Source organism: Oryctolagus cuniculus, chromosome 6 (genome assembly GCF_964237555.1).
Source record: "Oryctolagus cuniculus chromosome 6, mOryCun1.1, whole genome shotgun sequence".
NCBI classification, from domain to species: Eukaryota; Metazoa; Chordata; class Mammalia; order Lagomorpha; family Leporidae; genus Oryctolagus; species Oryctolagus cuniculus.
The window spans coordinates 105,840,164-106,128,521 of record NC_091437.1 but is presented as its reverse complement, the minus strand read 5'-3'; the positions used below and the strand labels follow the sequence as shown (position 1 = coordinate 106,128,521).

Below are 288,358 nucleotides of genomic sequence, written 5' to 3'. Positions count from 1 at the left end.
GGAGCCGGTTCTACTGTAACAGGCCCAGAGAGCCACGGGCCCAGGTCTCAGCAAGGGAGCCCAGTGCTGTGTCTCCTCCTGACCCGGTTATACCCACGCCAGATGCAGCTCGCCAAGCACGGGCCAGTCTGCCATAAGCAATGTTGCCTGTGAACACGGCTGGCACCCGTATCAGGATGCCGGGCAAACAGGGCTAGAAATTTACCCCAGAACTGTGTTTCCATAGAAAAGGAGAAAATGCTTTGTTAACTTTGTCCTCACACAGCCTTATTCCTGAGCCTCTGAGCTCCCCAGGTCAGATTAGAAGCCACCAGTGAGAGGTCCCTGGCGGAGCCTAAATCAGCAGGTGGGAGACCAGGTCATTCCCGCTGCTCGCCCTGCCTGCACACCTGTGTACCTTGGTGTGATGAACACACTCGGCCACCCCCAACACTCATCCTTGAGCAGCCAATCAGGGCTCTACAGAAGCTAAGTGTGGTCTGCCTGCAGCCTCTCCAACTTGCAACATATTCACGGTATTTGTCATCGTATTAGAAAATACCCACAGTGTGGTACAGCGAGTTAAGCCACAGTCTGTGACACCAGCACCTGTATAGGAGCACTGGTTTGAGTCCCGGCTGCTCCACTTCCAATCCAGCTCCCCGCTAATGCTCCTGGGAAGGCAGTGGAAGATGGTGTGAGTGCTTGGGCCCCTGCCATTCACGGGGGAGACCTGGATGGAGCTGCAGGCTCCTGGCCTTGGCCTGGCTCAGTCCAAGCTGTGACAGGGTATTTGGGGAGCGAACCAGTGGATGGAAATCAATCTCTCTCTGTTTCCCCAGAGCTGTGGACGAGTCTCTGCACCCGGGATACTCGCCAAGTCCACTGGGTTGCATGTGAATAGCAGCACTGCGGCTGCGCCATAAGACGCTGGCAGAACTTCCGAAAGCACACAAGCAGCAAAAAGCCCAGAGGCAAAACAGTGGGGCACATTCTGGAAGCAGTCTAGACTGTTGGCAGGTAGGTCCTTGGAAAGACTAGACATTCCGATTCACTGTGATTTTCAGATGCTACTCGATAACAAATGGTAGGAACTCACCGTTAACACTGCCAGGACTCGAAAAGTTCGAGAGCTTATGCCGCCATCTACCTAAAGGACAAAATGCATTCATGGTCTGAGAACAAAAAAAAAAAAATTCTCAAATCAGTGCCGTAAAGTCTACACATGCTGAGCGTTTGGCACAGCAGTTGAGACACCACTTGGGATGCCTGCATCTCACATCAGAGTGTCTGGGTTTGTGTCCTCACTCACTTGGAATGCAGCTTCCTGCTAACACATATCCCAGGAGGCAGCAGATGATGGCTCCAGGATTTGGGTCCCTGCCGCTGACATGGGACCCCAGGGTTGATTTCCAGGCTCCTGGCTTTGGCCTTGCCCAGCCCCAGTTATTGTAGGCATTTGGGGAGTGAACCTGTGGACAGAAGATCTCTCTCTGTCTCTCTCTCATGCTCTGATTTTAAAATAAATAAAAATAAATCAATAAACCCCTTTTTAAAAAATCCAAACAGAAGATGTAATATAAAAAGAACTAAGATTTTTGCATGTCATTTCAATTATCCTGATACACAATCTTTAAAATGAAGAGCGATCATCAGGGCCACTAGACCTAAATGAATGGCATCTCCTGTTTCCGAAGAGGGTTTTACGCCCCCATTCCCACAGCACGTCCATCATTTATCATGAGATTTTGAAGACCTGGCCCTCCAAAGGCACCGCTCACCGCTGAATGAGCGAGGAGAGAAGCTAGGACAACCCACAGGCCAAAATAATGCAAGAATTTGCAGTCAAATTCAAGCATTAGAGGCTGAGAAAAATACTAGCCAAGATCAATGTTCTCTTTCTAGTTTTCACATTTTGGAAACAAGCAAAACAAATTCCTCAGTGTGGTTATGGCCCTTCCTTCTTCCTCGTCCCAGCTCGCCAAGAACAAACTGACATTCTAGTTAATCAATCCCACACTGGTCATTAAACACCTCGTATGTTAACAGTACTCTCTCTGACTCTGTGAAGCAAAGGGAAAAAGAAAAAAAAAAAAAAAAAAAGAAGTTCTGCCATCCTGCCCTGGAGAAATGCCTCACTGAGGAAATAAAGCAAAGAGTGAAGCAGTGGAGTGCAGGCAGATTTGCAAGTTGTGTTGTTGAAACAAGAAAAACAAAGGGCCGGCAAATGTCTGTGCAGTGCGCTCCCATTAGTGTAACCACGTGTGTGGACTTGACATGTGTCCGTGTAAGCGTGTCTGTGTGTGAGCATTTTCTGGATGACATACAAAAAAAATCATTGCTGTGGCTACCTCTGGAGACTGAGTAAAAACATATTTTTCATTTTTTTTAAAGATTGACTTTATTTATTTGAAAGAGAGAGGAAGAGACAGAGAGATCTTCCATCCACTGGTTCACTCCTCAAATGGCCACAACGTCCGGAGCTGAGCCTGTCCGAAGCCAGGATCCCAGAGCTTCTTCCAGGTCTCCCACGCTGGTGCAGGGGCCCAAGCACTTGGGTCATCCTCCGCTGCTTTCCCAGGTGCATTAGCAGGGAGTTGGATCAGAAGTGGAGCAGCTGGGACTGGAACTGGCATCCAAATGGGATGCTGGTGCTGTAAGCCAGGGCTTTAACCTGCTACGCCACAGCACCGGCCCCTGAACAACATTTTTAATTACGCACTATCTTCTATGGTTTGTTTACCACGTACAGTTGTTTCTTTTTCAAACTCTAATACAGCAAACAGAAGTTAAGCAACACCACCAGGCCGGAAGTCACCACACAGCAAGTGACTAGACGAGAAATCAACGTCCACTGAGTCTTCCCTGAGTCAGGCGGAGCTCCCAGCACCTGCGGTGGCCGCTGCCTGTGGGCGCAGCAAAGGGGTCCCAGGAGCCTCTCCTTGCACTGTTCTGCTCCCTCTGTCAAACCTACCCTTGGCTCCGGCTCCCAGCTTTTTCTAGCATATGGAATGCAGCCAAATTTGGATGGTTTCTCAGGGAGGGTAAATAATGTGTTGGCGATTGAGTTAAAACAACCAAGCTTCTTTCTATCAAGCCAGTGGGATCAGTCCAGGGCTTGTAAAGAACTACCTAAATCGTTTCCAGTTCCTTCGATTACTTCTTCCATCTTGAAAATTAAAAAGCAAACACTCTTCCCAACCTAGGATATGCTGCTTTAAGAACTATCTACTCCACGAGAAAGCCAAGTGTCCATGGGTTTCTTACTTTGGTTGTGTTGATGGAAGAAAATACTTACTTTCTACTGATATTATTGCTCTTGAAATGTGATTTCTATGAATTACAGTTAATGTATATTTTTATCAAATACTTGTTAAATACTGCCCTCTGGTGGGAGGTTTGGTAAAATCTTCTGCCAAAAATGATTACAAAGCTGTTACGTCTTCTTAACCAAAGCTAAAAAATTCTTAAGAAGTGTTTTCAAAGAGGACAGAATAAATATATGCACATCTCTTGAAATCAAATATTCAGGGCCAGCGCTGTGGCATAGTGGGTCAAGCCACCACCTGCAGTGCCGGCATCCCATATGGGCGCCAGTTTGAGTCCTGGCTGCTCCACTTCTGATCCAGCTCTCTGCTATGGCCTGGGAAAGCAGTAGAAGATGGCCCAAGTCCTTGGGCCCCTGCACCCGTGTGGGAGATCGGAAGAAGCTCCAGGCTCCTGGCTTCGGATTGACAGGGTTCCAGCCCTTTAGGCCACCTGGGGAGTGAACCAGTGTATAGAAGACCTTTCTCTCTCTCTGTCTCTCTCTCTCCCACTCCCTCCCTTCCTCTCTCCTCCCTCTGCCACTCTGCAACTCTGCCTTTCAAATATATAAATAAGTCTTTAAAAGAAATTAAATACTCATTATGCAGTTATAACTTAAAAACTGTACCTTTCATAAAATTTGACACTGTCATCATTTCCCAAGGTACTTCAGATATTTACCTGACTGGGATAGCTTTCCCATAATATGCAAAAATACTTTATTTTCCAAGGCCGACTTGAGTTAACTTCACAAATATCCTCACAATTTTTTTTTTTGACAGAGTGGACAGTGAGAGACAGAGAGAAAGGTCTTCCTTTTGCCGTTGGTTCACCCTCCAATGGCCGCCACAGCCGGCGCACCGCGCTGATCCGATGGCAGGAGCCAGGTACTTATCCTGGTCTCCCATGGGGTGCAGGGCCCAAGCACTTGGGCCATCCTCCACTGCACTCCCTGGCCACAGCAGAGAGCTGGCCTGGAAGAGGGGCAACCGGGACAGAATCCGTTGCCCCGACCGGGACTAGAACCCGGTGTGCCGGCGCCGCAAGGCGGAGGATTAGCCTAGTGAGCTGCGGCACCGGCCTATCCTCACAATTTTTTAAATGCATGTTATCTCATAAAAGTTACTTTAGAACTGTCTATGCACAATAATTTTGAAACACATCAGCAACAATGAGTTTTAATGTCATTAAAGCAGAGCTTAAAAGAGGAGTTAATTTTTACAATTCAAGGGCACCTCAGCAAGAACTCAGTAGGGACACTGGGCGGGACGCCTTTGCTCTGGTCATATTGGCAGCCACTTGGAAACTCTTGCCCATTGCCTGCAAGTCATTCACCACTTAGCTTCACGAACCCGGGGAACCAAGCACACCACACACACACACACACACAAACACACACACACACACACACACACACACACACACCGCCACGTTCTCCAAGTTTTTAAATACATCTTCTCCACCCAAGTCACACTTTGTATTTACAGGATACGGCTTTTCTCCCCCTAAGAAGGTCGGAATGCTTTGCCCAGTTCCTCCCCGTGTGATTCTTCACACTTACTATCTATACGCAACTGATGGGTGAAGGGAAACCGCAGGGAGGTGAGCCTCCTTCGGCGCCTGGGGCAGAAGCCCCGCCAGGGCTTGCATCTCCCACGGCCGAGCCGGCTTTGCCCTCACAGCAGTGCAGAGACGGGGAGAAAGTCGGCGGCGGCTCTCCAGCGGCGCGCGCCGCTCCACCTGCCGTTCGAAGCTGCGGCGCCCGGGGACCGAGCAGCGCTCCAGCCGGGCGAGGTGAAAGTCGCAGGCGAGCGCGCAGGGCCGGCGCTCAGCTTGCAGGCGGCAGGGCGCCCGCGGGGACGCGCCCTCCGGATCCCAGGGTACGCTTCTCCTCGAGGAGGCGCGGCCAGCTCAGCCGGCTCCCCAAGGTGACCTCGGCGACGCCACGCCTCCCCCGCCGCCGGTTTCGCACTCCAAAGTCAGCCTTGTTTACCCTCCGCGCCCGGCTCCCGGACCTCCTCCGGTTCCACTTTTAACATGACAAAAGCAAAAATAAATACCGCAGGAAGATGCGCTCTGTTAGAAAAGCGGGATTTTAACATCCAAGAGGGAAAGTACAAATCACTTAGCGAGAACTCGAGCTCCCCTAGGATGGCGCTTTGGGAGAGCTCCTGGCCCGGGGACTCGCCCTGTTTGTGCTAAGTGTCTGTTATTATCACTTCTATTCTAAAACTCTCGCTCTTGACTTAGAATTATCGCGCCTTTCATCTTTGCTGAGTGTTTTCCCTTTGATCCACGGTTACCTGTGGCTTCTCCCCGAGCGCCTGGGGATGCTACAGCTCCTAATCCTGCCACCCTTTCTTCCGTGTCCCCAAATTCTTCATCTGTTCCTTCTCTGAGGCACTGGCCCTAACGGCCCTTGTACTGTTAACTGTGCACTGAGCCCTCTCCAAGCACATTGCTGGGCCGGGAGAAACCCTGGGGAAGATTCCGGGGCTAACACTTAGATACTCTTGGCAGCACACGGATACCAAGATCGGTCTGTGTATTCCTTCAACAGTTACTCGGCCCTGTATGAGTCTGCCTATTGGTCTCTTGTTTCATAATTTCTCCTGACACAGCTAACAGTGAGTGCTTTTGCGTATTCATCAGTGGCAAAATGGAAGCTACTTTTAAATACTCTTTCCCTTTTGTCGTTCACCTTCCAATTAACGTGGCTGTCAGAGTGCTGTCCCGCAATCATCGGGACCACCTGAGAGTGTGAGAAACACAAATGCAAGTCCTTGGGCTTCACGCTGCACGTCCTGAATCAGAAACTCAGGGCGGCACACAGCAGGCTATGCTTACAACCCCTCTGGGAGGTCCTGATGCGGGCAAAAGCTTGGGACTCACCGATCTGTTGCTTCCCCTCCTTGGTGCCCCCAGCGGCCATGCTCCCATGTCCACAGGCAAGTAGACAGGGCACGGAGACTCCAAAAAGTGAAATAGCAGAGCGGGCTGAAAGTCGCTGTCCTTAGCCCTCCCCTGATCCTGTTTTCAGTAATGACTTGGGTAGAGGCACAGAGAGCTCACTTCTCTCATGAACAGGTGCCTGAGAGCTGGATGCGGTAGAAGAGCTGGTGAAAGATGACGTCAGAACCCAAAGACACCAAGTGACGGCCCAACAGAGTATTGAAAGACTATGTTAGTTAGGATTAGGTTCAGCTTTGAATGACAGAAAATCCAAAAGCACACTGGCTTATGAAGACAGAAGTGCGTTTCTCACTCAACAAAAGTGAATCTGAAGTCTCAGGCCAGAGTCAGTGTGGGGGCTCTGCTCCCTGGAATTTGCAGGATCAAGCTCCCCATCTGGTTCCCCACTCTATCATTACCACGCTATGGCCTTGTCCATCCTCTGGTCACAGATGGAGACACCTGTGTTTCAGATAGTAAAATGCAGAAGGATGGAGAAGGGGCCCATTCCTGTTGTCTGTTAAGAATTCCAGAAGGTACCACCGTATGCTTCTGCTGGTGTCCTAGTGGACAAAACTTAGCCTTTGTGGCAGCACGGCCATGGAGACTGAGAAACTGCAGTCTTTGCTTCTCTAGGCAGCTCTGTTTTAAAAATGCTACCACGTGGGAGCAGGCATTTGGCACAATGGGTAAAATGCTACTTGGGATTTCTGCATTCCATGTGGAAATGCCTGGGTTCAAGTCTCTGTTCTGCTTCCAATTCCGGTTTCCTGCCTATGTGCATCCTGGGAGGTAGCAGGCGATGGTTCAAGTACTTGGGTCCCTACCACTCATGTGGGAGACCCAGACTGAGCTCCTGGCTCCTGGCTTCAGCCTAGTCCAGCCCTGGCTATTGCAGACATCTGAGAAGTAAACCAGCAGATGGAAGATCTCTGTCTGTCTCTGTCTGCCTTTCAAATCAATAGAAATGATTATTAAAAAAAAAAAAAAAAAACTTGGTAAGAAAGAACTAATACTAGTGTAAAATGAGCAGCCTCCACCAATGAAAGCAAAAATGAAGGCCTTCATTTCAGCCCTAATGAATAAACACCACTTTAGGGTTTGGTGCTAAAGGAGAAGGTAGGAGTAATACACATACCAGCAGCCTTGGCTATGTCTGTTACAAAGGCGGAAGACCATCCTGGCTTAGGTAAGAGAGAAAGTGTGAGATATGTGACCGACATATCCAGAAACTGCTACTGCAGGAATGTCTTGACTGATACAATCAGATCTAGAGTCTTCAACATTGGGTTGATTCCCAGGCTACACACAGTAACAAACCAGCCCAGGGCCCTATCCCCTGGACCTGCTGGTCAGTCAGGGAGACTCAGTTCCCTCTTCCCTACCCTCACCCCCACTTGTTTTTCAGGTCAGCCTCCTCTAGCAAGGGGGTTCTCAGCCTTGGCTACTCTTTGGAATGCCCAGATTCTCCCCCCACTTCCCAAATTTGGTTTTATGGCTTCTTATGGAGTAGTGGCATTTAAAAAATCTGGAGAACCCCGGCTGTAGCTCACCATGGGAAAGTGTGGAGGCTTTGTCTCCCTGGAGTCTCCCCAGATGCTATCTGAGGATGTCATGTGTCTCCTCCCTCAGGTCCTGCTTTGCTTAGGGCCCTCCCCACAGCACCACCGGCCACCCCCTGGCTTGCACCTGCATTCCTCTCATAGCATCCAGCTTCTTTTTGTGGGCTTTCAGGGAGAGGAAGCCCAAGACGCATCCCTTGGATCTCTGCCCTTCCTTTTCCCCCAAGGTCACATCACTGGAAGTCAAGATTGACTTTCTTTCCAAGGACTGGGGAAATTTGAAGAGGTGAACTCCAGTAAGAAGAAGGAAAAATGAAGTTTGGGGAGCCATGTGCTCACAGACTATCATGAAAACCAGGGCCCAAGAGTTGAAGGATCTCAACAGTGAACAGCTAGGTAGCAAGCATTAGCTGATCCGAGACACATTATTCAGAGAGGTCACAGGAAACCCACAAAAGCACGTACACTCAGGAGCCAAGGAAACAGAGGCTAGAAATGCTTTGAGAATAACTAGCTGGCCTGCTTCTCTGTGGTCTAGTAAACCCCCTCGCCTGTGATCAGCCACTCTGCTGGCTTCTTTCAGAGGGATGTGGAATACCCAGTTCAATGATTGCCATGCCCGGAATTTCACAGGGAGCCCACGTTACTACGTTTTGATACCTTGTGAGCAGATAGTCGGGTTTCTCGCCAGCAGAACAGAGCCTCATGAAAGCTTTGCAGCACTGTGATCCTCTCCAAAGACGGGGCTCCTCACCCCTCCACAAAGAGCAAATGAAAGCTGTCTGGTTCCCACCCTGTCAGCTGAGGTGTCCCGGCGCTGCAGTGAATCAAAGGGACCCTGCAGGAGGTTCTGTGTGTTTGAAGGAAACGAGGCGACATCTGTCGGGCACTGGACAAACTCAACCGTTGACTTATTTTGACCTAACCACCTAGCATCCTGAAAAGCTACGCGCACTTGTTAACCCGGAGGCCATGAGTGAATTACTGTCTGACTATCACCATGAGCTGGGAAAGCCCGGGGACCTCTGGAACAGATGAATGATTGATTGATCCCCGCCCACCTGTAGCACTCTCTTCCTCATCCTCGTTGCCCTTGACCCTGACAGCCTAAACAGTGGACACGCCAAGAGCATCAGTGTTTGCTCCTTGTGACTCTTCTAAGGGGACTGGACAGTCCAGAAATTACAAACAACCTATGGATTAGGTGCAATTAGCATTTACAACAGAAAGAATCTAGACAGAATGTTAAACAAAAATTTTTATTTAAATCCATAATACACAGGAAGAAATCTAATTTCTAGTCAGGGCATTTCTGGGTTTTTCGTCCTTGGAGTCCAAGCCCTCACTGAAGCTCCAGTGAACAAACATCACTTCAGGGGTTGGTGCTAAAGGAAAAGGCAGGAGAAATACGTGTCCCACCCTTGTCCCCTTGTCACCAATATTTCTCCCTGCATTTAATTATTCTGTCACTTCTCATGTGGTTTCTCAAATTTGGTTACAACTCATTCATGGATTCACCTTCATTCTGAATGATAAAGGCCAGACATGCGGAACTAAGAGCATCAGCCATGGAGGTCAAAAACCAGGCCATTTGGGATAGCCATTTAGCACAGGAGTGAAGCTGCTAGTTAAGAGGCGCGTGTCCCACGGGGGTACATGGAGTCAGTTTCCCATATCCTGCTCTTAATTCCAGAGACCCCCAGTGCAGACCCTGGGAGGCAGCAGTGAGGGCTCAGGTAATTAGGTTCCTGCACCCACGTGGGAAACCCAGGTGGCCTGACCCTAGTATTTAGGGAGTGAACCAGCAGATGGCAGACATCTCCCTGTCTGTCTCTCTGTCTGTCTGTCTGTCTCTCTCTCTAATAAAACAAATAAAAATTGTAAAGTAAATAAATAAAAGAACCCACCAGCCCTTCATGTGGCTCCCACCACCTGTGTGAGCTGGACAGAGTCGCAGAAGCCATCTGGGACCTGCTGTGGCGAGGGCCTCCCACACCTGTTCCTGCTCAGCCAAGGAGCTGTCTCTGCAATTGTCCACCTTGGGAGAGTGGGGGCTGACAGACAAGGCTCTCGCCAACAACAGTTTTCCATCCAGGCACAAGGGAGAGATAGAGGTTCAAGTTGCCAGTGGCAACACACTTAGGGATTTAGGATAAGACACAGCAACAAATAAACAGAACACTTTCCTGGAAGTCTGTGCATTTATGAGTAAAACCAAAGGAGTATTGCATGAGCATCTGCACAGGCTGTGGCCTCCTCAAGGACAGACTGGCCTCCAGGACGTCATCTACACTGAAAATGATGTAATGCTTAAGAGTTCTACCTCTGGGGCCAGCGCTGTGGCACTGAGCCTGCGCCTGAGGCACCAGCATCCTTTATGGGCACCAGTTTGCATCCTGGTTGCTTCTCTTCCCATTCAGCTCTCTGTTAATGGCCTGGAAAAGAGATGGCCCAAGTGCTCGGGTCCCTGCACCCACGTGGGAGACCTGGAAGAAGCTTCTGGCTCCTGACTTCGAATCAGCTCAGCTCTGGCTGTTGGAGCCATTTGGGGAGTGAACCAGTGGATGGAAGACCTCTCTCTCTTTCCCTCTTCTACGGATGTCTTCTCTCTGTAACTCTACCTCTCAAATATATATATGTGTGTGTGTGTGTGTGTGTGTATGTATGTTTTAAAAAAATTCTAGCTCTTTTGTGGTCATTTGGCTGCCCAGGAGTCCAGCATGCCCGTCAACACTTCCAAATACTCACACTTCATCATGATCATCTCTTAAGACCAAGACCCAAGAAGCAGATCTTTCTAAAACCACCCCTGGTGTTTTCTTCTCTAAAAGAAACCTTCAATCTGTGCAAAGAATTTCCCAGCAGGCAATGTCCGAGAGCAAGAAGGATGAGAAGAGTTCTCACAGCCCCATGAGGGGGCAGCATGGGACACTACAGAGAGGTTTTGGAGTCCCAACCAGGCTAGGAAGAAGGTCAGAAATTGACAGGATGAGGAGATGTCCAGGGTGGGGAGGAGGCAGTGGAGGAATTGGGAAGTCGATCAAATAACTAAATACATTAAAGGAAATGGAACCTTGTGATGTTGTGCCTATCAGTGTGATCCAGCTCTCTGATATAGCCTGCGAAGGCAGTGGAGGGTGGCCCAAGTCCTTGGGCCCCTGCACCCACATGGGAGACCTGGAAGAAGCTCCTGGCTCCTGGCTTTGATCGACACAGCTCTGGCCATTGCAGCCATCTGGGGAGTGAATCAGCAGATGGAGGACCTCTCTCTCTCTTCCTCTCTGTAACTCTGCCTTTCAAATAAAATAAATAAATCTTTTCTTTGAAAGTCAGAGTTACACAGAGAGAGGAAAGGCGGGGGGGGGGGTGGTCTTCCATCCAATGGTTCACTCCCCAGTTGGCCACAACAGCCAGAGCTGCACTGATCCGAAGCCAGGAGCCAGGAGCTTCCTCCAGGTCTCCCACGTGGATGCAGGGGCCCAACAACTTAAGCCATCTTCTACTGTTTTCCCAGGCTATAGCAGAGAGCTTGATTGGAAGAGGGGCAGCTGGGTCTCAAACCAGCACCCATATGGGATGCCAGTGCTTCAGGCCAGGAGGTTAACCCGCTGTGCCACAGCTCCGGCCCCAATAAATAAATCTGCAAGTGGCGGCTTTACCTGGTACGCCACAGCACCAACCCCTATGGTTTCCATGTAGAAGATAGGTAGACTGGTAAATAGAAATATTTGGATAAAGAAACAAATATATACTTGCTTGTTGTGTTGTGTTTTGTATGTGTGTGTATGTGTGTGTATATTCTCTAGCTTTATGTACTGAGGTCGAAGAGCGATGAACACAATGAACACAGCCCAAAAGCAGAGCACAGCTTGCACCCAGATCTTGCTTTGTAAGCACCATTCCCCCAAACAATAAACCAGCGTCCCTTGAAGAAATGGCTAACTCTAAGAATGGGGCAGGAAATGACCTGGAACATCTTGTTGGCCCAGAAGTCAGGGAAACATTCAAAGAATGAATTTAAAAGACATGGGAGCCAGCTTGAAGAGGCCTTCAGTGGCCAACTCTGAGACAATCTGAGGATCAAAATAAATGATAATGACAGAACCTGTGGAATGAAATAGGAAACCCTGAGTCCATATGGACATGAACTCAAAATGTGATGAGAAACAGAATATTTACATAGTTCCTTTTTTAGAGATTTATTTATTTATCTGAAAGGCAGAGTTTGCACAGAGAGAAGGAGACGGAGAGAGAGAGATCTTTCATCCGCTGATTCACACCCCAGATGGCCATAATGACCAGGGCTGGGTTAGATCGAAGCCAAGAGCCAGGAACTTCTTCTGTGTCTCCCATGTGGGTGCAGGGGCTCAAGAACTTGGGCCATCTTCCTCTGCTTTCTGCACATTAGCAGGGAGTTGGATTGGAAGTGGAGCAGCTGGAACTTGAACCGATGCCCATATGAGATGCTGGTGTCACAGGTGGCAGCTTTAGCTGCTATACCACAATACTGGCTCCGACTTAGTTTCTAAGTATCCATAGGATAATGGTTCCAAGATCCCCCTGCAGATGCCAAAATCTGCAGATGCTCAAGTTCCTTATGGAAATGGCAGCGTATTTGCATAGAACCTATGCACACCTTGTTATATACTATACGTCACCTCTAGATTACCTACAACAACTAATGCACTGTAAATACTGTGTCAATAGTTATTACACTGCACTGCTTTGGAAATGACAACAAAAAAATCTACACGTTCACTTAGACACACTTGTTTTTTAATATTTATTTATTTTATTTGATAGGCAGAGTTACAGAGAGGCAGAGGCAGAGAGAGATAGAGACAGAGACAGAGAGAAAGGTCTTCCATCTGCTGGTTCACTCCCCAAATGGCCACAACGGCCTGAGCCGGGTTGATCCAAAGCCAGGAGCCAGGATCTCCCTCCGGGTCTCCCACACAGGTGCAGGGGCCCAGGGACTTGAGTCATCTTCTACTGCTTTCCCAGGTCATAGGAGAGAACTGGATCAGAAGTGGAGCAGCTGAGACTGGAACTAGCACCCATATGGGATTCTGGCACTGCAGGCAATGGCTTTACCCACTATGCCACAGAACTAACCCAAAGACACACTTTTTAAAAAAAAATTAACAATCCATGGATGCATGACCCATAGAGATGGAAAACTGATTATCTTCCCACAACAAACTTGTAATGTAAACACTGATTAACTACAAATGGTAGAAAGTAACCTTTATCTGGCATTGTGGCTCAGCAGGTTGAACTGCCGTCTGCAGCACAGGCATCCCAAATGGGCACTGGCTTGAGTCCCAGCTGCTCTGCTTCTGGTCCAGCTCTCTGTTAATGCTTTGCCTGCCTGGGAAAGCAGCAAAGGATGGCCCAAGTACATGGGCTCCCACACCATTGGAGACCTGGCCCAGCCCTGGTTGTTGCGGCCATTTGGGAAGTGAACCAGCGGATGGAAGATCTCTCTGCGTGTCTCTCCCTCTCTCTCTGTAACTGCTCCTCAAATAATAAACAAACCTTAAAAGAGAAAAAGAAAAGTAACCTTATAGTGAAGAAGATATCACCTTAAATTAAGTGATGAAGTGAATAGCAGAGTAAAGGGGAAAATTAAAATAATATGCCACCTGTTAGGATGCAGTGAGAAATATTTAGGACCATGTCATAATGAAATCACTGCCTATGTTCTGCAAAACTCTCCAGCGCAGGAAAGTCAAGGAGAGGCTGTGGAAGTGTTCCAGATGGCAGACAACAGAAGAGATGACAACTGAACTCAACACTTAATTCTGTCCTGAATCCTTTTACTACAGAGGACAACTGACAAATCTTGAATGGACCTGAGGATTAGACGGTAGTGATGGCTCCTTGTTAGTTCCCTGCCTTTGGAGGGTGTGCAGTCATTATGTAGACAATGTCTTTGCCTATGGAAAACAAGCACTGATGTATTAAGCAGTAACGAGGTAAAGTTGGCCGCTTACCCTCAAATAGTTCAGGGTAATAAAAGAGTTTTTTTCCTGTAGTTATGACTTTTCAGTCAATTACTTCCAAATACCATGTGTATTTCAAAGAAAGAAATTCCCATTAGCCAACAAAACTTGAGAATTTTGTTCAAAATCTAAAGTACTTAACACAATCAAGATTGGGATGTTTCCCTTGATGGCGACTCCCAAAATATTATTTAATAATATTGTCCCTTCATCTCTGAATTTTACTGTTGCACATGTCTTCCTGTGTCTTTTGGGGAAAAAAAAAAAAACATGATTGACAAAATGAAGTCCCAGTAGTTTCTCCCCACTTGATGAATGTCTTTGCTTTCACCTGTTTTCCATTTAGCAATGAAGTTGGGCAGGCATAAACTTAATCATCCCCTTTGACCTGGTGATTCCACTCCTGGGAATTTCGTCCCAGAAAATAAACCCAGAAGGAGACAAAACAAATACGAAAGATCTGCATCTCCTCGATGCTCACGTAATCTCATCGTGTTGGCTGTATTAGAGCACAGCCTTACAAGAATAATGCAACTGTGTTCTTGACCCATCACGAGGATAAATGGACCCCAGAAGGGACAAGTTGGTCTTCTTCTCCATCGACATTGTAGGGAGGGGACAGCAGTTGTTTTGCGTGCCCACATTTATTCTCCTTTCTTTTGGAAGCAGCTACTTGAGTTTGCTTTGTGCAGGATCCCCGCCGCCATTGGAAACAGCCTTGCTGTGACTCCAAGGACCCGAATCACTCCCAGCCAAGCTCAAGAAGCAGTGACTGAAGCTCATTTGTCCTCACAGCTCAGTGCTAGAGACTGCCCCTGAGTTTCTCCACCCTGGATTTCTGCAACATCTCAGGATCTGTCCTCCTTCAGTTTAGCTCATGAATTTATTTTTAAATTCTGTGACCTACACACATTTTTCCAATGCTTAAGTGATCTGTAGCTGGTTTTGGTTGCTGGAAATCATAAAACTGTCCAACCAGCGTCTTCCATGAATCTTTTTTCTGCGTTCTCCCTGCTTCTTTGTCTTCCCCCACCCCCTCTCCCCCTCCCTTTCCAGAGCATGTTCCATTTTGCCTTGTCTGTAAAGTCATTGGTATCTCCAGTCTGAAAGGGCACTTCATGGGAGAAGCTTTAAGATTCTTTCAAATAGTAAATAAGTCTAAAGAAAAGAGAGAGAGAAGAGAGAAGAGAAGAGAAGAGAAGAGAAGAGAAGAGAAGAGAAGAGAAGAGAAGAGAAGAAAAGAAAAGAAAAGAAAAGAAAAGAAAAGAAAAGAAAAGAAAAGAAAAGAAAAAAGAAAAATGGGGCTGGTGCTGTGGAGCCACAGGTTAAAGCCCCAGCCTGCAGCAGCAACATCCCATATGGGCACCAATTTGAGTCCCAGCTGCTCCATTTCTGATCCAGCTCCCTGCTAATGCACTAGGGAAAGCAGTGGAAGATGGCCCAAGTCCTTGGGCCCCTGAACCTGCATGAGAGATGTGGAAGAAGCTCCTGGCTCCTGGCTTCAGATCAGCTCAGCTCCAGCCATTGCTGCCATTTGGGGAGTGAACCTGTGGATGGAAGACCTTTATCTCTGTTTCTACCTCTCTCTGTAACTCTTTCAAATAAATAAAATAAATGTAAAAAAAAAAAAAAACACAGAAAAATAAGAAAAAAATCCAGAGAGCTATCAAGGGCCACACTTACACTTTCTCTCGGAAATTAATCCTGTTTTCCTTCTTTGAGCCACATAAAACTACAGTATGTGTCTTCAGAGGCTTGCCTGCACAATATGAGCACGACAGTATCATACAGAAATCATTAACTGTGTTTTTAAAAAACTAATACACTAAAGGAAAGGACCTCAAAAGTGATAACATTCAAGGAAAAGACTCCCAGATGAAGATTCACCATGTTTTAACTTGGTACTGTCAGAAAGTATGTACTTAATTTGACTTTGCATATTAACGGTCATTAACAATGAGCCAGCAATGGTAGCAGCCATCTGGAACACCATGATCTGTATATTATCTGAAGATAAGATTTAATGCAAGAAGGGGTAAGATAGGGGGCAAAAAAAGAAAAAGAAAATCCCAAAAACTCAATTACATTTAAAGTAACAATGCATTTTATGAATTGTCACTAGCTCTGCTAACATACACAAGCTATGATGTTCTAGAACTTTCAAAAATATGTTTACGGGACAAGCATTTGGCCTGGCAATCAAGATACCAGTAAGGGGGCCGGCGCTGTGGCGTGGTGGGTAAAGCCTCCGCCTACAGTGATAGTGTCCCATATGGACACTGGTTCGAGTCCTAGCTGCTCCACTTCCGATCCGGCTCCATGCTAATGTGCCTGAGAAAGCATCAGAGGATGGCCCAAGCCCTTGGGCCCCTGCACCCACATAGGAGACCTGGAGGAAGCTCCAGGTTTCTGGGTTCAGATCAGCCCAGCTCTGGCCAGTATGACCATTTGGGGAGTGAACCAGCGGATGGAAGATCTCTCTCTTTCTCCCTCTGTTTCTGCCTCTCTGTAACTCTGGCTTTCAAATAAATAAATCTTTAAAAAAAAAAAAAAAGATACCAGTTAGGATGCCCATGTCCACATGGGAGAACCTGTCTCCAGCTTCTGATTGACTCCAGCTTCCTGTTAATGCAGATACTGTGAGGCAGTAGTGACAGACCAAGTAATAAGTCATTAGGTCTCTGCCATCCACATGGGAGACCTGGACTGAGGGTACAGATCCCAGCTTTGGCCCCGACCCAGCCCTGGTCATTATAGGCATTTGTGGAGTAAGCCAGCAGCTATGAACACTGTCTCTCTCCTTCCGCCTTTCATGTAAATAATTTTTTAAAAATATTAAAATATATTTCATAAACGTAAGTGTGTATATATCATTTGTGTGGAGAGAGAGAGCACATTAATTTTTATGTGTCAACTTAGCTCGATTGTGGTGCTCACATGTTTCGTGAAACATCATTCTGGGTGCTTCTGTGAAGGTGTTTTGTAGAAGTTACTAACTTTTTTTTAAGAGTTTATTTATTTATTTATTGAGAGGTAGAGTTACAGACAGTGACAGAGAGAGACAGAGAGAAAGGTCTTCCATCCACTGGTTCACTCCCCAAATGGCCGCAACAGTCAGAGCTAAGCTGATCTGGAGCCAGGAGCCAGGAGCTTCTTCCGGGTCTCCCACGCAGGTGCAGGGGCCCAAGGACTTGGCCCATCTTCTACCACTTTCCCAGGCCATAGCAGAGAGCTGGATGGGAAGAGGAGCAGCCAGGACTAGAACCGGTGCCCATATGGGATGCCAGCACTGCAGGCGGAGGATTAACCTACTGCGCCACAGTGTCATCCCCTAAGTTATTACCTTCTAATAAGTATATCTGAACAACACAGGTTACTCTCTCTAAAGCGGTTGGGCTTCATCAAATCAACTTAAAGTCTTCAGAGCAAAAACTCGGGCCCCAAGGAGGAAGAAATGCTGCCTCCAGACTCCACCTGCAGCACCAGCAGTTGCTGGAATCTCTAGCCTGCTGCCCTGCCCTGCATATTTTGGACTTGTCAGCCCCACAGCAACTGTGTGAGCAAATTCCTTAAAATATCTGTAGACAGGGCTGGTGTGGTGGCATAGCTGGTAAAGCTGCCACCTGTAATGCCAGCATCTCATGTGGGTTCTGGTTTGAGTCCCAGCTGCTCCACTTCAGATCCAGTTCCCTGCTAGCAGCCTGGGAAAGCAGCAGAAGATAACCCAAGAGCTTGGGCCCCTGCCACCCACATGGGAGACCTGGAAGAAGCTCCTGGCTTCCGGCTTTGGCCTGGCCCAGCCCTGGCCATTGCAGCCATCTGGAGAGTGAATCAATGGATGGAAGATCTCTCTGTCTCTCCCTCCCTGTCTGTAACTCTGCCTTTAAAATAAACAATAAATCTTTTTTTAAAAAAAATCTATGGACAAATAGAGAGAGATACAGATATAGACGTAGCTATAGATAGCAGGTCTCTTTCTATGTATAACCCTGACTAATGCAATACATACATATGTACGTCTATAGGGTGTGTGTGTGTTATATAATACATATATTTATATATCAAAGCAATAAAGTCAGTCTCTGGAGTAAAATAATATGACAGGCACTATATTGAATTAGGAAATATCAGGGAAAGAACAATACAGGATTGGGGATAGAACATTTTTACTTTTAATTTTACTTGAATCCTTCATTTCAGCTTAATTAAAAACACAAGTCTGGGATTTATTTTAGTAGTGCAGTTATTTGCTTAGTAGTGTCTCTATAATTAAAGCCACTTCTATTCTTAAAAGGAGACATAGTACTGATTTTGGATCCTGCTTCTCATTAAAGGATCTTACAGTTTTCCATTTCTACAGCAAAGCAATATTTGTGCTATGAGCAAGACTTCTCAAACTTTAAAGTGCATACGGATCACCTGGGTATCCTTTGAAAATGTGAATTCTTGGGACAGGTAGTTGGCACAGCAGTTAGGATTCTGTTTGGGACACTAGCATCCCACATCAGAGTGCTTGATTTTGAGTCCTTGTTCCCCTTCTAATCCCAGTTTCCTGCTAATGTGCACCCTGGGAGGCAGCAGTCATGGCTCAAGTGCTTGGATCCCTGCCACCCATGTGGAAGATGAAAGTTGAGTTCCGGTTCTTAGCTTCAGCTTGATCCAGCCAGGGCCATTGTGGGTATTTGGGAAGTGAATCAGCAGATAAGAGATATCTCTCTCTGTCTCCGCATCTCTCTGTCTCTCTGCCTTTTAAATAAAATGAAAATAAATAAAATGTGGATTCTAACTCCTCAGGTTTGGGATGGGGCCTGAGAGTCTGTGTTTTTATTTTATTTTTTTAATTTTCTAATTATTATTTGAGAGACAGAGAGAGAGAGAGGTTGAGGGAGAGAGAGAGTATTCCCAACTGCTGGTTCAATCCCCAAATGCCTATAATAGGCTGGGGCTAGACCAGGCTGAAGCCAGGAGCCAGGAATTCAATCCAGGTCTCCCACATGGGTGGCAGGGACCCAACTGCCTGAGCCTTCCTCTGCTGCTTCCCAGGGCGCACGTCAGCAGGAAGCTGGAGGCAGGAGCCAGGACTTGAACCTGGTGTGGTCAGGTGTGGGCATCTCACCTGCTAGACTCACTACCTGCCTAGGGAGTGCATGCACTTTTTTTATTATTATTATTTTTTGACAGGCAGGGTGGACAGTGAGAGAGAGACAGAGAGAAAGGTCTTCCTTTGCCGTTGGTTCACCCTCCAATGGCCGCCGTGGCCGACGCGCTGCGGCCAGCACACTGCGCTGATCCAATGGCAGGAGCCAGGTGCTTCTCCTGGTCTCCCATGGGGTGCAGGGCCCAAGCACTTGGGCCATCCTCCACTGCACTCCCTGGCCACAGCAGAGAGCTCGCCTGGAAGAGGGGCAACCGGGACAGAATCCGGCGCCCCAACCGGGACTAGAACCCAGTGTGCCGGCGCCGCAAGGCGGAGGATTAGTCTAGTGAACCGCGGCGCCGGCAGGGTGCGTGTACTTTCAACAAGCACCTAGGTGATGCCCATGCAGGCGCTCTGCAGCCCACACAAGCGCTCTGCAGCCCACACCCGAGAAGCAGGGGACCCGAGCAGGGTTATCCTGCTGGGGAGGGATGAGAGTCACCTGCAGGGCTGGCCGAATAGCAGATTGCTGGACCAACTCCAGGTTTCTGATTCAGTGAGTTCAGGTGGAAACAGTGCTTCGGGGCCATAGTTTCAGAGAATTTCAAGCCACAGTAAGGGTTCCCTTACTGTGAGAATCAGCTGGAGTGCTTTGTAAACTACAGAGGCCTGTGCTCTCTCCTAGAAAGCCTGATTCAGGCGTGGCATTGTGGCGTAGCAGGTAAAGCTGCCAGCTGCAGTGCTGGCATCCCATATGGACACAGGTTCAAGTCCAGCTGCTCCACTTCCGATCCAGCTCTCTGCCTGGGAAAGCAGTAGAAGATGACCCAAGTCCTTGGGCCCCTGCACCCACTTGGGAGACCCGGAGGAAGCTCCTGGCTTCAGATTAGCACAGCTCTGGCTGTTGTGGCCATCTGGGGAGTGAACCAGCAGATGGAAGACCTCTCTCTCTCTCTTTCTGCCTTAGCCTCTCTGTAACTCTGCCTTTCCAAGTAAAATAAATCTTTTTTAAAAAATAAATTTAAAAAGTCTGATTCAGCAGAGTGTTCTTACCAAGGGCCACAGGTTGCTCTTTGAAAGGTGAAATCATGGCCAGCACCGCAGCTCAGTGGGCTAATCCTCTGCCTGTGGCACTGGCACCCCGGGTTCTAGTTCCAGTCGGGGCGCTGGATTCTGTCCCGGTTGCTCCTCTTCCAGTCCAGCTCTCTGCTGTGGCCCGGGAGTGCAGTGGAGGATGGCCCAGGTCCTTGGGCCCTGCACCCGCATGGGAGACCAGGAGAGGCACCTGGCTCCTGGCTTCAGATCAGCGCAGCGCGCCGGCCGCAGCGGCCATTGAGGGGGTGAACCAACGGAAAAGGAAGACCTTTCTCTCTGTCTCTCTCTCACTGTCCACTCTGCCTGTCAAAAAAAAAAAAAAGGTGAAATCATGTTGGCGTTGTCTCAATCCCAATGTCCTTGAGAACACTGTGAGGATCCAGAAATGTGAACCCAAGCGCATCTCTAGAAGTCGGGTACTAGACTGATATTTTTAACATTCACTAGGGATTCTGACACATCACAGAGCTAAGAACCCCCACCTCTGGCTGCACATTAAAGACTTGTTTAAAAATTTAGTTCTTTATTCCAGAGGCAGAGCGAAGCAAGAGAAAGATTTTTCCATCCCCTGGTTCACTCCCCAACTGCCTGTAACAACCAGGCCTGGGTCAATTCAAACCTGGAGCTAGGAATTCAACCCAGGTCTCCTCTATGGGAAGCAGGGACCCAAGTACTTGAGCCATCACCTGCTGCCTCCCAGGGTGCACATTAGCAGGAAGCTTGGAACAGAAGCAATGTCAAGACTGAAACCCAGGCACTGTGATACAGATGCAGGCATCTGAACATCTAGGCCACACACTCACCCCCAGAGACTTTTTTAAAGCAGTCACTTCCTCCTGTAACACCACTCCCAGCTTCTCCTTTAATTAGTCTAGGGTGGGTTCCTGGCTGTTTCTTTTTTTTAAATACTCCCAGTAGATGTTAAGGTTCAGTGAAGGTTGAGAATTAGAGTTCCAGGCCCACAAAAACCACAAAAGTCCCCTCTGCCCTAAGACCTAGAGCGGAGGGGGAAAGGCGCCCCCCCACACACACACACCTCCTCTCGCTGTGCACCCCTGGATACACTTGGTCCTCAGAGAAGCCCCTTCCCAGCAAGAAGCAGGATTGTACCACAAGCACCCTCGAAATGAGTGGAAGCAAAGGCCTCCTGCATTTTAAATTCAGGCCTGCACTCATCCACTTATTGATTTATTTGTAATATTTATCATGCTCCTATTACAAGCCAAGCAGTAACTAGAAGCTGTACACATAATTAACAAGTTCCTGTTTCTCTTTTCTAACTTTTATTGATTTATTTATTTTAAACGCAGAGAGCTCCCATCTGCTGGTTCACTCCCCCAAATGTCCATGGCATCTGGAGCCCATCCAGGCCAAAGTAGGGAGCCAGGAACTCCCTCTGGGTCTCCCACTCGGGTAGCAGGGACACAAGGACTTAAGCCATCACATGCTGCCTCCTGGGATGCATGTTAGCAGGAGGCTGGAACTGGGAGTGGAACTAGGACTTGAATCCAGATCTTAAACACTGTGTGAAACACCCACCCCAAGCGTCTTTTCAAGATTACGGTGCTGTGGTATAGCAGGTTAAGCCTCCACCTGCAACCCCAGCATCCCATATAGGCGCTGTTTCAAAACCCAGCTGCTGCATTTCTGATCCTGGGAAAGCAGCGGAAGATGACCCAAATGCTGGGGCCCTTGTACCCTCATGAGAGACCCGGGCGAAGCTCCTGGCTCCTGGTTCCTGGCTTTAGCTGTTGCGGCTGTTTGGCGAGTGAACCGGTGGATGCAAGATCTCTCTCTCTCTGTCTCTCTTCCCTCTGTCTCTCCTCTCTCTGTAACTCTGCCTTTCAAATAAGTAAAATAAAATAAATCTTTTAAAAAAGGCATGTATCCTCAAAAAAAAAAAAAAAAAAGGCAGCAGTAGCAGCTTACCATCTAAAGATTCAAGCAAATAAATACTCCTTGATTCACATCAGCATTCCTGTTTCCTGGGATGAGGATGACCGTGGGGTGGTTCCCTACACTCCCCCCAGCCTTGGAAAGGTGGAAGACCACTGCAGGACCCCCAGGGTCTCTCACAGGTGCGAGCCCCAGCCACCACTCTGGGGAGGAAGGGTGAGCTCACCAGATGTGCCCTTTCCCACTCACACACATGCAATGGCAGATCGGGGAACTTATTTTCACTTGACATGGACAGTCCTGTTCTCTGCCACTTTCCATAAACCAAAATGCCCGCAGGATGAACTGTTGCCGTATTCGGGAACGTAAGCTATCCCGGTGACCATCCGGGGCTCTGCCACAGGCCCCGCCGCCAGCACTCTCTGAGCCACGATGTCAGGACGCACAGAAGTCAGTGAACAACGGGTTCCCACTGTTGCGAGCACAGCCAATGGGGACTCAGGAGCCACCGCTCTGCGTAGTGAGGGTCTCACGGGCTCCCGATAGCAGAAGTCATCAATCAGTCAGCTGCTTTTGTCATGTTTGGTTAAAAGGACATAAACCATTTCCCAGCGCTTCTTGTCATGCCTCTTAATAGAAGCATTTCCAATAATTACCCACAGTGCCATTGTCCAAGGAGCCGCCCGCTGGCTGTTAGCATCTGGAGGGGAGGCTACTGGCGAGCAGGGTTTTAATTTAGTTAAGAGTTTTCTTTAATGCATCTCCTCTTGGCAGGAGGAAGTCACGACCAGGCATCATAATGCTCTCTCATCTGTCACAGGCTTTTTACAGTTGCTGTTTTTCCCTTTCCTCAATCAATCCTGTTGTTCCTTTCAATATCCCCCAAAGAGCCAAGACCCTGGAGCTAGAAAAAAAATAATAATCTATTACACGGTTAGCTTTTTCTTTCAGTGAAAAATGTTGCACATTGCTTTATCTTAATTGACAGTTTTCCCCTTCTAAATTGTACAAATTGTGCCTGGCTAAAGGGCCCAGTTTAGTTGTAACACTTGATGCACGATCCTAAGGCTTTACTGAAATGCAAATTAATTTTCTAGGAAAATCAGATGAACAAGCCTCCACAGAAGCAAGATTCCCAAAAGCAATGCTTAAATCAGTTGGATGGGTCTCCCCTTCTTCAGCTCATTTCTGGGTTGGCTGTTTTTGGTTTTGGTTTTGTTTTAATTTGTGTGGATTTTTTTTCTCCCATGAAATAAGATTGCCTCAGGTGTCAAAATAAAGTCAGTGGTGAGACTGGGAATACTGCTCAGCTGTGAAACCTGGGCAACGGAAGCCTCAGTTCCTCGTGTGTAAATGGGGGCAAAACAGGACTGCGTCGTGGGGTTGTCCTGAGCAGTGCAGGACAGTGGGTGGACAGCCGCAGGCTGTGTTATGCATGGTCTCCCCGGCGAACATTCGGTAAATGCTGCTGGTATTTTATTACTATTCTCTGTGGAACTCATAAGGGATGGATTGGATCAGGCAATACGCAGGCAACACCTTTTTATAATTAATATTTTTTAGCCTACATTGTCAGATTCCAGCTATCTGGTTGGATACACACTCCTTTCAGCAGCTAGATTGAGGGGTGAATTTTAAGGGTGGCTCAGAGACACCGGTTCAGCTCACTTTGCCAATGAAGAAAGAGAGCGATTATTCATCAAGGAAATGTAGCAATCGTGCATTAGTAGCATTCCACTGTACTTTACATCAAAGTGGGAAAAAATGTTTCTTTGATCCTTTGTAACAGTGTTAAAGTTTTAAAATATTGTAGAAAATGTCACCCTTTAATTATTTAACAACGCTGCCTCCCCCGCTAACCCCCTCCCCACCATGAAGGAAAAAGAGGATGGCCGAAGAGCATGAGGTGCTGAGTGGGTTCCATGTCAGCTACCAGTTAGCAACCTACAGCAAGAATCAGTTTTGGGGCCAGCGTGGTAGCACAGTGGGCTAATGCCCTGGCCTGAAGCACTGGCATCCCATATGGGTGCCAGTTCGAGAGCCGGCTGCCCCACTTCCAATCCAGCTCTCTGCTATGTCCTGGGAAAGCAGTAGAAGATGGGCCAAGTCCTTGGGCCCCTGCACCCGCGTGGGAGACCCGGAAGAAGCTCCTGGCTCCTGGCTACAGATCGGCACAGCTCCAGCCATTGTGGCCAATTGGGGAGTGAACCAGTGGAGTGAACCTCTGTATGTGCGTGTAACTCTTTCAAATAATAAAAAAGAAAGGAAAAAAAACACTTTATAAAAAAAAAGAATCGGTTTCCTCTTCAGGAACTGGAGGCTAATTGGACAGCATCATTTGGGGGTGAGAAACTGTGTTCCTGCATTTGAAAGAGCTTTATAATGTTTAAATTATGATATTTTAAAGAAATAAAATTAAGGTATTAACAAAAATAATCTACCGCTGGCCATAAGGAGAAGACGTCCTACTTGCCAGGGTGACACTGCCGTGGATTTCCACACTGTATTTCCAGAGGAGGACGGATGCTCCACCCTGCACAGAACCGCGGGGCCAGGGCTGCCTGAGCTATTGATCCAGGCAGATGGAGGAGAACTAATGGATTCTCATGACTGGGGTCATAACTGTAGGTGTCACCAGGAAATTCTGTGCTGCTGTCCAAAGACAAAGATAATAAAACAGAGGAGAGAGAGACAAACTGTCAGCCCTCAGAGGCCGCCTCCAGGGGTCAGAGATGCTGTAAATAACATCTCCTGGGTAGTGCAGCTGCATTTGTAGGCAGAAGGGTGGTAAAATCCAGCCCCCAACCCAACTTGAGTTTGATTATGTAACAGAGAGTCTCTATTTTGTAATACCTTTTAGAACACACACATATCAGTGCCTCTGTAGGAGATCCTCCATTATTTCTCCCCTTGCAAGCTCATCACCAATGATAAAGTCTAGAAGAGACTTTTCGAAGTCATTTCAGAGACAGTGGGAAAATGACAACGCATGGGGCTGGCACTCTAGCCCAACAGATAAAGCCACCGCCTGGGTCGTCAGCATCCCATATGGGTACCAGTTTGTGTCCCAGCTGCTCCACTTCCCATCCAGCTGCCTTCTCCTGTGCCTGGCAAAGCAATGGAAGATGGCCCAAGTGGTTGGGTCCCTGCTTTCCACATGAGAGACCTGGATGAAGTTCCTAGCTCCTGGCTTCAGCCTGGCTCAGCCCTGGCTGGTGTACTGTTGTAGACATCTGGGGAGTGAACCACCTAACAGGTCTGCAGACCAATGAAGCTGAGCTGCTGTATCATTCTCTCACGCACAGGCCCTACCCCTCCCAAGCCTATGAAGTCACATCTACTCTAGTTCCAGATGACAGTGGGTCTTTACCCTCAGTGCAAAGCCAGGTCCCCAGCAGCTCCCCCCAAGCCTCCCCCAATTATTTCTGGGACTCTCCAAGGGGATGTCTTAGGAACGTCCACTAACAGGGCTACCTACGTGTTCTCCCCCATCCTGTCACTTCCGGACCTCGTAACTGCCTTTGCTGCTCTTCCACGCAGAAAAACCAGTGTCTGTGAAAAGGGAGCCAGGCCTAGGTCCTCCCCAAATCCCCGGTCCACAAGCGGTCACAGCAGGGCCTGTTCTGGGGCAAAGCTAAACACCATGGCCCACTCCTGATCTCAGGGCACCTCTTTGTCTTGTGGGCCCTAAAATTGTGGGCAACAGCCTCTGGAAACCACTCACGCAAAGAGGGCCTTCAGCCTCCGGCTTGTCGTCTTCTTCCACTGCGGCTTCCAACTATGCCAAGGACCTCCACAGAGCTCAGGTGCACGAATGAAACGGACCCTGGTGACACACAGCAAGGGTCAATTCTTGTGTCTCCCATGTGTGTTCTGCAAGTGGGCAGGGACTCTCTGCTCCTCCAAATCCCTCAAGTCGATGGAGGCTCCGTCTCTACTTGTCCCAGGGCTTCTTGTCCCATCTGGGGAATGAATCAACAGATGGAAGATCTCTCTCACACTCTGTCTCTCCCTCTTTCTCTGTAACTCTGCCTTTCAAATCAATTAAAAAAAAAAAAAAGCCATACAAATGGTGGTTGGCCCCCTGCTAGGTGAACTCTGAATCCAGATTGAGTTCAGCCAGCAGCCTTGCTGTAATTATGAGATGGAAAAATCACTTGCTTGGGAAATGCAAGCTGCTGGCCTCATGCTGTAAGCACCTGTTTTATAGGCCTGCATAACCCACATGTAACTAGGGAAAGAAATACTGCCATGGTCAAAACTCATTTGTCACAGCCAACAAGTACAGATACCCCAGACTGTGATCCAGAAATAAGTGGTATTTATTTACTCTTTTTTTTTTTTTTTTTTTTGACAGGCAGAGTTAGACAGTGAGAGAGAGAGACAGAGAGAAAAGTCTTCCTTTTTCCATTGGTTCACCCCACAATGGCCACCGCAGCTGCGGCCAGTGCACCGCACTGATCTGAAGCCAGGAGCCAGGTACTTCCTCATGGTCTCCCATGCGGGTGCAGGGCCCAAGGACCTGGGCCAACCTCCACTGCCTTCCCGGGCCACAACAGAGAGCTGGACTGGAAGAGGAGCAACCGGGACAGAATCCGGCATCCCGACCGGGACTAGAACCCAATGTGCCAGTGCCGCAAGCAGAGGATTAGCCTAGTGAGCCGCGGCGCTGGCCTACTTTCTTTAAATTTTTTTTTCATTTATTTACTTCCTGTCATGATGTATAAAGCAGCCACACAAGCACGGAGGAGTCATCACAGCCCCTGTCCTAGCTTGATGGCAGGGACTGCATCTTACTGCCTCTTGTCCTCACCACTGCTCTCTAAGACAGATAGTCCCCTTCAGTGGATGAGAATCAGGAAGACTAGTCATTCACTAGTGTTTGCAATTTTATTATTATTATTATTATATAGATTTATTTTATTTTATTTGAAAGGCAGACAGAGAGGGACAGGCAGAGAGAGAAAGAGAGAAAATCTTCCACCTGTTGGTGCACTCCCCAGGTGGCCAGGGCCAGGGCCAGAGTCAGGAGCCCAGAACTCCATCTGGGTCTTCCATGTGGGTGGCAGGGACGAAATATTTGGGTCATCTTCTGCGTTTGCAGAGAACTGGATAAGAAATGGAGCAGCCAGGACTAGAACGAGTGCTCTGATAGGGGATGCTGGAGTCACAGGCAGCTACTTTTTATTTTTAATTGACACATAATATTTGTACATATTTATGGGGTATAATGTGATACATCAATACCTATAGACAGGGTGTGTTGATCAAATCAAGGTAACCATTTGTCATCTTCTCAAACATGTATATTTCTATATGTTGGGAATGTTCTGATTCTTCCTTTCTAGTTATTGAATATATATAAATCATTGTATAATATTTTCAATGTACAACAGGAAATACTTATAGTTTATGGGGATTCTATTTAGTTACTTGCAGAGAGAGAGAGAGGAAAGAAAACTATAATTCTTGGGGTTGGCACTGTGGCGTAGTAGGCGAAGTCTCTGCCTGCAGCACCAGCATCCCATATGGGCGCCAGTTCAAGTCCCGGCTGCTCCTCTTCTAATACAGCTCTCTGCTAATGGCCTGGGAAAGCAGTAGAAGATGGCCAGTGTGCTTGGGCCCCTGCACCTGCCTCTTTGTGGAAGACCCAGAAGAAGCTCCTGGCTCCTGCTTCAGAAAGGTGCAGCTCCAGCCACTGCGGCCATTTGGGGAGTGAACCAGCAGATAGGAGACCTTTCTCTCTGTCTCTCCCTCTTTCTGTCTGTAACTCTTCCTCTCAAATAAATAAATAAATCTTAAAAAAAAAAAAAAAAAACACCAAAACTATGGTTCAGGACATCTATGCCCCTCCAAGTTCTTCTTTTATCCCAAATAATACACACGTGGAATCCAGCTTCAGGCGGAAACGCTGCCCGTCTGAGAAATTAAGTTAGTTGGTACACTGAAGCTTCAGATACTCACCCCAGCGTTCAAGACTTGGGTTTCCTATGGGAGTCCCAAATTAGCCTGCTGCTGAGTGTGGACATATGCAAACCCCCCTTTATGTAACAGAGCACTAATGCCTGCTTTATCTCCTACCTCATCATCTGTCAGAGTAAAAAAAAAAAAAAAATGGCAGCACAAATTCAAATCCCAAGGGAATACACTGCATAGTAACTCCCCTTGAAAGCATGACCTTGAGAAACTCCTGGGCCAGCGCTGCGCACAGTAGGCTAAGCCACTGCCTGCAGCACCAGTATCCCACATGGGCACTGGTTCGTGTCCCAGCTGTTGCTCTTCCAATCCAGCTCTCTGCTATGGCCTGGGAAAGCAGTGGAGGATGACCCCAGTGCTTGGGCCCCTGCGCCCATATGGGAGACATGGAAGAAGTTCCTGGCTCTTGGCTTTGGATCAGCCAGCTCAAGCTGTTGCGGCCATTTGGGGAGTGAACCAGCGGATGGAAGACCTTTCTCTCTGTCTCCCCCTCTCTTTGTCTGTAACTCTGCCTCTCAAATAGATAAATAATAAATAAATAATTAAAATCCTTTTTTAAAAAAATAAAAAGAAAGAAAACTCCTCTGCTTGGTGTTCCAGATTAGGTTGAGTGGGATGGAGAGGGGAGAAATGGTTGAATTTCTGTGGATCCAAAGGCCCCAGAAAGATCACTTAAGTGAGTACTCCTGCATCCCACACCTGTCGGAGCAGTTTGAATTCAAAGGTCTTGAGAATTTTTTATATTCAAATTCTGGAAGCTGGAAATTTGTATTTTATTCATTCTCACATATAAAAAAAGCAATATATTGTCTGTAAAATATATTTCTGCTGGTGCTGTGATGTCTGTAACTCCATCTTTCAAAGAAATAAATAATAAAAATCTTAAAATAAAAAAAGGACACATGTAAAGTCCCTCCTTCCTGCTTCTAATTTTCTGTCCATCTAGTAGTCAATTTTTTATATAGCACCTGGCTTCGTGTTCTAGGAAAATGTTAAACCTTTTGAAATCTAGACACTTTTTTAAAAAGCTTAAGAAATCAGGCAGGTGTTTGGCTCAGCAGTTAGACCTCTTGGGATACCCACACCCCATATTGAACTCCCCGCATTTTAGTCCCAGCTCTGCTTCCAATTGAGTTTCCTGCTAAAGTACACTCTGGGAAGCAGCAAGCTATGGCTGAAGTTGTTGGGTCTCTGCCCCCCACATAAGAGAATTCCTGTTTCCTGGCTTCAGTCTGGTCCAGCCCTGCTGCTGCAGGCATTTAGGGAGTGAACCAGCAAATGGGAGAGTCTCTCTCTCTTTGCCTTTCAAATAGATACAATTTTTTTGAAAAGAAAAAGGGTTAGGCCGGCACTGCGGCTCACTAGGCTAATCCTCCGCGTAGCGGTGCCGGCACACCGGGTTCTAGTCCCGGTCGGGGCGCCGGATTCTGTCCCGGTTGCCCCTCTTCCAGGCCAGCCCTCTGCTGTGGCCAGGGAGTGCAGTGGAGGATGGCCCAGGTGCTTGGGCCCTGCACCCCATGGGAGACCAGGAAAAGCACCTGGCTCCTGGCTCCTGCCATCGGATCAGCGCGGTGTGCCGGCCGCAGCGCACCAGCCGCGGCGGCCATTGGAGGGTGAACCAACGGCAAAGGAAGACCTTTCTCTCTGTCTCTCTCTCTCACTGTCCACTCTGCCTGTCAAAAAAATTTAAAGAAAAAAAAAGAAAAGAAAAGAAAAAGGGTTAAGAAATAATGTTTAATCTAAACTGCCAACAGTTTCCACATTGTAGATAATGATGTAAACAGATAATTTTTGCCATTAATTTAGAATAAATTAATACATTGTCATACTATCTCAAGGACTTTTGGTTTTATGCATAAGCCAAAAATAATTCCTATAATCCTCCTGACTGACTCATTAGATATTTATTAAACTTCTATGCCACTCTTCTGGGGGTTGAGAAGATAGCAATAAACAAAGCAGGCAAAAATCCCTGCCTATGTGGGGCTTACCTTCCAGCAGGACGAGAAATGAGAAGTGTGGTGAGTGTGTGTTGGATGGCATTAACAGTCCCAGTGCTTCCCCCTCCCCCATACTTTACCCGTGTCCTGTTTTCTGCAGTGAATGAGTATGGCTTTCTCCTTTCCTTTTGACTTTGAGCTTGGTCATGTGATCTGCTCTGTTCAATAGAATGAGATAGAACTCGGAACATGCCAATTCCTGCTACACATCCTACAGAAACAAGAGATCTTCATGATTCTAATGCCCACACTGCCTTGCCAACAGAAGGCGCTGGTGAGCTGGTCCAAGGAGAAGGACAAGCGACACAGGGCATAGCTGTTCTAGGGAAGCCTCCTCAGCCCAACCTCGTCTAGAGGACCAGGAGACTCTTAGATACAGAAGTAAGCCCAGCCAACATCAGCCCAGCCACTCAGTGTGCCCAGCCTGGATCCGCTGGCCTGCCGTGAACCCACCAATGCATGTGCTTATAATCAATGATCACTGTTTTGAGATTGAGTCTGGCGGTTGTTTGCTACACCTCAATAGCCAACCGTCGCAAGTGTTAAAGAACAATCCAAGTAAAGCAGTATAGAGAATAAAAAACATTGTGCAGTAGTGGTGATGCTGGAATCCATTTCAAATATGTTTATAACATACAATTATCTCTTAATCGTTTGTGATCCTAAAGACCTCTCTTTCCAACAGCTGAGATCAGTACATGGCATCCCCAACACAGATTCTGTATTTTCACCCTAGTACCATGGAAGTCCAAACAAATATGAAGCAGAAAAAAACTTGCTGACTTGTTCAGATATGAGCAGAGCAGCAATTAATGCCTATCTCCTGTTCAGTGCAACTGTCTACATTCTTTGCTCTTGCAGATGTCTGAAGTGCAATATGTAAACTCATACTCTTTTTAAAGACTTATTTACTTGAAGGCAGAGTTAGAGGGAGGGAGGGTGGGCGGGAGAGAGGGAAAAGGAGAGGGAGAGGGAGAGAGAGATATCTTCCATCGGTTCACTCCCCAAACAGCTACAACAGCCGGGGCTGGGCCAGGCCAAAGCCAGAAGCCAGGAGATTCATCCCAGTCTCCCACCTGGGTGCAGGGACCATCTTCTGCTGCTTTCCCACATGCATTAGCAGAGAGCTAGATTGGAAGTGGAGCAGCCAGGCCTCGAACCAGCACCCATATGGGATGCAGGCAGTGGCTTGACCTATGAAGTCGCAAGGTCAGCCCCTCATGCCTTCTTAATGTGGCATCCTGTGGTTCCCTACACATCAATTAAAGGCTTCCAGAGAAGCAGTGTTTTCTAAATCCTTGTAAACTCACTTGGGGTGTAAAGCCAGAGGGTTTAACCAATAGAATTCTTTCAATACCCTTCCTGATGTAAGACCATCTTTTAAAGATTCTTTAAAGATTGATTCATTGATTTGAAAGAGCGACAAAAAGGGAGAGAGAGAAAGATCGAAAGATCTGGTTCATTCCTAAAATGCTCTCAACAGTCAGGACTGGGCCAGGCCAAACCCAGGTCTCCCACATAGGTGTCTGGGACCCGGTACTTGTGCCACCATCTGCTGCCCTCCCAAGAGCGTTATCTGGAAGGTGGATTGGAAGTCGGGTAGCTGGGACTCGAATCAGGCACTCTGAAACGGAAAGCAGGCATCCCAAGCCCTGGCTTAACCTCTTGCACCACAAGGCCCACCCGTCAGTTTATTTTAAATCATTATACAAGTAGCTGATCCTGCTGTTTGTGGAGATCAAAGCCTTTGCGAATCACCCTTCTGTCTTCTGGGAAGGCGAGTGCAGGCTCCAGGACAGTCATTACATCCACCCATCCAGGAGACCAAGAGGAGTCCTGCCCAGCTTCGATTTCCCCTTTCCTACAAACCCTAACCATGAACCGTCCACCGCGTCACACAATCATCGCTCTGATGGGATCAAAGTCACAAATCCCGGGACAGGGTTCTGGAAAATTCTAGTGGCTGGAACTGGCTCCAATACAGACTGAAACGAAAGATTATCAATATATAAAGGCTGAGTTGGAAAGAAAAAAAAAAATCCTCTCCACCCCTTGTCTTCTAGGGAGTTACCTGTGGGTGGCTCCAGCGCACTGGTGGAAAAGGTTTGCCAGCATCTTCATGAAGGTGCTTTCAGGACCGGTAAAACGACTGTCTTTTCAAGTTTCCTTTTCCGTCGTCTTGGACGGATTCAAACCACTGAGCTCACACTGCACAGAGCTGAGCGTTGCTGGACAAAACTCACTTCACCTCTCAGAGACTCTAGGGGCTCACTGGCAAAAGCCAAGAACTGGAGAATCTCCCCTCTGTTATAACATTGCACAGTGTCAGCACAGGCATTTCAACTACCGATTCCAAACCAGCCAACCTGCAGCCTCTTACAGGCTGGAGTCCTGAATACACACCAGCAGAATCAAAGTGTAATAAACCAGTTAGAGTAGATCTTTCCTCTTTCTTCGTTGTACGTCCTAGCAGTGTTTCATACCTGCAGCTTCACAATTTTTACAAGCAATGACCGAGTTGCAAAGACTTCAAACCCCGCCGGAGACCCAAGCAATGTGGCTTTTGGGGGCATCCGAAAAGGGTACACGGCCGCCCCGTAAAGGAGCATCCGCTATCGGCAAAGCCTTCCCACTCTCCGATCTTACTCTGTGACCAGGGTGATAAAATTACCTTTGTAGTATTCTTGATAAAAATACCCACGTAGTATTTCCAAGTCGGCCCCCGAAGCTACCGGTTCCCAATCAATTGCTATTCACACTCACACATCTGCACACATAAAGCCACTTCAAACACCACGCTGTGGGGTCCTGACATAATGACTGAGCCACCAGCTGTCGGGGCACTGCACTGAATTGGGGACACAAACCCCATTTTCCTATGTAAATTGGCCTGGACGCTGCTTCGGCCCCCAACAAAAGGGGACAGTCCTGTTAAATGGGGCCATCTGGCTGTGCCCCCGGCCCCAGTGACACCTCCGGGATGGAGTAAGCCGCACTGATCTTCCGGGGGGCCGGGGAGGTGGCGCGGTGGAGCGCAGCTGTCACCCCGGCCCCAGGGGGCCTGCCCGCAGGGGTTGGGGGCGAGCAGACTCGCAGTGGTCTTAAGCCTCGGGGCCCCGGGCGCCTGAAGGTCTCACTGAGCACTCCCGGGTTGGGGAGAGCGCGCTTTGTTCCTGGGCCCCACAGCTTTGGGCAGGGACACCGCTCCGTCCCCGGGGCCCCAGGGCAGCTCCAGCCTCACCGCCAACAGCCGCGGGCGCCTCCATAGCAACAGCGTGGGAGCTCCGCAAACCCGGGAGAGGAGCCGGGAGGAGGAGGGGAGCCGGGAGAAGGGGCGCAGGAGAGGGAGGATGCAGGGGAGGGGTGGGAAGGGGAGCAGCGGAGACCCGGGGGAGGAGGGAGCAGGGAGCAGGGGCGCCGGGGAGGGACCCGGGAGGGGAGTGGAGAGAGGAGGCGGGAGCTGCGGAGGAAAGAAGGGAGGGCGCAGGAGCGTGGGTGCGGGGCTAGGAGCAGCTCCGGGGTGGAGGAGTGCGCGGGGAACCGGGGCGGGGAGCGCTGAGAGGGGGATGGGAGGGGGCTGGGGAAGGAAGGGCGCGGCCCCGAGCCGCCCCGCCCCGCGCTCTCGAGCTGGGGCCCGGGCCGCGGGGTTCTCGCGCGGAATTCCTGCCCCTGCTGCTCCGCGGACGGAGGCGGAGCGCGAGCCGGGGCGGGCGGGGCGGCGGCGGGCGCCCTCCCCAGCCCGGGGGCAGCGCCCTGCCACCGGGCCGAAAGAACCCCTTTCCCGCGACCCCGGCTTTCCCAGGCCCCGCGAGCTGCAGGCCCGGCCGCCGAGGGAGTCTTCGCCGAGGCTCCCCTTTCGCCCGCAGCGTTTGCACCCGAGAATGTTTTTTCACAAAACCGATGGGGAGGTCCTGTGGGGTTTGTCTGGGGTCCCCTACCGTCGGGGAGCTTGTGATGAGAGCTGTGCGTGCTAAGCTTGGCCTTTGAAACGATATTTTCTAATACACAGGTGAACATGTTGAGGAGACGGCAACACGAATACCATTCGTGAGTTCTGTTTACTGAATAGCAACTTGCGCAAGACATTGCCCCAAAGTTAGCGAGATGGATGGGATCCATGCTCTCGAAGAAGAGTTTACCACGAAAGTGGACTACAACCATGCTGTGAAAAGCGTGCTAGCTCTTATGCCATGTTATGAAAATGGGGGAGGGTGGGGAGGCGGCGCTGTGGCGTAGAGGTTAAAACCGCCGCCCCTAGCGCTAGAGCCAGCATCCCCTATGGGCGCCGGTTCGAACCCCGGCTGCCCCTCTTCTGATCCAGCTCCCTGCTATGGCCTTAGAAAGCAGTGGAAGATGGCCCAAGTGCTTGGGCCCCTGTCCCCCGCGTGGGAGACCCGGAAAACGCTCCTGGCTCCAGATCTGCCCAGCTCCAGCCGTTGATGGAAGACCTCTCTGTCTCTGCCTCTCTGTAACTCTTTCAAATAAATCTTTAAAATAAAAAAGAGGGGGCGCCTTATTTCAGACATAAGTATTTCAAAAGAAAACCTATAGATAAATGCTGTATGCTTTAACATTCTTATAAAAAGTAAAGGGAAGAAAAATAAACTTTTGGGCTTTCTCAGCTCACATGGCTTCTGGGAAAATGAAAATAACCCTAATTGAAAAAACAGTGCTCACCATAAATAGGTTTAACTTTCAGGCAGGGAGCATGGTTGTGTGTGTGTGTGTGTGTGTGTGTGTCTGTAACAGCAGAAAATTCACCAATCAAATGGGAAGTTGTCAGTGTTTCATAAAACAAAGGTCAAAGAGGCCTCAGAAGCCTAAAAGAACAGTTTCTGTGGACATGGCCTGGGGCTTTTGTTGCTTTTTTGAAAATCCTAATCTGTAACCCCCTGTTTTCAGGAATTACCCAAAGGAACATTTTTTGGTTTCTCCCTCCCACATACTCCCAAATTAGTTAGCTACCTCCAAGTCACAGGAAAACTTGCAAGTTAGTAATTGTGTGATATCTAGCCTCAACTCTATCTTGGACCCAAAAGAGACACTGTAAACAAACTTCCAACTATATCGAGAAAATTCTAAATGTTCACACTTTTTGCGGTAAAATGCATGACTTCCTCTTTTAGATTCGCCACTACTTGCATTGTTTGAGGATTCACTGAATGTTGGGGACTATGCTAAGTGATTTATGGACACTAGCATTTTATTTCATTCTCTTAAACTTAGAGGACAGGTACCATTATTAGCCCATCTTATAGGTGAGAAAACTGAGACTTAGAGAAGGCATGGAGCTACCCCGTTATTGCCATTCAAACTGTAGTACTGGGCAGGACTGGAATGACCAGTTGTTTCCTGCCCACACCTGCCACAAGAGCAGGTCTTCCTCTACTTCTTCTCTAGAATAGTTCTGAATGTAAGCATGGGAAAAAAACCAAAAAACTGAAGCATTCCAATGAATTGCTCAACCACGTCCAATTTTTCTGGTGTTAGATATGTAAATTTGAGAGTCAGTAATTTATTTTTTTAAAGGTTTATTTATTTATTTTTCAAGTCAGAGTTACAGAGAGGGCGAGGGAGAGACAGAGACAGAGATAGAGAGAGAGGGAATCTTACATCTATTGGTTCACTCCCCAAAATGCCTGCAACAGTCAGAGCTGGACTAGTCCAAAGACAGGAGCCAGGGCAGCTTCTTCCAGATCTCCCACCTGGGTGCAGGAACCCAAACACTTGGGCACCGGTTTGAGACCTGGCTGCTACATTTCTGATCCAGTTCCCTGCTAATGGCCTGGGAAAGCAGTAGAAGATGGCCCAAGTGCTCGGGCCCCTGTACCCATGTGGGAGATCCAGAAGAAGCTCCTGGCTCTTGGCTGCAGATCTGCCCAGCTCCGGCCACTTGGGGAGTGAACCAGGGGATGGAAGACCTCTCTCCCTTTGTCTCCCCCTCTCTTGTCTGTAACACTGCTTCTCAAATAAATTAGCAAATAAATATATTTTTTAAGGAGGGATAGACTAAGCACCGTGTGATGTTCGCACGTTCAAAACCAAGTTGATTGAGAGTTTGCTGCTGATTTTGGCCTCTGTAAATAGATCGTGGAAATAGACCCACCTCTTAAAATCTTTCCCCTCTTCGTGTTTTCTTGTCTGAATCAGTCCCTGCCTGTGGTCCCTTCCTTGCACTAGGGGAAGAACACAACAGTGAGTGATTGAGGAAAGAGGAAGTTGAAGTAACAAAAAGGGAACATTTGGGGCAGAGGTAAGCAAAGGATTAACTTTTCCCTTAGCAGAATAGGCAATGCTGGGAGTAAGTCAAATAAAATAAGAGCTGGGGAGAAAGGTAGTTAGAACCAGTAAGGCTGCCACTACCGATTTTTTAGGCTGAAAACTAAAGGGAGGCCTACTTTTTGGTTAGGGGTCAAGTTTGAATATCCATGCTCCCACTAGGGGTGAGGTGAGACCTCAGCTAACTGAGCAGGCCCAGCAGGCCAGGCCTCCAGGAAGTTTAGAGATACGGACTCACTCTGTTGTCTTCCGGCCACTGAAAAACTAGAGAAAGAAGGGCGCGCTTGTGGCCAGAGCCATTTTCCCTGATGGCCCTGCCCAAAGGGACAGAGGCAGGGACAAGGAGGTCAGACAGACGCCTTCTGGCCGAGGCACTCCTGCTGCTGCAACTGTTTGCAGTTTCAAATCTTTCTGTTTCTTCTCATTTTCTAAAAAGGTTTTCCCTTTAGGAAAACACGCCCTCATTAACTTTAGTCCAAAGGTGATTTTTTTTTTCTTTCTTTTTACAGAATTTAGAGGGAAACATACCCTGTGGCTATTTTTAACACTTGTGAGAGAGAAGAAATTCTTTTTTTCTTTGCTTAAATATCCCGATATTCCCATCACTGGTATCTGACATTTCCCAAAACTAAAAGTGAAATTTCCCAGTAGGGTCTCGGGTCTGAATAAGATTTATTAGAAAATAAGAATGAAGGGATGGGGGAGGGAGAGAGAGAGATTATAAGAATTTTTCACAGGATTCCAGTCTTTGTCTCAACAAAAGTTCCTTTTAATTGAATTCAGAAGCAGAATTTTACAGTGATATTATTGCATGCCTTTTTTCCTTTTGTACTCACACACTGGTTTTTAGGTCTGAGATTTAAGGAAAAAAACAAAGGCATGCTCCCCCCCCCCCCCCCCCCCGCTTACTGAGGAGGTCAAGCAAAAAGAAGACAATTTAATCAATAGAGAGTTTGAGCCAACCAGTTCCAAATGACTAGATGAAAGCCTAGAATAAAACATTAAACATCCTCTGAACAGAATACCTAATTAGTATTGATCACCCAATAATTCTAAGCACATGTGCTGTTGATATAGAAAGGAAGCAATATATTTTCTTAGAAAAATAAAAGCAACAACATTCTATCTGGACCTCATTAGTATGAAGTAAAGAAAAAACAAAGGCCTTATAAAACAAGACTCGGGACACCACCCCACATTAACATATAGCTTTATTGCACAGGACACATAACTTAGAGGAAGCTCAAATAATGTCTGGGGATGGAAGACTGGACTTGAAGTGGGACAAGAGTGACAGCCAGAAGCATCACCCGACTTCTCTAACTTCATAAAAGGAATGGCTGACTTTTGGGGGTGTGAGATCCTAAGTGACTCTCTGTGAGACACGGGGCAATAAAGCAACACCCATTATCTTCGTGGCCCCCTGAGGACCACCTGCCTGGTGTATTATTCCTGGGCTGATTTTACAGGTGAGTAGGTTGAGGATTGGAGACATCCAGAACCTGGCCCAAGAACACCCAGATTAAAAATGGCAGAAATGGAATTCTACCTTTGTTGCCCCTCTTCGTCCTGCCTTCAAGGTGATTATTCCTCCCCTTCCAGAAACCTTAGAGACGAACAATCAGCCAAGCACATTTCAGCTGTCATCAGCTGTGTGTGACTTTTGTCATGGTGAGGAAGACTCTGGGCTGGGGGTGCTGCTGCTTTTCCTTGTGGACCAAAGGTTTAGATAAAAACCACCTTTTTTTTTTTTTTTTTGCCCAAGGTCAGGTGGAAAGCAGAGGTCATCTCCAAGGCATCCAGGTAGACTTAGAAATATCCAGAGAGCTGACCCTGGATTTCAGTTTTGGAACCAAAAGTTCTGGCCTTGATTCATGCAAGAGATGCTGAAATCTTAGGGAGTGAGATGGAGAATGAGAGGGCCATTTGTCAGTCAGGCAGTGTGAATGCTGCTGGTATTGACATCCAATCAAAGAGTCAGTTTCACTGGAGGGAAGACAAGGATGCGGAGGTAGGCACTGGGAGGGATGACCTCCCTGAGCAAGGGACTTTTTCAGCTCAATGCCAGTTTCCTTTTTCTTTCTTTTTTTTAAAAATTCATTTATTTGAAAATCAGAGTTACACACACACACACACACACACACAGAATCTTCCATCCAGTGGTTCATTCCCCAGAGGGCCACAACAGCCAGGACTGAGCCTGGATGAAGCCAGGAGCCAGGAGCTTCATCTGGGTCTCTCACATGGGCAGCAGGGGCCCAAGCACCTGCACCATCTTCTGCTGCTTTTCCCAGGCCATCAGCAGGGAGCTGGCTCAGAAGTGGAACAGCCAGGACATGAACCAGCACCCATATGGGATGCAGGCATTGCAAACATTGGCTTTACCAGTTATGCCACAATGCCAGCCCCTGCATGCGGGTTTCTTAAGGGCAGCTTGAGCAGCCCTGGTGAGTAGAAGCAGGGGTTTCTGGGAGGGACAGGCAGCTCATGCAAAGACCCTGGGAGACCGGCAGATTGGATTTCACTGGATTCACCCTTTCCTCTCTTTTCCAGGAACCATACTTCCAGATCAAGGACAGGTTTTATCTTTACTGATCTTGCTACCAGCCTACACTAGACAAGAATGTTCCTGCCCTTTTTTATATGATGCCTTAACAATGTTTACCCAGGGAGTTTATGTTGTTGAGACACAGGGACATAGTCATGCTAGATGGTGCCCAAGGGCAGGTGCACCCTGGCCTAGCAGTGACTTGATCACCAATCCAAAAGTCACCCGGAGCACAGCAGGACACCCTCCCCTCGTCTGCCTTTGGTCTCGGTTTCTCTTCACGAAGCTGTTTAACTTTTCACCTCTGTAGAGCAGCTTTCGGATCCTCTGAACACATGATCAGTGAGGTCACTCAGAAGTTTAGTTCATCTCACCTGAGTTCCAGGAACACTATTAGCTGGCTATCTCTGCATCTGCTTTCCAAATATGGGAGCAAAAACATCTGACTGCTCCGACTCAGCCAAGTGTTCACCTCTGAGCCAATCATCTGTAGAAGAGAGCACTGATTTAAAACAGGGAGAAAGGTGGCTGCCAGAGAAAGCGGTCGGACACGAGCTAAGCAAGTCATCTCCAAAAACTCCCTGTGGCTTTGCACATCATGTTTTAACTTCTGACCCCCTGACATGCAGATTCTCTAAAATATTCCATTGCCTTGTTCCATGTTAAGTGCTACTCCCATTACTTTAAAAATAATAGAGCCGGGATAGTCGTTTGATGCAGCAGTTAAGATTCCATGTGAGACCCCTGCATACCATATTCGGGTGCCGGGTTCAAGTCCCTGCTTCAATTCTGATGCCCGCTTCCAGCTAATGCACACTCTGGAAGCTGCTGGTCATAGCTGAAAGTATTTGGGTCCCTGCCACCCAATTATAAGGCCAAGATTGGGTTCCTGGTCCTGGGCTCCTGGTTTTGGCCTGGCCCACCTCTGACTGTTGCAGGCGTTTGAAAGTGAACCAGTGGATAGGAGTTTGCTCTTTGTCTCTCAAATAACTAAATAAATAATTTAAAAATTTTAAAATAATAATAAATGTGTCCTCTGTTTTGCCCAGTTCTGCAGCTCTCTTACCCTGATGTTGCTTTTTCATGAATCCGCCTTCCAATCTTCTTGCTCCTGGATTAAGGGGCAGGAAGAAAGGCTGAATTATTCTAATTCAACCAAGTAGAGTCTATTCTTTTCAAAGCAGAAGTGGAAAATCCTAGTCTCCTTCTAGGATTCTATTCAATACCTCTTGTCTCCTTCTCATTTATCTTAGACATCAACTAATCTACTCCATTACAAACCGGAGCTAATAAGAGGGTTGCCTGGGATTGCACATTTGTGCCAGCACAGGGGGTTTTCAGTTGCCACGTGCTGCCTCCCACCCAGGTGTGTCACAGACCAATGCACAGAATGAGAAAAAGACACAGCAGGAATTTGATCCAGCCTATGGCTCAGCTCAGAGGGATTAGTCCAGTGAGAATAGACATAGAACTGGTGTTTCCAGAGCGTGAGACTTCGGGTGACCAGGCCAGAGTGAGTTGTCTTAGTCCAAGCCTTTTGCATTTTGGAGAGGACTTGCCCGCCAGAAAGCCAGTGTTGGTGTTTAGGTCCCTGCCCAATCTGGGGGACAATGACCCCAGCCTGCTGGCAGAGCTGCTCCATCACAAAATGGGATCTTTCTGAGAAATCACGTGCAAGATCAATTCATTCAAATAAAAGAGGATGAGCAGACACTGTGACTTTGAACCACGACTCAGCTGACTCTCTCTGGGCCCCTATTATCAAATAAAATGGTTGGATTAACAACTAAGCAACTTCCGTGAGTGCCCACAGCTCACAAGTCTCATGATTCCATAACGAGTAAATAGGGACAATAAGAGAAATGCATCAGATGACAAACACAGTATGGGTAGGTGTTAAGCCCACAGACTATATAAAATTCTCAGGGATAGGCATTTAGCCTTACTATTATTAAGAAAAATCCCGGGATGCTCACTTCCCTTATTGGAGTGCCTGAGTTCAAGTCCACCTCTGCTCCTGATTCCAGCTTCCTGCTAATGTGCACCCTGAGAGGCAGCAAGTGATGGATCGAGGACTTGGGAGACCTGGATTGAGTTCCTAGATCCTGGCTTTCTCCTGGTTCAGCTCTGGCTGTTGCAGGCATTTGGGCAGTAAAGTAGCAAATGGAAGTGTGTTTGCATTACGGGCTCTGTCTCTCTGTCTCTGTCTCTCTCTCTCTCTCTTTCTGCTTCTCAAATAACCAAAATCATAAAAATGTTTAGATAAAAGTAATTTTAAAGAATCTAAGCATTAAAAGTGTCCAGATAATTAGCTAAGTTTTTTTTTTTTAATACTCTTCTAACAACACATAAAGAATGAAACAGGGAATGGCACTGTGGTTCAAGTGCCAGCTGCTCCACTTCCAATCCAGCTACCAGCTAATATGCCTGGGAAAGCAGCAGGAGATGGCCCAAGTCCTTGGTCCCCTGCCACCCATATGGGAGACTTGGAAGAAGCTTCTGGGTCCTGGCTTCAGCCTGGCTACATTGTGGCCATTTAGGGAGTGTACCAGAGGATGGAAGACCTCTCTCTCTCTCCCCCGCTTCCTTCCCTCTCTGCCTCTGTCTCCCTGTTAACTCTTTCAAATAAATAACTCTACAAATTAAATTTTCAAGACATAACCAAGTAATTCCCCTCTGCATTTTATGGAACTCAATCTCTCTCTCTCTCTCTCTCTCTGACAAAAATAAATAATTTTTAGAAGTTGAAAAATCTTTATGTCTGCCAATTTGAAAAACATCCTATTTAAGAATGTTCACCTAGGGGTAGGCATTTGGCCTGGCAGTTAAACTCCCAGCTGGGACACATATACCTCACATTGGAGTGCCTGGATTCAACTCCCAGCTCCAGCTCCTGACTCCAGCTTCCTGCAGATGTGGATCCTAGGAGGCAGTGGCGATGATTCAAGTATTTTGGTTCCTATCATCCATGTGGGATACCTCGACTGAGTTCCAGGCTTCAGCCTTAGGCTGTTGCAGGTATTTGGAAAGTGAACCAACAGAGGGGTGCTCTCTGTGTCTCTGTGTCTCTGTCTTTATCTCTATCTATACCTCTCAAATAAATTAATTTTTTAAAAAGACTGTTTTCCTATGTTTGTGTATACCTCTGTGCGTTTAACTGTGTGTGTGTGTGTGTTGTGTGTTTTGCATTTGTGAATGTGTCTATAATTGTGTTGATAGGTTAAGTGTGAACACCACATAAGGCAAGGAGAAGGATCTATGTTTCGGGATGTAAGAAAAAAATATCTAATTTTTTAAAAAATATTTAATTTTTTTTTGGAAGGCAGTTACAGAGAGACAAAGAGAGACACACACACAGAGAGAGAGAGAGAGAGAGAGAGGTCTTCCATCTGCTGTTTCACTCCCCAAATAGCTGCAGGAGCCTCATCCAGGTCTCCCACGTGGGTGCAGGGGCCTGAGGACTTGGGCCATCTTCTGCCGCTTTCTCAGGTGCATTAACAGGGAATGGGATCAGAAGTGGAGCAGCCAGGTCTCGAACCAGTGCCCATATGGGATGCCGGCATCACAGGTGGAAGCTTAATGTGCTATGCCTAAACACTGGCCCTGATGTCTATGTTTTTAAAAAGAAAATCCTATGTACTTACTTGCTCATGAAGGACTCCTTCAGATGGAGCCATGAGGTATGAAAAGCATGCTATTTCTAGGCAGTACTTCCAAAAGCGTAGTAGGGTAGATAATTTTATGTGGCATATGAATAAACATTTTTATTTGAATAATTATGCTTTATTTTTATCATCCCTCCTCCCTTCTTCCTTCCTCACTCAAGCCTTGGTTCTGCTTCTGCCTCAAGATCACTGGCTTTATTCACAGCCTCTGCTGGGTTCCACGTCTGCCAGTGCCCAGGCCTGCGGGTCGGATCTCCACATGGACCCTGAGGCATCTTTTCTGACCCCATCTCCCTACCCTCCCTGATTACAGAAGCCCTTCCCTGTGTTCTCCATAACACACAAGGAATCAACAGTCGGGGCTGAGCCATGCACAGCAGGTTAATCCTCCACCTGTGGTGCTGGAATCCCATATGGGCGCCGGGTTCTAGTCCCGGTTGCTCCTCTTCCAGTCCAGCTCTCTGCTGTGGCCCGGGAGTGCAGTGGAGGATGGCCCACGTGCTTGGGCCCTGCACCCACATGGGAGACCAGGAGAAGCACCTGGCTCCTGGCTTTGGATCTGCACAGCACCAGCCGTAGAGGCCATTTGGGGAGTGAACCAACGGAAGGAAGACCTTTCTCTCTCTCTCTCTCACTGTCTGTAACTCTACCTGTCAAAAAAAAAATAAAAAAATAAAAAATCTTTTTTTTTTTAAATCAACAGTCAAAACTCAATCCAGGTAACCATGTCCAGCTGTCCTTCCCATCCACAAAGGACTCCCTGAAAACAAAGAGTCACGGGTTACAGTGAAGCGCTTGCTTTCTATTTCACTTATTTATTGCTACGTAGCAAATTACCCAAATCTCACAAACAGCAGCCACCTAGTTTGCTTTCTAGCTTCTGCACTGATAGCCCAACTGGCAGTTCTGTTGGTCTTACTTGGTATCTTTCAAAGCACAGCTCGGGGGCCGGCGCTGTGGTGCAGCGGGTTAACGCCCTGGCCTGAAGCTCCAGCATCCCATATGAGCACCAGTTCTAGTCCCGGCTGCTCCACTTCTAATCCAGCTCTCTGCTATGGTCTGGAAGTAGAAGATGGCCCAAGTCCTTGGGCTCCTGCACTCGTGTGGGGGACTGGGAGGAGGCTCCTGGCTTTGGATCGGCGCAGTTCTGGCCACTGTGGCCAACTGGGGAGTAAACCGTCGGATGGAAGACCTCTCTCTCTCTCTCTCTCTCTCTCTGCCTCTCCTCTCTCTCTGTGTAACTCTGACTTTCAAAAAAAAAAAAAAAAAAGCACAGCTGGAAATAAAGGGGCCTGGAAGCCCCTCCAAGAGGCAGGCAGGATGAGCCCCCTCTCTCTCCATGCAGGGCACGTGGCCTCTCTGTGTGGTAGTTGGAAGGTTCCAAAAGAGACAGAAATTGGAAATCTGCAGCCCTTCTTAAAGCATAGGCCCAGAGCTGGCTTAGCATTGCTTCTGCTAACCTTAATTCTCACAGAGTTGCTCAAACAGGAGAGTCCTCCTAGTTTTCTATGCACAACAAATGCTTCAGGAGTTTCAAAAATCTATTTACTGTTCTTTGGGATGTTTACAAGTTCTTTGGCTAGAAGAAGTGTGATGTTTCTCCAAAGCAGTACAACACTGAGGTTAAGAGCGGGTTGGGACAAACTGTAAGTCATTACAAAATTATGTACACACGAGTACATATAAATACCACTCGCCTTTCAAACAACACTTTGTAATCCACATTGTACAACCACGACGTACCTCACTTTGTAGATGTTCTCACAATCTCTACTTCCTTAGAAATCAAGAGTTATTTTGCAATTGGTCGAAAGGTTTCTGTCCACATTTCCAAAAGTTAAAAAACAGATTATAAATCAAAAGATGAGTCAATAAGTCAGCTATACATAAATGAGGTAGCTTTCTTTTTGTGCACTCCAAGTGAATCTAAGCAAATAAAGGACAGCACAAGTTGACATAGCATGGGAACCGTTCCTGGTGTGATTTTTAGAAGATTTATTTTATTTATTTGAAAGGCAGAGTGACAGAGAAAGAAAGAGAAGGAGAGACAGAGAGATCTTCTATTCTCTGGTTCATCTCCCAAATGACCACAATGACAGGGTCTGGCCCAGGCCAAAGCCAGAAACCTGGAACTCCATCTGGGTCTCCTACCTGGGTGGTGGGGGCCAAGCGCTGGGTCATGTTCTGCTGCCTTAGTAGGTGCATTAGCAGGAAGCTGGATCAGAAGTGGAGCAGCCAAGACTCGAACCAGCATTCATATGGGATGTTGGGTTTGCAGGTGGTGACTTAACCCGTGGCCCCACAACACCAGCCCCTCCTATTTTAATTTGCCTCTGTAAAATTCCAGAAAAATTAGGATACTTTCAGAGATAGGTGTCCGTATTCCCATTCATTTCATAATCTACGCCTTCTGTTTCTATTTAAATGTGCAAATTTATTCAAGGCAATGAAAACCAGCTACAGGAGGGAAGCAGTAGGGTGGTCAATTCAAAAAATCATTCTTGGGGCCGGCGCCGCGGCTCACTAGGCTAATCCTCCACCTTGCGGTGCCGGCACACCGGGTTCCAGTCCCGGTCGGGGCGCCGGATTCTGTCCCGGTTGCCCCTCTTCCAGGCCAGCTCTCTGCTATGGCCAGGGAGTGCAGTGGAGGATGGCCCAGGTGCTTGGGCCCTGCACCCCATGGGAGACCAGGAAAAGCACCTGGCTCCTGGCTCCTGCCATCGGATCAGCGCGGTGCGCCGGCTGCAGCGGCGGCCATTGGAGGGTGAACCAACGGCAAAGGAAGACCTTTCTCTCTGTCTCTCTCTCTCACTGTCCACTCTGCCTGTCAAAAAGAAAAAAATAAAAAAAAAATCATTCTTGGGGATCCTGTGTTGTGGTGCCAAGGGTTAACTAAGCTGCTACTTGCCCCACCAGCATCCCATATGAACACCAGTTTGAGTCCCAGCTGCTCTGTTTCCCACCCAACTCGGTACAAATGCACCTGGGACAGCAGTGGAAGAAGGCACAAGTGCTTGGGTCTCCGCAGCCTATGTGGGAGACCTGGATGGAGTTTCTAGTTTCTGGCTTCAGTCTGACCCAGCCCTGACAGTTGCTAGCCTTTGGGGAGTAAACCAGTGGATGGGAGATCTCCCTTTCTCTCCCTCCGTAACTCCGCCTCTGTCACTTTGCCTTTCTAATAATAAATACATCTTTGTAGAAACTCATTCCCATTCCGTTTGGTAACTGTATTTATACAGTTATTTATTCAGGGAGAGAAGACTGGATGACGATGTTTTTCAAATCAAAACCTTCCAGCTATGTGGGGGAAAATTGCCAATTCGTCCTGGACTGCGCCTGAAGAGTTACTCCCTGCCATTCTGCCTGTGCTGAAAGAGCTTCCTTCCCTCTGGCAAATTCTATGACTTGTCTGAGACTGGGGTCAAGCGATGTTTGGGTTCAATGGGCCTTCTCCTCTTTATAAACAGGAGGACTGGAGATGTGAAGAGCACAGGTAAACTGAGGAGGCATATATTGCCACTTGACTGGAATTTACAGATGTATGGTGCTAGGTCATTCATTGATATTCACTGCTGCTGCCGACACTTGTGAATGTGCAATGTGTGGCGCTGAGGTAGCCAGACTGAACAACGGCTTCCGGGTTGCCGATAGTGATGTGGGAGTTCCCAGCCCATTTGTCTCCAACAACAAAGCAGCAGTTCTTCAAATCTGAGCTTCAGGAAGGTAACACAAACAGTAACTGACTTGGTCATAATGGACCCTACGCTGCACAGTAAGAACGCCCAACATTTTTTAAAAAAGATGTATGTATTTATTTGAAAGGCAAAGTTACAGAGAGGCAGAGGCAGAGAGAGAGAGAGGAAGAGAGACAGGTCTTCCCTCTGCTGGTTCACACTCCCCAGTTGGCCGAAGTGGCCAGAACTGAGCAGATCCGAAGCCAGGAGCCAGGAGCTTCTTCCAGGTCTCCCATGGGGGTGCAGGAGCCCAAGGACTTGGGCCATCTTCTACTTCCAGACCACAGCAGAGAGCTGGATCAGAAGTGGAGCACTTGGGTCTCGAACTGGTGCCCGTATGGGATGGCAGCACTGCAGGCAGCGGCTCTACCTGCTCCGCCACAGTGAGGGCAGCAAAAGCCCATCATTTTATAAAATCAGATGTATAGGTGACTACAAATGTGTTAACTTCCAATCCCTCTCTACTCTCTTAAAACGTCTTAGCCTGGCAGAATAATCCCAGTCCTCATCTTGTTCCCACATCACCCAAGTTCTGCCAGCCGCTCCAGCAAACCAGCTCAGGGAAGGTCCCTTGCAGGTCGCATTCTTAGCTGACTCTGGGGAGGATCTTCTCCCAGATCCCAGTACTCCTGGGGAAGACGTGCAGATTCCTGCCTCTCGCTTCTTGTCCTTCAGGAATGGCTTCCTGTTCGCAGCAGGCTCTGCCACGTCAAATTTCTGCCCGCGACCTTACCGCGCGGCTGCGCCTGGTTTCCTCCTGTTACAGAACAGGGGGCCCTGTTGAAAGGAGCCAACCCCAGCAGACAGAGCCCTGGATGCCCCCATTGTTGGGATGAAACGCGAGCTGTCGCTACTGCGGGACTCCGCCACCTCAGGAGGCCTGGCGGTCACGGCTGCCGCCCGGGCGGACCCCGCGCCCGACGGTGGCCGTGGACGCCGTGCCCGCGTCCGCCCGCCGATGGAGGGCGCGGTCAGGGAGAGCCGCGGCCTTCGCTGCCCCACGTGGCGCCCACCGGAGCCCTGCGCACCGCGGGCGGGGAAAAATAAAAAAAAATTTTAAAAAGAGAACACGCGCGCGTGCGCCAAGGCCCGGTGAGGGCCGCTCGGAACCAAATCTTCAAGCGCCCCCAGCCCTGAGGAAGTAGCCTGGAACTTTCTACACGGCCCGGGGGTCGGCAGAGATGGGAAATGCTGAGCAAGTACCCAGCGGAGTTTCAGATAACAAAATAAGAGCATAAAGTACAAGACCTTTTCCCTCAATTGGCTAACTGCTACCATGCATTTGTGGAGAGGATTTAAGATTTGAAGCGAGGTGAACAGCACAGTGACGTTAACTTGAGTGAAATGTGCCTATTTTCCCGCTAGACGAGGGTCTTGTTAATTTTTGTTTGGTGAACTCCTTATTTAGTAGCGTCTTTAAGCCTTTGCTTATAATGCAAATTTTGAATGCTATCTCAAAATAAATAAATAAAAAGAAGTGGATGAGCGCCGTTAAGTTGCTCTAAAGATGGTGGAAGGCTGCTTTTTATTCCGAATCCTGTTCGAAGCAAGGCTAAAGCTGACAAGAAAATATATTTTCTGCTAGTGATTATGTTGGGGAAACTAGAACACCAAAAAGAAAAATACTCTTGTTATGTATCTGGATGTGCATGCCTCTGTTTCTTTTATGTGAGGTTAGATAATGCCGTCTGAACAAAGCTCCCGGACAACCAACGTCACGGTTTTTAAAAAGAAGGCAAAGTCACGGGCAAACGGCGGCGGGTGAGAGGCGCGGCGCGGTGTGTGGGGTAAGGAGGCACGCGCGTCGAGGCGTTGCTCGGCTCATCTTGACACACTCCGGATTTCTAGAACCGCGGCCTTTCGCTGCGTGGTTTGCCTGTCGCCGCTGGGCACCTGCTCTCGTTCGTCTCTTGCGCAGCGGCCTGGCAAAGCTCTCTTACCCTGTCCAAGTATTCGTACATTTTTTTTCCCTCTCATCACTGACTTTTTATCTTGTTCTGCAGTTAAATAAAAGGTGATAAGGAGACTTTTACTTTCACACTTTTAATTTTTGTGTTAGGTTCTTTTGTTAGTTGTAATAAATAGAATGCTGAAATGAGAGTATATTCATTTTGCAAATTCAAACAATTGTCCAACATGTTGCATTATATGTGGCTAAATGAGAAGATTAAGACAACGTCTTCCAGTTTAAAAGGAAAAAATATATCTCTGAAGTGTGTGTGTGTGTGAAAGTGAACACAAATAATTTTTCTTTGACTGTAATGCCTTATTACTAATAATCACAACCAAGCAAAATGCATTGTCCTAAAAATGAAGAAAACACACATAATCACAAAAGTACCCACACTTTTTTCATCCATTATGCCTATAGTAAAACGCCTGTTATTTCTGTTTGTGTAAAACAAGGGTCTAATGCAGTAACAAATATTTTCAGCAGCTTTAACCAAACTTCTGCATAATGAGCTGTTTTATCAAAAACTCATTAGGAGAAATTATATCATTGTGTTGCAGTTTAAAATACAACAGTGGAACTCTGGGCCTCTAAAACAAAGCTGCGAATAAAAGTTAGAGCCCTGAGCAATTTAGAGAAGCATTTCTTCAAGTGTGCTCCACAGTCTGCAGTGAGGATCTCTAGAAAGGTGATGCTTTAAAAGGAGTTAATGGGGGAGAATTCCTCACTAAAAACATTTTGGAAACATTTTATGTCCTCCCTGTTGGAGATTCACAACATATATTAACATACTAAAGAGTCTTAAATTTATGCTTAATTGATTTTTAACAAAAGTGCTAAGGCAATTCAAGAGGAAAAGGTTAGTCTTTTCAACAAATGGTGCTGGGACAATTGGATATCCACATGCAAAAAGACAACACATATTCAAACCTTTACCTCTCACATCATATTCAAAATTTAACTCCAGGTGAACCATACATCTAAATGCAAGAGCTAAAATTGAGAAACCCTCAGAAGAAAACGTAGATGTAAACCTATGTGATTGTTATAGACACAACAAAAAGTGCATGCACTTAAAAAATAATAATAAAGGGGACGCTGTCAAAATAAAAAAATGTGCTTCGTGAGGCCAGCATTGTGGCACAGCGGGTTAAACTGCTGTCTGCAATACCAGCATCCCATATGGATGTTGCTTTGAGTCCCTGCTGCTCCACTTCTGATCCAGCTTCCTGCTAATGCACCTGGGAAAGCAGCAGAAGATGGCCCAAGTGTTCAGGCCCCTGCACCCAAGTGGAAGACCTGGATGGAGAACCAGTACAAATAATCCTAGCTTCAGCCTGGCCCAATCCCGGCCGTTACTGCTGTTTGGGAATGAACCAGTTTAGACGGTTCTGACTTTCAAATAAATAAAATATTTTTTAAAAGTTTGTGCTTCAAAAGATACCATTAGGAAATTGGGGGGGGGATTGGGGGGGTGAGAAAATATTTGCAATTCTATCTGATTAAGGTTGGTATTTGATACATATAAAGAAATCTTGCACTCAATGATAAGAAAGGTGCACAACTTAAAGATAGGCAAAAAAAAAAAAAAAAAGACATCTGGACAAAGAAGAAGTATGAATGGTTAATAAACACATGAAAAGAGGATGCAAATCCAAACAACAATTAGATACCACCACACACCCAGCAGGATGGCTAAATCAAAAGACAGATGCTGGGGAGGGGGCGGACCAGGTAAAGCCGCCGCCTGCTGTGCCACCATCCTTTATGGGTGCCTGCTGGAGTCCCGGCTGCTCCACTTCCTATCCAGCTCCACTGTGTCCTGGGAGAGCAGTCGAAGATTGCCTGTCCTTGGGCCCCTATATCCGTGAGGGAGACCCAGAAGAAGCTCCTGGCTCCTGGCTCCAGATCGGTGCAGCTCCGGCCATTGTGGTCATCTGCAGAGTGAACCAGCGGATGGAAGATCTCTCTCTCTCTTTCACTTGTATGTGAATGTTCATAGTTGGAGTATTCATAGAAGCTCAAAAGTACAAATAATCCAAATGCTCATAAACTGGTAAATGGGAAAATAAAATGTGGTTTGACTGTCTGGACTGCTATTTGGCGATAAAAAGGAATGAAGTACTGACACATACTACAAAATGAATGAACTGCAAAATTGTTATGCTTAGTGAACAAAGCTAGACCCACAAATATGGTATGAGTCCATTCATATAAAATTTCCAGAAGAGGTAAGCCTATAAAGACAGAAAAGAGACTAGGCCAGCGTCATGGCTCAGCAAGTTAAGCTGCTGTTTGTGATGCCAGTGTCCCATGTTCAAGCACTGGTTCAAGTTCAGGCTGCTCCACTTTCAATCAAGCTTCCTGATACTGTGCTTGGGAAGTCAAGAAAGGGTGGTCCAAGGACTTGGGTCCCTAGCACTCACACGGGAGGCCCAGATGGAGCTCCTGATGCTGGCCTGGCCCAGCACAGCCCTGGCTGTTTTTGGTATTTGGGGAGTGAACCAGTGGATGAAAGATACACGCCCCATTCCTTATAAATAAATTAAAAAAAAAAAAAAAAGATCATGGTTGCCTGAGGTTGGAGGTGAGAATAGAGTGGTGGAAATTAGGAGCAAGATCTTGGGGCCCGGGGTTGTAGCATAGTGGGTGAAGCCGTCGCCTAAAATGCCAACATACTTTATAGGTGCCCGTTTGAGTCCTGGATGCTCCAGTTCCCTGCTAAGGTGCCTGGAAGGCAGCAGAGGATGGCCTAAGTGCTTGGGCCCCTGCACCCACGTGAGAGACCCGGAAGAAGCTCCTGGTGCCTGGCTTCAGATCAGCGCAGTTCCAGCCATTGCAGCCAACTGGGAAGTGAACCATCGGATGGAAGATCTCGCACGCGCGCGCTCTCTCTCTCTCTGCCTCTCCTTTCTCTGTGTAACTCTGACTTTCAAATAAATAAGTAAATCTTTAAAAAAAAAATCGTATCAACCAGAGAGCCCTGCGTGCGTCGCTCCCCTTTCCACACATGCTGAGGCAGTGCTGAGCCTGTTCTGGCTCTGGCTGTGTCGGCCATTTGGGGAGGGAAACAGTGGGTGAAAAATTCTCTCCTCCTCTCCCCTCTCTCCTCTCTCCCCCTCACCTCTCTCCTCTCTCCCCCTCCCCTCTCTCCTATCTCCTCCTCTCCCCTCTCCCCTCTCTCCTCTCTCCCCTTCCCCTCTCTCCTATCTCCTCCTCTCCCCTCTCCCCTCTCTCCTCTCTCCCCTTCCCCTCTCCCCTCTCTCCTCTCTCCCCCTCCCCTCTCTCCTATCTCTCCCCCTCCCCTCTCTCCTATCTCCTCCTCTCCCCTCTCCCCTCTCTCCCCTCTTCCTCCTCTCCCCTCTTCCTCCTCTCCCCTCTCCCCTCTCCCCTCTCTCCCCTCTTCCTCCTCTCCCCTCTTCCTCCTCTCCCCTCTCCCCTCTCTCCTCTCTCCCCTTCCCCTCTCTCCTATCTCCTCCTCTCCCCTCTCCCCTCTCTCCTCTCTCCCCCTCCCCTCTCTCCTATCTCTCCCCCTCCCCTCTCTCCTATCTCCTCCTCTCCCCTCTCCCCTCTCTCCCCTCTTCCTCCTCTCCCCTCTTCCTCCTCTCCCCTCTCCCCTCTCTCCTCTCTCCCCTTCCCCTCTCTCCTATCTCCTCCTCTCCCCTCTCCCCTCTCTCCTCTCTCCCCTTCCCCTCTCCCCTCTCTCCTCTCTCCCCCTCCCCTCTCTCCTATCTCTCCCCCTCCCCTCTCTCCTATCTCCTCCTCTCCCCTCTCCCCTCTCTCCCCTCTTCCTCCTCTCCCCTCTTCCTCCTCTCCCCTCTCCCCTCTCCCCTCTCCCCTCTCTCCTCTCTCCCCTTCCCCTCTCTCCTATCTCCTCCTCTCCCCTCTCCCCTCTCTCCTCTCTCCCCCTCCCCTCTCTCCCCTCTCTCCCCTCTTCCTCCTCTCCCCTCTCCCCTCTCTCCTCTCTCCCCTTCCCCTCTCTCCTATCTCCTCCTCTCCCCTCTCTCCTCTCTCCCCCTCCCCTCTCTCCTATCTCTCCCCCTCCCCTCTCTCCTATCTCCTCCTCTCCCCTCTCCCCTCTCTCCCCTCTTCCTCCTCTCCCCTCTCCCCTCTCTCCTCTCTCCCCCTCCCCTCTCTCCTATCTCCTCCTCTCCCCTCTCTCCTCCTCTCCCCTCTCCCTCCACTCCCCTCTCTCCCCTCTCCCTTCTCCCCTCTCTCCTCTCCTTCTCTCTCCTCTCTCCTCTTCTCTCTTCTCTCTCCCCTCTCCTCTCTCCTCCTCTCCTCTCCCCTCTCTCCTCTTTGCCTTTCAAATATAAAAACAAATCTTTTTTTAAAATCTTTAACATCTTTTTTAAAAAGAACAAGATCTTTTGGAGGTGATGGAAATTCTCTAAACTTGGATTTTGGTGATAGTTGCACAACCCTAAAAATTCAATAAAAATCATTTCATTGGAGTGTTCATGGAATGTAAATTATACGTCAATACAGCTGTTAGTTTTTTCTAAAGAAGGAGTGTGCTCTATTCAAAACAGCTTGGGAAATATTTTACATCCCACCTCTTGGAGTTTCATAACATTAAAGATCAAGCAACTCTATAATTTAAAAAGCCTCTTTAATTTTTAAACCAAACATAAACCAAATTTATGTGACCACAGGAATTTTTTTCCAAAAATTATACCAATTAAACTCCTTCAAAATAAATGTTAAGGGGAACAATCAGGAATTGCTGAAACCAGCTTCGTTTATTCTCTATCCTTTTATGCCTTTAGCTCCAAGTACATGGCATGCTCTCGACAGGTCCCTGAGAGTCTTCAGAATGAATAAGCCGGAGAGCCCCCCACCCCCACCCCACATATAGATGGCCCCGCCCCGCCATCTATGTGTGCGCTGGATTTCTGCTGGGGTGTCAGGCTGAGAGGTTCAGATTAAATGGTAATTATCATAGGAGCTGAATGTAATTAATTATATAATTTGGAGTTATTCAAGGTTAATTCCACTAAAATTACATCATAAAATTAAGGCATTAAGAAGGATTACTGTCAAAAAAAAAAGGGGGGTGTGAATCAAGCACCCAGCCCGCCTGTGGATCACGTCCAAGGCTCAGGGCTCATACTTGAAGCGCGTCTAACAGCTGAGTGACAAACATGCGCTCAGTTGATTAACCGTAGGCAGCAGTCACCTGACGCATGCTGTATATGTAGGGTCCTCAGCATGGGAACTACTGTGGGGAAAACCCAGAAGCCCCTTGTGCGTGGGTCTGTTTTATATGGGAGAGCATGAATGTTGCAATAGGAAGTATGAGGAAAATTTGATTGGAGTGGTTCATACAAGGAAGAAGAATTTTAGAAGATGCATTAATAAGTAAGGTGCATTCTGCAAACAACTATCTTATACTTTTCATCAATTGTTAATGATATCTGGGGGGGGGATAAGAAATAGATCAATGATTTGTTATACCTCATTACCTTGTAAAGAATTTCTTATAAACGTATTAGCCAAGAGCAATGATAGCCATGTTTCAGGACTATGGATTTTTTTTTTTTTTTTTAAGATTTATTTGACAGTCAGAGTTATGCAGAGAGCAAGGAGAGGCAGAGAGAAAGAGGGAGAGAGCATGCAGCCTTCCACCCGCTGGTTCACTCCTTAAATGGCCACAACGGTTGCAGCTGCCCTCATCTGAAACCAGGAACCAGGAGCTTCCTCCAGGTCTCCTACGCAGGTACAGGGGCCCAAGGACCTAGGCCACCCTCTACGGCTTTCCCAGGCCATAGCAGAGAGCTGGATTGGAAGTGGAGCAGCCAGGACTCGAACTGGCATCCATATGGGATGCTGGCACTGCAGGCAGCTGCTTTACCCACTACACCACAGCGTCAGCCCCAGGACTATGGATTTGTTAGAATGTTAGTTTTTAATAATACTCTTCAGAAAAAAATGCTGACTTCAAGCAAGATACAGTAGTATTGTCTCTTCCTTATTCTAAGGCCAGTGCTGTGGTGTAGCGGGTAATGCTGCCATCTGCAGTGCCATATGGGCATCCCATATGGGCGCTGGTTTGAGAGCCGGTTGCTGCACTTCCGATCCAGCTCTCTGCTGTTGCCCGAGAGGTCAATGGAAGCTGGCCCAAGTCCTTGGGCTCCTGCACCCATGTGGGAGACTCGGAGGAAGCTCCTGGCTCCTGGATTCGGATCGGTGCAGGTCCGGCCATTGTGGCCATCTGGGGGTTGAACAAGTGGATGGGAGACTTTCTCTTTGCCTCTCCTTCTCTGTAACTCTTCTTTTCAAATAAATAAATAATTTTTGAGACTCTCTCTCTCTGCCTCTCCCTCTCTGTAAGTCTTCTTTTGGAATGAATAAATAAATAATTCTCTTTTTATTTTGAGATTTATCTATTTGAAAGTCAGAGTTACACAGAGAGGAGAGGCAGAGAGTGAGAGAGAGGTCTTCCATCCGATGGTTGACTCCCCATTGGCCACAATGGCCGGAGCTGCTTCTTCCAGGTCTCCCACGTGTGTGCAGAGGCCCAAGGACTTGGGCCATCCTCTACTGCTTTTCCCAGGGCATTGCAGAGAGCTGGATCAGAAGTGGAGCAGCTGGGTATCAAACCGGCACCCATATGGGATGCTGGTGCTTCAGGCCAGGATGTGAACCTGCTGCGCCACAGCACCTGCCCCGTAAATAATTCTTAAAAAAAAAAAAAAAAGATATACATGCAACTTGCAAATAATTATGATGCTGAAAAACCCAAAAAGTGGCAGCCAGAACTTAAGGAATATTGTTTTGCATTTATGAGAAATGAATATAAACTGATAGAATTATTTTGGTTGCAGGGAAAACTGTAAAAAAATTTTTAGACATCATTTTTTATAAATTTTACATTAAACTATTATTATTTACTTGTAACTGTAATAATTTTTTAAATGAAAGTGTGTTTTGAAAAAGAAAATCATTATTATCCAAGATCAAACTTGTTAAAACAAAAGGAGAGTATTAAGAAATTTTATATTTTTTCTAAGAATACATGTACACTATAGTTTAATAATATGCTTATTACAGAAGAGTAAGCAAAAATTATTCACCCCCCCCAGACCACTTTGGAAACACAAAAGATAACTTATCGTACCCCTTCCTGCCAGCCATCCCACAACTCAGGTTAACCTGGTTTTTATTCATGATTTTGCTTTTGCTAAGACTAACACTTTGCTGTAAAGTTTATGGCTCAACTACTTCTGTTTTGCGAATTTCATGAGTTGATAACTTGAAGGAGTTTGATGGAGAATTCAGGTAGACTTTTATGAGGAAAATAGAAATGGGAGTAGAGTTTGTTAGAGGACTGTGTCCACTGACGACACTATGTGTCCTTTCATTTTGTCCCATACTCAAAATTATCTGTATTCTCTCCTGCATTGGAGCATTGTTAAGCTCAAGTGCATTCAAGTGTCTTTAAGTACTTAATTGTTTTAAGACTTATTTATTATTTATTTGAAAGGCAGAGAGAGGGAGAGGGAAGGGAGGGGACACAGAGAGAAGGAGAGAGAGAGAAAGAGAGAGAGAGAGATCTTTCCTCTGTTGGTTCACTCCCCAACTGAATGCAATGGCCAGGGCAGATCCAGGCCAAAGCTAAGTGCCCAGAACTCCATCCAGATCTCCCACATGCAGGGGCCCAAGCACTTGGGCCAACTCCTGTTGCTTTCCCAGCTATCTTAGCAGGAAGTTGGATGGAAACTGAGTAGCCAAGAACTGGTGCTCTGACATGGGATGCTGGCTTAACTCACTATGCCAAAACACTAGCCCCTTCAATAATTGTTGTAACAATGATAGAATCACTTTTATAGAACAGAGAAAAATGAGAGAAGAAAAAATAGTCACCTTTCATTCTACTTCCTTAATGAGGTCTTTGTTAGCATTTTAATACATTTCCTTCTTTTGTCTATCAACCCAAAGATTTACCTGGTTGCCAAACTTTCTTCATAATTGTAACTGATAAGCTATGAATAAAATGGTATACTTGGCAATCTTTAAATTTTTGACAGTTTTAAAGTCACAGCAGTACTGTGACGAGCATCTTTTTGCATATATCTTTTCAATATTTTGGGTTCAGTAATTATCTTTAATGAAAGCCCTCCAGGACTCAGGCAAATAGATAGAGAGGGTCTTGATGTCAGCTATTACGTCTTCATCCAAAAAGATATCCCACTGTCAGAGAGCAAGTGGAAACGAAACCATCTGTTCAATCGGATGGCTAGAAACACGCACTCTTGTTAGTCTAGGTCAGAGACTTCGTGGACTTGACAGCTGCCATTTTCAAAATCAAAAATTGGTAGTTTGACTTAAATGAGAATAAAGGAAAACTTAGAATCTGACCGCCTTCTGTTCTTAATAAAAATAGTTTACATTTCATCTTTATTAAGGAACCAAGACAATGTTATTCAAAGTTGTATGCTGCAGTGTTTTCATAGATTGAAATGATCGATAAGCCAAAGTTGGTTTCTTCAATCTCATTCCTCATTGCTTCCTCCCAAATAATGTATTTCATTGTTAATATGAAAGTGCACGGGTGTACTCTCAAAAGAACTTGGCAGGTCACAAATAAAGAATGGGAAAAAATGCATGCAAATCTTTGCCAACTTTCAAGTCCCTTAAGGTTAGTTTTAACCGTTACAACTCATTTCCCAGGAAAGAATGTGGCCTGTGTCCATGAACCAGTCAGTTAAGTCATCTACACTCGCAGTGTGCATTTCACCGCCCTCTACGTTTTTCATCACAAAATGCTGTACTGTGTCAAAAGCTTTGACCAGACAGTAACCACATTCACAGTAATTTGGTAACTGTGGCCACATCTTCAAGTCACCCCACAGCTGATAACAGATCTTCATCACAGATTTACAAATCACCAGCAGTAGATAATTAAACTTTCCATACATGATTCAATACGATATTAGAAGAGTTTGCCACAATTATTCAGTAATTCCTTAAAATACTTTTGTTGCCTCCTGAAAAAACACGAATAATCTTTAGTGTTTTTGTTTGAAATATGTCGGGCTGTAATTGATCTTTCAGGGTTCATTTGTTCACATGTGGGATACTCCTTGTGGTTCTTTTTTTATTATTATTATTTTAGTTTATTTATTTGAGAGCCAGAGTTACAGAGAGAGGCAGAGACAGAAAGAGAGGTCTTCCATTCGCTGGTTCACTCCCCAGATGGCTGCAGCTGCTGGAGCTGCGCCAATCCGAAGCCAGGAGCCAGGAGCTTCTTCTGGGTCTCCCACGTGGGTGCAGGGGCCCAAGGACTTGGGCCATCTTCCACTGCTTTCCCAGGCCATAGCAGAGAGCTGGATCGGAAGAGAAGCAGCCGGGACTAGAATCGGCGCCCACATGGGATGCTGGCGCTTCAGGCCAGAGCTTTAACCCTTTGCGCCATAGAATCGGCCTGCATCTCCTTGTGGTTCTAATCCTACTTTCATCTGACAGTGTTGTTTCTTATCTCACCAAGATTAAGAAGAGGAAACAGAAGGGGTGACTCTGGGCCCCCCCTCTCCATTTTCACCAGTGTGTGAACTCATGATGGCCTATTCTCTTTATCTATTGCTGCCTAATAAGCTGCCCACACTTACTGACTTAAAACAACAACCATCGTTGATTTTGCTCATGGACATGCTGCACTTTGGGCAAGGCTTGATAGAGACAGACTATTTCTTTTCTTTCTTTTTTTTTTTAATATTTATTTATTGGGGCTGATGCTGTGGCATAGCGGGTAAGGCCACCTCCTATAGTGCCAGCATACCATATGGGCATCGGTTCAAGTTCCCACTGTTCCATTTCCAATCCAGCTCTCTGCTATGGCCTGGGAAAGCAGTGGAAGATGGCCTAAGTCCTGCACCTGCCTGGGAGACCCAGAAGAAGCTCCTGGCTCTTGGCTTCAAATTGGCTCAGCTCTGGCTGTTGTGACCATCTGGCGAGTGAACCAGTGGATGGAAGACCCCTCTCTCTGCCTTTCCTCTCTCCGTATAACTCTGACTTTCAAATAAATAAATATTTTAAAAAAAGAAAAGAAAGCATGTATTGGAGTAAGCATCATGGTGTAGCAAGTTAAGCCATTGCCTGTGATCCTGGCATTCCGTATGGGTGCTGGTTCAAGTCCTGGCTGCTCCACTTCCAATCCAGCTCCCTGCTAATGGCCTGGGAAAAGCAGCAGATGATGGCCCAATTGTTTGAGCCCCTACCACCCACATGAGAGATCTAGATGATGCTCCTGGCTCCTGACTTTGACCTGGTGCAGCTCTGGCCATTGTAGCCATCTAGGGAGTGAACCAGCGGATGGAAGATTCTCTCTTTCTCTTGCTCACTCATGTGCTCACTCTCCCTCCCCTTCTCTGTAACTCTGCCTTTCAAATAATTAAATAAATCTTAAAAAAAATTTTCTCAACGTATTTAGATACTACCATTGGTATCTGCATACCATTACGTAATCATTGACAGAATCTGAGGAATAGTACTGGTATGTGTTAAGCTCAACAAAAGGGATTACCATCCAAAGGGGAAAGACATTTTTCTTGCCTTTAAGAAGTGTATGATCTGGGGCCAGCGCCATGGCACAGTAGGTTAATCCGCCGCCTGTGGTACCAGCATCCAATATGGGCGCCAGTTCTAGTCCTGCCTGCCCCTCTTCTGGTCCAGCTCTCTGCTGTGGCCTGGCAAAGCAGTAGAAGATGGCTCAAGTCCTTGGGCCCCTACACCCACATGGGAGACCAGGAGAAAGACCTGGCTCCTGGCTTCGGATCAGTGCAGCTCCAGCTGTTGCAGCCATCTGGGGAGTGAACCAGCGGATGGAAGACCTCTCTCTCTGTCTCTCCCTCTCACTGTCTGTAACTCTAACTCTCAAATAAAATAAAATCTTTAAAAAAAAGAAGAAGAAAAAGAAGAAGAAGGCCAGCGCTGCAGCTCACTTGGCTAATCCTCCGCCTGCGGCACCAGCACCCCAGGTTCTAGTCCCGGTCGGGGCACCGGATTCTGTCCCGGTTGCTCCTCTTCCAGTCCAGCTCTCTGCTGTGGCCCAGGACTGCAGTGGAGGATGGCCCAGGTCCTTGGGCCCTGCACCCGCATGGGAGACCAGGAGAAGGACCTGGCTCCTGGCTTTGGATCAGTGCGGTGCGCCAGCCGCAGCGGCCATTGGGGGGTGAACCAAAGGAAAAAGGAAGACCTTTCTCTCTGTCTCTCTCTCTCATTGTCCACTCTGCCTGTCAAAAAAAAAAAAAAAAAAAAAGTGTATGATCTGCTGGAACAGACTGTTATGTAAATAATTACAGCTAGATGTGATAAATGGAATAATGCAGTAAGTACTGACATATATGTATATAATGACAAGTATTGACAAGTATATATAATGGATGTTTTATATATGAGAAGAATACTGTGTCTCATTCTATCTGAGTGAAGCTTCAGTGTCTTTGCAAAGAAGGACCCCTTTGTGCTGGCTTTTAAAAAGTGTGGTAATAAAAGAGAGGGGTCATTTACAGTGGTAGGAAAAGGATACCTCTACTATGTGCTGTCATAGACCCTGACTTCAGGGCAATTGAAAATAAACAAGCTTGTGCTTTGAGTCTTGTGGCTGCAGTAATTCATACTTAGTGACATTTTATTATGAAACTGAATGACTGGCTAAAAATGATAAGTTAGTACATAATAGGAAGTGTTATAGTTGTAGGAATTCTAAATATCTGACAGATTTCCACACGACGCTTGAGTGTTGGTTTTCTAAGCCATTACTCACCAATAGACACTGACTAAATGAATAAATCACCATTTGCCAACGTTCTCAAATAGCATTGGCTCTCCAATACAAAGTGTTCCTTAATTACTCCTAAAACAAACTTAAACCATGGCTATGAGAGACCCGAGAAGACACTTTTGGATAAAAAATAGGTATACAAATCTGTTTCATCTATATATTTTAAACACGACGGAGATAGTTTTATAGAGAGAGAGTTTTAAATATTTTTTACTTACAAATTGAAGATGGATCTCTTCCCATGTCGGTTCACATAGCTCCATTTCATTCTTTTTCACCTGTGTTGATGTAGTGTTTGTACCATAATCTAACAACTCCATGTTTATGGATGTTGAAATGTTTCCATTTCTTTCCTTACAAATAATGCCATAGAGATCTGGCATACATAGTCAACAAATAATATAATCAATAAGAAATACAAGAAAAAGAAATACTCATTAATATTAACAATGGTATTTCTTGGCTCTGAACCAGGGGTTTTGATTTTTTTGTATTTTCCAAAATTTCATTTTTTAAGTACTATGAAAAATATATTTTGGTTTATAAAAAAAAAATCAGTGTACCAGATGCATAAGATAGCTAGAGATAGATTAACTGATTATATAAGTTGGTGAGCTTTTGGTTTTAATTTTGCCTCCCATTTAATTTCAAAATGTTTGTTTCTAAGGGGAGTCTTCCAGACAAAAATCTCCTGATTGGTCTGTCCTCCACTCCACTTTGATTCCAACTAGGCAAACAATATAGGAGCGAGGGAAATAGTTTGGGTAAATAGTTGAGAACAGGTTGGAAATAGCTTCCCTATTTGGACAACTTTTAAAGGAATACTTAGCCGGCGCCGCGGCTCACTAGGCTAATCCTCCGCCTAGCGGCGCCGGCACACCGGGTTCTAGTCCCGGTTGGGGCGCCGGATTCTGTCCCGGTTGCCCCTCTTCCAGGCCAGCTCTCTGCTGTGGCCAGGGAGTGCAGTGGAGGATGGCCCAGGTGCTTGGGCCCTGCACCCCATGGGAGACCAGGAAAAGCACCTGGCTCCTGGCTCCTGGCTCCTGCCATCGGATCAGCGCGGTACGCTGGCCGCAGCGCGCCGGCCATGGCGGCCATTGGAGGGTGAACCAACGGCAAAGGAAGACCTTTCTCTCTGTCTCTCTCACTGTCCACTCTGCCTGTCAAAAAAATAAAAAAATAAATACTTTTTGCTTACAGATTTGTACACTGGAGAGCATAGACTACTTTTTCATTTAAGAGTGCACCCCTGGCCAGTGCCGTGGCTCACTAGGCTAATCCTCCGCCTTGTGGCGCCGGCACACCGGGTTCTAGTCCCGGTCGGAGTGCCGGCTTCTGTCCTGGTTGCCCCTCTTCCAGGCCAGCTCTCTGCTGTGGCCAGGGAGTGCAGTGGAGGATGGCCCTAGTGCTTGGGCCCTGCACCCCATGGGAGACCAGGAGAAGCACCTGGCTCCTGGCTCCTGCCATCGGATCAAGCGCGGCGCGCCGGCCGTGGCAGCCATTGGAGGGTGAACCAATGGCAAAGGAAGACCTTTCTCTCTGTCTCTCTCTCTCTCACTGTCCACTCTGCCTGTCAAAAAAAAAAAAAAAAAAAGAGTGCACCCCTTTTTTAGAAGTCAGGACAGTGGTTGCCCTGAGCTGGAGTGACCAGCAGGGGTTCTTGTGAATGATGGGTATGAATTACACGCAGATATATGTGAGCTATAAGAAAGTTAATCACACTGTACACTTTTGTTCCTGCATTTTTGTGTGTCGATACTACTCTTCCATTATAAGTTAAAAAATAAGGGGCACGAAATGAAAGGTAATGTGCTTTGGCAAGATTGAAGAAATCAATGAAATAAGCGAGGGGCTGGTAACTTAGGGAGTCATTCTGGGACAAAATGCAATCTTTCTATCATTCAAGAAAGTGAAAAAATTAGGAAAGTTACCATGCTACCAAATATTTTTGCTCTTAATAAGTGCAATCATACTACATGTTTTGGCTATTAGTCCTTTGTTTTATCCATAAAGTGTCCCTCTTTCCCAGGTGAATCCCTCTGCCTCTGTCCACCAACACCTTACTATGTCAATTAAACATGGCTGTCTCTGCCCAAAATATTCAAATCTCTTCCTATCCTGGAAAATGTCTCCCTACAGCCTCCTTGCAAATGTTTGCCCTCATGTCCTGTCATTTCCTCTCTAACTGAATTCTCCAGTTCTCCTACTTCCAACTACCCCTTAATTCTGTGCAGCGCGAAAACTTATGTTGGTCTATTGCATTATTTCACTGACCTGTAATAATTTATGAGTGTGCATTACCCATTTCCATGCTGTGAGACTAGTGGCAGTGAACAGATCATGCTTATTCATCATCAGTCTGGCAGTACCTAGCAAAATGTGTGCCTTCCTTTCTGAAAACCACATGTCATTGTGACTACCAGGAAACTCTTGAGTGTGACTCCCCCAGAGCCGTGGTATAAAAGTACACTGTTCACTCTACCCCTGTTCCCACTTTGATATTCAGATCTCTTCTGGCTCAGGTTCCCTCAACCCACTGCCGTGTTGTGCACCAATAGGAGAGGGAGTTTGGTAGTTTGTAAGTAGGTTAGTCCTACAATACCCGGATGAGAAGAAAGCTCATCTGTCCTGCCCACTACTGTGTTCCCATTATCTGGCTGAGTGCTCAGCTCATGGAAGGGCCTTCAAAGATATTCCTCTCATGAATGAAATGAGCAATATGTGAATGAATGGAAAAGTGTGGAATGTGAACCTGAAGCTGATACAGAAAGAACACACTTCCAGTTTCTATCCTTTGTTGTGTGCTTGTCTAGAGTGATGTTTATCAAACTACTCATGAAGACCAATTAGTAGTCATGAAATCTATTTTTGTGAGTCACAATGGACATTTTACAATGTCAATGGAGTAGGATAGAACACAACAAATTAAGGAATTGAAAAAGATGGACTGGAAGAGGAGCAACCGGGACAGGACCAGTGCCCCAACCGGGACTAGAACCCAGAGTCCAGCTCTCTGCTGTGGCCCAGGAAGGCAGTGGAGGATGGCCCAAGTGCTTGGGCCCTGAACCCCATGGGAGACCAGGAGAAGCACCTGGCTCTTGGCTTCGGATTGGCGCTGCTCGTCGGCTGTAGCAGCCATTTGAAGGGTGAACCAATGGAAGGAAGACCTTTCTCTCTGTCTGTCTCTCTCTCACTGTCTAACTCTGCCTGTCAAAAAAAAAAAAAAAAAAAAAAAAAAGGTGGACTGGAATGAAAAAGAAAATATCTGTGAATTTCAGGTACTAAAGGAAAGTGATGCTACTAAAACTGCTTCTTAGTGCTATGTATATGCTTTTTTGCATATCAAATGTTCTTAATTCCCATTGAAAATATTTCCAAATTGTATTGAAAATATTTCCAAATTGTATCAGTATTAAGAAACTAGAAGCTACTGCCCTAGCAGCCCGTGAAAGGGAGAGTTAACCGAGCTTCGAAAAGGGAGAAATTAAGTTTATCATAAAGATCAGCAAAGCTTCAACTGCTTATTTCTTTATTATTTTTTGTTATCCTTTGGTATTTTTGGCAGTACAAAGCCTTCTAAACAAGTTAATCTTCAACTCAAAGATGTGATTCACTTGGAACTATCCAAAAATACCTCTTGAAATAAAAAAAATCATAAATCAGAAGTTTCTTTAGAATTTATTACAGTACCAGTGTCACAAACACACTATACAAGGATCCGTGTATAAATAATATGCAGTTTTTCTTTGTCAAAAATAAAGTTTTGGGGCTGGAGCTGTGGCATAGCGGGTAAAGCTGCCGCCTACAGTGCTGGTATCCCATATGGGCACAGGTTCGAGTCTCGGTTGCTCCACTTCCGATCCAGCTCTCTTCTCTGGCCTGGGAAAGCAGTAGAAGATGACCCAAGTCCTTGGGCCTCTGTACCCATGTGGGAGACCTGCAAGAAGCTCCTGGCTCCTGGCTTCTGATTGGCGCAACTCCAGCCGTTGTGGCCAGTTGGGGAGTGAACCAGCAGATGAACGACCCCTTTCTCGCTCTCTCTCTCTCTGCCTCTCTTTCTTTCTCTGTGTAGCTCTGACTTTCAAATAAATAAATAAATAAAGTTTTTTTAAAAGAAAGCTTCCATATACTTCAGAAACATTTGGAATTCATTGTCATGTAGGTATCTTTTTTTATTTGATTCTCAATTTTCTGAATGTGTTCTCTTAACTCATTAGAAGCTTCTTATTATCACCTATGTTCCTACTATATGAGTATAATATATTTAATTTCCTAGGTTTCTTTCCAAGCGGAGTGAGTGGATGTCCTCTATGATGGCTGTTCACCGTGATTTCCTTCCATCATGTTACCCCGAGGCTGGACAGTACATGGCAGCACCTGCTATTGGCTCCGCCCTGGACATCCAGGTCAGTTGGGAGGCAATTCCTAGAACCCTGGCTACAGGTGGGGGACAGCGCAGTGACTTACATCATCCCAGTGGGTGAGGGACGATGGACTCTGGACATTCTTGGATGACAGGCTTGCCCCTAAGGGCAACCCAGGACTTGGTTTACTCCATCTGAACCACATGGACCACGAATGGGAGGATGGGTGACCTCAGTGAGGTCTCGAGAAGACAGAAAATCAAACAAAACAAAAGTATTTCCCAATAGGTCTGCCAGCTTCCAGGCTTAATGCTCTATATTGTTACAATATTTTCTTTTCATGTTTTCTAAATCCAGATTGACTTCAGCAAGAAAGACAGTGCAAAGCAGCTGAGACAGAAGCAGACCAGACAGGGGACTCCGAATACCGTCAGGTACCTGTGAGAGGCCAGTTGTGTGATGTTGTCCCAAAACCTCTAGCAATTATGGAGGGAAATGACAAAGGGACACTGACCTTGGATATGGTGAGATTCTCATCAGAGGAAGTTGAGTGCAGGCCATGTGCTCATTGTCTGCACCGCGAGCAGGTGAATGCCAGCTGGTGTGTGGAGGGGGAGGGCAGGGGAGGAGCCCAGAGTTCCATGGCCCTTTTATCTCCTAGAACCCATTTCTAGATGTTCTCCCAAAACACACAAACAAGCAAAAGGTGTTCCAGCTCCCAGGCGCACTCAGCTTTCCGGCAGCCAATAATTTCACAGGATAAAATGCCTCATAGAGAAACGTGACGAGCAGTGCTCTTACTGTTTTCTTTCTGTATTTCCAGAGACCCCTGTAATAAAAAGGATTGAATTCTGTAAGGTTTGTGTCTGAGAAAATAAAAAGCAGGGCTTTTTAAAAATTATTAATTATTTATTTGAGAGATAGAGTTACAGACAGTGAGAGGGAGAGATAGAGGGAAAGGTATTCCGTCCAATTGGGGTCACAATTGGCTGCAATGGCCGGAGCTGCACCGATCCGAAGCCAGGAGCCAGGAGCTTCTTCCAGTCTCCCACGTGGGTGCAGGGGCCCAAGAACTTGGGTCATCTTCTACTGTTTTCCCAGGCCATAGCAGAGAGCTGCATCAGAAGAGGAGCAGCTGGGACCAGAACCGGTGCCCATATGGGATGCCGGCACCACAGGTGGAGGATTAACCTACTGCGCCACAGCGCCAGCCTTGAAAGCTGTTGTTTTAATGGGTATAGAGTTTCAGACATGCAAGAAAAAAGTTTTCAGAATCTGTTTCACAGTAACGTGAGCATGCTTCACTCTGTTAAACTGTATCCTTAAAAATAGAATTGGAACCTGTGCTGTGCCATAGCAGGTTAAGCTGCTGCCTATAGCGCCAGCATCCTCTATGGGCACCCACTACTCCACTTCTGATCCAACTCCCTGCTAATATGCCTGGGAAAGCAGTGAAAGATAGAGCAGATGCACCCACATAAGCTACCTGGATGAAGCTCCTGGCTCCTGTCTTCAGCCTGGCACAGCCACAGCTCTTGTGGCTACTTGGGGAGTGAACCAGTGGGTTGAAGACTTTCTCTCTCTGCCTCTGCCTCTGCCTCTCCCTCTCTATAACTCTGCCTTTCAAATAAATAAATAAATATTTGGGAAAAATAGTCAATATGGTAAATGTTATGTCACCTGCCTTTTTTCCACAATTAAGGAATTTTTATTGTGGTTTTAAAAAATACTATTTAGTGTCAGCACCGTGGCTCACTAGGCTAATCCTCCACCTGTGGCGCCGGCACCCCAGGTTCTAGTCCTGGTTGGGGCGCCAGATTCTGTCCCAGTTGCCCCTCTTTCAGTCCAGCTCTCTGCTGTGGCCCAGGAAGGCAGTGGAGAATGGCCCAAGTGCTTGGGTCCTGCACCCGCATGGGAGACCAGGAGGAAACACCTGGCTCCTGGCTTCAGATCGGCACAGCACGCCGGCTGCAATGGCCATTTGGAGGGTGAACCAATGGAAAAAAGGAAGACCTTTCTCTCTGTCTCTCTCTCTCACTGTCTAACTCTGCCTATCAAAAAAAAAAAAAAAAAAAAAAAACAAAAAACAATTTAAGCAGGAAAACTGTATGAACTATCACTTAATTATCCTTCAGCGCTCCATAGTTCAAAAAGGACTAAAATTAAGCCAGGAGTTTCAAAGATCTGGTCCATGTGGTTGCCATCCTAATAATACTGATTCCTGGGGCAGGCATTTGGCCCAGCGGTTGAGTCTCAACTTGGGACGCCCACATTCCATATGGGTCTGCCTCGTCTGAGGCCTGGCTACTCTGCTTCCGTGATCCAGCTTCCTCTGATGTCCATCTTGGGAGGCAGTACTCACGTACTTGGGGGCTGGCGCTGTGGCGCAGTGGATTAAAGCCCTGGCCTGAAGCACCAGCATCCCATGTGGGCGCCGGTTCTAGTCCCGGCTGCTTCACTTCCAATCCAGCTCTCTGCTATGGTCTGGGATAGCAGTAGAAGATGGCCCAAGTCCTTGGACCCTGAACCCACGTGGGAGACCCAGAAGATGCTCCTGGCTCCTGGCTTTGGGTTGGCGCAGCTCCAGCCATTGCGGCCAACTGGGGAGAGAGCCAACAGATGGAAGACCTCTCTCTCTGTCTCTACCTCTCTCTGTAACTCTGTCTTTCAAATAAATAAATAAATAAAATAAATCTTTAAAAAAAATCAAGTACTTGGGCCTCTGCACCCACGTGGGAGACCCAGATGGAGTTCTACGCTCCTAGCTTTGGCCTGGTCCAGCACAGGCTGTTGCAGAAATTTAGGCAGTGAACCAGTGGACAGAAGATTCTCTCTCTCTCTCTCTCTCTCTCTCTCTCTCTCATTCTCTTTTTCTCTCCCTCCCCCTCTCTCTGCCTTTCAAATAAAATATTTTCAAAAAAGACTGTTAGTTGTAAGGACTGAGGCACACAGAAACTTTATTCAAGTTTCTGTCTGGGTGTAAAGTACTGTCAGTAACCTCACTGAGAAACATGCAGAGCTGCTGTGGCCCACGGGCCAGGGTGCAATTTTAATGAGAGCCTACTCATTTTTTTTTTTTTTTTTTTTTTGACAGGCAGAGTGGACAGTGAGAGAGAGAGACAGAGAGAAAGGTCTTCCTTTGCCGTTGGTTCACCCTCCAATGGCCGCTGTGGCCGGCGCACCGTGCTGATCCGAAGGCAGGAGCCAGGTGCTTCTCCTGGTCTCCCATGGGGTGCAGGGCCCAAGGACTTGAGCCATCCTCCATTGTACTCCCGGGCCACAGCAGAGAGCTGGCCTGGAAGACAGAATGCGGCACCCCGACCGGGACTAGAACCCGGTGTGCCAGCGCCGCAAGGCGGAGGATTAGCTTATTGAGCCGCGGCACCAGCAAGCCTACTCAATTCTAAATAGTTAAGGGCTTTGAGCTACAAGAGGAACTTGGTAAATTTTATAACTATATAAAGAGATAGTGACAATATGGTGGTCTCTTTTGCCACTTAAGACAGAGTAAAAAGGATTAATCACAGTGACTCAGAAACATTTCCAAGTTCTTTATTTTTTTTAAAAGAATTATTTATTAATTTGAAAGAGAGAAGGAGAGACACAAAGAGATCTTCCATCCACTGGTTCACTTCCCCAGATGGCTGCAACAGCTGGGGCTGGCCCAGGCCAAAGCCAAGAGCCAGGAGCTTCTTCCAGGTCTCCCACATGGATACAGGAACCCAAGAACTTGGGCCATCTTCTGCAGCTTTCCTAGGCACATTAGCAGGGAGCTGGATTGGAAGTGGAAGAGCTGGGACTTTAACTGGTGCCCATATAGGATGCTGGTGTTGCAGGCGGTAGCATTCATTACCTGCTACACCACGATGCTGGCCCCTCCAAATTCTTTAGATTGAGATTTGCCACACCACTTGGAAATGTTCATTTCACAACGTGTTGTGTGTGTGCTTAAAGATTTATTTATTTATTGGAAAAGCAGAGTTACAGACAGAGAGGGAGAGACAGAGAGAGAGGTCTTCCATCCGCTGGTTCACTCCCCAAATGGCCACATTGGCTGGAGCTGGGCTGATCTGAAGCCAACAGTCAGGAACTTCTTCCAGGTCTCCCACGTGGGTGCAGGGGCCCAAGCACTTGGGCCATCTTCTGCTACTTTCCCAGGCCATTAGCAGGGAGCTGGATCAGCAGTGGAGCAGCCAGGACTCCAAATAGCACCCATATGGGATGCTGACACCACAGGTGGAGGTTTAACCTACTATGCCATAGCACCAGCCCCTCACAACATGTATTTTAATGAGACAATAATACATAGAAAATATTCATCCCAGAGCCAAACATGGAGCTTGATTTGGCCTTTTCTATTCCACAATAATAATAAGCACCCACATGCACCAGACACCATAGAAAGCACTTGAAATGCATTAAACATTATACTATGCAGTAATTTCCTTGATGTGTGTGTATGCAAGCAACACATGTACGTACACACATCTTGGAGAACAGCAGCAGGACCAGGTAGAAGAGAATGGGCAGGAAAGCTGGGAAACAGGAGCCTGGGGTCTGTCCCCCACCTTTTGCCTGGAGCCTCACCCCCTCCCTTCCTGTAGGGTTCCTTCTGTCTTTCTCTGCAAACAGCCTTAGGTATTACCTGCCCCACCCCCTAGCCCATACTCATGCCCTCTGCAGAGATTCAGGTCAGAGCAACAGAGGCATTGCAGTGCAAAGAGCACAACTTTGGGGGCACAAAGAATAGAAGAGTAGGCCAGCCTTTCTCACTACCTTCAGTATCATGTGAAAAAAAGATCTCAGCCATTTTTGGGCTCAGGATTGCAAACACTGCCCCCGTGGGCATCCATATTCTGCAGAAGTTCCGGTAAGTATGCACTGATGGGTTCCCAGAGAGTCCGGAGGTGCTTCTTGCCTGTTTCACAACAAGCAAGGAGAGAGGCGCAGAGGCACTGACTAGACTCCTCCGGCTGTCTAGAATGCATCCCAGCAAGCCTGAGGCCAGGAGCAGGGATTCCACGGTCACGTTTCATCATGGAAGTTCTCTTCCTCTTCCTCCACGTCACTCACTTGGTAACGGATCATGAATTAATGATAGCCCTACAACGACTATCACAAGCATGATGGACTAGTGTCCTGCAGTGCTTTAACTACTAAATCTCAGCTTGGTGATACTTTTACTGGCACCAAGGGTAAGGAGACCGTCACTTGGCTTCTTGTACATTTTCCTTCCACCCGGACCTCCGCATGACAGTTGGTTGGGGCTCAGTAAAATATATAACTTAAGAAAACAAGGGGGCCGGCGTTGTGGCATACTGGGTAAAGCCGCCGCTTGCAGTGCCAGCATCCAATATGGGTGCCGGTTCAAGACCTGGCTGCTCCCCTTCCAATCCAGCTCTCTGCTATGGCCTGGGAAAGCAGTGGAGGATGGCTCAAGTCCTTGGGCCCCTGCACCCACGTGGGAGATCTGGAAGAAGCTCCTGGCTCCTAGCTTCTAATCGGTGCAGCTCTGGCCATTGTGGCCAACTAGGGAGTGAACCAGCGGATGGAAGACCTCTCTCTCTCTCTCTCTCTCTCTCTCTCTCTCTCTCTCTCTCTCCCCCCTTCTCACTCTGACTTTCAAATAAATACATAAATAAATATTTAAAAAAAAAGAAAAAAAGGATTTTCTCAGGTTAATGCATAGCACAGATACTATGTATGGTTTCGCGCCACGAGGGGCATGCTAACAGCCCCCTCCCTGCCATCACCACCACCAATGAGTTCAGTAGCTTCAATGGGGCCCAAAATTTGCATTTCTAACACATTTTAGGTGATGCTAATGTATCACTGACTTAGAGTAGTTAAGTAGCATTTTTTTCCCCAAAAATATTCACTTGTTTATTTGAAAGGCAGAGAGACAGAGAGAGCTTCTGTCTGCCGGCTCACTGCCCAAATGCCAGGGCTGGACCTGGCCAATACTGGGAGCCTGAAGGCCAGGCTAGGCCTCTCCCATGAGTGGCAGGAATCCCTTACTTGAGCCATCACCACTGCCTCCCAGGGTGCACATAAGCAGGAAGCTGGATTCAGGAGCCAGAGCTGGATATGGTACCCAGGTACTCCCATGTGGGGCGCGGGTGTCCTAGCACCCCGACCACCGGGCTAAGGGCCTGCTCCTCCAGATTGTGCTTTATTGACGTATAATTTATAGTTGTACATATTTATGGGGTACAGTGTGATAATTTGATACTTGTGGACATTGTGTAACAGCTGGCACTTATTCCAGGAAAGAACAAAAAGATGTTCAGCTTGTTTAGCTGACTCAGCAGTCAGGGAACTCAGAAATCCAACTTGGAGATCCCTGGTTGGCCAGCACAGGACTCGTTGCTTCTCACCAATGAGAGAAATGCCTCAACCGCTGCTCTTCCTGGTCAGATATTTGGCCCTGGAACTCCAGGAGAGGATTTAGACGTTTTGCTTCTTTGGGGAGAAATTAGTGCTTGTTGCTAAGAAAATAGAAAAGGGGGGAAAAAAAGGAAAAACCAGAAAAGGAAGGGAGGGGTTGGTGTTAGAGCACAGTGGGTGAAGCTGCCACTTAGGACACACTCATCCCGGATCAGAGCACTGATTTGAGTTGCAGCTACTGTGCATCCAGGCCAGCTTCCTGCTAGTGCACCAGGGATGGTAGTGAGTGTACATGGGTCCTGGTCTCCCACGTGGGCTCTTGGTTTGTGCCTGATTCAGCCCTGGCTGGCCAGGAAGTGAACCAGCAGGTGCGAGATCTCTCTCTCTCTCTCTTTCTTGCACTCTCATTCTGCCATTTAGATAGATAGATAGATAGATAGATAGATAGATAGATAGATAGATAGATGATAGATCGATCGATCTTAGAAAAGGAAGGAAGGGACATTGGTTCCTAGAGGAGAAACAACATCCTGAATCCAAGACAACGTGGTATCCATTAGATAGGCCATCTTGAGTATACAGCCCAGGGTTGTGGTTCTTCCTGACCTTGCCAACCTCAACACTTACAGCTGAGGGCCAAGGGGCAGGGGCTGCCTCTGTAACTCACACTGGTAGAATAGGACTGAATCCATTATGCCACAGGCTTGTCTTGTTTTTTTTGTTTCACTTTTCAAAAATTATTTATTCGGAAGGCAGAGTGACAAGGAGAGAGAGATCTGCTATCCGCTGGTTCATTTTCCAAATGCCCACAACAGTCAGGGCTGGGCCAGGCAGAAGCCAGAAGCCTGGAACTCCATCTGGCTCTCCCATGTAAGTGATAGGCATCCAAGTCCTCAGGCCATCATCGTCTGTCAAACACAGTGGCAGGAAGCCGGATGGGAAGCAGAGACAAGACACTCCATCTCCAGCACTCTTAACCCCCTGAACCACAACGCCCGCCCCTGTCTTGTTTATCAACATTCCTCCATGCTGCCTCCTAGAACCCAAGAACCGTAGTTGGACCCAGAGAACTGAGCATGGCCCACAGGACACGTTGAAGCTCTGGCTGAGTGCAGACAAAAATTGAAAGAAACGTGTAATTGCAGAATCTGTTTTTAGACAGGATATGGGCATTGTAGGGACAAGTCTTTGCAATTACATAAAAATAACCTCTAATGAACTTTTTATTGAATAGCAAAATCAGTACTTCTTCAGCATAGCAAATTAACCCAAGGGATGCAGGCTAGCCAGCTCAAGAGCACTCGCGCCCTGTGAGGATTCACAGATCCTGCGTGAACTTCCAGCCCTGCACTGGCAAGCAGAGTGCTCCCGGGCAGGTCATTCGCCTCTCTGACTCAGTTTTAAAACCTGTGAAATGAGCCGGCGCCGTGGCTCAATAGGCTAATCCTCCACCTTGCGGCGCCGGCACACCGGGTTCTAGTCCCGGTTGGGGCGCCGGATTCTGTCCCGGTTGCCCCTCTTCCAGGCCAGCTCTCTGCTATGGCCAGGGAGTGCAGTGGAGGATGGCCCAGGTGCTTGGGCCCTGCACCCCATGGGAGACCAGGAAAAGCACCTGGCTCCTGGCTCCTGCCAGGATCAGCGCGGTGCGCCGGCTGCAGCGGCGGCCATTGGAGGGTGAACCAGCGGCAAAAGGAAGACCTTTCTCTCTCTGTCTCTCTCTCTCACTGTCCACTCTGCCTGTCAAAAAAAAAAAAAAAAAAAAAACCTGTGAAATGGATCTAAACACTCACCACACGAGATCGGCCCAATGATTATGTGAAGTAACATTGAGCAGAGTATTTGATTCTCAAAATTCCCGGGTGACAGTTCATTAAGAAAAAAACAGCAAGATTTAAGTAGTACAAATGAGTAAAAGGCAGAGAAAAGTATAGAAGAAGCTTGGGAAGATGGCTTCCAAAGGGACACTAAAGGAAAGTCTCCCCCTCCAGTATCAAGTCAAATTTGTCTTAGGGAGAGTATAAAAGCAACAAGAAATTCTTACAAGGAAAGAAAGAAAATACAGCATTTAGGAAACACAGCAGCACTTCCCGTGAACAGGCTCAGCTGTGAGAGGAGTGGAATGGTTGTGCTTTTGATAGAAATGAAGTTTTTGGGACTGGCCCCCTGGCACACTAGGTTAATCCTCCACCTGTGGCGCCGGCATCCCATATGGGCACTGGTTCTAGTCCCTGCTGCTCCTCTTCCAATCCAACTCTCTGCTATGGCCTGGGTAAGCAGTAGAAGATGGCCCAAGTGCTTGGGCCCCTGTACCCGCATGGGAGACCCAGAAGAAGCTCCTGGCTCCTGGCTTTGGATCGGCTCAGCTCCAGCTATTGCAGCCATCTGAGGAGTGAACCAGCAGATGGAAGACCTCTCTTTCCCTGTCTCTGCCTCTCTGTAACTCTGCTTTTCAAATAAATAAGTAAATCTTTTTAAAAAAGAAATAAGCAAGACATAATATGATCACATTTAAAATATAAAAATCTGAGGCCAGCACCATTGCTCACTAGTTAATCCTCCACCTGCGGCACCGGCATCCAATATGGGCGCCGGGTTCTAGTCCCAGCTGCTCCTCTTCCAGTTCAGCTCTCTGCTGTGGCCTGGGAAAGCAGTAGAAGATGGCCCAAGTCTTGGGCCCCTGCACCACGTAGGAGACCCAGAAGGAACTCCTGGCTCCTGGTTTCAGATCAGCTCAGCCCTGGCCATTGCGGTCATTTGAGTGAACCAGCAGAATGGAAGATCTCTCTCTCTCTCTCTCTCTCTCTCTCTCTCTCTCTCTCTCCCTCTCCTCTCTCTGTGTAACTCTGACTTTCAAATAAATAAAATAAATATTTTTAAAAAAATGAAAGAAAACAAATGAGAAAAAAAACCCTGACAAACTAATCAAACAGCACCGTTTCTATAGTTAGTGAAATGAAAATTTTATCTCCTAAAATATTAAGAAATGAACTCAGTCTTAATTTTTATCATATAGTTTTCTAATCAAAATAAATATTGCTGAAAGAAATTTTGGGGGCCAGAGCTGTGGTGCAGCAGGTTAAAGTCCCAGCCTGCAGCACCGACATCCCAAATGGGCGCTGGTTCAAGTCCTGGCTTCTCCACTTCTGATCCAGCTCTCTGCTGTGGCCTGGGAAAGCAGTAGAAGACGGCCTAAGTGCTTGGGTACCCATGTGGGAGACCCGGAAGAAGCTTCAGATCAGCTCAGCCCTGGCCATTGCGGTCATTTGGGGAGTGAACCAGCAGAATGGAAGCTCTCTTTCTCTCTCTCTGGCTCTACCTCGCTCTATAACTGTCTTTCAAATAAATAAAAAAGAAATATAAAAAAAGAAATTTTGAAAATACAGTAAAGGATAATAAAAACAATGAATCAAAATTAGAAGGAAAATATTTGGCATATTTATTCTTTATATAAAATTAGAAGCATATTATAGTTTCAGACATTTAAAAATATCCAGATAGGATATATTACCAAGTATTCCTTGGAAATATTATCATAGACGGGTATCTACCATGAGAATCTACCATAATTTATTTACTTCCATATTGCTGGAAATACAGATTACTTTTTTTTTTAAAGATTTATTTATAGGCTGGCGCCGCGGCTCACTTAGCTAATCCTCCGCCTGCAGCGCCAGCACCCCGGGTTCTAGACCTGGTAGGAGTGCCAGATTCTGTCCCGGTCACTCCTCTTCCAGTCCAGCTCTCTGCTGTGGCCAGGGGAGGCAGTGGAGAATGGCCCAAGTGCTTGGGCCCTGCACCCACATGGGAGACCAGGAGGAAGCACCTGGCTCCTGGCTTCGGATCAGCGCAGCGCCGGCCATGGCGGCCATTTGGGGAGTGAACCAACAGAAGGAAGACCTTTCTCTCTCTCTCTCTCTAACTCTGCCTGTCAAAAAAAAAAAAAAGAGCATACATCAGAAATAGCTTGTAGAAGAACATTTTTATGCATATGGAGAACTTTTTAAGATACAGTCGAACATTTTTATGAGCAAGGACTTACTGTGTCATATGAGGATCATTCCAATATAATGATGTGTTCCTGAATGGATATTAAATCATTTCATAACAGGGATATTCACCCATTTAAGGAAATCTAGATTGCAATACCAGTTTACAATAAGAACATCAACAAAAAAATGACCCAAGAGTTGTCCGAATATTTAGCACTCCATACATACATAACTGTATTGGGGAAATTGGTTAGAACTGGCAGCCAACTTCATGACAAGTTCCTAAATACAGCCTTGGGCTTCTTTGACCTGTCTTGAGCAGGAACTACTATGAGTCATTTAGAAAGTCTTGCACCTAACAGGAAAAACTTTAATTGCACCCAGCTTCCCCTGGTAAGAATGGGCACAGCACAGGAACTACTGGTTACCTCTTGGCAAGAGCAGTTGAAAAATCAGCGGGGGGTTGGGTGTGTGTTCCTTTTTTTAAATGTTTGGGCATTCACCCAGCCCTGTGGCTGTGCCATTCCTGGGCAGGGCATGCTGGTAGTGGAAATAGTGAAGGCTATTCCAACCACTAAATTCTCGACTAGAAGGAAACTGGCTGAGTGACCCCAAGTGCAAGTTCTCCACCCTCTTCCCCACCACCTCCACTCCACATCTGAAACATCAGGTCTCAGCGTATAAATTAATGTAGGTCTTTATTTCATTTTGCGCTCCAAGAGAGACCTGGAAAAATCCTAAGTATATGAAGGTGAGGACTGTACGGTGCTCATCATGATGAATGTATAAATTTATCCGAATTGCAAATATATAAATACAGAAACCAAACTCTCGCATTCGAGGTCGTTCAGACTGAGAATGATACAGTGTGGAATTTCAGTTTGTGGAATAACTTCCTGGTGAATGACTACATCTGGGATCAGATAGTCTGGTGTTTTTCTACTGCCAGTATCAAAACAAGCAAATGGCAACACTTTGAAAGCTGGGTGAGATTTCCTCATCAAAAGTGTGGGGTCACAAATATCTCACCTGAAGTGGGGCGGGGTGGGGGGGGGATAGATCTCACCTCCATGCCAACACCTTGTGGAGGATCCTAAAGCTGGGTTGGTGATTAGAGGAAAACACTGCTTTCATCTGTTAGCTTTATCTGTCTCAGGTGTGGGAGTGCAGGGGCAGGGTACACTTAACCTTGCATTTGCCATTCCTGGTTTAAACTAAAACATCAGTGGGCACGCCCATATTTGAATCTAAAAATCGGTCACTTAGTAGCTGGGCCCTTAAACTACTGAAGATGGAGTTATTTCATCTCAGTCTCAGTTTCCTCATTTGCAAAACAGAGATAATGAAAGTACATAGTCTTCTAGATTTTTTAAAGGAATACGGATTAATGTTCAAAATACTTAAAGCAGAATCCGGGATATAAGAAGCACCCTGTAAGCAGAAACAACCACTACTACTGTTATTAATAATACAATCACCCATGACTGTTTCTAAATTAAGTCAGTGGTCAAGACATTTTTTTTAAAGCACAGAGCCCTGAAAGCGTAACAAAATAAAAGTGAAGCTCCTGTGGCTGAGGCTTGGCTAAAGGCCCAGGGCCCCAGCTAACCCCACACCCCTGACACCCAGAGAGGCATCTTCAAAGAACCCCCAGGAACCCAAAGCACAAATCCCTGAAGAAGCTTATTTAGAAGTGAAAACAATGCCCCCCTTTGGAGGTTTCCTCTGCATTTGTTAGCCAGTTAGGCTGAAATAAGAAAGGTCACAGTCAGGGCAAAATGACCAACTTTAAGGCAGAGAAAAATACTCCGCGAAGAAACTGTTCCTGGAAGTAAAGGGCTCAGTCCACTTACAGGAGTAACCTCGGAAGAAGAATGTTCGAATTAAGGCTATTTTTGGTAAGTAGGACTCAAATTCACTCTGCGTTGGCTTGAGGATATGGTGGACCCTTAGCTTTGGGGGGGATTTTTCTTTAACATCCCTTTATGGGCATGGATTTTTCGTAGTAAATCTTCCATTCTTAGTCTTAAAATGAATAATAAAACATTAGACTGGGAAAAGGGCAACAGCATGGACTTCTGAGCCTTATACTTCCAGGAATGGAAACACAGGCAGGGTAAACTCGTGAGGTCCTACGCACGCCTAGCTAAAACGTGGCTAGATTTCGTTAAGATAATTTAGCCAGAAAAATCACGCCCAAGAGCGAGCCAAAGGTCGGGACCCAGGCGAGCGAGGGGCTGACAGAGGAGCTGAGGGGTGAGGCGGAGACCTTCGGGGGATGCAGAGAGGGCCGAGTGTTCCAACACCGCGCTCACCCTGAAACAAGCCCGCGTCGGAAGCACGTTCACTAGACTACTTACACAAAATGATGGCTCTTTACGAAACATTGTTCTACAAAGTGTATCTTCTCTTTCAGGAAGGACTGTAAAAGAGAAATGCCTTAGGGTACCTGAATAGCTTATGCTAATGGGTCGCTGCAGAATACAACTGCATAGGTATTAATTTAAAACATTGCTTACTCAAGGCAAAAACAAAGGGTTTCTAACAGAAAAAATATACTAGGTAACAATAGTGGTCTCACAATATACCAAGTGGTCTGGATGCATTAAAGAAAAACATTTTTTTAAATTATTCACCAAGTTTATCTGCTCTTACAAGTAAAGCCAGTTCATATGAAACAAGATTACTCTGAAACTTTTCTACAGCACATCTACAAATTATGAAAACTTTTGCTACAAATCATGAAAACTGTTTTCAATACACTGTGCCTTGTGAGACTTTCAGGTCTTCTTCTTCCAAAGTCCAGGAACGAGAGCACCACATTTACGAGCCGTAACTTACTACTTTTTAAAAGCCTTTGAGAGCGTTCTTCTCCGGAACTAAAATATAAAGACCCTAACTGCATGCCACATTCCAATTATTAATCCCACCATAAAAATGCTTTCAATATATCTCAGTTACTATGATGGGGCTCAATTACATCATACCTCCTCTTCAGTTTCGGTTTCTCAGGATTTTTCTTTAATGTATGAGTAAGCTCTGCTTTCTGTGACTGCGTGTGGTTAAAAAGTTAAAGTATGGTCTCTTTCTTAGGATATACAGAATGTCAGATTCTGCTTTGCTGTTGCCTCATTGGTCATCTCCAGCAATGAGTGATGTTAATAAGGGTGGTAATATAAAAAAGACATTATGAAAAAGTAGGAGGGGCTGGTGCCATGGCTCACTAGGTTACTCCTCCGCCTGTGGTGCCGGCATCCCATATGGGCACCAGTTCGAGTCCTGGCTGCTCTTCTTCCAACCAGCTCTCTGCTGTGGCCTGGGAAGGCAATGGAAGATGGCCCAAATCCTTGGGCCCCTGCACCCACAGGGAGACCCGGAGGAAGCGCCTGGCTCCTGGCTTCAGATAAGTGCAACTCCGGCTGTTGCAGCCATTTGGGGAGTGAACTAGCGGACAGAAGACCTTTCTCTCTGTCTCTCCCTTTCATTGTCTGTAACTCTACCTCTCAAATAAATAAATAAAATCCTTAAAAAAAAAATAAAAAGTAGAATATTAATGGCATTGTGATATACTGGAAAGATTCTCAAATCTGACTTTTCAAGTTACTTCCATCCTGTACACAGAAAACAGACTTTCACAGAGGCAACCCAGCTAATATGTTCATTTTCTGCTTGCAAAATGTTACATGTTAGCATTAACAATGGGCACTTTGAGATCTAAAGTAGAGTCACAATGATACTACAAACGAAACTGCTTAAACAAAAAACATAAGATAAATGGGCATCATGCCAGCAAGTGATATATGCTTAGAGAAAAACTATACCTACCCTGTTTTCCTCTCAAACATGCGTTGCTGAAAATCGCAATGAAATTCATCATCCATACAGGCAAAATGTCCTAGGTGTCTCGCTCTCTCAGGAGAACAATGCAGTCTGTGTTGTTTTCAGACAGCCGGCAACACACCTTACAAAATGTGCTGGGGGGCATACTTTTGGAATTTCATGACTCATACTTTTGAAATTCAAACATTGCAAAAAATATTATGCCAATGAATATTCAATAATTTTTAGGACTTAAATTTGCTACCTAATGGGGACAATATTCCCATTTTCCCAGCTCAGTGATGTTATCGCAGTGGGTCTATATTCACAAACTTTTTTCTTTTTCTTTTTTTTTTTAAAGTTACAACGCAGGGCTGGTAAGAATTCCAGCTCACCTAAGTCTTGGCTTTGTTTATTTTTGTTTAAAAAATTATTTATTTGAAAGGAGAAGTTACAGAGAGGCAGAGAGAGAGAGAGAGAGAGAGAGAGAGAGGTGTCTTCCACCTGCTGTTTCACTCATCAAATGGCTGCAACAGCCAAAGCTAAGCCAATTCAAAGCCAGAAGCCAGGAGCTTCTTCTGGGTCTCCCACAAAGGGGACAGGAGCCCAAGGACTTGGGCCATTTTTCACTGCTTCCCAGGCCATAACAGAGAGCTGGATCGGAAGTGGAGCAACCAGAAACTGGCACCCATATGGGATGCTGGCACTGCAGGCAGCACCTTTACCCACTACGCCACAGTGCCAGCCCCCACAATCTTTTTCAAAATAAGTATGAAAAGAATAAAGCAGGGGCCGGTGCTGTAGTGTAGTAGGTTGTGCCTCCCCGCCTGTGGATCAGCATCCCATTTGGGAGCTGGTTCAAGTCCCGGCTGCTCCTCTTCCGATCCAGCTCTCTGCTATGGCCTGAGAAAGCAGTAGAACAAGCTCCTGGCTCCTGGCTTCGGATTGACCTAGCTGCACAGGTGTAGAGAGGCCATTTGGGGAGTGAACCAGTGGATGGAAGAGCTCTCTCTGTCTATAACTCTACCTCTGAAATAAATAGATAGATCTTCAGGGAAAAAAAAAAGAATAAAGTAGCCGTGACTATAAATCTGTCCTGCTTCTTAACAGGAGGAATGACTTGCACCCAAGAGACTAGAAACTTTATAACATTTTAATAATAAAAATTAAAACATTTCTCATTTCCTTTAGAATATGACTTGAAATTCAATGAAAGAAAAAATACCTCTCATCTTCCTTGCAATACATTTTCTAAAAGAAGTTGAATTATTAAATTTATAAATGTTAAAATAATTCTACATTAATCCAATCATTATGAAATTCTAGAAAGCCCTGGGATAAAGCAATATTTAAATGCTGACATCAAACTGAAAACTTAATCTAATCATAGAATTAAACTCACTTGTCCAAGATAAGTGTTATATCAATGTCAGCAAATTAATATTCTATTTTACAAGAAATAATTCTAGATGTTTTTCTTTAATATCCCTTGTGGGCACTGATTTCTTTTCATGGTAAATATTCAATTCTTAGTCTTAAAATTAATAATAAAATATTGAACTGGGAGGGCCGGCACTGTGGCATAGTAGGCTAAGCCTTCATTGCAGCACCAGCATCCCATATGGACACCGGTTCTAGTCCCGGCTGTTCTACTTACGATCCAGCTCTCTGCTATTGCCTAGGAAAGCAGTGGAAGATGGTTCAAGTGCTCGGGCCCCTGCACCCACGTGGGAGACCTGAAGAAGCTTCTGGCTCCTGGCTTCAGATTGGCTCCGCTCTGGTCATTGCAGCCATTTGGAGAGTGAACCAGCAGATGGAAGACCTCCCTTTCTGTCTCTTCCTCTGTCTATAACTCTGCCTCTCAAATAAAGAAATAAAATCTAAAAAGAAAGTAGTACAGATTTCTCACATTTTATTACAGAAATGAGAATAGAGGGCTGTGTCCAAGGCACCCATGGAAATCTAAAGAGAGGCCCTAGGCATGTCTCAAATATAGTTACCTTCCTCTCTTCCAATTTCCACTGTTACCCAAACTGTTATGTGGAAGACTCAGACTTCACCTTTGGGGTTTCAGAAAATGCATAAGCATTATTGGCTGAAAGTTTAAAGAGATAAATTCCCACTTGATTCGATTAGAGAAGAACTTAGAGAGGGACCCCAAGGTAGTATCACCTGCCATATGCAGTACTGAGTTGCTGGTGAACATCTAGGGAATCAAATACATATAGAAAAGTGTCCCTAAGCTTCCTTCAGGTCTCAGATTCTAGTATTCTGTTGTAGCTAACAGAGACACATACAAGTGTACATCAAAAAGTTCACGGAGGAGCCAACACTGTGGTGTAGTGGGTAAAGCTGCCTCCTGCAGTACAAGCTTCCCATGCAGTCGCCGGTTTGAGTCCCGGCTGCCCCACTTCTGATCCAGCTCTCTGCTATGGCCTGGGAAAGCAGTGGAGGATGGCCCAGGTGCTTGGGCCCCTGCACCCATGTGGGAGACTCGAAAGAAGCTCCTGGCTCCTGACTTCAGATGAGTGCAGTTCCAGCCATTGCAGACATTTGGGGAGTGAACCATCAGATGGAAGACTTTTTATTTCTCTCTCTGTCTCTGCTTCTCTGTAACTCTGCCTTTCAAATAAATAAATCTTTTTTAAAAATTCATGGAAAGTGGACTTAAAAGATAAATTCACTTTGGTGCAAAATTTCTGAAATTTGTGTTTTCTCACAATATACCTTTCCACAAACTTCCTGATATACTTTCATATATGCTGAGGCAACATGATGAAGTCAGGTGGATCCCAACTCAGCAAAGTGTTAACGTGGCTGGTGGTCATTATGTATCTTCAAATAAGGTTTTACTTTCCAGGTCTCCCACGCAGGTTCAGGGTCCCAAGGACTTGGGCCATCTTGTACTGCTTTCCCAGGCCATAGCAGAGAGCTGGATAGGAAGTGGAGCAGCCAGGACTCGAACCGGCACCCTTGTGGGAACTCGGTATGGCAGGCAGCAGCTTTATCAGATACACCACAGTACTGGCCCCAGTTTTACTTTTTCTAACGGTGTTTTGGCTATGCCTCATCAGCCCATGGTGAGACTTTATCATGAGGACATCCAATAGAACTAAAGTGTGACCCAAACTAGGATTGTGAATTAAATTCCTTTGTACATGAAATGAAAATAACTGTTGTCATTTAAACAAATATTTGTGAGCTCTGAAAAGGAGTCAAGGACAAAAGTTATCCGAGTTTAAGTCGCTGTGATCACTGGAATTGACTAAGGCCACCAAGGGCAAGAGCATTAGCCACCAGTGCCCCCACAAAGAGCTAGAGGAACACCAGCACTTGCAGGGTTAAGTAAGAGGAGGGCAATCAAGAGGAAATTAGTCACTAATAATGCCAAGTGCTGCAGAATGGGGTGTGGATTTGGCAATTGGCCACTAGTAGCCTTTTCATGACAGTTTCACTCAAAAATTGAAGACAGGATCTAGATCGCAGTGGGCTGAGCAGTGTGGCATGTCCGCATAGCAACCTGGGGTTTTCTTAAATGATTATATTTTTCTCAGAGTTCATCATATTTCCTTTCCGATTATATCTGACACTCCGGGTAGAACTGTATCTCATTAGACATGAACAACAACAAAACTTTAAAAAAATCTTTAGAATCGACCTACCTGCTCCAATTTTAACCTTAAGGGGAAGCTCTTGGAACAATTTTGGATTAACATGGAAATTGTACTGTGAATAGAAATTTTTGTGACCGTAGTCATTGTGCTGAGCACTTAGTCCATCTGACATGTACTTAATGACAGCCTATGATTGCCCAATGCACAGGGCAACAAAAAGAGTGTCAGAGCACCCTAACAGGATTCACAGCACAGAGCTGATATGAAGATTTGTGATTCTGTTTAACAGTCTGTAATCTTGGGAATTTATTTTTTCAGAGATTTTATGGAAAGTGTTCAAGTCATATTTTGGCTCACGAACTTAGCATTTTCAGGCTACATGTAAGGTGCCTGACAAGTTTAATTTACTGACACTTAAAAAAAATTTTTTTTTATTATTTTTTGACAGGCAGAGTTAGACAGTGAGAGAGAGAGAGAAAGGTCTTCCTTCTGTTGGTTCACCCCCAAAATGGCCGCCAACGGCCGGCGCGTAGCACCGATCCGAAACCAGGAGCCAGGTGCTTCCTCCTGGTCTCCCATGTGGGTGCAGGGCCCAAGCACTTGGGCCATCCTCCACTGCCTCCCCTGGCCACAGCAGAGAGCTGGAATGGAAGAGGAGCAACCGGGACAGAACCCAGCGCCCCAACTGGGACTAGAACCTGGGGTGCCGGTGCTGCAGGCGGAGGATTAGCCTAGCGAGCCACGGTGCCCGCCCACTGACACTTTTAAATGAATGTGGGCATTAATGAATGACATCCAAGTGGTTTACATTCTGAAGGCTATGGACAGTCAAGGTTACATACTCAATTAAGGTTGACACCTGATCAAAAATAAAAGAATCTTTTAACAGGGTAGTATGCAATAAAAAGGTTTCAATTAGAAAGATCCTGAGTATATTTTTAAAATTGATTTCTCATGTAGGAAGCAGGGTATCAGAACGGGGAAGACACCTTCGGCACTGGGAGACAGAGCACAACTCCCGCCCATGGATTCACTCCCCACATGCTGGCAATGGCTAGGATGTGCAGAAGGTGGAACCCGAGAACTCGATCCAGGTGCTAGTAAGGTTTTACTGCCGTAAGAGCTGAGATGGTAAGATTATCTTTCTCAACTAAAATGCTGCCACCAAGGTCAGTCTCTTGGCTATTCCAGATCTGAATCCATTAAGAAGACACATCATTTTTCAATGTATGGATTACATGGATGAAGGTTAGGGGACAGAGGCAGCAAACTGTGGCTTGCTGCCCGATTTTGTAAATCAACATCAGAACGCAGCCCTATCATCCATGGCTACTTTGGTGTAATATCCGCAGGGTTGAGTAGATGGGGTGGAGACCTTCTGGACCACAAAAAGGATTATCTGGCCTTTTATACAAGCTTGCTGCTTCCTTCCTACATCAGAATCCTGACTAAAAAGCAAAATATCCCCCATACCCACAACAATGAATGAGACAAGTGGAATTTTGAACATTGATATTGAGATTAGTTTTCAGGCTATAAATGTTTTTTTTTTTTTTTAAAAGATTTATTTATTTGAAAGTCAGAGTTACACAGAGAGAGGAGAGGCAGAGAGGAGAGAGAGAGAGAGGAGGGAGAGAGAGAGAGAGTGGTCTTCCATCTGTTGGTTCACTCCCTAGATGGCTGCAACGGCCAGAGCTGTGCTGATCTGAAGCCAGGAGCCAGGAGCTTCTTCCGGGTCTCCCACACGGGTGCAGGGGCCCAAGGACTTGGGCCATCTTCTACTGCTTTACCAGGCCATAACAGAGAGCTGGATCAGAAGTGGAGCAGCTGGGTCTCGAACTGGCGCCCATATGGGATGCCGGCACTGCAGGCCAGGGCATTAACCTGATGCGCCACACCACCGGCCCCCAGGCTATAAATGTTATCCTTTATTAAAAAAAAAAAAAAAGGTGCACATCTGATGCAGTTAAGACATATACTTTCCATATCGAAGTACCTGGGTAACAGCTGGCTCTGGCTCTGGCTCCTCACTCACTGCTTGGTCATGTGGAGGCAAAAGATGATGGCACAAGTGATTGGGCCACTCTCCCCCTCCTGCCCTGAGCTCATGGCTTCCATTTTTGGCATGGCCCAATCCTATCCATTGAAGGCATCTAGGGGAAGGAACCAGAGATGGGAGCTCTTGCTGTCTCCCAGATAAATAAATTACAAAAAAAAATTTTTTTAAAAGCACACACCAAAATCGAATAGATACTTCACTTTCCTGGAGAAAAATCTGAAAACAGAGCTTGTGGTTTCATCTTAAGGTGATGCTTTTTCCACACTCACACCAAAAAAAGGGGGTGGGGGTGGGGCGGTGCTGTGGCACAGTGGGTTAAATCCCCGGCTTGCAGCACTGGCATGCCATATGGGCGCCAGTTCAAGTCCTGGCTGCTCCACTTCTGATCCAGCTCCCTGCTAATGCTCCTGGAAAAGCAGCAGAGGATGGCCCAAGTGCTTGGGCCCTGCACACACATGGGATACCAGAAGCTCCTGCTCCTGGCCCCGGAACAGCTCAGCTCTGGCCGTTAGAGCATTTAGGGAGTGAACCAGCGGACGGAAGCTCACTCCTTCTGTGTCTACCTCTCTCTCTGTAACTCTGCCTTTCAAATAAATAAATCTTTAAAGGCAAAAAACACGTGGCATAAGCATGAACCTTTGGTGCCTACACTGTTCACGAACTGCTTGCTTTACTGGATTAGGTCAAAGCCACTTCATCATGTAGGCCCCTCAAATAGTAGGAGGGCTCTATAATGGAGTAGCTTCCCTGAGTACTTATTGAGCCTAAGAGATTTGCTCCTCCAGACTGGTTGAAAATACCTGACAAACTGCAGGTACCTAGAAAACAAAGGAATCCTCTTCCAGGAAAAAAACTAATATTAATAATTTCGTACTCCTGTCCAGGCCATAATTAATGGGCAACCCTCCTTTTCCCCAGAAGGCTTTAATAAGACACATTTTGAAGGTGGAGTCTTCTTTCTCCTTTTCCTATGTTGAAGGAAACTTCAGTGCTGTGTGCATGCATTATCTTAGCTTAAACTGCACTATTTTCTATTAGCATTTTTTTTAAAGATTTATTTTATTTATTTATTTATTTGAAAGACAGAGTTACAGAGAGGTAGAGAGGTCTTCCATCTGTTGGTTCTCTCCCCAGTTGGCCGCAACGGCTGGAGCTGCGCCAACCCAAAGCCAGGAGCCAGGAGCGTCTTCTGGGTCTCCCACGTGGGTTCAGGGTCCAAGGACTTGGGCCATCTTCTACTGCTATCCCAGACCATAGCAGAGAGCTGGATTGGAAGTGAAGCAGCCGGGACTAGAACCGGCGCCCACATGGGATGCTGGTGCTTCAGGCCAGGGCTTTAATCCACTGCGCCACAGTGCCAGCCCCCAAGTACGTGAGTCGTCACCTGCTGCCTCCCAAGATGGACATCAGAGGAAGCTGGATCACGGAAGCAGAGTAGCCAGGCCTCAGACGAGGCAGACCCATACGGAATGTGGGCGTCCCAAGTTGAGACTCAACCACTGGGCCAAATGCCTGCCCCAGGAATCAGTATTATTAGGATGGGCACCAGTTCGAGTCCCGGCTGGGCTGCTCCACTTCCAATCCATGCTATGGCCTGGGAAAGCAGTGAAAGATGGCCCAAGCCCTTGGGCCCCTGCACCCCCATGGGAGACCCAGAAGCAGCTCCTGGCTTCTGATTGGCAGAGTTCCGGCCGTTGTGGCCATCTGAGGAGTGAACTAGTCGATAGAAAACCCTCTCTGCCTCTGCCTCTGCCTCTCTCTCTAACTCTGCCTTTCAAACAAATAAATCTTTATAGTTTTCCCTTTTTTTTTAAAAAGTATTTATCATTAAAAAAAATGGAACTGGGAGGGAAGTGGAACAGCTGGGACTCAAAACCAGCCCCACATGGGACATGGACACTGTAGATGGAACACAGCACCAGCCCCTGGGATCTTTCTCACACTGCCTACTCAGAGATGACCATGCATGTGATGTCCAGTCCTACCTTTAACAAATACTCCTGTAGAGAACTCGATACTAGTAGTCTTTTGGGTCACCACTTCCCCCTGCAAAGCGATTTCCGTGACTCATAAGACCTGGTGAGAAAGATCAGTCATTTGCTGCAGAATTTTTTTTTCTTTTTTAATGATGCTCGCCGGGCCAGTGATGTGGTATAGAAGGTTAAGCCTCTGCCTGCAGTGCTGGCATCCCATATGGGCAGTGGTTCAAGTCGCAGGCTCCATTTCCAATCCAGCGCTCTGTTATGGCCTGAGTGCTTGGGCCCATATGTGATGTTGGCACTGCAGGCAGCGGCTTTACCTGCTATGCCATAAAACTGACCCTCCAGCTCGGTTAATGCATCTGGAAAACAGTGGACTGGAAGGCCCCTACACTCACGTGGGAGACCTGGAAGAAGCTCCTGGCTCTGGTTCGACCCAGCTCCAACTGTTGCAGCCATTTGGGAAGTGAACCAGCAAGTGAAAGTTCTTAGTCTCTCTGTATTTCTGCCTTTCAAATAAAGCTTGAAAGAGTCCTCAAAGGCTCCATGTGACCCTCATGTACTACATGCTTGGCAATAGAAAACACTCTGGATGAAACTGGCTTGATAGCTACCACATAACAGGAAAAAGTTTTGTCATTTGCTCACTAAATGCTTTTCGGCATAGATAGCATGTCAAACACTGTATTTGAGTGCACTTTGGAGTCTGCTAGTTTCAAACTTTAGAGGAAAGTATGTATTTATTGAGTCTTGAGGCAGGAAAAATATGAAAATGGAAGCTTAAGATTCCTGGACACTGAAATTGAAAAGTTAATGCTGTAACTTTCCTAGATTATTATTGTTCACTAGATAAATCTCTGAAGGTGTCTTTCAATCTAGGCAATTACAGAATTACTTTGAAACGATTTTATGTATTGTTCTCTCATGAGCTGCTAGAACATTTGCTGAGCAGACAGTCTTGTATACCTTTCACTAAAATTCTAATACATACCTAGTTATATTTGGAAGATTAGAATTCTTATTGTCAAACTTTAGTCAAAGTGGTTGTCCATTTCTCTCTCGTACTCTATAACATCTCCAGTGGTAGACTGCCTTTTCTTTGAAGCAACCCCATTTCATCTTTGAATAACTAAAACATTTTTGAACTTGATTATTCCCAATTATTGCCATTCTATTATACATGAAACATACCTTAATTGTGCCATGACAGTTCTTTACATGTTTAAAGAGATAAGGCATTATATTCTGTGTGGGTTCCCCTTAGCCCTTCTTCAAAGTAAACCACATTTTATTAGCAAAAATGAGTATCTGGCTGTTTTATGATTTCCTTTATTCTATTCTGAACTTAAAAAAAAAAAAAACCTAAAAAACTACTTGTTGTTTTCTCTATATTAGTAAGTTTCAGAGACTTAAAATTTCTATTACTAATTGTTTGTAATCTATGTCCAATGTACATTAAAAACAGGACAAATCAGTTTATCTGTGTCTTTCACCCATTTCTCCAAGACTATGCACAAGTGTAAATATAGGTTTTGAAAAATGCTTTCTAAAACCTGTAGATATTGATTATAAATCACTGCTCTTACTTCAAGCAGCTCTCCAGGGAGTGCAGGAGGTAGTCTGAGTCATTTATGCACACATTTTTATACAAAGAAACAAAAAGACCCCACAATATTCTACAATTCAAACTTGGAAATCTAAAGCACTGTGATATCTGAATTTTACATTAAGTCAAAGTTTACAAAGATATTCCCCCCATCCCAACTGCCAAAAATTATACTCGCAAAGAAATCTGAATTAAATGTCAGAGTCAATAAAATTCACAAAGCCAGAAGCAGTTTAGTGCTCACAAGTTTATATTTTTAGGTTTGATAAAGATTCTTGTGTATTTTCTAAATACACAGACAAAACAGTTTTGGAAGTTTACATACATGTCTTAGGACACTTAATATTAGGTAGGTAAATTACATTAAAAAAAATTGGTCTTCGTAAAAGATCTTCCCAAAGAGCTTTTACAAACAGCAGGCAGAAGAAAAGTGTTTTAATGTTTACAGTGTTTAAAATGCTGATTCTCCCATTTCATAATGGCCTCAACCACCCCTCTCCTTCTCAATCCACAATTTTGTTCTCAATACCAAGTGTACTCCAAGTGTGAAGTACCCAATGTCATAGAATTCAGGGCTAGAAAAACATTTTTTAAAGTGTGCTTATCCCTAAAACATTTTAAACTACCTAGAATCATTCAACTTCACTTAAAAGCAGGGATACAGCAGAGGAAAAAAAAAAAAAAGAAACAAAAAACTTTAAATTAAAATCCTAAAGTAACTAAGAAAACACCTTGGTGGTTAGTTTAAGTGAGTATATTATGTACCATAGTTAAGTTTAAGGATCTGGGTGACTGAACAGCACAAAAACTGGGGCTTATAGCTAGTTATTCAGATAAAAACCATCCTTTTAAAAATGAAAATGCCACAGCCCATTAACAGCATGTGCTACACTGAGGTCGTGTGTCTTATGATCAAAGTGACAAAACAAACTGTTTTATCAGGATAGAGTTGCAAGGGTATTGGGTGGTAGGGGGAAGACGACACAGAATTCCTAACATAGCTGTTACATAGGGAAAATACAAATCTCCATAGAGAGACTCCTGTAAAGAGCTGAAATTCTACAAAAAAGTTGTTCAATGAGGCAGCATTACAGCTACCTAGAAAGAGCATGGGCTTCAGAATCAGATCTGGTCAAGTCCCAGCTCTGTATCATAGCTGCTTTAAATTAGGCAAGTTTCTGAAGTTCTCTGAGCCTTTCTTCTATAAAATAGAGATAATAGCACCTACCTTGTAAGGGATTAAATAATATAAATTGCACAATGGCAAATGTGGCACTCAAAAAATTAGCTTTGGGGATCATATTCAGAAAAATGAATCTAAACCCTCCATGCTGTATTCAGAAAAACTCTAAAAATATAAATAAAGCTTATTTAAGTTTTATATTTTAAGTCATTTAAAAACCTATTTTTCAACACTTTCCCCCATATTACACTACTCCAGTCATCTTCAGGCTTTTTATATTGTTTCAATGTACATTTTAAGTCCTGATCCTTTCATTTTCTATTTCCACCCTCATTTCTGCTCTCCTTTTTCATTTCCTCTTGGTTCATGTCCACTGAACAACTCAGATGTATTATACATCTAACAAGCACCAGCGTTCTAACCATGTTTTTGAATTAACTCATTTGGCTCACTCCATCAGGATGGTTCTACTTAAACCAGCTAAGGTTTTTTTTCCCCCCAAATTTGAAAGCTACATGCTACTGTCCAGTTTCCCCTTCCTGTAATGTTTCATAAACTCTAATTGATAAGGTGCTAAATTTAGCATAACATCTAATAAATAAGGAAAATGAGGACCAAGAACTATGACAATGAGGGGACCACATGGAAGTAACTGTCTGAGAATCCTAATAGTACATGATCTTATGAGACTTATGAGAGGGTCTGTTACTAGAGTAAATATGAAAGAAACAGTTTATACTCTTCCCCATCATTAAAATTAAAAGCTCTAAAATATTTTCATTTAAAATATAAATTACAGGAGGAAATTTCACCAACTGTTTTACACATAATTTCACCAGAGTCCCAGACAAAATTATGAGTATTCCATTGTTATCTCTGAGACCAATCATAAGTCTTAGTTATCTATCAACTTCCTGAAATTGTTGTACTGTTAAGTCAGAAAAAGAATATACTTAAAAAAATAGAAACGTCCAGTAGTATACCTTAGTACTAAAACTATTTTTTACAAAAGATCTAGAAGGGAAAAGGCAGTCCCTTGAGATCATGAAACAAAATAAGTTAGGCAGTCAGCAAGTAGAAAAATCTGTCGATTCTGTTTCTGGTAAAATGTTTACTTCAAAGAAATTTTTATATAGGCTGAGGCTAATATATTCAAGAGTATAAACATTTTTCCTTTGGATTACCTAAAAACAAACTTTTAAAGTAGCATATTTCAGTTGACTAAAAATATAGCCAAATCTGTCACAACACAACATTAAAGGTAATGGACAATTATAGAATACTTTAAATTAACAGTAACAAGCCATCTACATCAAACCTTGCTTCCAACTAAAGCCAAAACAAAAGCACAACAATCCCGTAGTGTACCAAGTGTGTATTTCAATTTACTGTATGCAAACTCTAACAAAAATTTGGTCATAATTTACCAGATATACATAAATGATTTAAGTCATAAAAGAAAATTCAGTTTCAAGAGAATAAATTCATATCTTCAGGAAAAGTAAAAGTACATTAAGAATGTAAAGCCAAGTCCAGTTTCTATGCAATAAGTGAACTATAGCCTAATAAAGCAGATTTAGGTGATTTTTTTAGATATATATCTTTGCTCTTTAATATATATTTATATATAGACAGATCTACCAATTGTAAACTATGGTTTATTTTAAAGGAAGGGGATAAATGGGATGAAAGAAATCTTTATGCTATACTTACATATTCACAAAGCAGAACATTTTACGTTTAAAATACTTTTTCATTCATAGTATCTTTTGCCCAACTAATTTCTACTTTGGACCTCACCAGAATTACATTTTACTTATTTGTCTAGAACACTGAGAATAAGATGAACTCTTAGTTTTAAACAAAAGTCAAACCAAAACTACTTATCTGTCAGGTTTACAGTTATGTAGAAACTACAAGAAAGTTCAGATGTCAAAAAACTGCATCTAACCATGAAACTGTAAATTATCTTTGATAATCTATCCAAGCAGAAACATCATTGTCTAACATTAAGCCATTTCTACTGAAATCTGAGACAATGATAAAGCCTGTCTCTTAAAAAGCATCAACTTTTCAACTTTGATCAGATGGAGCACCAAAAAGGATTGTATCTGTCAAAGCATCTTTGCAATTTTTCCCACACAACTAGTATAATTTAGTTACCTGATATAAAATAGGAAAATATATTCCATTTTTATTTAAAAGAAAACTGAAAATATGATGTTCCTCAATCTTAAAATGTATATAATATGCTCCTGATAAATGTTGTGCACATTAATACATGAAATGTTGCTGAGAGTTCCGTGGATCGGCTAATTCATTTGCCACCAGGCTAATAAATCTCTAACAAATTCAATTTAATGCATCACTCTTTGTACCCTGAATTTAGTTAATAGAATAAAGCCTCTTGCTATTTTAATATTATTGTAGACTGCTGATTCATGGCGAAAACAAAACTATAAAGATGACATTGACTTTAAGGAATAGAAAAATAAATTAACTTTATCAATCATAATTTTGAAACACTGAATATCCCGGTAAATATGAAACAAGAGAATGCACGTTTTGTGTTAATTTTAATGATAAAAAGGGCACAGGAATAAAAACCTGATATTTCACTTATATTGCATAACAAGCTAACCAAACTGGACATGGAGGATAAATTACAAAACAAATCATTTTACTTATTATTTCTATGACTTTTCTTTCAATTAGATTTCTGTCTTTGCAATAAGTCTGAGGTATAGTACACTGGCAAAAATAAAGAGGCAAACAAGAATAGTGCCAAAGTAACAGATACCCAAAACCAAATATCATGGCAGAAAACGTCATGTAGTAACCATTTATCAGATTAGAGCAGCAGGAGAAAGGTATTTCTAAATCATAATCATTTTAGTGGTATTTGTCAGCTTCGCCAAGGTAACTTCGCAACATCATTCTCTTCATTTGTGAAGTAGTAAAATTCATGTCAAAAAGGAAAAAGGGGATGGGGGAAGTCAGTTAGTTCATTCCAATAAATTACCTCTCCAGTTCTTATAAACATGCCCATCAGCACAAAATTGAGAAATAATACCGAAGAAGAGACTTGGTTTAAGTTATGGAGCAAATTAAAATGTAAAGTACAAGAAAATAGAACCAACGGGGTTGAAAAAGCCCCTCACTGAAAATCTGTATTAAAAAAAATAAAATTAATAAAAATAAAAATAGAAACAAAACTCTACTAGTACAAACTAGCCTGAGTGGTTTGATGGACAGACTGATTGGGTCACTGTCACTGTACTTCCTAAATGGATTTTCTGCATTCATGTTGAAGTAGCACATGAATGTAAGCTCTATAAGGACAGGTAATATTTTCAAAGGACCCAAATAGCTACTGTATATCCTATAAATAAAAAATATTTTATTTTGATAACTGACTGAATATGTGGGGACTCCATGTAATCCAACCACATGGTTGTCTGCTGTACAGTCCTGTGCAAATATTTAAAAAAAAAAAAAAAAAAAAGGTTTTTTTTTTTTTGCTATAAGGCTTTGACCCTACAGTTTTCACAGCAATGTAACTACCTCATCCAGCATGTACCATATTTTGCAAGCCTTCAAGTTCAACAATCCAAATTGTCGATTCATATTATGTCCAAATGCAGCATCCTTGAGGAGTATAGTAGGTCAGTTAATCATCTAGAGACATACAAACATCTCCTGATTCATCCCATCGAGACGGATCATTCTGATCTTCGCCATCATCACCCAACTCTTCATCAGCTTCTCCTACTTCGTTCTCTTCATATTCTTCATCCCGAGGGAATTCTGTATCCTGTCCCTGATCTACACCTTCTTGCCCTCCTGGTTGTGATTTATCTGCACAGTCTACACAAACACCATAGCGCCGAGAACCATGTCTTATTCCAACACTGGCTGCTAACATGAAGATCTTCTTACACACCATACATTTGTACTTTTTATCCTTTTTATGCACCTAAATGAAGAGGGGAGAATCCAATAAGAATGGTATAGATAACAGAATGCATCTCAATTACTCCAACAAGACATTTAATAATGAATTTACTGCTGTTTTTCTGAAAACTCGTTATCAGTTCATAAAATACATTCTTGGTTTAAAGAGATTTAAGAATCAACCTTCCTTAAATTTGTAAGTAACTGCTAAAATGCCTTTTAAACTTCATTGACATACATTACCTCAAAGCTCAGATTGTATTTAAAGTTACTTACCAGGGAATGTCTTTTTACATGCTCTCTTCGAGTAAACAGCTTTCCACAAATATCACAGCTAAATGATCTCACTCCCGTATGAATGAGCAAGTGCCTTTTTAGTGTTCGTCTGTATTTGGCTACATAGCTACAATGAGGGCATTTTAACTTGTTCATGATTAGAGATGATTCACCTTTGAGAATTACAGAAAAAAATACAAAAAGCATTTATTATACTTTAGAAAAATTTGCTACTGTAAACATCTATATCTGAGACTAGCAATTGATTTAGGGTTACCATTAATCTCTGAAATATGTAATCTTTTAGTTGTTAAAATTATTTAAGAATTCTGCTTTTGTTTAGTTGACTAATACTTGCCATTTTCCCAAGTTTCTTGTTTTGGCCAAGATTCTGGCAATAATCCATATTTGAAATCGTTTGCAGCACCTGGTATCAATCCATACTTGAAATCATTTGAAGTACCTGGTATCAATCCATATTTGAAATCATTTGAGGGACCAGGCATCAAACCATACTTGAAGTCATGTGAAGTACCTAATGCAATAAAAAAATGATTTTTTAAAGTAATGACAGTAATAAAGTCAGAAAATACACATGTATATCCTCTAAGCATTATATCGGAACGTTCTAACTAAATAAAAACGCTACATTCTAATCTATAACTGAGGTGTCTCCATACTTTATTATCACAATTAAAGAAGTTTAAAGAATGATTCTACCATAGGAAAAAAAATTCAGTTAAGAAACCAATATGATAGCAGTGAGTGTTGTGGAGCATCAGTTCAACTGCCAATTTGGGACACTCACATCCCATACTGGAGTGCTGGTTGAAGTCCTAGCTACTCTGCTTCCAACCCAGCTTCTTGCTAATGCACCCTGGGAGGCAGCAAATGATGGTTCAAGTGCTGGGGCCCCTGAAACCCATATGGAAGAGGCAGATGGGGTTCAAGGCTTCTGGCTTTGACCTGCTCAATCCTGACTACTGCAGGCCTTTCGGAAGTGAACCAGCAGATGGAAGGTCTCTATCTCTCCCTCTCTGTGTCACTCTGCCTTTCATGATTATTTAATTGTGGAGGTCAAAATAAACAAACTCTTAAAATGTGACAATTCGCAACATATTCAAGACAGCACTATTTTTTCTTTTAAAGATATTATTATGTATTTGAAAGTCAGAGTTACACAGAGAGAGAAGGAAAGGCACAGAGAGAGAGAAAGAGAGAGAGGGGTCTTCCATCTGCTGGTTCACTCCCCAACTGGCCGCAATGGCCGGAAGCTGTGCCAATCTGAAGCCAGGAGCCAGGAGCTTCTTCCGGGTCTCCCACATGGGTGCAGGGGCCCAAGGACTTGGGCCATCTTCTACTGCTTTCCCAGGCCATAACAGAGAGCTGGATCAGAAGTGGAGCAGCTGGGTCTGGAACTGGTGGCTATACGGGATGCTGGCACTGCAGGCAGCAGCTTTACCTGCTATGCCACAGCACCAGCCCCAGCACTCTTTTTTATTTATTATTATTTTTTTTAATTGAAATTTTTTTTGAGAGGCAGAGTTAGACAGTGAGAAAGACAGAGAGAAAGGTCTTCCTTTCCGTTGGTTCACTCCCCAAGTGGCCGCTACAGCCAGCGCACTGCGTAGACCAGAAGCCAGGAGCCAGGTGCTTCCTCCTGATCTCCCATGCGGGTGCAGGGCCCAAGCACTTGAGCCATCCTCCACTGCCTTCCTGGGCCACAGCAGAGAGCTGGACTGGAAGAGGAGCAACCAGGACAGAATCTGGTGCCCCATCCATGGACTAGAACCCAGGGTGCCGGTGCCACAGGTGGAGGATTAGCCTAGTGAGCTGTGGCGCCAGGTTTTTTTTTTTTTTTTTTTTGACAGAGTTAGGCAGTGAGAGAGAGAGAGAAAGGTCTTCCTTCTGTTGGTTCACCCCCCAAATGGCCGCTACGGCCGGCCCACCGCGCAGATCAGAAGCCAGGAGCCAGGTGCTTCCTCCTGATCTCCCATGCGGGTGCAGGGCCCAAGCACTTGAGCCATCCTCCACTGCCCTCCCGGGCCACAGCAGAGAGCTGGACTGGAAGAGAAGCAACCGGGACTAGAACCTGGTGCCCATATGGGATTAACCAAGTGATCCACAGCGCCGGCCCGACCCTCAGCACTCTTAATAGTTGCTTCTATCCCTTTAGAGGATTCTGTCGTGCAGAAGCTCAAATTCAAATGGGATATTCTCCATATTGCACCCAAGACTATCACATTTTAAGACTAACTGGTGTAGGGGCCAGCATTATGGCACAGCAAGTTAAGCTGCTACCTGCTCTGTCAGCATCCCAGGAATACTGGTTGGGAGTCCTGGCTGTTCCACTTCTGATGCAACTCTGCTAATGTACCTGAGAAAGAAGCAGATAGCCCAAGTACTGGGCCCCTACCACCCACATGGGAGATCCAGATGGAATTCCAGGCTCCTGACTTTGGCAAAGCCCAGCTGCAGCTGCTGTAGCCATTTGGAGAGTAAACCACAGCATGAAGGATCTGTCTCCCATTCTCTGTAGCTCTGCCTTTCAGACAAACAAATCCCTGTCTTACTCTCTCCTTTGTATCTCCAATGTCTATAACATACACATTCCAATTATTTGCTGACTGAATCTAACTAGCAATGCTAACATGTACATGGTACATATTTTTAAAAATTTCCAAATTATGTATTTGAAAGACAGAGATTTTCCATCTGCTAGTTCATTGCCAAATGCCAGCCACAGGCTGGGTCAGGCTAGGCCTGGAGCCTGGAACTTAATCCAAGACTCCAATGAGGGTGGCAGGGATCAAAGTATTTGAACCATGATCTGCTACAACCCAGGGTATACACTAACAGGAAGTTGGAATGGATGCAGTTGTCCCAAATTGCAACTTAATTGTTGAAGCAAATGCTCATTGTATGCCTGGTATTTTTGACTTGTCCAAAATACCTGAAAAACTAACATCAAAAATCACGTTAGATGTACTAGTATCTTCAATATTTAATAGTATTTGGTATATTTGGTATTATATTATTTGGTATATACCATTGTAAGAGTAAGGAAATGAACTATCACTAAAAACTTATGAACTGATAATCCAATGATTAGAATTAAAATTTTAATACTTGATTTTTTACCTAGGAATTCACATAGCTTCATTCAAACCATTCTTGGATCAGATTGCTAAATCAAGAAAGCAAGTCAAATAAAATACTCTTGCACTATTAGCAATTTTCTGTAGAAGTAAAAAAACTTCAAAATTCAACATACTTGACCTGTAAATTGCCAACTTCAAAACATTTTTAATGGCTTCAATAGCCAACAGAAACCACACTAAAGCCACTCTTTTGGAACTCTGGCATAATTTTTCTCAGTGAATAATATATTCAGAAAGTCCTGGCTGCTATTGGTAAGGAATGTCTCCAGTGTCCTTCCATCCTATCAACTTTGAAAAGAATTCCAATGCTATAGGAGCTGAAAAAAGTCTATGAAAATCCACATTTCCTTTATCTTTCTTGAATGTTGTGACACATATTCTTTTTTTTTTTTTTACACACATAAATATTTGTGATGGACTACTTGAAAACTTGAGCATCTTCTACAACCACATTACAATTCTGCTTCTGCCTATACACCTTTGTAACTACTCCCCCAAATGCCCTGCACGATCATTTTTTGGACCCTAACTTAATTAAGATCCATGCTTCATCTGGTTGTCTCTAACCTAGTGGTTTTCTTGCTTGCTTTTCATGACATCAACACTTCAATCTGGAACATCTACCATACAGCTGGATTTACAGATTTGTCTGATTTTTTTTTTTTCTCACAATTAGATTCAGGTTAAAGATCTGGATAATACTACTAACACAGATGTTATGTGCCATCTAATGTAAGGTATTAGCTGGCACTTAATTTCAGTCCATTTTATAATAAAGTTTCGCTAGTTATACTTTGAGACTATGCAAATAGGCTACTCTCCAACAACTTTTCAATTCAATCATGGTGGGACAAGCCCATCAATAGTGCTTAATATCCACTGATGATCTTGAATTATTTCCTGTGGGGGTTACAAAATAGATGTTTTTCCAATTCTATTTTTCTTCTGAAAGGAACTATTCCTCCCCTTTTTATTCATAATTCCATATGAATTTTGTCTTTATATGCATCAAGCTTCTCCCCCTAAAGTATAGCTAATAAGAAAGCATTATTCTAAAATAGTCAACATTCACTACAGCCATCAATAATAATACTATCATTTTGCTTCAAAGCCAATTAAAGCACACTAGTCAACTATTCTGATAATTATCATTTTCATTCTACCTACATGCTAGGAGGAAGCCCTAAGTCCTTATTAATCTAACTACCTTTGGTACTTATATTTTTAAAACTCTTAAATGACTCCTCCAAACAAATCCAGTAATATCTATCAATTTTTATTTACCTAGTTTCCTAAGTCATCATAAATATAGCAACTACAAAGTATTTACAAATGATACTCTCTCCAAAACGCAACTGCAGTAGGCCCCACTAAACATGTATACAAACACTTCCCAATCTTCAACTTCTCTTAAAGGTACTTTTGCTAAAATCTTACTGTACCTACCAGCATCACCTCCATCTTGACCAGAGCAAGCTTCACCCAATAAATTTGCATTCACACTCCTATCACCATCTGGCCCTGAGAGGAGAGCACCATCCAAATCTGAAAAGAAAATGTACAATAATTTACTTATAAGCCACATTACCCAAAACACCACTTTCTATTTTTTCCTATGCACAATAAAAGGAATACCTGTAAGTTCTGAGTATCTACTGTGTGAACAAACCACAAAAATGTCTAAATTATTTAAAAATAATTCCAGTGTCTAAAACATATGCCTTCCATCTGCTGAATAAATGTATCCAGCAATTGCTACACACTTTGACTTGCTCAAAGTACTTGGAAAATATCAGAAATCATGTCAGATATGCTAATATTTTCAATTAAATAACTGACATGGTCTTCAACCACAAGAATATGTACCCAAGGAAAATAGTTAAGTATGGTGTTCTGGTTACTAATGGATGCTTTAGTGATGGTAGGATGAACTGGGTGACAATTGTGGCTTGTTTACTAGCTGTATAAACAATTGCCTCAGTTTCTTCATTTACATACACCTGTGTCATAGATTTGATGTAGGAATTGGATACTGTAAACCAACTGTTACAATTGTAGCTCCTGACAACCAAATGATACCTCCTATTACTAACAAGTGGTAGATGTGATTGCTGCAGTTTCTATATTGGTTGAGAAGTAGAAAAGTGCATTTAAAACCAGAATAGTAAGGGAAAGACTGTTATAAAGAAGTAAATTTTTTCCCAAAGATTTCATTTATTTATTTGAAAGGTGCAGTGAAAGAGAGAGGGAGAAAACAGAAAGGAGAGGAGCTCTTCCACCCACTGGTTCACTTCCCAAATGGCTGCCATAGCCAGAGCTGGGCCAGGCTGAACCCTGGGACTCCATCTGGGTCTCCCATGTTGGTGGCAGGGGCCCAAGTACTTGGGACATCCTCTGCTGCTTTCCCATACTCATTAGCAGGGAGCTGGATGGGAAGCATGGCAGATCAAACTCGAATGGGACACTGGCATTGCAAACAGTGGCTTATTCTGCTATGCCACAACACTTGCTCCAAGACATGATTTTTTTAAAAAGATTTATTTGTACTTATTTGACAGGCACAGTGAGAGAAATAGTGAACAGTCAGACAAAAAGATATCTTTTGTCCGCTGGTTCATTCCTTTAATGGCCACAATGGCTGGGGGCTGGACGAGGTTGAAGCCAGAAGCTTAGAACTCCATACCTGGTTGCCCACATGGGTATAACAGGGACCCAAACAACTGGGATATCATCTTACACCTTCCCAGGCACATTAGCAAGGAACTGGATTAAAAGCAAAGCAGTTGGGAGAAACTCCTATGGGATGCCAGAACAGTTGGTGGCAACTTAACCTGCTGCACAACACTGGCCCTGCAAGACAAAATTCTTAAGAGCTAATCTTGAATATGGAAAAAATGTGGAAAGGTAGCACGAGTACTTTTTGCTTTAATTTGAAAATGTTCAATAAACCTGTTCCATTCCACTGCCATAATTCAGGCACTCATCAACTCTCTTGGATTAGTGAATTGGTGAAATGGCTCCTGGTCTTGTTTCTAAAATAGTGTTGTAACACCTCTGTTCACTTCCTACATTGTTGCTAGAGAGACAGTCTTAAAACACAAATCTTTGGTTTAAAATTTTCACTTACTCATCACAAATGAGAAAAAGCTTCAAATTTTTCATTTTAGAAAGTCTGGTTTATTTAGGTGCCTGCTTATGGCTCTAGAATTATCCTACTGTCTCAAGACCTCCTCTTCTCAAATGGCATGAATTTCTTAAAACAGTCCCCAAATCCCATTTATGAACAATCTGCCCTCTACTTCACATTTGATATCTTTAGTATCACCATGGTTGACCGCTCTAGCTCCAACAGCCATGATGAAATAAAACAAAATGAAACAAAACTTCTCTACATACACATACACATATAAACCAAACAAAAAAAAACCCCTGTATATATGCAGATATTTACTTCAAAATATTTACAACGGAAAAATAATTAGAAATTAATACAATGGGATTCTGCAGAGCAATGACTATTATAGTTATAAAATGCAAAATCATTGGACAAATGTGGTACTGAAATACTGAGAGGCTGGGAAGACTGCTTGATTACACAATGATTGAAAAGGAATAGTATAAAATGATGGTTAAGTAATGCACAGTGGGTCATACAGAGCCTTGTAGGCCATGGCAAGAATTTTGTCCTTTGTCATAGAGGGATAGAAGAATTTTAAACAGGGAATGATCTCATTTGCCTAAAACAAACACACACACACACACACACAAACTAATCCTTGCTGTTTTAATGAGGGTATGAAGAGAAGTATGCACACCAGGCAGGAAGTGATTTTAGCAGTCCAGGTACAGGCTTAGGGTAGCTTTGGCTTGGTTTATGAAGGCGGCAAAGGGAGAAAAGTAGATGAATGAGAAAGCTTATGGGGCAGAACTAGTAAATCATGGGAGAAAGGTTCTGAGGTAATGAAGAAAGCTCCTGGCCTACAGTAATAGCAGCTAAAGGAAACCTGGAGGAGGACCAGATATAGAAAGAGTAAGAAGCTTTGTTAAGGACATACGGAGTCTGACACTGAAGAGACAGACAATAGAATGGGTTTGGTATGTGGGCAGTGGACTGCCTGGGATCAAATACTAGTTCTGCCACTTTCCAGCTGTGCTTCCGAATAGTTCGTTTCTTTAATGCAAATCTTCAGGTACAGTCCCTATTGCAGCATTATCAGGGAAACTGCCTGCAACACAATTTCTCAGGCCTTAGCCTAGGCTTACCTAATCAGATCCTTTGGATGGAGGGCTCAGCGATCTATATTTTAATAGGCCCTCTAAATGATTCTGATGCTTACTCAATGTCGATAACTGTTTTAGTGTAAAAAAAATGAGGGGAAAGTTTAAGGGTGAAATGAGATAAATGTGAAACACTTAGTTCTCAATTTGTCATCTAATTATTATTATTATTTTTTTTTATTTTATTTTATTTTTTTTTTTGACAGGCAGAGTGGACAGTGAGAGAGAGAGACAGAGAGAAAGGTCTTCCTTTGCCGTTGGTTCACCCTCCAATGGCCGCCACGGCTGGCGCGCTGCGGCCGGCGCACCGCGCTGATCCGATGGCAGGAGCCAGGAGCCAGGTGCTTTTCCTGGTCTCCCATGGGGTGCAGGGCCCAAGCACCTGGGCCATCCTCCACTGCACTCCCTGGCCACAGCAGAGGGCTGGCCTGGAAGAGGGGCAACCGGGACAGAATCCGGCGCCCCGACCGGGACTAGAACCCGGTGTGCCGGCGCCGCTAGGCGGAGGATTAGCCTAGTGAGCCGCGGCGCCGGCCATCTAATTATTATTTTATTTAAGCATCCAAGTAGAGAAATATAATAACAAAGGCTATTGATCTGGTGCTTAAGTTAGAAATAAAAATGTTGTATAGATGGTAAATAAAAATCATAGTAGTGAACATGAGACCATGAGAAAACGACTGATCAAATACATGAAATCTTGACATTTACTGACCTAGAATAAGAATGTAAAACTTTCAATGAAAGAAGGAAAGGAAGAATAAGGATTTAGTTTAGAAGGTGAAAATAACATCTAAATTGTGACAGAGCCACCATGATAAGACGAAATTAATGATACTGTAAACACATCAGCAAAGAGAAGAACTGTCAATTGTGAATTGTGTGAGAGTCCAAGTATGGGATCCAGAAGCACAGGCTGTGGTACTTGAGAGGGAGCAACTGATGTATATATAGAGGTTTGAAACCAGCAACCTTGGGTCATTCCAGGCTTTTGGCTTCTATATTCTCTGGTAAAATAGACTATGAGGTTATTATCTAGAGAAAATGGGTTGAAAGTCAGAGTAAGAAGCATGTTGTTCATGTGCAATTCAGACACAGTAAATAGACACAAGATTCCTTTCCACATTCCTTGAAAGCAGGGACAATACTGTTTATTTTCCCAGTATTACTACAATGTCTTTAAAAACACTATTAAATATTGGCATAAATATTCTGCCCTTTGCAACCTGTATTACTAAACAAAGTTTAGTCTTAACGATATCTGAAGAGTAATCTCTCCATCACTGGGTCAACAACATATCCAGATTAAACATAAACTAAAAACATTTAACTGAAATTTAGGGATTGTTTCTGGATAAAGTAAAATTATTTCAACAACAAAAAAACTTAAACAATCTTACTAGGTTTCTCAGTCTTTCAAGAAGTCATTGTTATTTTAAAAAGATTTATTTCAAAGGCACAACTAAAGAGAGAAGGGGGAGGGAAGGAGAAAGAGAAGAAAAGGGGGTTGGGGGAGAAAGAGAGACAGAGAAACACATGTGCTTCCATCTGCTAGTTCACACTCTCCAAATGTCTGCAATGGTTAGGCTGGGCCAGGCAGAAGCTAGGAGCCTGCAACTCCATCCAGGTCTCCCCAGGTGGGTGCAGGGCCCAAGTACTTGGGCCATCGTCTTTAGCTTTCCTTTGTGCATTATCAGGGAGCTGGATTAGAAGTGGAGCAGTTGGGACATGAAATTGGTGCCCATACTGGATACTGGCATTATAGGCAGTGGCTTTTCCCACTATGCCACAATGCCAGCCCCAAAGTCATAATTCTAAATAAAGTTCAGTCAGAGTGTATTTCTTACAATTCTTTCATGTGAGTTTAAATACAGGGTGTTTCTGTATCTGTTACATTGTATAAACTTGTTGAAGGCTCTCTTCAACTAGTGTTTTTTTTTTTTTTTTTTTTTTTTTAACAGGCAGAGTGGACAGTGAGAGAGAGAGAGAAAGGTCTTCCTTTTGCCGTTGGTTCACCCTCCAATGGCCGCCGCGGCTGGTGCGCTGCGGCCGGCACACCGCGCTGATCCGGAGGCAGGAGCCAGGTGCTTCTCCTGGTCTCCCATGGGGTGCAGGGCCCAAGCACTTGGGCCATCCTCCACTGCACTCCCTGGCCACAGCAGAGAGCTGGCCTGGAAGAGGGGCAACCGGGACAGAATCTGGTATCCCAACCGGGACTAGAATCCGGTGTACCGGCACCACAGGCGGAGGATTAGCTGTGGCGCCAGTTCTTAAAAGAGGTATTCACTCAGGCCAGCGATGTCGCAAGGAGGGGAGCGGGGTAGAGACTAAAGCTACCACTGGTAGTGCAGGGAATCCCAAGTGGGCATCAGTTCAAGTCCCGGCTGCTCCACTTCCAGTCCAGCTCCCTGCTAATTCACTTGGGAAAGCAGCAGAAAATGGCCAAAGTTCTTGGGTTTCTGCATCCATGTGGGAGACCCAGAAGAAGCTTTGGATCAGCTCAGCTCTAGCCGTTGCAGCCATTTAGGGAAACTGAATCAGTGGACTGAAGTCTTCGCTCTTGTTCTGTCTCTGCCTCTCCCTCTCAACATTTCAAATAAATAAATCTTGGGGGGGGGGGGGGAACTTTTCACTGTACCATCCCCTAAAGTATCAGATTTTAATTTGTAGCCTTTAATCCCATATGGACTTAAGTAGAGGCCTCAGCCAAAACCTTATAAATATAGTCTTCCTATGAACAATATTTCCCTTTGAAAACCCAAAATCATCCCCAAGCAACAGATACATTATCTGTTTTGAAAGGCAACACCTATGTGGTTCTTAGTATCAAAAACAAACCTCCAAAAAGGTGAGCTTTTGCAGGCTAACAATGGGCTTTCATCAATGGTGAGCTTAACTTAGGAATCAATATATCATATCACTGTTTCAACTTTATTTGAAACCAGATAGAAAGAGAGAGAGAGAGAATGAATGAGCAAATAGCACAGAACCTTCCATATGCTGTTTCACTCCCCAAACATCACAACAGGTCTGTGCCATGCTTAACTCCATTCTGGTCTCCCACACGGGTAGTTGGAGTTCAAGTACTTGGGCTAATCTATGATGCCTTCCCAGGAGCATTAGCAGGAAGCTGGACCAGAAGAGTAGTTTAGGACTCAAAATGGCACTCTCATAAGGAATGCTGGTGTCAGCAAGTGTTGGCTTAACTCATATTGCCACAATGCCAGTCCCATAGCAAAAGACCTTTCTGAAGAACTGTTTATTAAATCTTTAGTTTCACTGGTGACAACTATTTTTCTGACTGGTAGCAGGTATGTGTATGGTATACAATATTCAAATGACGAAGGCTAAATGATAAGGTGTATAGAATTTCATGTTTTTAAAAACATCATTCCCAGCAAAACAATTAAGAGCAGCCTTCTCAATACAAAACAAAAATAGATTTTAGCAGTTACAGCCTTTCATATATAAGGGGTCCCATAAGCTCATGGTAAGTGCATACTGTAAAAAAACTACACATGGATTTTTAAAATTTTGTACCAAAATAAACTTATCTTGTATTCCCTTTTCCATGAGCTTTTTGAAGAACCTTCACATTATCTCAGAAGCTTTACTACTTATCTATGTAAAAGAAAGGATATTTTTATCTCCAGCTTTAAAATGATGAACCTAAGTCTGAGTGAGGTAAATCATTTAGCACAGTGGTTAACTTGCAACACTTGCATTCCATTTGAGTGCCAGGGGTTTGAGTTTCAACTCTACTTCTGATTCCTGCTTCCTGCTAATGTACACTGTCAGAGGCAACAGGTTGATGGCTCAAGTACTCCGGTTCCTGCCACCCACATGGAACATGCAGATGGGATTCTGGGTTCCTGGTTTCAGTTCAGTCCAGTCCTGGCTATTGTGGGCATTTGGGGAGTGAATCAGTGGACAGATCTCCATCACTCAAACTCTGTATTCCAAAAAAAATATAAATCAAAATATAAAGATTGAACTTCTCCCAAATGTTTAACAGTAATGAGTTAGCAGTAGAGCTGTGCATTATTTGTTAACTGTGTTAAACTATATCCTGATTTATTAGCATGCATCAAGTCTTGGGGTCTGGCATATAACACACAATCAAAATACTACAATTTGCAACCTGGGAACCTGGGAACCAGATGTCAGACATACACTCAAACCCCATTCTATGAAAAACCATCATTTATTAGGTTTCCTTTAGTTAATAAACCTGCCTCTGAAATCTTAAGGATACCAAGATATTAGTTACCACTGTTCTCTATAATACATTTTTGTATCTTAAGGCATCCTCCTTCTTTAAATTCGTATTTTTTATATTTCTGATGAATCATGTTACACTTTTAAAAATGATATTTATGATTTAAAAGTTCAGATTAATAAGGAGAGAGGATGAGATGAGATTAAAAGATTAGAATATTTCTTGGTCTCCAGCCTGTGTTGCAGAATAATGGGTAAAGCTACTGCCTATGGTGCTGGCATCCCAATAGGGTGCCAGTTCCATTCCTGATTGGCTCCACTTTCAATCCAACTCCCTGCTAATGCACCTGAGAAAGCAGGGAAGGATGGCCCAAGTGCTTGGGCCCCTGCACCCACATGGGAGTCCTGAATGAAGCTCCTGGTTCCTGGCTTCAATCTGCCCCAGCCCCAACCATTGTGGCTATTTGGAAAGTGAACCAGTGGATGCAAGACCTCTGTCTTTTCTAATTCTGCCTTTCAAATAAACAAAATAAATCTTAAAAAAAAAAAAAAGACTCAGTCTCTACTCCAAAATGTTTATGTAGCTTTTTTTTTCCTTTTCATGGAAAATAATTAGCAATATTTACCTACTTCACAAAATTGCAGTGAGAAGTGATATTGGTATTAACTAAGTTATAAAGTACTAACTATAAGACCTGGTCATTACGTGAAGTTCATTTTTGTGCCTGTATTCATAAAAGGCTTTCCCTGGACCACAGTGGGCTGGCTGTATCAATCCTTCCAAATCATCTGGGAAGTGAGTAGTTTAGCAACTGTCTGGGAAGCACTAAGCCAAACAATACTGGGATGGAATGAAGGTCTCCTGACTCTCAATATTCCAAACATGATGCAGACACAGACTAATTCAGATTTTGTTACAAGACAAATATTCTAAAAAAGAATTGTATGGCAGAAGACATCTAAAATGGAAGCATTGGAATTACATTCCACTGTACAGTAAGATCTATTCAACTTTCATTTCATATAAATATGTACCCACCTAAGTTCTTTTCACTAAAAGTAAGTCTTATTTTCATAACCAAGATTTTTCCCCTTCAGTTTTTTCCTTTAGTAGAGAATAAATTCAGTTGTAAGCATTTTACACACACACACACACACACACACACACACACCCCTGTAGCAGCTTAGAAATTCAAGGTAGCTTTCCTTTCGCTCCCAAACTTGTAAATGTCCCTCCACCATTTCTTCTTTCCACTATTCAAAAGGCTATCATTTCTAAAACAAATAGTCCCTATCAGGTCTCCTCAGTACCAATCTATAATCAATGTCTTCAAATGTACTAGTTTGAAATGCAAATATAACCAGATCAAACCTCAAGTTAAAAACATTGTTGCCTGAGTGTGTAAAACAAAATCCACCTTTTATCTCCACAGCATACAAAGTTAATCACAAATCTAGTCCTAATTTATCTCCCAACTACACTCCCCTTTCTATTCATTTACCCATTTCATTGCATTTCCTTGCCACCTGATAGTCAGTGCTGCCCTTCTTCCTCCCCTTGCATACTCCTACTGCCTTCTCTATGAAGTTTTCTCCAATTCTTCTGAGCAATTAGGAGTCTCTGCTACCCAACCCCCCCCCCACTTCTTAAATAATCTGATTTTAACATTTAGCACATTGCACTAATACATATTTCTATCCCATGGCTATCCTATTGTGAATCACATTCCAGATAATGGACTCCTCAACCTTGACACTATCTGCCATACTGCTTAGTTTCTGGGCATTTAAATTACAATTCTGTCTCCCAATTTCCTCTTCTGTGATGACGTGGAAAGCTATTCTGGAGTTTCAGGAAAGTAGTATTTGGTTATAATATAAACCTTTTTTAAGAGTAAGCTTTGAAAATAAAAACTGAAAGACTATCTGGTCATCGTACTATATTAAGTAAGGTTTTCAGAAAATAAAATTCCAGGCCGGCGCCGCGACTCACTAGGCTAATCCTCCGCCTAGCGGCGCCGGCACACCGGGTTCTAGTCCCGGTCGGGGCGCCGGATTCTGTCCCGGTTGCCCCTCTTCCAGGCCAGCCCTCTGCTGTGGCCAGGGAGTGCAGTGGAGGACCCTGCACCCCATGGGAGACCAGGAAAAGCACCTGGCTCCTGGCTCTTGCCATTGGATCAGCACGGTGCGCTGGCTGCAGCGCGCTGGCCGTGGCGGCCATTGGAGGGTGAACCAACGGCAAAGGAAGACCTTTCTCTCTGTCTCTCTCTCTCACTGTCCACTCTGCCTGTCAAAAAATAAAAAAAATAAAATAAAAAAAAAATAAAATTCCAGTTCTATGAAAATTCTCAGGGACTGATATTTGTAAGGTTTAGACAACTTAAGCTCAAGCAGGCAGCAGTCAGAAACACCGCTGAAACTGATCCACATAAGGCTTCTTCAGCTCCCAGATCTCTGGCCACACAACCTCCATTCCTTACAGTTTCTAACTTTGTAGGTAATAATTACTCTTAGGCCAGATACAGCAGAAAGTAACATTATGCAGAGCAAAATTAAAGGAGAGAGGGAAAAAATATGGTAGATTATTTCTACTATCATATAGCTGTCTACTTTCTCACATTTATTAATACTAAACGTAAGATTCTTACGCCTTTGTAGAGTGTACAGTCCCTAACTACTAGGTGTTTTTGTTTTTTTTTTTTTAAAACGAGTATTCAGGAACAATGTTGGATATAGTGGGTTAGATGACATTTGGGATGCATGCATCCCACATCCCTGGAGTGCCTGGGTTTAACTTCCTGCTAATACACTCTCTGGGAAGCAATAGTGATGACTCAAATAGTTGAATCTCTGTCACTCATGTAGAAGGCCTGGACTGAGTTCCCTGCTCCAGGTTTTGGTCTGGCCCGGCCCTGGCTGTTGTTGGCATTTGGGGAGTGAATTCGTGGGCAGCTCTCTCTGCCTCTTTCCCTCTCAAAAATAAATAAGATGAGCACCAGATCTTCAAACCCAATTATTAAGTTCTAATGAAAATGATTTAGCATTTTGGCTGTGGCACAACCTTGATAACACTGCCTATCAGAAAGATGCCTGAAAGGCTTTGCAGAACATCTGGAATCCCTAAGAGAAAGAAAACTAATCCAGGTCCATAAATCTGTTATATAAACCCCCTGGGGCAAAATGTAGAAGGTAGTATTTTTCAGGTTTTAGAAAAGTAGTAACTACAATACCACAGCAGAGTCGGGGGAAGCAATCTATAACCAAAACATTAACATTTCTGCAACAAAGTATGAATACAAATATTTAAGGAACTAAGTAAAAAATGTAACTGGCTTTGCTGCCAAAATGAGTAACAAAAAGTTTTGGGCTTTTAACAGCTTTTAAGACTATGAGGCAGAAGTTCTACTTCTTTCCCATTGGAGAAAATATTCCCATTTCAGATATATTCAAAGCTAGTTAGTGGCAGAACTTGAGCCCAAAGTCCAAGTATTCTTTATCAAAGTCAACTTCCATGGTTTGTAAACTTGTTTAAAATAGTTTATACACTAAATTTATACAGCATGGTTAAAATCAAAACTTTAAAAATGGTTTTATAAGCTGAAAAATGTAATTATTTTGAAAGCATTTTGGGATTCCAGTTCCCAAAAGTAATACTGAACATCAAAACAGAAACGCAGAAATGCTGGTTAGTCTAATTAATTAGTTTACTATACTATACAGAGTAAGTCATTACTTCAAATACACATACCTCATTAAGATTCCTTAAAGCTATCTAGTCTGAAGATGCTTTTTCCTCAAAATTGTTTTCTAAATACTAAATTATAGATCTTCTAACCAAAAGGCAATTATACAAATTAAAGCTGACTTCAACTTTACTTGTCAGGATTAATACAAATTTACACATGCTACTAAAACTATTTTCCCATTATAAGACTAGATGGGAGAAAGCACTGCCTAGATTTATCAAAATAACTAAATTATATATTTTGATCAAGTAAAAATCACCTTCCATCCAAATTATCTGTGAGGTATTAAGAAAAACATCAATCACCAACATGGATCCATATTAACTTTTGTCAATGATAAAAATCAAAATAATCTGCTGCACTTACTAGGAAACACTTGAAGAAACTGTTATACCACTCATTGCTAACTGTATAAAACATCTCTGGGGAAATTCCTTTCAGAAGTCAGTACCCAAAGTCTGTCATCTTACAGAAATGATGTTTCTTCCTTTCCATAAAGATTGCTTAGTACCTTAGAGCCAGTTAGAAACTTCATTAGGAAAACCATATTCACACGTGACTAGCACTCTGCTCTGCTAATTTTTACTTCTATTTTGCTAATGTCTTTTCAAAGATTTTGTTAAAAAATGAAATATATTTGTGTATAATACATATACAGAGTATAATTATTTACAATGGGTGGAACCTGAAGTACAACTGGTATAAATATAAAACCTAGACTCAGAAAACCATGTCCCATCAGTTGACAGCATTAAGAGAACTACAACAAAAAAATAGGATGGGTATCTGACTTGTTCTGATTAAATGCAACAACCTACACGAATGTATTTTGTAAAAGAAATTTAGCATTATTTTTCTCTACAATTTATTTTCTTATTTTATATTTTTATCTACTTTAGATAACGTTTAATATTTTCCAGTTGCAAATCAGCAAAACAAGAATTTGAAAATTCTTTTCCATTAGGGCAATTCATTAACGAAACTCCCCCCCCCCCCCAATTAACAGCTTTAACACCAATAAAACAGAAGTAATTTACAAGTTCCACTTCACATATTCAAATATCAGACATGATCTCAACTGAATCCCAATACTGAGTCAACAGGCTAGCTTCTTCAAGATTAAAAAACAAAACTAAAAGTCAAAACACATGTGAATAAAATCCTGGACAATTATGGTATGGGTATACCTTCTTATCTCAATCTTTATAAGGCACTCCAAATCAGCTTCAACATTACATGAAGACATGTTATTGGAGCTATATTTTACAAACTGCGGACTTAAAAACCTGGGTAATCCATGGTTTCTACAAGCGGGATCCACAAATCCAAATATGCCCTGTACTGTTTATGGATTAAGTAATTCTCTACGACTTTTCATATGTTTGGTACAGAATTTGAAATTCCTCTTAAGGTATTTCACTAAAAATATTTTCACTAAAAATATTATATTCTCAATAACTGGAAATTAAAGCCTATACAATAGAGATACACAAAAACCTTTTAAATTTAAAGGGGACTAATGTTTTTTTATAAAACAAGGGTCTACTAGTTTAGTGGTTAATCCCAAGCTTTTAATGAAACAGACCTAAATATGAAACCTGCCTCTCTCTACTTTTACTAGCTGAATAACCTTGAGAAAGGCCTTAACCTTGGTAAACACAGGCCCACTGTGTTCTATATTGGTCAGAAATTGCCTGGAGTTAGTCAACTCTGTATATTCACAAGATAGAAGAAACAGGACTTAACTTATAAAAAATGGGGCTTCAGGGGGAATTTCTTAAGTGTCTAATATTTGAAGGGCCATCAGGTAGATTAGAAGGATTAGAGGTTAGGTTCAAATTCGATTCAAATGACAGATTTATGATGTTAAAGAAAAACAAATTCTGGCTCAAAATAAAATGACTTCCTAATAATTTAGTCATTCCACACTGAAACAGGCTGCTTAAGAAAGTAATCTTTGTAAGTATTCAAAGTCAGGCTGAGGTGAGCACTTGGTAGACAGTATATAGCACTGGAAAACTGATATAAATAACCCCAACAGTCATCCCCAGGTTTAAGGGTGATAGAGCTGACTGTGACAGTTCAGGTACTTTGTGTTCATTTTGTTATAGTAATAATTCTAATAAAATAAGCATCATATTTTAAAGATGAAGAAACTGAGAAGGAGCCAATTTGATCATGGTGGCATATTAGGTATGTGGCAGAATTGACTTTCAAATCCATTATGTCTGACTCACTTTAGGCTCTTTCCACTGTTACCAGCAGATTTTAACCTTGACTCACAGCAGAATCACCTACAGAACTTTAAAAAAAATTCTAACACCCAGACCACATTGCATACCAAATAAACTGGAATTCCTAGAGGAGACTCGGGCATCATGGTATGTAATGCTCCCAAACTGATAACATGTGGCCATGACTAAGACTCATTGTTCTATACCAAGGGTTGGCAATAAAGTTTTACAGGAACACACCCATATTCATTTGCTTACATATTACCTATAACTGCTTATAGGCTACAAATTACAGAGTTGAGTAGATGACCTTTCGGCCAGGAAAGTTGATGATATGCCAGTACTTCATGAAAAAATAGATTTGGAAGATGTTTACTCTGGTGGAAAAAAAATTAAAATCCATGAAGTCTTTGAAGATCCCTTGTAGCTACTGTTTTTGGCCTTTTCCAGTAAAAATCTACCAACCCCTGGCTAATACATATTATGCCAACCTAATGCTTTTTTTTTAATAAGACCTACTTTCTACAATTGAATGAAGTTGGATTTAAAGGTATTAAAAAGTTGTAAAAAGCTTAACGGTTGGAATGCAGCACATCACTGATACAACCAATTTGCTGAGTTAAAGCAAGGTTCAAATGCCAAAGTGTTATCAATGGTATAATAAAATTATCTTTTATAAATAAGAGATAAATTGAAAGCCTATTAGATTTATTATAGACTTAGACCACCAATAAAAACAATGAAAGATGCTTGCTAACATAGTTGCTATTAATGCTATTTTTTAAAAGCATGCACTTTGGCTTAATATTAATATTAAATCACTCTAATTAAATTGACTTTTAAGAATGAGGTTAGCTCTGAATGATTTTGCTGTTGATCAACTGTTCCCCTAAAGATCTGCTTATCTTTAAAGAAATAGTGTGTATGTATACACAAAGGTATATATGATGGACACACTCATATATTTAAAAACACTACAGGGTTCCTAGCATACTGGAATAATCCATGCAGTAGAAAGACAATATAGCTCTAATTTTTGAGAAATCTGTCAAGATCTTCTATATTAAGGACACCAAAAACAGGTTCTAAGAAGTCTATCTAACTTCAATACTTTTTCTTAAGTGTCTTGGAGATTTTACTGCTAAAAACTTGATGTACAATAAGGGAACAGATCAGTAAATAGTATTAATTATATACATATGCTACTAGTGCAAACTAAAACACTAGCAAAATCATCTCACAAAATTTTACTATCCCTTTTTGCCCTCTCAGCAAACAAAACAATGACTCAAACTGATAACAAAAGTACTCCATCCTCAGATTATCAGCATCATGCAAATCAGACACTGAGTGGTTCATAGTGCTTGGAAAACAAGCATCAAATCACAAGACAGTAGTAGACAAATGTGAGGTATGCATAAGGAACCTCAAACCCACCAAGTTGCTTTTCAAACACAGGCACAATCTAAATGTAAAATAAAGTTTCAATTTCAAAATATTATAAATATTTCTATTTATACTCTTTAACAATGGTCCTCCACTCCTTAAAAAGCTCAACCACGATAATATAAACTTAAAATATTCCAGCTTCTATAAGTTCTATAATTAAATGTTTAAATACCAAAAAAATGATTAAGCTGACTAGGTCTCATCAATGCTTTGAAATGACAAGCGGATTATATATTACAAATAAAGATTCTATCCCAGCACTAGGTAAAAAATAGCATAATGGCAAAAGATCAGGAAAGTCAAAGACCTATATATGCAATGGAGTCCACATCCAAAACTTAAAGTGGCCCAACTTACAAATTTGTAATAGTGCAAAAAGTATACTCAATCATTGTTTTTCACTTTCAGCACTGTATTTGATAAACTGAGACATTCAGAACATAAAATAGGCTTTGTGTGAGAAGATTTTGCCCAACTGTAGCCTAATGCAAATGTTCTGAGCACATTTAACATAGATGAGGCTAAGCTATGTTTGGTAGGTTAGGTGCATTAAATTCCTTTTCAACTCAAGATATTTTAATCTTACAATAAGTAAATCAAAGGTCATCCATATAGACAATGCCATGGTTATCAATACTTTTGAGAAATTCACATACACAATGCATAGGGAATAGACAAATATACTAAAAATTGTTCAAGTCCCCCCCCACTTCTACTGTAAACACTCAAATTTAATGCTACTTTTATAATAAACATTTTAATTACAAACATACTTTCAAAATATACTCAAGATTATATCCAAATGTAATCAGAATGAAAACCGAGATACCTTTGTATATACAATATTTACCTGGTTCTTCCTTGACGATTAGCGTCTTATTTTCTTCTGGATAGGCAACAGGTGGTTGCATCACTGAGCAATCTTCTAAATTTGTTTCATTATTAGGTGGTATGTTATAAATAAATCTCTTTGTAGTTTGGTTTTTCCTCCTTGTTTTGCCAGTCTCTTGAATTCCCTGGGAGCCCATATTATTCCAAATAAACACTTTTGTTTGACCTTGAGATTCATTTTCAGCCAATTCAGGAGAACCATCCTGGACCCAATTACTGTCACTCATTTGGTAGTTTTCTAATTGGCCCTCGTCGACATTACAACCATCATTTTCAATTTTTACATTACTTGCCAAATTGGTAAGATTCCGTGTTGCCCAAAAGCTGGCAATTTTTTGATCCCGTGATGAAGACAGACCATCTCTATTAACTGGTTTTCTATTGTTATAGTCCACAACTACAGACTCTGGAGCTTCTGATTTAATGCTTATATTTAAGGCATCTTTAATGAAATTTCGGCAAGTTTGAACAACTTCACTCATCTGAAGATAGCTGGCCACTGTCATCACTTCAATGGCATTTTGGCTTGTGAGCACCAGGTTACCAGAATACAAGAAGTCCAAGATGACTGAAAAACCTTGAACTGCAGCAATATCTAAATGGGTAGTATTGTTTTGGTTAGGGCTTTCTTTGTTTGAAACGCAATATAAAGTCTTAAAGAAACGGCTGCCTGCAACCAGGATGTTCTTATGAGCTTTAAAGATTTTTCCGCTCACCACAATGCTGACATCACAAAGGATATCTTTCTTTCTCTGTTCATCTAGTTGTCGAAGAAGTTGATAGCAATAAGAGTTCTCATTTGGCCTACTATTAAAGTCACAGTACCCCTCCTCTGATGGTATTTCTGACTCCTGTAATTGGATGGAAAACATTAATATTATTAAATTTTGTTTACTTTTTAAAGTCCTCAAACCAAGGAAAACAAAAACATTTTAAAAGTACTAATCAAATGTACTAACTTGTGAGTAATCATTATGCATTGTGAGACTGAAGCATTCATCACCCTAAATACTGAAAGGAATCAACAGCCGGGTGCAACCCTTGCTATTATTTAAATGACCAAACACATCTGACTGAAGATCAGTAAGATTTCATTTAAAGAATAATAAGCATCATGTTATTCATGTCAAATATACACTAAGGACATAAATTGAACATTTAAAATTAAAGTGTAAAGAGCAATTATTTCCTTAAGAAATTTTCATTTCTAGAAATTGAATTAATTTGCTTTATCTCTGATAGAAAAGCAACAGTATGCTTCTCTGAACTTGAAATATCAAAGTAAAATAATGTGGGCATTATCAGCCTATCGAACATCATTTGAAAGGTAAATTCTAAGTCTTGGCAAACACTGAAATCAAACAGCTTAGGTCAATGGAGTTAATTAAATCTAGTAAGAGATAGACCCTAAGGAGAAAATGTGTTCCAACTATAGGAATATTCAATTATATAACTCGTCAATCAACTTTCAAAATACCTTCTTTTTAGGGCCATAAATACATCAACTGTAAAGTAAGAAGAGTTCATGAATTCAAAATTCCTTATGTTTATAAAACTTTGTCTTTCATCATACAACTATTCATTATAGCTATATGTAGCATTGCTGAAGTTAAGGTAATTTCCTATAAAATAATTAACGACTGTGTGCTATAAAAGAGTACAATCTAATTTCAAAATGTTACTTGTACCAACTGTCAACTGTGTGTCTTTGGGCAAGTCACTATCCCTGAAAGACTTTTCTTAAACAATAAAGTAGTACCACAAATATTAGAATCAATAATTTTATGACTTTCTTCAGTCACTAGGTGGGTAAGCTCCCTTAATAAGGCAGAACTGTGTCTCTCTATAACCTTGAATAGTGCACTTAGACACTACTTAATAATTCTGCTAAATAAATGAAGTAATCATTTTTCCCCAAGAGAAAAACTGCTGACATTTCTAGTAGAAAAGATGTTAACTGAAAATGTTAACCTAATTTAAGTGTTAAACTTTTCATTGTTTTCTTTAGGCACAAGATACTAACATATACAGACCATTTCTAAAATAATGAAATATAAATCTAACAGTTTATTGTCATAGATAAAAACATGGAAAGATACAGAATATGTGTAAGCATGCTCAAAAGGAATGATAATGGGAAGACAGGACCACTAAAGAATTCTTGGAATACTCTAAATGGGATTCCTAAAGAATAACCAAACTCCATCTGACTCAATCATGGGTATAGCTAAATTATAATTCATATACTTACATGCTGTATAAATACTCATCTTATATCTTAGGTTTAACTTATATTTATATACCCACAATGGCTTTACTTCCGAGTCCTGGTCTCAGGAGGCTATACACACAATAATCTCAGTACTCTGAAACTAAACCACAGTCCACCTAAGAATTTTTGTGCTGCTTCCAGGTATGAAAAGTCACTGAAAGAACCAAAGTATTATAATTTCAGAAAGCTTCAGTGTTTCACAAGCATAATGCAACAGTATGGATAACCTCCAAAATCTGGGGTTTAGGAGTATGATAACTAAAGAATGAAGCATAGGAAGTAGAAATTTTCCTTTCATTTTTGACTGAGCCTTAACAGCTTTCCCAACCTCTCCTACCACCTCATGTGCATGTTTTTACACTACAGCAACTGCCTCCAGCCCCACCCCATCACTCCAATGTTACAACACTCTAAATTAGCTATTTTCTCTTCCTACTAAAACATCCAATCCTCAGCAAAAGCAGGTTAATAGTCAAAGGTAGAATAAACAAATCTGTAAACCCCCCAATTTTTGTTTTGAAGGATGAGGGAAAGGAAGTGCGGTAAAAAAAATTTAAAAATTAGAAAAGAGGTTGTTTTGCAAGCAGTGTTGCGGTACAGTGGATTAAGCCACCTCATCCAATGCCAGTACCCCCAGAGTGCTGTTTCCAGTCCTGGCAGCCCCTCTTCACTTCTAGCTTTCTCCTAATGAATGTGGGAAAAGCAGTGGCCAGAGCTGCCACACGAGACCAATGCTGTGGTGCACCAAGTTAAGCTGCTGTCTGTGATGCGGGCATCCCTTGCTGGGTGCCTGGCGCAGCCCCTGTGGAACCCACTGACTCCTCCCTGAGTCTGGCTCCCTGTCCAGTCTACTGGCTGGCCTGGGGCATCCCCTTCTCTTTTGCGAGTCCAGGTGTTCCACTTCTGATCCAGCTCCCTGCTAATGTACCTAGGAAGGCAGCAGAGGATGGCCCAAGAGCTTATTAGGTCCCTGCCACCCACATGGAAGACCAGGATGGAGTCACAGGCCCCTGGCCCACACTAGGCCAAGCTGTTGCAGCCCTTTGGTGAACGGACCAGTAGATAGATGCAGGATCTCTGTCTCTGACTCTGCCTTTCAAATAAACTAATTTTAAGGGGAAAAAATGCATAGAGCTGTTACCCACATGGGAAACCCAGATGGAGTTCCTAGATTCTGGCTATGCCTGGCCTAGCCCTGGCTGTTGCAGGCATTTGGGGAGTAAACTAGAGGATACAGTATCTTTGTTGGCCTTTCAACTAACAATTATAAAAAAACAAGAGGTTTTATTTAAGCTAACATCTTGTATCTAATAAACCAGCCTGTGTGAAATTTCAAGCTATTTAGCAAAGGGGAATTAAAATCTTTAGGACGTGTATGAATAATATAAAGAAATAAAATAATACTCAAAATGCCTGTAATAATTACTGCTATAGTTTAGATTTCTATAAAAGCATCATACTGTTTTTTTTTTTGCTCTCCCTTTTGAGAGTGCATAAAGTTTTACTAATTTGCCTGTTTGCTACAGAAAATTCTGAACACAAGTGAGAAATCTTTCTTTGGTGCAGGCTTCACACTGTTATGAATGCTGCATCTGGCCAGCAAGCTCATTTTGTTCGAAGATATTGCAGTGTAAGTATGAACACTTGGAAGAAGCAAAAATTTTAGACACTGAATAAAATTCAGCAGCACCTCCACAGTGTTTGTGTACACAGTGAATCAAGCTTTTACAAGTCAAAAATTGCCTAAATTTTTTTTATCATCAAGCCGTTAAAAACACTCTACAAGGTGGCTCTAACTATAGCAGTCATCCTAAGCTATGGTCATTGTGTCCTGAATTTGGGGGCCCAGTTCCCAATTTTTAAGATTCTGCCTTGATCACACCAAAAGGTCTAATTTTTCAAAACTCAGACTAAAGCCATTTAGCAAAAATATTTGCCCACTCTATTTTGACACAAGCTCTATAACTCAAACACTGTTCAGTCACCATTTTTTCTCATTGCTATTATACAAGAACATTTTTGTCCCCTGCTTTTACAAGCAACACCAGCAATTTCTTTTTCACTACCGATTAAAGGACTATGCTATATATTTGCAGCTCTTATTAAATATGCCCTTCAGATTGAAGGGTTTTCAAGTCAAGAGTATGTGTACTTTCCAAGATTTGGGTGACAGCTAAATAAGCACATAGTACTAAAGTGCTAATATAAAGTGCTAATATCATTTACTGAACAAAATAAATTAAGAACTCTCAACACTGAAAAAGAAATCTTAAAGTAGATTATCTTAAAACTCCAGAGATCTGTTCTTTGGATTCCTTCTTTAATGTTCACTCTCATAGAGAATTTCAGGTGGTACACTTAAATAAAAATTCTGACAAAGGTATTTAAATGTTTACACAACTGATCTTTTCAAATATAGGGAATTTTTCTATCTCTTTTCCCAAAAAGAAAAGCACAACTAAGGTCAGACAGTAACCTAAACTAGCTAAATAAAGAGGTTTTAAGTAAATGGACATTTAAACCTAATCTTGAAATTATTTATTTGTGATGTCCATAATTAAACTAATTTAAATGGATGAGTCCTTAGAAACAATTTATTCAAAATTCAGAGAACACTCAGTGTCCATTTAGTTAAAATCCTCTTAACCTATTATCTTCATATTTATTTCCAGGGGTACAAAATATTTCACTCCAAGGAAAAACTCTGAAAAGCTTCTTTAAAAAGCTTTAACTTCACTTGTTTAATAAGCATTGCTAGAATCTAAGAAGGGAACCAAAATTATTTGGTTCCTAACTTGAAGCCATTGCTAGATTTCCTTAAGGTACTGAAGAGCATAAACAACGGAGGTAGGAGAGCAGAGAGAAGATGTATCTAACCCATTGTTTTTAGGTGTGGAGGTATTTGGAAGAAAGGAGATTTAAACATAGCCTTAACAGATGCAAAAACTGGAATAGAAGGATGAGCATTCTCAGCAAATGAAACAAGAAAAAAAATTAAGATGATCTCCAGCATCCTCAAAATTCCAATTTTTTTTAAATTCCAAATTTATCAAAGTCCATGAAATGCAAATACTCATTAATATACTTTTCAGAGGTAAATGTCTATCATCTGCATCAGATTATAATAAAAAATGTGAATCTCTCAAAAGATCAAGAGCCACTGCTAGAAGCACCTTATAGAACTTTTAAAAGCAGACTGATTAGATTGGCAGAACCAAGATGGGAGGGTATCAGGGGACTAGACTGGCAGGTATTCTGACCAGTTGGGAAGCTACTATTTATGGTCAACACAGGAAAAACAAAGGTCAAACCAGGGAGATGGATATCGTTAATGGAGGTCTGGAAAAATATCTGAAAGGTAAATTAAGAAAACTGAGTTATTAAGTAGGTAGGGGGGAGGGGAGAGGAAAGAATCACAGGGTTTTCAGCTTTTTAGTTTAGGAAACTACATTAAATACCACCAACTCATGGAGAATATAAGACCACCATCCTGTCTCCTACTCTTCTGGGAGAGAAGCTAACTTCACTTGCAATTAATATAAACTAACAACCCTCCACAGTCAATCCAATAATGATAGGAAAATGTTGTTTGGCTTAAAAAAAAAATCAAGTGGGATACATGTTTTCTGCAATATAAGATGCCACTTGGAATGCTACCACCTGGATTCAAGCTCTGGATCATTTCCTGCTAAACTGTACCCTGGGAGGCAGCAGGTAATGCCTCAAGTAGTTGGTCCCCTGCCTCCCACACAGAGACAGAGTTCTGGGCTCCTGGTTTGGGCCTCGCCCAGCCCTAGCTATTGCCGGCATCTGGTGAGTGAACCAGTCAGTAGAAGATACTTCTTTCTCTGCTCCCCTCCTTCCTCAAGTAAGGAAAAAAAAAAAAAAAAAAATTAAAATTATCTCCCTACCCGGAAATAATTATTTTACTAGACAAATTATGGGGGCCGGCTTGGTGGTACAGAGGGCAGAGTGGCCGCCTGCAGTGCTGGCATCCCATTTGGATACCTGTTCGAGCCTGGCTGCTGGAACAGGCTCCGTTCCAGCTCCCTGCTAATATATCTGGGAAAGCAGTGGAAGATGGCCCAAGTCTTTAGGCCCCTGCACCCACATGAGACTCAGAAGAAGCTCCTGACTCCTGGCTCGAATTGGCCCAGCTCTGGCCAAACAGGCCATTTTGGGGGTGAACCAGCAGATAGAAGCTCTCTCTCCCTCCACCTTTCACATAAATAAACAAACAAATCTTTAAAAACAAAGAAGAATGCTACAGAAAAGAGACAAATTATGTAGCATTAAGTCCTTAACTGTAAATTTAAAAATCAAGAAAAAAAGGCAGAGGGAGGGAGGATCAAGGGGAGGGAAGAATTGTCACTATATTCTTAGAATTTTATCTATGAATTATATTGAATCTGTTAAAAGCTAAAAAAATTTTTTTTAAATGAATAAATTAGCAGAAAAAATTTCCAACACAAAGTGTAAATTAAAATCATTAAAGACATCAAAATCTTTATTATTGGGGTATCCCTCTGGCCCAGCAGTTAAAATGTCCATGTCCCATGCTGAAGTAATCTGAAATAATCCAGCTTGGGCTCCTGACCCCAAACTTCCTGCTAAGGAGACCCTGGGAGGCAGCAGTAATAGCTCAAGTAACTGGGTACCTGCCCCCCATGTGGGAGACTTGGACTGTGTTCTTAGCTCCTGGATTAAGCCCTGCTCTGGCTGTTGTAGGCATTTGGGAAGTAAACCAATGGATGGAATCAATATTTATCTTATTGCCTGCATGTCCTCTCTCCCTCTGCTACTCAAATAAATGTAAGTTTTGCTACAGTGGGTTACATATTGAGAGAAAAACAGTAACTTATACTTCTAATTTCAAATTTTAGAAAAAGTCAAATTCGGGCCGGCGCCGCGGCTCACTAGGCTAATCCTCTGCCTTGCGGCGCCAGCACACCGGGTTCTAGTCCTGGTTGGGGCGCCGGATTCTGTCTTGGTTGCCCCTCTTCCAGGCTAGCTCTCTACTGTGGCCCGGGAGTGCAGTGGAGGATGGCCCAAGTGCTTGGGCCCTGCACCCCATGGGAGACCAGGAGAAGCACCTGGCTCCTGCCTTCAGATCGGCCTCTGGCCATAGCGGCCATTTGTGGGGTAAACCAACGGCAAAGGAAGACCTTTCTCTCTGTCTCTCTCACTGTCCACTCTGCCTGTCAAAAAAATAAATAAATAAAATAAAATAAAATAAAAATAAATGAAAAAAGAAAAAGTCAAATTCAATTTATAGAATGAGGCTACAGCCAATGTGATGGCAAACGAGTCCTTTTTTTTTTTTTTTTTTTTTGATAGGCAGAGTTAGTGAGTGTGTGAGTGAGAGAGAGAGAGAAAGGTCTTCCTTTGCTGTTGGTTCACCCCCCAAATGGCCGCTATGGCCAGCGGGCGATCCGAAGGCAGGAGCCAGGTGCTTCTCCTGGTCTCCCATGCGGGTGCAGGGCCCAAGCACTTGGGCCATCCTCCACTACCCTCCCGGGCCACAGCAGAGAGCTGGACTGGAAGAGGAGCAACCGGGACAGAATCTGGCACCCCAACCGGGACTAGAACCCTGGGTGCCTGCTCTGCAGGCGGAGGATTAGCCTATTGAGCCGCGGCACCGGCCGGCAAATGAGTTCTTGCTAAGTGATACTGATGAACTCTAATACTTCTCTCTTAAATTCTAAACCCACAAAACACTACACTGGTGCCTCTACACAGCAGCACACACATATTTGGTCACAAGTCTTCCTTGCTTAAAACTGTTGTTTCCATTTATTCACGGAATAAAATACAATCATTTTAGCTTGACAAGAAAACCTCCATGACTAGAGTCTAGCCACCTATTCAAGCTTGATTCTTTTCATCTTGCTCAAACTATCCATTTTTCTCAGGCACATCAAGACACCATTTCTCCATTTTCCTCATGCTGCTTCCAACTTCCAGGATGTTGTTCCCACCTCCCTTGTCATCAACATTTATTCATTTAACACAAGGTTCAAGAGCCTGGTCTATAAGCTTCTCAACTTTTGCAACTAGAACCGCTCAGTCCCTTCCTTTCAGTGCACGCTGAACACATTTCCACCATGGCGTTTGTTTAATCTCATTGTCATGTTTGTGTCTCCTTACTGAACTACAAGTTTCTTGAAGGAAAAGTAAAAAAATCAGTTTAAAGGTTTTCGTCTCCAGTGCCTTAGACCCAACAAGCAAAATTTTAGAGGGTTAAAGAAGGAAATCCTAGGTAGACAATATTGTCAGACACTACCAAAAATTTGAAAAACAAGGGAAATGAACCATCTCTTATTGAATCATACACAATGAGGGAATGATACTAATTATTCCATAATAACCACAGGTTAATTAGGCCATAGGTTCATCTTTAATATCTACTTTTCCTTCTCAAAGGTCTTTCAAACTTTCTTCCTCTCTTCCAGGCCAGCTCTCTGCTGTGGCCCGGGAGTGCAGTGGAGGATGGCCCAAGTGCTTGGGCCCTGCACCCCATGGGAGACCAGGATAAGTACCTGGCTCCTGCAGTGCGCTGGCCGCAGCGTGCCGGCCGCGGCGGCCATTGGAGGGTGAACCAACAGCAAAGGAAGACCTTTCTCTCTGTCTCTCTCTCTCACTGTCCACTCTGCCTGTCAAAACAAACAAACAAACAAACAAACAAAACCAACCAACCAACCTAGACTGTGTGTTATGGTGCAGCAAGTTTGGCTACTGCTTGGAATATACCTGCATCCGATATTGGAGTGCCTAGGTTTGGGTCCCAGCTACCCCACTTTCCATTCAGCTTTGTGCTAATGCATCCTGGGAGGCAGATGATAGCTCAGGTGCTTGGGTTCCTGCCACCCAAGTGGGAGAGCTGGGTGAAGTTCCCAGCTCCTGTTTTTGGCCTGGCCCAGTGCTGGCTGTTGCAGTTATTTGGGGCATAAACCAGCAGATGGAAGACCTCTCTTCTGTCTTGCCCTCTCTCTTCTAAATAAATAAATCTTAAACACAACCAATCAATCAACCTTTGGGTCTTATTTCTGCCTAAAGCCAAGGAGGATGATAGATTGGCCTCAGCTTCTTTGTCAGCTCCAGCTACTGACATGGACATAGTTTGATCAGTAATTTCAATCAGATCACTGGTCTGAATTTCTGGAAACATCAACTAAATTTAACAATACATTTAGGTGTGTGTCTTAGGTTTAGTAAACTGTAAGAGTTGACAGGATGCTTGATTTAGGCAATGGAAATTTCACACCTGGATAGAAAGGGGTCTAGACCAAGATACAGTAGTAATCACTATTAATAAAGCCATTTTAAGATCCTCTGGGCAAAATGGTTAAATTCTGAGAGCAAATCATCGAACCTGACTCTGAAGGTATAGCTGTTATTCAAAGTAAAACTATACCATATTATCCTTATAAATGGAGGTATACCTCTGAAATAGAAGGCTCAGAACAAAGACTCAAAAAGCATGCTTAAAGTCTCCCATGAGGGGGCCGGTGCGGTGGCACCGGCATCCCATACGGGTACCAGTTAGTGTCTGGGATGCTCCTCTTCCAATCCAGCTCTCTTGCTATGGCCTGGGAAAGCAGTAGAAGATGGCCCAAGTCCTTGGGCCTCTGCACCCATGTGGGACACGGGGAAGAAGCTCCTGGCTCCGGATCGGCTCAACTCCAGCCGTTGCGGCCATTTGGAGAGTGAACCAGTGGATGGAAGACCTTCCTTTCAGTCTCTCCCTCTTTCTGTCTCTAGCTCTACCTATCAAATAAATAATAAAAAAGTTTCCCATGAGCAATGCTTTATAACTACTGTCCAAATAATAATCTTCTCAAGAGTGCTCAAATCTTTTCAAGGTCACCATCAAAGCTTTTTTTTTTTTAATAGAAAAAGTAAGAAATGTAATCCTTGGTGACACACTAAAATTTGTCCAAACTCCTCTAAAATACAGGTCTCCTTAAAAGAGAAATGAGAATGAATAAACTACCTCTAGCTCAAATTGAACTCCTGCCTGAAGAATTCCAAAACTCATTTCAATGTTTTTAAGCCAAGAGAACGCTAACGCAAGGTATTCTTTGAAAAGCTGAGGAAAATTTCATGTAGGATATGAGAAACAGGCTCAGAATGTTCAAAGAATCTGAAGGCCAAAGTCCCAGGAGGTATCAAATGGAGAACTGGCTTGGTCTCTAACAAGAGTTATTCCATGAGACAGTGGCTACAAAACTGACAAACCAGTGACAGTGAGGTAGCTAACTACAATTAAAATAAATGACAATAAGTAATAGCTGTAATTTACTAAGCCATTGTGTGCTGGCCCATATATTTTGCATTGGAAACTAGAAGTTAACTACTTTGCCTGCCAGGAAAGAGCATGACCCAAGTCCCCCCAACCTTACGCCCAAGAATGCTCTTACAGGCTGTGTTATACTGCCTCCTACAGGTGATCAAGGGCTGTAGTTAGGGCAACAAAAACAAAAAACACCAACACTGCCCAAAGGAGTAAGGCAGAGTATTAACAGGACAAAGAGATTCAAAGGTGTTACCTGGGGTATCAAGATATCTTCCAAACTACTTAGGAACTACAGAAATGATGAGGATCAATTCAAAGCGGAAACAACCAAAACCCAATCAAGGAGGACCAACAGATAGCCTGAAAACAAACCCGCCTTACTAAATTGTATTGTCTTCAGTCTAATCAAAGAATGCCTTAAAAGAAATGAGATGATCTATCCGCTGAATTAGCAGAGATTTTCAAAGGGGAAGGGAAAGGAATAGCTCAGGTCAAGTTTTAAAAAGGTTTCACCTACCAATGAATTGTGAGCCAGACAAATGCCTAGAGAAGGATACACCCATACTAAGTCTACCATAAGGTTATCCAACTAATTCCCCCTTCCTATGATTTCAGGTTCACGAAGCAGCTAATTATAATTTGCATTCCCATTCAGATTCGCCTACATCGAAAGACTGTGCTGATAAGGACTAACTGGCCCACTGTATATTAATTCATTTCTGTTGTCTTTAAAAATTTTTAGATAACCAACTCAACATTATGTGGAAATTTAAGTTTTAATTTTCACAGGTCCCCCACCTATTTAGTATTTTACTGAATAACACCAGGCATGTTAATTAACCCTTTAAGGCCTTAGACTCCTCTTCTATAAAATGGAAACAAAGACACTTTGCACAGTAAATGTGTCTGGCACACAGAAAAACAAGAAAAATGTTAGCTCTATCTCACTTCATTGCCCAAGCTCACAAAGCTAGCAACTGCAGAAAGCTGAGATCTGAACCCAGATTTACTCCAAACCCATTCTTTTTCCATTACGACACTCCTTATAGGCTTTAGTCTCAGTTGCCACCCAGAACTCTTAAGACTTAGGACAATTTACTTAACCTTTCTGGGGCTTGTATCTTTAAATGATCTTCCTCCTAGGGTTTAAGCAACTAAATATCTGCAAGGAAAGAAAAAAACCCCAAAACTGTATCTGAAGTATATAGGAATAATAACCCTATGCTTTTTCAGTGAAAGCCCCAACTTCTGAGAATCTTCTGTACTGGGTCTGTGTGGTTATTGGTGTGCCTAACTAACTCCCTTACAAGGGTGCTGAACGCAAGATCACGCCAATAAACAACACACCAAGGGACAAATATGAGAATTGACTTTCTAAAATCAATGACTTGGCTACAAAAGAATGATTTCCATCCACATTCATGGATCTTTTTGTAAAAGTCAGAAGAAAAAAAAAACGGGCTGATCAACATCTTTGGCTTGATGGTTAGGCTACTATCTTTAGACTAGAAATGTTAAAACGAGGACTAAGAACTAAAGTACAGCTTACTTGATTTGTAGCTAAAGACTGGGGTTTTCAAGAATTTGGTCAAAAAAAAAAATTCCCTACCAGTTCAAATCAACTACTTGATCCAAAAAAACTGCATACTAAATATCTCCCACGCTAAGTTTAAAGTACTCAATGTAAACTGATTTACAAGAACGTTTCTGAAAAAGAAGGCTATAGAAGACTCTCAGCACAGAAATCTGGATAGAAGTACACAGGTCAAAGCTACGACAGTTTACCACAAGCAAGTCTTGGTAAGAAAGTTCAACAAGTTCAGCCGAGACGAGTTTAGTAAAATTACTCACATGAGAAAGGAGTTATTCAAATAGCTTCCCCAACATTTACATACAGTTCTGACACTTCACATTATCGTGCTCTAATGGAAGAACTCTTTCGGCTAGACGGTTTCTTGGGAGAGGTATTGCCAGGTTTAGGGAACTCTGCCTAATCCACTCTTCAGTTGCCAGATCTGACTTCCAGCAGTACACTAAACCTCTACGAACATAAGGCGGCTTCGCTAAAATCACAGCTAATAAAATACATGACCCGAAGTCATCCTTTTAGACTAAAACCTTCAACCTACTTTTTCAAAACCTTCTACTGGATTCAATCCCAAGAGCAAAGAAATCTCAGTCATAAAGACATAAAAACACAGTCAGCGGTACGATTAGAAAATTGTCATTCCGTTCCCCTCCCCCCACACCACATACACAACTTTTGCAAACTTGTTCCCAGGCTTTCCAAACCCCCACGCGGAAGGCTCCCCGCACCCCTCTCAACGGGAGCGATGCCCTCGCTCAGGGGAATGGGTGGTTTAGCCAAGGAATCTTCCCCCTAAAAGAGGCAGGCGCGAGCTCTAGCCTACCTGGGCGTTGGCTTCGTGGAGTTTGTGCTCGGTAGAGACGTGGTGCCTCAGGAGAAGGGTTTTCTTGTAGTTGCGGGTCCCTCGAGAAAGCTCATCGTGCCCCACCTGGGGCAGGTCCACGCTGCCCCCATCCTCGGAGGTCTTTTGGCACCAGCCGCAAAACATAAGGCCAGTATCCTTGGAATACCGCAGCCAGGGAAAATCCTTTAGCCAGGAGGTCTGGAAGGAGCACTGGAGCTTCTGCATTAGGGACTTGGACCGCGCGAGCGGCAAGTGCTGGACAGTCTCTCCTTCGCCAGCTCCCACACCGCTGCCCTCCACTTCGTCCCCGCCATCGCCGCCCGACCGCCTGCTGCTGCCGCAGCTGCCGCCTTCCGCCCCACTGCCGTCGCCCAGGCTCGCCCCCTCCTCCTCGTCCTCGGTGCTGTCGCTCAGGGACGCGCCGTCCTGCATCAACTCCTTCCCCTCCAGCGCGTCCAGCTCCAGCTCCACAGCCGCCGGCCCTCGTCCATTGAAATGCCTCAGGGGCCACGCCGAGGTCTCGGGCCGGCCGCGGCTACTGCCATTGTTGCCGAGACCCCCGCCGCCGCCGCCTCCTCGGAAGGCCAGAGTCCGACGGTTCCTTTCCGCTAGCAAGGGGCCCCCCGCGCCACCGCCGCCCAGCGAGGTGGGGCCGCCCGCGTCTTGGGGGAGCAGCAACTCCTTAGCTTCCTCGGCGGCGGCCGCGGCAGCCGCAGCAGCGGCCGCCCCAGCGGAGGCCTCCAAGTCTTGGGGCTCCAGGCCCTCCAATTCCGTTTCCTCGTCGGCCCCCCGCCCATTGGGCTGCTGAAGCGCGGGCGGCGCCGGCGGCGGGGGCTGTCTTGGCTGCGGCTGCTGAGGCCAAGCCGAGGCCTCCCCGCCAGCGTTATTGTTCGTGGAGCCGCCGCTGGCGGTGACCAACCCGCCTCCTCGGAACGCCAGCGTCCTGCGGTTCATCTCACTGAACGACATGGCGCGCGCAGCCGCCGCCGCCGCCGCCGCCGCCGCCGCCCGGTGCCCCGGCTCGCGCCCGGCCTCGGGCCGCGTCCCGCGCGCTCCCCGCGGCTCCCCCTCCGCTTCGCCCCCGCCCCCGGCGTTCCGGTCTCGCGGGGCTCGGCCTCGCCCTCCCGCCCGGCTCGCGCCCGGGGCTGCCGCACGCGTCCGCGTCCGCTGCCGCCGCCGCCGCCGCCGCCTCCGGCCGCTCTCCGCGTCCTCCACCCCCGCCCCGCTGCGCTCCGGGCAGCGTCCCGCGCGGAGAAGGGGGCGGGCGGCGGAGAGGCGAGGAGCGAGCCGGGGCGCGTGGGGCCTTCGAAGTTGAGAGGCGGAGTGCGGGGAGACCCTCCGCTGCCCCCTCTTCTACGCCGCGCGCACACACCGACCCTCCAAACAGATATCCTTCCTCCGGCGCGCCGAGGAGTCCCGCCGCCGCCGCCGCCGCCGGCTGCCGACGCGCTGAGGACGAGAGGCACGTTAAACTGCCCGGCTCCGCCACATAACGAGCCGACAATAAAGCCGGCGGAGCGCTTCCGTCCGACCAGGCCCTGGCGGAGGTCGAATGGCAAATGAACAACGGACCGTGCGCCCACAATGCACCGGGGTAGCAGTAACCGCTGGAGGGGGAAAGGGTGGGGGCCGGGCTGGGGGAGGGGGGCTGGGCTTGGGGCTGGGCTGGGGTGGGGTGGGGGCGCCAGGGGACCGGGAAAGGGGCCGGGCCGCGCCTCCGGCCTGGGGGCGGGGGTGCGGCCGCAGGGAAGGAAGTCGGCCGAGGGGCGGGGGGACAAAAGGCCGGGCGGCCGGCTGGGGGTCTCGGGGAGGGGCGGGCGTGTGCGGCCGGGGCCAGGGCTGCGCGGAGGACAAACAGCTGGCGAGTGTCAGGGTCTGGCCGCCTCCCCGCTGCCCACAGGCACCTACCCGCGCCCGGGACGCGCGTTTTCCTCCTCTCGCCACGAGTTCACCTGGGACTTTGGGAAATAAGTGCGCGGTGGGAAGCTGCGCTCCAGCCTTGTCATTTGCTGGGGGTGGGTGGGGTGGGGTGGGGTGCGGTGGGTGGGGGTGTGGGTGTGTGTGGATGGCGGTGCCCGAGGAAGTGAACTTATTTTGTCCCCTCACAAAGACTGGAGCGGGCGAGCGCCTCTCGGGCGAGGAGGTGGCGAGCCGCGGACCACCGCCTGCCCTGGATGCCAGGGCAGCGCCTCGGGCCCCGGGGGCAACCATCCTCTCGCCGAAAACGCACCGCCCCGAGTGTCTTGACGGCCGTGATGAAATGGAAATTTAAATAAAAGGTCGAACACGTGCGTTCACTGGGAAGTATTGACATGGGTGTTACATCACCGGCAACCAATCAGAGGGCTCGGCTCGTGTTTATACTTCTACAACCACCTTGTGAGTATTACAGTATGTCATAACGTTATAAATATTAGGCAGGGTTTTCCCCAGCCGCGGCAGGAGGCTGCTCGCACGGACCCGGCGCGCGGCTCCCGAGATTGCCAGCCCCAGCGCAGCAAGGGCTCATTTGAAAAGAAAAAAAAAAAAAGCAACGCCAACTGTTTACATTGCATATAGAATTTAGAGTGATTAGAACTGATTGAGCTGGGAGTGAAGCGCCCAAGGCGACCATCCTAGTGGACTTTTTCACTGAAAGGTTCTCCGGTTTGGAGCCCTTAACATTGATCCCTTTTTAAAAAAAGTCTTTTAAAAAGATGCTACATGTAGCAAATTCTGCAGTGTTTAGGCTCATATGCTAGTTTACAGTATTAGATAAGTCAAGTTTTTTTTTTTGTTATTGTCGTTCAAACAAGTTTCACCGCCCCCCCCCCAAAAAGATACCTTCAGGCCATGGAGGGGTGTTTTATTTACTCTAAATAATGCATCAACTAGAAGCTGAATCGCAAATGCATATAAAACAAGTCGGAGATAACTGCTGATAAGAACCGGCTTTTTACATAAATAATTCCTTTAGAATATGCATAGGAAGAACGAAAAATATGCCTGCAGTCTTTAGGCGGTCGATTGCCAGTGAGAGGGACTGGAGTGGAGGCTTTAACCCACCTTATATATTAATGTAAAATTATAGAGAGCACTAATTAACAATTTTCATACCCTCTAACTTTATAATTCTTCAGAGATGTTTGTTTCCAAAATAAGAACAGTATTTAATGCTTTGAATATATATTGTGGGACATGGTATATTTTTCAGGAGTGAATATATTTTCCTGAACATATAAAATATTATTTGTCTTAATATTTTAAGTGGACTAAACACATCAGTGTACATCCAGACCAATATGCATTGATTATATAGGTTTATTTGAGGCAACAGTCGCTTCACTGTAGTGTTAGTACCGTGCAGAGCAGCCAGATTGTAGATCAAACGTTAAGTCTGCCACCTGGGTGCAATGGAATTTTGATGTAGAGAATGACACTGCTGCCCTGCCACAAAAAGATGTTGGCTTTGAGTTCTTTTTCCAGCAACAAGCGTGTTGTCACCCATCTTTCTTGTCACCTAAGCCATCCCGAACCAGCAAGCTTGACACTTTGATGTAGGTCCTCAGGTTGGCACAGTTTGTAAGGTTTTGTTGTTGTTACTGTTGTCCTTGCCCGGCTTTATTTGATTTTAGTTATTGGAAAGTTTAAGACAGGGCAGTGTGTGACCTGGACCTACTTTGTGCCCAGGAGAAATGAGAGCATTCTTATATACTGTGGCCATATATAATAGTGCCACGTGTGAAGGAATGTGATTATAGCATGTTTTGTCCTTAATCCATGGTCAGTTTTTTCCATTCTAGGCACTTTGCAAGTAAATACTTTATTGAATATATTTAAACCACCACACTTCCTCCGCTACAAAAACAAATAAACAAAAAAAACCCAAGAGTTACTGAAGTTAATTACTTATCCAGGATTAAGGTGATGGGAAATGAAAATAGATGTAAGAATTTTTATGTGAACTTCAAAGCCTGTTTTGCATCCCAACACTTAAATTCAGATCTTTTGGTTCTCGTCTTGTATCCCTAGTACATAATTGGCACTGTTTAAGTTTCTGCTGGTCTTGTTAGTTTTGCTTTTAATATTGCTAACTTCAACCAAAAATGTTAGAATCCTTGATGGTGTTAGGACTGCATTTTTCTTAGATCTGTAACATATGTTTTGCCCCCTATCTGGAATTATGTTTAAGCATGGACTGATTAGGGGTGAGTGACACTAGATTCAAGTGGTACAAACGACTTAAATTCCAGGTCCACTGAACTCCTAAAAGCCAAACAGTATCTGTGTGTGGTGTGCGCACACATTGCGTGTGTGTACACACGCCTGGGTATTTATGTACACTTTTTGTATATACTCGATTGCCTTCCCCTAAACCCTGAAGGAAGATCAAACCAGAAACAAGTATGCAGGGGCCAGCAGTCACAGATCTCTCAGAATGCCCTATGACAAGGGAACTTTGGGTGACGAAGGGGATCTCCTACTCTGTAAAGGGAGTTTTTAGGAATTCCCCCACCCCTTCCAGTCTCCTGCTAGCAAGCAGGGATCTGTTCTGCCCTGTAGCCCCTATATTTACTGTTAGGGTTCTGCAGTGTTCAAGGGAATTCCCCCTTATGTTTACCAGGGGAACCCCTTAAGAATGGGGGCATCCCCAACCAGTTTGTCCCCTAACGTCATTTTTAGGCTATGTAAAACTGCTGATGTTGACGTTTGATCCAGCCCCACCATAACTGTGATGGCACTAACCCGACTGAGCCTGTCTTCCGTTGTCCAGCGTGACTGTCCTTCACGGCCTTGGTGCATCCACTAGAATGAAGGCCGAGAGGAGAGGGACTGTCTTCTGCTCCCTGCTTCCCTAGGCCCAACCTGGCACCCAGTAGGCAATCAGTCAATGTTGAGTCATTTACCATGTCTTCCCTTCCAACACATTTTAATAGGCCACTTTTTCTGTTTCCTCTTTTTATTTTCCTTAGTTATATGAACAATAAAAGTATCGAGTTAATGTTTCCATTGTATTTATTTTAAAAGCAATAATGTAGTTGAGTATAAATAATATTAGTGCCATTTTCTGTGTGGCTTCCCCATGAATTGCAAACATGTAGTTTACACAAACTCCTTGTGAGTTAAATCAAAGCAGGTATCGTTATCCTCGTTTGACAGATGAGGAGACCCAGTACACAAAAGCTAACCAACTTGCTTAAGGTTATAAATGAGATAGAAGTTTCTAAGACTGTATACAAGAGTAATAGCCTCCAGTCGAAGGCAGGCATCCTTAACTACTAAAATACACTTAACAGTTGTTATATCTGCGTAATTATAAACTGTATTAAATTTTAAACTTTCTTGTTCAGATCTGCTCATAGGAGGGAAAAAGCTAATCACTCATTATTTCCAGTACCCAGAATTAATCACTATTCTGTAAACATGATCTTCTTCTTCTTTTCCTAGCTAAAATTGTTTGTTGGTGTTTATAACTTGGATCCTAGACTGTTCTTGCTTTCAGTTATTAATGTTTTAATATAATTATTTTAAGTATTATTTTAGTGACTGCAGGTACAGAATGCTTGACTTTAACCAGTCTTTCATTATTGAACATATCATTGCTTACAGTTTGTTTATTTTGCCATCATAAACAACTCTTTAGTGAAGATCTTTAAAACTTTGTATATATTGTTCCTTTAGGATATATTGTTTCCTTTAAAATAAACTCTAATGGGAATTTCTGTCAAAGGAATTGAACATTTCATAAACAAAGTGTCCTCGTCCCCGCCTGCCCCCACCCCAAATCCAATAGTCAAAATCCAGCCCCGAAGATGAAGATGACGGTGTTAGCAGTGGCATTGCTGAGTAGTGATTAGGTCATGAGGGCAGAGCCCTCCCCGGGCGTGCAGTTAGTGCTCTTAAAAAAGGCCAGTGGGAGCCTGTGCCCGCCCTCACCTGTGCAGCTGCAAGGTTTTCCTGTAAAGAGCAAGCCCTCACCCACACCAGCGCTGCCAGTGCCTTGACCTTGGACTTCCCAGCTTCCAGAACTGAGAAATTTCTGTTGTTTTAAGCTACCCAGTTTGTGGTATTCTCTTACAGCAGCCCAAATGGACTAGGATAGGTGACTAGTAACCAGTCTCAGCCAGTAGTGAGAAATGTGCACGAAACCACCAGCAGTGGGTAAATTTGTCAACCATCAGAGGTGCAGGGTGATGAACACGGTGGGGAATATAAATGGGAGCAAGGTTTCTGACAGGTTGCTTGTCCTTATGTGTCAGCACATAAAATGCACATAAGCCTTTTTACCTGACAGCTGTAGTGTTAGGAAGTTCTGTTAGACTGGTTAAGATGTCCATGCAAGGATGTTTACTGAAGCACTGTTTATAAAAAAGTTTTTTTTTTCCCCTGAAAAACTGGGGGAAAAATCCTTGAGCTTCTATCAATATGAAGTTGTTTATATATATTCTAATATATTCTTATTATATGTTTTTGAGCAGCCACCCAAATGATTATGTAGCATTATATAAGCACAAGCTTTATTGCTAAGTGAAGGCGGCTAGCATATCAACATATAGGAATGATTCGCTGACACATGGGGATAATCGAATCAACAATTCTCATATGGGAAAAATCCTATCATTATTTATTGAGCACCTCCTTGTTAAGCCTTGCACATGTATACATTGCTAAAAAAAATCACTCTGGTCCTTAAGAGTGTATCCATAAACCGATATGTGAATACAAGCATAAAGGGCGCTTTAAAAGGCTGTTGAACAGAATGGAGGCAATTACCTAAGATTTACTAACTGATTTGAAAGGCAGAGACAAAGCTTCCATCTGCCAGTTCACTTCCCCAACGGCTGTGACGGCCATGGCTGGGCCTGGTCAAAGCCAGGAGCCAGGAACTCTATCCGGGTTTCCTCTGTGGGTGGTAGGGACCCAAGTATTTGGGCTGTCATCTCTGCCTTCCCAGATGCATTAGCAGGAAGCAAGATAGGGTAGGAAGCAGAGCAGCATGACTTGAACCTGCGCTCAGATGTGGGATGTCAGCATTGAAAGCAGTGATTAATCCTCTGGGCCACAGCGCTGGCCCGTAGACTTCCACTTTCTACAAAAACTTTCTTAATACATTTTCTGTAGTTTTATATTGAAAGTACAATTTATTGGTTATACCATCAAAAAATCAATAAAGGTGCTTTTATTTTTAGGGAAAAAGTTGTTAACAATTAACCACAATAATCAATGATGTGGTTTTCCCCCCAAGACTTTTGGGAAAAGGTGCTGTTCATTCTTTCTCTCCCTTTAATGTGAACCAATTTGGGCCTACCTCCCCCCACACCCCCAGAAACCTCACAGAACATTCACAGGATGAAAACCATGGTGTTTCTTTTCTTGGACACTTTCAATCCCTTTAAAGTGTTATCTTGTAGAAGCTTCAGTTTACATGCATAGTTTCAGGGACATCTATCACAACAAGTCTTACATTGTGACCTCACCCTTTAGTCCCTTCTCTGCAGAAGCCAGTAATCTTTGCAAAGTGCGCATCTGATCCTGTCACCCCACCCTCCTTGGCGGTTCCTGATCCCTTCCTGCCTAAATGCCTACAGGCTTGCAGTTACTTTCCTTTGGGCTACATCTCCAGACTCTTCACAAATGCAGCACCAGCAAGGTCTGCCTGTCATCCACCCCAGCTCGTCCCTTGCCTATTCCCCCAAAGCTGCCTTCCTCTGCCCTTCATGTCAGCTTTGATCCCTGTCTGTTCCCTGTCTGTACTGCTCTTCCCTCCCTCTCAATGAACCCACGTTCATCCTCAGAGCACTCCCTTGGGGCCACTTTCCCTGACCACCCACACCCTCAACTTCAAATACCTAGTCTCAGATCCTCCGACCCTCTAACTCTGCCTCACAGCCCTGTCACAGTTGCAGGTTTTAAACGTGTGCAGAGGCCGGCCTTGGGGTACGGTGTAGTTTAAGATGCCAATTGCAACTGCTAAGATCCCACATTGGAGCTTAGGTTCAAGTTGCATGCTGCTCTGCTTTTGATGCAGCTCCCTGCTGACACATCTGGGAAAGCAGATGAGGAATTCCAGGCTCCTGGCTTCAGCCTGACCCAAGTCCTGGCTGTTGCAGCTATTTGGAGAGTGAACCAGTGGATGGAAGACTCTCTCTCTCTCTCTCTCTGTCACTAAGACTTTGAAATAGATAAATCTAAAAAACAAATAAAATTGTGTGGTTATCCTCATTGCATGCTTCCCTGTTGAACTGAAAGCTCCAGGAGGGCAGGTGCCAGAAAGCCCCAATTTTAATATTTTTAAAATTGTAAATTAAAATTATTCAAATGAAAACTTACTAGGTCATTAAAAATAATATATACAGTGCTTACTTCAGCACAAATACTAAAATTGGAATGACACAGAGAAGATTAGCACAGCCCCTGCACAAGGATGATGCAGAAACTCGTGAAGCATTCCATATTTTTTCTGGAATCTCAAAAAAATAATGTATATAAATAAAACATTGTTTTTTGTGGACTCATGCGCTTTATTTAAATTTTAAAATATTTCAAGTTCACTATTGACCATTTTGTGATTTCAGTTTCTCTAAATTCTGATTAATCACAAAGAGGAGTCTGACGCAGAGATGAGACAGATGAAGTAGGTGCCTCTTTTCTATATGTAAATTGTACAGAAGTAGATTGTTTTTGCAACATGAATTTTAATATGGGCCTCAAAGAATGGAAATACTGGAGTAAGTGGTAAGGTTTGATACTTATTTTTTATTGAAACCAATCATTAATACCATACTAACCTTGCTGATTTCTGCAATTAGCAGGTCACCCCAAACTTTACTTCACTGGGTGTGTGGTTCACAGACTCGTCTCCCTGGGAGGTCAGTTAACTTGCCTCTGTTCAGTGGCCCAGATTTCACACTGTTCCGCCTCATAAATTTACAAACCATCAGAAGGACCAGGTGAGAAAAAAATGGAAGATGCCAGGGCCAAGACAGTACAGCATGTAAAGTTAGCGCCATGAAACGGGACTTTCTTTGTGCAAGGCTCCACATGTTGTCACTCCGTGCCCCAGAATTTGGAGATAAAGTCAAGGTCACCACACTTTGAAAACTAAAGCTAATAAGGATCAACATAAATCGTGAGGAAAGTTGCAAACCCAAAACTGTCATTAGGGTGTCTCTGCCATCTGTTCAAGATTGAGGGTGCATCCCAGGATTGCAATGTAACTGCTTAGGAAAAAAAGACTCAATGTTTTCAGGTCTAGTCAAGTGTTTTACAAACTGGGCTGTGCTTAGCTCTGTAAGTATATAAAGAATTTCTTGGGCATATGTGAACACATAAGGACTGTTTTATTCAGAAAATTGATTCTCGGGCTTTTCACTTCCAAATAGACCCATTTTCCAAAAACTGAACTCCCAGAATGCTCCCCTCTAACTGGTTTTCTTTTCTACCTCTGCTTTCACAATTCCTCTTTTCCCAGTTCCTGAAAAAGAAAAAAAAAAAAAGAAAAAGGCATACCTCTCACTCAAGTTGAATCTTACTGTGAGACATTGTACCAGGATGGAAAGGAGACACTGGAGGCAACCAAAGTCAGTGTCCCTAATCACTCAGTAGCAGTACTTTTGCAACTCTCACGGTTTCCAGCTTTTGCTTTCAACAAAACTGAAGAACCACCTAACTGAGGTGTCAGCTCATCATTAAAAATAATTTTGAATAATAGTTTACTAAGGGCTTTTTGCTGGTATCTTGAAAGGCTTTAAAAAAATTTTGTGTCATAGGTAAAACAAAAGCCCTATTCCATCATCCTTATTTGTGTGTATGTGAACAAATGCTCTCATCACATATGTAAAAGAAAAGGAAAAAGGGAATGAAATGTATGACAAATCCTGTCTCACGCTTGCAAACACAGCATTGGAATGTTAATTGGAAAAAAAATCAATTGAGTAAGAAATGCATTTCAAATCAATATTATTATCAATATTTACAATATACTTATGTCTCTGATCAAATTTGCACTAACAATTATGTCGATTCAGGATTTCTTTTAACATGGTAACAAAAGTTTCTAAAGTGAGACAAATTGGTTGAATATAGACTTCTTTGTATAAATACAAAATTCTGTGGGGGAAGTAGAGTGGAAATAAAGGAAAAATGCAAAATTTCAAGCTTCATGTATTTTTATTAAGTAATTATTTTTTTCAAGTAATTATGATATATAGTCCCATTGAGTGGATTTTCTAAGATGACATAATTTTGTTTTGTATTGAAATTACAACTTGCCAGAAATGACATTCATTATAATTTAAGACTACAAGGAAATATATCAAATACTAACTTAAGAATGTGTAAAATGGCATACAGTTCTTCAAAATTGTTTTATACAGAACACTAATCTTGTTCAGTATTTTCCAAATACCATCTTTCACCAAAGGACTTGGGCCCCAGCTGCCCACGTAGAAGACCTGGATGGAGTTCCTGGCTCCTGGCTTCAGCCTGGCCCAGCCCCAGCTGCTGTGGGCATTTGGGGGAGGGAACCAGCAGATGGAAGATTCTCCCTCTTTCTCTCTCTTTCAAGTGAAATTTAAACATTTTAGAAAGACTGCCAGATTCTGAAATTCTGTCTTCTATGATGTTTTTAGAGTTCAGAGGAATTTTTTGAAATTGCAATGTTAAGATTCTTTTCCTCATTGCTCTCCCAAATGTTTAAATGTTTGTTTTACTAACAAAATTCAGAATCCTAGGTGAACCACCAGTCTAATGGAATATAAAGGGGAATATTCTGTTTTATAAAATGTTCTGTATTATTGAGCCATGGAGACAGTCAGTTTACCACCTAGTTTAATAGAGATAGCTAGCACTTTAAAGGCATTTTTAAAGTTTTTCCTGTGTGCCACACATTAAGATTTAATAGATAAATAAGACTAAATAAGGTAAATAACTCAAGAAACTACATTTCACTGTGGGAGTGGAACATTTAAATTAGTAGCTATAAAGATTAAGTGTTGAGAGATGTATAAGTTGCTATGAAGGACAGTAACTTGCTTGAAAATCTGAATTTCTAGAGATTTGAGGTACAAATATGATTGTTGCCAAAAGTAAATCTATCCCTAAGTAAGGGAGGTTTTAGTAGTTCAGTGTGGATGGTAGGAGCCATGCTTAAGGTGGGGTTTGAAAAGAAAGGAGGGGTAATGAATGAATGTAGACTTTATCCTGATAGCAGTGTGGAGACTGGAAGGCTTTAAGCAAGAGAATGATGAAGTTGGATACTTCTTAATAATACCAGTTTCTTTCATTCTAATTCTATGCTCATCAAACAGTGTGATCTCAAATTTGGCCCCCTGTGTAGATTCATCCACAAGGAAGAAATTCCCTTAGAAAATAAGGTACTTTAGCTTGCCAGATAAATGTTCTGCTGAAAGATAATGAATTTACAGTCTCTTAAATTTCATTGATTTGAAGCAGTATCCTAGAATCTAATGTATGGTAAGTATATGAATCAAGTCCAGAGTTGGGGTGTTATTTCCATCTCTCAAAGTCCTAGGACTTCTAACTACTTTCTCTATAGTACCTAAGTATCCATCTGCCTCCCACCTCTCAGGTGCACTGAGAGTTCCATAGACTTGATAGCAATGATTTTGTAAAAGATGGCAATGCGATTTTTTTAAGTTGGGGCAGGCTTTTGGCCTAGTGTTTAAGCTGCTGTCATTTTGAAGTGCCTGGGTTTGAATTTCCACTGTGTCCCTCTTTCCAGCTTCCTGCTAATGTGCACTTTGGGAAGCGACATGTGATGATAGCTCAAGTAGTTGTGTCCCTGCCATCCACGTGGGTGGCTTGGACTGAATTCTCATCTTCCAGTGTCAGATCAGTCAGCCATGGCCATGGTAGGCATTTGGACAGTGAACCAATGACTTGGAGTGCGCTTGCTCGCTCTCTCATGCCTCTCAAATAAATACATACGCATATATATATATTTATTTAAAATACACATATTTTAAATCTGTAACACTATTTCCAGAAATTAAAATGACACTCTTCCAAATTGTTCATGATCAGCCAGCATAAAATTTCCATCTAACATTGATATATTATTCTTGTAGGAACAGCCATAAAGAACAGCTGTGCAGTTGTGCCTCTGTTCACAGAAGGGGTGGACCAGAGAGTGGGTGGAGAAGGAAAAAATTCCTGAGTACCACTGGATAAATTGCTCAGAGTAGCTGCACCTCTTACAGTGGGTCCGCAGTAGTATCTGCAGGTACAGAGACTGGTCAGCACAAGTCAGTCGGGCAAGTTGTTCGCCTGTCAGTAAAATGAGAATCCAGGCATTATTTTTGGCTTGGTAAGTTTTCTGACTGAGGTTTATTTCCCCAGGCCAGTCGTAGTCAGTGTTGTCCTGTGCATGTTATTATGCCTCACTGGTCAGTGGAACAATTAGGCTCATTGAGCAAGTACAATTCAGGTACAGCTGACTTTTTTCTTCCGTTTAAGTAACCTGACCTAACTACTGTGGGATTCTGGATTCTGTTGTTGACTCATAAATATTTCAGGCTTTTCAGGTTTGCTCAGGAGACAAAAATGATCCACTTGTGATCCAGAGATCTCTTCCTTCTCATGGTCTCCGTGTTACTTTTATTAATGCATGTATTCCCACAAAGACATCCACGCACGATAGGAAGCAGTCACTCCGTGGTTTTACTGAAGAGGACTGCAGTGCTCGTGCTGGGAGGCCTTGGTCAAATTGCTATCTCTAGACTCTGGTTTCCTCATTCATGAAACGGAGCTGTCATAGAATAGGGTTCAATTGTCAATTGATTTCTTGGTTTATATTTACCAGGCACTGAGTTAAGGGCTTTACATATATTATCTCAAATACGAAAAGCAAAAAGCACTTCATTCTGCCTGGTAAATATAAGCCAGCAAATTAATTTATCCAACATATTTAAATACTGCGTATTTGCCAGATGCTGTGGTAGATACCAGGGATAAAATGGGGAGCAACAAAAGACACAGTCCAGGTGATAGGGCATTTACCCTCATCTAGTCAGCACATGTTGGAGACCTGTATAGAAATAACACACTATACCCTATCATTTTTTAGGGGCAGGCGTTGTGGCACACCAGGTTAAGCCACTGCTTAAGACTGTCATGTCCCACATCAGTTACTATTTTAAAGATTTTTTAAAAAGGTTTATTTATTTATTTGAAAGAGTTACACAGAGGGAAGGAGAGAGAGAGAGAGAGGCCTTCCATCTGCTGGTTCACTCCTCAGATGCCGCAACAGCCGGAGCTATGCCGATCTGAAGCCAGGAGCCAGGAGCTTCTTCCAGGTCTCCTATGTGGGTGCAGGTACCCAAGGACTTGGGCCATCTTCTGCTGCTTTCCCAGGCCATAGCAGAGAGCTGGATTGGAAGTGGAGCAGCCGGGACTCGAACTGGCACCCATGTGGGATGCCAGTACTGTAGGCGGCAACTTTACCTGCTACACCACAGTGCCAGCCCCAATTTTAAAGATTTTAACTTTAGCAATTACAAGAGTTTTTTTTTAATTAAAGAGAAAATATTTACATCTCAAATAGAAAAGAAAATTAAAAAGTATTCTTGATCTTTAAAAACCAATCACTTGATCATAGATTTTTTTTTTTCACCAGCTCATTATATCTATTCAACATCTGCATCACTTGGATGTACTAATCCTTTATTTATACTTTCATTCTCTGTGTCAGGTTTACTTAGGAGTGTACCTTCTTAAAAAAAAAGTTAACTGAATCTGTTCATGGAAAAATCTCAGGAGGTTTTGAAAACTAATGCTGCTACAATGTTTCCAGATCTGCTACCAAAGCTGTTGGTGTTGGCAGCTCTTCAAAAAGTTACGAATTTTTTTAAATGATACATATTTCCTGTGAACTTTTATAAATTTAAGATTTATTTATTTATTTGAAAGAGCAAGAGAGAGAGAGGGACACACACACATATACATATATGTAGTGGGAAGGTGTGTTTTATATTTATATGTATATATATACATATATATCTATACACACATAAGATACAGTGATGATAGCTAACTAACAAACATGAAGACATAAAAGCAAGAGTGGGTTGAAAGAAATGAAATTATCTTAGAGTAACATTTGGAGAGGGAGTGACATTGTGGCACGGTGCATTAAGCCACTGCTTTGCATCCCATATGGGCACCAACGGTTCAAGTCTTGACTGCCCCACTTCTGATCCAGCTCCCAGCAAATGCACTTTGGAAGGCAGCAGAGGATGGCTCAAGTGTTCAGATTCCTACCACATGTGTGGGAGACCTGGATGGAGCTCTAGGCTCCTGGCTTCAGCGTGCCCCCCCCCAACTCCCCCCCCCCCCCCCCCCCCCCCGCCCAGCCATTGCAGCTGTTTGGGGAGTGAACCAGCCGATGGAAGATCTCTGAACCCATCTCTCTATAATTCTGCCTTTCAAAAAACAAACCTTTAAAGAAAATTTGGGGGGAGTGATGGGTGATGGTATTGGATTAGTCAGGGACCAAATGATGGAAAGCAAGTAACTGATGGGGATCCGCTGAAAGATTTTAAGCAAGGAAATGATAGGACTAAACTTGCTTTTGGACAGCAATGGAATTGAAGACCAGAGACACAGGGGTATCAGTTATGAAGTTATGATGCTGCTGTGACAGAACAGGTAAGAGATGAAAGCCTCATGTCCAGCAGGCATTGAAAGTAGTGTCTGAGTTGGAGGTAGTTACATAAACATATTTGGGGATTGTCAGTTCATAGTTGGTAATTATAAAGAGTTTATTTATTTATTTGACAGAGAGTTATAGACAGCGAGAGAGACAGAGAGAAAGGTCTTCCCTCTGTTGGTTCACTCCCCAAATGGCCACAACAGCCAGTGCTGCACTGATCCGAAGCCAGGAGCCAGGTGCTTCTTCCTGGTCTCCCATGCACGTGTAGGGGCCCAAGCACCTGGGCCATCCTCCACTGCCATCCCAGGCCACAGCAGAGAGCTGGACTGGAAGAGGAGCAACCAGGACTAGAACCTGGTGCCCATATGGGATGCCGGTGCCACGGGTGGAGGATTAACCCAGTGTACCATGGTGCTGGCCCTGATAGTGAGTAATTAAAATCCAAGTAAATGAAACAAATAAGGAGAACATATAAAGTGGGAAGAGAGAGAGAGAACTTAAGTAGAATTCCAAGATAGCATAATTTAAGGAACAGGTGCAAGAAGAGGATCCTGGGGAGACTGAACATCCAATAATCTTTGTTTTCAAAATTTCTTTTTTATATTCAGCTTGGATTTTCCATGCTTTAATGAAAGTCTGTTGATTGTGTTCACTCTCCAGTTGTGATAGAAGCAGCTGTTCATCATCTTGTATATAACAACCCTTCCTATGCTTGAATACTGTTATTAAGAAACCTAGTAGTCTTCTCTAACTTGGGCTAAATAATTTCTAGCTCCTATTTTTCGAACCCTTTAATCATCTCTGTGACTCTCTGTTGAATCCCTTCCCCTTTCTCTACATCCCTCTCTAGCTGTGGAGTCTGTTGCTGGATGTTGTACTTTCAAGATTTGCTTTGAGCGTGATGGGAGAATTTTCTTAAATTTCTTTTATCATAAGTTAACAAATTTATTTTTTAAAGGTTACTTATTTATTTGAGAGACAGAGCTACAGACAGAGAGGGAGAAACAGAGAGAAAGGTCTTCCATCTGCTGATTCACTCCCCAGATGTCTGCAATGGCCACAGCTAGGCCAGGATAAAGGGAGGAACCTGGAACTCCATCTGAGTTTCCCATGTGGGTGGCAGAGAAGTAAGTACTCGGGCAATCTTCCACTGCCTTTCAAAATGCATTAGCAGAGTGCTGGATCAGAAGTGGAGCAGCCAGGACTTGAACTGAAACCCATATGGCATTCCAGTGTTGCAGGCTCAACTTAACCAACTGTGCCACAGTGCTGCCCCAATTCCAGCTTTCTGCCAGTGTGTACCCTGGGAGGCAGCAGGGTACTCAAGTTGTTGGGTCCCCATCACTCATGTGAAGACCTGCACTGGATTCAGTTCCTGGTTCCTGACATTGACCTGGTCCAGCTGCAGCTCTTAGAGGTTTTGAGGATCAAGCTAGTAGGTATGTGAGTTCTCGCTTCCTTTTTGTTTTATTTTTATCTATTTGGAGGATAAAACAACAGAGATGGACAGAGACAGATCTTCCATCCATAGGCTCACTGCCCAAATGCCTGCAACAGCCATGGCTGGGTCAGAACAAAGCCAGGAACGAGGAACTAAATCTAGGTCTTGCACATGGGTAACAGGAACCTAACTACTTGGGCCATCACCTGCTGCTTCACAGGGTGCACACTGGTAGGTAGTTGGAATAGAAGCAGAGTGGGGGACTCAAAAGCAGGCATTCAGATGTGGGTTGTAGGTATCCCAAGAGGTCTTAATCATTGAGCAACAATATTCACCACCACCTCTCTGTTTCTCCCTCTCTCTCTCTCTTCTCTGTGTCTGTCTCTCTCTCAAATGAGGCAAACATTTTTTAAAAATGTTAAAAACAGATCATTTTAAAAACAAATCATTCTCAATACCCTTATGTGATTGAATGGAATAAGTTGATTTGTTCCTGGTTTCATGGCTGTCAGTTTGGATAGGAGGTAAGATCTTTGGAGGTAAGAGCTTTGGATGTATTCCATGTACTTATAAGCCAACATAGATCTAGAGCATGCAGCTTGTCTCCTCTCTTTTCACTGTCTAAACTGTAAGATCAGATTTAACTGCACACATAAAGTGACACCCACCTTCGCACTTACTTCACTATATTGCTCGTCGACCACTCACGTCTGTCTCCTGTACACCACTGAGTTTCTTGAAGAAGGGGCATGATCCTGATTATGTTTTCAGCCCAATTTTCATAGTGTGGAGAATCACCTTGAGTGCCTGCCCTCAAGTGTGAAAAAGGAAGATCATAACCAGCAGTGGCATTGGGGTTCCATCTTGCTTGTCAGTGCCAACTGATTGCTACTACTTAGTTGTTCCCAAGCAGTATGGCCTTAAAGATTGTGAAGTAGAGCCCTGGCTTGTTGCAAAAGGCAGTGGCAAAGTGGAATTCTTGGGAATTGGAATTGTGAATTTCTGGTAATATAATTGGTACTGGCAGCCTATATTTGACACTAAAAACAGTAACAGGAACTATATTTTCATTCCTATAAGATGCCACAGTTCCAGGCTAGTACTAGACTACTCCTATGAGAAAGAAAACAGCACTTTGTTCAGTTTGTAGACCATACTGAGGACAACAAAACATCTTAGAGGTCATAGCCCTACTATAAAAATCTATTCACCCACTCATTTTGACCAAATACACAAGGTCTATTTTTAGTATCTCTTAGAAATTAGTTCAGTGCTAATCTGCATAGCTGCTACACATGGCTCTGAAATGTCATTACAAGGTTTTGCTCATGGTTCTTTCCTGGAAGCTGCTCAGAAAATAGTTTTGATTTGACTTCAAAGTCAACAAAAATAATAGAGTTTTTGTTTGTTTATTGGGATTTTTTGGGGGAGGGGGTAATTAAAGAATTGAGCTGCTACTTTAAAAGTTCCACAACAGATCTGTCACCATTACTAAATTGTTACCTTGAGAGTTTAGTAGAAAATGTGAACGGAAATCTAGAACAAACTGAAGAATTCACAGGTTGGGGGTATGGTCAAACCCTGGGGATACAAGAAATATTCCTGAAGAGCTTCAATGTATTCAATTTTAGATACTTTATTTTTTCATTTTATTTGAAAGACAGAGAATCTTCCATCCACTGGTTCACTTCCCAAAATGCCTGTAACAGCTGGGACTGGGCCAGGCTAAAGCCAAGAGCCAGAAACACCATCTGGGTTTCCTAGGTGTGTGGCAGGGGTGCTAGGACTTGAGCCCTCATCTGCTGCCTCCCAGTGTATGCATCAGCAGGAAGCTGGATGGAGAGCAGACGTGGGACTCAGTGCCAGGCACTTCCACATGGGCTGCAGGTGTCCCCAGCCACCTATTAGCTGCTGTGCAAAACCCCTACCCCCACTTTTAGATTCTTTGGTTGCTGTGTGTGTATGTATATTTTGTTTGTTATGCTGTTCTGTGCTTTTTCATTTAACAGGAGTCTCCATGTCTAAACTGGAGAACAACCTCAGAGACATAAATTAATGAAAATCAAGTAGATTGATCCATTTATGATAGGCACTAAATCTAAAATCCACAATTAGTTATTTTTTATCTTTTTAAAGATTTTATTTACTTATTTGAAAAGTAGAGTTAGAGAGAGAGAAAGAGGCAGAGAGAGAGGTCTTCCATACAGTGGTTTACTGCCCAAGTGGGTGCAATGGCCAGAGCTGTGCTGATCTGAAGCCAGGAGCCAGGAGCTTCTTCCAGGTCCCCAACGTGGGTGCAGGGGCCCAAGGACTTGGGCCATCTTCTACTGCTTTTCCAGGCCATAGCAGAGAGCTGGATAGGAAGAGGAGCAGCCAGGACTTGAACTAGTGCCCATATGGGATTCTGTACCACAGGCAGATGTTTAGCCCACTATGCCACAGTGCTGGTCCCTAAATAAATATTTTTTGAAAATATGGCTTCAATATTTTTTTAAAAAGAAAAAATACAGCTTCATTATTTAAAAAGAAGAAAATAGTGCTGAGAGAAAAATTACTTCACTTGACATTCTTCCTGAGATACCTAACCCATTGAGATGATTGCACCTATCACTATTGTGGTAATGACACCAAGTCCACAGCTACATCTCAAACTTCTCTTCAGGGCGCTGCCTGCCACTTCAAGGCTCCAGGTATATCACAAACTCAGTGAACCCCAAATTATCTGAAGTCATCACTTCCCTTCCAACCCACTCTTGTATTCTCTATTGCACTCAATGTTGGTGCTCTGTTCACCACTGTCTTTGGTGCTTCTGCCATCTGAGTTTCCAGATTCAACCAAATCCTGACAGCTGTACTCCCTAATTAATCCGGGAATCCTTTTCCCACACTCCAGCTCTGCCATTGTCCTGGTTCAGCCTCTTAATCCTCTTCCATCTTGAACACTACACCAAAACTCTGAACTGGCCTTCAGATCTCTGGTCTGACCCTGTCCATGTCCTTCCATTATTATTCCCTATATACAAAACCCAGTGACTTTTCATCTCTTGAAAGATAAAGTTCCTTGACATGGGATGCAAGCATTCTAGATGGCCCCCATTCACCTGGACATTTTAATCTCTCACCCTCCACTTCTTGTCTTTCTCTTTGCTTTCTAGAAATGGCGCTGTCCTCCTCTGCTTCTGTCAGGAAATCCCAGGGTATCTACCCTATCTCTCGTCATTTGGTTATACCTAATCATTCTTCCATGAAACCTACCTCAGTTACCATCTTGCCCCAGAAAGTCTTCCTAATGCACGTTTGGGCCTTTGCAACACCCAGAATTCATGCCTACTGTTTCCCTAACCACATTATTGTAATATGTCTATGCATAGGTTTGTCTGCACTACCATGCTCTCTAAAGGGACATCATGGCATAGGTAGCTTTGCATCCATAACACGTTAGCACAGTGTGTTGCACTGGTAATCTTTCCACAGATGTTAACTGAATGAATGGCAGAGTATATCATTATCAGTGCCTGTGATAGAACACAGGTAGGAACAATGATAGTATCAACTTGAATTTGAAACAGATTATCCTGAAAGGAATAACATAAAATGTAGCAACTGAGCAAGGACAATAACTCTTATTGCCACTTGTAAGTCCCCTAGAAATCATTGAGTCTTGTTATCTCAGTGCTGAAAACTCTAAATTACTAATACATTTAAAGGTTGCCAGTCAGATTGGGATGGTTATATATAACACACTTTTTAAAAAGTTTATTTATTTATTTGAAAGGCAGAGTGATGGAGAGAGAGAGAGAGAGCGCACAAGTGAGCGATGGGTTCACTCCCCAAATGGCTGCAACTGCCAATGCTGAGCAAGGCCAAAGCTATGAGCCTGGAACTCCATCTGAGTCTCCCATGTGGGTGATGGGGCCCCAAACCTGCCCCAGTGCATCAGCAGAGAGCTGGTTCAGAAGTGGAGCAGCAGGGACTAGAACCGGCACTCATCTAGGAGTCCAGCATCGCAGGCAGTGGCAGCTTAACCTGCTGTGCCACAACATACCCACCAGCCCCTGTAACACACTTCTAAAAGTATTTTAGATCAGGAAGACATTTTCCTGGAGAGTACAAGTGCTTCTTTGAAAGAAAAAATGCACAAACATGTATTACTATTATTCAATGCATGAACTGTTAGAATATTCTATATAATAAGAATGAAAAGAATGATGAGTTACACCCCATTATTTCCTTCAGCAACAGTCTTCAATTAAATAGACTGGGATGCCTTCATCCCACTTCAGAGGGCTGGTTTGAGGCCCAGCACCTGTACTTCTGATCCAGCTTCCTGCTAATGCATTCTGGGAGACAGCAGGTGATGGCCTACATACTTGAATCCTGCCACGCATGTGGGAGATTTGGATGGATTCCCAGGCTCCTGGCTTTGGCATGGCCCAACTGAATGTTGCACGAATTTGGGGAGTAAACCAGCAGATAGAAAATCTCTATCTCCCTCTCTCTCTTTGCTCTGCTTTTCAAACAGATGAAACACATCGCTTCTCGGCCTTTTGGCTAAGATCAAGTATAGTATCAAGCAGATGAAACACTTAAAAAATAGATCATCTAAGTTATAAAAGCATGCATTTTTCTCCCTGCAGTACTTAAACTATTTCCATTTTGAGTAATTTTGAATGTCCATAGATTTTCATTTTTCCAAAATTATCTCCTAAGAAAAAAGAAAGAAAAACAAACAACAACAACAAAAAAAAACAAGACTTAAATAAAGTAATTAACAATGAACAGGATAAAGTTTTTCATCTGTAGATCTTGGAATCTAGACTATTCTTTGTCTAGTTACTTTCTCAGCTTATACCCCCAGGTTAATCACTTATTTTCCCAGCTAACATGTTTTATGTTTGTGTTTGCTTGTTAAAGTGTTTATAAATGTACTTGTACAAGGATTTTATTGAAACCCTATAAACATTACAAGACAACTACAATTTTAACCATCTGATTAAAACCTTTATTGACTTTTTAAAAAAGATTTATTTATTTGAAAGTCAGAGTTACACAGAGAGAGGAGAGGCAGAGAGAGAGAGAGAGAGAGAGAGAGAGAGAGAGAGAGGGAGGGAGGGAGGTTTTCAATCCGCTGGTTCACTCCTCAATTGGCTGCAATGGCCAGAGCTGTGCTGATCCAAAACCAGGAGCCAGGAGCTTCTTCCTGGTCTCCCACGCAGGTGCAAGGGACTTGGGCCATCTTTTGCTGCTTTCCCAGGCCATAGCAGAGAGCTGGATTGGAAGAGGAGCAGCCGGGACTAGAACTGGCACCCATATGGAATGTTGGCACTTCAGGCCAGGGCGTTAACCTACTGTGCCACAGCGACGGCCCCTATTGACTTTTTTTTTTTTTTAAAGGAAATCATGGAAATACTTCTTTGCTTATTTTGGAGTACCTGATGAATTTTAACATTTCATTCTTTGAATATTTTGATTATTATACATTCTGTTTCTTACTACAAAACAGGTTCTTCCTACTTTTTAAAAAAGGCCCGGGAGGGCAGTGGAGGATGGCCCAAGTGCTTGGGTCCCTGCACCTGCATGGGAGACAGGGAGGAATTACCCAGCTCCTGGCTTCAGACTGGCGCAGCGCTGGGTGTAGCGGCCATTGGGGGAGTGAACCAGTGGAAGGAAGACTTTTCTCTCTGTCTCTCTCTCACTGTCTATAACTCTCTCTCTGTCTAACTCTGCCTGGTAAAAAAAAATATAAATATATATATATATTATTTGAAAGGCAGAGTTACAAAGAGGCAGAGAGAGAGAGAGAGAGAGAAAGGTCTTCCTTCCGTTGGTTCACTCCCCCAATGGCCGCTACGGCCGGCACTGCGCCAATCTGAAGCCAGGAGTAGGAGCTTCCTCTGTGTCTCCCACACGGGTGCAGGGGCCCTAGGACTTGGGCCATCTTCCACTGCTTTCTCAGGCCACAGCGGAGAGCTAGATCTGGAGAGGAGCAGCTGGTACACAAACCAGTGCCCATATGGAATGCCAGTGCCACAGGCCAAGGTTTAACCTACTATACCACAGCACTGGCCCCATATACTTTTTTTTTTTTTTTTACTAATTTGTATGATCAGAATAACAATTCCATGAATATCTACATTCTTGATAGATAAGTATTGAATGAATAAAGAATGCAATGGTTGGGCATTTGGCACATTGGTTAAGAAGCTGTTTTGGAGTGCTTGAGTTTGAGTGCCAGCTCCACTCCCGATTCCAGCTTCCTGCTTATGTGCAGCCTCAAGGAGTTGGTCCCTGCCACTTAAGTGAGAGACCCAAATTCGCTTCCCAACTCCGGCTGATACAGTATTTGGGGAGTGAACCAGGTGGTAGGAGATTCACAGTTTTTTTTTTTTTTTTAATACTTTTAGCTTTGTTCTTTTTTTTTTTTTAAGATTGATTTATTTATTTGAAAGAGTTACACAGATAGAGAAGGAGAGAGAGAGAGAGAGAGAGAGAGAGGTCTTCCATCCGCTGGTTCACTCCCCAGATGGCTGCAACGGCTGAAGCTGCGCTGATCCAATGCCAGGAGCCAGGAGCTTCTTCTGGGTCTTCATGTGGGTGCAGGGGCCCAAGGCATTGAGCCATCTGCTGTTGCTTTCCCAGGCCATAGCAGAGAGCTGGATTGGAAGTGGAGCAGCCAGCTTGAACTAGCATCCATAAGGGATGCTGGTGTTACAAGCCATGCCTTAAGATGCTGCACCAAAATGGCAGTCCCTGTGTTTTTCTTTCAAGTATGAAATGAATGTATATGTTCTGCACTAGCTAGTCCACAGCAGCAGGAATAGTAACACCAATGCCAAGCACAGGATCAGATGCAAAATAAATATCAGTGAGTATTTGCTGCATTAATGAAAGGAAAAATATCTTTTAACTGTGGCTACAAACGCTGCCCATTTCAATAAGTGATTATGTATAAATTACCCTATTTAGTCTCATTTGTTTATTCATTCATTCCACAAATAACTTTTATAGGTACCACTGCCTTTCTAATGATTTGTAGTTTTTTCTTATGTTCTCAGCATATCATTCGTAATCAATTTGTAAGTGTTGGAGGCAGGGCCAGTGCTATGACATAGCAGGTAAAGCTGCTGCCTGCAGTGCTGCCATCCTATATGGGCGCCAGTTTGAGCCCCGGCTGCTCCACTTCCTATCCAGCTCTCTGCTATGGCCTGAGAAAGCAGTAGAAGATGGCCCAAGTGCTGGGGCCCTGCGCCCATGTGGGAGACCCAGAAGAAGCTCCTGGCTCCTGGCTTCAGTTCAGCACAACTCTGGCTGTCAGGGCTATCTGCGGAATGAACCAGCGGATGGAAGACCTCTCTCTCCCTGCCTCTGCCTCTCTGTAACTCTGCCTTTCAAATCAATAAATAAATCTTAAAAAAAAAAAAAGTGTTCAAGGCTTGTTTCCAAACTTGAGCTCTAGTCACTGCTCTACCACTTGCTAAGTGGTGGAGATTTTAAGTGGCTAATTATACTCATATTTATCTAGAGGTTATCAAGAGGTTTAAGTAATAGAAGGCAAATAAAACTCTCAGGACAGTTCATTGCACCCAGTTAGAGCTCCATGAATGTTCTTTTCTGTCCAGTCTCAATGGTTAAAGAAAAGGGCCTTAGTCCTTGCTCCCTCCAAGGTATAATTATGAATCCCTTCTCTTCAAACACTAATCAGAAAGGCCTCTGAGCCCAAATTCAAAGACATAGCTCCAATTTTAATGCCTTATTAACTAAATGAGTCATGAAGTTTTCTGTTTGTTGAGTAAAAATTGGGTCTGCATTCTGTAATTTAGGCTGTTATCTGTGTGCTTAATCAAGGAGAAAATTACAATTTTCTGTGAAACTGATCCCCTCCTTCCCACAACAATCCATTGGAAGATCAGTCTAGCAGCAGGATGTGGAGTGGATGCTGGGGGCCGGAAGCTCATCCAGTAAGCAGTTAGACTAATCAGTGCAGGCGTGAGGCACTATAGGCCTGTCGGGAGGGGATAAGGGGCGGGGAGGGGGGGGGGACAACACTGTGGCATAGTGGGCTAAGCTTCCGCCTGTCCTGCTGGCATCCTATATGGATGCTGGTTCTAGTCCTGGCTGCTCCTCTTCCCATCCAGCTCTCTGCTATGGCCTGCAAAAGCAGTAGAAGATGGCCCAAGTCCTTGGGCCCCTGCATGGGAGACCCTGAAGAAGCTCCTGGCTCCTGGCTTCAGATCTGCCCAGCCCCAGCCATTGCGGCCATTTGGGGAGTGAACCAGTGAATGGAAGACCTTTCTATCTCTCCCATCCCCACCCTATAATTCTGCCTCTCAAATAAATAAATAAAGTCATAAAAATAATAAAAGGAGAGGGGAGAAACACCCCAAAGGGAGGTCTTGTTTTTGTCTTTGTCTTTTTTTTTTCATTTTTTATAAAAAGCTTTTCTGAGGGATAATTACTGTACAAATAAAGTACATATTTCAGGATAGGTGTTTGACCTCACAGTTAGATCATTACTTGAGACATCGGCATCCCACACTGGAGTTTCTGGGTTTGAGCACGGGTTCCACTCCACTCTTGATTCCAGCTTCCTGCTAATTTGTACCCTCAGAGGCAGCAGATACCTGGGTCCCCCTGCCTCCCACATAGGAAACCAAGATTGAGTTCCCGGCTCCCAGCTTCACCATGGCCCAGCGCTGGTCATCGTGGACATTTGGAGAGTGAACCAGTGGATGGGAGAGCTCTATTTACCTACCTACCTACCTCTGTCTCTATCTCTCTGCCTCTCAGAGATAATAGAGTACCAATGACGAGAAGAAATGTTCTTGCAAAGGGGATGTGGAAGTTTTTGTTTTATATATACAGGCTGCACAATGTTTCAATCAGTAACTGGTGAGGGTGGTCTCATAAGGGTGCATCACATGGTGACGTTGTCATCCAAGTTTGTATGATTACACTTTATGATGCATTTTTCGGAACTTGTCCTCATTAAGCAGCATATGATTGTATTTTGTTTTCTTGTAGGAGGAGAAAGGACTTTAAATAGTTTCAGGTATGTTGAGTTGAAATGATGGTGAAGCCCGAATGTGAAAACTTTTAATGGATAATTAGTACTACTTATATACATATAGAACTTAATATACATATAAGACTCATTTTGAATAGAGATTTGAGCAAAACAAACACAAAACTTCATTCTAGTTCTAGGTCTTGTCCTACGCCTCAAAGATGCATTGAGGAACACCAGCTTCTGCTCTCAGGGGCCGGAGTTCATAAGAGGAAAGAGGCCTCTATCCAGGGAGCCACAGCACAGTGGATTAATCCTCTGCCTGCGGTGCTGGCATCCCATTGGGCCCCTGCCAGCCACGTGGGAGGTCCAGGTACAGTTCCCAGCTCCTGGCTTTGGACGGCCCAGACCTGTTATGCCATTTGGAGAGTGAACAAGGGGATGGAAGATTTTTCTGTCTCCCCATAATTATTTGTCACTCTGCCTTTCAAATAAATAAAAATCTTAAAGAAAAACACTTTTTAGTTAAACACCTAAGAATAATTGTGTGTTAATTAAAGAGTTCAACCAATAGTATTAAGTAGAACAAAAAAAATACTAAAAGGGATAAAGTATTAAGTTGTTCATTGGCAGTCAGGACAAGGGCTGATCAAGTCACTGTAAGTGATCCCTGTTAAATATAAGAGTGGGAATAAGAGAGGGAGAAGATGTACAATTTGGGACATGCTCAATCGGACTTGCCCCAAACAGTAGTTAGAAACATGCCAGGGGACTCTAATTCAATCCCACCAAGGTGGCATGTACCAAGACCATCTCACTAGTCCAAGTGATCAGTTTTAGTTCACAATTGATCATAATGATAGGATTAAGAATCAAAGGGATCACACAAACAAGACTAGTGTCTGCTAATACTAACTGATAGAATTAAAAAGGAGAGACCCATCCAACATGGGAAGCGGGATACACAGCAGACTCATAGAATGGCAGATGTCCTAAACAGCACTCTGGCCTCAGAATCAGCCCTTAAGGCATTCAGATCTGGCTGAAGAGCCCATGAGAGTATTTTAGGCATGGAAAGCCAAGACACTCTGGCAAAAAAAAAAAAAAAAAAAAAAAACTAAACTAAATGAAAGATCTCCGCAAGTGAGATCCCAGTGGAAAGAACGGGCCATCAAAGAAGGGGCGTACTTTTCTCTGAAGGGAGGAGAGAACTTCCAATTTGACTATGACCTTGTCTAAATAAGATTGGAGTTGGCAAACTCAAAAGGCTTCCATAGCCTTGGCAACTCATGACAAGAGCCTAGGGTGATTACTGTACCATAAACAAGAATGTCAATTGTTAAGTCAATAACAGGAGTCACTGTGCACTTCTCCCCATGTAGGATCTCTGTCCTTAATGTGTTGTACAATGTGAATTAATGTTATAACTAGTACTCAAACAGTACTTTATACTTTGTGTTTCTGTGTGGGTGCAAACTGTTGAAATCTTTACTTAATATATACTAAACTGATCTTTTGTATATAAAGATAATTGAAAATGAATCTTGATGTGAATGGAATGGGAGAGGGAGCGAGAGATGGGAGGGTTGTGGGTGGGGGGGAAGTTATGGGGGGAAAAGCCACTGTAATCCAAAAGCTGTACTTTGGAAATTTATATTTATTAAATAAAAGTTAAAAAAAAAACACTTTGTAAGGGGCAGGCATTGTGACACAATGGACTTAACTAACACTTGGGATGCCCACATCCCACATCAGTGAAGGTTCTAGTCCTGGGTACTTCACACATCTAATCTATCTTCCTGCAGAGCGTGGCCCAAGCACTTAGGTTCCTGCCTAAAAAGAGAGCATCCACATGCTTGACTTTTTTTTTTTTTGACATTTGAAGCCATGTTTCTAAGCCGTTTTCAGTAATATAGGTAGATATTGGTGCTGCAGTTATTTTTAAAAGGTAGGATACTGGAACTCATGCTGTGATGTAATGGATTAATCCGCTGCTTGCAACAATGGCATCCCATAATGGAGCGGTAGTTCAAATCCCCAAGTTCCACTTCTGGTCTTGCTTCCTGCTAATGTTGGGAAAGCAGCGAAAGATGATGCGTGTACCTGGTCCCCTGGCATGCATGTGGGAGACCTGGATGGACTTCCTGGTTCTGACTTCAGCCTGGCCCAGCCCTGCTGTTTCATCCATTTTGGGGAGAGAACCAGCAGATGGAAGATCTCGCTCCTCTCTCTCTCTTATGCTCTGCCTTTCAAATAAATAAATGCATAGAGCATAGAGGGACAGAGAAGGAGAGACAGAGGGATAATGAGATCTTTACTCTGCTGATTCACTCCCCAAAAGGCTGCAACAGCCAGGGCTGGGCCAGGCTGAAGCCAGGAGCCAGGAGCTTCTTCCAGGTCTCCCACGTGGCTGCAGGGCCCAAGGACTGGGCCATCTGCTGCTGCTTTATTAGGTGCATTAGCAGGGATCAGAAGTGGAACAGCAAGGACACAAACTGGTGCCCACATGGGATGCAGGTGTTACAGGTGGGGTCTTTACCCGCTAAGCCACAGCACTAGCCCCCCACAGTTGGATTCTAAAGATTTCTTTTCCTCTTTACTTCTTTTTGGAGTTTCCAAGTGTTGCACACAGATAATATCATTCATCATGCCCCTTCCCCAAGTTTATATTAAACCTTTTTCAAAAGTGAGGTGGAGGCCTAGCGGCGCCGGCACACCAGGTTCTAGTCTCGGTTGGGGCGCCAGATTCTGTCCCGGTTGCCCCTCTTCCAGCCCAGCTCTCTGCTGTGGCCAGGGAGTACAGTGGAGGATGGCCCAAGTGCTTGGGCCCTGCACCCCATGGGAGACCAGGAGAAGCACCTGGCTCCTGCCTTCGGATCAGCGCGGTGCGCCGGCCGCAGCGCGCCAGCCGTGGCGGCCATTGGAGGGTGAACCAACGGCAAAGGAAGACCTTTCTCTCTGTCCCTCTCTCTCACTATCCACTCTGCCTGTCCAAAAAAAAAAAAAAAAAGTGAGGTGGAGGAAAAACAAAATTGGAGGAAAAAAGACATGGAAAGAAAGTACATCCCGGCTGTTTCCGGATGATGGCTTATGTAAGACTTTTTGTTTCCTTCTTCATGCTTTCCTGAAATTTCAAGGTTTCTCCAAGGAGAACTATAAAATACTAAATGAGAAAACCATATAGCCATAGCTTTGATCCACTTGTTCACTCATTGTCTAACAAATAAGTATTTTTCAGTGTTCACTATATGCTTAGCAAGCCCTGTCCTAAACCTTTTGAGCCAATAGAAAAATGGAGAGACATTATAAGACAAGTGTTGAGTAAACAGTGACAATGCTGGGAGGATGGGGGAGCACCCTCTGGTTGTGGATTCAGTCTGTCGTTCTAGCACCATGTGCAAAAAGGATGTGATTTCACCTCCCAGGGGAACAACACCAAAATGTTCCTTGGGGGATGTCCTTTTGATTTCCCTTGAACACATTGCCTTGTTATTCTTTATTCCAAGGCTCTGTTTATGAATTCCATTTCTCTGATTGCCTCCTGAGTAAAGTTTGGACTTTTACCCTGATATCCTTTTCAGACACTCTTTGTGGTCCGCTGATTGCTAGTGTACAGAACATAACAACTCCGTCTACTAATTATTCCCTTTATGCTCCACGCCTGTTCTTAGCTTTGCATCGATTGTGAAGTAATTCTGTCCACCTCTCTGTGGAGACAGCCAGATGGCCCTCGTGACCAGGTTGGAACCCTAGGTAGGTGTCAGTCACAGTCTTCACTCCCACTTGGCTCATCACTTAACAAGTGTGTCCTCATTAGTAGATACTTCTGGCATCTTTGTGTACTTCATAGACTTATTGTTCATTTCTTCATTTGGTAATTCTCCTATAATGAATCCTACTGCATATCTACTACTCAGCTGGTTCTGTGTTAGGTGCTAGTTATTCAACAGGGAAAGAAATGAATGGTTTCTATGCTCATGGATTTGGAGGGAAACAAGTAAACTAAACATGAATAAAGCAATTACAGATTATGACACATATTATGAAGAAAATAAGAGAGCGAGAGACTTCATATAAAATTGGTATAATATTTCAGCTGAAAATGGGAAGGAATAAATTCTGCTGATGTTGGGGAATGAGCTTTTGAAGTAGAGCAGCATGGTCAGAGACCCAATGCTGAGAGAGACTTTGTAATACAGGACTCTGGCAAGAGTGAAGTGAAGAGCCCAGGAGAAAGGCATGAGATGATGTTGGAGGGAGGCAGGGGACCGACGTGAGGGCCTTCCAGGCCATAAGATACTATGTATGGATACTATTCTAAGGGTCGTGGGGCTGCAGAAGGGTTTTAAGCTAGGGAGCGACACAGTCTGAATTTCACTATCAGAAATTATTCTACCATTTGTGTAGAGAGAGAATAAAGTAAAAGCCATTGATTGTAGCACAAGATAGCAACTTTGGAAACATGCAGACCTGTACTAAGGAATGGCAGTATAGGTGGAAAGAGGAGTGGACCTACTTAAGATACATCTTGAAGAGAAAAATTATGAAGATCTTATAAAATAACGGATTTGAATAACATAGAATGTTTGATTTGATGTTTATTAACACCTCTCTGATTCTTGTGGAACCCAGACAGCATCAAGTTCATCTTCTACCCACAGGACCAGTTATATCTCCTGTTTGCATCTGTCCCATATCATTTGTTTTATTTAACTAAATTTAAAAAATCTTACTTTGTTTTTAAATTTCACTTTCTGCTGTGCTAGCATCCCATATGGGTGTTGGTTTCAAGCACTTGGGTCCCTGAACCCATTTGGGAGACCCAGAGATGAAGCCCCAGGCTCCTGGCTTTAGTCTGGCCCAGCCCCAGCCATTGTGGCCATTTTGGGGGTGAACCAGCAGATGGAAAATCTCTGTCTGTCTCTATCTCTTCCTCGCTCTTCTGTAACTCTGCCTTTCAAATAAATAAAATAAATCTTAAAACCATTTTTATTTGAAAGGCAGAGTTACGGTGGGTGGGAGGGAAGAAAGAGAGAAAGACAGACTCTTCCATCCCCTGTTTCATTCTCCAAATGGCTACAATGGCCATGGCTGAGCCAGACCAAAACCGGAAGTCTAGAACTCCATTAGGATCTCCTATATGGGGTGGCAAGGTCCCAAGCACTCACACCATCTTCCACTGCCTTCCCAGGTGCATTAGCAGGGAATTGGATTGGAAGTGGAGCAGCTAGGACCCAAACTGGAGCTCATATGGGATGCCTGCATCTCAGGATGCAGCTTAACTGGCTGTGCCACAACATCAGCCGCTCAAATTCTTAATATGAGAGTTTTTTCAACAAATATTTATTAAACACAAAATATTGGAAGATACACAGTGCTATATAGCAGGAAATTTTTAATATAAATTGATCCAAAACATAATTATATTTTACTTATGTTTGAAGTATATTTTCTCAGTAGACAGTAAAAAAGAATCTCTTTGAGAATTATGTGTTGGCATAATACAAAGTATATTGGTAGAAAATATTAGAACAGACTCATACTTTGCACTGGAATTGAAAGTGACAGAAGCCCAGAGTATTTTTATGTCTGTATAAATAATGAACAACTACCAGATTTGATATTAAAAATAGCCAATGTCTAGAAATGCAAGTATGTCTTTGACTTCAGAAATCTTTCTTTTAATTATAAAATGCAGAATAGTATGTGAGAATTAGTGCATTCCCCTATGCCATAATACGCCTGCAAGTAAGTACTGTTTCTACACAGACAAGAAACTCCCTGGCTTGCACAATAAAACCCAAGGCCACAGTGGCTTTGTTGGCTACCATTTAACCTAATGTTTTTTTGGGGAGGTTCTGAATTTCAAAGATCCAGTCTCCTCCAAATAGTGACTGGCTCTATACTATCCGCCTACTTCTAGGCCTGGCCTTGGTTTAAAGTAAATGGATTAACATTTTCATTGTTGAGGTTTTCTCCAGTCTAGGTTTGATAGATTATCAGCAATTTAAAGAAACCCATCATAGCCTTTCCTCTCCGTCCCTCTCCCACCCCCACAATAACCTCTTCCTTCCCACAAAAAGATCCCACAACTCACTTTTGTTGTTGTTGTTGTTATTGAGCCCTGGCAATAGTCTGACACCTTTTCTTTCATCACACAGTTGCAAAGGTTTTTCCTTGTCAAACAGCTTTTGATACATATTTGACTAATATTGTGAAGTCGTGGTGGCCCTTTAAATGTTTTGGCATGAGAAGTCACTGAGTGGCTCTGCTCTTGCCCATGGCTTCCTCAGAGCACTTCTGGCAGGAGGCAGACCAAGGTGGTTTTTTTTTTGGGGGGGTGGGGTGGGGGTGGGGAGGGACAAGGTGCCTTGTGGATTTAAGCACCCAAGTCCTTGGTGCTCCCCCTGTGCACTTTGTTCCCTGGACTGGGGCTGGGACTTCCAACAGCTGCTTTCTCCTGTCCCTTTTTCCAATGCTGACTAGCTGTGCTGTGTGCAAAGGAGGAAGTGGCCACCCTCTGCTCACCATGTCCATGCACATCATCCAGGGCCACGGAGGAAGTTTGGTGCCATGCGCAGGCTTTGCTATCAAAATGCTTTTCTTCCAGAGATCCATGTCATTGACACGTGGTTTGGCTGGGCTTGATTTCACCCTGATTGCAGCCCTGAGTATCATGATGTCTGGAATTGTGGCCTTCTTATTCTTCACTCTCTGGGCAAGTGTATTTTCTCCATCTTTGAAAGTTGCTAAACACTCAACGTTTATAGGATACATACTTCCATTGTGTCATCCATAAAGGAAATTTTTAAATAATTATTTTATTTATTTGAAAGTCAGAGTTACACAGAGAGAGAAGGAGAAGCAGAGAGAGAGAGAGAGGGAGAGAGAGGTCTTCCATTCTGCTGGTTCACTCCCCAAATGACTGCAACGGCCAGAGCTGAGCTGATTCGAAGCCAGGAGCCAGGAGCTTCTGGGTCTCCCACACGGGTGCAGGGGCCCAAGGTCTTGGGCCATCTTCCACTGCTTTCCCAGGCCACAGCAGAGAGCTGGATCAGAAGAAGAGCAGCCGGGACTTGAACCGGCACCCATATGGGAACTCAGCACTGCAGGCTGGGGCTTTAACCTGCTGCACCACAACACCAGCCCCAAGGAAAAAATTTTTAAAAATCATTATGAGAGATATTGATCTATGTTCTTTGACGAGACACAATGGAAGGGCATTTTATTTACATATTCATTTAAAGTATATAAATACACATCCCCAGAATGTGTAAAATGTTGCCATTTTTTCCAGACTCCCTTCCCGGACTCCCAACCAAACCACTGATCAGTTACCGGCCCAGCAACCATTTCTTAGAGGAGGAGGCAAGACTAAATTCTGGCACAAACAACTTTCAGAGACGGCAGTCCTGACCTCACCCCCTGACTCCATGCTCTGCCCTTCCCTTCACCAGCACTGCCAACACAGAGATTCTGGGAATTCTGGGAAGTTGGAGAGGCAGCCCAGTGCAGGGGAATTGATAGAAGCTGCGTCTCAGGAACCGAGTTCTTAGCATTCGGAACCTCAGCACCACTAGCTGGAGCTTCTAAGCCAGCATGTAGCTCCTCTGAGCCTTGGTTTACTTTGCTATAAAGTGGGCCTAATCTCTTATGGGCTCAAATATCTGTCAAAGTATTTTATAGAGCGATATGCTAATGTGAGTTGTTGGTCTCACTACAAGTCAATGCAGAGACTGTAAACAAACAAATAGAAATAGGAATTTAAGGAATCTAATTCTGGAGGCCCTGACCCAAAAAATCCTTCTCCTAACGTGAATTGCTCCCACTTCTGTTACTGAACTGTACTACCTTCCTTCCTCCAGATCACAAATGTTTGAAAGAATATATATTCCCTGTGATTTTATGTTTTTTAAATTTTTAAAATTTAATTTCAGTTTTTATTTGAGAGGCAGAGGGAGAGAGAGTGAGATTGAGATCTTCCTCGTGCTAATTCACTCACCAAATGCCAAGTTGGTGCTGGGCCAGCCCAAAGCCAGGGAGAGGCAGCTCCATCGGAGTCTCCCGTGTGAGTGACAGGGGCCCATGTACTCCTGTCTTTCCAGGTTGCACATCGGTAGGAGAAGCAGAGTGTCAGGACATAGTCACGCACTCCAGTATCAGGTGCAGCTGTCCCAAGTAGAGACTTAACCTCTGAGCCAAATTTTATTCTGCCCCAGTTTTATTTTTAAAATGATTGTGAATTCTACTTTTTAAAAATATATATTATTTTACTTGAAAGGCAGAGAGACAGAGATCTTCTATCCACTCGTTTACTACCCAAATACCCACAACAGCCAGGACTAGGCCAGACCAAAGCCAGGGGTCTGGAACTAAATTCAGTTTTCCCACATGGGTGGCAGGGACCTAAATAATTGAACCATCACCTGTTGCCTCCTAAGGTGTTCGTTAGCAGGAAGCTGGAATCAGAAGTGGAGATGGGACACAGACCCAGGCATTCAGATGTGGGAGGCAGGCATCCCAAACAGCGCCTTAATCTCTTTGCCAGATGTTCACCCCTCCCTGTCTTTTAAAAAGAGGTCTGCAAATATTCAGAATCCATTGGTCATTCACGTATGGGTGTTCAATGTTTTAATGGGCAGTAAAGATAACTACACTGAGAGCTTTGGAGTTTTATTAGGGAAAAAAAAGCAATCGTTAGGAAATATGACGTCACTTAGGAGTTGGAATAGGCCCAAACAGAAGGAAACAGTGAGGACTTGGAGATAGAGAGAGAGCACTGTGGCTGGAGGAAACCAGTGAGAGGGAGGAAACATGGAAAAGGATACACAACAGGCTTCATATTTTCCAGAATTTTTCTCTTTCTACAGAAAATGGGGGAAAGAGCTGTCTTCAGTCAGTTCACCCTGGTAATACTCAGAAAACCCAGAATCGCAGTGTGTGGTTTACATCCAGTATTCTGTAGGTTTCTGTGCCCCAGTTTGGGAACTCAAGTGTCGCTGGGTTTCTTCAAGGAAAGTGTGCTCCAGCTTCCAAAGAGCTGACCCTCACATGCATTTTTGGAATGCAGTGTTTGAAAACGAAATAACAGGGGCAGCCTGTGTATGTTAGCTTTCATACAACGTCTGGAGCTGGAAACACATCAACCACTATCAAAACTGCTCTCTAATGGGGCCACGTCTTTCTGAGCTATCTTGGATATGTTTGGGAAGGAGGGAGGCTGTAAATACACAAATGAGCCTGGCAGAGGAAAACATTTAGGTGGTAGATTTTAAGACAGAGTTCAAGTTCGTGTTCAGAAGCCTTGGAAATCTTTCTTCACCCCCTGGAATCAGCTACAGTAGTCCTGCCTAATCCAGTCTAAGACTTCAGTTACACACAGTCAACCATGGTCCAAAAGTATTACATGGAAAGTTCTGGAAATAAACAATTATTAAGTTTTTTTTCCTTAAAGCTTTATTTCGTTTTTTTTTTTTTTTTTTTTTTTAATTTTTTGGCAGCAGAAAGAGAGAGAAAGAGAAGTACAGAAAGAATCTTCCATTCACTGGTTCATGCCCCACATGCCCACAATAGGCCAGGCTCTGTCAGGCCCAAGCCAGGAGCCTGGAACTCCAGCTGGGTCTCCAACATGAGATAGAAACAGACAGACAGAAAGAGATCTTCCATCCACTGGTTCGCTCCCCAAATGTCTGTAAGAGCAGGCCTGGGTTAGAATAAAGCTAAGGACCGGGAACTCCACCTAGGTGTCTCACTTATGTGAGGGGAACCCAGCTGTCATCTACTGCTGCCCAGAGTGCATATTAACAGGAAGCTGGAATCAGAAGTGGAGCCAGGACTTGAATCCAGGACTCAGATATGGGATGCATGGTCTCAAGTGGCATCCCAGCTGCTATGCCAAACACCTTGTTACTAAGTTGTTCAAACCAGCTCATCCATTTCATACCCTAGCTTGTAATGGCAACCCCAGTAAAATGTTTTTAAGGAAAGAACTAACTGGGCAAGTGTTGGGACACGGTGGGTTAAGTTGATATTTGGGACTTCAACATCCTATAACAAAGTGCCCTGAAATCCAGTCCCACTTCCCCGTTGTGATCCAGCTTCCTGCTAATGTACCTGAGAGGCAGCAGATGATAGCCAAGTGCTTGGAGTCCCTACAAACCATGCAGGAGACATGGATGGAGTTCTTGGCTTCTGGCTTTGGCCTGGCCCAGCCCTAGCTGTTAAAGGCATTTGGGGAGTGACTTTGCAGATGGAAGATCTCTCTCTCTCTCTTTCTGTCTCTTTGTCTCTCACTCTCTCTGATGCTCTGCCTTTCCTTTATAAATAAATAAATACACAGGTAAGTAGATAAGATACTAACCTATGTTTCCTTCTATGGGAAGTTTCACAAATAGAGTACTATAATTTATAGTTTAAACTGGGATGAGACAGCAGCAGGCATAAAAAGGGACTATCTTCTAAAACCATGACTGTGGAACCCATACTCAGAGCTGCTTGCGGCTGCCAAGATATCCCCTCACCCCTTGTCACCATGACCGGTGACAAAGGGCAGATAGTGCAGTCGAGGACATCCTAGACAATAGACAACATTCACCAGCTCCTTAAGCCAGACCTGTTTGGACTCCTGATTCTCTCCTCCTTCCACCTATCAGAAGTCACGTTAACTCCACTTTCTAACCCTGTTCACTGCCACCCATTCCACTACCACTTGCTTCCTTTGGGGTCATCATTGTGTAAGGCCTGTTTTTATTGCAACAGTCTGCTAATGGCCCTCTCTTTTACGCTCCAATCCGTTCTTCACTCTGATGTCAGATTGATCTTTCTCAATTGATCATTCTCCTTCCTTAAAAACCCGTACTGGGTTTCCATTGTCCTCAGATACATCTGCAGCTTCTTCCTAATTGGATGAGCATCTCTGGCCTCCTCTCTCAATCGGCCCCCTCCCACCCCACCTGCACACCATGCCTCAGCAAACTGAATTATAGTCAGTTCCCGGAATGCACCTCCCTTTTCACTCTACTTTGCATAAACGCTTCCTCCTCCACGCTCTCCACACCAGGGCACCCCCTGCTTTCCCCATCCCACTCTTGTGCTGGAAATTCTGTCTTCCTTATATTTAGAGCTCAGCTTAGAAAGGACTTCCTCCGGGAAGCCTTTCCTCCAAAGGTCCCAAATCCTCCGTGTGTGGCACCATTACGGAATTCCTCTTCCCTGTCAGAGCACTTGGTTGAACTATGGGTAACTTCTTTGAAATCCCTCTGGGCTGTTATCTGAGCGAGGGCCTGCCCTTCCAACCAGACTTCCCTGGCTTTGACCTTCCAGCAACCAGTTTTGTATACTAAACCAAGAAAATCTGCTCACTTCCTGCAGCGCCAGCCTGAATCCATGCATAGCCTCCGCTGTCATTTTTTCTCTGTTCTTTTGCAGATTGCAGTAAACAACTAATCCTGCCATCCTGTCTCGTTTGTTTTCCCCCATACTGTAAGGCTTCTCCTTCAGTAGAAATGAATCCCATGTACCTTAAAAGATTGCCCCAGGGCAAACAACATATGGAAAGGAAAACTGGCTTATTGCCACGAAAAACACGAACTCAGCAGATTTGCCTTTCCTCCTAAGTTTAACCCAATGAAGAAAAGTGCTTACATCACCAAAGCTTCAGAGACCCCAGGGAAATTGCTGACAGCTGATTTCTCAATCACTCCTCAGAGCGCAGTAGAGGGCAAATGCTTCAAGTTGTAGGAACCTTGTGGTCACACATTTGCAAAGATGCTTAAAAACATAAAATGCAATAAAGAGGTTCATTCATGTGTTTAGGATCACTATGCTCTCACTTCAAGTTTGAAACAGCCTCACTCATTTGGAAGAATACCTTGGAGGCAGAACAATTCAGCTTACGTAAAAGTAAATTGTGAGAATAAACTCAGACCAAACAATGTGGTGACTTTCCAGAATCCAAGTACGGGCACAGCAACACCCATCCTCAGCTGAGAACGTGTCTGTCCACCAGCTCTCTCTCTCCTAGACCCAACTCCTTTTGGAATTTCACAGCCAAGCAAGTAGACAACTGGAGAGAATGTTGTCTTTTGGTACCAGTGTGCCCGGAGTAAAGGGGGAAAATGTTTCCCCTCGGATCCTAATTTCAATAGCCCTTTGTGTTCTGTGGATATCCCTCTAACATTGGATGGTAAGGGTGCACAATACACAATTGACTAGGTCCACTAGAATAAATTGTTTAGGTTTCGGGAAAATGTTTAGTTTGGCAATATCTTATTCTGTGTATCCTGAAATGTATTTTCAAAAATATGACTTTAGTTTCTGGGAATTAAGTGCATACTTACACGCAACACAAATTAGCACTGTATGAAGTAACTTAGATTGACATAACTGGTCTACACGCTCTGCACTTTTCTCATACTTAGAAAGAAATCCTTTGTAACAGCCCACGTGCCCAGTGTGGTCTGGTCTTGCCTTCTCCAAATCCACTTTACTCCTTGCCCAATAACCACACTGGCCTCATGTTCAGTGTCTCAAACACTTGAGACTTTTCTCTTGACTAGGCCTTGGCACATGCTGGTCCCTCGATCTGGAATGCTTTTCCCCAACTTCTTTCTGTGCTGGCTGCTTCCGAGGTCTTAGATCCTGATGTAAAAGTCAATTTCCTGGAAAGGCCTTCTTTGAATACCTGTTTCCTTCTCTCCCATTTATTTCCAAAGTAGCACCCAGTTTTTCCTTTTCACAGGACTCAACTATTTTCCTGTTACTTGTTTGTTCATTGTCTTTCTTATTAGGATCCAAGCACCTGAAGTCAGGCACTACATGTAGCTGATTCACTACTGAGTCCCCAGAACCTGTACAGTAAGCGCATTTACCACTATATGTTTGCTGAAACAATGTATGCATTTGTGGACTGAAAAAAATGTATAATGACGTTGGTTCTGTGAATTAAGTACTGTTTTAAATGGGTCAGTGTTTTATTAGTCTCAAATATCTATACAGATTTTTAAAATCATTGCTGAGTTGCACATAGATACTCAGACTACAGCAGTGGATTTAAGACCATTTTAAATGGTTCTGAGGATCCCTGGTTCTCCAGGGCTTGAGGACCTCTGGACTAAATGTGCTCATTTAGAAGACTGCGCTCTAAGTCTTGCTTATAACGTGACATATCCTAGAAAGTGCCTTTTCATTCTTTTATTCACTTTAAGTAAATTTTTGTTTTAATTTTTTTCATGAGATTAAAAAAAAAAGATTTATTTATTTATTTGAGAGGCAGAGTTACACAGAGAGAGAGAGAGAGAAAGGAGAGTCTTCCATCCGCTGGTTCACTCCCCAAAAGGCCACAATGGCCGGAGCTGGGCCTCTCCAAAGCCTAGAGCCAGGAGGTTCTTCCGGGTCTCCCACGTGGGTGCAGGAGCCTAAGCACTTGGGCCATCTTCTACTGCTTTCCCAGGCCATAGCAGAGAGCAGGACAGGAAGTAGAGCAGCCAGGACTCCAACTGATGCCCATATGGGATGCAGGCACTGCAGCTGGAAGCTTAACCTACTCGCCACAGAGCTGGCCTCTCTTCATGAGATTTTTAAAAACATAAACAAGGGGAGTGGGTTAAGATATCTCCCTCCCATGTCAGAGTATCTGAATTAGAGTCCTGGCTCCAGCTCCTGACTCAAGCTTCCTGCTAATGTGCAACTTGGAAGGCAGCTGGTGATGGCTCAAGTAGTTGGGTTCCTGCCATTCACATGGGAGACCTGGCTTGCATTCCTAGTTCCCAGCACTGCCTACTGCAGGCATTCTGAGTGAATCAGTGAGTCAGAGCTCACCCCACCTTGCCCCCACCATCTCTCAAATAAATAAATAATATAAATCTCCTTCCTTCAAAACTTCGAGAATCTGTTGATTAACTGGTTCTCATTGAGGTTTTTCTTGGCTCTAACAATCACTGAAGTCCAACCTTTGCTTTTTTGTGATTTAATTTTATTATGCAAATGCCTAATTTATTCAGTTTGCTTTCATTTAACTCCTGCTAGATGCTGTGGAGACAAAGATGAGCTCCGTTTAGTAGTTCATGGACCAATAGAAAATGCCAAATACAGTTACAATTCAGTGCAGCTCAGTGAGGGAGTTAAGTTCCAAAGACCACCACGCACAATAGGAAGACATCAGAGTGTTTCTTACAGAAATGGCTTAGAGACTGCAACCTGCAGGTTGCTAGGACTAAGGCCCGGAGAAATGGGAAGGGCACAGCATGCACAAAGACACTGAAACAAGAAACATTCCATTGTGTTCCAGGAATTACAAGCAATTTGGTGTCCCTGGAGCATAAACTTTGGGGAGGGAGTGGCAGCTGTTGGACCCAAGACATAGGCAGGTCCAGATGCTGGAAATGGAGTTGTACCTTATTCGGGTGCTCGGACTTTGTGCTCTAGGCCACGGGGAGTCACCAAAGTGTGTTGTGGGAATTGTTAATAGTTAATCTCCCAGAACATGTGAATTGAAAATTTTTATGTAAATGACTTTCCATTTTTATACTACTAGCAGTTGGAAGAGACATATCATAAACAAAAACTTCAAAGGATTTACAATCTGGCACTCTTTTAATTGTGTTTATTCCAAATACTTTCCACATCAAAATGAATGTTTAAAGTGAATAAATTTGATATTGTGAAGTAGTCCATCTTTAGTCCTGATGTTTATTAAATAGAAAGACTCAAAAAATCATCCAATTATTCTTGGAAAATGTGCATGAATGTGTGGTATTTGGAACTCTATTTTAGAACCCAAATGTCATAGACATCTGGACACAAAAATTATGCAAGAGAGACCTTTAGAAATGTGTTACTAATTATTGACTCTTCCCTGCCACAGCACAACTGCGCCTTTGTTATGGGCACTGTGTGCGGTACTGCTGTAGACTGGGGCCTTTTTCACATGCTGTGGTTTATTTTCCTAAGATATTCTTCATAACCAGCATCACAAAGCACTTCACAGAGTTAATAATAAGAAAGCTAGTAAACCTTACAAATAAGTGAATTATATTAGTGGTGATGAACGGATAAAACAATAGCTCAGAAAAAGAGCTGTCTAAGGAAAGAGGAGGAGAAATATGGCCAAGCCAGCTAAAGAATTAGGGAAGGAATTCAGGGCTACTAGCTATAAGACAGAGGCCGTGTGAGTTTGTAGAGCTGGAGGAACCAGATTGTAGTAGTCATCTTTTTACTTACTAAGTGTGTCTTTCAATCTCTCTCTGCTCTAACTTGTTATCTGTAGCATGAGCAGGTCATATTTTAAGACCACTTTCCAATTCTATCATAAAGGTTATAAGACTTTAAAATATCCTGTGTTCAACGAATAATGAGTAACTACTCTTCAGATCAGGAACAGTTCTAAGTGATAGCATCTAGGAACAAGAAGGGAAGACAGGGAACTAGCTATAAATAGATCAAGTAATTGTAGTTATAACACGAGCTGTGAAGGAGAGAAGATTGCAGTCTAGAGCTGGGCAGCACAACACTGAGCAGGAAACACTGAGGCACGAAGAAAGAGATTTGGGGAATCTGGGGGTCAAGGGTTCCTGATAGCCAAATGCCAAAGTCCTGGGTCGGGAACAAGCCCGACTTCCTTGAGAAACCCAGAGCACCAGTGGGTCTGGAATGCAGGAATGAGGGGCAGCGTGGCAAGGGAGATGGGAGCTTGGTCATGGAGGGCCTCCCAGGCTGAGCTAAGAAGTCCCAATTTTAAGCACAATGGTGAGCACTAAGAGGGCTGTAAGCTGACAAGTGACGTGATATTTATGTTACAATTTGGCTTTGGCTGTGGTTTTAAGACTTGATTGCGTGTGGCAGAGTGAGAGAAAAGAGACTAGTTTCAGAGACCATTGTGAAATGTCAGATAAGGAGTTAATGGTGGCGTGAACTAAAGTGGTACAATTGTTGGGGAGTGATATCAGTCAAAATTCTTTTATTTAAACATCTTCAGATTTAATGTCATATTTTAAAAAAAATTATTCATTTGAGAACCAGAGAGAGAGAGAGAGAGAGAGAGACTGAAAAACAGAGCTCCTGTTATCTGTTTTACTCCTCAAAGGCCTGCAATGGCTGGGACTGGCTCTGGGCCGAAACCGGAAGCCAGGAACTCAATCCATGCCTTCCACGTGGGGGCAGGGACCCACTCACCAGAGCCATCATTTGCTGCTTCCCAGGATGTGCATCAGCAGAAAGCTAGACTCAGAAGCTGGAGCCAAGAATGGAATCCAGAAACTCTAATGTGGGACATGCATGTCTTAACTACTATGCTGAATACTCGTCCCTTGATGTGATACTTCAGAAGCTGTCTCAGATTAACTGATAAATTTCACAACATTGATTTTAAATGAATGAAAAATGAAGGAGGACAGCTAGGAAAAGGATAATGCCAAATAAATGTCATTTGCTCTGAACAGTTTTTTACTGGATTTGGTAATGTGCATATTTGCAGATTTCCACTTGGGTTCAAATAAGGAGAAGTAGTATGTTTAGGAAGATAAATCAAGCCTCTTTAGGCTAGCTGGATGACTAGCAAGGATTCCCAGTAGATATCATTAAGTTCTGTTTTTAAAGTACATGCATTTGTGGGGCAGATGGCTGGTATAATGGTTAAAACATTGTCTGGGATGCCCATATTCCACATCAGGGTGCCTAAGGTCAAGTCTTCATTCCAGTCCCAATTCTAGCTTAATGATAATGTGCACCATGCAAAGCAGCAGGTGATGGCTCAAATATCTGAGTCCCTTCCATCCACGTGGGACAGCTGGGTAGGGTTCCTGGCTTTTGCCTTTGGCCTGGCCTAGCCCCAGCTAATGCATGCATTTAGGGGGTGAACCAGTAGATGGAGACTGAGATATCCCTCCCCTTTTTCTCTTTTTTATCTCTGCCTTTCAAATGCATAAAATAAATTTTAAATTGTTTTAATATATGTGGGGGCAAGCATTATGGCACTATGGGTTCAGCTGCTGCTTGGGACATCTGTGACCCATATTGGAATACTGGGTTCAAGTCCAGCTACTCTGCTTCCAATTCAGCTTCCTGCTAATGTGCACCCTGAAAGGAAGCAGGTGATGGATCAAGCACTTGGGTCTGTGTCACCAATGTGGGAGACCAAGATGGAATTCCTGGTTCTTGGCATCAGCCTGACACAGCCCTGGCTATTGCAGGCATTTGTGGAGTAAACAAGTGAATAGAAGATCTCTCTTTCTCTGTCTCTCTGCCTTTGAAATAAAATGAAAATAAATAAAAAGAGAAACCTTGAAAACATAAAGGTCCTGGGGCTGGCATTGTGGCATAGCAGATTAAGCCACCTCTTGCAATGACAGCATCCCATATTGGAGTGCCAATTGGAACCCTGCCTACCCCCCATTCTGACCCAGTTTCCTGCTAATGTTCCTGAGAAAGCAGCAGGTGGCACAAGTACCTCCCACCTGTGTGGAAGACCAGGATGTCGCATCTGGGGAGTAGCGGATGGAAGATCTCAATCTCCCTCTTTCTTTCCCCCTTTCTTGCTACTTCCCTCTCTAAAACTGTTCAATTAAAAAAATAAAAAAGTTCCAGAAGCATTTTCCAATAAAAACAATGTAGCCACTGAGGTTAACCCATCAATGTCTGTTTTACCATTAGTCAAGTAAAACTATGTGATATCATAAGTCACGGTCACAGGAAGACTGAGGGTATCCTTATGAAAAAGGTCCACATGTTCTCTGGGTGCAAGTATAATCCTGGAAAACTATTTTGCCATGTACTCATTTTGGGACCCTAAAGTCTCCTCTTCGACAGCTCTACCCTGAAAGTCTTGTGTTGTCAGTTACCTGGGCACCCTATAATTGACTGAACACAATTTTCGTACTCCTCAAACTGCTCTTTACCCTTGGATTACCTCCCTACTCTTCCTGCCAAAATGATTCTGCATCCTTCAGCATCACTCGAAAGTTAGGAAATAGCTTATAAGTTCAGATGCCGAATGAGACGGCCGTGTCCCAAGTGAGAGTGCTTGGCTTCCAAACCCAGCTCCAGCTCCTGCCTGCAGCTCCACACTAATGCAGACCCTGGGAGGCAGCAGTGATGGCTAAGTAGCTGGGTCCTTGCCACCCACATAGGAGACCTAGACTGATATCCTGGGTCCCAGCTTCAGCACTAGGCAATGGGAACTGAATTAGCAGATGAAAGTTCTGTCTTATCTGTCTCTCAAATTTTTTAAATTTAAAAATTAGGGGCCAGTGTTATAGCATGGAGGGTTAAACCAACACTGGCAACACTGGCATCCCGTATCCAAGTACTGATTTCTCTGCCTTTTTTTTTTTTTCTTGACATGCAGAGTTAGACAGTGAGAGACAGAGAGAAAGGTCTTCCTTTTTCCGTTGGTTCACTCCCCAAGTGGCCACTACGGCCGGTGCGCTGCGCCAATCCGAAGCCAGGAGCCAGGTACTTCACTTGGTCTCTTATGCGGGTGCAGGGCCCAAGGACCTGGGCCATCCTCCACTGCCCTTCTGGGCCACAGCAGAGAGCTGGACTGGAAGAGGAGCAACCGGGACAGAATCTGGTATCCCAACCGGGACCAGAACCCTGGGTGCCGGCGCTGCAGGTGGAGGATTAGCTTAGTGAGCCGTGGCGCTGGCCTACTCTGCTTCTGATCCAGCTTCCTGTTAATGTGCTTGGGAAGGCAGCAGGAGACGGCTCAGATGCTGAGAGATCAGGATGCAATTCCTGGCTCCTGGCATTGGCCTGGCCCAGACCTGACTGTTGCAGCCATTTGGGGGAAAAAACCAGCAGATTCTGTCTGTCTGTCTCTCTCTCTCTCTCTTACACAAAATAAATCAATGTCAAAAAAAATAGATGAGGGGCCAGCACTGTGGCGCAGTGGGCCTGAAGTGCCGGCATCCCATATGGGCGCCGGTTCAAGACCCGGCTGCTCCACTTCCTATCCAGATCTCTGCTATGGCCTGGGAAAGCAAAGGATGGCCCAAGTTCTTGGACCCCTGCACCTGCATGGGAGACCTGGAAGAAGCTCCTGGCTCCTGGCTTCGGATCAGCGCAGTTCTGGCCGTTGTGGCCAATTGGGGAGTGAACCAGTGGATGGAAGACCTCTTCCTTTCTGCCTCTCCTCTCTCTATGTAACTCTGACTTTCAAATAATAAAATAAAATAAATCTCTAAAAAAATAAAAATAAAAAAATAAATAGATGAGTGTTTTAAAAAAAATAGTAAAGTTAGGAGATAGCTATGTGGTATAGTAGTTCAGTCACTAATTGGGATACCTGCATCCCATTTGAATACTTGGTTTGAGTCCCAGCTTTTCCATTTCCAATCCAGTTTCTTCCTAATGTGCATCCTGGGAAGGCAGCAGGTGATAGCTCAAGGTTGTGCTCCTTGCCACCCATGTGGGAGACCTGGATTGAGTTCCAGATTCCTGGCACTGGCCTGGCCTCGCCTTGGCTGTTGGAGGCATTTGGGGAAATGAACCAGAGAATGGACAATCTTTCTCTGTCTCTCTTCCTTTCAAATAAAATGAAAATAAAGAAAAATTGTAGATGCCAAATTAAAAACAAAATAAAGTGAAAGTCAGGAAAGCAATCTGATTAACCCATACATTGATCTCTAAATGACTGGCAGATAAGTAAATTTCAGAAATTTGTGCATCTCAAAGCAGTTGCCTATGAACCCAAACGAATCCCTCATTAGTATAAAATCAGGAAATGTAAGAAAGTAAAAACACCTGGCACAGTTGGCGGTGGGCTGTAATCGAAGGGAAGGAGAATGGAGGTGCATTATCCTTCTGATTCCCTCGCCCCCAGATCCCAGATTCTGAAACAGCTCCATGTGCAAATTCCTTTCTGCATTTTTGCCCAAGTTAATTTTTATTACAGTTCTGTGAGTGGATAATATCCCCAGGTCACTGAAGAAGTTGCAATATCTCTACTCTTCTCAGGCACTTCTGATTAGAATCCTGGAGGCTAGAATCCATTCTTCTTAGAATTCACTTCAGGGGGCTGGCACTGTGGCATAGCAGGCAAAACTGCTGCATGTGACACTGGCATCCCGTATGGGCACCGGTTCCATTACCAACTGCTCCACTTCCGATCCAGCTGCCTGCTAATGCACCTGGGAAAGCAGCAGAGGATGGTCCAAGTGATTGGGCCCCTGCACCCATGTGGGAGACCCAGAAGAAGCTCCTGGCTCCTGGTTTTAGCCTGGCCCAGCCCTTGGCCATTGTGGCCATTTGGGGAGTGAACTAGTGGTTGGATGATCTCTCTCTATATAACTCTGCCTTTCAAATAAATAAGTATGTAAGTAAGAAAATAAATAAATAAATGGTTCACCTCAAATGAGCTTTCCCCTGAGCAGGGCTAAGTACCAACCCTTTACCTCACCCAAAGGCCACTTTTCCCTGGAGGCTCAAGTAGCTCCTGGAATCTTTCAGGCTTTCTGTAAGGTTTTCTGAGGCTATTTGTTCACGTGCTGTCACTCTCTGTGGCCCTGGGAATGCTTAATTTAAGCCTGGGCTTCCTCCTCACTGAGGTAGAATGGAAAAAAGACCAGAGTTTTAGGGCACTTTCTGTGCCAACTCTATCGTGAACTTGAACTTTCCACTCTCTGTGTCTCTGCCTGGCCCTGGAAGGTGTGTGTATGTCAGGGGAGGGGGGTGCACACACAAGGGAGATGCAAAAGGTATATACTGCATTCCTCATCTTCACTACGGGATGGGTGCCCAGATCAAATAAGATGACGTTTCTGAAAGCACTTTGGATAAATAGCAAGCACTGGCATTCTAAAGCACAACTCTTTCTTTGTTGAGCTGTCGTTACGACTAGGCATTGTGCTCAGTGCTTCATGTGATTTATAACATTCAGTCATCTCAATCAACACTAAGGTATTAACCTAATTTTACAGACAAGGAAATAGAGACTTAGATAGGAAATGCCCAAGATTCAAGGGGCATGGTCTCATAACATTGCATTTGGGAGTGGGGGTGGGAGGATGGGGGAGCTGGGATGTGAGCCCAGCCCTATCTGTCCCCACTGCCTGTCCCATGACCACTGAACTATCCCACCGCCCATTCCTTACATGTAAGTATTATCTGCCCCATCCATTTTTATTGACTTTAAATCCATGTATCCTAATATCTTCCAAATCTAATGACTTTATAGCAATTTATTCTATATATTGTACTATTCATTTCTTATATTCGAGGGATTTCCAAAAGTTTGTGGAAAATGCATATTATGAAACAACTATGCATGGACTTCAAAAATTTTAAGCACCAAAGTGAACTTCACTTACAATTCCAGTTTTCCACAAACTTTTGGCAATGCCCTTGTGTCAGTGTGTTTGTTCTGCAAAATTGTTAAGTGTCTTGAAAACAAGGCTTGGTTCTTTGCGGGGTTCTGTGTATGGTTGCTAGTGCAAATGCACTATCTGCCCAAGGACTCCATGCTGAGAAGGAGGCAGAATCAGGAGTCCAGCTGGAGGGCTGAGCAAAGCTATTGAAGATAGAGGTCACAAAACAAATGACCGTCACAATTCCAAATTTCATTTAATGTTTCTGAGTGGCCAACTATAGTATAGTTAAGCACCAGAACATGCTAGTATTATATAAAGATAATTTTAAAAGTTGTATGTGGGTAGCAAATGTTGTGACTCATGTACTGAAAGAGGCTTAGCTTTTTTTTTTTTGTATTATATAATAATTAGAATCACATTTCAGAAGTGTGCCTAGAATGCAGCAGTCAGGATTAAAAACCTTCAAAAATACATCAAGTAGTGTCTTCTTAGAGGTGAACATTGATTTTATATCTGTGTGGTGGATCAGAGCCCAGTGTTTTTTATCCCTGAATAATTGCAGCCAGCCTCGGACATGAAGTCAGGCATCCCACAAATAGAATAAAAAAAAAGAAGCCAATCCCTGTGTAACAGAGAGGATACCTGGGCACACTCCTCTGAGCCTTGGCAGCCGTGGAAAGCCCTGGATATGAACAGGGCCTCTTCTTCCAGCCTCCAGTAATGAATAACTCTTCTACCAAGCTGAGCCTTCTGAAGGTCATGCCCCAGCCTCAGCTCAGAGGTGGAGGCAGAAGACAAGCGTGCTGAAGCATCAGTATGAGAAGCATTCGGCTCATGTTTAAGTTCCCCTTTTCTTTTTCAAAAAAAAAAAAAAAAAATGTCTTGGGACTATACTTGTCAAGACTAACTACTGTTAGGTACTCTGAGAATGTTATTCTCCAACAAGAAAATCAGGAAGGATAAAAATAGGTAGGACGGGGGCAGGCATTTGGCACAGTGGTTAAGGCATCGCTTGAGATGCCTGCATCCCATATCAAAGCACCTGAGTTCAAGTTCCAGCTCTACTCCTGATTCCAGCTTCCTGCAAATGCGCACCCTGGGAGGCAGCCGGTGATGACTTAAATTGTTGGGTCCGTGTCACCCACATGGGAGACCTGGATTGAGTTCCCTTTTTCCATCCTTGTTCTGCCACAACTCACATGTGGGGTGTGAGTCAGTGGATAGGAGATTTCTCTCTCTCTGCCTAAAAAATAAATTAAAATTTTGAATTTATTTTTTTGTTTGTTTCTTTAAAAGAGAGTGAGAGCAATTGAGACCTGTCTTCTGTAGATGACACAGACTGTAATTGGATACCCCAGAATACTTCAGTTGTCCAAATCTTATCAGAGTGACTGTCTTATTACCTGGTGCACCTGTAAGGTGATGAAGAGGAAGTGAAAATCTTATCTAGGACAACAAAGCCAGGCCAAGACAAAAGGCCAAGCAACAAAAGCAGTTAGAAAAGTCCAAGAATCACTTACTCTTGGGTTGCTGTTGATTATGCCCTGTCTGAATAAAAAAAAAAAAATTGTAGCAGAAGGCAGGTCTAGGCAGGGGGAGTGACCAAATCTACATCCCTTAAAAAGACACTCGGTAGTGCTCCTCTTGAACCATCAGGAAAAGAGACCGTCACTCTGCCAAACATGGTGCATCCAGGTCTGGGGAATAAGTGACCCCGTTCCAACAAGGGCAGGATCACTTCTGGGGGCTTTTTTTCTAGGCAGGAAGAAATGACTAGCAGTTTCCCTCTGCTCCAAGTCCACACTCAACAAATAACCCCCTGATTTCTAATTTTACCTTCTGCTTAGGCAGGAGTGGAAAGGTAAGGTCTTTGTCCAAGTCTCTTTTACTATCAGAAAATATACTGGATTTTGGTTTTATATCTCAAGATTTTATACATTGACTGTTGAGGTTAACGATTATGCCTTTTTTTAAAAAAAAATATTTATTTATTTGAGAGGTAGAGTCACAGACAGGGATAACTCTTCCCAACCGCTGGTTCACTCCCCAAATGGCTGCAACTGCCAGAGCCAGGACGATTCAAAGCCAGGAACTAGGAACTTCTGCTGGGTGCAAGGTCTCGAGTACTTGGGCCATCTTCTACTGCTCTTCCAGGCCATAGCAGAGAGCTGGATTGGGAGAGGAGCAGCCAGGACATGAACCGGTGCCATATAGGATGCCAGCACCACAGGTGGAAGCTTAGCCCACTACACCTCAGCGATGGCCCCCATAATTGGTCAGTTTGGGAGCATCTTCAAAATCAAGTTTCCTGGACACATCTAGACACATCTAGCCTGGACACCCAAAATTCTGTAATTCAAGCAGAATAAGACAAATGGTGGTCAGCTGACTTTTCTCTGATTCCTATATGTTCTACTGATGAAAAATCAGTACTAGAAAGAAGATTGTTATGGTGGTTGAAATAATTTTTGCTCTTACTCCACAAGTAAAAAGAATGAGCAAATGCTATAGGTTAGCAAGGTCATAATGTAACAGCATTCAACTGTAGGCTTTTGAGAACATTTTTATGAGAGATTAGAAAAACTTTCAAGTCATAGCCATGTTTAATATCAAGTAACATAGCTAAAGACTACCATAAATCACACAGATCTATTTTGTGTCAGACATTGTATGGAAATGTTGGGAAATCCAACCTGAACAAGACATATAAGTAAATAGCTAAAATAACTGTGATGGGTTATGAGATGATGTACAAGGCACAGCTATGTACAAGGATGGAGAAATTCTAGCTCAGGGAGCTAAGAAATCTCACTGGAGGAGGTGGCCTTTGGAAAAGGTTTTGAAGGAATACGATGTATTTCCCTGTTGGCCTGGGAAAAGCAATGCAAGATGATCCAAGTGTTTGGGCCCCTGCCACCTATGTGGAAGACCTAGAAGAAGCTCTTGGCTTCAGCTTGGCCCAGCCCTGGCCGTTGCCTCCATCTTGGGGGTGAACCAGCTGATGGAAGATCTCTCTTTTTTTCTCTAACTCTGCCTTTCACAACAGATAAATAATCTTATTTTAAAAAGAAAAAGAAGAAAGAAAGAAAAGTCTTTAGAGTTTTCAGGACAGAAAGGCAAAAGGAAGTCCCATTAAGAGCCTGGGACCTCCATTGAGGCAGTTGTGATGAGAGTGAGAAGGAAAAGACAGGTTTGGGAACGGCTTGGCATCCAGACTCAGAGGGCTTGGTGACAGATTGTGTTTGGGGCGAGAGAGGGAGGAACTAGTATAACTCCCAAATTACTGGCTTTGGAACATAGGGATCTTTTATTAAATCTTCCTCTAAACCATTATACATTATTCAGGGAGAGATTAAAGATGTGCCTGTGTTGGGAAACATCGTTTGCTTCCGACTAAGGGAATCCCTAGATTAGAAATCAACCCCCACCCACCCCCAGTTTTGCTTTTCTCATCTATTTTGTGCTTTTCACCGGAAGCTGGGAGAGCTGGCTCCAGGAAGAAAAAATACATAACTGAAACAGACCTATTGTCCTGGAGAAAGAAATGGAAAGCCGAAAGATACAATGAGACACATTTGGAATGCTTAGAGCGAGGTGTCCAGTGCTTTATCACAGACTCTAGCTGCACTCAGCGTGTGCAGCTTTGCTGGTTTTCATTAAGCAAAGAAGCTGGTTTTCCATAGCAATAAACATGGAAACTTCTTTAGTTACAAGTGTAATCAGGGCTTCAACATTTAGAGGTGTATTAGTGAAATTACATTTTGGCCTTTCCTACTGAGTGAAAATAATGAAGCAAATGTGTCTTTTTGTAAATAGGTACTCCATCCTCAGAGTCAGGATGCTTGATGGTCAAGAAGTGTTTATGAATACGATTTTTCAAATTCTGCTCCAGAGTTTCTTGTTGCTTTCGAATCTCGGCTCTGTGTGGCCTTCCGTGGTGCATTCTAGCTTAGTGGGTAGGAATCTTCGCTCTGGAGTTTGATTACTTGAATTCAAACACTTGGCTCCATCGCTTCTGTCTTTTTGGGCATGCTGTCAATTGCCCTGTTATCTTGTCACTGACACAGGAAATTAATAATATCGGCATGATCTTTGAGTGGAGTCCAATTCCGAAACAGAAATATTAGATAGGATTTGACTTCAAAAACATATGATCTAATTCAGTGGTTCTCAAATTTTACCATGCAATCAGGATCACCTGGAGGGCTTGTTTAAGCCGCAGATTCCTGAGATGAGCCTTCCAGAATCTCTAATGCAGTAGACCTGGGATGAAGCTGAGATTTAAATTTCTGACTAATTTCAGGTGACAGTCTGAGGCCCGTGCTTTGAGAGTCACTGATCTCATTAGAAAGGGAATTTTCAGTAAAGAGAGACAGACAGACCTAAGAACACTTACAAAACAGTTGTGCCTGTTTTATTACTGATTTTGTTTAGGAAGCCAAACCATACATTGCAAGAAATCCAGTGGCTGATGATCACTCACTTAAGTGAGAGCCGTTTTATTTCCAGGATAACCTTGAGTTTCCTCCATTCTGGGATGCATCCTCATAGATACAATGTGCATTAGTTTCATGCAGAGAAACTAATTATTCCTACTCGCCTTTTCCAGTATTGTAGGGTTTTAGACTTGAACCTGAATCAAACCAAACCATAAACCATTTAATTGGGATATCCCAGGCTAATTTGTTGAACTCCAAAACTAAATCAAATGCCAATTATCCTTTTCCTGAAGTGTGAACTAAGTGAAAGAGATTTGTTTAAAAAAAAAAAAAAAGTGAACGAGTTCAAATTAGAAACAAATCTGTTAATTTGCTGAAACCATTGAAATGCAAGGTCATATTTCCCAACAAACCAAGTCATTTTTAAAACAACACAAAACTGTATGTGAGATACTCTTATACTGTGCTAAACTGAATGAAATGTTAGAAGAGTAAATCGCTTGAAGAGTCAGCTCCCCCTAAGAGTGTTTCCTCTAAGAGTCAGCTCTCAGGGTTCAAATCAAGATTTGTTAATGAGGGAACTACTTAACAGAGATGTGGTTAGGGGAGAGGAATGTTTAGGTACCAACAAACTAGCAACAGCAGGAAGTCATTACCAGGCAGGGCAGGAAGAGGCAGAAGCAGAACCTAGTGTTTTCCAAGCCCAGTGGGAGGAGGAGCTGCGGAAAAGAAGCTGTCAGGTGAGAGGTTTAGCCAGGGGACCCCCCCCCCACTCTCCCCTTCCCAAAGACAAATTAGAACAGGGTTGCTAAATGCAGGAAGGGATGGGGGTGACACAACCTCAGCTTCTCCTCCTCCTTTTCCCTTCTGTCTTGCTGGGGCCTTCCTCTGTCTGAACCCCACTGGGAGGAAGGGGTCCAGAGTGGCCCGGGGAACTGATCTGCAGGTGGCAGATTCCTGGCAGGCAAGAGGGAGCAGTGGAAGGCAGAGGGTGGCCAGAGCAACCTCCTCTTTCTGAGCGAATACCAGACATTAGACAAAGTGTTAGTAACCAAGTTAAAGAACGCACAGGTCTTAGGAGGTGCCCCAGCACATGGGAAGCCTCATACTCTAAATGTTAGCTGTTAGAATTGCTGCCGTGATTAGCCCTGTCTGCATATGAGGAAATTCAAGCCTGTGGACTAGAAGCGACTTCTGCCTGGATAACTGCAACACAGCCCACTCTCAAATGCAGGTTTTTAGACGCCACTGCTCTGTGAATTCTGTGAGAGCTTCCGATAGCGCCGTGTAAGGTGTATAAGGTAAGGCATTGCGTGCGTGCTTCCTTTTTATAACTTATTGCAAAACAAAGCACCTTAACTCTCTGGACCTGACTAAAGAAATCTGTCATCTGTCACCAAATTGACACTTTTTGAGACTACACAGAGATAAAATTAACGAAACCATGATCTGAAGGATGATTCTACATAGCTGATACCATTGTTAATGTTAATGATAATAGTGGTGTTAGTAGGAATCCCAATGGTTGTTAACGTTTTTTGAGTATTTGTTAGATGTCTAGCACTGTGTATTTTTCAGGCATTGTAGTAATACAGTCAGTAATCCATGGCACCCACTTTTAATTTCCTGTTCATTCTTGCAATGTTTTTTGAACTTGGAAATAATCCAGTTGGATGATTTTGCTGGCCCTTGTCTGACTATTTGAGGTTTTATAAAAATCATTTAAAATGTGATGTGTGAGAATATATTAACTCCTAAAAAACTCCCAGATGACAATCTTTTTCCCATAAAATGTTGGAGGAGTTTTTCATACTGTTATACCACCATGATAAAAAAAAAATTAGCTCTCAGGCAAGAGGCTTGAATTGACCATGCATTCAGAATTTGATTGCATAAAATCAGACATTTTGAACATCAACATAATTTGTTTCTTATTTGTGTCAGTTCAGCTCCTTTTTGGCAACAGATTTTAAACAAGGGGGTAGCCATTTCCCCTTAAGTCTTGGTATTTTAGGACCTCAGAGTTTCAGTTCAAAGAAGGTGTAGTCAGTAAGCTGAGAAATCACATGTGCGTTTCTAGTCTGCTAAGGAAATGAACAAGAAATGTTTTCCCATGGGGTTGATTTCCACTGTGCCACACTATCTGTCAACTTTTCCCTGATGATGGGAGCAAGTATCAGACAAGGGCACTGTAACCAACGGCTCATCACAGAGCTGAAGTTCGTTCTTGGCAGTCCAGTTACAGAGTTGTCGTTAGGAAAGTGTGAATCAAGAGCATCGGAGATGCTTCTACTCGGCACAGCGGCTCCGTGAGAGCAAGCAAGAACTTGCGGGTGCACCCTTGGCTGTCCGGCCACAGCAGAGGGCTGACTGGGAAGAGATGACCTAATTGCAGTAGAGGCTGAACTGTGTGAAATTGACAATATCTGACCAATAACTGATTGGCTTGACCTACAAAAACGGTAGTTCATCCTGATAATTCTGATCGTGATTTCAGTGGTTTAGGGAACTACGGTATTTCATTTATAGACTCTCCTAAAATCAACTCCATTGGTAAAATATTGCTATTTCACATCCTACAAATGAAGAACACTTGAGAGGATTCCAGGTAAATTTGAGTATCCAGAGAACTGCAGAAATTGAGATTTTAAGATATTAATAGTTTATATGTGGAAAGTGCCTAACCAAATTCCTGACACATAGCAGGTGCTAAGAAGAATTGAGTAATAAAATGTTACCACAATAGCCACTCATGTGGGCATCTATGATCATAATATTAGCATGTTGTAATATAGGCCTTACTTGGTTACACATTATGTGACATGCCTTAATTCAGTTAGAGGGAAACCAGTTTCCAACACAGTCAACTGACATGAAATTATATTGAAGCATCAGAAAGGTAATATTATATTATCAGACAAAATCTTTTTTTAAAATTTTTTATTAATTTTTTTTTTAATTTGACAGAGTTAGAGAGAGAGAGAAAGGTCTTCCTTTCCCATTGGTTCACCCCCCAAATGGCCGCCATGGCCAGCATACGGCACCGATCCAAAGCCAGGAGCCAGGTGCCTCCTCCTGGTCTCCCATGCGGATGCAGGGCCCAAGGACTTGGGCCATCCTCCACTGCCTTCCCAGGCCACAGCAGAGAGCTGGACTGGAAGAGGGGCAACTGGGAGAGAACCGGCGCCCCAACCAGGACTAGAACCCGGGGTGCCGGTGCCGCAGGTGGAGGAATAGCCAAGTGAGCCACGGCACCGGCCCCAGACAAAAATCTTAACAACAGAGAAGTCAAAGAACAAAGAACAGCAAATGATTTTTGTAATGCATTTTGTATAAGCTGTGTACTAGAGAATGTTATAGCTATGATTATTTCTTCAGGTGAGATCAGGAAATGATTTCTTACAGACAGATGTCTGTTTTGTGAACTTGAGGAACTGACTTAGGCAATTAATACGAAAACATTGGAATTTATAAGCATGGAGAATTTGGAAGGAGATACTCATTTTATAATTAGGGTGTTATACCCAAATTCTCACCTATTATTTCTGGGTAAATTCTTACAACTTAGCAAGTTCATTGAGTCTCCTGCAAGTAATTTCTGCTTTGTCGTTACTCTCACTGCTCTACAGAGAGAAGTTGGTGATTCAGCTGACTGCGGAGCAGACGAGGCACAGCCTTGGCCGTGACACAGCTGTCCACACACTCCGCAGGTGGCCTCTGGCTCTGGTGGATTTTATAGGCAGAATCCCACACAGCTTTGTAAATTTCTTTTTCTTTTTTTTTTCTGTGACTCCTTTGCGTGAACCACATCCACAGAGCAAATGTGAAATCCTAGAAATGTGACCTCCTGGGCCCAGGCAGTGTGGGGATTTCCTCAGCAGTTTGGAGCTAAGTTGGAGATGGATTTTTTTTTTCTAAGCAGGTGTAGATTTGATTCAGCAGGTGTGTAGCTGCCCTGCATTTCTGATGCAGTTCTAGGTGATGCAGTGCTGCTGCTCTGGGGACCACTAACATCTCACAGGCACTGAAGCCCATCCCAAACTTGCCGTCTTTCACCCCAAGCCAGCTGGTCTTCCACTTGGGTTCTCATTACCTTTGGCTACTATTAATCTCTATCTGACCTTGAGTAATGCGAGGCTTGTTCATTAAAACAAATGTCTTTAATCCAATGGATTTTTATTTCATCTTTTTGATTTTTATGTGTTAGAGAGAAAGGAAGATCTTCCATCTGCTGGTTCGCTCACTAAATGCCCACAGTAGCCAGTGTTGGGCCAAGTGGAAGGCAGGAGGTAGGAACTCAGTCTGGGTCTGGGTGGCAGGGACTCAACACTTAACCCATCACCTGCTGCCTCCTATGATACTCATTAGCTAGTGGTGAAGCTGGAATCAGAAGCAGAGCCGGGCCCAAGCCCAGGCACTCCAATATAGGATGCAGGTGTCCCAAGCAGCATTTTTTTTTTTTTTTGACAGGCAGAGTGGACAGTGAGAGAGAGAGACAGAGAGAAAGGTCTTCCTTTACCGTTGGTTCACCCCCACAACGGCTGCTCCGGCGGCACGCTGCGGCCGGCGCACCGCGCTGATCCAAAGCCAGGAGCCAGGTGCTTCTCCTGGTCTCCCATGTGGGTGCAGGGCCCAAGGACTTGGGCCATCTTCCACTGCCTTCCTGGGCCACAACAGAGAGCTGGACAGGAAGAGGAGCGACCAGGACAGAATCCGGTGCCCCGACCAGGACTAGAACCCAGTGTGCCAGCACCGCAGGTGGAGGATTAGCCTAGTGAGCCACGGCACTGGCCCCAAGCAGCATCTTAATCACCACACCAAGCCCACTCTTCTGAGGCTCCTTCTAATCCTTCCCACTGCCATACCCACATCTGTTAAGAAGTGCTCTGATTCTTCCCTATCGCACTCACGCCTGATCCTTAACTTTTCAGCCCCCTGTGACTTCCAGGACCTGGGCCTCTGTGGCCTGTCATTCCCAGCTTGTCATTCCCAGCTTCTCCCGGAGCCCTTCTAGCTGCACCAGACCAATTCCAACTCCCCACACGAGGGCCACTCTCACGCGGCGCTTGTGTAAGTGAGCAGTCTGCTGGAAAACCACCTGCAAGAATCTATCCTTCTAGACCTGGAACTCCAGGCCCCCACGCTCCTGTCCCTGTTTTGTCCATTCCTATCTTCTAATGCCCTCTTAGGAGAGCACTTGAGAAAGTTCTTGAAGAAATGGAATTGAAAGGTGAGTTTTTTCTGATCCCAAATCGTTTTGAAACCCATGCATGGTTTTTTCTCATGCCCATTTTCCATGAATGTGTTGGAGATCCCCTAGTATTTGACACTTACGGATTATTTGTAGTGATCCGAGTAGCTTTGATGCTTTCAAGTCTCCTGAAAAGTCCCAGGTTCCTATATTAAGTGTCGTGTAAGTGCTGCAAAATGCCATATGACTGCAGAGGAGCTTGGGGTGAGCAGCTCCATGACGCAAGTGGCATTTCTCTGGACCTGGGTGCTGTAAGGATGTCTATAGAGATTATTAACTGTTCCTACATTCCTGTGTCATTGAACTGTACCACCAGTTAGTAAAAGAAAGAAAATAAATTCCGTACTTTAATAACTAGGTTAACAGCCACACAACAAAAGGCATCCTTTGGGGCTGTCCTCCTGTGACACTATCCCCAGTTGAGCAGGTATCTCAGCGCCATTTGTTGTTCTTGCGTCTTTTCTACATTATGCTTCTCCCTAACAGGGGGTGTGTCTAATTCGTTTTTTGTGTCCCCAGCATTTAATGTCATGTGTGGTACAAGGAAGGCATTTAATCAAGATAATCCAGGGTTTGGACCCTGAAACTGAATATAATGTGGGTGGGGAGAGGGAAGGGCTCTTTAATAAATAGAATTCAAGTATCTCATCTCTCTCTCTCCCTCCCCACCCCCAGCCTGTTTTCAAAAACATGTGGCCTTAAGAATATATTGCCTGGAGGCTGGCTCATGTCCGGGCTTCTCCACTCAGAATCCAGCTCCCTGCTAATGCACCTGGGAAGGCAGCAGAGAATAGCCCAAGTGCTTGGGTCCCTGCACCCAAGTGGGAGACCCAGAGGAAGCTGCTGGCTTCAGTCTGGCCCAGCTCTGGCCATTGCAACCATTTAGGGAGTGAACCAGAAGATGGAAGATCTTCTTCTCTCTCTCTCTCTCTCTCTCTCTCTTTCTTTCACTCTGCCTTTCAAATAAACAAATCTTTAAAAAAAAAAAAAAAAAGCATTGCCTGGGGACCCTTGTAGGACCTTAAATTGGGGCCATGTCAATATGCAGGGAGGGGCTCCTGAAGCTTCAGTCTCTTCAGCCATAAATATAGTGATTCCTATTTTCGATAATATTTGATCCTGTTATAATTTTTATTATTTTAACAAAAGAAAGAATGAGGGGAGGATGTTTGGCGCAGCAAACAAGCGACACCATGGCGAAGTGCCTGGGTTCAAGTCCCAGCTCTGCTTCTGGATCTAGCTTCCTGCACCATGAGAGGCTGTGGGTGGCAGCTCACGTGCTTGGATCCCTGCCACCCAGGTGGGAAACCTAAACTGGGTCCCGGGCTCCTGGCTTCAGCCTTGGTCCAGCTCCAACTGTTGTAGCTATTTAGGCAATGAGCCAGTAAATGGAGGATCTCTGTCTCTAGCTCTAGCTCTCTTTCAAAGATATAAATAAGTAAGTAAATAAATGAAAGTGAAAGCCAGCAGGCTTGGGATGCAAGAACTAATTTTAAAAAGGAAGAAGAGGTGAGGGCATCTGTTTGGTTCACTCATAATTCCACTCGCTGGGATCTCTCCTGCTACCCTCCATCCCAGGATGCTCTGCTTTAGGAAGATACTTTCTTTCAGGTCCAGGTTGAGTTTCCTGGAGTCTGTGGGCCTCCTCCTTTGACAGCACAGCCTTCACTAACAGATATTCTGGGGAAGCCAGTAGTTCTCAAACTGTGTGCTTGCATTTTGTTATGAAAACATTGCTTTGTCACAGAGTCATTCTCTGAAGTCTCTCAAAATGTATCCAAAAAGTATTTTCTTCTCTCTGAAAATTCCCTTCTGACTTTGAAGTCCCTCTATATGCTTTTTTAATCAAGGGCCCATGCTTCATAGATAATTTTGTGAAAGACTGTATCTGATACTTTCGTAGTTTTGTATGGCTGTGAACTGTAACGTGTATATTTCACTCCATGAATTTCATCTGAAAAAGTCCCTGAGATTCAGGTTTGCGATGTGTGTGGATAACAGTGGCTGAAAGACGCCTTGTTTGACCAACAGTCGTGTATACAAAACTCCCCACCTAGAATTACTTCCCCCACGCCAGTTCTATTGTTGGCCTCTTTGTCGCATGTGTAGCACTTCTGTCCCACTGTGACCATCCTGCTAATATCTGTGTGTACTGTTGGTCTAGGCAGCCTCCCCAAAGATGGGTAAATATCCATTATGGTGTATTTTTTTTTTTTTTTTTTGACATTGTGGCTGGTTGCAGAGACCGTTCCATGCCCCAGTGGGTCTTGAGAATCTGAATCTGTAAAAAAGCTGCAGGAAAAGAGAAGCACTCCCCACCCCATCAACTCTAAAGGGCAGAGCTTACAGGGACTCCCCAGCCCCTCCTCCTCACAGCTCCAGTCGGCCCCACCCCTTTCCTTCCCAACACCCTTTCCCTCCCTCAGCCTGGGGCTCTCTGAGGGCCTTTGTTCCCTCTACACCCCCTCTAGATTGCTTGACCCCAAATCCTTGCCCCTCCTGGGTGGAGTAGCTCCCCCCTCCCTTTTTTTTTATCAGCGATGTTATCTTAGATAAGCTTTTTTTTTTTTTTTTTTTTTTTTTTTGTACCTAGATGGAGAACTAAGGATGTTCCCATTTATCTATACAGTGCATAATTTCCAGTCAGGGTAAATACATCTGTCTCCTCATTTAACATTTCTTTACAATGAAAACATTCCAAACCTATCTTTTGGAGTTTTTATTTATTTTTAAAAAGATTTACTTATTTATTTGAAAGTCAGAGTTACAGAGAAAGAGAGAGATCTTCCATCCACTGCTTCACTCCCCAGATGGCCTCCTCAACGGCCAGGGTTGGGCCATGCTGAAGCCAGGAACCCAGCGCTCCTGGGTCTCCCATGTGGGTGCAGGGGCCCAAGGACTTGGATCTTCTTCTGCTTTCCCAGGCACATTAGCAGGGAGCTGGATCAGAAGTGGAGCAGCTAGGGCATGAACTGGCGCCCATGTGGGATGCCAGCATTGCAGGCAGCAGCCTTTTTTTTTTTTTTCTTTTTTCAAAGAGTTACAGAGAGAGAGAGAGAGAGGGAGAGAGAGACAGAAAGAGATCTTCCACCTGCTGATTCTCTCCCCAGATGGCCGCAACAGCCAAGGCTTGGCCAGACCGAAGCCAGAAGCCAGGAGCTTCATCTGTGTCTCCCATGTGGGTAGCAGGCGTATTTTTCTGCTGCTTTCCCAGGCATGTTAGCAGGGAGGTAGATGGGAAGCGGAGTGTCTGGGATCCAACTGTCACGGATGTGGGTGCTTGCCTAGCAGGTGTGGTATAACCCACTGTGTCCTACAAGGTCTTTAACTTTCCCTTTCTTCTGTAAAGTGTGGATTCTGAGAACACCACGCTGGTGAGCTGCTCCTGGTGGTCCTTCAGTCAAGGCAGCCGCTGGTCTGTGCTGCTTTTCCTCCTTTCAGGTTTCCCCCTTTTCTTGGCTTCTCTGTAATTATTTATAATTAATGGTCACTTAAAAATAACTACTCAACATCATGTTGCACTTGCCTGTTTCACTTCTTGAGCCTGATGTCAGCTCTTGGAAAGTATTTCTGCTCTCCTTTGTGCACCCCTCAGGCTTTGGAGCTGTCCACGGCAGTGGTTGACAGCAGCACAATTAATCCACGTCGCTTGAAGTGGCCCTAGAAGGAAACAGAAATGATGGTTGTGGGCTGCCTTATTTGCGGTGATTGTGCTTCTGCTGTCTAAGTGATGTAAGTTAAGGTGCCTCTTCTAGGTTTGACACTTCCCAGAAGCTTTCCTCATTAAAGACAGCGAAAGGGAAATCTGTTAAACATCTACTTGCGCTAAGATTATTTCCCGTGTCTAACTATGTAACTATTATCAACTTCAAATCGTGCTTGGAGCTTCAAGACTTTAACAACCTACTGCCGCCAGGTCTGCAGTCAGTGCACCGGGATGAGGTGACCCCCAGAGAACTCAGCTGGGTGGGTGATGGGATTAACTCACTTGAAAGGAAGAGCTATGAATACAAAGTTGAGGGGATTTGGGAGTGGTCGGATTTCATCAGGGATGGAGACTTGAAATCTGTGATTTTTTTTTTTTTTGAGATTTATTTTATTGCTTTGAAAGCCATAGTTAGACAGGGCGGGGCGGGGTGGGGTGGGGGAATAGGTCTTCCATCTACTGGTTCATTCCCCAAATGGCTGCAAATGCCAGAGCTTCTTCCGGGTCTGCCGTGCAGATGCAGGGGCTCAAGGACTTGGGCCATCTTCTGCTGATTTCCCAGGACATAGCAGAGAGCTGGGACTCAAACTGGCACCCAAATGGGTTGCCAGTGCTGCAGGCTGGGGCTTTAACCTGCTGTACTACAGTGCTGGCCCCCAAAATAAATTATTAAAAAAAATTTTTTAAAGTAGCTAATAGATATTAGGACTAAACTGCCAATCTGCCTCAAAATGCATGTTGTAGGAGTTCCAGAAAAGAAATGAAGGAATGGCAGTGAGGAACTACTCAAAGAGATAATGACCGAGATTTTTTTAAGATTTCAAGTGGAAGAAAGAATATATTTCTGAGTAGTGAGTAAGATTTTTTTAAAAAAACTACATGTATATACTTTGTAGTAAAACTGAAGAATATAAATTTTTTAAAGATTTATTTATTTGAAAAGCAGAGTTACAGAAAAGGCAGAGGCTAAGAGAGAAGGGGTGAGAGAGAGAGAGAGGTCTTCCATCCTCTGGTTCAGTCTCCAGATGGCCACAACAGCCTGAGCTGTGCCGATCCGAAGCCAGGAGCTTCTTTCGGGTCTCCCACACAGGTGCAGGGGCCCAAGGACTTGGGTCACTTTCTACTGCTTTCCCAGGGCATAGCAGAGAGCTGGATTGGAAGTGGAGCAGCCAGCACTCGAACTGGCGCCCACATGAGATGCTGGCATTGCAGGCAACAGCTTTACCCACTATGCCATAGCACCGGCCCAAATGTAAATATATTTATATATATAAATAAATAAATCTAAATGAAAAACAACCTTAAAAGGTATCATAAAGGATTATTTAGAAGATAATGAAAATTGACTAAGTAGAAAACTTACAAGTAGTAAGAGCACATGCCAGAATGTTAAACTTCTGTCTTTACAAGGCCACGGTAGGATAACTATCTAAATCCTTTAAGGTTACAGCAGTGAAGACACTGCTTGATAGGCTTGAATCCCATATCAGAGTGCTCAGGTTCAGGTCTTGGCTCCACTTCTGACTTCAATTTCATGCTAATGTGTGCCCTGGGAAGATAGCACGTGACAGCTTGAGTACTTGGGTCCCTGCCACCCTTGTGGAAGACAATGATTGAATTCCTGGCTTCTGGCTTGGGCCTGGCCCAGATCTGGTTGTTGTGGACACTTGGAATGTAAACCAGTGGATGGAAGATCTCTCTCAATGTCTGTCTCTCTTTCTCTCTCTCAAATAAAATAAAAATAAAAATAATTTATTATTGCCACATTGCTAAAATTGTTTAATGCTTCATAGTTTATGCTCTCTTTTTTGCCCTTACTTTCCTAGATAACTTAATCCAAAAGCTATTAGGTAGAACCATACAAAGTTGTACTTGGCATGGCAGGAAGCATAGATCTTCAGTGGTCCAGGTACATATCAGGGCCTAAGCAAGATGAAGTGCATGTCCATGCACAGGGGCTGCTGGTTTGGAGGCAGCTGGGTTGAAGAAGTCATCCATAGAGAATGGAGGTGACTATGTCAGCTGTGAGAGAATGGTTCCATATAGAGAGATTGACAGAGTAAGAAAATACTGAGGATAATGGTATTGGATCGGATGGGATTTGGAGACGGGGATAAGAACTCATGGTTTTAGATATGTATATATCCCAAAACATATATTCCCAGGCTTGTTCAGTTAAAGGGTCTATATACAGTAGTGCTTTAACAGCATTAGGCACTTCTAGCATTCAGATCTTGGTTTCTAAGCACCATTTTTCTGAGATCCTTGGAGAATTTGTTGACTTTGGTACTTGTGTAAAGAAAGCATAAGGGCTGGCGCCGCGGCTCACTTGGCTAATCCTCTGCCTATAGCGCCGGCACTCCGGGTTCTAGTCCTGGTTGGGGCTCCAGTTCTGTCTTGGTTGCTCCTCTTCCAGTCTAGCTCTCTGCTGTGGCCTGGGAGTGCAGTGGAGGATGGCCCGGGTCCTTGGGCCTTGTACCCGCATGGGAGACCAGGAGGAGTCACCTGGCTCCTGGCTTCAGATCAGCACAGCACACCGGCCGCAAGGCGCTGGCCATAGCAGCCACTTGGGGAGTGAACCAACAGAAAAAGGAAGACCTTTCTCTCTGTCTCTCTCACTGTCTGACTCTGCCAGTCCAAAAAAAACAAAAAACAAAACAAAACAAAACAAAAAAAACAACAAAAAAAAACGAGGCATAAGATGACCCTCAAGCCTCTTGTTGAGCTGGAAATTGAGATTGATGAGAACATGGGGGCCAGCTTGCACAGGCTGCCTCTGGAAAAATCTGGGGGAATTTGAGAATCAAACAATCATAGTAACATGTGACACATTGAATAAAAAAGGAAACCATGACTTCACATAAATATAGGTGAAGAATTAAGTTTCATGAGGAATGGGGTATATATATATAAACTCAAATATCTTCTTACAAAATGTTTATTAACTGCAAAGGGGAAAGGAATCATTTTATAGTGGCAAAACACAAATAAATGATCAAAGTTAATGTCACCAGTAATGGTACAAATTCAAGTATCTATAACTAGATTAGGACACACAGGAAGGAACATGGCATAGGACATAGAACTTAGCGTCAGTTCTGTGCTATTCCTGGCTGAGAGGCATAACCTGAACCTAATCATGAGGAAGTATCAGACAGCCCCAAACTGAAGGACATTCTACCAAACAACTGTAAACATCAAAAGTGTCATGGTTATGAAGGTCAAGGAAAGACTGAGGGAGGTTCAGCTTAAAAACCAAGAAGCCATGACCACGAAATGGATCATGCGCATCCCAAGCTATGGATCCAGCTCCACCGTTTTCCTTACAAAGTACACCACTGGGACAATTGGAGGAGCTTGAATGGAGTCGAGGATGTTTTTCATAGTTAAGTCATCAGTATTAATTTCCTGACTTTGATGGTTATGTGGTGGTTATGTAGGAGAATATCTCCATTTGTAAGAAATATACAAATTATTTTAGTCTAATGGAGCATAAAATGTCAGCTACTTACTCTCAAGAGGTTAAGGAAAAACACTTCTTGTATCATACTTCTACATTTTCTCTAAGTTTGAGATTGTTTATAGTCCGTCTATGTCTATATTTCATAGTTTTTGTATGATTCATGGTTTTAGGTATCCCCCCAACAGATTTTCGTGAGACGCTGTCAGCTGTGAGCTCATGTCACCTTGGGACAGGGGACTACTTTTGCCGTCTACAGTGAGACACATTCGCTTGTTTGGTGTGAGAATATAAAGACTGTTCAAGGAGCCTGTTGGATTGCACTGCCTTTGGTAGACCATTGTCCACCTTTGGCACTGCTAGCCTAGGCAAAATAATTCTGTAATATCTTCTAGAAATAGCCATACTCATGACAAAATCATGAGGCCAGGAATGCCTTCCCCTGGCACTTTGCTACATGCCTTGCAAATCACACAACCAAAAGAGCTAATGATTGCAACGGCTGATTATCAATCCTTCTGGGTACTTTTTCATTCAGTTTCTCTTTTAGCCGAGATGGTTTTTCTTTTTGGATCCTACTGTGCTACAGGAGCTACAGTAATTTAATGCAGAGGTGGTGCTAAGGGGAGGCCCACACTGTTCTCCACTGAAACGGGTGAAGGGGTTGCAGGAGGAAGCAAATCCTGTCCTGCATCATGCCACAATGTGAGAAACGTGTCCTTCGGTGGTTTCCTCACTGTGCAAACATCATAGACTGTACTTACACAAACCAAGATGGCTATGGCGTCACTAGGCAATATAATCCTTTGGGACCACAGTCGTAAATGTGGCCCATTGTTGACTGAACCCTTGTTACGGGTATGTGACTGCTCACAGCCTGATGGAGAAGGGGGCACTGGCGCTCAGACTGCCCCTTAGGAAGACTGCACACAGACCAGGGGTGTGCACTGAGGGCATAAGTCTACTTAAAATTTTACAAAATGTTTAGAAATTTAAGTGATGTTTGAGTGACTTTTTTTTTTTCATGTGTGTGGAAAGACAAAAGTATAAAAAGCAGGAAGAGGAGGAGAAAGAGGCAGTGGCAACTTTGTGTAAAATATCTAAACATTGACATGGTTTGTGTCTTCACTCACATATACCGGAATGTAAGAATTTTGATTTTAAAAATATTTACTTATTTTCATTTTACTTGAGAGAGAGAGAGAAAGAGAAATCTTCCATCTGTGATTCACTACCCAAATGCCCACAGCAGCCACTGGATCAAGCTGAAGCCAGGAGCCAGGAACTCAGTTTGGGTCTTCCATGTGGGTAACAGGCACCCAGGTACTTGAGCCATCACCTTATGCCTCCCAGGGTGCACATGAGCAGAAAGCTGGAATTGGAAGTTGTGTCAAGATTTAAACCCAGGCATTCCAATATGGGATGCGGGTGCCCCAAGCTGTAGCTTAATTGCTATGCCAAACACCTGCCCCAGATCTCAAATTTTTTGCACCAAAATACACTAATCACATAATTCCATTTTCCATGAACTTTTTAAAGCCCCTTCCTATGCCATGAAACAAATCCTTTAAAAGTACATTTCCCAAGAGAGAAAGAAGTGGACAAAATGGTGAATTATTGTGAAGCAAATTAGATGGGGTTTTAGTCTTAGAGCTTTTTCTTGTGTTTTCAGGTACCCAGTATGATTTTGTGTGTGGGGGTTTCTTGAGTCTCCCTTGGCATCCTCATTCCTGGTAGTTCCATCACCTCCCACTCCATCTCAAGTGTGATATTCCATCCCACTTGAAAGAATCTGGATACTTGACTCATTTTTGAACTTTCTTTTCAGTTGCAGATGTCCTGAAACTCCAAGTTGGCCATCGGGCTGTTGGAATTGATTTGGGGTGGCCCCTGTGCAACTTTCCCCCTGACTCATGCAGCCTGCAGCTTATGTCCTCTGTGCCTGAGAGTTTATTATCAGTGGGGCTCTCCGGTGCTTGGGTGTCCCTTCTCATTGCCCAGGAACCCTCCTGGGCCTCATCACCTCCCTCTCTTTTGGCCTGATGTTAGCTACAATGACCAGACGTGTAAGACTTTCCACACAATTCAAGTCGCTGTAAATGAATGATGGCACAGTAGTCACAATGGTAACACTTCAGAGCTCTACAACATGGCCTTCATTCTTAGTGTTTTTAATCTGATAAATGTAGGGTTTTTTAAACATATTTTTTGAAATTTATTTTTCACATTTACTTTAGAATTATACCTCACTCTCTCTGAATTGTCTCTCATCCTGTGGGACCACCACCTCATTTACTTCCTCAATGATTTGTTGTTTATGGCATTGAAGGCCTTTCTGGAGCAAGGTCTCTCCAATTTAAGCCAGAGAAAAATGTTGTCCCATCCACATGGAGACATCAGTGAAGTAGACCCTTAGTGTTCAGGGATTTATCACATCTACCAAGAGCTTCTCCAAGATTTGTGTAGAAACTGCACCATTTCTTGGGGCCGGCGCTGTGGTGTAGCAGGTAAAGCTGCTGCCTGTAGTGCCAGTATCCCATATGGGTGCCAGTTTGAGTCCTGGCTGCTCCACTTCTGATCCAGCTCTCTGCTATGGCCTGGGAAAGCAGTAGAAGATGGTCCAAGTCCTTGGGCCCTTGCACCCACGTGGGAGACCTGGAAGAAGCTCCTGGCTCCTGGCTTTGGATCATCACAGCTCCGCCCATTGCAGCCAATTGGGGAGTGAACCAGCAGATGGAAGACCTCTCTCTCTCTCTCTCTCTGCCTCTCCTTCTCTCTCTCTCTGTGTAACTCTCACTTTCAAATAAGTACATAAATCTTAAAGAAAGAAAAGTGCACCATTTCAAAGGGATGGAATTAAATCTCTGGCACAGGGTGGGAAGGTGCCATGTGGGATAAGAAGATGGGACCATGTGTAGAGGATGGTGCGTTTCCAGGGAAGTGAACCTGACCCTGCCACCTTGCTGATCCCCTTTGTCATTCAAGGAAGTCATGGAGAAGGACAGGGTCCTGGGTGTCACAGTGCTGGGATTGTAGAATTTCATGCTGGGGAGCATGGGATCAGCAATTTTTATTTATTTTTTAAGATTTACTTTATTTATTTGAAAGACAGAGTTACAGAGAGAGAGAGGGAGAGACACAGAAGGAGATCTTCATCCACTGATTCACTACCCAGCTGGCCACAATGGCCAGGGCTGGGGCAGGTTGAAGCCAGGAACCACAAGTTTCTTCTGGGTCTCCCACATGAATACAGGAGCCCAAGCACTTGGGCCATCTTCCACTGCTTCCCCAGGTAACTAGCAGGGAGCTGGATGGGAAGTAGAGCAGCTGGGACCCAAACCAGCACCAATATGAGATGCCGGCACTGCACCACAGTGCTGGCCCCTGTATTTGGTTAGCTTTTTCTTTTTTCTTTTCTTTTTTTTTTTTTTAAGATTGATTTATTTACTTGAAAGGCAGTTACAGAGAGGCAGAGGCAGAGAGAGAGGTCTTCCATCCACTGGTTCACTCCCCAATTGGCCACAATGGTTGGAGTGGGGCCAATCCGAAGCCAGGAGCTTCATCATGGTCTCCCATGTGGGTACAGGGGCCCAAGCACCTGGGCCATCTTCTGCTTTCCCAGGCTGGATGGGATGAAGAGCAGCCAAGTCTTGAACCGCGCCCATATGGGATGCTGGCACGGCAGGTGGCAGCTTTACCCACTATGCCACAGTGCCAGCCCCCGTATTTAGTTTTATATGATTTAATTTTATGTGTATTCATTCCTGTAGTCGAGATGTACAGAGTTCCATCTTGTTGCCCTTTCGTAACCACACCCATCTCTCATCCTAACCATGAGCAATTACTCGTCTTTTCTTCCTTTCTAAATTATTTTTCATTTCAAGAATATTATATAGGGGCTGGCACTGTAGCTCCATGGTTAAGCCACTGCCTATGATGTTACCATCTCGTATGAGTGCCAGTTTGAGTCCCAGCTGCTCCACTTTCAATACACCTTCCTGCCAATGTGTCAAGGAAAGCAACAGAAGGTGATCTAGAGACTTGGGCCCCTGCCACCCATGTGGAAGACCTGAATGGGGTTCTAGGCTCCTGACTTTGGTCTGGCCCAGCTCTGGACATTGCAGCCATTTGGGGAGTGGCTTTCCTCTCTCTGTCTCTTCCCCTCTCTCTGTAACTCTGCCTTTTTAATAAACAAATACATCTTTAGAAAAAAAGAATATATAAATGTAATCATACAGTGTATAACCCTTAGAGATTGGCTTTTTCAATCAGCACAGTGCCTTGGAGAATCACTCTAGTGTTTGCAAGTATCAATAGTTCATTCGTTTGAATTGATGAGTTCTATCATACATTCCACAGTCTGTTTAACCATTTGCTCATTGAAGGATATCTGAACTGTTTCCAATTTGGGCCTATTGCAGATGAAACTGCTATGAACATTTATGTACAGGTTTTTATGTGAACATAAGTTTTCCCTTCTCTGGGATAGATGCCAAAGAGTAAAATCACTGAATCCTCTGGTAGTTATATGTTTAGTTTTTTAAAAAACTGCCAAACTGTTTTGCAGAGTGGCTGGTACCATTTCACACAGCCATCCGTGTATGAGTGATCGAGTTTTTCTACACTCTTCCTGCCAGCATTTGGTGTTGTCACTATTTTTTCCTGTAGACATTCTGGTAGATGTATAGCAGTATCTCGCTGGGGTTTTAATTTGCATTTCCCTGATGGTTAGTGATCTTCTACATCTTTCCATGTGCTTGTCATCTGTATACTCTCTTCAGCAAAATGTCTTTTCAAGTCACTTCCTAATTGGATTGTTCAGGGTTCTCTTCCTGTCAGATTTTGAGAGTTCTTTATATTTTCTGGATAGCAGTTCCTTGTCAGATATGTGACCTGCAAATATTTTCTCCCTGTCTATAGCCTATCTTTTCATCCTCTTCACAAGGACTTTTTTTTTTTGACAGGCAGAGTGGACAATGAGAGAGAGAGAGACAGAGAGAAAGGTCTTCCTTTGCTGTTGGTTCACCCTGCAATGGCTGCCATGGCCGGCGCGCTGCGGCCGCCACACCGCACTGATCTGAAGCCAGGAGCCAGGTGCCTCTCCTGGTCTCCCATGGGGTGCAGGGCCCAAGTACTTGGGCCATCCTCCATTGCACTCCCTGGCCACAGCAGAGAGCTGGCCTGGAAGGGGGGCAACCAGGACAGAATTCGGTGACCCATCCGGGACTAGAACCCAGTGTGCCCGTGCTGCAAGGCGGAGGATTAGCCTAGTGAGCCGCGGTGCAGGCCCACAAGGACTTCTTTACAAGAGATGGTTTTTCAGTTTGATGAAGCCCAATTTATCACTGTTTCCTTTTAGGAATTTGGTTTCCACTCTCAGAATTCTCTATCCAACTCCAGATCCCCCAAATTTTCCCCTATTCTTCTCACATCCTTAAAAATATAAATAGGGGCTAAATGTTTAACCTAACTTGGTTAAGACACTCATGTCCCACATTCAGACACAGAGATCTGACTCCTGAATCCAGCTCCCCTCTAATGTAGACCCCAGGAGGCAGCAGGAGACAGCTCAGGTAATTGAGTTCCTGCCACCTACGCAGGAGACCCGGATTGAGTTCTCAGCTCCCAGCTTTGGCGTTGGCCCAGGCCAGCCATTTCAGGCATTTGAGGAGTGAACCAACAGATGGGACCTAGCTTGTCTTTGTCTCACTATATGTGTGTGTGTCAGTGTCAGTCCCCAAAGAAAACCTTCCATTTTGAAAGGAATTCTGACTCCTTCTGCATGGTAGTCCACTCACCATTCCAGCCTGTCTTCTGGTAGGCTCTTCCTCCCTTTCTAGGTGGCAATTACAAGGGTGTTCTATGTCTCTGAGATTTTTTTTTTAAGATTTATTTATTTATTTGAGAGGCAGAGTTACAGACAGAGAGAGGGAGAGGGGGAGGGAGGGAGGGAGGGAGAGAGAGAGAGAGAGAGAGATCGATCGAGGTCTTCCATCCAGTGGTTCACTCTCCAAATGGCTGCAACAGCTGGAGCTGGACTAATCCAAAGCCAGGAGGCAGGAGCATCCTCCAGGTATCCCACAAGGGTGCAGGGACCCAAGCACTTGGGCTATCTTTCACTGCCTTCCCAGGCCACCAGCAAAGAAAGCGGGACCAGAAGTGGAGCAGCAAGGACTCCAACTGGTGCCCATATGGAATCCATTGCCATAGGCAGAAGTTTAACCTGCTACGCCATGGCACTGGCCCCTATGTCTCCAAGTTTTTTTTTTTTTTTTCTCACTTGAGACCTGCCCAGAATGACTTCTTTAAAATATTATTTGTTTATTACTGAGTTTATTTGAGAGACAGAGAGACAGAGAGCTCCCACCTGCTGTATCAGTCCCCCAGATGCCTGTGACAGCTGAGGCCGAGCCAGGCTGAAGCGAGGAGTTGGGAATTTGGTCTGGGTCTGCCACGTGGGTGCCAGGAACTTGGTGACTTGAGCCTTCACTGCTGCCTCCCAGGGCATGCATCAGCAGGAGATGGGAAGCTGGAGGCAGGAGCCAGAGCCAGATACCGAACCAGGCACTGAGAGCCCTTCGCTGGCATTAGCCACGCACAAGAGTGTGTGTTACATGGCTGCTTTCCCTGCACACTTTAGGACCCGGCTTGCTTGTCACTACATCTGTGAGGCCATCTTGGAGCCTCTCCATTCACGGGTCCCATATGGACACCCAGCCTCTGGTACACAACTGCTGCATCAATGTTAGTGTTTTTCCTTATTCAGGATCTGTTCTCTCATCAGACTCTTACATTCTACGAGGACAAGGACTTGGTCTCATTCTCCTTCCTGCTGTTGCCAGTGCTAATTCAGGGTTTAGTTTCAAACAGTATGTCCTTGGTAAATATTTGGTGGGGAGACTAATTAATGGGGACATTTTAAGAACATTTTCCCTCAATGTGCAGTATTTTAATTTTAAGAAGATGATAATTTTTGGGGGGAGGATCATAACTGATTTGGGCAGATTTTTTTTTTAGGGCAGAACTTTTTTTTAGGTGAATCCATACTATCTGAGTTCCTAGCTCTTGACTCTGGTCTGAACCAGGCTTGTCTGTTGCAGGTATTTGGGGAGTGAACCGGCAGATGGAAGATCCTTCTTTGTCTGTCTGTCTCTTTGCTTTTCAAATTAACTGAAAATAAATAGAAAAAATTTTAAGATGGTACCGTGACGGGGGAGTGTCTGGCCAAGTGGTTAAGATGCAGGTTAAGGTACCTGCATCATGTGTTGGAGTGGTGGATCAAGTAATTGGGTTCCTGCCATCCGCATGGAAACTTGGATTGAGTTTCTAGTGCCTGACTTCAGCCCTGGGCCATCGTCAGCCATTGTGGGCATTTGGGAAGTGAACCAGGGAATGGGAGTACTCTCTCTCTCTCTCTCTCTTTCTCTCAAAATTTTTTTTTTTTAATTGTGGGGAAGTCAGCCAAGCAGAGACAGGAAGGGAAGGGGGGAACCCTGGGTTCCCCACTGCACCATGGGACACAAGGCTGCAGGTCAGTGGGGAGGCAGAGGCTGTTACAGAGAAAGGCCTAGAATCAAGCAACACAGGGAGAACGAGAAGGCAGTTTTGATTGGTACTTGTACCAGTGACACTCTTGACCAGATGGTGGAGGGACAGGCCAGGATGGGCTGGAGCACAGGACAGGGAGGGAGGAAATCTGCGTTGATTCCCTTGATTCTCTGGTGGTTCTGCTCACTAGGGTAAAACACACAGGAGGAGAATCATTTCGTGTGAAAGAGATTTAGTGTTAGCTGCCTATAGTTCAATTATTGAGGACCTCTAATAAGAAGATATGTATGAGGGGTGGGCGTTTGCCGTAGCAGTTAAGATGCCAGTTGGGACACCACAACCCCTCTCAGACAGCCTTGGTTGGAGTCCTGGCTCCACTCCGATCCCAGCTTCCTGCTGAGTGCACTCTGCGAGGCAGCAGGTGATGGCTCAAGTAGCTGGGTTGCTGCTACCCATGTGGGAGATCCAGATTGAGTTCCTGTCTCCAGGCTTTAGCCTGGCTCAGCTTGAGCTGTTGAGAGAATTTGGAAAGTGAACCAGTGAATGGGAGTGGAGTTCCCCTCTCTCCCTCCCCCTCTTCCTTTCAAATAAATAAATTAATTCTTTTACAATACTAAGAGGCATATATATCAAAATCTGGAAGTTATGGGGTTGGCATTGTGCCATAGCAGCTAAGCTGTTGCCTGTGATGCCAGCACCCAATATGAGAACCTAATAAGTAATGGCTGCCTCACCTAGGATCTGGCTCCCTGCTGATGCACTTGGGAAGGCAGCAGAAGATGGCAAGTGCTTGGGTCCCTACCACCCACTTGGGAGACCCAGATGGCATTCCAGACTCCTGGCCTCAGTCTGGCTAGCCCCAGCCATTGTGGCCATTTCAGGGGTAAATCAGTAGATGGAAGATCTCTCTCCCTCTCTCCCTCTCTCCCTCTGTCTTTCCCTCTCTTCACTCTGCCTTTCAAATAAGTAAAATAAACCTTTAAAAAAATCTGGAAGCCAGGTTGCATATAATTTAAATAATTATTTTAGAAGTGGTTATTTCCCCTAGAAAAATGAAGACACGAGGCACCCAGTACCATTTTTTCTCATAGGCAGGTGTCGGAGACCATGCTTGTCGTGACAGCGTTCTCAGCGCAGGGCTATGGATAGACATTGTACTGTGGAAGATACCTCGACTGTGAGCCTGTGACATCTCAGGAGACCCTAACACAGGGCTAGTGCCTCATGGGAAAGGGAACAGAAGTGAACTAAAGGATTCTGCTTCTTGGGCAACAAAGCATGGTTTCCATCCAGCTTCCTCATTTTACCAGCTCATTATTTGCCCAAGGTACAGGAAGGTAGAAATTTAAACCCATAAGCATTTTGTCTACCCTAACTGGAGAAAAATGAGCAGGTGTTTCAAAATCCTGGGTGTAACTGAGTGTGATGCTGGGGCCTGGATGGGGACATAGCCCTCCCACACATCTTCTTGAGCAATCTCATCACCTTCTCCCCTGAGCCCAATGCATAAGACGTGGAAACTGATGTGGCAACCTGGAGAATGATAATTCTCTGGCATTGACACAATGCCATTGTCACAGTCTTACTGCACAAGCCACATGGGCAGAGTGGCCCGCCACAGGGCATGGATCAGCTGCTGTTTGGCATTCCTAAGAAAAAGGAACAGCCAAGGATCCCCGGCAGCCTGGACGCCCCATGGCCAGCCTGCTCCTCACTAGGAGCTTGTAGCGGCTCCCAGGCCAGCCAGGCACGGGCCTGCAAAGGAGGCTGTTCTTTATGGCAAAGGATATAAAATGTATCTTGCAAGCTCTAAGAGGCAGGGAGGCAAACAGCAACAGGGCTTTTCAGTGGCCTCCCACAGCTGGGAAGGACAGTCTACACACAGAATCCAAATGATCTCAATACATTGGGTGGTAGCTGCACTCCACATGTTAGCACCAAATAAGGCTAAATAATTTTAAAACCCACATTAAAGGGATAGCCATTTAGTCCTGCAGTTAAGACCCACTTGGAATGCCTGCCATCCCATTACAGAGTGCCTGGGTTTGAGTCCTGCCCTTGCTCCTAATTCCTGCTTCGTGCTAATGCACGCCCTGGAAGGCAGTAGGTAATAGCACAAGCACTTGCATCCCTGCCACCCATGTGGGAGACTGAGATTGAGTTTCCGGCTCTTGGCTTTGTCCCGGCCCTGCCCTGCCCTGCCCTGCCCTGCCCTGCCCATTATGTGGTTTTGGAGAGTGAACCAGCAGATGAAAGATTTCTCTGTACCTCTGTTTCCCTGTGTCTCTACTTTTTGAATAAATTGAACACATGTTTTAAAATCTGCACTAACCACAGCAAAACACACAAACACAAACTGCAGAAATACAGATGAGAAATATGTGGTCAGCTAGAAGGATGTGTAAAAAAGAGTGAGGAGTTTCGATGGTCAGGGTATTAACCTGCATGGTGAGCGTGCTGAGAAAGTTAGTATGGATCTTGGCTGTGTTAACAGTATCCTGGTGATAGGAGGTGACAGTCCTTTTTCATCCCATGCTGATAAAAGTGGAGTTTGTGTTTAAATGGATTTGCTGCTGACACGTACAAAGTGCTTATTATGTATGAGGCGACGGACTGAATGTTTCACATGGTATCGCTGAATCCACATCCTGTTAGTGCCTCTCTCATGTAGAGGACTCTGGTGTGTCAGTCGCAGGTTTGCCTGACCAAGCTCTTAGCTGGGAAAAGGATTGGTGAAAGTGAACTGTTAAGAAACTGGGGAGTTGGCTGGCGCCGCGGCTCACTGGGCTAATCCTCCACCTGCAGTGCCGGCACCCGAGGCTCTAGTCCTAGTCGGGGTGCCGGATTCTGTCCCAGTTGCCCCTCTTCCAGACCAGCTCTCTGCTGTGGCCCAGGAAGGCAGTGGAGGATGGCCCAAGTGCTTGGGCCCTGCACCTTCATGGAAGACCAGAAAGAAGCACCTGGCTCCTGGCTTCGGATCAGCGCAGTGCTGGCTGTGGCAGCCATTTGGGGAGTGAACAAATGGAAGGAAGGCCTTTCTCTCTGTCTCTCTCTTTCTCTCACTGTCTAACTTTGCCTGTCTAAAAAAAGAAAAAGAAACTGGGGAGCTGAGGAGTCCAGGGGGCTGGGTCGGGAGGATGTAGGGAGCCTAACAAGTTGAAGAATTGCTGGACAAACCAAAACTTCAGCGTGGAAAGGAGAACACTTAAAGTCCTAGAAGTCATAGAGAAGAATGAGACCCCACAACAGGGCTCCAAGTTGGGACAGAACCAGCCAGTGAAAAGAGCAGCAGGGGCAGGCATAGGGCACAGAGGTTAAGTCGCCCCGTGGGACACCTGCGTCCCATATCGGAGTGCCTGGACTCAAGTCCCCACTTGGCTGCTGATTCTGGCTTTCTGCTGATGCCCTCTAGCAGGTTCAAGTATTTGGGTCCTTGACATCCATGGGCAAGACCCAGACTGAGTTCTAGACTTCTGGTTTTGGCCTGGGCCAGGCTCAACTGTTATGGGTATTTGGGAAAGGAACTAGCAGATGGAAGGTATCCCTCTATCTCAACTAAATAAGATAAATAAGTTTTTTTTTTTTTTTAAAGAGGAAACAGAAGTAAAGGTAAGGCCAATGAAAAGATGGATTTTCCATCCAAAATTAGTATAGGCCTCCCCAGACAGACCTGGTGTTCTTCTGAGGCACCAGGTACCCTCCTTGGCAAGGACTCCCAGAAGGAGAAAGTGGTGGCCTGATGGGAAGAGGTTCATGGACCCTCCGTGCAGAAGCAGGTGTGAAGGCCTGGTGGTTCTGCTGCTGCTCTCCCCCAGATCCACCACCATGCAAATATACCTGTGTGACAATGTCCTGTAGTTCACCACTTTAGTGAAGAGACCAGCTCAGGGCAGGTCTTAAACAGCTGGAAGTTAGGGATTAGACAGCACAGTGAGAGGAGGGAAAACGGAAAACAGAAACATCACAGCACTTTCTTCACAGACTTCAAGAAGCTAATGACATCTAAGATTTGTATCTAAATGAAGGTCTTGTATCTTGTATCTCCTTTGTTGCCTTGATAAAAAATATAAAAACCGTGTTTTATGACGTTGTAAAATAGTTCCTTAAAAGCAAAGTTAAATAAGGGACCTCTATCAGCGCCTTTTAAAGTGATTTAGCAGAGCCTTCATCTAATAATAAATTAGGATATCATAGAATATGACACAGGTTCTACAACTGGCCTTTGGTTCTCTTTACCTTACTAGTCCCTAAGCAAACAAAAACCTTATTTCTTGCAGCCCAATTGCCACTTCTCAGCAAACCTTCCTGAAAGAACAGATATTGATAAGAGTAGCAATTATCCATTTTATTGCCCATTGTAAATTTTTTTAAAAGACTTATTTATTTATTTGAAAGGCAGAGTTACAGTGAGGCAGAGGCAAAGAGAGCAAGACAGATCTTCCATCCGCTGGTTCACTCCCAAAACAGCTGCAATGGCCAGAGCCAGGTGGATCTGAAGTTGGGACCCGAGAGCTTCCTCCGGGTCCCCCACGTGGGTGGAGAGGCCCAAGCACTTGGGCCATCTTTTACTGCTCTCCCAGGCCATAGCAGAGAGCTGGATCGGAAGTGGAGCAGCTGGGTCTCAAACCAGCGCCCATATGGGATGCTGACACTGCAGGCGGCGGCTTTAGCCACTATGCCACAGTGCCAGCTCTCTCATTGTAAGTTAATAAAAGTAAATTATCAGTTAAAACCTAGAGTTACGCATGGTCAGTTTGACCAGTCTTCACTTTTTGGTAGTGCTTTTTTTTTTCCAATTTTTTTTTTTTTTTTAATTTTTGACAGGCAGAGTGGACAGCAAGAGAGAGACAGAGAGAAAGGTCTTCCTTCCATTGGTTCACCCTCCAAATGGCCACTACAGCCAGCACACTGCACTGATCCGAAGCCAGGAGCCAGGTGCCTCTCCTGGTCTCCCATGCGGGTGCAGGGCCCAAGCACTTGGGCCATCCTCCACTGCACTCCCGGGCCACGGCAGAGAGTTGGACTGGAAGAGGGGCAGCTGGGACAGAATCCGGTGTCTGGACCGAGACTAGAACCTGGGGAGCTGGCACCGCAGGCAAAGGATTAGTCTACTGAGCCGTGGCACTGGCCTGGTTTTGGTTTTTTCTTCACTCCCCCAGAAGTCTGGTAGCAGAGAGGTTGTGTGTCTATCAGTTTAAACTGATAACTGCGCAATCTCGAGTAAGTTTATTTTGAAGCACACTTCGTTGTCAAGTTTTAGGCAATCCCAAGTTTGCTCTCAAAGCAAAAATCACCCAGCAATTGAACTTGAGAAGAGTACGAGTGTCTGGTTCATAGCCAGTTGTTTCAGAAAGTTTCTAATAAGGTGGTGGGTGATTGGCACTGCACTACTGCTGGGGACACATGCATCCTGTAGCAGAGTCTGGGTCTGAATCCTGGCTCTGCTTCCAGCTTCCTGGCTGGGGCTGTGAGAGGAAGCGGGGATGGGGCCTCAGTCACTCAGAGGCAGCCTAAGAAGGATCCTCTCTCGGCCCCCCGTCCCTTTCCAGAAGAGCCGCATCCAGATCATCAGTGAGTCGCACCATTCTTCACCTACAACACACCCAGAACCATTCAGATTTTACTTATTCATTATTATTATTTTATTTATCTGAAAAGCAGAGGCACAGAGAGGAGGAGAGGCAGCCAGGGGGAGAGAGAGAGAGAGAGAGAGAGAAAGAGAGAGAGATACCTTCTATCTGTTGGTTCACTCCCCAAATGGCCTCAATGGCCAGGGCTGGACCAGGCCGAAACTGGGAGTCAGCAGCTTCTTCCGGGTCTCCCATGTGGGTGCAGGGGCCCAAGCACTTGGGCCATCTTCTGCTCCTTTCTCGGGAACATTGCCAGGGAGCTGGATGGGAAGAGGAGCAGCCTAGACTTGAACCTGCACTCAGATGGGATGCTGGCACTGCAGGCGGTGGCTTTACCTGCTATGCCGCAGTGCCAGCCCCCAGACAGTTCAGCACCTTCTCGGCTCTAGCCTGGGCCAGCTCTTCCACGGAGGCTGACCTGTGCAGCCCCTTCCTAACTGGCTTCCTTGCTCGCCTTCTCAGGGCCCACCCTCCACACAGCAGCAAGAGCGATCTGCGTAAATGACAATGGGGTCCAGTTTCTTCCGGGATATAAGCCACATTCCATCCCCTCAGCTCCTGTCTCTTTTCCTGTTCATCTCACTCCAGTCTCACAGACTTAGTCTCCTCCAAGTGCTTGGTTGTGCTCCACTTTTCTGTTGCTAGCCATCCAGTTTCCCTTTGCCTATGGGAGGCCCAAGGGCCGCCTCTTGCAACCATGGCTTCTCAGTTCCCTGTTTACTTCCTTGGGACCATGGAAATCAGCTTGTCAACAACTGTGTGTGCTGGGGTTGGCTCATTTTCCCGTCTGTCTCCCCCACTTCCAGGTAAGCAGGACCTGGGTGGCCTGAAAGCTGTGCACTTGCAATATCTCTGCTGCAGGAGTCGGGAGACTGGGGAGCAGTTTGGGGAGAGAAGCGGACCAGCTAGGAGGATGCGGTGGAGGTAAGGGGAGCTGGGAATGGTGCTGAGGGGACCAGGGATCTGAGAGAGATTCGGGACGGTGTCCAAGCATATTTGGTGATTTTGTGTGGAACAGGAGAAAAGGGAATTCTGATGAAACCCAGGTTTCTTGCTTGGGCAACTGGAGGGATGGATTTTGTGGCCTTTGTTGTTACAAGGACAAAGGACAATGAAGACCACACTTGAAGAGCAGAACAAAGCCAACTTGGCATACACAGCCCTCCTCAGCACCCATGGGGGAATCAGCTCCGGGACCCCACAGATAACCAAAATCGGCAGGTGCTCAAGTCCCTTCTGTAAAATAGTCTATGTAGTGTTTGCATGTAACCCCCTCACATCCTCCATATACTTTAAATCATCTCTAGATTTCTTACAATACCTAACACAATTTAAATACTTTGCCAATAGTTGAAGCTGTATAACAAGGGAAAAGGCCGGCACCGCGGCTCACTTGGCTAATCCTCTGCCTGCAGCGCCAGCACCCTGGGTTCTAGTCCCTGTGGGGCGCCAGTTCTGTCCCTGTTGCGCCTCTTCCAGTCCAGCTCTCTGCTGTGGCCCGGGAAGGCAGTGGAGGATGGCCCAAGTGCTTGGGCTCTGCTCCTGTGTGGGCGACCAGGAGGAAGCACCTGGCTCCTGGCTTCAGATCAGCGCAGCGCCGGCCGTAGTGGCCATTTCGGGGGTGAACCAATGGAAAAGGAAGACCTCTCTCTCTCTCTCTCTCTCTCTCTCTCTCTAACTCTAACTCTGCAAATAAATAAATAAATGAAATAACGAGGGAAAAAGTCTGAACATGTTCAGGATGGATGCAGTTTGTTTTCCCCCTGAATATTTTTGATCCACAGCTGTTTGAGACCGTGGATGTGGAACCTGCAGGAATGGAGGGCTCACCAAATGGAATTTAAGGCTCCTGGGAGTGGAGGTGGCCAGGTGAGAGTCAGAAGCCCCCAAGGCACATCTGGTTCGGAGGCCTAGATACTTTTTCTGCACATATCTGAAAACAAATGTAAACTAATAGTATTTTAAAAATACTTTAGTATTGTCAAAGGATAGTCAAATGTGTCATCATTCCACATGCCAAGAATATTCATATTTCTCTTATCTATGGTAACTGGGGAGGCAGGAGGGCACAGCGGTTAAGAGTCATGCTCTGGGCCGGCGCCGCGGCTCAATAGGCTAATCTTCCACCTGTGGCGCCGGCACACCGGGTTCTAGTCCCGGTGGGGGTGCCAGATTCTGTCCCGGTTGCCCCTCCTCCAGGCCAGCCCTCTGCTGTGGCCAGGGAGTGCAGTGGAGGATGGCCCAGGTGCTTGGGCCCTGCACCCCATGGGAGACCAGGAGAAGCACCTGGCTCCTGGCTTCAGATCAGCGCGGTGCACCGGCCTCTGCGCACCAGCCGTGGCGGCCATTGGAGGGTGAACCAACAGCAAAAAGGAAGACCTTTCTCTCTGTCTCTCTCTCTCACTGTCCACTCTGCCTGTCAAAAAAAAAAAAAAAAAAAAAAAGAGTCATGCTCTGTTGTTGAAGTCACCAACAGTCCCAGCTGTGCCTTCAACAAGAAGCTCTGCCTTTTGGAAAATCCATCACTTTATCTAAAAGCAGGCTTCATCTGCCTCTCATGGCGTGGTACGGAGGTGATGCCTTGGTATATACAAGGCACTTAACACATGCAAACTGCTCCATGATGTTTATTGTCATTGTCACATCACCCTTCACTTGTTTTAAGATATTTATATTTCATTTGAAAGGCAGAGATACAGAAATCTTCCACCCACTGGTTCACTCCCCATATGACCACAATGACTCAGGCTGTGCCAGGAGGAAGCCAGGATCCCAGAGCTTTCTTCAGGGTCTCCCACATGAGTGCAGGGGCCCAAGGACTTGAGCAGTCTTCCACTGCTTTCCCAGGCACGTTAGCAGGGAGCTGGATTGGAAGTAGCTGGGACTTGACCCGGTGCTATCATCACAGGTGGTGGTTTTACCCACTTTGCCACAATGCCAGCCCCAAAGAGAAAGCTCTTCCATCCACTGGTTTGCTCTCCACGTGTCTGCAACAGCCAGGACTGTTCCAAGATGAAACCATGAGCCAGGATCTCCACCCTGGACCCCACAAGGATGTTAGAGGCCCAGCTGTTTGGGCTATCTTCTGTTGTCTCCCCAGGCAACATTAGCAGGAAGTTAGATCGTGGAAGCAGAGTAGCTAGTACTTGAACTGGGACTCCAACATGGGATACCAGCATCACAAATGGTGACTTAACCCGCTGTGCCACAATGCTGGCTCCTGATATCTTTTTGGATAAAACTTTATTTGAGATTAAAGCCATAAGCATTTGAATTGAATTGACATAGACTTCCACAAAAGTCTACAGATCACTCCCACATGAAAACAAAACAAAACAAAACAAAACTGCTAGCTTTAAATGTGCAAACTTCAGTAACAGCTGAGACAATCAAGGGGCGGCGTGTAGTGTTTGAAAGATTAGACACCTGTTGGACTATGACAGCGTTCGAAGGCTTCTTTTGAGCAGATCTCTGGTACTAAATGCCTGGGGGAAGGACATGCAATAGTGGCTCCTGCAGCCTATCCAAACTGAGTATTCTGCAGCAAAGCAAAAAACTGTGCAAACATTGGTGGAAGTAGCAGATGCTCCTTGTTCAGAGAAGAGCTTCGTGCTACTGGAACATTCTGTAAGTTGCGACTACCTACTGCATGTTCTTCTTGGTTCCTCCCACTCATATGATGTTATATATTACACACCCCATGTCCCGTTATTCCCAGAAATTCTGTTTTAGATGTTTGGTTTCTGGATACAAACTATACTTCTATACTTTGCTTTTTCTGGGCATTTTTTTTTTTTTTACTTTTTAGGCTGTTTATTAATGAATGAGCTTTTTTTTTTTAGAAACTTTAATAAATATAAATTTTGAAAATACAACTTTTGGATTATAGTGGTTTTTCCCCTCATAACCACCCTCCCACCTGCAAACCATCTCCTACTCCCTCTCCCATCCCATTCTTCATTAAGATTCATTTTAAATTATCTTTAGGCATAACATTTTTTTAAAAGAGCATGAAGGAGTATATATTTTATTAAAAAGATATAAAATAAATTTGACATTAAGTTTGCCCCTAATACTTTTCTGATCATCACAGAAATTTGAAGGGTCATGCACATGACTGCCAGGAAACAGTTACCAAATTCCTCTCCATTTGTTCAGGCAAGAGGAGTGGTTATCCAGTAAGTGGCAGCAAATAGCTTACAGATCCATCTCTTCTGATTTCCTGACTTTTGGATTCTTATGAATGAAGCCGCATCATTGAGTGAGCAACTGGAAATGAATATGAACGTAGTACGTGCTTGTTATTAATCTCTTATGAAACGAGTCTGAGTCCGTCACTTCCTCTTCTCTAAGAAATGTCTCAAAGCAACGGAGCCGACTGGCACAGAGCATTTGAAAGAGAGCAGCAGGCGTTCTCAGCATGACTTGATTCTTCTTGGGACATAGAGAGCAGATTCTGATGATTTACCATGATCATTTTAAATTTTATAACACTACATTGCCTGCATTTATGAATGGCAGATGACGTGTTTAAAAGGAAATGGATAGTGAAAAATGTGAAATAATTCTCATGTTCACTGTATGTCCAAGATTTTCTGGGACTGCCCCAATTTCAAAGATGCTACCTAGTTATTTCTTTAATTACACTCTTTTTAAAAAATTATTTTTCTTGAAAGGCAGACAGATATCTTTCATTGGCTGTTTCACTCTCCAAATAGCTGCAACTGCCAGGGCTGGGCCAGGCCCCAATCAGAAGCATGGAATTCTAACCGGGTCTCCCATATGGGTGGCAGGGGCCCAAGTACTTGTGCCACTTTCTGCTGCTTCCCCAGGTACATTAGCAGGGAGCTGGATTGGAAATGGAGCAACCAGGACTCCAGCCAGCACTCATATGGGATGTCAGTGGCTTAACCTGCTTTGCCACAATACTGGCCTTAGTTATACTCTTTCTTATCAAACCACGCATTCAAGTTTGTAAAATGTGTTTGAGAGATGATAGCTAGCTAGATAGATAGATAGATCAATCAGATGGACAGAGGGGGGCGGGAGAGAGGGAGGGAAAAGGAGAGAGAGAGAGAGAAAGAAAACGAGAATTTTCATTTGCTGGTTTAACTCCCTAGTGGCTCATGATGGCCAGTGCTGGGTTGGGGCCCAAGCCTAGTGCTGGGAACTCAATTCAGGTCTCCCATGTGGGTGGCAGGAGGCAGTCACTTGAGCCATCAAGGCTACCTCCCAAGGTCTGCATTAGTGGGAAGGTGGAGTCTGGAGCCAGGTACAGGATTTGAACCCAGGCACTCCAATGTAGGACATGAGAGTCTTAACCATTAGGCTAACAGCCCACTCTAGAAAACATATTTTTAAAATGTCCATACTTGTTTTCAGGCAAGTGTTAATATTTTTCAGAATCAAATTATTTTTTAAACAGTACATTAATATTTCCCTTATTTCAGAAAAAGTAAATTCCTTTCTTACAAATAATTGCTTTAGCAATTCTCATGTTATTATAATATATTAATACACTGGGTTTTTGATCGTCAATTACAGAAGCACAACATGCAGGCACAATGAGATTTTTCAAGAACATCTAAGAAGCAGCATATTTGTTAAACTCCATTCCTGTTGCTATTTTCTGGAGATTGAAAGAAACTACTAAAGTTTTAAAATGCACGTGATACAAACTTGCTAGTCAGGAACAACATGGTGTTTAGTCTGCTCCGGATGCTTATGGCCATGAAATGACCTGGGAAAAATGGCCATGGAATATAACATATTAAAAATATTATGACATGGGGCTGGTGCTGTGGTGGACGCCTGCAGTGCTGGCATCCCATACGGGTGCTGGTTCGAGTCCTGATTGCTCCACTTCTGATCCAGCTGTCTGCTGTGGCCTGGGAAAGCAGCAGAAAATGGCCCAAGCCCTTGGGTCCCTGCACCCTTGTGGGAGACCCAGAAAAGCTCCTGGCTTTGGATCGGTGCAGCTGCAGCTGTGGCAGCCAACTGGGGAGTGAACCAGTGGATGGAAGACCTCTCTCTGCTTCTCGTTTTCTCTCTGTGTAACCCTGACTTTCACGTAAATAAATAAGTTTTAAAAATTATGACAATTTTAATGGGAAATTTCTACATTGCTGAAAATTAAGTTAAAAGCAAACCTTCAGAATGCCTCTAATCTATCATCTACCTGTTTATCATCAATTATCTAGACCTGCAGTGATTTCCTAACTGCCATCATCCAGGCCAGATAAAATGATGCAAAGAGATGGGGAGATGGGGGTTGGGGGATAGTGCTCAAGAATATTGATGTAAAATTGACAGGTCTAGATCACTGATTAGATGAGGAGATGGCCAGCAACAGGAATCAGAGGTAACCTTCATAATTTTGGCTCCAATTGTGACCTCAGTAAAGAGACATTCTGGAGGAAGAATCGATTTCAGAGAGAAGATGGCAGCTGCAGTGACAGAGATGGTGAGTTAAAGCATCTGTGGTACATCCAAGGGGACAGTCGGCCATCAGAAGAACTCGGATGCTCCGGGCTGAAGACGTGGATTTAGAAGCCAAGGGCAATACGTGCTAATTCAGAAGTGAACAAGGAGGATTATTAGTGTTGAGTAGGGTGAGAAGGTCAAAGTCATTTTTTGCTATCTGGTTTTATTTTTGATAATAAGTGCATACAGTTCATCTAAAAATTTAAAGTCACCGGGGCCAGTGTTGTGGCCCAGTATCTTAAGCCACTGTCTGTAACACCAGCATCTCATATGAGCAAGGGTTTGAGTCCCAGGTGCTCCCCTTCTGATCCAGCTGCCCTCTAATGCACCTGGGAAGGCAGGAGAAAATGACCCAAGTACTTGGGTCCCTGCCTGGGAGACCCAGATGGAGTTCTTGGTGCCCGGCTTCATCCTGGCCCAGCCCTGGCCATTGCAGCCACTTGTCAAGTGAACCAGTGAACAGAAGATCTCTGATGCTCTGCCTTCCAAATAAATAAAACAAATCTTAAAAAAATTCCAAGCCACCTTAAAAGAAATTTAAGACATTATTCCCAGAGCACTCAAACAGAGGAATATTTGGTGTTCTGATAACAGAGGCCGCAGGTGAGATTTTGAGCGAGTGGAAAGGTGACGAGGGGTTAAAGAATCTTCATACTTAATGATCTCAATTTTTGTCCCCAGGGAAATTGCTGGGGACAGCTGCTGAGCCACAGAGGTCAGAGAGCGAGGATGGTGACAGAAGTGTGGAATGGCCACGTGAAGGACAATGGACAGGAAGTTTTCTAAAGTTAAGTTTAAAGGGATGGAAATGAGCCCTACATCCCACTTTAAAACAATGCTACACACAAGAGTATTCTTTTTTAAAAAGATATAAACATGCTTCTTTTTAAAACTATTTTTTTCCCTTCCTTCCTCCCTTCATCCCTCCCTCCCTCCCTCTCTCTCTTCCTTCCTTCCTTCTTTCCTTCTTTCCTTCTTTCCTTGTTGCTAGGAAGAGAGAGTGAGAACTTCCATCCACTGGTTCGTTCTCCAAATACACGCAGCAGCCAGGGCTGTGCCAGGCTAAAACCAAGAGTCTAGAACTCCATCTGTGTTTCCCACATGGGTGGCAGGGACCCAAACATTGAGCCTTTTGCTGCTCCTCTGAGTGCACATTAGCTAGAAGCTTGAGTTGTAAGCAGAGTTGAGACTTGAACCCAGTCACTCTGATATAGGATACAGGCATCCCAGGGCGGGCTTTATTTTATTTACTTATTTGAAAGGCAGAGTTAAAGGGAGAAGGAGAGTTGGGGAGGTGGGGAGGCAGGAGTCAGGAGCTTCTTCTGGGTCTCCCGCATGGGTGCAGAGGCCCAAACACTTGGACAATTTTCCACTCCTTTCCTAGGAGCATTAGTGGGGAGCAGGATCCAAAGTGGAACAGCCAGGACTGGAACCTGTACTCATATGGCATGCTGGCCTCATAGGCACTGGCTTAACCCACTTTGCCACAACATTGGCCTCCCAAATTGCATGCTGTGCCAAACTATGTGTCTGAGGAATGTTTTTTTTTTTTTTTAAGATTAATTTATTTACCTGCAAATCAGAGTTACAGACAGAGAGCGAGACAGAAAGGTCTTCCATCTGCTGGTTCACTCCCCAAATGGCCGCAGTAGTCAGAGCTGAGCTGATCCGAAACCAGGAGCCAAGAGCTTTTTCTGGGTCTCCCACAGGGGTGCAGGGGCCCAAGGACTTGGGCCATCTTCTACTGCTTTCCCAGACCATCACCAAGGAGATGGATCAGTAGTGGAATAGCCAGGACTAGAACCGGTGCCCATATGGGATGTTGGTACCATAGGCTGATGCTTAATCTACTATGCCCCAGCACCGTGCCCCCCTCCCCCAGAAGTGTCCTTAAGTAGTCAATGGGATAGTGCATTTGAAATCAGGGTTGCACGTGATTATTTTGGACAATAGCATACTCATATATGAATTTAGATAATAACAGGTTTTAAATACCCAGCATAATGTGTGTACCTTATTAAAATCTCAGGCATAGTGTTATTTACAAAAGCAGCAGGCAATGCATCCCACGAGGCAGCATTTGTTTTTGTTTGTTTTTAAAGATTTTATTTATTTATTTGACAGATAGAATTACAGACAGTGAGAGAGAGAGACAGAGACAAAGGTCTTCCTTCCGTTGGTTCACTCCCCAAATGGCTGGAGCTGCACCGACCCAAAGCCAGGAGCCAGGTGCTTCTTCCTGGTCTCCCATGCAGGTGCAGGGGCCCAAGGATTTGACCATCTTCTACTGCTTTCCCAGGCCATAGCAGAGAGCTGGATTGGAAGAAGGGCTATCAGGATTAGAACCAGCACCCATATGGGATGCTGGCGCCACAGGTGGAGGATTAACCTAGTGTGCACAGTGCCGGCCCCAAGACAGCATTTGTTATATCACCAAATAGGATGCCAGTATCACTGGTCTGTGAGTAGACAAGGATGATGTAAACTCAAGAGTCAAGATGTACTTGGAGCCCTAAAAGATCCACCAGTGCACAAATTCAGCAAGGCTAGACCCCTCCAGGGGGTCATCACAATAAAAGTGTACGGATATGTATACAGGGCCAGCACTGTGGCATAGCAGGTAGTCGTTGCCTGTAGTGCTGGCATCCCCTATGGGTGTTGGTTCAAGTTCCGGCTGCTCCATTTCCAATCCAGCTCCCTGTTAATGGCCTGGGAAAGCAATGGAAGATGGCCCAAGTGTTTGGGCCCCTACACCTACGTGGGAGAATCAAAAGATCCAGGCTCCTGCTCCTGGCTTCAGATCCATTCAGCTCTGGCCATTGTGGCCATCTGGGGAGTGAACCAGGGCATGGAAGACCTTTCTGTCTGTCTGTCTGTCTCTCTCTCTCTTTCTGACTATGCCGCTCTGTAACTCTGATTTTCAAATAAATAAATCTTTTTTTAAAAAGGACCTGTATACACCCAAAATTAATTTTTAGATCTGAGGAAAAGAAAATAGACATGGCTGCAGGTGTCGACAAGGCAAGAATTTGCTGTGTCTTTTGGGAGGACATCATCCACCGAGCTAATGGCTCCTCCAATAATTCATATTATTCCTGCAAGAGACTGCGGATCCCTGAGAGTGTGGGTGGTGACGTCTACCCTCGAGACGTTGGTTCACTAGTGAGAGGATTTATTGGATTTTCAAATGCTTTCCTTTCTGTGATTTTTCTGACCCAGAAATATGCTTTTTATTTCAGCAGCTCTCTCAAAACAGCTGAATAAATGACAGGTCCCAAACAATCACCGTTAACTATAAATCAAAATGTTATGTTTGCTCAGTTATGCCATGGTTCCTCAGTTTGTTCTCTGTCTATCACCAGTGAAGTAGAATCCACCACTAGAATGATGATTAAAGGCATTTTACCAAAAATATTTACTCTATTCTGCGGCAAACACTTGTCATCTCTAACTTAAGTTGAACAGCCCTTGTTTAACCCAACGTTACTCTGCCGCTACATGAAATAGAGGCATCTGGATTTTATTTTCTTCTTCTCTTTCTAATTATAGCTTAATTTATCAACCACACAGTTTAAGATGGTTATTCCTAGTAGGTTTCTCCATGACAAGACATACTAGAATTATTCATTTCAAAAATTTTGTTGTTTTTATTCTTTTGAAGGGTAAATATCAGTGTAATTTTTCCATGTGTATTTAACTGTTCATGGAAAAGTGCACTACCTTTTATTTATTTACTTTTTACAGAGAAACGAGAGAGAAAGAGGGCGGGGAGGGAGAGAGAGAGTTTTCCATCTGCTGGTTCACTCTCCAAATGCCCACAACAGCCAGGGCTGGGTTGAGACCAAAACCAGGAGCCCAGAACTCAGTGCAAATCTCTTGTGTGGGTGGCAGGAACCTAGTCAGCTGAGCCATCACCTGCTGCCTCCCAGGGTCTGCACTGCCAGGGAGCTAGAGTCAGGATCTGGAGCCAGGAACTGAACCCAGTGTGGCACACAGGCATCACAACCACTGAGCTAAAGGGCCACTCCTGGGCCGGCGCCGCGGCTCACTAGGCTAATCCTCCGCCTAGCGGCGCCGGCACACCGGGTTCTAGTCCCAGTCGGGGCGCCGGATTCTGTCCCGGTTGCCCCTCTTCCAGGCCAGCTCTCTGCTGTGGCCAGGGAGTGCAGTGGAGGATGGCCCAGGTGCTTGGGCCCTGCACCCCATGGGAGACCAGGAGAAGCACCTGGCTCCTGGCTCCTGCCATCGGATCAGCGCGGTGCGCCGGCCGCAGCACGCCGGCCGCGGCGGCCATTGGAGGGTGAACCAACGGCAAAGGAAGACCTTTCTCTCTGTCTCTCTCTCTCACTGTCCACTCTGCCTGTCAAAAAAAAAAAAAAAAATTAAAAAAAATTAAAGGGCCACTCCTTCATTATCTTTTAATTCTCTCCTTCCATGGACCTTTGAAGTACTCTCATAGCAGTTCCTGGTTTGCCAAAATTATGTCTCATCCCCAACGTTCTTAGACTTTCCTAAAAAAATCCCACATTCTCAGCAACACACGGTATTCTACATGGCAGACTGCTGGTCATGAGCTTGGGAACTGGGAGAGCCGAGTGGTTGTCAACTTTGCATCACACAAGACTTCCCTTAGGTGCCCGTCTCAAAAGCATCACAAATAAACATGTAAAGACACATATACATCCAAAATTAATTTTTAGATAAGAGGAAGAGATATAGATGTGGCCTCAGGAGTTGACATGGCAAGAATTTACCATGTTTTTTGGAGGACATCATCTACCCAGCTAGGGAGAATCTAAGAGATTCTGATTGCATAGTTCTAGGATAGGACCTAGAAATGTACATTTTCTGAAAGCTTCCCTAAATAATTCTGAGCCCATAGAGCACACACTAAACAACCCTAAGTTGCTCTATGCCTTTCCATCTGTAGGCAAGAATGCTGAAGGTAGAAGGTGTGACTTGCCCGTGGTCATCGGTGATCTTACTGGTTATCATAAATTGTGTTTCAAAAACAATTCTTGACATCTTTCTACTAACATTCGGAAAAAACAGAGTAGAAAACATTGTTGTCTTCTTAGAAAACACTGATATCCTTGCCCAAGGAGGAAGGGAAGGGGGGTGGGCTGCAAATTTGTGCAAGAATGCAAACAACCCATTTCTCTACCAAAAAATATGAGTCAAGTGTTGGCATCATTAGAAAGCAATAGGAGCAGATGTTTGGCCTAGTGGTTAACACACCAGCTGGGATGTCCCCAAACCACATTGGAGTACCCGGCTTCGTTCTTGGCTCTGGCTCCTAACTCCAGTTTCCTGCTAATGTGGACCCCAGAGGGCAGCAATGATGGCTCAAGTAATTGGGTTCCTGCCACCAATGTGGGAGGCCCAGATTGAGTTCCCGGCTCCCTGCTTCAGCCCTGCCACTGTTGTGGGTATTGGGGGAGCAGTGAAATCTCTCTCTCTCTCTTTTCTGTACCTTTCTGCCTCTCAAATTTAAAGATCAAAAATAGAGGCCAGCGCCGTGGCTCACTTGACTAGTCCTCCGCCTGCGGCGCCGGCATCTCATATGAGTGCTGGTTCTAGCCCTGGTTGCTCCTCTTCCAGTCCAGCTCTCTGCTGTGGCCCGGGAAGGCAGTGGAGGATGGCCCAAGTGCTTGGGCCCTGCACCCGCATGGAAGACCAGGAGAAGCACCTGGCTCCTGGCTTCAGATCGGCGCAGCTCCAGCCGTAGTGGCCATTTGGGGAGTGAACCAAAGGAAGGAAGACCTTTCTGTCTCTCACTGTCTATAACTCTACTTGTCAAATAAATAATAAAAAAAATCAAAAATAAAAATAAAAAACCAAAAGCAATAGCCATAAAAGTTATATAAGTAGGAACTTCAAAAATTTCGTGAAAATTTTCGCTGAAAATATAAGTTTAGGGGCAAGCATTTGGTTCGGCAGTTGGCATGCCACTTGAGATACCTGCATCCCATATCAGAGTGCCTGGGTTCTAGTCTTAGCTCTAGGTCTGATCCAGCTTCCTGCCAGTGTGTACCCCAGAGGAACAAATGATGGCTCAACTGGTTGGGGTCCCTACCATCCATGTGGGAGATCTGGATGGAGTGCCAGGCTCCTGGTTTCAGCCTGGCCTAACCCTGGCTATTGCAGGCTTTTGGAAAGTGAATCAGCAGATGGAAGAGCTCCCTTTCTCTCATTCTTTTTCTCTGTCGTTCTTTTAAGTAAATATATAAATAAAACTTTAAAAATGAATACAATGAAAGCACAAAATTGCTCAATGAATAAATATTACAAAATTTACCACAGAATCTTGTATAACATTGTTTTGCTACAAAAAAATTGAAATCCATGCAGAGTTTTTTCATAAAATGCGTTTTTCTGCAAACTTTTGGAGACTCCTTGTATGGTGTTTTCACGTGGTCCTCTAACAAGATCGGTGCACAGAAAGTGGGAACTGAGTAGCTAAATGATTGCATGGAGAGTAAATGAACGTGGGAACAATGAATCTGCCCTCAGTCAGGGGACAGAGGGCCCAGACCATGGTCTGACTGCCCCAGGCGGCTCGAGAAGTCCCAGGAGCCTGTGCTGGCTGAGGCTGGCTGGCAGGTGGCGGGCATGGGGATGCGCGTGTTGAAAAGGGAATCCTTCCGCGCTGAGTGCAGTCCTGTTCTGGTCCGTGCTTGCTCCTTGTGAGCAGGTGAGAAGTACTTGCCGGTCTCAGTAGTGTGGGTGTGCTATCAGGTGACAATTTGATTGCTCAGGAAAGCGCTTCTCTTCCTCTCCTTTCTCCCTTGCCCCCATTTGAAGCCGAGAAGGTGTCAGCGTGGGAGGTTTCACCCTGCCCTGGGCTGGGTGGCTTTTGCTGATGAAGAGGGTCCTTCCGGGTGGCTTGGCTCCTTGATCTAGCACGTTGTGCATGTGCAGTTTCGCTTCTGGTCGAAACGTAAAAGCAACTGTACTCTGTCAGCCCTTCATGCCGCGAGGTGACAGGAAGCTGGGTTTTATTTGTTTTCCTCTTTGAAGTGATTCAGCTGAGTGAGCAGACCTAAGAGTTTCATTTTAACCAAAAGCTTTTGCTTAACCTCTTGGACAGTTACTTCACTGAGGACCTGTGGCCTGCTGGCCTTGGCTTCTGGAAAATCGTCAGGGTTGCAAAAGATGGAGAGGGAAGAAGCACACCAGTGACTCCAGAAATCCAGTGTGGTCCCATATTTATAAAACACAGCAGGCATACCCAAAACATGCCCCTTTAAGCACATGGGGCTCAGGGCCCCCCTCCTAGCTTCAATCCTAATTTAGATTCTGTACACCTGCAAACACAAAGCGCCTCTTGGAGTCTATGAAAACGGCTGCAGGTGACACCATGGCCCTCCATGGCCTATGAGAACGAAGCAGAGGACACTGATAGGGCAGGGTGGAGACAGCTGCCCCCAAATGGAAAGCACAGGACACAGCTGACCACAAATCTGGTTTCTGTGTTCACACTTTAACTGTTGACTCCTTTGATTTTTCAGACTGCACTTAAAGATTCATGAGAAGTGCATTTCTGAAGCCGAGGTGCTTACATTCTGAAGTCTAGGTAGAATCGGATCCATTTCACAAATCGGTGAAATCTGGGTGTCTTGCACACTTTCCATATCAGCCCACTGAACGCATTTATGAAAATAATTGTGATTTAGGGTTTGTAATCTTTAATTTCCTGTAAGTGAAACCATAAGAAATAGAAAGCATTTCTTGGGTCACAGGGTAGAGAGAAGAAAAGCACAAGTTCTCATGTGTGTGCTGTGCTAACTTTAACCGTAAAGGGACGATGATGATGCTGACATTTAAAAAAGAAGAAGAAATGAACTAGGAATGGTAACTTCTTGTGTTAAGGACGCCAGCAACTTTCCTAAATGCATACCTGAGGGTGCCATCCGACTCGTTGCCTATCAAAAGCTCCCTGTGGCTTTCGGAGCCGAGCCTGCCCTCATTAGCAGGGTATAACAGGTCCTTTGCAGGAGCCACCTTTGCACCCTCATCTGACTGCTCTTATTTCATTGCACTTATTTAATTGAGCTGATAGACATATGAATGCACAAGTATTAGGGTTATGATTCAGCGAGTTTTGGACAATGTCTATGCCTGTGTGGTTGCCTCCCAAAGGAGATGCAGACCATTGCATCACTCCAGAAATTTCCCTTGGCTCCCTTCTAGGTGCTGAACATGCCACACACTCTAACTTCCATCTCCAGAGTCTGAGAGTTCCAGTTGTTCCACAGCCTCACCCACATGGTGGTGTCAGGTTTTAAAAATTGTAGTTTAGGCTGGTGCCGCAGCTCAATAGGCTAATCCTCCGCCTTGTGGTGCCGGGTTCTAATCCCGGTCGGGGCACCGGATCCTGTCCCAGTTGCCCCTCTTCCAGGCCAGCTCTCTGCTGTGGCCCGGGAGGGCAGTGGAGGATGGCCCAAGTGCTTGGGCCCTGCACCCACATGGGAGACCAGGAGAAGCACCTGGCTCCTGGCTTCAGATCAGCGCAGTGTGCTGGCCGCAGCAGCCATTGGAGGGTGAACCAACAGAAGGAAGACCTTTCTTTTTTTTTTTTTTTTTTTTTTTTTGACAGGCAGAGTGAACAGTGTGAGAGAGAGACAGAGAGAGAAAGGTCTTCCTTTGCCGTTGGTTCACCCTCCAATGGCCGCCGCTGCAGCCGGCGCACCGCGCTGATCCGATGGCAGGAGCCAGGAGCCAGGAGCCAGGTGCTTTTCCTGGTCTCCCATGGGGTGCAGGGCCCAAGCACCTGGGCCATCCTCCACTGCACTCCCTGGCCATAGCAGAGAGCTGGCCTGGAAGAGGGGCAACCGGGACAGAATCCGGCGCCCCGACCGGGACTAGAACCCGGTGTGCCGGCGCCGCAAGGTGGAGGATTAGCCTATTGAGCCACGGCACCGGCTTAAAGGAAGACCTTTCTCTCTGTCTCTCCCTCTCTCACTGTCCACTCTGCCTGTCAAAAAAAAAAAAAAATGTAGTTTAAGTGCAAAATGAAATCTCACTGTGGGTTTTTTATATTTATTTTTATTGACCTTGAAAGTGGGGGAGAGGGATAGAGAATAGAAGGAGAGAGAGAGAGAGAGAGAGAGAGAGAGAATCTTCTATACATTGGTTCATTGTGCAAATGGCTACAACAGCCAGTGCTGGACCAGGTCAAAGCCCAGAGCCTTGAACTCCATCCGGTTCTCTCACATGGGTGAGAGGCCATCATCTGCTGCATCCCAGGATACAGTAGCAGGAAGCTAGACAGGAAGTGGAGTGGCTGGGACTCAGACAGGCAATCTGACGTGGGATGTAGGCATCCCAATCCAGGGCTTCTCCCACTGCATCGTAACACCCACTCCTTATTAAGATTTTATTTTGCATTTCCCTGATCATTAATAGTATTCACCCATCTTCTCATGTGATTCTTAAGCTTTTGTGCCTGGAAAGTCTATTCAAGACTTGTTCATTTATTTGTTGAGTTGCTTGTTTTTTTTTCATTTTCTGTTTGTAGTTTTTCACATTTTCTTGATACAAGATTTGTCCATCTTTGGTTGGTTGCCTTTTCATTTATTTAATGGTAGTTTTTTTTTTTTTTTTTTTTTTTTTTTTTTTTATTTTTGACAGGCAGAGTGGACAGTGAGAGAGAGAGAGACAGAGAGAAAGGTCTTCCTTTGCCGTTGGTTCACCCTCCAATGGCCGCCGCGGCCGGCGCGCTGCGGCCGGCGCACCGCGCTGATCCGATGGCAGGAGCCAGGAGCCAGGTGCTTTTCCTGGTCTCCCATGGGGTGCAGGGCCCAAGCACCTGGGCCATCCTCCACTGCACTCCCGGGCCACAGCAGAGGGCTGGCCTGGAAGAGGGGCAACCGGGACAGAATCCGGCGCCCCAACCGGGACTAGAACCCGGTGTGCCGGCGCCGCTAGGCGGAGGATTAGCCTAGTGAGCCGCGGCGCCGGCTAATGGTAGTTTTTGATTGGCAAAATTATGTCAATTGATTTTTCTTTTCTGTTTGGTGCTTTTCTGCTACCTTCTAGGAAAATTGTAACCCAAGTTTGCAAAATTATTCTGGTTTGTCTTTTTCTGGAAACTTTATAGTTTCAGCTTTTATATTTAGATCCAAGTTCCATATTGAATCAATTTTGGTACATAGTCTGACATAGGGACCATGGTTCAATTTTTCCACATATGTATTTGGTTATTCAGCACCATTTGTTGAAAAGATTTTCTTTTCTCATTGAATAGCCTTAGCACATTAGAAAAATCAACTGAGTAGGGCAGACGTTTAGCCCAACAGTCACGATACCAATGTCCCTAATCATAGTGCTGGGCTTGATTCTCAATTCCAGTGCCTGGTTCCATCTTCTCACTAACGTAGATTCTAAGAGGCAGCCATGATGACTCCCAAATGGGAGACCGGGGTTACTGTCCAGAACAGGACACCAGATAGGGCTCTGTCTGTCTGGTTCTCTCTGTGTGTCTTTCTGTCTCTCAAGTAAATGATTTACTTTTTATTTTTTTTATTTTTGACAGGCAGATTAGAGAGAGACAGAGAGAAAGGTCTTCCTTCCATTGGTTCACCCCCCAAATGGCTGCTACAGCTGGTACGCTGCGCCGATCCTATCCGAAGCCAGGAGCCAGGTGCTTCCTCCTGGTCTCCCATGTGGGTGCAGGGCCCAAGTACTTGGGCCATCCTCCACTGCCTTCCCGGGCCACAGCAGAGAGCTGGACTGGAAGAGGAGCAACCAGGACAGAATCCAGCGCCCCAACCAGGACTAGAACTGGGGTACCAGCGCTACAGGTGGAGGATTAGCCAAGTGAGCCGCAGCGCTGGCCTCAAGTAAATAATTTTTGAAAAATCATTTGGTTATATATGACTAGGTCTATTTCTGGTCTTTATTCTGTCCCATTGATCCGCATGTCTGTATTTGTCTAGGGCAATACCACACCATCTTGACTACTTTAGCCCTATATTAAATCACAAAACACAATTGTAGGAATCCTGTGACTTCGTACTTCATTTTCAAGGTTGTGTTGCCATTTTAGATCATTTGCATTTCCATTTAAAGTTTAAAACAAATTTGTCAATTTTTACAATAAAATCCATTGAGATTATGGCTAAGATTATATAGTCTATTAATTAGTTTGGAGAGAATTTCTTAACTATATTGATTTATGCAATTTTAAAAGAATCTTTTCACTTACTCATATCTTTAATATCTCTTAGCCATATTTGGTGGGATGCTGTATGCAAGCGGCAGCTTAACATGATATGCTACAACACCAGCCCCAATTTTTGTATATTGACCTTGTATCCTGCAACCTTTTTAAATATAGCTATTAGTTCCTATAACTTGGTAAATTCCTTCAGATTGTTTATACATGTCATCACATTATCTATGAATAGTTTCATTTCTTTCTTCCCAGTCTGTATGTATTTTATTTCTTTTTTGGATGTTATTGTACTGCCTGGGACATACTGTTGACTAGCATTGGTGAGACTGAACGCCTTGTCTGTTCCTGGCTCATGGAGAAGGAATTCAGGTTATCAATGTTGTGATAGGAGCTAAAGACGTCCTACATCAGACTGAGGGAATTCCTTCTATTTTTAGTTCACTAAGGATGTTTACCTTGAACTGAAGTTGGATCTTTAGAGCACTTCTGCATCTATTGAGATGTACATACACTGTTTTTCCTTTATGTTGTTAATATAGTAGACTATATTGTCTTTCAAAAGTAAAATTAACCTCATATTTCTGTGACAGAACCTACTTGATGTCTTAACTTTTTTTAATATATGAATAAACTTTAAAATGTGGAAAAGTGGAGTTGGAAAATGAGTTTGTTTTGGTGGAGATGATTTTGAAAGCCTTAAATCATTTTTTGTAATGTACATTTCAATGGAATTTTTGACATGAACTCTAGAGTTAGGTTACTAATATTTTGTTCAGATTGTTTGCATCTTCCTGGGGACTCTTGGTTGGTCATTTTCCTTTCTTACAAAGCTTTAGTCTAGGGGCCAGCACTGTGGTGCAGCGGGTTAACGCCCTGGCCTGAAGCACCAGCATCTCATATGGGCACCGGTTCTGGTCCCGGCTGCTCCACTTCCAATCCAGCTCTCTGCTATGGCCTGGGAAAGCAGTGGAAGGTGGCCCAAGTCCTTGGGCCCCTGCACCCACATGGGAGACCCAGAAGAAGCTCCTGGCTCCTGGCTTCGGATCGACACAGCTCTGGCCGTTGCAGCCAATTGGGGAGTGAAGCAGCAGATGGAAGACCTCTCTCTCTCTCTTTCTCTCTGCTTCTCCTTCTCTCTCTGTGTAACTCTGCCTTTCAAATAAATAAATGAATCTTTTTTAAAAAAAAGCAGTATATGATTGGGTCTTGCTTTTTAATGCAGTCTATAAATACCTTTGCCAGAGTGTTTAACCCATTTCCAAAAGTGTAATGACTGATAAGGTTGAGTTTAGGTCTACGATTTTGCTATTTGTTTTCTATTTGTCCCTTTCGGGTTTTGTTTCCATGTTCTTCCTTTTCTGTCTTCCTTTGTGTTAATCAGCTTTTAGTATTTCATGTTCCTTTTAGCTATGTCTGTTCATTGTTTTGGTTGCTGGGTTATAAGATACATCCTTACCTGGTTAGAGTATATATTACACCACTTCATGTAAAATGCAAGCTCCTTGAAACTGTCTAGTGCATTGTATACTTGTCTTTGTATACTTGTAATTTGCTTCTGTGTATGCTATAAATCTATATATGTTGTAAACATAGATGATTTTCTCTTTTTTTAAGATTTATTTTATTTATTTGAAAGAGTTACAGAGAGAGGTAGAGACAGAGAGAGAGGTCTTCCATCCGCTGGTTCACTCTCCAGATGGCTGCAATGGCCAGAGCTGCTCTGATCCGAAGCCAGGAGCCAGGAGCTTCTTCTGGGTCTCCCACATGGGTGCAGGGGCCCAAGGACTTGGGCCATCTTCTACTGCTTTCCCAGGCCATTGCAGAGAGCTGGGTCGGAAGAGGAGCAGCTGGGTCTTGAACCAGCACCCATATGGGATGCTCGCTCTTCAGGCCAGGACCTTAACCCACTGTGCCACAGCGCCGGCCCCAGATGATTTTCTTTACATAGCCATATATCTTAAGCAAATCAAGAGGTGGAAAAAAGACCCTTTCATTTATGGTAATCATATATTACCATTTTTAGGGCTCTTCATGGCTTCCTGAGACCCAAGTTTCCTTTGATAATATTTTCCTCCAGTTGAGAAATTTCCTTTAGCATTTGAAATACTTGTAACAGTTTGAATCTGTGAGATTTATACGTAGACGGGGGGCTCCTTCCTCTGTGTTTCTCTCATTTCTGAGATAACACCGATAATTTCCAGCCGCACCAGCAGCTCCAAACTGTGTCTTCTGGTACCGCAAGCCCACTAGTTAGGCTGATGGGCTGCAAGTGCCGCCGTGCAGAGCGGGCCCGGCCTCAGTGGAAAAGCTGTACAACCCCTGGCTCTCATGTAGTCCGCTTCCATCTCTCAGTGGTCTAGTCCCTCTCACTGTCTGCCCACCAAACCTTGCTCTGCGCTGCCTTCAGAGAGCTGCCTTCTATATCTCGTGGAGAACTTAGGGATGTTATCTGAGGGAGCGCTGGTCTACTAGAAGTCGCTCAGCCGTCAGAGGAGCCAGAGCTCATGTTCCATGCCCCACTCGATGGTCGCGAACTTTTCCTACACAAGATCAGAAACATTTAACATTTGTGGCCTAAAGGCAGCATTGAAGATATTGTGTAGATATTTATTTATAAGGGGGAAGAAAACAAGTTTCCATGAAGTTTTGATGGATTATGTACTTTCTGGTCTTAGTGATTTAGGTCAAGATCTTTATATATTAAGAGATGAGCTCTTCGTGGTATGAGTTTCTGAATTTTCCCCATTTTAACATTTATCTTATGACTTTGTTTAGGTGGCTTTTCCACCACGCAGACTTTAAAACTTTCTTTTGTAAAGTCAAATGATCCAGTTTTTATCATTTGGCTTCTGGAGATTGAGTTCTATTTAAAATGAGAGGTGTTTGCCTTAGTATTTTCACCCATTTTATAATACATAATATAATATATAATATACTATATAATATATACATGTATATATATGTATAAGTGTATATTATATAGTGGGTGATTTTTATATAATTTCAGCTAGGAAGAATTCAACATGATAAAAATATTACCATCCAAATACTTTAAATGTATCAGTGTGTCTAAATCAATCTATCTAGAAAGAGAAATTTAACCCTGCTTAGTAGCTTTAATAGTTCCTTTTAAAAAAGTTTGTAACATTGCAGTCTTCGCCTCTGTGTTTGAACAAGCCCCCTGGGTAAATCCTGTATATAGAAAAATTTGAAAACCACTTCTTCACCAGATTGTCTTATCTGCCTCCCCATCTCACCCCAGAAAGTCTGATGAAGCCTCAGAGATGCACTGTTTGCACCTCTGTGGTCTTTGTATTTTCCTGTAAGAAAGCCTGCTGCAGCATCAGGGAAAACCCCTTCCTCACAGCTTTCACTGGCTTTTCTCTCTCGCTCAGACAAGGGGTGTTGCGTGCCTCGGACACTGGGCATTTGAGACGCATCTTCATTCCTGAGGGTCTGCTAAGACCGTCAGTTCCTGCTCTGTAGCTGGGACACGAGAGCGCATGCCTCGGGATGAGAGTGAAGCGTGAACAGAGCCAGGCTGTCACCTGCCTGGGCCTGGAGATGTGAAGCCTCTTCTGTCCCACATGGTGCGCAGTTGGAAATAACAGGTGGTGACAGTGGAAAGGAAACAAGCTGGCCAATCCCTAGGGCTCAGAGAAGAAAGGCAAGAGGGCTTTTGGGGAGGGAACTGGCTGAAGACCCGGAATGTCCGTGGGGTTTTACATTGGCAAGAGGTCCCGGCTTCCCACAGCTGCTCACCTACCGACTCCCAGGAATTTGAGTTCAGGCACGAGATGATTTATAGTGTGGCCTGAGAGAGGTGAATGATGGAGGGGAAAGTGCCCACGAAAGGACCAATGTAGTACAACTTCTGGTTTTCCTCTCTTTGTGGTGGGCAGTGCCCTGCCAAGGCCTCCATCCGAATTTGGCTGGAGGTTCCTCTGCTCCATGCGCCAGGGCTCCCTGGCGGGTCGCAAGCCAGTGATTACGGCTGGCCACACTGCTTATCAAGCCTGGCCCTCTTCAGCGAATGCTTGGGGCTCTTCACTATGCAATGAAAATAACCAGCATTGCAAATGGTCTCCTGGTGACCGGATCCAAACCAATAAGGAAAACCTGCTTTACAAGCTCCCACAGAAACTTCTAGTGGAAGAAGCAACTGATAATTCTAACACCAAATGTCTGGCTTTTCGCCAGGACTAACAACTGTTCCCCTTTTTTTTTGCAAACCACATTCTGGTGACCAGGGAGAGCCAAAATAGATATTTTGATTCTAGAGCATTTTCTAAAGGGAGGTGAAATCACAGTGCCATTATGCAAACTAACTATAGGTTTAGGATGAGGGAAAAATTAGCTTAAAAACTTTAAAGAAAGCGCTTGGCTGCCAATAAAACGTTGCTTAAAAAAAGAGAGAGCTCACTACATTATTACTGTTTTTCAAATGCTGGTACTCACTGCTGTTTGATTATGGTTGTCAGATTTACCAACTAAAGATACAGGGTGCCCAGTTCAATTTGAATTTCAAATAAATAAAGAAAAATCTTTTATTATAAGTATGTCCCAAATCTTGTATGTCCCAAATATTACAAGGGGGGCATATCTACAATTTAAAAAAATTGTTTTGCTGAAATTCAAATTTAACTAGGCACTGTGTCTTTTATCTGACAACCTTAATTTAGATTCATTTTCTCTGTGATGCCAGGAAACATGAGAAGGGCAAGGTAACATTTTAAAATTCTGATGAGATAGTTCAACTTCTTTGCTGGGTCGAAAGATAATACTGACCTTTTCTTTTCGCTATTTGTCATCTACTAAAATTAATTTCATATTTTCCATCAAGCTTTAGAAGTAGGGTTTTTATTATTATTTTCGAATAAATGTGAGCGGAAAAAACAATAGATTTTGAGTCCCTACTGGGTGCCAGGCAAGTTTCTAGGCAGTTTAGATATTGTATTACTTAATAACTATTTCCCTGTACAATTTCAGTTGGAAAGTGCTCAGCAGGATAAACTTATCTTCATATCAAAGAACCTTTGAAATGTATGGAATGGCTACATTCATTTAAATCAATAAAAATTTACTGAACCCAAGATGCTAACCCAGGTACCATGCTAGCCCACAGGCCAAAGGTAGGATAATATTTACTCATTTTTCTTTAGGAAGAAATAACCTTCAAGCACAAGTGCTCTTATTAGCAGAACATATTAATTAAACCTTGAGAGGAAAGTAGTAAATGGACCCTAACAAATTTGCTAATGATTCTTCCTTGAGAATATAATTGTTTATGCAACACTTCTTGGTTTTATTTTATTGACAAAATTTTTATATATTTCATATATAAACAAAAAGTTTATATGAATATATCGACTTGAATTATGTATATACCGTGGAGTATACCAATTAAGGTAAATAACATATACATAATTCATACAATTATCATTTGCTGTGGTGAGAACACTAAAAATCCATCCCCTTGGATTTTCACTCAACAAACATTTATTGAGTGGACATATGAGCCAGACAATGAGACTGAAGCTCCAGGGCCTGAGCTCATGCTGATTAGAGCCCAGTGGGGGAGACAGATCCACATGACTTTGGTTGCAAAGGACCCCAGGGTGTGTGGGCAGAATTATGCAGTCCAGAAAGGCTCCCCACCGGCCAGTCCACAGTGTGAGAGTAGCTCAAAGGCTCTGCACACTGCAACGGGTTCAGCTGGCCCAGCTGGCCCAATCTGGAGGTCCTAAAGGATTCTAACAGGAAGCAAATGGAATTCTGTCCTGGAGAGTAAGTAGAATTCAGAGGAATCGCCTCAGTGACCGATGCCAGGCCACACATTTGATCCACTGTACCGAAGATGTCATATGGCTGAGTGAGGTCTACTTGAGGATAATGTCAGTTCTGTTTTCCAAATAGTCTCTCACAGGCAGGCAGAATATGCCATGGGAATAGGCCCAATGTGATTGATATTTCCATGAAGGAATTTCGTGGGCATTCTCGTGATGATATGTTGTGCTTGACAACAAAGATAAGCAACACATGGACACACGCCACCCCCCATAGATAATCAGAACGCTTGCCAAAGATTAAATGCACCTGGGGCTGCCTCCTACCTGCAGACACTTCATATGATGCAATGTGTTTTAAACTCAGCATCGACCTAATGACAGTGGTTGGCATTTATCTTCATCAGGTCATGCATGCATCTTGTGGCCATTTGAAAAGCAGAGTTACATAAGCTGAAACTGTGCAGGCAGTAGGAAATGAATCATTGGCATAAATCTCCATTTAATTTAAAAATTTGGGGGTGGGGAGGCTAGCACTGTGGCGTAGCAGGTAATTCTGCTGTCTGCAGAACCAGCATCCCATGCGGCAGCCAGTTCAAGTCTTGGCTGCTCCACTTCCAATCCAGGTCCCTGCTATTGTGCCTGGTAGAGCAGTGAAGGATGGCCCAGGTGCTTGGGCCCCTGCACCCACATGGAAGACCCAGAGGAGGCTCCTGGCTCCTGGCTTCAGCCTGATCCTTGGGGAATGGGACAGTGGATGGAAGATCTTTCCATGTCTTCCTCCCTCTCTCTCTATAACTCTGCCTTTCAAATAAAATAAATCTTAAATTTTTTTTTTAATCTTCAGATAACTGAGTTAAAGTATTTGGAGATATCAATTAGATGAGCTCTCACAATCACTTGATTTTACCTCTTGATTCACTTTCTTTTAAAGATAAAATACAATATTAAAAAGGACATTTTAATTTTTTAAAAAAAGATTTATTTGGCCGGCGCCACGGCTCACTAGGCTAATCCTCCGCCTTGCGGCGCTGGCACACCAGGTTCTAGTCCTGGTCGGGGCGCCGGATTCTGTCCCGGTTGCCCCTCTTCCAGGCCAGCTCTCTGCTGTGGCCAGGGAGTGCAGTGGAGGATGGCCCAAGTGCTTGGGCCCTGCACCCCATGGGAGACCAGGAGAAGTACCTGGCTCCTGCCATCGGATCAGCGCGGTGCGCGGGCTGCAGCGCACTGGCTGCAGCGGCCATTGGAGGGTGAACCAACGGCAAAGGAAGACCTTTCTCTCTGTCTCTCTCTCTCACTGTCCACTCTGCCTGTCAAAAAAAAAAAAAAAAGCAACATTTACTAAAAAAGATTTATTTATTTTATTTGAAAGGCAGAGTTACAGAGAGAGAGGGAGAGACAGAGACATCTTCCATCTGCTGGTTCCTCCCCAAATAGCTGCAATGGCCAGGGTTGGACCAGACCAAAGCCAGGAGTCAGGAGCTTCATCCAAGTTTTCCACATGGATGTGGGGGCCCAAGAGCTTGGGCCATCTTTGGCTGCTTTCCCAGGCACATGAACAGGGAGTGGATTGGAAGTAGAGCAGCCAGGGCTCAAACCGGTGCCTGTATGGGACGCTGGCCCTACAGGCGGCAGTTTAACCTGCTGTGCCACAGTGCTGGCCCTGACATTGGACACTTTAACCAGCCTGGTGTCCGTGTGGCTAATCCTGCGGTAGTTCCTTTCATGGCAGTTGGGACCAGTGCCTTCAGTTCTATTTCAGTTGCAGAGAGGGTGTCTCAGTCACCACGCCCACTCCCGATAGATGTAGAGAGGGAAAGCCTGGTTATGTGAAGAAATCTGGGAACACCGAGCTGATCGAGAGCAGCATGCAGAGCTCTTCTGGCCGTGCCTTGATGATCACGGAGCAAGAGATCCATGATAAAGCCAGGGCCAGTCTGCAGCAGCCAGGTGCCTTCTATGCTTCTCAAACAGCTGCGATAGATCCTGCTCTGACTGGCCAGACTTTAACTCAGGGTCCAGTGAGAATCAAATGAGTTCAAGCTGTTTATATTTATCTCCTCACATTGGTTGTATTATATCTGAAGCTCTAATTCTGTTACCATGCAACATTTTGACAATCATCAAGTGAAGGCTAATTAAGAGCAAAATAATTACCAGACATCCTGCCACGGAGGAATTTTCTTTTTTCCAGTCACCTATACAGAGCTTCAATTTAATTTTTACAGAGTAATTAATCTAGTTAAATGCAATCTTTTCGGGCCCTTTCAATGTAATCAACAAACACTTCTGGCAGGCATGCTATGGGGTAGGTACGGTGTGGTGGTAGTGCTCAACCAGGTGAGTCCCAGAGTTGTGTAGCTTGCAGCTGGCAAGAATATTGTAAATCACCTGACCCGTGTTTCTCATTTTGCAGACCATGAAACTTCTTGATAAACTAGAAATTTCATACATAGAACAGGAATTAAGATCAGGGGGTCTATTCTAAATCACGCTCTATCATCGGCACTCTCTACCCTCTTTCTCAGGGCTGCGTGTCCGTTAAATGGAAGGGTGAGTTTATACTGAATGCTCTTTCCAAGGCCAGGAGAAAGGTAGAATCTGGGATAAGAAATCAAGGCTTTGTCCCTGTCCCTCCCCTCCGGGACAGAAGCCCCCACCACCCAGAGGAGGGGAGCAGTCGCAAAAGGGCCTCTGCTGCAGGGATATCTGGATGAGCTCCTGCTGGTGCTCAGGGCATCTCTTGGCTGCCCTGCACTTCTACCCAATCCCCCTTTCACCAGTGCCTTGTGGCGCTGCCTCCAGGACCGCAGGTGTTCTCATTAAAGAGAAATAGCTGAACTCCAAGGAGTTTTAAAGGAACAGATGAAGCAACATTCGCAATTGCTAAAGACACTCAGTTCCTGATATACAGCAATTTTTTAAAAAAAAATTCTTGTCATGAGAGCTTATAATTACACCATAAAGTACAATGGGAGCAAGAGGGTTTGTGACCATTTGATCCTACTGCGAAACATGTGAATCCTTTGAAATCACAGATGGTTTGGAAAGATAGAGATCCCCGTGTTGTAACTATCTCGGAATCTTTGAGTTGATGTGGGTTTAGGACTACAACTGAACGACTTTTAGTATTTTCTTAACTTTTTCCTTGGACATTTCTTAATTTTAGAACTAGCAAACAACAAAAAATATTCAGTTTAGGAGAACATTTTTCAAATAAGAAAAATACTTCAAGATGGTATCTAGATGAAAGTCCTTGTGTGTGGAGTATTTTTTTTTCCTCCAGAAGGGTGGAGTATTTTCTTAAGGTTTGGCTTATGACTTCATTTATTTAATTTTATAATTGTTACTATTAAATATGTTCTTTTAAAAAAAAGGTTTGTTTATTTATTTATTTGAAAGAGTTACACAGAGAGAGACGGAGGGGCAGAGAGAGAGAGAGGTCTTTCATCTGCTGGCTCACTCCCCAATTGGGCTGCAAGGGCCAAAGCTGGGGCGATCCAAAGCCAGAAGCCAGGAGCTTCTTCCGGGTCTTCCACGAGGGTGCAGGAGCCCAAGGACATGGGCTATCTTCCACTGCTTTCCCAGGCCATAGCAGAGAGCTGGATTGGAAGTGGAGCAGCTGGGACTAGAACTGGCGCCCATATGGGATGCCGGCACAGCCACAGCGCTGACCCTATATATTTTTTAAATATGAATCCTCAAAGATTCTGTTATTTCTACATAAAAAATCCAAGTATAGTTGTTGAAGGTGAGTAGAAATCAAATGGTATCAATTAAATGGCCTTAGGAAGATTCTGACTGGCTTATCCTTAGCTCATGAAGTCGTCATAAGGATGAGAAACTCACCTTGAATCCTGTGACACAGACTGTTTTAAGGCCATTAATGACTATGAGAATGAGATGGAGTTCGATTTTCAAGCCCACCAACTATGGTTTTCCCTAAGTTTGATTATTAATGCAACTTGTGTTGCATAAATAGGGAAACTATTTCAATGAGTGGAGAAAGAAAAATATAATTTCTTTTCAAAATACTGGGAAAAAATTGACAGTTGTATCGTCTGAACATTAAATTTTTTGCACATAATCTGGATATCTTACCCAATAAACTGTGTAGTTGACTATGTGTTAATGTACAAGTACAGCCCCATATATGTACTGGGTGAAAAAAGAACAAGTTGTAGACTCATTGTCAACAAGTTCGCCAACGAAGGACGGCCAAGGTGCTTGATCCTTCCGAGGAGGCTAAGGCTGAGCTCAGGTGAGGCCCTCACTTCGTCTGGGGAGTAGCACGTAGCACCCCACGCCAAGCGCACACCACCCAGCGCCTCCATCTCCTCCTCCTCCGACTCCGGGCCCACCTGCGCTACTCCACCCTCATCCTGCGTGAGATCAATGCCTTCATTAAAGCCTCCAGTGTCTGTGTGGAGCCCTTTTGGCCTGGCTTGTTTGCGAAGGCCCTGGCCAGTGTCAACATGGGGAGCCTCATCTGGAACCTAGGGCTGAGGGAGCCGCTTCCGCAGCTTGGTGGAGGCCCTGCCCCCAGCACGGCGGCCGCTCCAGCTGAAGAGAAGAAAGTAGAAGCAAAGAAAGAAAAATCCGAGGAGTATGATGATGACGTTCGTCTTTTTGACTAAGTCTGTTTTCTTGTTCAATAAAAAAGCTGAACTGCAAAAAAAAAAAAAAAAAAGTAAGGGTAAGTCTAAGAAAATACGCATCAGTGTGGATTGGAATAATCATGCAACATATTGGGAAGAAAGTGCAACTAGATTGAAACGCTGAAGGAGACAGTGCATAGAAGAAGGCAGAATACTATGGACAAGGTGATACCATGCGACGAGGGTAGAGAGGACGGAAGTAAGAACAGTGCGCTTGCAGGACGCTCAGTGCATCCTCCCACCTGTTGTAGGTGAGGTAGGTGACGTGGAAAATGAAGGTGAATAACGGGTTAGTGTCCGGTTATAGGAACCATGAGGTTCAGGCTGTGCAGGCTGGAACTGGCTCAGTGAGTCAGTTGGTGGCACTTCTAAAGTCCAAGACTGGAAAGATAAATGTTATAAGGCAGTTTAAGGAGACTCACCTGGCAGCGGTGTGCAGGGCCTTCTGGAGGGAAGAAGATGGTTAGAGAAGACAAGCAGGACACATTTATTTGATGGGAGTTGAGAAGGAGATTTTTTTTTTTTTAAGGAAGAAATGGCCAAGATTTAATAAAAATGAAGACCCAGTGTTTGCTCAAGCATCTTGTTTCCTGGCCTCTACAGCTCTCTCCTTCCCCCAAAATGGGATATTTAATTCCCCACCTGATCCCAGTTTCCAGAGCCAAACCTAATCTGAGAAATCCAACACTTCATCCCCAGACTACACCCAGGCTCAGCTTCAGATCTATCCCTTGGGGTGTTCAAGTTTGATCCCTGGTCTCCATACTTCTTGGAACTGAACTTTTTATTCACTCCCTTATTAATGCCTCTCCCTGAAATCATTTAACTACTCTACTTCCCTGTTAGGATTGGGTCTTGTTCTTGTCGATCCCCTACCCCGTCCTGAGGAAAGTGTTCCTCCTGACATAAAAGTTTGAAAGACCAAGTACTGGAAAGGCATAAAAGCAACTGTTAAAGATGATTAGCAGAATACTAAGAGGACTCTTTCCTGTTCTTTTTCATTTTCTAGGTTATGTAAACTTTCTTGATGAAGCATGTAGTGTTTTCTACATGTAAAAATAAAGAAGAATTTTTTAAATATTTATTTGAAAGTCAGAGTTACGCAGAGAGAGAGATCCTCCATCCACTGGTTCACTCCCCAGTTGGCTACAATGGCTGGAGCTGCACTGATCCAAAGCCAGGAGCCAGGAGCTTCTTCTGGGTCTCCCACGTGTGTGCAGGAGCCCAAGCACTTGGGCCATCTTCTACTGCTTTCCCAGACCATAGCAGAGAACTGGATGGGAAGTGGAACAGCCGGGTCTCGAACTGGCACCCATGTGGGATGCCAGTGCTTCAGGCCAGGGCATTAACCCGCTATGCCACAGTGCCAGCCAAGAAAAGAAGAATGTTGAAACCCATGTATTAATAGAAAAATAATGAGCCAATATCAGCCAGCCATTGCCTACAGTGCCAGGGCCAGCGTAATGGTCATGGTAAGAAACACCCCGTGCCATAGGGAATACACTCGTTCCCTGTTGGTGAGTGAATGGGGTAAGCATATTTCTTCATTCCTAGAAATTCAAGAAAATCAACTGCATCCCTAGTTCTGATTCTAAAGGGGAAACAGCGCTTTCTGTAGACGTCTGCCATGTTAGGATAAGGCCACTCTCTCTGAGAAGGCAGCTTGGTCTGCAGGCGGTGACTCACTGGCATAGAATATTCAGTTCAGGTCTTCTCAGGCCATACAAAGTGCTTCAGCCGGAACCACACAACTCATCTGGCTACTCACAGAATAGGAACAGGATCGAAATTTGACCTGAGAAATCTTCTGTTAAGATCTCCCTAAAAATAGTTGTCTGCTTTGGCTTTTTTTTTTTTTTTTACAGGCAGAGTGGACAGTGAGAGAGAGACAGAGAGAAAGGTCTTCCTTTTTTCCATTGGTTCACCCCCAATGGCTGCTGCCGGCACACAGTGCTGATCCGAAGGCAGGAGCCAGGTGCTTCTCCTGGTCTCCCATGCGGGTGCAGGGCCCAAACACTTGGGCCATCCTCCTCTGCACTCCCGGGCCACAGCAGAGAGCTGGACTGGAACACGAGCAACCGGGACAGAATCCGGCGCCCCGACCGGGACTAAAACCCGGTGTGCCTGCACCGCAGGCGGAGGATTAGCCTAGTGAGCCGTGGCACTGGCTAAGCTTCAGAGGATGTTAAAGTCCCTAATGATGACTTAGAGAGGTCTTCACAGTTGAACCCTACCCACCTGAGGGAAGTCGGCTTAATGAGCAGACACAAATACCACTTAGCCCCAGCCCAGATGACCTCTAAATCCAAATCCCACCCCCAGAGAGTTTGGCATCTCCATTAGTGCCATAGCTCGTGACGTGGGTCACATCTGGGTTTAGGAAGACACTCCTCATCCCCAGAAGAGCCGTAGTCAGTGAGAACCTCTCATCCTCTAAGTGTGGTTCTCAACCTTGGACATACCTGGGAACCCCTTGAAGAGCATGTGAAATTATATCAGTGCTGGGGCCGGCGCTGTGGCATAGTGGGTAAAGCCACCGGCTGCAGTGCCAGCATCCCATATGGGCACTGGTTCGAATCCGGGCTGCTCCACTTCCCATCCAGCTTTCTGCTATAGCCTGAGAAAACAGTAGAAGATGGCTCAAGTATTTGGGCCCCTACACTCGTGTGGGAGATCCAGAAGAAGCTCCTGGCTCCTGGCTTTGGATCAGACCAGCTCCAGCCATTGTGGCCATCAAGATCTCCCATGCCTCTACTTCTACCCTAGGATTAGAACAGAATCCACCTAGCAACTCTGTGCTGATATTGAATCTAAAAGATCCCAGCATTTTCTCTCTCTGTCTCTGTCTCTCTCACTCCACCTTTCACGTATATAAATCTTAAAAGGGTGGAGAGGAGGGGTGAGGGTCTGTGTTATGGTGCAATGGGTTAAACCACCATTTGGGATGCTGACATCATCAAGTCCTGGCTACTCCACTTCCAATCCAGCTTCCTGCTAATGTGCCTGGAAAGCAGCAGACAATGGCTCAAGTACCTGGGCCCCTGCCACCCATGTGGGCAGCCCAGATCGAGTTCCTGTCTCCTGGCTTCAGCCTGGCCGAGGCCCAGCTGTTGAGGCCATTAGGGAGGGAAACCAGTGGGTGGCAGATATCTCCTCGCTCTCTCTTTCTCATACTCTCTGTCACTCTGCCTTTTAAATAAATAAATAAATAAGTCTTCATTTTAGCAAAAGAAGAAAGATGCCAGTGTCCGGCAGGATTCTGACACAGTAACAACTTCCTGGAGGCTCGCCTTTGCAGTGCACCAGACTCGATTGCCCTGGTGCCCTAATCCTGAATGACACTAGCCTGTGTGCTCTTGCGCTCTACAGCTAAAGGGTATGCTGTTTGGTTGCCGCTGCCCGTAACTAAACACAAACACATCCACTCTTTCCACCTGGATGCTACACAAAACTGTTTGAACTAAACTGGTTTTCTCCAATATGTGTGAACTGTTCCTTTTTGCAGCCTAACCTTTTGGATCTGATGTGCGCTGCGTATAGTGATATTTTGCCGTGTCTGTTTCAACCTGGAAGCATTGCTCCATGGAGATCATTGTTCTACCTTCCTGGCTCCGAAAGGAGCTTAATCTGGGTACTTAAGCGCTGTCATCACTTTCTCCCTTTTAAAATCCCCAATGTTAGTGCCACTGTTACACAAGATTGAGAAAGTATAAGATACATTTGTATAGGGCTCACTTAAGTTCTCAGATCTTATAAAGCCAACTCTTAATTATTTTATCCATGGAAATCACTTCAAAATGTTAACTCATTTTTTTATGAATTCTGGATAGTGACCACTGGCTCTCCTGTGTTAGGAGGACGCTTAGTCTCCCTCCATGGGCCTCAACCTCTTTATCTTTTTTTTTTTTTTTTTCATCTGCTGGTTCACTCCCCAGATGGCTGCAACGGCCAGAGCTGGGCCAGTCTGAAGCCAGGAGCCAGGGGCTTCTTTCAGGTCTCCCACACAGGGGCAGGGGCACTTGAGCCATCTTCTGCTTTCCGTGCCATAGCAGGGAGCTGGATCAGAACTGGAACAGCCGGGACTCGAACTGCTGCCCATACAGGATGCCAGCACTTCAGGCAGCAGCTTTTACCACTATGCCACAGTGCCGCCCCCGCCCTGCCTCCTTACCTTTAAAATGAAGCAATTGAAGAAGATAGCCAAGCCCCATCTAGTTCTTTATGATTCGTCCTTGTGATTTATTTGTTCTTTAATTCGTGAGAACCAACCTCAAATATGATACATTTGATTTTTTTTTTAACAAGACCTACCTAACCATGAGACATAATACAAATCTTAATGAGTGCCTTAAAAAGTGTTGGGCATTCTCAAAAAATCAGGGCCACCGCTGTGGCATAGGAGGTTAAGCCTCTGCCTGCTATGGGCGTGCTGGTTCGAATCCTGACTGCTCCATTTCTGATCCAGCTCCCTGCTAAAGCAACACAAGATGGCCCAGGTCCTTGGGCCCCTGCACCCATGTAAGAGTCCGGGGAGAAGCTCCTGGCTCCTGGCTTTGGCCTGGCCCAGCTCTGACTGTTGTAGCCATTTGGAGAGAGAGCCAGTTGATGAAAGAGCTCGCTCTCTCTCTCTCCGTGTGTGTGTGTGTGTGTGTGTGTGAGAGAGAGAGAGAGAGAGTGAGAGAGAGAGACTCTACCTTTCAAATAAATAAATTTTAAAAAGTTAAATTGAAGTTTGAAATCTTGTTCCTTCTGGTTCTTCTATTAATAAGCCAGGTTGCCCCATGCATTGTGCAAGAGATTTCAGTTTCCACATTTGTTATATTTTCTTTCTTTATTTGACAGGCAAAGCAAGAGAGAGACAGGGAGAGAGAGAGAGAGAGAACAAACACTCCCATCTACTAGTTCACTTTCCAGATGCCCACAGCCACTGAGGCCTGGTTGGTGCTAAAGCCAGGAACAAAGAGCACAATCGAGGTCTCCCACATGGGTGACAGGGCCCCAGTACTGGAGGTGTCACAGCTGCCTCCCAGGGTCTGCATTAGCAGGAAGCTGCGCCCAGAAGCCAGGAGTTGAATGCAGACACTCTGCTATCAGATGCAGGGATCTCGACTGCTCGGCTGAATGGCCGCTGGACACATCTGTTGCTGTTGAAACTGTGACCATTTATCTCCAAACGTGTCTTACATATTGTAGTACTTAAGAACGAAATAATAAAAAGTCTGGGATTTGTTTCAAAATGACCTGGGGAGCTAGAAAAGGTGGGAGTAGTTTGGTCTAAAAAAAAAAAAAAAGCACGTGTAGTACGTGTTGAAAATTACTGAAGTTGGGTTTTTTTCCCCATCATTATACATGGGATAAGGATAAAATTAGATAAAATGACCAAAACCTATAAAAATTGTTTCAAAAAAGTTAAGACTTTTACCAAAGCAAAATCTTTTTGGCAACTTGGTTGACATATAAGTGAGCCAATATGAAGTACTTCAAAGGGTTCATGGAAAATGGAATTAAGGTAAGTTTATTTTGGTGTGAAAATTTTTTGGATCTATGCACAGCTTTTCATAGGACACATTTTTCAGGAACTTTTTAAAGATCTCTCATGTGCATGGATTTCAAAATCTTTTTTCACCAAAATTTACCTTTTAATTCCATTTCCATGAACTTTCTGAAGTTCCCTTGAATAGACATGTTCATTTTCCAAGCCTTCCTGAATTTGTGAACTAACTAAATAAGTTGATTTTTTTATAACTAACTAAACAAGGTAATTTCTTTCCAAAGCAATCTATTCTAAATTTAAAGACATATGCCACCTGGATCGTGACAGCTTTTCACCTATGTGAAGTCGTTCAGTCTCTCGAGTGTACTCACCTAAAATCACCTAATTTATTCCTCAAAGCCAAATCTTTGACAAGAGAGGCAACTGTTTGCAGTCCCGCTTTTCAGATGAAAAAACTGAGACCTAGTGGGATTTTCCACTGTGCCAGAAGTTTTCTAATCGTTCCTTGTTTATCAGGCCTACCAAAATCTTGAAAGAGATTAGTATTTTTTTTTTCAAGTTCTAATCCAGACGCTCAGAACCATTCATCTGATTTGAAGCTGGACTATAGTACTGCGCATTTTGTCCACACCTATGGTGGCCATAAACTACACTCTGAGCGTGTTTAAGAACCGTGCCATAAAAACCCATAGGCTTTTCTTGCTGCTGGGGAAGTAGTGCTCAATCCATGCCAAACCGGAAAATCCTGTTACAGCAGTACCAACTTGTCTGAAATCTAACTTGAGAAAAGGTTAATTGTAAATACCGCCAAAGGAATTTGCTCCTCAAAGAATGCGAGAAAATGGGCAGAAACTGCAGCCCATAGCCCTTTCGTGGCCAGACCACGGGGAGTCCTGGGGGGCCAGGGAGTTTCCAGGGTGATGCGTGGCCAGTTGCCTCCTCCTCTTCTCGCACAATACAAGTGGGGATTTCTTCCATTGCCGAATAGTCCTTAGGACTTCCCCAGGCTCCCTATGAGAAGATACCAGAGTGGGGATCCCCATTCTTGGGGACTCCTAAAGCTGTCTTTAGTCTGAGGTTCTCTATCCTGGATGCAGTTGGGAAACACTAGGAGACTGTATGAACATATGGGGCCCTGCCCAAGCTTAATGAAGGCAGTCTGGCTGGAGATTCAGAGGGAGTCTCCACTGAGGTAGCTTTAGAGCCTTCTGGGTGACACCAGGGGACAGCCGAGGCTGAGCCACACAGCCCTAGGCTGTCTTCCTGATGACCACACACAGGGCTCTGCACCCTGCTCTCATGATCGCTCAGGAAAACCGGGGAGTAGGAAGACTTGGGATCTGGCACTTTGTCCCCTTGCTTGTCCCTCAGCATGGCCCTTCTCCATCCCTCTTTGCTTACCCAGTGCTCTTTTCTTCTATCTGGTTCCAGTGTCCTCCTGTATCTCCTCTGCTATAGGTATGAGACACAGGAAAAGGAACCCATTCACATTAACATCGAGAAAACTGACAACCTAAAGTGACTGTCCTGCTGGGGACATTGACCCATCTGTACGACAGAGCAAGCCATGCAAGTGAGCTTTAATCCAGGACGGCAGTCGGCTTTGGCAAGACCCCCACAGCCACCACCTCTGCCACCACGCCCATGCTTTGAAAACATAGCCTCTATGGGGGTTCACAGAAGCCCGCTTCCTTGGTCTGGGGACTTCGCATGACACTGCTGTGCCTTAGTGGAGTGAAATCCAGAGCAGCCTCTTGGGAGGGGCATTTGCTAGCAGTTAAGATGCCCACATCCCATAGCAGCGTGTCTGGTTCCAATGCCAGCTCAGCTTCCAGTTTTAGTTTCCTGCGAATGCACACCCTGGGCAGCCACAGGTGGTAGATAACTCCCGTAGTTGGAACCCGTGCTGCCTCTGTGGGAGACCAGGATTAAGTTCTAGGCTCCTGGCAGCTTTGATGTGGCTGAGCCAGGGCTGTAGGGAGTATATGGGGAGTGATCCAACGATGGAAGATCTCTCGCTGTCTTTCTCACTCTCTGCCTTTCAAATAAACAAAAACATTTTTTTAATCTCTTGCAAAACCAAGGAGAAGTAGAGAAACAGAACACTGACCCCCAGAGAGAGAGCCTGCCCTTGAAGTGTGATCAGAAAGCAGGATACACATATCTCAATATATGTGTATTTTCATAATTATAATTATAAATGCTCAATTTCTACAGTGGGAAAAAAAAAAAAAAAGAAAGCAGGGAAACTCTGTTATGACAAGAACTGGGTTTCCTATCTCTGGAAAAGGAATACGATGCCCTGAGCTAATGTGGGGAAGTGGAATATAATTCAGGGGTGAGGAAGCAAACAAACATTTAGCTAATCCTCCTTCACTGTGTGACAAATAGTCAAAACCACACTGCCTGCATCTTGTGCGGTTTGAATGGAAGCCGATAGATCAGTGAGAGTGTGCAGGCTGAGTCATCTCGTGCTTTCGGGATGTTTCACCGGAGAATGAGCCACAAGCAATGCGGGTTGAAAACCATGCAAACAGCAAAAGCTCCTAAGCATCACGACCTATTGACATCCAGCTCCCTCTTGCTGTGTTTACATCCTCCGGGGAAGTCACCGCAGACTGCACAATGAGGCTTCTGTGCGTACATCTCTGCCATTAGCAGAAGGAACCAAAAGGTCACCCTTGCTGAGTGGCTGGCTTAAAATATTGATTTATTAAATGCAACCCATGTTGGAGCCCAGATTGCTTATTAAATCTTCGGTCTGGGATTCTAAACATGACCAGCTAACTTCAATATAAATGGCATTTAAACAGTGTGGGTTAAACTTGGTTATGTTGCTAACTTCCCAGAAAGCTCTCTGAAATTACAAAACTCCTGTGAAAGAGGGATAGCAGATAAGTCTATATTCGGTCCTAAGACCTAGCATGTGACTTGGTCAAGGAAGAGAAGAGAACAAACTGGCGATTGCTACACATAAGGTAGGCTTGCAGAAACCCTTCCAGATCTGACTTGATGAAGCAGACGCAGCGCCCGCCAAGAAAGACACTTTTAGATGGTTCTTTTGTAGTAAAAATAATTTGAGGTTATTCTATTCTTAGAGGTGTAGAAGGAATCTGTTGACATATGGCTCTAACAAATTACAAACACCCCCAAATTTTTGTTAGGCAAACACACTGCCAGCTGTGAAATGTGCGGCTCATTACTATTTGGGAAAAGCGCCTGTGACAATTTAATAATAATCACAACGGAACTTTTTACTTCTGAACTATTATGTAACTTCCACTCACCATGTCCTGTTGGATAAGTTGGCATTGGCAGCTTCAGATTTACTTTATTTCGAGGCCGGCGCTGTGGCGCAGTGGGTTAACGCCCTGGCCTGAAGCACTGGCATCCCATATGGGCGCTGGTTTGAGACCCAGCTGCTCCACTTCTGATCCAGCTCTCTGCTATGGCCTGGGAAGGCAGTGGGGGATGCCCAAGTCCTTGGGCCCCTGCACCCTCATGGAAGACCTGGAAGAAGCTCCTTGCTTCTGGCTTCAGATCAGCCAATTTGGGGAGTGAACCAGCAGATGGAAGACCTCTCTCCTCTCTCTGCCTCTCCTTCTCTCTCTGTGTAACTCTGACTTTCAAGTAAATAAATAAATCTTGAAAAAAGATTAACTTTATTTATCTATTCTGATACTTTTTTTCATGTTAATGTGACATTAATACAAGAACAGATTCAAGGAAGGTCATGGATACAGCTATCTTTCAGATACAGTTCTAAGCATATAATGATATTCCTTCCTCCCTCCCATCCTTCCTCCAGATTTACCTTAGTAGTGATAATAAGGGCACCTACAATTTATTAAACCCAACCTGTGTACCCAGCATTGGAGCAGGTATAAAATCGTAATTGTTTCAATTTTGCTCATGAAGAAAGAGGCTGAGAGAGGTGAAGGGATTCCCTCTAGGAAGGCCGCCGTTCCTGATCTGCAGACCCGAGTGCTGGGTCTGTGGTTTTTTTTTTTTTTTTTTGGACAGGCAGAGTGGACAGTGAGAGAGAGAGACAGAGAGAAAGGTCTTCCTTTTGCTCTTTTGCTGTTGGTTCACCCTCCAATGGCCGCCACGGCCAGCACACCGCGCTGATCTGAAGCCAGGAGCCAGGTGCTTCTCCTGGTCTCCCATGGGGTGCAGGGCCCAAGCACTTGGGCCATCCTCCACTACACTCCCTGGCCATAGCAGAGAGCTGGCCTGGAAGAGGGGCAACTGGGATAGAATCCGGGGCCCCGACCAGGACTAGAACCCGGTCTGCTGGCGCCGCTAGGTAGAGGATTAGCCAAGTGAGCCGCAGCGCCGGCTGGGTCTGTGTTTTCTACATGCCTGTACTCAAGCCCTGCACTTCATTATCTTCCCCCAGAAACCTGTCAGGAAACTGAGACGATACAGTCTAGTTAAGCTACAGTTGGAAAGCATGGACATAACCAGTGAGATTCTACTCAGATTTTCTCTAGCACTTCATACCACTTTGTACACATCTCATGGGAGACAAAATAAGCAACATACACCTTATGTTATAGGAGGAAACCTTACTCTAAGGTAAGTAAAGATTTCTTGGGACAAAAAGTTCAAATAGGCCGGCGCCACGGCTCACTAGGCTAATCCTCCGCCTTGCGGCGCCGGCACACCGGGTTCTAGTCCCGGTTGGGGCGCCGGATTCTGTCCTGGTTGCCCCTCTTCCAGGCCAGCTCTCTGCTGTGGCCCGGGAGGGCAGTGGAGGATGGCCCAAGTGCTTGGGCCCTGCACCCCATGGGAGACCAGGAGAAGCACCTGGCTCCTGCCATCAGATCAGCGCAGTGCGCCGGCCGCAGCGCGCAGGTCGCAGCGGCCATTGGAGGGTGAACCAACGGCAAAGGAAGACCTTTCTCTCTGTCTCTCTCTCTCACTGTCCACTCTGCCTGTCAAAAAATTAAAAAAAATTTCAAATAATAAAAGAAAACAATGATAAGTTGCAACATCTTCCAGAAAGTTTAAATGTATGCTCTCCACAGACACTGCTAAGAAACATCAAGGGCCTGGCCTGTGGCATAGCTGGCTAAGCCTCTGCCTATGGAGCCACATTCCATATGGGCACCAGTTCGAGTCCTGGCTGCTCCTCTTCCAATCTAGCTCTCTGCTAATGGTCTGGGAAAGCAGTGGAAGATGGCTGGAGTCCTTGGGCTCCCGCGCCCACATGGGAGACCCAGAAGAAGCTCCTGACTCTTTGATTCAGATGGGCTCTGCCTGGGGCATTACAACCATTTGAGGAGTGAACCTGTGAATAGATCTCTCTGTCTATCCCTCTCTCTCTCTGTAACTCTGCCTCTCAAATAAGCAAATAAATCTTAGAAAGGAAGGAAGGTTTATTTTACTTATTTGAAAGGGGGAGTGACAGAGAAAAACAAAGAGAGAAAAAGAAAGACCAAAACCCAGGCCAGCATTGTAGTGCACTGTGTTAAACTGCCATCTGTGGGCCAGCGCCACGGTTCACTGGGCTATTCCTCCACCTGTGGTGCTGTCACCCCGGGTTCTAGTCCCGGTTGGGGTGCCAGATTCTGTCCCGGTTGCTTCTCTTCCAGGCCAGCTCTCTGCTGTGCCTCAGGAAGGCAGTGGAGGATGACCCAAGTGTTTGGGCCCCTGCACCTGCATGGGAGACCAGGAGGAGGCACCTGGCTCCTGACTTCAGATTGGCGGGCAGTGCGCCGGCCATAGTAGCCACTTGGGGGGTGAACCAACAGAAAAAGGAAGACCTTTCTCTCTATCTCTCTCTCATTGTCTAACTCTGCCTGTCAATCAATCAATCAATCAATCAATCAAAACTGCCATCTGTGACTCCGACATCTCATATAAAAATTCAGGTTCAAGTCCCAGCTGCTCCCTACTAATGCACCTGGGAAGGCAAAAGAAGATGGCCCAAGTACTTGAGCCCTACCACCCACATGGGAGCCCAGGATGAAATTCCAGGCCCCTGACTATGGCTGGACCAGCCCCAGTCATTGAGTCTATTTGGGGAGTGAACAGCAGATGGACGATCTCTCTCTCTCTCTCTCACTCTGCCTTTCAAGTAAGTAAAATAAACCTTGTTTCTTTGGAATGAATAAACCATTCCATATACTAGAAGAAAATATTAGTAATACAAATATCAATTGAAGGGAGCCAGCACCACTGCCAGTCAACATCCCATATGGGTGATGGTTCGAATCCTGACTGTTTCACTCCCCATCCAGCTCCCTCCTAATGTGCTTGGGAAATCAGTGGAAGATTCCCTAAGTGCTTGGGCCCCTGCATCCATGTGGGAGACCTGGAAGAAGCTCCTGGCTCTTGGTTTCAGCTTGGCCCAACTCTGGCCATTGTGGCCATTTGGGGAGTGAACCAGCAGATGGAAGATCTCTCTGTCTCTGTCTCTGTCTCTCTTTCTGTAACTCTACCTTTCAAATAAATAAATCTTTAAAAAAATTGTTTGAAATATCAATGGAAGAACTTGTGTCCAGAATATATAAAGAACGTTTACAACTCAACAACAAAACAGTAACACAATTAAAAACATGGACAAGTGATTTGAACTGATATTTTATCAAGGAAGATACACAGATGGCTGATAAGACTGTTAGCAGAATTAGTCATACAGATATGCAAATTAAAACCACAATGAGATACCACTTACACATACACTAGGATAGCTAAAATTAAAGTGACTGAAAATATCAATGGTACCAAGGATGTAAAGCAGCTTGAAACCTCATACGTTTCTGGTGGGAATACGCAATGGTACAATCACAGTGAAAACAGTTTGGCAGTTTCTTATGAAGTTAAATATATGCGTACAATAGGACCTCGCAATTCCAGGTATTCACCCAAAAGACTGCAAACATATCCATGCAAAGACCTGTACACAAATGGTTTATTCATATTTATTCAGCTTTATTGATGAAAGTCCCAACTTGGAAACAATCCCAATAACCATTCATTCATGAACTAATTCACAAGTCGTGATACATCCTTAAAGTGGAATATTAAATAAAAAGGGGTAAACCACCGACACATGCAAAGACAAATCTCAAAAAAATAATATATTGTATGGATGTTTGGCAAAATGGTGTAAGTTGCAGCATGGGACCTGCATCCCATGTGGAAGTGCCCAGTGTGTGTCCTGACTACTCCACTTCCCATACAGCTTCCTGCTAATGCATACCCTGAGAGGTGGCATGTAGTGATTCAAATGCTTGTGTCCCTGCCTCCCCTGTGGAAGACCTGGATGGAGTTCTGGGCTCCTGGCTTTGGCCTGGCCCATCTTGGTGGACTGTGGGCCAAGTCACCAAGATGAGTGAAGCAGTAGATGGAAGATCTCTCTGTGTCTGTCCTCTGTCTCTGTCTCCTGGCCTTTCGAATAAAATTAGAATAATTTTTTTTATTTTTTATTTGACAGGTAGAGCTATAGACAGTGCGTGAGAGAGAGACAGAGAGAAAGGTCCCCCCTCCGTTGGCTAGCTCCCCAAATGGCCACCATGGCCAGAGCTACGCCAATCCGAAGCCAGGAGCCAGGTGCTTCTTCCTGGTCTCCCATGCGAGTGCAGGGGCCCAAGCACCTGGGCCATCCTCCACTGTCCTCCCAGGCCACAGCAGAGAGCTGGGCTGGAAGAGGAGCAACCAGGACTAGAACCCGGCACCCATATGGGATGCCGGCGCCGCAGGTGGAAGATTAACCAAGTGAGCCATAGCGCCGGTCCCTAGAATAAATTTAAAAAATTAAAAAAAAAAAACCATGTTGGAGTCTGGTAGTTAAGATGCCAGTTGGGATACCTGTGTCTCACACTGGAGTACCTGAGCTCAATTCTTGGCTCCAGCTTCCGATTTTAGTTTCACACTCTGGGAGACAGAATGATGACTCAAGTGGTTGGGTTTCTGCCACACAGAAGGAGACCTGGATTGAGTTCCTAGCTTGTGGCTTCAGCCAGGCCCAGGCCTGTCTATTGCAGGCATTTAGGGAGTGAACCAGCAGATGAGAGAGTTTCTCTCTCTCCCTCCCTCCCTCCCTACCTCCCTCTCTTAGTAAGGAAAATTTTTTTAAAAAGTTAATGAAAGACACCAGACAAAAAAAAGTACATGGTCTAATGATTCCACTTATGTGAAATTCTAGAAAAGGCAAGTATATATGTTGTGATCTGCATCATCTATTTTTCTTCTCAAAAATTGTGTGCACTAAAATAAATTTATCTTTTGAAATCCATTTTCTTGGGGCCTGTGCTGTGGCAAGTGGGTAAAGCCGCCGCCTGCAGTGCCGGCACACCATATGGGTACTGGCTCAAGACCCAGCTGCTCCTCTTCTGTTCCAGCTCTCAGCTAGGAGTTGGGAAAGTAGTAGAAGATGGTTCAAGTGTTTGGGCCCCTGCACCTTCGTGGGAGACCAGGAAGAAGCTCCTGGCTCCTGGCTCCTGGCTGCAGATTGGCTCTGCCCCAGCCCTTGTGGCATTTGGGGGAGTGAACCAGCAGGTGGAAGACCTCTCTCTCTCTCTCTCTCTCTCTCTCTCTCTCTCTGTACCTCTCTCTGTAACTCTTTCAAATAAATAAAAATAAATCTTAAAAATATTAAGGCCGGCACCGTGGCTCACTTGGCTAATCCTCCGCCTGTGGCACTGGCAGCCCAGGTTCTAGTCCTGGTTGGGGTGCCGGATTCTGTCCCGGTTGCCCCTCTTCCAGGCCAGCTAAGTGCTTGGGCCCTGCACCCCATGGGAGACCAGGAAAAGCACCTAGCTCCTGGCTTTTTTTTTTTTTTTTTGACAGGCAGAGTGGACAGTGAGAGAGAGAGACAGAGAGAAAGGTCTTCCTTTTGCCGTTGGTTCACCCTCCAATGGCCGCCGCGGCCGGTGCGCTGCGGCCGGCGCACCGCGCCGATCCGATGGCAGGAGCCAGGAGCCAGGTGCTTCTCCTGGTCTCCCATGGGGTGCAGGGCCCAAGCACTTGGGCCATCCTCCACTGCACTCCCTGGCCACAGCAGAGAGCTGGCCTGGAAGAGGGGCAACCAGGACAGAATCCGGCACCCCAACCAGGACTAGAACCTGGGGTGCCGGTGCCACAGGCGGAGGATTAGCCAAGTGAGCCGCGGCGCCGGCCTGGCTCCTGGCTTTGGATCGGCACAGCGCCCTGGCCATAGCGGCCATTTTGGGGGTGAACCAACAGCAAAGGAAGACCTTTGTCTCTCTCTCTCTCTCTCACTGTCTAACTCTGCCTGTCAAAAAAAAAATTTTAAATCCATTTTCCACAAACTTTTTGAAGGACCCTCATATATAAAAATGGCAGTAAATATTTCAGAGAAAGATAGCGCCGAGAAGGATAAGGAGTCCTTGGCAATGAGGTAATAGTGTCATTTCTAGTCATCCAAGAGAATTGGACATATAAGTTTGAAACACTTTAGTTGAGGTTGGTGCTGTGGTGTAGTGTGTAAAACCGCCATTTGCAGTGCCAGCATCCCATATGGGCACTAGTTCGAGTCCCGGCTGCTCCACTTCCAATTCAGCTCTCTGCCATGGCCTGGGAAAGCCATGGAAGATGGCCCACATGCTTGGGCCCCTGCACCCACATGGGAGACCCGGAGAAGCTTCTGGCTCCTGGCTTCGGATTAACAGCTCCGGCTGTTGCAACCAATTGGGGAGTGAACCAGCAGATGGTTCTCTTTCTCTCTCTACCTCTCCTTCTCTCTCTGTGTAACTCTGCCTTTCAAATAAATAAATAAATCTTAAAAAAAAAAAAAAAAAGTCGGGGGCTGGCACCATGGCTCACTTGGTTAATCATCCGCCTGCGACACCAGCATCCCATATGGGTGCCGGGTTCTAGTCCCAGTTGCTCCCCTTCCAGTCCAGCTCTCTGCTGTGGCCTGGGAGGACAGTGGAGGATGACCCAAGTGCTTGGGCCCTGCACCCTCATGGGAGACCAGGAGGAAGCACCTGGCTCCTGGCTTCGGATTGGCGCAGTGCCTGCCGTAGTGGCCATTTGGGGGGGGGTGAACCAATGGAAGGAAGACCTTTCTCTCTGTCTCTCTCTCACGCACTGTCTATAACTCTACCTGTCAAATAAAAAAAAAAAAGTCCTAAAAAACCACATTAGCATACCCACAATTTGTAGAGGCACAGGACTGGATGAATTTACCAAGAAAGTAGATACAGAGAGAAAAGAAAATGTTCCAAGGGCTGAGTCTTCAGTACCGCAATGTTAAGAAGCTGTGCAGATGGAGAGGAATGAGCTCAGAGACTGAAAAAGAGATGTCAGTTCACTAGGAGACAATCTGGGTGTGTTTACCTAGAAGCCATGGAGGGGCGGTATCTTAAAGGAGGGAGTGAACAACTATGCTAAACCCTGCCGATGTGAGGACGGAGAAGACAGCACTGGACTTATCAACATGATGGTCAACGCTAACCTTGACAAGAGATTTTTCAATGAAGTAAGGAGAGGAAACTTGCTTGGAGAGGGTTTAACAGAATAGGAGGGAAGTAATTGGACCCAGCAGTATAGAAAACTTTTATAAGGAGTTTCCTTACAGAGGAAGAAGTGAAACGGCACAGGAGCCTTGGGAAAGTGGGAGATAGAGAAAGGACTTGGGGGGTATGGGAGAAATCAGAAGTCTGCGTGCTGATGGAAATGAACCAGTGGAGAGGAAACATTGTCGATGCAAGGGAGGCAAGAGGTAACTTCTGGAACAGTGTCCCTGGGAAGGCAAGAAGAGATGGGGTTGAGTAGCAGGTAGACCATAATTTGGGAAACAAAGCAGGAAAGGATCTTCAATCAGTCTTCCAAGTAACACCCACTGTATATTGTGATTGTCTGAGTACCTCCAATACAGTTGTGGGTTGATACCTTCCAGATGTGCACCACTTGGAGACCAAGAAGACCCTTCCCTCACACAGATAAATGTCTGGGGACCATGTTGGCATTGAGCCTTTGCCTCACCAGAGCCCTGGAGACCTCCAAGCCACAGATGCTATTATCCATTTTCTGGGTGCTGCAAACACTCTTCTCCAATTGATGGGCTGTGACTTTTCCTTCAAAGTAGCAAGGACTTTTTCTTTTCTCCTAATTTTGACATTTTCACATTTGATGGATGTTGAATTATTCTGCCAGATAATTTCTGGCAGTATAAAACCAAGTGAGCTTATTTTAGCTGCCTGTCTTGTTTTCCCTGTGGGATTTTCACTTATGCCAACCCAGCAAGGGAATAAGGCCCAGCAGTGAGTGGCTGCTGTGGGGAGGTGGTAGGCTGCATTCCTAATCCAGGAGGCAGGTCAGGGAGCAGTCCTGTGGAGTCCACAATGACCACAATTTAAAAAAATTGTAAACAAAGCCACTAAAAAAAAAAAAAGTGTATAAAGGCTCTAACCAGTGAATTATACCCTTTGAGTTTGAGTACAAAAAATTCCCAAGGTATATAATGTAGGATCAAGCCCTAATACCTATGCCTCATTGATTAATCACTGTAAGTGTGTCTTGACTGCCAGGAGCATCAATATTTTGAAAGCCTTTGTCATTTCCATTATTTTCAGTGTATTTCGAGTTTCCAAGTACTAGAATTCAAGTGCAAACTCCTATAATTACCTTCACATTTCTGGTTACTGTGTATGAGGAAAAAAATGGCGGTGTGAATTCATTCAAAAACTTTTTTTTTTTTTTTTTTTTTTTAGGTCTCCCAGCTGCTGATTCACTCCCCAAATGGCCTCAATGGGCAGAGCTGGGCTCGTCTGAAGCCATGAGCCAAGAGCTTCTTCCAGGTCTCCCACATGGCCCAAGCACCTGGGCCATCTTCTGCTTTTCCAGGCTATTAGCAGGGAGCTGGATAGGAAGTGGAGCATTTGGGACTTGAACAGGCATCCACGTGGGATGCTGACACTGCACGCTGAGGCTTAACCTCTTACACCACAGCACTAGCCTCCTCATTCAAAAACTCTTAAAAAGACTTCTGTGTGTCAGGGATTGGGCTATCTAATGAAAACTTTAAAATAACAAAGTCATAGTCCCCACTTTTAAGGATCTCACTGGTTGGGTAGACAAAAAGAGAATGGCAAGGTAATGGGGTCAATGCCAGCCAAGTGACTGCATAGCTATTGGAAGAGTACAACAGTGAACCCTTAACCCGTAAAGGGAAGCTATGTAGGTTGAGGAGGCTCTGGGAACATTCATAGATACTGGGGACACCAGAAACCAAGCAGAAAACAAGAAACCACACTGTTCAGCATCATTGTAGGAAAATGGGTCTGTGGCACTCCACGCAGGAGATGTAAGCAAAGATCACTAGTGGCCAACTTTGAATGCCACGTGAAGGCATTGGTATATAATCAGCACCTCCTTGTTTTGTCAGTGGAGTGACATGATCCAATCTTCACACTGATTTCTTTCTTTTTTTTTTTTTTTAAGAATTATTTTATTTATTTGAAAGACAGTTACAGAGAGAGGTAGAGCCAGAGAGAGAGAGAGGTCTTCCATTCTGCTGGTTCACTCCCCAAATGACTGCAATGGCCAGAGCTGAGCTGATCCGAAGCCAGGAGCCAGGAGTTTCTTCCGGGTCTCCCACGTGGGTACAGGGGTCCAAGGACTTGGACCATCTTCCACTGCTTTCCCAGGCCATAGCAGAGAGCTGGATCGGAAGTGGAGCAGCCGGGACTCGAACTAGTGCCCATATGGGATGCTGGTGCTGCAGGCTGGGGCTTTAACCCACTGCGCCACAGTGCTGGCCCCACACAGATTTCTGATGAAAGAAATTTAGTTTAAGCTGGGTTCACCCAGAAGCAACCAAGGGTGTAAGTTTAAGTGATTTTTAAAAGGAAATGGTCCTAGAAGAAATGAGGGAAGAGGTAGGAGAAAGCGACTAGGGAAAAGGGTAAGAAAACAGGCAAGGGAAGTGCAGGCTCCATCTGATTCCGTGAGGAGCTCTGGAGGGTCAGTTACACTGCGTTTCCCCACCTCCAGGCGAGAAGCTGGGCTTCTGTCCTCCCACACCCATCCTGGGGGAAACGCTGGCTCCTAGGCAGTTCTTGCTTTCCCTGGGAGCCAGAGAGCTTCAACTTGCCAAAGGACAATCCTCTTTTCGTTACAGATACCAGCAAAGCATGCAGAAGCTCGGGGATGGGTCCGCACAGCCTGGGAGGGGACAAGAGGGATTCGCGTAGGGCACCATCAGTGTCCACAGAGGCACTAAATTGGAGTAAGGTAGAACTTTAAAAAAGAAAAAAACTTTTAAAAATAAGTGATAATGTCAATAGGTAGCACTAACCTCTGCCCCATTCCTAAATCTCTTCCCATCCCTGCTGCCATTTTATTTCTGAATGAGTGGTGACGTCACTTCTATCTTTAGGCCCACCGAAGGGATAAAGGACAGGTGACGATCAGGTCGAAGATGAGAGTACTGAAATACAGAGTCACTGGTCATGAAAAAAAAAAAAAAGATTCTTTTAAAGCTGAGTCAAATGTCTCCCACATTGGTATTTCTAGGTAAAAGAGTACACAGAAAAATGTCATTTGCCAGACTTCTGATGGGAAATGAGTTAGGAGTCTATCTTAGTGTCCGGGCTGGGGAGGATGAAGGCCTGAGATAGGACAGAGGTGGGATGGGGGGAGGGAGAGGCGTCCGGCACCCTCAGGAGGCAGGACTGATTAATCTGAAGATGGTAGAAGGAATCAAGGAAGATACTCTGGTCTCTAGCCTGGGAGTCAGGATAGATGGAAATCACGTTAATTGAGACAGAAAAAAATGGGGTTGGTGTTGTGGAGTAGCGGGTAAAGCCTCTGCCTGCAGTGCTGCCATCCCATATGGGCACAAGTTCGAGACCTGGCTGCTTCACTTCCGATCCAGCTCTCTGCTATGGCCTAGGAAAGCAGTGGAAGATGGCCCAAGTCCTTGGACTCCTGTACCCACATGGGAGACTGGGAAGAAGCCTCTGACTCCTGGCTTCAGATTGCCTCAGCTCAGGCTGTTGCGGCCATGTGGGGAGTGAATCAGCAGATGGAAGATCTTTCTGTGTCTGCCTCTCTGTAATTCTGACTTTCAAATAAATAAATAAATCTTAAAATAAATAAACGAGACAGGAAAAAGATATAAGGGAAATAATGAGTTTGGGCTGGGGAGAGGACGATAGTCTGAGTATCTTATTCCCATACATTTTGGCATCTTGGATGTGGACTCAGAACCAGGCGTATCCACAGTTTCCATGCACACGATCAGGGCCTGACTATTCAGTTGATTGTGTTAATATGAGGGTTCTTCAAAAAGACCATGGGAAAGTGAAATTTAAAAATTAGTTTGTTTTCGTGGAGATATCCTAAAACCTGCATATAAGGGATCCTTTAAAAGTTCATATGGAGGGGCCGGCGCCATGGCTTACTTGGTTAATCCTCCACCTGCAGCGCTGGCATCCTATATGGGCACTGGGTTCTAGTCCCGGTTGCTCCTCTTCCAGTCCAGCTCTCTGCTCTGGCTCGGGAAGGCAGTGGAGGATGGCCCAAGTGCTTGGGCCCCTGCACTCACATGGGAGACCAGGAGGAAGCACCTGGCTCCTGGCTTCAGATCAGCACAGCGCCAGCTGTAGTGGCCATTTGGAGGGTGAACCAATGGAAGGAAGATGTTTCTCTCTCTGTTTATAACTCTACCTGTCCAAAAAAAAAAAAAAAAAACTCATATGGAAAAACCATGCATGCATTTCAAAACTCTTTGCACCAAAATAAATTTACCTTTCAATCTCATTTTTCCATGAATATTTTGAAGCGCCCTTATATAACTTGACTATTCCAAGAAATTCTTACCCATGAAAATGAGGTGGTAGACAGCTTTATTGTTACCGGAACTTCCCCAAACCTATCTATTTAAACCACAGCCTGCTTCACTAACCCGCAGTAGAGTAAAAATCCCCTTCTTAGGCAATCAGTATTTCCTAAGTGACTATTTGCTCTCCAAGACTTGCTTTGAAACCACTTCCTCAACGTGTCCTCCAATCCTAAACTCTCATTTCAGGATTGTTTTCTAATCCTAGTGCTATATATTGGTTCAGGATGCTGAAGGCTGGGTCCCCAGTATAACAGTACTGAGGTGATGGAACCTTTTAAGAGATGGCAGTTTTAAAAGATGATCACATCCGGGCCGGTGCTGTGGTGCAGTAGGCTAATCCTCCGCCTGCGGCGCCTGATCCCATATGGGCACCAGTTCTAGTCCCGGCTGCTCCTCTTCCAATCCAGCTCTCTGCTGTGGCCTAGGAAAGCCACAGAAGATGCTGCACCCACATGGGAGACTGGGAAGAAGCTCCTGACTCCTGGCTTCGGATTGGCGCAGCTCCGGCCATTGCAGCCATTTAGGGAGTGAACCAGCGGACGGAAGACCTTTCTCTTTGTGTCTTCCTCTCACTGTCTGTAACTCTATCTCCCAAATAAATAAATAAATAAAATCCTTTAAAAAAAAAAGGAGGGGGGGCTGGTGCTGTGATGCAGCGGGTTAATGCCCTGGCCTGAAGCACCAGCATCCCATATGGGCACTGGTTCGAGTCCCGGCTGTTCCTCTTCCGATCTGGCTCTCTGCTATGGCCTGGGAAAGCAGTGGAAGATGGCCCAAGTCCTTGGGCCCCTGCACCTGTGTGGGAGACCCAGAAGCATCTCCTGGCTCCTGGCTTCAGATCAGAGCAGCTCCGGCCATTGCGGCCATGTGGAGAGTGAACCAGCGGATGGAAGACTTCTCTCTCTGTCTCTACCTCTCTCTGTAGCTGTCTTTCAAATAAATAAAATAAATCTTTTTTAAAAATTAAAAAATAAAATAAAATGAAAGATGATCATATCAAGGTCAGTGCGGTGGTTTAGTGGGTTAAGCTGCTGCCTTTAGCACTGGCAGCCCATATGAGTCTCAGCTGCTCTGCTTCCCATCCAGCTGCCTGCAGGTGCACCTGGAAAAGTGGTGGAGGGGGGCCGGTGCTGTGGCATAGTGGATTAACGCCCTGGCCTGAAGCGCCAGCATCCCATATAGGCGCCGATTCCAGACCTGGCTGTTCCACTTCCTGTCTAGCTCTCTGCTATGGCCCGGGAAAGCAGTAGAAGATGGCCCAAATACTTGGGCCCCTGCACCCACATGGGAGACCCGGAAGAAGCTCCTGGCTCCTGGCTTCAGATCGGCACAGCTCCGGCCATTGCAGCCATCTGGGGAGTGAACCATCGGATGGAAGACACCTCTCTCTCTCTCTCTCTCTCTCTCTCTGCGCATCTCATCTCTGTGTAACTCTGACTTTCAGACTTTCAAATAAATATTAAAAAAAAAAAAAGTGGTGGAGGATGTCCCAAGGCTCTGCACTTATGTAGGAGACCTGAAACACGCTCCTGGCTCCTGGCTTTGGCCTAGCCCAGCCCCAACTATTTCGGGACTGAACCAGCAGATGGAAGACCTCTCTCTCTGTCTCTGCCTCTCTCTTTCTCTCTCTCTCTCTCTCTCTCTCTCTGTAACTCTGCCTTTCAAATAAAATAAATCTTAAATAAATAAATGATCATGTCATTGGATACTGCCCTTGTGAAGGGATTAATGCAGGTTTTGTGTGACTGCATTAGTTATCTCAAGAGGGCATGCTGGGCCTCTTCTGTATTTGACTTCTCTACCATGTGATGACACAGCCAGGGCAGTTTTGTCCCTCAAAGGGTAGTTGGCAACTTTTGGAGATACTTGTGGCTGGCACATCTTGGGGACGATACAGCGTGTGCTCCTAGAATCTGGATAGAAATACTGCTGAGCATGGCACAATGCACAGGACCATCCCACTTAAGAAGTAAATATTGGCCCAAATGTCTGAAGTGTCACATTTCGGTGGACATCTGCAGCAGTGGTTAAAAAATGCTTCAGAGGCCTGGATCCATATCAGGTGCCTCAGTTTGATTGCCAACTCTGCTTCCGATTCCAGCTTCCTGCTAATGCACACCTAGGGAGGCACAGTTGATGGCTCAAATACTTGGATTCCTGCCACCCAAGTGTGACATTTGGATTGAGTTCCAAATTTCCAGATTCCCAGCTTTGACCTAGCCCAGTCCTGACTGCTGGAAAAAATTGTTTTAAAGTAATATGATGATAAGACTGTGCCCTGGATGGGTTTGTTGCAGTTGGAAAATTGTGCAGGCATCTCCAAATGACAAATTTTTCCTCCTGCAACCCCTCTGCTGGCCCACTCATCCTACCTAATCGCTTCCTCATCTTTCCATGTCACCTCAAATGCCATCTCCTCAGATACAACCTGTCCCTGCCTTGCAACCCTGTTGAACTGTTGGTGTGTCCATTACGACTTTAGCTTACTTTACCTTGTGTTCGTGTCTTTTGGGAATGTCCCCCTACGCCGTGGAAAGTCTTACAGGGGCCTCAGTGCTTGACATAGCCTGGCAACATACCCAGCATTCTCTCCATTTTTACTTGATTGGGTCAAATTGAGATGATTAAATCCGATAGTTTGCTCTATTGGTATGCAGGAACGGAATGACTCATAGTCCACGGTGGTGCTCGGTTTTCATTTGCTGGTCTCTCATTTTCCATCTTCTCCCTGGAGCATCTCCATCCATTTGCATTTTGTCAACTGTCACACTTCCTGTAAGTGGTGAGCCTCACTGTGGAATTCTTTGGAAACCAGGGCAAGACCTCTAGTGACTAGGCAATCAGGAGTCAACACTGAAAAAGAGAGCACGCCTTGCTTTATGGTATTCAGATGTATAAGATCCTACGGTAGGCAGAATAATGGCTTAACAAGGATGTCCACATCCTACTTCCTGGAACCTGTGAATATCTTACATTACATGGCAAAGAGGAGTCAGGGTAACAGATGGAATTAAAGTTGCCAGTCAGCTGATCTTGAGGTGGGGACATCAGCCTGGATCATGCCAATGGGTCCAATGTAACCAAAAGGGTCCTCGCTTGTGGAAGAGCGTTCAGTGGGACAGCCAGTGTCTGAGTGACAGGAGAAAGACTGAACGAGTGATGGCTGACGTTGAAGATGGAGGGAGTTTCCCCCAAGCAAACCTTCCAGGAGAAATGAAGCTGATCTTCTGCTCCAGCCCCCACACGGAACACAGCCCTGACAAAATTTTTCGTTTTAGTTCATTGAGCTCCATTTTGGAATTCTGACCTCCAAAGCTGTAAGATAATAATTGCAGGTTGTTTTAAACCAGTAAGTATGTGGTAATTTGTTAACAGCAGTACTAAGAAACTAATGCAGATGTAAACAAGTTCTCTGTTGTCTAGGCGATGTAGCAATTTATACAAATTGCTATTTACTATGTGATTTTTTAGAAGTTCCTTCCCGATCAAAGTCTTCTCATAAGTACAAGAAGCAAGAATACACGGTGGGGGGGGGAACGGGGAGGGTGTGGGGCACAGTATTGGGTAAAGCCTCTGCCTGTGGTGCTGGTATCCCATATGGGTGCCAGTTCAAGTCCTGGCTGTTCCACTTCCGATCCAGCTCTCTGCTATGGCCTGGGAAAGCAGTAGAAGATGGCCCAAGCCTTTGGGCCCCTGTACCCACATGGGAGACCCGGAAGAAGCTCCTGGCTCCTGGCTTCGGATCGGCCAGCTCCTGCTGTTGCAGCCATTTAGGGAGTGAACCAGCAGATGGAAGACCTCTCTCTCCCTGCCTCTGCCTCTCTGTAACTCTGCCATTAAATAAAAAAAAAAATTTTTAAAAAGAAGAAGAAGAAGAGAGAGAGAGGGAGAAGAAAAAGGAGAAGAAGACGAAGAAGAAGAGGAAGGAGGAGGAGGAAGAGAAGGAGAAAACTGGAAGCATTTTAACAGAATCAATGAATGACAGACAAGAATCTTATCAAACCCTTAAAGACAGAAGAAAATCCCAGGCAAGACTGACTTGTCTTCTTGGTATTGTTTCACTCTACTCACTCTGGGGGACAGCTGGAGTAGTGGGATCCCTGCTACCCACGTGGGAAATGGACTGAGTTCTGAGCTTCTGACCCCAGCCGTGGCCCAGTCCCAATCATTACAGAGTTGGAGAGTAAATCAGTAAATTGAAGCTCTCTCTGTCTCTCCAATATAGAATAAAACATAATAAAATACTTGCACTTTCCCCTGCATAGTTCCTGCTAATGTGCACCCCGGGAAGCAACAGGCGGTGGCTCCGATACCTGCCACCTACATGGGAAACCCAAATGGAGTTCACGCTCCTGACTTTGGCCTGGTCTAGCCCTGGCTGATGTGAGCATTTGGGGAGTGAACCAGCAGATGAAAGTTTTCTTTCTCTCTGTATTCCAAATAAATAAAAATAAAGAAATAAACTTAAAAAAAAAAAAACACTAATTCATGTGAACAAGGCAGTGAAAACCCGGAGTGGGGAGGGATTTTTATGGACAGGAAGGAGCAAGACAAAGCAATGGACCAACTGGCAACCATTTAGGTGTTACCTTTGACGGGCTGCAGAAATATTACTATTGAAACATGGCTAGCAGTGTAAATAGAAAAAATAGTTTTTACAAGGATTTCTCTCACAGAGGACCTGTTTAGAGACCTGTTCTGCTAGGCAATTAGGGTAGGGACCCCTTGCCTTTAAGTAAAACAGGTCTCACTGAATTCAGGGCAGTTGTACTTTAATGGCATGTACACATGTGGGGCCAGTGGTGACTGCCAGTAACAAAGGGACACTCATTGTGCCTCCCCATGGTCCACATTTTTTTTTAACATTTTCCTACTCTACCCTCCCTCAAAATAAACAAGGAATAGGTATTTACAGAGTAGCCTTCTGAACAGGTGCTACCCTGTATCCTTTCTCAGCTGGGCTCTGGTGTTTGTAATGTGTGTGATGAGACTCAGTCTGCAGTGATGTTCAAGGTCATTGCTCTAAACTACATTAGGGTTTTGAAGGAACCTCTGATTTTTATAAGCCTACAGATATTAATTTATCTTCTTCGTTGTTACCGGGGTCCCTGAAGTGACACGTGGTTTGGTTGATATGATCACAAGAGAGTTGTGCAGGATTCTTTTTTTTTTTTTTTTAAGATTTATTTGAAAGTCAGAGTTAGGAAGAGAGAAGGAGAGGCAGAGAGAGAGAGAGAGAGAGAGAGAGAGAGAGAGATAGAGGTCTTCCATGCGCTGGTTCACTCCCCATTTGGCCACAATGGCTGGAACTTGGCTAATCTGAAGCTGGGAGTCAGGAGCTTCTTCCAGGTCTCCCATGTGGGTGCAGGGGCCCAAGCACGTGGGCCATCTTCCACTGCTTTCCCAGGCCATAGCAGAGAGCTGGATGGGAAGGGGAGCAGTCAGGTCTCGAACCGGCACCCATATGGGATATCAGCACTGCAGGCAGCAGCTCTACCTGCTATGCCACAGCACCGGCCCCAGTGCAGGATTCTTACATGAATCTGTACCTCTAGGCATTTTACCTATTACAGTCCAATATCTTGTGGCAAATATAAACAGCATTTAAAAAAAAAACAGAATCCAATCAAATTTTGCTATGACTTTATATCAAAATACATGTATTTGATACTGAGTCTGGTGTGGAGATATTGAAATTTGATAGAACACCTCTGTATAACTGGGTTCCGTGGCCATGGATTCAACCAACTATGGATCGGAAATACTCAAAAATAGGGCTGGTGTTGGGGTGCAATGGGTTAAGCTGCCGCCTACAACTTTGGTATCCCGTATGAGTGCTGATTCGAGTCCTAGCAGCTTTGCTTCTGATTCAGCTCACTGCTAATGAACCTGGGAAGCCAACAGAAAATGGCCCAGGTACTTGGGTCCCTGACACCCAAATGAAGCTCCTGGCTCCAGGCTTCAGCCTGACACAGCCCCAGCCATTGTGGCCATTTGGAGAGTGAACCAGCAGATGGAAAATCTCTTTCTCTCTCTCTCTCTCTCTCTCTCTCTCAACTCTGCCATTCAAATAAATATATCTTTAAAAACAAAATACTCACAAATTAAAATTGAATCTGCACAAAACATGTTTAATTGTTTTCTTGTCATTGTCTGCCATACAATACACTATAATTATTTACACAAAAATTACATTGTATTAAGTAGTATAGTAACCTAAAAATGACAAGTAATGGGTAGATGTGTGTAGGTCGTGTGCAAACACGAAGCCATTTTATAACAGGACTTGAGCTTCCCCAGATTGTCCTTCCTGAAACCAATCTCCTGTGGACACTGAGTAACAAGCATATCTTAGGTTTAAGATGCAAGATTTCCCTTCTTCAAACTTAATAAACTAACATGAGAAGAGTATGTGAGTTGGCAAAATGTGTGCTATTCAGGTTTTCAGTACATGAATGGAACTGAGAAAAGTAACACACATGAGATTTTACCCCAAAGAGTGATGCTAACCCCTTTATAAAGAAGTGAAAATAAAAACAAAATCTTGTGCTAATTTTTCAATGAAAAGGATATATTTCAGTTATAGAGAGCAAATCAACCATGCAGGCATTTATTTAAAGAAAAAAAAAGAAATATTTATTTATTTATTTGCAAGTCAGAGTTAAAGAGAGAGAGAGACAGGGAGATCTTCCATCAGCTGGTTCACTCCTCAGTTGGCCGCGGCGGTCAGTGCTGGGCCAAGATAAAACCAGTAGCTTCTTCTGGGTCTCCCACATGGGTGCAGGGGCCCAAACACTTAGGTCATCTTCCACTGCTTTTCTCAGGCCATTAGCAAGGAGCTGAACCAGAAGTGGAGCAGCGGGTTCACAAACCAATGACATATGGGATGTTGGTGTCACAGATGGTGGCTTTATCCACTACCACAGCACCAGCCCCCCAGTGCAGGTGTTTAAATTAGCTAAGATTAACTGGTGTAAATTCAAGCCCTCCTTCTGGTTTCTCTAAGAAAACTCCAGCTAGGCAAAGAAGACAAGTAAGAGCTAGAAGTTTTTGAATAATCAGTCTCCATCCCACCAGTGGCAGTTGGAAGGGGTTGCATGGGGGTCTTTAGGTCCCCGTGGTCTGCACTTCCTCAAAGCCATTTACCAAAATCAAACAGGTCTGCAAGTCACAGCTTGCTGTGTGGCCAATGCAGCGTCAGGATAAGCTCCCTGGTCCCTTCTATGAGCTTCATCGCTGTCCGGAAGCCCACCCAGCCTTACAGACACCGTGCGGTCTGCACAGCTTCTCTCTCAAGGACACAGTAAGGGGGGCTTGGAAGGCAGGGCCCTGTGTTCTAGTGACACCTCATTAACACCTTGTTAGGAAGGATCATCGCTTTGACCTTGATATTCTTTCCAGAAAAGTTCATTATTTCCCCGTGTAGACACATCTGCTGGCCAGAAGCCACTCACTTATCCCACGCGTTTTGTTAAGGATCCCAGATGTTTCTGCACAGAGCTGCAGGCAGACCTTCAAGGAGACGTGCCCCGAGATCTGTATGCCTCTCTAAATTACATCTATGTTCTGAGTTATTAGCATAGAGAGCCTGACAATTGCCCCACTCTGCCTTCTCCCTCCCACCCCTCTTCCAACCCAGGAGTTTTCTAGAGGAAAAAAAAAAGGTTCTCCTTGTCTGTATATGCACATGTGTGAAATTGTGCTTTTGGATAATAGTTTGCTTCGGTTTCCCGGATGTCTACACAGGCCAAGGTAATTAGTCATTAGCGTTTATGTGCTGCTAATTACCCCTAGTGAGAAGTGCCTGGGAAACGCCAACACAGAGTGTTAGAGCAATTTGTTTTGTGGGTTGGAGAGGTGATTTGATTGCATTCCCACCCTACCCTCCAGATAGACTCAGAGAGACACGTCTGCTTGGTGCCGCCGACTCTCTGCAAAGGACAGTCCTCCTCCCCCTTACGCGTTTTTGTACTGAAATCGCCCACTTGTGCAAACCCTTAGCTGTTGCAGTGACAGATGTGACATGACACGCAGCTGGGTGGAAAGCAGGCATGTGACATCTTCTGGCCGCACGGGCACAGGGACGGATGTGCCATGACGTGCAGCCCCACCCCTCGCAATCTGGAGCAATGCCTCTTGCTGAGCCTTTTCTGCGTGAGTTTGGAACAGACAGGTCGCTGCCTTCCTGGTGTATCACAACAAACAGCAGCAGCTACCTGTCATACCCCCAGGACGGCTGCTGTCTAGTGCTGGTCTTGTTCCACATTGCCTGTCAACTCATTGTTCTGTTCCTGAGGGGAAAATTTTAAAGTTGTTTTTAAAAACAAGGAAGAGGATGGGGGATCAGCATGGTGGCATAGAAGGTAAAGCAGCCACCTGCAGCGCCAACATCACATAAGAGCACGGGTTCAAGTCCTGGCTGCTCCACTTCTGATCCAGCTCCCTGCTAGTGCACCTAGGAAAGCAGCGGGAGATGGCTCAAGTGCTTGGACCTTTGCATCCATGTGGGAGACTCAGAAGAAGCTCCTGGCTCCTGGCTTTAGCCTGGCCCAGCACTAGCCATTGTGGCCATCTGGAGAGTGAACCAGTGGATGAAAGACCTTTCTCTCTGTCTTTCTCACTCTCTCTCTGCCTTTCAAACAACTAAAAATAAATTAAAAAAAAAAAAAGGCCACACACATAAGGAATAGAACAATGAGTTGATAGTTCTTAGGGAGCCTGGGAGAGCTGTTTGTCCTACAGGTTTTCTTTTTCTTCTTCTTCTTCTTTTTTTTTTAAGATTTATTTTATTTATTTGAAAGACAAAGTTACAGAGAAAGGGAGAGACAGAGAGGTCTTCCATCCACTGGTTCACTCCCCAGATGGCTGCAACAGCCGGAGCTGCTCTGATCCGAAGCCAGGAACCAGGAGCTTCTTTTTGGTCTCCCATAGGGGTGCAGGGGCCCAAGGACTTGGGCCATCTTCTACTGCTTTCCCAGGCCGTAGCAGAGAGCTGGATCAGAAAAGGAGCAGCCGGGACTATAACTGGTGCCCATATGGGATGCTGATGCTTCTAGGCCAGGGCTTTAACCCACTGTGCCATTATAGGTTTTCTATCTTTTTCTTAAACTATAGCTTATTTATTTTATTTTCTTTTTTAAAGAATTATTTATTTATTTATTTACAGAGAAGCAGAGCCAGGGAGAGAGAGAGAGAAAGAGAGAGAGAGAAAGAGAGATTTTCCATCTGCCGGTTCACTCCCCATTTGGCCACAATGGCTGGAACTTGGCTAATCTGAAGCTGGGAGTCAGGAGCTTCTTCCAGGTCTCCCATGTGGGTGCAGGGGCCCAAGCACGTGGGCCATCTTCCACTGCTTTCCCAGGCCATAGCAGAGAGCTGGATTGGAAGTGGAGCAGCCGGGACTCGAACTGGCACCCATATGGGAAGCTGGCACTGCAGGTGGCGCCTTCACACACTGCACCACAGCGCTGGCTGCTTTCTATCCTTTTTCCATGCTCTGAGGTCTGGGTGTGTGATGTTGCTATCTGTGCTGCGGCCTGGAGCTTTTCCTAGGCTTCAGCCTTGAAAGCAGGAAACTGGTCTGTGACTTAAAGGGGTAGGCAGGGGGAGAAGGCCTGGGTTAGCCAGAACCCAATAGGACCTGAAGCTGCATCAAGGCAAACAGCCTTTCACGTCCCAGGGAGCATGGCTGGTCGTCTTTCCACACCCAAAGGCTTGGAGGGCTCCTGTGACCCTGATTCTATTTATACGAAAGCATCAGAGGGTTGACTCGGGGAAATCCCCCTGTGAATTACCCTACAGCCTCACCCAGTGCGTCTCTCCTGCGCCATACACGCCATCCAGGCGGCCCGGGCACCTCGAATCAAGCATATCAAATCTCCGGCAAGTTTCATCACCTGATTGGGCAGGCCAAGGTGGTTCCAGGAATCCGGGTGCCAGAAAAGGGGATCAAAGCCAGCTTAGAATGTGCCAGAGAGCTTCCAAAAGAAACACTGGCTCTGCTTCTCACAAAGTCCACTTTCATAGCACGGAGCCTGCCTTCGCGCCCAGCCTCGCTGCGGCGGCTCGGGGCGCTGTCCAGGTTTGTTTGCTTTTGAAAGAGAGTGTAAAATTACTTCGTTTCTTTGGTGACAGTTACACTCCCTACAAGCTGGTTGATGTATACTGAATTCACCGAGTGTGAAACGGGCCTCTGGGGGTCAGTGGGGGTGAAGGAAAACCGCAGATTGATTTATTGCCGTGAATGCTCCATTCACAGATAACAGAAAGGAAGGAGCATGCTCCTAGATCTAGAGGGGCGGCCTCCTGTCTCCCGACCAGGTAGTGGAAGCCAAGAGGACCGGCCCCGTCCTTCCGTGGCACGCATAGTCCTTATTCATATCCACGATGCAAAAACTCTCACCCGGATTTTAGAGAGTGCATCCTAGCCAAGGATGCAAACGTGAGTGTCGTGGTTACAGATGTGGAATTTGGAGTCAAACATTCATACCCCGGTTGGCTCTGTCCCTGGCTTGCTGTGTGACCTGGGAAGAATGACTTAGACCTGGGTTTTTCATCAATGAAGGGGTGGGGGCAGATAACAATCGTATGCCTTTTATAGGGTTAGTGTGTGAGGATCAAGTGAAATACTATATGTGGTTCGCTAGCTGTACGGGGAGAAGTAGCGCAAAGTAAGGCACCTTTCTCACGTTTCCTGAGTTCTCACTCAGTCAAGCCTTTCACATTGTGCTGTGTGATCTTCCCGGGAGCCCTGTAAGCGAGATGCTCACCATCCCATTCATAATGGGGGAACAGTAGACTCAGAGAGACGGAAAGGCGCGTAGCTACTGAGTGGCAGAACTCGGATTGTAAACCTAGTATTAGGCCCAATGTGTTTGTTTTACTGCCTGGAAACACAGTAATGGTTAGAAAATGCCCAGTGTGACCCTGTGAACACCACATCTCCAATCACTAACAGAAAATCTACAATAATTGCTTTTCAGCCTGTTGGCTGAGATCAGGTGCAGAAAACCCAGAGTAGCAAGAGGGGAAGTCTAAGCTTTGCCATCTGACAGACTTTTTAAAAAAATATTTATTTATTTGAAAGGCAGAGTTACAGAGAGGCAGAGAGAGAAAGAGAGGTCTTCTATCTGGTTCACTCCCCAGATGGGCACAATGGCTAGAGCTGTGCTGATTTGAAGCCAGGAGCCAGGAGCTTCTTCTGGGTCTCCCACGAGGAGGCAGGGGTCCAAGCACTTAAGCCATTCTCCACTGCTTTCCCAGGCCATAGCAGAGAGCTGGATTGGAAGTGAAGCAGCTGGGACTCGAACTGGATGCTGGTGCTGCAGGCAGTGACTTTACCTGCTACACTACAGCACACACACACCCCCCCCCCCCCATACGCTTTTTTAAAAAGATTTACTTATGCGTTTTAAAGATAGAGTTGCAGAGAAAGAGAGAGTAACAGATATAGGGAAAGACCGATATCTTTCATCTGCTGGTCACTCCCCCAGATGGCTACAACAGCTGGAGCTGGGCCAGGCCGAAGTCAGGAGCCAATGGGATTCAGCCAGATCTCCCAAGTGGGTAGCAGGGGCCCTAGTATTTGGGCCATGTTCCACTGCCTTCCCAAGGTGCATAACAGGAAGTTGGATTAGAAATGGAGCACCTGGGCCTCACTGCAAGCAGCAGCTTAACCCTCTGGGCCACAATACCAGCCCCTGCCTTCTGTTATTGAAGCCAGTGATGTTGTGGTAATTTGTTACAGCAGTGACCAGAAACTAACATGCATTGTGTGGGAGGCCTTGGATCCCAGAGGAATATCCTATAGTATAAAATTCCTTAAAGTCTTTGCTGTTACTGCTGCTTTCAAGAGCTAAAAGGCCCTGAACAGGTGAGCATTTTCCCAGGTGCCCAGGTCCATGGATGGAAGGTGGTCAGGTGTATGTAAAGAAAGGGACCCAGCTGGCGCCATGGCTCACTTAGCTAATCCTCCACCTGCGGCGCCGGCACCCTGGGTTCTAGTCCCGGTTGCTCCTCTTCCAGTCCAGCTCTCTGCTGTGGCCCAGGAGGGCAGTGGAGGATGGCCCAGGTGCTTGGGCCCTGCACCTGCATGGGAGACCAGGAGGAAGTACCTGGCTCCTGGCTTCAGACTGGCACAGCACACTGGCCGTAGCGGCCATTTGGGGGAGGGGGGGTGAACCAATGGAAGGAAGACCTCTCTCTCTCTCTCTCTCTCTCTCACTATCTAACTCTGCCTGTCAAAAAAAGGGGGACCCAGTTAGGGGTCCCCAGGGATTCAGGAAGTGAAGCTGGGTGTCGCTGCATCCCCTCTGTTCTTCTCCCATGCCTACTGCCCAAGACTCGGTTCTGTCTAGATCACTGGAAATTAACCTGCCGCATGCAGGTGCCCTGGGGTGCAGATGCTCGAGGAGCTGGTCCTCCTCGTTGGCCACAGACATGGGTGTTCTGGCCCACTGTTCCTGCAGATGCACACAGCACTGCCTGAGCCCACCTGCTGCAGCCCAGGAAGCTGCCTTTGCTCCACGCTCACCTTTGAGAGGAGGAGGGAAGGGAAGGCAGGCCAGAGGCGGCTGCCTGCTATAGGTTTTCCTTGTGTGACCCAGCAGGCTTGAGGATGCAGCAGAACGGTGGAGGTGGGGCACAGGCCCTGCAAGGATTTGCAAATAAGGAAGCATACTTGTTTCCATGCTCAGCCTAATTTCTACTCAGAGAGTAATAAAAGAGAGAGAGAGAGAGAGAGAGAGAGAGAGCGAGCGCCAAAGACCCAATCCAGGAAACCTCAAGAACAGAGGCGTAATTCACTTGATGTGGTTTGGAGTTAGCCCAGTCTGCTTCGTATCTATCCAGTTTAACCAATAGGGCCTTCGACACTTGACATATAGAGATTGATTTAATCACGTTTTGTGAAGGTCGGGTACATAGACCAAGTGATCTCTGCTATGAACCAGTTCAAAGTGGAAGCAAGCTCCTTCCCCCCTCCCCCCTGTGATGCAGTGATCTAGAATGTCAGTCTCCTGACCAAACCACTACTCTATTGGGCTAACATTGTCTGCATTAGGACAGACAATGCTGACAGTGACACTAACAGTTCATCCCTTTCTACTGTTCACAGTAGACATTTTATTGCATGTTTTAGAAAAAAAAATCCTAGATTTTACTTTAAGAAACTCAGATTTTCCCCTCAGTTCTGCAAAGAAAGGATCCTAGATATTGGGACAAGAATCTGGTTTTATGAAAAACAGAAGGTAGCAGAAAGAACCTTGATTTTATCATCAGAACACCTCAGATCTCCTCCCAGCTCTGCATCTTCTTACAAAAACCCTGGCCAAATCATTGAAAGCTTTAATTCCCCTCCATAAACTGAAATACTCGTAGTCTCTGCCTCTTGAGGAGGCGGCGGCAAGGAGTAATGAGATATTCTATATGACATGAATGCCTGGCACGGAGATGCAAGGAATTAGTAACTGCCATTATTATATTTTTATCTTTGTTATTTTTAGACGCTCTCACTGAGTTGTTTGGAAGCCAAATGAGGTCATTGCCTCCTAACATTTATTGAGTTTTTGCCATGTGCCAAGTATTACAACAGGCGTGGGGAAATAGAAATGCAAATGCCTTCAAGGAACTTACACAGGAAAGGCGCTAATTTGACCAAACAAAGCTGTACAACTCTAAATTCAGACATAAATATGAAGTACAGTTCTATAGCTTGACAGCAATAAAGAATTAATATCCACCTACCATCGCTTCATCAAGAACAACTTGATTAACTACAGTGGGTGTCTTCCTAGGCTGACTCGTGGGGGAGACCCTCTGGAAAATGGGAAATTTAGAATATCACCATATACTTTATATGATTGGGGTCTTTAAGGGTTATTACGTATCCTTCGGTTTTTCCTAGAAAAAAAAATCACTGAATATTCATGCCTATTTTATGAGGTAATTGCATTTTAAAAATTATTAAACAAAAAACCATGCAAATGACTATCTAATAGGTGTCCCAGGAAAATCAACAGGAATGCACGTCATGACTTGTTTATAGACAAATTTATAACCTAGTTAGCAAGATCATATTTAAGCCCGTGAAACAACTAGAGAGCAAGTCAAGAGAATGTGTGAACCTTTGCTATTACATTTCAATAAAATAGGGTGTCGTCCAATACCTCTGAGCTTGCTGAAAGAAAAAAAAAACATTTCTGCTATGAATCAGTTCAAAGTTGAAGCAAGCTCCTTTTCCCCCAGAAATGTAATGATCTTGAAGAAGTGTGCGGGGTAAAAAAAAAAATGGAAGCAAAAGCTAAGTTGATTTTGGTGCAAAAAATTTTTGAAATCCTCACATAGTTTTTTCAGAATATGCATTTTCCATGCACCTTTTAAAGTGCCCTCAGAAAATGGGTGCCGTTTGTGTGGGAAACAGGAAGGGGAAGTCTCAAAGCGTAGAGTATGCTGGTCACCTTTGGTGCTCGGCTGGAAAAGAATGAAAAAGCACACACGGTGAGAATCCTGACAGACAACTGTGGCTGAGAGAATCACTTACTGCGACCCGTCCAGAAACCACCAGCTGGTGACCTTGAAAAGCTGTGCTGGACCCTGCTCTGCACTTGAGCCTTCTCCCCACTTCTCTTCCTAACTGGAGGACTTCTGTTATAAATAATCCATGCTCATTAGAGAAAATTCCGACAACTCGGGAAAGGCGCAAACCATACAAATCATGGGTTGTTGAATATTAGAGAGAGCAGTGCTACTACCCTGGTGTTTTTTTTTTCTAGGTTTCAAGGTTTTTCTAGGCTAAGATTTCACATATGTGACTCATATATCAATTGAAATTATGCTGAACCTTGAGATTTAGAATAATTTAACCCTGGGCTCTTCTCAGGTTTCACTGGAGTTGCAATTCAGCCTCTCAGATTTCTGCAAATTCCCAGGAGTAGCCAGGTTCAAAGTCATTTCTGACTCCCAGCTCTGATTCCACTGAATTCAACCGTGTCTCACCTTTGCAAGCTGTTCTTTCTTCTCTGCCCACCCACAGGTGGAAGGCCAGCCCCTGGGCTTGGTTTTCTCCCCCTGAAGCTGCCACATGGAGTATTTCTGTATTTAGCAGATTCTGCTGAAAGCCTGGGGAAATGAAGGAGATTTATGCTGAACATATGAGACTTAAAATTGAATATTAATATCCCTTTCCTAAAATCTTTTAATACCTCAAATTATCCCCAAAAGAATTTGTTACTGACTGCCTCTCTCTGCAGGATCCAGGCTTCTATCCTTACTGTTATTTAGAATTATTTTTTTAAGTGACTCCAAGAGTGTGTTGGGATTTTGATTGGAGTTGTACTAATATTTAAAGTAATTTGAGGATAACAAGTACATAGACTATGTTGAACATACTGTCTTTCCTTTTTATTGAAGTCTTTTAAGCTGCTCTGAGTCCTTGTTATAAACTGGATAATTTATATTAATTGATGATGGCTTTGTATATTTATTTTGTGATGAGTCACTGTATGAACTATTTGTTGTGAGATTTTATTTATTTTTCAGTTTTAATATTTTCTTTTCTTTTTTAAAGATTTATTTATTTTTCTGAAAGTCAGAGTTACAGAGGGAGAGACAGAGGCAGAGAGACAGAGACAGAGATCTTCCATCTGCTGGTTCACTTCCCAAATGGCTGCAATGGTCAGGACTGGGCCAGGCCAAAACCAGGAGCCAAGAGCTTCATCTGGGTCTGCCACAATGGTACAGGTGCCCAAGGACTTGGCCATCTTCCATTGCTTTCCCAGGCACATTAGCAGGGAGCTGGATCAGAAGGGGAGCAGCCGGAACTTGAACCGGCACCCATATAGGACACTGGTGCTGCAAACAGCAGCTTTACCCACTACACCACAGTGCCAGCCCCAGTAATTTCTTTAAATTATCATCTTTAGGGAACTATGGGTAAAAGGAAACATAATTTACTTATAATGTTTTGCTTGTTTGCTTTATTTATTTTTCAGTAGAATTCCTTTCTCTTGTATACATTGAATGAGAAGTTTCAAATCCATGCAAAATAATATGAAAAGTAGTGGGCATTTTTGTCTTGCATTCAAAATTTTGAAAGGTAGGGGCTGGCACTGTGGCTCAGCGGGTTAACGCCCTGGCCTGAAGCGCTGGCATCCCATTTGGACATAGGTTCGAGACCCAGCTGCTCCACTTCCGATCCAGCTCTCTGCTACGGCCTGGGATAGCAGTAGAAGATGGCCCAAGTCCTTGGGAACCCGCACCTGTGTGGGAGACCCAGAAGAAGCTCCTAGCTCCTGGCTTCGGATCAGCACAGCTCAGGCCATTGCGGCCAATTGGGGAGTGAAACAGCGGATGGAAGACTTTCTCTCTCTGCCTCTTCTCTCTCTGTAACTCTGACTTTCAAATAAATCTTTAAAAAAAAATTGAAAGGCTATAGTATACTAGCTGTCTTCATATCCTAACCCCACTTCAACTTAAAAAAAAGATTTATTTACATATTTAAAAGGCAGGGCAAAAATGGAAAGAGGGAGAGACAGAGATGTTCTATCTGCTGGCTTACTCCCAACTTGGCTGCAAAATCCGGGTCTGTCAGGCTAAAGCCAGAAGCTAGGAACTCCATCCTGGTCTCCCACATGAGTGGCAGGGCCAGTGGGGCCTAGCACCTTCACTCGGATATAGGATGCCAGCATCGCAAGTGGTGTTGTCCCAGCTGTACCACCAGGCCAGGCCCCCACTTCCAGCACGGACTCTGCAGTCACGTGTCTGCTCGTACCCAAACTGCATTTCACATGTCTAGTGACCTTCTGACCGGCTGTGACAGCCTCTGACCTCTTTGCATAGCTGACTCTGCGGAGCACTTGTCCTCTCTTCACATTCTCTCCTCCCTGGGCTTCCATGAGGACACACCCTCACAAGGTCACTGCTTTCTCTTGTTATTCACACGTCCATCAACTGACTTGACTTTTCTCTCTCTCCTCTTTTCCTTCAACAAACACTTATTTCTTCCTGTCTCTCTCTCTCTAAGGTTTTTTACATCTGGGTGCAGATCTTGGTCATTTATGTATATTTCCAGCTTCTGGCCTCTCTGATTCTGCTCCAGACAACTCTACTTGGACATGACATAGGAAATGCTAGTATGTGTATCCAGAATTAAACTGCTCATTGTTTGTCAAGTTGGCTCTCTTCCAATTTCTTGTTTCCTACCCCCAAAAAACTGTCATTTTTGACTTGCTTTATCTTCATCTATACTCATTCCTGACCCAAGCCTTGTTCTCTTCAACCTAGAATACCTACCCATTCTCTTCTATTTGTCCAAATTTTACTCATCCTAAAAGGTCTAAGTTCCCGGGCCGGTACTGTGGCTAAGCCTCTGTCTGCGGCACCAGCATCCCATATGGGCACCGGTTCAAGTCCTGGCTGCTCCACTTCTAATCCAGCTCCCTGCTAATGTGCTTGGGAAAGCAGAAGAAGATGGCCCAAGTGCTTGGGCACCTGCACCTATGTGTGAGACCCAGAGGAAGCTCCTGACTCCTAGCTTTGCTTGAGCCCCGCCCAGGTCATTATGGCCATTTGGGGAGTGAACCAACAGATGGAAGACTTCTCTCTTTGTCTCTCCTCTTTCTGTTTGTAACTCTGTCTCTCAAATAAATAAATGAATCTTTTTTTTTCCCCTAAGGTCTAAGTTCCTCCCTCCTCCACACAGCTGCCCATGACAACTCCAGCCCAGAGTGATCTGCTTTCTGCATTACCTGAGCACCAGCTTCTTCTGCTTGCCATGGCCAAGGACGCCTCTGGGAGCCCCAATTCAAAGCCAATTCTGTTTGGCTCCAGAGCCTGTGCTCCTCACTACTGGGTCTTCCGCAGCTGTCCCTGGCATCCTCACTGCTTCCCACCCTCACCCCTCTAGAGGACTCAGGACGGGAGCCAAGTGTGGGCTCCCTACAGGAGTCGCTTTTCTGAACAACATGCTTTAAAAAAGACAAGCACCCACGAGGACTAGCTACCGCACCATCAAGGGCAATGCATGACTGGATACATTCCTCTGGCAGTAATGAAATAAACGGGAGCCAAATCCCCTGGGGAAGAATTTGTAATGCAAGAGGCAGCACATGACAAGAGACAATCCTCTGGCACCATGGCCTGAGATTGGTCTGAGCCAACCAGGAAAGAATCCCGGTCATTAACAGAATTTAGTGTAACTGTAAGGCATGACCCAGAGAAGAGGTGTGTCAGCACGGACTGCGCGTCCTCCTTCTTGCTCCCCTTGGAGCTGTGAATAAAATGGTGCAGATACACCCAACACAAGGGTAAAAGGCGCAACCACCTCAGAAGCTGTTTTAGGTTAACAGGTGCACACTCCACACTGAAAACTATTCCAGGAAAATGAAAATGTCTAGTAAATGACAGCTATTAGTATTCTCAGTTAGATGACGGTGCCCAAAGTAGGTCTTCCCATTTTCAAGAATCTTTGTTGGCCGGCGCCGCGACTCACTAGGCTAATCCTCCGCCTTGTGGCGCCGGCACACCGGGTTCTAGTCCCGGTCGGAGCGCCGGATTCTGTCCCGGTTGCCCCTCTTCCAGGCCAGCTCTGTGCTGTGGCCAGGGAGTGCAGTGGAGGATGGCCCAAGTACTTGGGCCCTGCAAGCCCATGGGAGACCAGGATAAGTACCTGGCTACTGCCATCGGATCAGCTTGGTGTGCCAGCCACAGCGCGCTGGCCACAGCGCGCCGGCTGTGGAGGCCATTGGAGGGTGAACCAACGGCAAAGGAAGACCTTTCTCTCTGTCTCTCTCTCTCACTGTCCACTCTGCCTGTCAAAAAAAAAAAAAAAAAAAAAAAAAGAATCTTTGTTATTCTTCATAGGTGAAACTCTCTACATCAAGACATAAAGTTTTGGGGGAAAAATTGTTTTCCTCTTCAAACCTCAATTAACTTTCCTTTTTAATTTTTTTAAAAGATTTATTTATTTATTTGAAAGGCAGAGTTACACAGAGAGAGGGGAAGCAGAGAGAGACAGAGAGAGAGAGGTCTTCTATCCGATGGTTCACTCCCCAGATGGCTGCAATGGCCTGAGCTGTGCCCATCTGAAGCCAGGAGCCAGAAGCTTCTTCCAGGTCTCCCACGCGGGTGCAGAGGCCCAAGGACTTGGGCCATCCTATACTGCTTTCACAGGCCATAGCAGAGAGCTGGATTGGAAGTGGAGCAACCGGGACTTGAAACGGCGCCCCTCTGCGATGCCGGCGCTTCAGGCCAAGGTGTTAACCTGCTGCACCACAGCGCTGGCCCCTCCTTTTTTAATTTTTCAAATGAATTTTTAAATGCTCAGCCTCTTTCTTCTATGAAAGACAGAAAAAGAGCCAGGCAAACATTTCCCATCCACCAGTTCACTCCTCAAATTCCTGCAGTGGTTAGGAGTCCAAGCCAGGAGCCCAGGACTCAATCCAGGCCTTCCACATGGGTGGCAGGCACCCAATTACTTGAGTCATCACTACTACTCACTGTCCACTCTGCCTGTCCAAAAAAAAAAAAAAAAAAAAAAAGACCTGGGCCGGCGCCGCGCCTCAATAGGCTAATCCTCCGCCTGCATCACCTGCACACCAGGTTCTAGTCCCAGTCGGGATGCCAGATTCTGTCCCAGTTGCTCCTCTTCCAAGCCAGCTCTCTTCTGTGGCCCAGGAGTGCAGTGGGGGATGGCCCAGGTCCTTGAGCGCTGCGCCCACATTGGGGACCCGGAAGGGTGCCTGGCTCCCGGCTTCGGATCATGGGTGAGCCAACACCAGAAGGAGGACCTTTCTCTCTGTCTCTCTCTCACTGTCCACTCTGTCTGTCAAAAAACAAACAAACAAACAAATAAATAAATAAATAAAAACATAAGACCTAAAGTGGCCCAGCCCTGGCTATTGTAGCCATCTGGGGAGTGAACCAGCAGAAGGAAGACCTCCTTCTCTGTAACTCGACTGTTCGAATAAATAAATAAATCTTTAAAAAAAAAAAAAAGAATACGTTGATTAAGTTATAGTTGGTGAGGCAAGGTATGAAGAAATGCAGAGAACAGCAATGGACAGCCTGCAAATTAAACTAACACACTCCAGGCAAAGTCCCAAGACAGTAAGAAGAGTGGCCAGCTTCCAGAATACAAAGATTGCAGAATGACACAGGGTGCACTTCAGTGATTAGGCTGAGGGAAGACCAAACAGACCCTTGTAGGTGCAAAGGACCTGGGTCTTTGTCCTAAAGGCAATGGGAATCCATTAAAGGGTTGAAGGAGGGAACCCACACAGTCAGTTATGTTTCAGTGGGAAGGTAAGAGGTTTTCACAGCAATCCAGTGGAGAGAGGATGGTAGTTTAGACTTAGTGTGGTGATTGTGATAATACAGAGAGGGACATGAACTGAAGAAGTATTTAGGAGAGAAAATGAAAAGAAAAAAAAAACTTGGCAATTAAATCATGGGGAAGGGTATTGAAAAGGAGAGGAAATCAACAATTAGTCGAAGATCAATCCAAATGGCTCCAAGGTGTCAGCTTCAGCAACTGAGTGGGTGGTGGTGCCCTTTGTTAAGATAGAGGACACAGGAGAAGTTGCAAATTTTGAGATGGGAAGATGATCACTTCTTGGTTTTGTTTTTTTTTTTTTTTTTTTGACAGGCAGAGTGGACAGTGAGAGAGAGAGAGACAGAGAGAAAGGTCTTCCTTTTCTGTTGGTTCACCCTCCAATGGCCACCGCGGCTGGCGCGCTGCAGCCGACGCACCGAGCCAATCCGAAGGCAGGAGCCAGGTGCTTCTCCTGATCTCCCATGGGGTGCAGGGCCCAAGTACTTGGGCCATCCTCCACTGCACTCCCTGGCCACAGCAGAGAGCTGGCCTGGAAGAGGAGCAACTGGGACAGAATCCGGCGCCCCAACCAGGACTAGAACCTGGTGTGCTAGCGCCACAGGCGGAGGAGCCGTGGCGCCGGCCATGATGATCAGTTCTAATTTAGAAAATAGTGAGCTTTGGGGCTGGTGCCATGGCTCACTTGGTTAGTCCTCCACCTGTGGCGCCGGCATCCCATATGGGCGCTGGGTTCTAGTCCTGGTTGCCCCTCTTCCAGGCCAGCTCTCTGCTGTGGCCCGGGAGTGCAGTGGAGGATGGCCCAGGTCCTTGGGCCCTGTACCCGCATGGGAGACCAGGAGAAGCACCTGGCTCCTGGCTTTGGATTGGCATAGCGCCGGCCATGGCAGCCATTTGGGGAGTGAACTGAAGGAAGGAAGAGCTCTCTCTCCTTTCTCTCTGTCTCTCTCTGTCTCTCTCTCACTGTCTATAACTCTACCTGTCAAATAAACAAAAAAAAAAAAAAAAAGAAAGAAAGAAAAAAAGAAAAGAAAAGAAAATAGTGAGCTTTGCAGGCCTATGATGAAACATCCTATGGACATGTCCAGTTACCCACTTGATAGACAGGTATGAATCTGAAAAAAGTCTTTGCTAGAGAAATGAATATAGGAATATATGGGAGGGAGATTGTGAGCTCAACATTTAAGGCAGCTTGGGACACCCATATCCCATGATGGAGCACCTGGGCCTGAGTCCCAACTCTGCTCCCTGTTCCTGTTTCCTGCTGACGTGCACCTGGGAAGCAGCAGGTGATGGCTCTACTGCTTGCCCTTGTGGGAGGCAAGGATTGAGTTCACGGCTCCTGACTTTGGCCTGGCTATTGTAGGCATTTGTGGAATGAAGCTGTGAATGGGAGATTCTCTCTCTCTCTCTCTCTCTCTCTCTCTCTCTCTGTCTCTCTCTCTCCATTTCAAATAAAAAAATCACTAGGGGCAGGTGTTTAGCCAGGAAGTCAAGACACCTGCATCCCACATCAATACCGGGCTCTGGCTACTGCCTCCAGTCTCTTGCTAATGCAGTCCCTGAGAAACAGCAGTGATGGCTCAAATAATCGGGTCCCTGTCCCCCTGTGGGAGATTGGGACTGAGTTCCCAGGCCCCCGCTTCAGTCCCAGCAGAGGGCCATAGTGGGTACCTCAAGAGTAGATGAGATGGGAACCTCAAGAGTAGATGGGATCATCTAAGGAGGGCATGTAGAATGACAAGAGCAGAGGAACTCAGGACAGAGCCCCTGGGAATTCTGGTCTGCAATGACCAATAGAGGAGTGACAGCCATCAGAGAGGCTGAGAGGAAGCAGCCAGAGGAGACAGGGAACCAGGAGGACCCAACCTCCCAAATCAGGCATAGAGACGCTGTCGCGAAGGGGTGGCAGCTGCGTCAGACACTGCTGAGGCCGAGAGCCAAGACTGGACTTAAAGTGCACTTGATCTGCTAGCGTGGAAGTCTTTGGCAATCCTAGTAGGCATATACGCATGTGTACAGCGTAGGTTAGGACATCGTTCCCCACCAAAATGTATAAGCATTGCGTGTTAATCAAAAAATATTAAAGCTAGCTAAACTACTTAAAGTTTGGCAACACAATGCTCCATTTATAGGAAAACATAACACATTTACATGTGAATTCAATCAATAGGAAAATAATATATTCAGATAAACTGAGGCAAAAATCATCCAGAGAGCAAGTGAAAGGCCTTTGAACCTCAGGCCAGCTGTTTTCGAACAAAGCCGCATTTCATTCCTAGAGTGGAATTTGAAGTCGGTGCAGCTTCCAGCTGGAAACACAGACTTCCAGTGATTTGCCAAAGTGACTAACACGAAGGCAAAGAGGCAGAATACCCCAGACACGTTCCCTAGGCCTTTTAGGACACGCGGCACTGTTCTTTGGCACATCCGTAAGAATTTCCAAGAAAAGTGATATTGTGGACATCAAGGGAATGGGTCCTGCTGGCAACATGGAAGCCTGCACTGCTTCCCAGCCTGCCGCTGGCACTGTTGTAAGCAAGCCAGTCCAGGGCAAGATTCCTGCCAAGAGAATTAATGCATACTGAGCGTATTCAGCACTCTAAGAGCTGAGCCAGTTTCCCGAAACACACGAAGGAAGGTGATCAGGAAAAGGAGGAGGCCAATGAGGCGGTGCCTGCTCACCTGCAGAGCCAGCCTTTGCCACCCAGAGAGGCTGACTCTGTGTGAAGCAGGGTGAAGGAGCCTGTTCCCTGTGCAACACTGGAACCCAGCCCCTGTGAACGCAAATTCGTGGTGTGACAGGTGTAAAATGGTGATAAAAGACATTTGCCTGTTTTTTGTTTTTTTTTTTTTTTTGTAAGTCAGTGTGGGCAAATGACTGCCAAAATCTGCTCACATAATGAGAGTTATGTCAGGGCCCTTGCTGTGGTATAGTGGGTGATTGCACCGCCTGTGGTGCCGACATCCCATATGGGCGCCGGTTCGAATCCGGCTGCTGCACTTCCAATCCAGCTCCCTGCTAATGTTCCTGGGAAAACAGCGGAGGATGGCCCAAGTGCTTGGGCACCTGCGCCTGTGTGGGAGACCCTGATGAAGCTCTTGGCTCTTGGTTCCTGGCTCCTGGCTTCAGATGGGCACAGCTCCAGCCATTGCAGCCATTTGGGGAGTGACAGCAGATGGAAGATGTCTCTGTCTCTGTTTCTCTCTCTCTCTCTCTCTCTCTCTCTCACTTTCTCTTCCCCCCCCCCCCATCTTTCAAGTAAATAAATAAATCTTTAAAAAAAAAAAAGAGTTGTATCATAGTATAAAAAATTTCTTGTGAATGAGGGGAAAATTGAGGCAGCTTTTAAGACACCCCTTGGGATGCCCATATCCTGTATTGTAGAGCGAGTGCAACTCCTCCTGCCTACAGTGTCAATTCCAGTTTCCTGCTAATACACACCCTGGAGGCAGCAGGTGATGGCTCAAGCACATTTGTCCCTCCCAGTCACATGGGGTGCAGATTGAGTTCCTGGCTCCTAGCTTTGGCCTGGCCCAGCCCTGAGTGTTGCAGGCATTTAGGGAGTGAACCAACAGATGGAAAATCTCCACCTCTCTATTTCTGTCAGTCTCTCTACCTTTCAAGAAAATGAAAATAGATAAATTTAAGAAAAAAATTCTTTTAAGTTCTTGGGTTCTTGTGGATTGCACTTTGGCGGGGGCGGGGAGTATTCTCAGAGGAAAAAGAGATATGGAGGCTGAGTGTGGAGGTGAGGGCTACAATGGAATGAGAGGGATGGACTTTGCAGGAGAAGAGAATCAAAGCTAGATAGGAATGTACAGTCTGGGGAAGTTGTGAAAGCACTTAATATTAATGCTTTTTTTAAAAAAAGATTTATTTTATTTATTTGAAAGACAGAGTTACAGAGAGAAGTCGAGACAGAGAGAGAGGTCTTCCACCCACTGGTTCCCTCCCTAGATGGCTGCAATGGCCAGAGCTGTGCCCATCTGAAGCCAGAAGCCAGGAGCTTCTTCCGGGTCTCCCACATGGGTGCAGGGGCCCAAGGACTTGGGCCATCTTCTACTGCTATCCCAAGCCACAGCAAAGAGCTGAATCGGAAGAGGAGCAGCTGAGACTAGAACCGGTGCCCTTATGGGATGCCGGTGCTTCAGGCCAGGACTTTAGCCTGCTGCACCACAGCACCGGCCCCTGCAATTGTAAATTTTCTACTATGACTGGTTCAATTTTTCTAAATTGATCTTTAGAGTAAACCAGGTCTGGGCTTCTGAATGCCTATTACTTAATTGCAAAATGCATAAATGGAATATTCCATACTCCTCAGAATCAAACCATGCTTACTTTGATCAAAAGCTCTTTGAATAGTATCCCAACCCTTGCCTACTCTCAGCTTCTTCGCCCACCTGATTACCCTCTTATTCTCATAGTGAGCTTGCCTCCAACCTCATAGAGACCCTGGAGTGATCCAGTTGGGCCATCGTCAACTCGCTGTCCCCAAATCTCCAGGCACACATTAGTTGGGCCACCTTCTGCTGCTTTTCCCAGGCCATTAGCAGGGATCTGTATGGGAAGTGGAGCACCCAGGACTCAAACCCATGCTCACATGGGATGCCAGAGTTGCAGGAGACAATTTTACCTGCTATACCACAGTGCCAGCCCCTGGAGACCCAATTTTTTAAAAAGGATTTATTTATTTTTATTTGAAAGAGTTAGAGAGAGGAGAGGCAGAGAGAGAAAGCGAGGTCTTCCATCCTCTGGTTCACTTCCTAACTGGCTGCAACGGCCGGAGCTGTCCTGATCTGAAGCCAGGAGCCAGGAGCTTCTTCTGGGAGACCCACTTTTAATCCTTTTCCCCAATGATCAGCTGGGTTGCAATCACTAGAGAAATCTATTAAGCTCTAGGCATCAATCTTTCACACCAATAAAATAAAAAGTTTGAACTTTTTCATCACCAAGGTTCTCTTCATGTCTAAAAAAACTCAGTAATTGACTTCATATCATGAATAATATTTATATATATATCATGTCAGGAACATATAGATTGGATAAACTAGACATATTGCTAAGATCAACCGTTGTCCCCAATTGTTCCAACATAGCACCAGCATTGCAATTCTTATCCCTTGTCCTAAAACAAAGAAACTGGGTTAACAGACCTATTTCAAGAAATAGGATTGGAGCATTTACTAATGTGCAGCACTTAAATCAGAATCCATAAAAACCAACACTTATTTCTGGAGCAACAATCGTGGCAGGGTGCCCTGGGGGATCCACAGAGATGGTCTTGTCTCGATGAGCTTGAGGACAATTGGAGAAACAATACTAAGCCTGAAACTTAAAATTGCTGATCGAAGGTAGAGTTGGAAAGGCCCTTTGACCTCATCTAGTCACAGATTCACAGAGTGTTAAAGCAGAAAAGGACCTTAGAGTTGGGTCTCCCTGCACCCCCACTCCCAATCGCTGGAACCACCCCCAATTTGTGGATGAGAAGCCCAAGGGCAGAAAGGCGAGATCACTCATCAGACATTGAGGTGACAAAGGGCAAAGACTGGAACTCTGCTCCAGAGCCACAGCAGGTTGGCTGAGTTGGAGCGGGGAATTCAGGTTAAAGAACAGCCACAGTGCAGAGCGGGGCTGTGGAGGACTTCACGCAGCACACCTGCGCACGGAGAAACCGCAAAAGGTCTTCGTGGCACACAAATGAGCCCTGGGCAGGCAAGAAATTGTTGCATGAGACACAGATGTGTCTATGTGCCACTGTGGACCAATCAGCACATATCGTTAAAAAAAAAATCATGAACAATATGCTACCCATTAGAGTTTTTAAAAAAGAACGTATGTTGGGTGTGTATGTATTTGCAAAACATAAAGTATCTCTGGACAAATAAAGTAAAAACCAGTTACTGTGTTTGCCTCCAGGGAAGGAAACTGGATGGTGAGGGACAAGGTTAGGAGTTGGACATACTTTTCATTGTATTCTCTATTGAATAGCTTTAATTGGGAGCTTTTGCATACATTGCTTATAAAAGATAATGATTGTTCTATGAAGAGTCTGCCTACTCTAGAAAGCCCCCCCCCCTTTTTCAATTAAATAATTGCATGTGTGTTACAGATAGCACCTCTTGGTAAAGCAGTCTTCGAATTGTAGAGCGATAAGATCAAGGTTAATTACCCTGACTGCCTCATTCACATCCAAAAAACGTTAGAGAGGGTGTGATAGCCCAACATCAAAAGTTGATTTATTTCCTTCTGCGTTTTACTCTCCAAGTCGTGTTGGGAATTATGAGTGGAGCTGTTGAAAAGACGCCAGGCACTGTCACACAGCAGTCGGCTGGGAATCCACATTGCAGCCATACCCTCCCACAGCTGCCTGAGGTCTCAGTGTGCGCTATATATAGCAGTGGCAAACAAAGTCAGTCCTGCAACTTGTGAGATATTTGCAGAAAAGGGAACTTGACAACATGTTGGAATCCATCTCTAATGGAATTGGAAGAGAGGCGGAACATCCTGTTTGATGAGGCTTAGCCCTCCCTCGTTGTCTGATTTCTGGAATGGGCTTTAACTCATAACCCATCCGGACCCATTGCACAAACTCTGAGCAGAATGGAGCGGAATCTACAAGCACAAAGTTCTGGTCCCCAGAGAAAGGCATTTTCGGCCGAGTTTGGGGTTGTGTAGGAACCGTCTGCCTCATCTAAGACATTTCCAGAGCTTTTGTGAATTCATCTTCAGCCTCGTGGTTCCTTATGTTACGTAGGTTTAGAGTCTCTAGAGAGTAGAGACTCTACATTTGCCCAGTGTTGAGTCCTTTCTGGATGGCTCAGGGAACCACAGTGGCCCGCTGTTCTGCAACCCCTGCCCCCTTGACTTGCCACGCGGGGAATTTTCTTGGCTCCATCTTTAGTCTAGTTGCTTTCAGCCCTAGCAATGGCTCAGAACCGCCTAAGGAGCTGTGGGAAAATTATTTCTTGTCCCCATATCCCCTAAGGTATGAGGAGCCCTGAACTGGTCCAGGTAGTGGAGGGGCGGGCATCAGTGATGGGAGGTATGGGACAAGCACAGAGCTGGAGGGGGCAGCCCATTCTTGGCCCTGGTTGTGGTGTGGAGTTTGATCTTCAGTCTAAGGGCAATGGGAAACCACTGGAGTCTGTTAAGAAGAGGAAAAACTGCTCAGACGTGTGTTGGCTTTTTACATTGACCATATGGGATGGACTTTGTGATACAGTAAGTTAAGCCACGGCTTGGGACACCCGTATTTGATGTTGGAGGGCCTGATCTGAGTCCCAGTTACTGCACACTTCCAATCCAGCTTCCTGCTAATGCACCTAAGAGGCAGGAGAGTATGGCCCAAGTATTTGGGTCACTGCCACCCACATGGGAAACCCAATTGGAGTTCCTGGCTTCTGGGTTTGTCCTGGCCCAGCCCTGGCTGTTATAGACATTTGGGGAATAAAGCAAAAAATAGAAGATCGATTCTCTCTCTCTCTCTCAATGCCACTTTGCCTTTTATTAAGCATTAGTTAATGAATAAATTAATCAACCTGACACTGCATGGGTAAATGACTGGATGGAGGCAACCCAGCTGGCAAGATTTTGTAATGATGCAGACAGCTTGTCCTAGCAAAGTGGTGGTAGAATTAGCAAGAAGAGGACAGGCTGAAGAGACATCTGGGAAGCGAATCCAGTTGAAAGATATTAGTGATGACCGAACACGGGAGAGAGGGAAAGGGATGTTGGTAATGGATCAAATACAGGAAAGAGGAAAAGAGGCATCCAGCAGAAGTCCCGGATTCCTGGGACTCTGAGAGAGGCAGGGATGTAAATGTCCGATTGCTCCCTCCTGCGTGGTTCCCTGGTGCCGGCTGCACTTGCCCCGGGAACCTGGAGAGAGGCCATGTCTGGCAGCCTTTCATGATTCAGTGGTTCGGCAGCATGATGTGTTCTAAACGGTGGGTGCCACGTCACAAGCCTGACTCGGGGACAGTGCAGTCCCAGGGCCCTCATGCCTCTCCTTGGCTAGCAAATGCGGTTTGCGAGGGTTAGAAAGTCATTTGATGTAATAGAGACTCGCCTCCTACATGATATTTGAAGAAGATTGTACTATGTAGAGTTAAGTTGACAAAGGCTGGCATTGTGGGATCATGGGTTAAGCTACCACCTAGGATGCCAGCACCCCGTATGGGCATGGGCAGGTATGAGAAGCAGCAGGAGGAAGACCAGCCAGCCAGCCCTGGGCTTGATGCATTCATGAAGGTGAAGGACACGGAGGACAAGGTCACCCTGGTCCAGTGGTGTGGCTCCAAGGTCAGGTTCATGTCCACCTCATGTACCTGCCACAAGCACCAAGTCTGCACTCCAGTTCCACCAGTGCTCCCTGTGCGCTGGAAGCACACCGAGTACTCGGCACCTGGCTCACTTCAGCATCCAGGTAGGGGACCACGGCACGGACTACGCAGAAATCTCTGCCAGGGACAAGCTGAGTGCGTTGCAGCTATAGGGGTGTGACTGTAGGTGGAACAACCGCGCAGTTTGAGGGCGAGCAGGCCCATCCATAGTAGGCCAAAAAGCACTTTCATGGAGCAGAGAGAGCACAGAGCTGGTCCGCAGAGCCTCGGGTTCCAGGCCCCACAAGCCTTCTGGGGACTGATTTCTCTCTGGTGGGGGGTTCCCAGCCATAGATGCTTTGGAGGGGAGAGGGGCTGCAGGCACCTCTGGCACAAGCTGAGGGCAACAGTCTGGTTAGATCCAAGGGTGGTGGGGGTTGGGGCCTGCCCAGCCCTGCTGGCCTCTGGGCCCTTGGCAGGTGTCATTCACGGCTGGTGAGCTATGGGAGCCCTGAGCCAGAATCACCATGCTCCTGACCAGAGAAACGAGGCAGCTGCCTGCCATGAATGGACAGAGGGCAATGGGGTGGGGGCTGGGGGAGCCAGTCCTCCTCTGCCTTCCTTTGCTAACTTGGGGCTTTGAGCAAGTTGGGATGTGGCTGTGATCCCCCGTCCCCTCTCTGTACCCCAGTCCTTGCTGTTCTCTCCTTAGCCTTAGACCCAGCCTGCTGATACGGGTGTGTGTGTGTCAACTTGGGGGGAAGAGGAGGTTTGCAGTATGGTTATGTGGCCCTGAACGGGACCCTGGCCTCTTCACAAGCTGGATTCTGGGGCTTGAGGAACCGGGTGTTGGTTGTGGACCTGCAGAATCTTAGTCACTGATTGCATTTTCAAGGTTTTGATTTCCTAATTAAATAAATAAAATAAAAAACTTGGCTTCTCAGGAAGATAGATGAGAAGATAAAAGCTGTTTAGCAGTGCGTCCTACTCCAGTGATGTTGTCTGTATGCATGAGTGTATGTGTGAGTGTGCAGGTGTGTATGCATTGCAGGCAATTTTGAGAACCTGATTGAGTTTTCTTATTTTGTCTTCTGAATCCCTTGAAAGCAACGTGGTATCACCATGATACATTTGGTTAAGAAAATGGCTTCATCTTTCAAATTATGCTTGATTTTAATGCACAAATCAACACTCAATGGTTAGTTGGGGCCAAACAAGCAGATACTGGATCTCCACTCTCTTTACTCTCAGTTCCACGGCTGACACAAGGGCTCTGAGAAGCTGAGCAGGTTAGTGGCAATCTTTGAGTAGCAGCAGCGTGAGGGCTCCAGGTTCCATCAACCCTCTGCCAAGCTGCTACCTTGACCTCACCACAGTTGTCTAAATAACACTGCCTATGCCCTCTCCATCAAGCCAGAACTCCCAAAAAGAGGGTCCCTTTGCACTAGAGACTGTCTGAAAGAACTTGACCGAGAATTTGAGCCCCACCACCTTCCATCTTCTTGTTAAAATGACTTAACCAGTAAACGGCTGCTAATGAGGTCGTTTATCTGGTTTTATTGCCCTTAACTTTATTACCTGCCCAATATAATCTTGGCCCAAGCTTCCCCTGCTTGGAGGCGGGGTCAAGCTTTGTGTCTAGGGAAGTTCGGGAGAGGTTTTGCTGCCTTGGATGAGGGTTCTGAGCCACACCTACAGGCTGAAATGCTGGCCCCTCAAGCAAGCCTCAAGGAGAAGCCCTATGCCATTCTGCAGTCTCATCTTCTGGGCTTGTGGAAACAGTAACAACCCAAGGAATGAAGGCTCAATGAATAACCAGAATGAAGGAGAGAACACCCAAGATGTGCTGGTCCACCGCACAAGCCCCTTAGAATCTTCACCATCCTGGATTATGCTGCAGCCTTGAGTCGGGGCTGAGCTGTAGCTGACGTCGCCCACAGAAGTGAGATCAAGAGGTTGGGCTGGGTGGTGAGGCAGGGGAGGAAGCAAGCAGGTGGAAAACAGAGGAAGTGACGTAGAGTGTTCAGCAGGGAAGGGCAGAGCGTTCCCTTATCTGGCATTTGACATTGGAACCAATCTTGGCTATTTCACTTCTCTTTTTCTTTCCCTGCCCCATCCACAAACCAATGCATTTCTAGGCTTGTCCCCCAGGTCCCCAACTCCATCTTCACTGCCCATGTCCATAGGCAGTTGTCATTATCACCTCGAGATCTTGGTGTTCCTGCTCTTTCTAGAACTTTCCAGAATATTCTTCCCCAAATGTTCCATGAAATAAAACATTCATGGGTGCCAGTGCCTATGTGTTCACTTAATTTTATACTTTCTTTCTCAACTACTCATGGAAAATGTGTTTTTCTCTCCCTTCTTTGTTCACTTTCTGCTACTGATTTGACCACAGCCAGCTGCAGGCCAAGAAAACGTGGGTGGGCAGGTGCCAATCCCAGCTGCTGGAAGCCAGGAAGTCTGGGGGAGGGGGGCAGAGTGGAGGGGGCAGCATGAGGTGAGAGTCAAGAGGGAAGGAGGGCACAGCCCACAAACTTTATCAGAAAGTTTGTGAACCTGGTTTGCTTGTTTTTCAACTGTTGTGCTGAGAACATTTCTGAATATTCATTGTGAATAAGAACGATGTATGTTGCTCTTGCCATGTTCGCCTGGATACTAAGTGAAAACACTGGTGATAATCCATTGGCCATCTGATCATGTTTGCTGGTTTTTTTTTTTTTCCTAAGGCTGTATGTATGTGAGTGTATGCTTTTGTATGCATATGAGTTTTTCTGGAAGGGGAGAAAGGAAATATTTGCAGTAATTACCTCCCAGGAATGAGCTGGGGGCGTGGCAGTTATACTTCTATTGTATGAGCATCTCTACTGTTTGAATTTGGTTTTTACTCTAGTGCTGTGGTGTCTTCATAATAAACACAGACTTTTTAAAAGAACTATTAATTTCCGCTGGCGCCGCGGCTCACTAGGCTAATCCTCCGCCTTGCGGCGCCGGCACACCGGGTTCTAGTCCCGGTCAGGGCGCCAGATTCTGTCCCGGTTGCCCCTCTTCCAGGCCAGCCCTCTGCTGTGGCCAGGGAGTGCAGTGGAGGATGGCCCAGGTGCTTGGGCCCTGCACCCCATGGGAGACCAGGAAAAGCACCTGGCTCCTGGCTCCTGCCTTCATATCAGCACGGTGCGCCGGCCTCAGCGCACCGGCCGCAGCGGCCATTGGAGGGTGAACCAACGGCAAAGGAAGACCTTTCTCTCTGTCTCTCTCTCTCACTGTTCACTCTGCCTGTCAAAAATAAATAAATAAATAAATAAATAAAATTTAAAAAAAAAAACTCTAAAAAAAAAAGAACTATTAATTTCCGATCCCTCAGTGATCCATGGAGAACCATGAATAAGATACCCAATAGAAGCTGAGACTGAAAAATGCAATACAATTCCATCTTACCTAACAGGTTAAGCAATGTATAATAGTATCGCTTCTCGGCCTTTTGGCTAAGATCAAGTGTAGCAACGTATAATAGTGCCATTTTGAATACTTATTACGTGCAATACTAGTTACCCTTGCTTTGTGTAATGAGTTATTCGTGTACTTTCAGACTTGTCAAAACCAAATGATTTACGATTTTCCTGATGCAAATGAGGAAACCAGCTCAGAGGGGTAACATAATACGTAGAAGGTCACATGGCAAGTCGGTGAGAGGCTTGGGAGCTGAACACTTCAGAAGGCAAGGAAAACATTTACCTTGCCTGTGACTGAATCTGCTAGCAAAGTCTGATACTTGACAAGTGACACAAATGTATTTGCTGAATACATGAATAATATCTAAATACATGCCTTGGGTAAGGTGCTATGGTGCAGTGGGTTAAGCCACCACTTAGGACACCTACATCTCATGTTGGGGTGCCTGGAACTGAGTCCCACCTCTGCTTCTGATCTAGCTTCCGGCAAATGCACCTGGGAGATAGCAGGTCACAGCCCAAGTATTTGAGTCCCTGTCATGTGGGAGATCCAGATGGAATTCTCGGTTCCTGGCTTCTGCCTGGCACAGCCCTGGCTGTTGTAGCCATTTCGGGAGTGAACCACCAGATGGAAGATTGGAAAATTTCTCTCTTTCTCTCTCTCTATAATTCTGCCTTAAATGAATAAAATAAACCTTTGAAAAATGTATTTTTTAAAAAAATGTCTTTTTAACAGGTTATTGGATGCAAAAAATATTTTGCGAAACTAACTAAAAATTGCCGGCACCGCGGCTCACTAGGCTAATCCTCCGCCTAGCGGCGCCGGCACACTGGGTTCTAGTCCCGGTCGGGGCGCCAGATTCTGTCCCGGTTGCCCCTCTTCCAGGCCAGCTCTCTGCTGTGGCCAGGGAGTGCAGTGGAGGATGGCCCAAGTCCTTGGGCCCTGCACCCCATGGGAGACCAGGAGAAGCACCTGGCTCCTGGCTCCTGCCATCGGATCAGTGCTATGCGCCGGCCACGGCGGCCATTGGAGGGTGAACCAACAGCAAAGGAAGACCTTTCTCTCTGTCTCTCTCTCTCACTGTCCACCCTGCCTGTCAAAAAAAAAAAAAAAAAAAAAAAGAAACTAACTAAAAATGGACCACAGACCTAAATGTAAAAAGCTAAGATGATAAAACTTTTAGAAAAAACCATAGGAAATAAATCTTTGTGAACTAGAGCTGGGCACCTATTTTTTTCAACACAGTAACCAAAGGCACAACTTATTGATAAATTGGATATTGATAAAAATTGGACTTCAGCAACATTTTAAATTTTCATGTTTTGAAAGACAAGCCCCAGATGGTGAGAAAATTTGTAAGTCATATATCTGATAAAGAGCTTTGTAGCCATTATACAGAACTCCTGTGGTTCAATGAAAGTGAGACAAGTCATCCAATTAAAAATGGGCAAGGGTGGGCATTTGCTGCAGCACTTAATCCACCACGTGGGGCACCCGCATCTCACGCTGGAGTGCCTGGTTGGCGTCCTACCTGCTGCTGCCTATCCCACTGCCTGCTGACGCTGGCTCTGAGAAGACAGCAGGAGACGCCTCAGGTATCTGTGTTCCTCTGGCATAGACTGAGTACCTCTAGTTTCAGCATGGCCCAGTTCTGGTGCTGTGCGCATTTGGGGAGTTATCCAGCATATGCAAGACCTCTGTCTCTCTGCTTTTCAAATAGAGCGTGGGGGGGGGGGTAGTAAAAGATGGACCCATTCATTTCACTAATAAAGGTATATGAATGGCTTAATGAGCACAGGAAAAGATGCTTTACATCATTAGTCATTAGTGAAAAGCAAATTAGCAACACATGCTACACCACTTACCACTCACTAGAATGGCTATAATTTAAAAGTCAAACCAAAAACAGCTGTTTGGCACAGTGGTTACAAATACCATTTCAGACACCTGCCTCTCATAGGGAGTGCCTGGACTCAAGTTACCACTCTGCTTCTGCTTCTGGCTTCCTGCTAATGTGCCCCCTACACTGGCTTAAGTACTTGGGTCCCTCCCACCCATGTGGGAGATCCAAACTGAACTTCTGGCTCCTGGCTCCTAGCTTTCTAGGCCTGGCTGTTCCGAGTATCTGGGGAATGAACCAGCAGATGGACGATAACTCTCTGTGTGTGTGTGTGTGTGTGTATTTGTCATTCAAAAGAAAAAAAAAAGTCAGATCATAGCATAAATTGTCAAGGTTGTGCGGAGAAAGGCACATACATTGTTGTGGTTTCCTATTATTGGTGGAAATATAAAATGGTGCAGTCACCTTGAAAACTACCTTAAAATGCTACTAAAAAATTTACCTTGTGATCCAGAAATTCCATTCCTAGGTATTTATTCAAGGGAAATTAAAAGACAATCACACAAAGACTTTCATATGAATGTTCACAGCAGCATTATTCACAATAACCAAAAAAGTGAGAAGGATCCCAATGCCCACAGTTTGGCGAATAGATTGCTTTAAATGAATATCCACACACCGAAATACCATTTAGCAATAAAGAGAATGGAATGTTGACACTTGCAACATGGATTAACCTCAAACACATTGCAAACACAAAACAGCCAGTTACTAAAGCATGCTTCCTTTTGTTTGAAATGTTCAGAAGAGTCAAAGCCACAGACCCTCGTATCCTGGGACTTAGGGTAGGAAGGAGATCTGTGTTCCTGGGGTGAGGCACTGATCTGAAACTGGATAAATTAATTCTAAAATAAGTGAATTGTGTATTTAAAACTAGGAATGCTGTGTGCTATTGGACCTCACTAAAAGCATTAAGAAAAAGTGTCAGGGGCTTTGGGGCAAGACACCACAGTGAGTTCACTCTCAAACCAAACCTCCCTCAAGACCAAATCCAAACATAAAAAGTGAAAATCAAAAAAGTTCCTTTGGGCAGAGTTACAGAGAAAGGGAGAGACAGAAAGAGATTTTCCATCCACTGGTTCACTCCTCAAATGGTGCAATGGCAAGAGCTGAGCTGATTCAAAGCCAAGAGCCCAGGAGTTTCTTCTGGGTCTCCCTCGCAGGTGCAGAGCCCAAGCACTTGGGCCATCTTCCACTGTTTTCCAAGGTCATAGCAGAGAGCTGGATCAGAAATGGAGCAGCCAGGACTCGAACCGGCACCCACATGGGATGCTGGTGCTACAGGAAGAAGCATAACCTACTGTGCCACAGTGCCAGCCCCAAAAAGTTGCTTCATAAAAAAAAACTTTTTGTTTCACTTACTCTATGTCTTAGCCCTGTCTTAGTTTGAAATATTTTACTAAGGAGAACCCAGTTAGAATGTCAAGAGAGGCATTGCATTTACAAAGAGAACTTTATGTTTGGTGGGCACAGGTGAGATGGTTGATGAATGGACACTGTTTACCTTCTCGGATTTGTTCCTTTTCCCTGCAAGTGAGCCGCCCTTTCTGCCTTGCTGCTTGGTCTCTGGTCCGTCTTTCTATTGTCCACCCTAACGCTGTGATCTTCTGCTTCACCCCTGCACACGGAAACCAACTCTCTCCTGTTTGGCCCCAGCCTCCCCTCCCTTTCTTCTCTCCCAGCCTCTTCATGTCATCCTAGTCCTCCTTTCTGAGACCAGAAATAGAGATAAAGACCCTTCATGGTTCTCTGTGGCACCCTGGCCGGTGGAAGGTGTTGGAATGTGACTTCAGCACATTCCACGAAGCCTGAACCGTGAGGGAAGAATGAGCCCTTACACAATTAGGGGGAGTGTTTTATGGCCTGTTATTGTTACTCTGACATTGTCAGACTTTTCGAAGAAACAGAGGATTAATTATTTACAACATTGCCACGAAACTTTCCCTAAAAGACTTTCACACCTCTGAGAGACATGGAGCCTAACAAGCCCAGCATTTCAAGGAAATAAAGAGAGAGAGAGAGAGAGAGAGAGAGAGAGAGAGAAACCATCTTCTATTTTAATTCTCATTTATCTCAATTATCCTAACGTTAGAGGAAAGGAAAGTGGAGTGAGAGCGATCTATTGGAACTTCCTAGCCACCACCAGAGATCTAAATGAAGAATAAGCTTATTTTAAAGTCTGGTGGTTTTTGCAGCCTATAGGGGGACTTTCTTGAATAATCACAGATCTGCATTCCCATAACCGCAGTGTGAAAAGCACATTCCACCAGGACAGAGATTCTAATCGCTGGTGGTAATTACTTGAAACCCTGAGTCATTAGATGCTATTATTTGTCTGAAATATAACCAGAAGAAAAATAAACACCAGGGAGGAAAGCTACCAGGACTACAGCAGACCCCAGCGACGGGTGCTTGCAGCCCACAGGACAAGTCAGTGTTGCAAAATGGATTTCATTAACGTTTAGGTAACTTAGTAATATTTTAGGTAACTCTTTAGCTATTTAACCAGCAAGCAATCTTTGTCCCTTTATTTAACCGGATATGAGTCCAAAATTCTTTTCACCAGTGTTTTTGGACACACTTTTTTTTTCCCCCAGCAACAGTGATCACACTGTTAACGTTTAATGGGAAGTCACTCAAGCAAGAGTGGCCGGCCAGAGCCCCAGTCCGCCATCACTCCCAGGTTCCGGAAGCCAAAGCTACCGCCAGGACCTCCAGTGCCCTCCCAGCAACTTCCAAGCCTTCATCAACCTAAGGAGCCTCTTCACCTCCTATGTCTCCTTCATCACCTTGAACTCTGAACACTCAGACCCTTGATGCGTCCTTGACGCCTCTGCCCTCAGACAGCACACGCATCCCTCTGTTCTGCCTTCTTCCCCAGGCTTTCTGACAATCCGAGTGACCACATCCTTCCTAGCCACCCCCACCCTGGACGACATCCGCTGAAGTCCCGGGGTTCCCCGTGGGAACAGCACTCATCCTTCCGTCTAGCCCAGCCTTCCTCTCTGCCACCCTCTGTTCCAGGCAGTTGCCTCCTAACCAGCCTTCAGCCTCACTCCCATCCACTGGACACAGAAAGACCAGGTCACTCTTGTCCAGCGGGGCTCTGCCCATTTTATTCCTCACCTTAAAACTCTGCTTGGAGTCTCTCTGCTGCTGGTGAGTGACCAGGACACCCTCCCGTGTTGGACATCCAAAGCCTCTGGGCTCCCCGACACACCCTGTTTTGTTCTAGGCTACCTCACCGTGGGATGTACATATCCAGTCAAGGTGGGCCACACACCCTCTCCAGAGCAGGCCCCCCGTGCATGTCCACACCCTGACCTTGGCTTCCTACTCCACACAAGGTGGCTCTATCAACTGCCTCTCCCTGCATTGAAGGCCTTTACCCAGGCTACATTGCAGACAAGACTTCTTCAACAAGG

The 288,358-nt window shown here is 44.9% G+C and overlaps 1 protein-coding gene, 1 long non-coding RNA gene, 2 other non-coding genes and 1 pseudogene across 12 annotated transcripts; 4 read left to right on the top strand and 1 right to left on the bottom strand.

Annotated features, from left to right (window-relative positions):
• Nucleotides 1–33,669: 33,669 nt before the first annotated feature.
• On the top strand, nt 33,670–34,493 carry LOC108176514 (uncharacterized). Its single transcript, XR_011389172.1, has 3 exons — nt 33,670–33,816; nt 33,918–33,955; nt 34,249–34,493. It is a non-coding gene; the product is annotated as an uncharacterized protein (transcript).
• Nucleotides 34,494–87,919: 53,426 nt separating this feature from the next.
• On the bottom strand, nt 87,920–127,160 carry ZBTB10 (zinc finger and BTB domain containing 10). Of its 2 annotated transcripts, none has more exons than XM_017341413.3 (6): nt 126,057–127,160; nt 113,037–113,928; nt 97,708–97,806; nt 93,564–93,635; nt 93,101–93,273; nt 87,920–92,846 (listed from the first exon to the last, which is right to left on the bottom strand). In XM_017341413.3, exons 1-6 carry the CDS (start codon nt 127,044–127,046, stop codon nt 92,541–92,543), a joined length of 2,532 nt encoding a protein of 843 aa, XP_017196902.1. In that variant the 5' UTR covers nt 127,047–127,160; the 3' UTR covers nt 87,920–92,540. The 2 variants fall into 2 exon arrangements, with proteins under 2 accessions (XP_017196902.1, XP_008253913.1); XM_008255691.3 differs by having other exon boundaries at nt 93,459–93,635; nt 126,057–127,159.
• Nucleotides 127,161–127,712: 552 nt separating this feature from the next.
• On the top strand, nt 127,713–214,449 carry LOC127490727 (uncharacterized). 8 transcript variants are annotated; one of them, XR_011389488.1, is made up of 8 exons: nt 127,713–128,456; nt 151,190–151,217; nt 154,844–154,925; nt 163,961–164,027; nt 178,148–178,214; nt 203,315–203,432; nt 204,293–204,377; nt 209,673–214,449. It is a non-coding gene; the product is annotated as an uncharacterized lncRNA (long non-coding RNA). The 8 variants fall into 8 exon arrangements; XR_011389483.1 differs by having other exon boundaries at nt 151,190–151,545; XR_011389489.1 differs by lacking the exon at nt 163,961–164,027.
• On the top strand, nt 134,413–134,516 carry LOC127490828 (U6 spliceosomal RNA). Its single transcript, XR_007919223.1, has one exon. It is a non-coding gene; the product is annotated as a U6 spliceosomal RNA (small nuclear RNA).
• Nucleotides 146,700–146,848, top strand: LOC127490904 (U2 spliceosomal RNA; annotated as a pseudogene).
• Nucleotides 214,450–288,358: the final 73,909 nt, after the last annotated feature.

Excerpts from the sequence above, each read along its gene's own strand:
- ZBTB10 (XM_008255691.3), bottom strand. The coding sequence starts at position 127,046 with ATGTCGTTCAGTGAGATGAACCGCAGGACGCTGGCGTTCCGAGGAGGC. Across the intron at positions 97,807-113,036 it reads AATCGTCAAGGAAGAACCAG|ATTTGGATGGTGCTCTCCTC; the intron begins GTAAATATTGTA and ends TTTTCTTTTCAG. Across the intron at positions 93,274-93,458 it reads ACAAGAAACTTGGGAAAATG|GTGAATCATCTCTAATCATG; the intron begins GCAAGTATTAGT and ends TAATTCTCAAAG.